Genomic DNA, 288,358 nt, shown 5'->3' with positions numbered 1-288,358 from the left:
AAATTTTTAATTGCTGTATATTGTGTGTATGTCCGGAGCGGTGTCTTCGGCGCAGCGCTCTCTGCCGCGTCCAACGGAGGAATGATAATAGATTTCCCCCTCCATGCGGCCCTGGTGGAGGCGGGGCTAGCGCTTCCGCCGGTGAGCGGACATGCGCGCTTGCAAATTTTTCCCTCCTCCCCTGCTCCACTCCCACCTCGAGCTGGTACCTCGTCACAGTCGTGCGATCTCTCGCCGCCTCTGTGCTGGCTTTTTGAAAAATTATTCAGTATCGTATCTGAAAATTTTTTCTTTAAACTTGAAATATTGAATTTTTTTATAAATGTAGACAATTTTTATTTTACATATCACTTTTTATACATGTAACATTTAAATTATCAACTTTTTTATAAATGTAACACATTATTGTTATTTCAAGTATCAGCTTTTTTTTAATAATGTAAATAACTTTTAAATTGTAAATTTTTTCCCTGCTACTTTTTTTATAACTAATAGTATTTAAAGTGGAACAAGAATATTTAATATTTTTTTTAAACTTTAATTTAGTATAGTGATGGCGGATTAATATAGCATATACACATAAATTGGATTTATTTTATTTCCAACAATTCCCCGTCCGGTACCAGACGATTACAGAGGACGCATTACAATGATGAAGTGTAGTTCATTACATATAGTTCTGATTGTATATTTTCTTTATAGTCTTACACACCACATATAAATTTTTATGGGTGATAAAAAATATAACACGTAATTTTGAGTCACTGATGATTATGATTATTTAGTTCACACTTGATTCAAATAATAGTTTTTATATAGCTACGGAACAATAACTGACGCAACAGGAGTGACAAAACTTAAACACTGTAAATATTTCACGCTATACTTGTCGTCACGTAGATCACTGTTCTTCTGTACTCTGGTATGGAGCGGTCGCTATCCGCACATTTCGACACGGGATGATGATGAGGTAGCGATGACGACGGTGTAGACATTGTAGAACTTGACATTCGGCGTGATGCAATTGACGATAGTGGCGTTAATGGTCTCGACGGTGTGGGAGATGACAAAGATGGAGATCCGTCACGAGATGTATCAGGCTCTCGGGCAGCACCAGCAATGGTTGTGGGGGACAATGACGCCTCACGTGATGGTCCATGGTTCACGAACTGACGAGAGGCCGCCTCTCCAAACACTTGACGGGCAGACTCCACTAGTGAGAGGTCACGATCGGGGGATCGACCCCATGGCTCGTCTCGCGACCAGCGTCGTTCCTGTCGTCTGCAGCACTCGATGTCATACCAGTTGTGAAGGTATGTTTCCTCATCCTCTGCTTCACTTGGTATATCCTCTAAGGGTATGGTCCTAATACACCACAAGCTGTTGAAATCAATGTCATGGCGCGAAGACAATAACCGCACGAGCCCTTCAAATTTCTTCTTAGCTTACAAATTTAACTGTGTGGAGTGAAGCGGTAGAGCCTACACAGTAGAGAGCTGCAGGATGTGTAACAATGATGGTTAACGTAGGTGGTGTTGTGAATAAACCCGTGACACTGTTCCTTCCAACTAATAACTGCCTCCGGACCGGTGTTGCGCCGCAACTCGCACCTTACTGAGGAGTAGTCTGGTTCCGAGCTTATAGTTTCAGTCGCTGATGCAGCCTTAAGTGTTTCGAATGTTGTAGGGAATGTACTGTCAGGTCTTAGATAATGGACGACACAATCTACCTTGTTGCAGGATGTCTCGATGATGTCCGGAGCCTCCTCGTCACAATCACTGGTCCAGTGATGACCGAAGTTGCAGACCTCTAGTTGGAAGTATCCATCCTTGGTGATGTAGTTCACACGGCGGAATCCCGGCGTTACTTCCGCGTACTTTGCAGACGGATCGAACGGCATTTGCTTGAATTTGTAGCAGTAGCTCTATACCCACTCGACTATGTGTTGACTGCTGTGTCTAGGGTGTTGACCTCAATTTATACCGATAGGACCCCACTTATTACGTGAAAAAAACAAAAATCCGTCTCCTCGACACGATGTAAGTACTCGGCGTCGACGGACGTCTCCGCGGCAAGAAGTAAGTACTCGAGGAGGAGGAACTGCAGGTAACTGAAGTCTTCCCGGGTCCGACAACAGGTGTATTTATACTCTACACAAAATAGGTGAGAAGGAGGGTAGGGGTGGGAGAGAGATGGAGGGAGGGGTGGGAGAACAGCAGCAGTTGTAGTGGTGGTTGTTTTTTTTACGATATAAAAAATAATAAAAAAAATGGGTGGGAGAGGGGGGGGGGGGGGGAAATATGTGCTATGAAAAAAAGTGGTGGGGGTAAGTCAGTCTGCCTGCAGCCACCATTGAGGAAGGAGCCTGTCGCCATTATTAATTTTTTTTGCACCCGTTGGGTTCGAACCGAGGACTCCGAACTCAGTGTCTAAAAAGTACGTTTTTTAAAAAAATATATATTAAAATTTTATTAATTTTATTTTTTTATTATTTTTAAAAAGAATTCATTCAAATCGGATAATAAATAAAAAAGTAAAAGATGGCGGACGTAACAGAAATTGCAACGGTGACGTCATAATTCAAAATGGCGGAAAACAAAATGGAGGAAAGTTCGAGAAAACAAAATGGCGTCATCCAAAATGGCGAATCCAAGATGGCGGATCCAAAATGGCCGCCGGGGTCAAGGTCAAAGGTCAAGGTCAAGGTCAAGGTCATCCAAGATGGCCGCCGTGACGTCACAATCCAAGATGGCGGTCGGCACCATAGGACCAAAGCCTGAAGCCTGCCGCAGAAGGAACTATTATATACTACTAGTATCATTTGTGCTGAAAATCGGTGGACGATCGTTAAATTACATAATATTAATAATTTAAACGACGTAAACATGATTGAAAAGTCAAATCCGATGGTTGTTCCAATCGAGTGGAAGAGAGAGTCTGCCATTTCGTGCATGCGTACAATGAGCATAACAGGACACATCCATAGTGGGACATCCGTAGTGGGACAATGTGCGTTACGGGACACGTTTTCGTGCGTGCAGATGGCGTTCATCGATTTATTAGACGTTGTCACGTCAAAAATGATTCAATTTTATTAATAAAAGTATGCAATCATTAAATCAATGTTTTGCTATGACTTTGTCATGTTAAAGTATCGTCCGTAATCCGACTTTACAGACAGCCAATTTTTTTAACTATTATTTATTTTTACTTTTTAGTTCAATTTATCATTAATGTGCGGTTTTTTATATTAAATGGTAATTTATTAATCTTGTAACTACCTCCCTCCGGAAAATTCATTTTATTTGAGTGCATGTGCAAGACACTACTGTGTCTCAGGATATAAAAAAACGCTAATCCTGAACATCCTGATCAGGATAATGGGACAAACTATTTAAATTATTGCTTTGTCATCGGTCCTTGATAATATGTGCAACGGTTCAAATTAATCCGACGTTTTGAAGGGGGTGAAAATCACGTTCAAAGATTCCGTTACATACATAGGTACATACCAAGCTAATAAAAGCGTTTTAAAAACAGTTAATTTGGAACTAAGCAATGGAACCTAATTTAACCGCAATCACCAGGTAGCTCAGTAAGGACAACCGGTATGGCTTAGCGTGACCATAAAGGGGGGTCTAAAGGGGCAGCAGACTCCTCCGAAGGGGAATTATTATAATACGTCTTAACTTTCTATCTATTATTAACGTTATTGCAATGTCATTTCAATGAATATATATTTATAAATTACAAACAGATTTTTTTTGCAGAACGAGAATGTGCTTTAAAAACATTTCGGTTTTGGATAGTAACAATGATATCAACGAATAACTGAAAATTTCAATAAACATACAGATTATCAGCCCCCTCCTGCCTCTGACGGTAGGTTTCTAATAATAAAACAAGTAACACTGGGTTCTGCGAGCTGGGTAATTCCAACAATAATCTATCGACTCAAAATTTGAGAACCCTATTAGTTAAATGAAACGCAAGTTAAATAACTGCGTTCTTATTTTATTTCATCCGTGTGCAAACATTATGGGGCAGACATCATAAATTTTAAAATTTAACTCTTTAAACTTACAGGCTCGGTCTGGGTACGACGTATTTTGCTGTATTTTCTTTTAGATTTTGCTGTAGAATTTCTTCAGTTTGTTGGCAAATCTCTTCGGACGCAGAATATGGTGGTTCTTTATTATTTTTTTTTGTTGGTAGAATTATTTTCTTGCATAAATGAAATATAAACATTTGTGTTAGATAAAAAATAAACTATAATAGTTTATTTATTAAGACCAAACAACGTTATAATAATTCGGATTAGTGCATATTTATAAAACAGATTATTCGATCCATGTGGAGGTATTTTGCGCAGTTCAACGCACCTTTTAAAAAAGCAGTGGGTAATGATGTTATAAAACATTATTTTTGAACAATGTAAATGCTACTGCACACACAGGAATAATAACAGCCTTAATTACATACAAAATAAGATAATGTGTTATTTTATGTTACACGCAAGGAAGCGGCAGTTATACGTAATATATTACTGCTTAAAATAGTGAAAGTTATTTCCCAACAGAAGTGAAGGTTCCGTTCAATTTCAGCTATCAACAATATAAATTAAAGCCAATCGAATTTACGAGTGGTGCATGGATGAGTCACGGGCGATAATATGTAACATGGTGGTGGTAGTAACGTATGTCAAGTTGGCGACCACACATTGGAATTTCAAGGTCAAAATTTGTCACAAATTAGTGCTCAATTTGTGCTAATTTGTGCCGTATAAATCAGAATTTGTGATGCATTACGTAAAACGTTATAGCATATATAGTAAGTATCGTCAAGTTGGCGACCACCCAAGGAAAATATCAATTTTTTGGAATGAATTTTATGTCAAGAATTAGTGCTCAATTTGTGCTGCCAGAAGTCAAAATTTCGAACTTATCGCAACGTAAACTAAAAAGTTATAGCCCTTGATATGTTTGAAGCGAATAGACAGCTGGCGACCACACATTGGAATTTCAAGGTCAAAATTTGTCACAAATTAGTGCTCAATTTGTGCTAATTTGTGCCGTAAAAAAGAGAATTTGTGCTGCATTACATAAAAAGTTATTGCGTATAGTATGTTAGTCAAGTTGGCGACAACCCATTAAAAATATCAATTTTTTTGAAAACACTATGCCACGAATTAGTGCTCAATTTTTGCTGCCCGACGCCAAAATTTTTAGATTTTTGCAACGTAAACCTAAACGTTATAGCCCTTAATTCGTTTTGCACATGTGTCAAGTTGGCGACCACACTTTTGAATTCAAAGTTCAAAATTTGACAAAAATTAGTGCTCAATTTGTGCTAATTTGTGCCGTAATGAACAGAATTTGTGCAAAATTACATAAAAAGTTATAGCATATAGTATGTAACTCTCCAACTTAATTTCAATTTGGTGGCACTCTTAAAAATATCAATATTCTGAAACAATTTTATATCTCGAATTAGTGCTCAATTTAAGGAGCTAACTGCTAAAATTTCAAAGTTTGTGCTATATAAACAAAGGAGATATAGCCCTTGATATGTTTATAGCAAACAGACCGCGGGCGACACGAGTGTCAAGTTGGTGACCACACTTTTGAATTTTACGTTCAAAATCTGTCCACAATTAGTGGTCAATTTGTGCTCATTTGTGCCGTAATGAACAGAATTTGTGCAACATTACATAAAAAGTTATAGCATATAGTATGAATTCTCCAACTTAACTTCAATTTGGCGGTACTCTTAAAAATATTGATATGTTTATAGCAAACAGACAGCGGGCGTCACGTGTGTCAAGTTGGCGACCACACTTTTGAATTTTGCGATCAAATCTGTCCACAATTAGTGCTCAATTTGTGCTAATTTGTGCCGTAATGAACAGAATTTGTGCAACATTACATAAAAAGTTATAGCATATAGTATGAAACTCTCCAACTTAACTTAAATTTGGCGGCACTCCTAAAAATATTAATATTCTGAAATCAATTTTATATCTCCAATTACTGCTCAATCGTTGCTGATAATAGCCAAAATTTTAAAATTTCAGCTGCATTATATAAAATGTTATAGCGTATAGTACGTTCGTCAATTTGGGACCACCCGTTAAAAATATCAATTATTTTGAAAAAATTCAATGTTATGAGTTAGTGCTCAATTAATGCTAATCACAGCCATAATTAAACTTAACGTAAACTTTATATACGGCAAGATTATCATATATTTAATAATAATTATTGTGCATAAACAATAAGCGTATATTTGATACAGGCCATATTCCCATTATTTTCCCACGAGTAAAACCGCTTTCTATGTCGGTACGAGAAGAAGAAACAACTCTGTGCTGATAGGGTTATTTGAGCTTTAGTGAGCGTTGTTGTTAGCTCTTGATCAACGAAGCGCTAGGGGCGACGAAAGTAGGCACAGAACGAACATTTAACGAACATTTTATGCGGAATCTATGCTGAAGACTCTAAACTTGTGTTATTTTTGGTTTGTACTTTATGGAACTATGGAACGTAAATCTGTGGTTATAATATTCCAATAAAGGAAAGGCTACCAGCAAACTGAAATGCATGGTGATATTAATACGCTTCGTAAAAAAAGTTCTTTTTTTTTTTTTTGCAATTGTTTAGATTTATGGAAATTCTGATATCACCAATTAGCTCAAAAAAAATTATTCAGAAACTTCTCGGTACAGTAAGCTCTATAATTCTACATGAGATAATTCGGCACATTTTGTAATCCGGCACCTATCTAGACGCTCTCGCTCGTATGTTTCAAGGCGACGCGGGTGTTCTAAATGCCATCAAAAATAAATAAAATAGTACGAAAATTTATCGAGCATACATTTTTAACACCCAACTAATAATTGTTAGGGTTGTATGTTCCTAGGTTTACTTTCTTTACGGCCCAACAATTTAAAAAACTGGATTGAAAAATTAATAAATTAAAAAATATAATTTTCGTTGATTTACAACAACTCTGTTTAACACTACATGTGCCACCACCCACCTATAATGAAGGTCCGTGCGACATCGCCACTCAATGCTTTCTTTGTTCGTCATTCGCCCCCTGTCCGCCTAGCCACGCACTGGCTTATCTCTACCGCGGCGCCACAGCTCGGTGCAGGCTCAGTTGTAACCTCTTTGCCGGTAGCATTTTATTCCGAAGACGCCTTACTACTTCATTTAATTTATATATCGATAAATTATTCTATAACTTTACTTTAACAAGCTACTGAAAATGAACTCCGCTCCCGCATTGCTAGAACTTATACTACTTTAATCTATGAAAATGAGATGTTAAAACGATAAAGAAATATTTAACATTCCTATCCTTGGTAAAATGTAGTTCACATGTTGCTAGAAATTGTTTTAATGTCTTATTTGTAAAACGGTTTATTTCCTAGTACATAATGAGACAGTGAAATCGATTTAGCGCACATATTTCGTAAAACTTAATAGTCAGTCGGTACTTATGCTTATTTTTTTGCGAAAAAAGTTAAATGTTCCCTCCTTTATCTTTTTACTCTTTTTACTATGGGGAAAGCACGTTGGAAAAAGTAATTAATAATTTTAACAATATCATCATTAACTTTTTTTTAACCTCCAGCTATTCTAAAAGACTTCAAGCTGGCCGCTGTTTAAAATTTCTGCATGACTCGATGCTAATGTTATCTTTATTTATTTATTTCTTTATTTTTCATTTTTTATTTTTATAGTTTTTCTTCAACAGAAAAAGTTCTTAGGAATGGCGTATGTCCCAAAACTTACATCAAGTCGATGTTAATGCTTCCTTTGACAATGGTGTGCCCATATAAAGTATCGATTTATTCTAAAAAATTGGTTGTCTGTAAAGTCGGTTTATAGACAATAGTTTAACTTGACAACGTCATAACAAAACATTAATGAAATTATTGATCCAGAAGAAAAGGAAATATCATATTCGGCCTTAGACTGAGCCGTAATAGGTTTTTGCAACCAGACCATTTAGGCATTAAAAATATTATATTATTTGAGGAAGAATTTTTTTTTAATTTTTCTATGTTTTGTATGATAAAATCTAACTCTGCGTACTTTTATGAATAAAATTGAATAATTTTTATTCTATTATCACTATTTTGTATGGATAAAAAGGAGTGAAATGAAATCTACAATTTAATTAATAAATTTACTTTTATTTGCATTAATTAATTGAAATATATTTATTACTTTTGAAATGTTGCGTGCGCCGTATTTATTTTTTCAAGTACAAAAAAATTCGTAGCTGCTGGAATTCGAACCGACAATCTTTGGATTGGATTAGATTAGATTTATATTGATTTTATTCAACACATAAATACACATTACAAACGAACATTACAGCAAATAAAAGAGCACGCTCCAGCTAACTCAGCTCTTTCGTGCTTAAAGAAATACATAATACAATAAAAACACAACACTATCGTACAAATTATCACCACTAAAATTTCTAGGAAAAAGTACAAAAAACCCAGAGTACAGCAAACAAAAAGGGAACAGAATATAACAAAAAACGACCCGAAATACCTTAAAGAATCAGGAAGGGTCGGAAAGCAAAGTTTAAAAACCAGGCTGCCATTTTGCTTCCAGAAGGAAAAAGTAAGTACACAGTGAGGGAGAGGCACCCAATTTGGGGCTGCTAGTGGGAGGAACAAGAAACAAGGCATTTAATGCAAAACATATACAACAAAACATTTAATAAGCACAAGGCAAGAACATAAACACACCGTAGCAGTACATAAACAAAAACCATGCACGGGAATGAGACACAGCACAAATCATGCACGGGCATGAAATACGACACAAACCATGCACGGGCATGGAACTCTGCAGAATGCGCTCAGCAACCTTAGACAACAGCGACAGCAGCAAAATAGGCCGGTAGGAAGAAAGCAAGGCAGGCGGAGAATCACGCCGCAACACAGGCACAACCACCGCAAGCTTCCAGGGCTGAGGGAAATGCATGATAAGAAAAATGCCATTGATGATCTGAGTAAGAAAGACGAGACCTTTGCGAGAGAGAGAACGAAGCAGCTGGGCAGGCAAGAGGTGAGTGCCGGCAGCCTTTCCCAACTTCAGGCGACGCAAAGCCCGGGACACCTCCCGCGGAGAGGTCAGCAGGTGACGTGGAATCTCAGGCGCCTCGGCAGGGCGAAAGCGGAGAGAGCCCAGGTCAGCACCAGGGGCACCCGGGGGCACCACCACCGGCTGGAACGTGGCGCAAAATACCTCCGACAGTGCAACAGCCATCGCCGCAGGATCCTCCAGGGAGGCCCCGCCAGAAGCCAGCACAGGAAGATCCCTCGGGGCAGCACATAGGCGACGAACAAACTTCCAAACTGTACCTTTCTTCAGAGTGAGCCCACGGAGTTTCTGCAGCTGCAGTTGCGCACACCACACAGAAATTTCCCACTGCGTCCGACGGGGGCACGCGTGAAACAGGTCTAGGTCCACAGGCAGGCGGGAATGCTGCCACCAGGCGCGGGATCGATCGCGCTACCTGATCAAGTCCCGAATGTGCAGTGGAAAGGGCGCGCCGGAATTCACCCGGCGGCGCCGGGGCTCAGCAGCATCTGCGGCCGCAAGAATAGCCGCAGTAAAAGACGACACAGCAGCATCAAGCGCCTGGGAAGAGCGAGGCACAACAGAAAGATCGAGGGGGAAATCCAGATCAGCACGAAACCGCTGCCATTCGGCCCAGTAGAAATCCCACTCCGCACCCTCGGCAAAGTCCACAGGACCGACCTGAAGACAACCAATGACAAGTAAGTGGTCAGAGTCCAGACAGTCATATGCCCAGATACTAGACACGTCAATGCCAGGAGTGGTCAAAACCAGATCGAGAATGGAAGCACGCTGGTTCGCGCAAGGTGGAACAAAGGTGAAAGTCGCCGGCGCAAAAATACGCAAGTTTTTCGCAACAGCAAAACGAGCCAGACCACGCCCCCGGTAGTCAGTGACAGCGCAACCCCAGGCGGTATGTTTGCTGTTGTAGTCCCCGGCCAAAACTAGAGATGAATCAAGTTGAACCAGGAGAGTAAGATCGGCAGAAGGGAAAGCCCGATGCGGCGGCAAGCAGAGGACCAGAAGTGTGAAAGGGCGACCAACACCAGTGACCCTGACTGCCAGCGCCTCGAGGGACACACCCCGCGGAAGAAGACGGCGATAATGGCATACACCAGCACGAACCAAGATGGCGACCCCGCCACGGGCCGCATCGGCACGATCGCAGCGGTGCACAGTGTAATCGGGCACACAAGGGGACTGCAGGGCCTCAGCCATGTTTCGGTGAGGCAAACAAACATCGGCGGAAATTCATCCAACATGGCCAGGAACTCGGCAAGACGGCACAGGAGAGAGTGGCAATTCCACAAAAGAAGCGTGGCTTTCATGAGGGGGAGGTAGGAGCCAAAGGAAAAACAGCAGAAAAGGAGTCGAGCACCTCAAGAAGGACACCCAGGCCAGCAAGGAGAGCCTCGCACTTGTCAGCCAAAGTGGCCGTACCGCTGAAGCCGCCCAAGGCCCGCCGGAAACACACCAGCCAAGAACACACATCCAGATGGCGAAACATATCGACGATATCGCGCAGCGAATCCAGAGTAGAAGCAGAATCGGGGCCCCCAGCCGAAACAGCCGGGGGAAGAGGGACATCCAAGCAACGACCAGAAACAACACTGGAAAAAGATCTGCCAGGAATCTGCCATGCAGTCGCAGGTGGCGAGCGTTGCTGAGAAGCCCGCTGCGCCGAAGCTGCCTTCGCCTTTTGCCGCTCCGCCCTGGAGGTGATCATCTTCTCCCTCTCGGAACAGCCAGAGTAATTAACCGTGTGGTCACCCTTGCAAAAGCAGCAGATAGGCTTTTTAGATGGAGGACGAGGACAGTTAGCAGAGGCGTGTCCTTCCCCACAGTGAACACAAACCACATCCTCATTGCAATTATGCGACGTGTGGCCGATGCCCTGACAACGAAAGCATTGCACAGCCCGCCGATTCCCCCGAAACACCTCAACAAGACAGCCTACATGGTTGAGACGAGTGATCTTCAGAGCCTGATAGAGCTGGCTCGCCCCCTCCAAAACCACCAAAAACAATTGGTAGGGCTCAGGAACACGACCACCAGACGACATGTGCAACACTCGGATGTGCCGAATACCGATCTCGGTCAGACTGTCGGAAATGTCACTCACTGGGGTATCAATATGGAGGTTCCGAATAACCACCCGAGCATTCCGATCTTCCGGGCACGTCCAGGAATGAAAGTGCACACCCCGAGCCCGAAGTAGCTCCGTCATCTTCAAGTGGTCGTTACGAGAAGTCGTCTGGTAAGTCGACGAAGAAGGGTAGTGCTTAGCAACAAAACCAGATGAAAATTTCTTGTCGAGAGCAGGCAAGTCCTTAATGGCAGTCGGTGTCAGCCCGTCACGACAGACAATGAGCGGGGGCATCATGGAGCGCAAAGAAGTCTGCCCAGGCTCAGGCGGTGGAGCAGCCGAGGCAGCAGAAGCAGTACGGGCAGCAGATGGATGATGACGCCCACCACGGGATGCAGCCTTAGATGCAGCAGCCCTCCTATGAGGCACACCGGCAGCAGTGAGAGGAACCAGCAGTCGGCTGAGGCAAGGCAGAAACTGGGCAATAGCCCCACGCCGCGGACATTGCTGCTTAGATGGCGGCACGGCATCATCCCTGCTGGTGGAAGCTGCAGGATGCAGAGCAGATGCACCGTCCGTCCACTCATCAAGGTCAGCAGCCCAATTGTGAACCACACCATCACCAAAGGAACGCTTCCCCAGGCGACCCTCCAGCACATCCCTGGGCACCGTCTGCGAGGTGACATTTGCGGCAGATACACAAGTGCCACTATCCCCAAAGCGAAAGGTGGGCGGCGGATTCCTGAAGGCGGCAGGCACCGCAACAGATGGCCGTGATACAGACGGAAAAGAGGAAGGAGGCTGAAAATCAAAACCCCGGGGGGCGCGAGTGCCACAGACGGCAAATTCTCCCAAAGCCCACCAGGGTCTAAAGCAGCGGCAGGCGAAGACGAGGTGGCAGGCGATGAAGCACCAGGCAAAACACCAAACATAGAACATGGCTGGCACGATGCGGGAAGGCCAGGCCCAGCAGATGGAAGACTTGGAACAGCAGCAACAACATGCTGGGAGCCAGAAAAAGACATATTAGAAGAAGGCGCAGAAGAATCAAAAGCAACCACGCCTGCAGACGAAGCACCCGAAGGTGGCCCGGGAGGCTCCTGGCCAGCGAAAAGCAATGGCATCAAACCCGGCGACGGAAGGCCATGCCCGGGCGCAGGCGGCGAAGAAGGCGGCCCAGATACGAATGTAGCTGACGGCGGAAGTGGTTGAGAGGCAGGAACAGAGACAGCAACCGGAGAAGAGACAACAGCAGATAAGAGAGGACTCGAACACGTCACCATGGTCAGTAGTATACGAATGTATTTTCTGCGGCAGGCGTCAGGCGGTGGATTGGGATTGTCTGTCCGCCATCTTGGATTGTGACATCACGGCGGCAATCTTTGACTCAAAATTCCTCAAAATTCCTCAAAATTGACTCAAAATGACTAAAAATTTCCCGTTTTCGAGGGAAAATTTCCCGTTTTCGAGGAAAAAATTCCCGTTTCGAGGAAAAATTAGGATTTCGAAAAACCACAAATGTCTTTTGCCTTAGAAAGAACACAAATTCCTGATATAGGCTTAAGCATCCTTAACTACAGCCTCCGATAAGCCTCTTTTAGGATTATGACGTCACCCTTGCAATTTTCGTTACGCCCGTCATCTTGAAAATCCGCAATTTTTATGTTAGAAAATCGGGAAAAATTTTAAAAATCATTAAAAAAATTATTTGATCGAATTAAATAAAAATCTTAAAAACCACTGGTGCAGTTATCGTTACGGTCGCCATCTTGGATTATATAAATTTTACATATTTCGTTACACCCGCCATCTTGGTTGAGTATCATGTAATTCTTACACTTTATGTTACGACCACCATATTGGATCCTATAAATGTTGCAATTATAGTTGTGGTCGCCATCCTAAAATTTAGACGCCATCTTAGAAATCCGTAATTTTAATGCTAGAGATTCGGGAAAAAATTTAAAAATCATGAAAAAAATTAACTTATCGAATTAAATAATAACACATCCTTAAAACCACCGTTGCACTTTTTCGTGATGGCCGCCATCTTGAAATCACCCGCTGGAGGTCACCATCTTGTTTTCGTCCGCTAGAGCGTGCTGATACCATGTTGGTATAATTATCTGGTCACCATACCTTTGTTCTCAACTGTTGACATTGAACTTTGACCTTGACCTTGAACTTAGACATTGACCTTGAACTTTGACCTTGACCTTGAAATTTGACTTTGTCCTTTTCGTCCATCATGGATCCGTCATTTTATGTTCAGTACATGCTACCAGGAGCTCACGCCTGCTAGTGGTCATTGCCACCATCTTGTTTTCGTCTGATGGAGGACGCCATCTTGTGTGTACTCATCTTACCATCATGCTAGTTTTATTCTAACCCGATACAGTGCAGTAATCATTTATTACTGAGGTGCCCACCATCTTGAAAATTCGTAATAACTAACACATAAATTCGGAAAAAATTCCAAAAGTCTCCGAAAAAATCAATTATTAATTTATAAATTGAATCGATGGATTCGTGTCCTCGGTTCGATTCTTGACCAGTGACAGTTGTAACTAATTATTAAATAAATTTTAGATTCTGTTTTCCATTACCTTTCGTGGAGTTTGTTGTCCATTCACTCCTAAATTCACCTAAAAAATCACCCATTCAAGTAATGATTCATTCGATACTTGGTTCGATATTTGGTCGAAGCTTAAAATAAATTTAATTTAAATACCAGATAAGTGTAAGGTTCGAGAAATAAAACACCGCAAGTTCTTTTACAAACAGAATATTTATTACATCATTTATATTCTACTACAGGATCACTTGCGAAAGCCAGCAATCTTATAAACATTTAACCCTGCATAGGCGTGAAATGACTAATTCTTAGCTCCAATTGGTTTATACTAGACAGAGACCAACCAGAACCTTTACTAACATAGTTCTCCTCTTCTTGACAGAGTTTCTGGATACCGTTTTTAAGAGTTTGTTTCACATAGTCAGAACTGTAAATTACTGCAGCCGATGTTTTGAATGCACATTTCTTCAATTTGTCATCTTACGGATATGGCTTTCCATATATACAGTCCAGCCACAAGTTATATTTTAATGGTCCGTTTGATGCTACATCATCAGTAAGCTGATTGATTATGTCCTGTCTGATATCACCGAGAAAAGTACAAATGTCCTTCGACTCACCGAACGTATTTAAATAATAGTAGTCTTTCAACGTTCCACGAAATGCAGACTGCGCCAAGAAGAAGCCATTATCATTTACCTGTAGAGCACCGACCACAGTCTTAGGTTTAGTTCCATGTCCAGATACCATAGCAATCGGTTGCTGCGCATCTGTTTTTTTGCCTGTACGCTCACGAGCCTTCAAACTAAACCGAGGAGTTGAAATTTCTGCAGGTAGTTCTGCAGTAGGCGCACGGACTTCACCTTTACATTTTTTCGCATGTCGTCGCAAATTATCAATTCGAGTAAACCATTCATGACACTCATCACAGCGAAACTTCATGCAAGAAGGATTCTTCATGCATTTGCTCCGCTCATGTCTTCGTGCATCATGGGAAAATGCGAACGACGTATCACAGTAGCTGCAAGGATACCATGGTGATGAAGACGAACCTTTCAGACCTGATCCAGATGTCGATGTTACTACGATTTTACCATTTCCAGGCATACTCTTATGAACATCAGTGCATCGTTGTTGCACCGTAACCTTTACTTTCTGCCACACAGCAGGACCTCTGCATGCCTTCATGTGCGTTTACATATTATCTTTTCTAGCAAACTGCTTATGACATTTCTCACAACCAATCATTTTACGATAAAGGTTCTTAGCACATTCGCTCTTCTCGTGTCGTCGAGCATTGCTGTTGTTTGAGAAAATCTTGTCGCAGTAACAGCACCGATGTTCGTTAGTTGTCAAATCAGCATCCATTGAAGTCTCCATCGAGGTCGAATCGTAGTTCGTCGTGGTTTCCTGCACAGACAGCTCTGTAGTCATTAAGCTCTCTTCTGCTGGTGGTACCACGACTGATAAAGTCTCCTCCAATGTTGTCGTTCTCGTTGCCAACGGGATCTGCACCTTCTTCGTCGTCGCTGACGTCAAGGTTCCCGTAGACGATGGTACAATGTCCATCATGTTCGTCGTTAAAGTCGGTAAAGATGCCATCAAGTACGCAAGATCAAGTAATTACGCGACTTATGCACCAGATAAATCAAATTAGGTGATCCTTGCAACGTCGTCGTCAGTAACAAACTGAGCGACCAGATGTCTAGGACTCGCTTATATACATGCACCGGATGGAATAATACGCTAGTCAAATCATGATCAATTTACTCTAATACTAGAGTCAAATCATCATTAAAAATAGAAGCACCATCAAAAAGGCAGCACATTTTGGACGCGCCGTCAATAAAAAGGAAGCACATTCTACAAAACGAAAGCTCATTTAACGAAAAGGAGGTACATTCGCACCCACATTAAAATCGAAAGGATGCGATCGTCAGTGTTAAGCTAGAATAAAATGTCTCCATTAGTCTATGAATCCACCAGTTAGTAGTTCTATAAGTAATTGGCATCCACAGTCTTTTGGCTCCAATATTCATTGACTCCAATATTCGTTGGCTACAATTTTCGTAGGCTCCAATATTCATTGTCTCCAATTTTCGTTGGCTACAATTTTCGTAGGCTCCAATATTCGTTAGCTCCAATATTGGTTGTCTCCAATATTCGTTGTCTCCAATATTCATTGGCTCTAATTTTCGTTTGCTTCAATATTTGTTGACTCCAATATTCGTTGGCTCCAATAATCATTGGCTCCAATATTCACGGGCTCCAATATAAATTGGCTCCAATTGCTCCAAATGCTCCAAAGGCTCCAAAAGGCTCCATCAGTTTTTTGGCTCCAACAGTCTTTTGGCTCCAACAGTCTTTTGGCTCCAATATTCGTTGGCACCAATATTAATTTGCTCCATTATTCATTGACTCCAATATTCATTGGCTCCAATTTTCATTGGCTCCAATATTCATTAACTCCAATATTCATTGACTCCAATATTTATTGGCTCCAATATTCATTGGCTCCAATAGTCATTGGCTCCAATAGACATTGGCTACAATAGACATTGACTCCAATAGTCATTGGCTTCAATATTCATTGGCTCCAACAGTATTTTGGCTCCAAAAGTCATTGGCTTCTAAAGTCATAGGCTCCAACTGCTTTTCGTCTCATCAGCGCCCAATATATTTCGCTAGAATGCTACGAGTCTAAGTGACTATGAGCCGCAAGACTACAAGTCTAAAAGGATCTAGCTGGTTACGAGTTATACATGCCTGCGAGGCTACAGAGCTACGAAGCTTCTAGAACTCAAGTTTAAGTGACCGCGAGGATACAGGACTACAAGTCTGCATGAGTACTTGACTACGAAGCTACTCATCTACAAGGCTCCAATTGCCGCATCTGTCTTCGTCGGAATTTTCTCATTGATCCATCTGCTCCAACAGCATTATGTTATAAGAATTACAAGGCTACTTGATTACGTAGCATCAAGTCTACAAGGCTCCATTGCATCATTACTACGAGACTACGAGCCATGAGGTTACGAGACTATGCGATTGCAAGTCTTAAAGGTTACGTGATCGCGAGGCTATAGGACTACGAAGCTTCCAGAACGCATGGTCACGAGACTGCTTGACTAATTGGCCGCGTGGCTACGAAACGTCATGTCTCTAACTGACTACAATAGCAATATTCAGTGGTGAGAGTTAATTTATTTCATGCAAAGGTACTTGGTGCAAGTAGTTCCGCTTTTCATCATCAGATGACGTCATGTGTTGCTTGCAGGTAAATAATATTTATTTCCTTTATGCGGGATGCGGGATGCTCACTATCGATCGCATATGAAGGATGGCTTCGATAGTCTCCAAGCAGAAGGAAGTTCATCCTTCCTGCTAGTGCTTCTCAGATTTCTAACGGTCCGCCATATTGGAATGCATCGTCACGGCGGACATCTTGGATGGGTGTGACCTTGACATTTGACCGAAACCGCAGGATTGATCGCAAGCACACAGATTAACCATCAAAATATTGATAAGAATAATCAGGAGCACATGGAGAAAACCATCATAAAATTGACAAGAATAATCAGGACCACACGGAGAAAACCACAGAAATATTGTCAAGAATAATCAGAAGCACGCGGAAAAAAACGACACACGTTTTCTTTGATACATAAAATTACAGGAAAAAAATATTTAATAAATAACAAATAAATTAATAAAAAAATTTAAAATGACAAAATAATACCAAAAATAAATAATATATTCTGCTAGCTTGTGAACTGCTCATTGTTGAGCAAAGATATAGTTCTAGTACAAGCCAGAATTTTATGTATTTTTGGTATTTTTTTGTCATTTTAAATTTGTTATTAATTTAATTGTTATTTATTAAATATTTTTTTCCTGTAATTTTATGTATCAATGAAAACGTGTGTCGTTTTTCTCCGCGTGCTTCTGATTATTCTTGACAATATTTTGGTGGTTTTCTCCGTGTGCTCCTGATTATTCTTGCTAATTTTATGATGGTTTTCTCCGTGTGCTCCTGATTATTCTTGCCAATTTTATGATGGTTTTCTCCGTGTGCTCCTGATTATTCTTATCAATATTTTGATGGTTAATCTGTGTGCTTGCGATCTATCCTGCGGTTTCGGTCATAGGTCAAGGTCAAACCCATCCAAGATGTCCGCCGTGACGATGCATTCCAATATGGCGGACTGTGAGAAATCTGAGAAGCACTAGCAGGAAGGATGAACTTCCTTCTCCTTGGAGACTATCGAAACCATCCTTCTTATGCGATCGATAGTGAGCATCCCGCATCCTGTATAAAGGAAATAAATATTATTTACCTGCAAGCAACACGTGACGTCATCTGATGATGAAAAGCGGAACTACTTGCACCAAGTACCTTTGCATGAGATAAATTAACTCTCACCACTAAATATTGCTACTGTAGTCAGTTAGAGACATGACATTTCGTAGCCACGCGGCTAATTATCATGCAGTCTCGTGACCATGCGTTCTGGAAGCTTCGTATTCCTATAGCCTCGCGATCACGTAACCTTTAAGACTTCCAAACGCATAGTCTCGTAACCGCATGGCTCGAAGTCTCGTAGTAATGATGCAATGGAGCCTTGTATACTTGATGGTACGTAAACAAGTAGCCTTGTAATTCTTATAACATAATGCTGTTGGAGCAGATGGATCAAAAGTGAAAATTCCGACGAAGACAGATGCGGCAATTGGAGCCTTGTAGATGAGTAGCTTCGTAGTCAAGTACTCATGCAGACTTGTAGTCCTGTGTCCTCGCGGTCACTTAAACTTGAGTTCTAGAAGCTTCGTAGCTCTATAGCCTCGCAGGCATGTATAACTCGTAACCAGCTAGATCCTTTTAGACTTGTAGTCTTGCGGTTCATAGTCTCTTAGACTCGTAGCATTCTAGCCAAATATATTTGGCGCTGATGAGACAAAAAGCAGTTGGAGCCTATGACTTTAGAAGCCAATGACTTTTGGAGCCAAAATACTGTTACAGCCAATGAATATTGAAGTCAATGAATATTGAAGTTTATGAATATTGGAGCCAATGAAAATTGGAGCCAATGAATATTGGAGTCAATGGATAATGGAGCCAATGAATATTGGTGCCAACGAATATTGGAGCCAAAAGACTGTTGGAGCCAAAAGACTGATGGAGCCTTTTGGAGCCTGTTGGATCATTTGGAGCAATTGGAGCCAATTGATATTGGAGCCCGTGAATATTGGAGCCAATGATTATTGGAGCCAACGAATATTGGAGTCAACGAATATTGGAGCAAACGAAAATTGGAGCCAATGAATATTGGAGACAACGAATATTGGAGACAACCAATATTGGAGCCAACGAATATTGGAGCCTACGAAAATTGTAGCCAACGAATATTGGAGACAATAAATATTGGAGCCTACGAAAATTTTAGCCAACGAATATTGGAGTCAATGAATATTGGAGCCAAAAGACTGTTGATGCCAATTACTTATAGAACTACTAACTGGTGGATTCATAGACTGATGGAGACATTATATCCTAGCTTAACACTGACGATCGCATCCTATCGAGTTTAATGTAAGTGCGAATGTACCTCCTTTTCGTTAAATGAGCTTTCGTTTTGTATAATGTGCTTCCTTTTTATTGACGGCGCGTCCAAAATGTGCTGCCTTTTTGATGGTGCTTCTACTTTTAATGATGATTTGACTCTAGTATTATAGTAAATTGATCTTGATTTGACTAGTGTATTATTCCATCCGGTGCATGTATATAAGCGAGTCCTAGACATCTGGTCGCTCAGTTTGTTACTGACGACGATGTTGCAAGGATCACCTAATTTGATTCATCTGGTGCATAAGTCACATAACTACTTGATCTTGCGAACTTGATGGCATCTTTACCGACTTTAACGACGAACATGATGGACATTGTACCATCGTCTACGGGAACCTTGACGTCAGCGACGACGAAGAAGGTGCAGATCCCGTTGGCAACGAGAACGACAACATTGGAGGAGACTTTATCAGTCGTGGTACCACCAGCAGAAGAGAGCTTAATGACTACAGAGCTGTCTGTGCAGGAAACCACGACGAACGACGATTCGACCTCGATGGAGACTTCAATGGATGCTGATTTGACAACTAACGAACATCGGTGCTGTTACTGCGACAAGATTTTCAGCTTACTGATGATGTAGCAACAAACAGACCATTAAAATATAACTTGTGGCTCGACTGTATATATGGAAAGCCATATCCGTTAGATGACAAATTGAAGAAATGTGCATTCAAGACATCGGCTGCAGTAATTTACAGTTCTGACGATGTGAACCAAACTCTTAAAAACGGTATCCAGAAACTCTGTCAAGAAGAGGAGGACTATGTTAGTAAAGGTTCTGGTTGGACTCTTTCTAGTATAAACCGATTTATGCTAAGAATTAGTCATTTCACACCGATGCGGAACTAATGATTATAAGATTGCTGGCTTTCGCAACTGATCCTGTAGTAGAATAAAAATTATGTAATAAATCTTATGTTTGTAAAACAACTTGCGGTGTTTTATTTCTCGAACCTTACACTTATCTGGAATTTAAATTAAATTTATTTTTAGCTTCGACCAAAGATCGAACCAAGTATCGAATCAATCATTACTTGAATGGGTGATTTTTTGGGTGAATTTAGGAGTGAATGGACAATAAACTCCACGAAAGGTAATGGAAAACAGAATCTAAAATTTATTTAATAATTAGTTACAACTGTCACTGGTCAAGAATCGAACCGAGGACACGAATCCATCGATTCAATTTGTAAATTAATAATTGATTTTTTCGGAGACTTTTGGAATTTTTTCCGAATTTATGTGTTTGTTATTACGAATTTCCAAAATGGTGGGCACCTCAGTAAAAAATTATTACTGCACTGTATCGGGTTAGAATAAAACTAGCATGATGGTAAGATGAGTACACACAAGATGGCGTCATCCATCAGACGAAAACAAGATGGTGGCAATGACCACTAGTAGGCGGTAGCTCCTGGTAGCATTTACTGAACATAAAATGACGGATCCATGATGGACGACAAGGACAAAGTCAAATTTCAAGGACAAGGTGAAATTTAAAAGTCAAGGTTAAATTTCAAGGTCAAGGTCAAATTTCATGGTCAAAGTCAAATTTCAAGGTCAAGGTCAAAGTTTAAGGTCAAGGTCAAATTTCAAGGTCAAGGTCAAAGTTCAATACAAGGTCAAATTCCAAGGTCAAGGTCAAGGTCAAAGTTCAATGTCAACAGTTGAGGACAAATGTATGGTGACCAACATGGTATCAGCACGCTCTAGCGGACGAAAACAAGATGGTGACCTCCAGCGGGTGATTTCAAGATGGCGGCCGTCACGAAAAAGTGCAACAGTGGTTTTAAGGATTTTTTATTATTTAATTCGATTAGTTATTTTTTTAATGATTTTTAAATTTTTTCCCGAATCTCTAGCATTAAAATTACGGATTTTCAAGATGGCGTCTAAATTTTAAGATGGCGACCATAACGATAATTGCAACATTAATAGGATCCAATATGGTGGTCGTAACTTAAAGTGTAAGAATGACATGGTACTCAACCAAGATGGCGGGTGTAACGAAATATGTAACATTTATATAATCCAAGATGGCGACCGTAACGATAACTGCAACAGTGGTTTTTAAGATGTTTATTTAATTCGATCAAATAATTTTTTTAATGATTTTTAAAATTATTCCCGATTTTCTAACATAAAAATTGCGGATTTTCAAGATGACGGGCGTAACGATAATTGCAACGGTGACGTCATAATCCTAAAAGAGGTTTATCGGAGGCTGTAGTTAAGGATGCCTATATCAGGAATTTGTGTTCTTCCTAAGGCAAAAGACATTTGTGGTTTTTCGAAATCCTAATTTTTCCTCGAAACGGGAATTTTTCCCTCGAAAACGGGAAATTTTCCCTCGAAAACGGGAAATTTTTAGTCATTTTGAGTCAATTTTGAGGAATTTTGAGGAATTTTGAGGAATTTTGAGTCAAATATGGCCGCCGTGATATCACAATCCAAGATGGCAAACAGACAATCCCAATCCACCGCCTGACGCCTGCCGCAGAAAATACATTCGTATACTACTATGGTCACAGTAGAAGTCGTCAATGTGGCCTGGAGGCTGCTGGTAGAGGGGACGACACGACCCCAATCCACTAACTGCGACAGGGAACCACCACCGCACTCGGGACTGCAAGAGGAAGAAGAAACAGAATGCTGGGATGCACTCCCAAACCGCCGCAAAGTAGAGCGAGGCCCGGGACGCCGCCGCCGAGAGAGACGAGCAGGTAGGTTCGGGGGGTGCCCCAACCCAGCCTCGTGCATCGCAACAGGAGGATAATCACTTTGAGAATCATCACCAAGCCCAGAAACGGGATCATAATCAGTCATAGTAGAAAGCACAAAATGGCAAAAAGACCAGCAAACAGGAAAAAACAATCAATATAGAAGGGAAAACACCATCCCAACAACACCCAGCAAGCAAGAGAAACAAATAAACACTAAAATACAACTCAATTAACAGATCGCAATAGCAGGCGACACAAACAAACCAATAAAAACACTCGCAGAAACAAGAAACCGCAATATTTACAACGCCCAGAACAAAAACAACAGAAAAAGCAGAATAATGCACGAGGAAAATTAGCATCAGTAAAGGGATCAGAACATACCTTGACCAAGCCATCAGCAAAAAGGCCATGACAGGTGAATCAGCCATCTACCCGATCTTGAATGGAAGGTTGAACATAGAAAACCAACACATTGTTTACCTTTGCACGAACTTCGCAAAATGCAGAGTGGAGGCAATTACGTGCAGGAAAACACTCACAAACACATCCACAAGCACAATAGAATACCAGAAATCCGAATTTAACCACCAAAACACCGAAAAACGTCCCGAAACAATCACAACACCACAATAAACCTGTCGGTTTGTTGTCAGCGTTGCTCACCACACGGCCACGAGGCCATGTTGTGAACATTGTTTCAGATGGTATAAATTTACAATATTTCACGCACAATATTTGTTTGAATTTCTTTTAACTAGCATATTCTCTGTTGGACTCGAAATAAATACACGCTCGTGGGCTCATAACTATAATACGGTGTGTGATTTAGTTGATCAAATAATAACTCATGACAATTAATTACCAATGTCAAACTAAAGCGTTAAAAGGCTCACACCAGCAATAAATATTTAGTTACAGCTAAAACAATACTCATACAAAATTGTTTAAATATACTGATTTACACTAGTAATTAAAATAATACGTACTTGTAAGAGCGCCATTTCCTTGCGAATATACTCCCGTGGCGCGGTGTACAACAATAAACTCGGTTTGCCGCCACGTGCCGGCCGAGTTCTCTGTACCGTCCGCAACATACCAGAGAGATGCCAGGCATGCGTAAGTGGAAGGGACATCCCACTTCCATCCTAGCTACCGAGTCGTGAGCATCGTCGGAGTGCGGCCCTGCCTCCTCTCTGCACGTCGCTTCGCTTTGTTAGCTCCGCGGACACAAGAGTGACAGCTGGCCTGAGGGAGGTTATAAATCCCAAAAGGTCACCTCGAGCCTAGCCCGTTTGGGTCAGCGGCGAGTCCTCTTACACCGAGATAGAACTACAACATTTACTTCAGACTGCCCCTAGAAGACACCGAACACAGGACTCTCCCGTGGCTTCCCGCCCCTCTCACGACCGAGCCTCAGGGCCGGCCCTGAGAAGGATCAGCAGAATGAACAAGCAGAGACTCCCAGCCAGGTCCATGCCAGAACAAATACCGCCCGGCGTAGCCTATCCTGGCGGCAGTTTCCAGCCCGACAAGCACGGCACATTGACTCTACTCGTTTCCTCCCAGGACAATACAGATACAACCATGGACACGGCAAACTACCCAGACTCAGACTGCGAATCTGTTGCCTCTAGGTCTTCTAGGTCCTCTGTAAAATCCATCACTGTGTCTGCTAAATCGTACAATACATTTTTGCGGGATCGTGCAACGTGGGAGAGGGAGCAACACAAGAAAACCCAAGACTGGCAACAGCAAACAAAAAGGCAGCAGAAACTTCCGCAGGCGACCACGCCTCAGCCTCTCGCGGTCTCGAACCGCTACGCGCCACTCGCTGACACAGCAGGCCCGACTCCGCCACCCCCCCTCCCCGACCGGGTCAGTACTTGAGTCAGCGCCTCGCTCTAATCAGTCAGTCGAGCCCACCCACAGCGCTATCACACGCGAGCCTGTGTCAGCTGCATCGACCACCCAGACAGTGACAACACAAAACACAGCAGCCTCCCCTGGCATAGGGCATTGCAGCACAGCCTGCCACCACACGCGTCAAGAAAATTAACAAACATGCTCTGAGGCTGGTCATCCCCGATACCAGTCTCTACAACCAGCTCGTCACTCGCGTGCGAGCCTTGGCCCCTGGCGGCGCACAAATCGCTCTTGTGCGGGAGGGACTTCAGATCGCTTGCGAGCACGAGCAGGCCTACCAACTGATCAAACATTTTCTCGACTCTGCCCCCATTCCGTACTACACGTTCAGAACGGCTTCAGAGCTGCCACAAAAAGTGGTAATAAAAATGCCCAAACAAACACCCACAGCTGCTATCAAAGAGGACCTCGAGGCGCGCGGGTACTCAGTCCTCGATGTATACCAGTTCAAGGCTCGAACCACAGACCCTGTCGATCCCACTCACTCCTGGGAGGAGCCCCTTCCCCGCTTCTGTGTAACTGCAAGTAAAAATGACACACTGCTGCCACTAACGACACTATCTGTCATCAACATGACGAAAGTCGTTGTTACACAATACAAAAAACGAGTTTCTGATGTCGCCCAATGCAATAACTGCTGGCAGTTTTTGCACACCAAGAACTTCTGCCGCCTGGCGACACAATGCAAACACTGCGCCGGACACCACATTCACGCCGCCTGCCCAAATATTGACAAAAACCCAAATTGCGCCAATTGCAAAGGGAATGGAATACATGAGGGAAACTCTAAACTTTGCCCAGTGTACCTCAAACATGTCCAGGCGAGACAGGATTCCGCGAACTCGCGAGCTGAAAAACTTAAGTAGCAGAGTGTCCCTCAGATTTCACCAGCCAGCTTCCCACTTCTCGCAACAGTACAACCTACAAAACCAGTTCGGCCCACAGTTTCTTACGCACAGGCGGCTAACAATAGTACGAAAACTGGCGATCACACAGCCCACCTCCCCACTCCCCGCCGCTCCGCGGACCATCCTCTCTCGGCGACTGTGGTGGTATTCCGTCCGCACTCTCCGATCTCCAAGACCTGCTAAAATTCCTTCGCGAAACCAATTTTGCTTCCTTCATGGCACACCTAAAACCATACATGCTCCTCGCCAATACTGTCGCCGATCCTTCTATGAAAACTCTCCTGCTGGTTCAGGCCCTGACAACCTTCACGGGCTGCGAGTAAGGTCGTGAATTCCCTGACAAAACCGTAAATACCTACTCCTACGCCACGGGAATCGCGCACCGCGTATCAATCCACGGAAAACACCGCGGCCAGCCCGCAGAGAGGACTGAGCTGTGATTGGCTAGAGCCAAATACACACAGCCAATCAGAGCGAAGCACCGACTTTGACGAATTCTAGCCAGTTTTTTCAACTGAAAAACACGCGGTACTCCTCGCATACACAATATTAATACTTATAATAATAAATACACAGGAATTAAAAATTTATTAAAATCCGCATGCAGTTTAAATTAATGTTAAGTCAAAAAACTGAGCAAATAATTGGCCAGAGCCAATTCCCTTTCACACCTGACGAAGCACCGACTTGTCAAACGTCCGGCCATTAATAACTAATTAAATTCCACACAAATTATTTAATTCATAAATTAATTTATTAAAAATTAACTACCAAATTTTATTATTATATAGGAGACATGGTCGTATTCCACGATAACAGACTAACTTGCAACAAATAATTTCGGCTAAATGCTTAAACTGACGTACCAAAGTCCCACAATATTCCAAATAACGACTGTTTTAGGGCAAATGTGCAAGAGGGTAATCCTTCTCTCTCGCTCATCCACAGTTTGTTTATAGAGGGGGGGGGGGGGGGGGGGAAAGTAACCCGGGGGAAAATTGGCAACACTTTTCTCCTTTTAGAGAGTGTGCTCGCTACCCAGAAAAACCACTGACTATCGAGAGGGGGAGGGGGAATATTCCTCTAACCGCTCACGCACTTGTAAGACGACTAAAAGGGAGAACAAGAGACCATCACAGGGCTTGTACCTCCCCCGCGGTGAGGGGCTTCGCCCCAGTGATCACAAGCGGCGGCGGGAGGGATATCCGTAGTGGGACATCCGTAGTGGGACAATTTCGTGCGTGCAGCCAGCGTTCATCGATTTATTAGACGCTGTCACGTCAAAAAATTATATGTAACTCTATATATTAATGTTATCTTTATTATTATTAAAATTAATCAACGTTTCTATTATACGCCCATTTCCATCATTCGCTTTTAAATGCTATTTATTTAAGAAATGGAAAACTATTATTAAGAATTAAAAAAAAAAGATTAGCTTACAACTTTAGGCAGTATAATGTTATTGCTATTATCTAACCGTTCACTGAAAATAGTAGTAATCGCCAATGTAACGACATCATGTTAGTTAAGAAGAAACATTATAACTTATAACAATAGGAATTGCACCATCACGTCAGTAGTTGGAAATAGGGGGTTCAAGCACAGGCGCAGGAGCCAGGAGCCCGCCATCTTGGATGACGTCATCGGCGGCCATCTTGGATGACGTCATCGGCGGCCATCTTGGATGACGTCATCATGACCTTTGACCTTGACCTTTGACCTTGCTAATCTATGCTAATCTATGCTAATCTATGCCAATCTATGCCAATCTATGCTAATCTATGCCAATCTATGCCAATCTATGTCAATTAGTATGCCAATCTATGCTAATCCATATGTTAATCCATGCTAATCCATATGTTAATCCATGCTAATCCATATGTTAATCCATGCTAATCCATCCGCCATTTTATATTTCTAGAAATTTCCACCAACTTCGAATCGTGACGTCACCGTTGCACTTTTCGTCACGGCCGCCATCTTGGATTCGAATTTTTTTTTTCGAACATTTGAAATTCGATGTAATCATCGGCCGCCATCTTGTTTCGTCTGCTGGTGGCCGCCATCTTGTTTTCGTCTGCTGGTGGCCGCCATCTTGTTTCGTCTGCTGCAGGCCGCCATCTTGTTTCCGTCTGCTGGAGGCAGCCATCTTGCAACGTCATATAGTTCTGTTGGTCGCCACGAGATAGCAGCAGGGATTATTTTATTTTTTTCTTTAACTAAAATATTTTCAGTGCCGAGGCTGGGATTCGATCCATGGGATGTGAAAACGTCCAGGATGTCGTGGTTACGAGGCGGACACCTTGACCACTAGACCACGAGACCAATTGGGATATGGTGGAATAAATAATCTATATATGCCACGTACTGACGTCAAGTTTTATGATAAAAGGGGGGAGGGTGTCTTTGCCTTCCCAAATGCATGAAATTCAAATTATTATTATACCATCGCCATCTTTAATTCCAGCACAGACTACCAGATGGCGCCAAATTCAAATATTAGTTAGGGAGTCGGCAGGCAGGTGTCGCATGCCGCCATCTTGGTTCTCAAGTTGGCTGGTATATGTCGCTAGTATCGCGCGCCAAATTCAAAAATTAGTTGCCAGAGGCGCCGCCATCTTGGTTCTCAAGTTGGCTGGTAGATGTCGCTAGTATCGCGCGCCAAATTCAAAAATTAGTTGCCAGAGGCGCCGCCATCTTGGTTCTCAAGTTGGCTGGTAGATGGCGCCACCGTCGCCATATTTTAGTTCATACAATCGATACCAGATGACGCCACCATCGCCATCTTTAGTTCCTAGTGTTGCTACCAGAGTGTGCCACCGTCGCCATCTTTAATTCCTAAAGTTACCGCCGGAGCGCGCCACCATCGCCATCTTTAATTCATAGAGTCGCTACCGGATGGCTCCACTGTCGGCCATCTTTAATTCAAGGTATTGTCGCCGGATGGTGCCAAGTTTGAATTTAAAAACCTACAAGTGTTATGCAATGTGTAACCAGTCGAGATAAGTTTGGAACCTGTAGCCATATTATTATTATTTATTAATGTATGTTTATTAAATATGATAGAGTATTTATAAAATATTGGTGTTGTGTAGAGTCTCTCTCTCTTCTCGTAGTGGCGGAAGACATCTCGAAGGTAGTGTTAGAATTTATGTATTAAAGCAATCACTCTAGCTGAGGAGACTAATAACTTATAGTTACAATTCAATAATAGCAGCAATTAAATGTTTTGAAATTAAAGCAAACAACGTAAATGTTAAACACATATTTATTTAAATCTTATTACAAACAGCAAGGGGTAAGAACAATCGATGATTTAAAAGAAGTAAATAACGAGTAATAAAATCACATAATATTCACACACTACACATCATAGTGACAAAGGCAACATTAACTCGAGACCCAATACCTAAATATTAAGCATAACTACAAGTTACATAGAGTATAATAAACTCTGAAATACATATTAAAGAGAAAATTGATATAAATAACATTATACTTTGCTCAATAGTTCCAGAAGTAATGAACGTACAGCTACACGGGCAATCTCAACAGTTCTTTCATCACTAGTGTTTTCTGTGGAACATACTTGAGTGGTGTCTTCACTGATCGGACCTAGATGACTGAGATCTCGGGTTCGACTCTTGCGAGATGTAGGAAGGCGAAGCTGACGCCGGTGTTTAGGCTGGACTGCTACTGATGTAGTAGGTGCTGGCGATGTAGCACCCATCTGGGTACAGGCAGTTGATGTCTGTACTGGCGAAGTCTGGCCACATGCAGATGCTGGTGGTGACCGAATAGCTGGTAGGTTGAATGCATGTGCGAAAACCTCTTCAGGTGTTGCAGGGAGAACTGTATCGTCTCTCATCATATTCACACTACAATGTCCATAGCCCAGACAGTTGATAACTTCTAGAGGTGTATCTTGAGGTCCTGGGTTTAAAACCTGTTTCACGTGAAACACAGCGTCACATCTCTCCGAAAAATGTTTTAAAACCCCGTCGATAGACTCACTGTAATCAACAGTACCTAGACCGGGCGTTACACTGGAGTATATCATGTTCGGTTGAAAGTTAGACATCTTGGTTAACTACTTCTGCTGTAGGTCCTTACACCACCACAGTTTCAGCTCGACTGCCATCGCACGAGGCGAGGGTCGTATTTAAAAATATATGTATCACTTGGATAAATATGTCTGTTATGCAATTCCATAGAGTAGAGCATTTATTAGAACAGTCCATTGTTAAAATTGTTTTCAGTTGTATACTATACTCTATGAGATGTTAATTGCTGATTCACTTACGTTTATAAAGTTAGACGTTAGATTTGCTCCTAGCATGAGATGCGATGTCCGTGCTGGTCTCCCCACAATTGATGGAGGTGACGGTCTCTCTTTGATTGATGTAGGAGGTGATTGACGAGATGCAATTGGCAGTGGTTCGACAGCGATGATTGGTGGTAACATTGGTTCACGAGCAGGTTGAATTGTAGGTACATCTCTAAAAACTTGATGTGCGGACTCTATTGGCGAACGATCACGCTCAGGGGATCGTCCCCACGGCTCTTCACGTGACCAGCGTCGCCCATGTTGGCTGCAGTACTCGATTTCAAACCAATTGTGTAGAAATGTTTCCTCATCCTCTGCTTCACTTGGTATGTCCTCTAAGGGTATGGTCCTAATACCTTCACACGTATTCCGCCACAAGCTGTTGAAATCATTGTCATGGCGTGAAGACATAATAACAACCGCACGAACCTTCAAATTGCTTCTTAGCTTACAAATTTAACTGAAGGGTGTGAAGCGGTAGAGTCTACACAGTAGAAAGCTGCAGGATGTGTACCAATGATGGTTAACGTAGGTGGTGTTGTGAATAAACCCGTCACACTGTTCCTTCCAACTAATAACTGCCTCCGGATCGGTGTTGCGCCGCAACTCGCACCTTACTGAGGAATAGTCTGGTTCCGAGCTTATAGTTTCAGTCGCTGATGCAGCCTTAAGCGCTTCTAATGTTGTAGGGAATGTACTGTCAGGTCTTAGATAATGGACGACACAATCTACCTTGTTGCAGGATGTCTCGATGATGTCCGGAGCCTCCTCGTCACAATCACTGGTCCAGTGACGACCGAAGTTGCAGACCTCTAGTTGAAAGTATCCATCCTCGGTGATGTAGTTCACACGGCGAAATCCCGGCGTTACTTCCGCATACTTTGCAGACGGATCGAACGGCATTTGCTTGAATTTGTAGCAGCAGCACTATACCCACTCGACTATGAGTTGACTGCTGTGTCTAGGGTGTTGATGTCAATTTATACCGTTAGGACCCCCCTCCAGTCCAGTCACATGTACCGTTGCTTCCGTTGTTGTCCCCACCGCCTTGCTGACGCCCTCCAACATTCCAACGCGGTGATCAACCATCCAAGCCCTAAGCATGCTTGCATTGTGGCTTGAGATCGGACCTGGACATGTATTATTGCACGTGTACAATTTATTTATTTCTTTCAATGATGGACAGTCATATTCTGCTTGTACATCTAATATTAGCACATTATGCTTACAATAGCTAGCCAGCCACCGTTTCTGCTCTATTCCTACAACCAATACAGGTCCGGTCAGATGACTTGTCAATATGTTGGGTATTGAAGCATAAGGAAAGAGTCCGTGTTCCCAATGTAAACCATGAAAATTTCTAGTGAGCCAAGCATTTGTTTTTTGATGCTTCCTGGTGAGATATCGCCATTTAAATGGAGGTTGAAAGTTACGTGTTATTACATTTCCTTCTTCATCTGCAATGCTAAGTTCCTTGATAATAAACCCATACTGACTAGAGAAGCCTTGGAGGTTTACACATTTCGTCATGGCGGTCGAGACGAGACTAAGCCAATATCCTTTCTAGGTCAGTATTTTAACAGTTTTGTCTCTTGGGTTATACGATACAAGTCTATCATGTAGTATAATCGCAAAGGCTTGAGTTAAAGCAGGGATGTTCCTTGAAGTTGTAACTTCAATTTTGCAATCTATTACATTTGAAGCAATCCTTTCATCCTGGCGAGATACATCAAACATAAACAGAGTTGCTCTGTCTTTGAAACTTTGAGGAGTCAAAAGCGGTGCACATTGCCGTCCATAGAAACTCGACTGGAAGTTTGCATACATGTTATATGCAAGTAAGTAATACCCATTAGTGAAATTGTTTTCTAAATCAATGTAGGGGTAGCTTTCTGAGTTGAGGTATACTTTGATATTCTTTACGTCGCAGTGATCAAATCTCGATTTATCAGCATTAATGGTGTTATGTCTAGCAGTTTGAAATGCTACGATTATATACCGTGGCTTCTCTGTGGAAAAACTCGATTTCACATTCCAAGAAATTGTTTGAGCATGTGGTAAACTAGGATATGATTCTATGCTCCACGATCTAAAAGCTAGGTCGATATTTTTTCCCTTCTCCACCAGTCGAAGAAGCCGTGTTCTTTGGGATGGTGAAACAGTGATCTGTGGAACAAGCCATTCGAAGCTATTTAGAGTTAGTGACACTTGTTGTGGTTGGACACTTACATCTACAATGGCATTAGTAAATGTATTTGCCAATACTATCACTAGCTCTTGCTTTGCATTTATGATAATATGCTTATAGTCTTCTGCGAATCCGAGCAGATGGTTTAGTGGCACACAAATCTCAAACTGTCCAGCTGCAGTAACAGGAAGGCTGTAGTTCTCTTCGAGACTCCACCCTGACATTTCACTAAGTCCATTTTCATCACTTGTGCGTGACAAGTAGTTTTTCACGGTAGATACAGTCCCCACATCTCGACACTCATCAATCTGAACACCATTCAGCTCATATGCTATCCGACTCATCATATGCATTATTCCATTGTTTATAATTTTTGCATTATCCGGTGCTGTACCATCTGCCTTGGTGAAAGTGCCACGTATGCGTAGAATGCTCTTGGAGATTAGAGTGTAGATATCAGCATTTTGTATTGAAATTCTTACCTCAGAGCTTGCTTCATAGGGACCATGTAGGAATGGCCTATAAGAATGGTATTCACTTTTGGTAATGTCATCATCGTATTGTATCGGCTGTTCAATTTCTAAAATACTATCGGCCATTTTGATTAACTTTATACCCCAAATTCTTAAGTAAGCGTAAGTTTACACGTGTTAGTCGCTTGAGGTCTCGTGATCTACTGACTCTAGGTTTCGTCACTCCCCTACCTTTATACAGATTAAAGTATTTCACGCCCATATTTCCTCAGATGTAGACGTAAAGTGATTTGTTCGTTTCGAAAGTTAATTAGGTAACCGTCCTGGTCAACAACCCGCACAATCAGTTCCTGTATTCTCTTGACGGTGACTGGAGTATAAATGAGACTTTTTGGTAGTTCCGTTATTTTATATCCGGGTGGTACAAGTGGAGCAAACTCATGTAGCGTGCTGTTTACCTTTCCGTTGAGAAAACTGTTGCCGACGATATTGGTTGTAATACGTATGACGTTCACTGGAAGGATATTCACAGCCAGTGTTGATTCATGTACTATTCCTTCCTTGTAGATTCCAGCTTCAAAGCCAAGCATGCTTCGTAGAGTATCATTTGCACGAAAATCTATTGCTGCATCACTATACATTGCACACTGTAGTGTGTTGGGGTTGCCTCTTAGTGTGAAGATGATGTTAGCTGGTAGCTTTTGTTTCACATACATCTCAATGTCCGCAATTTCATAACTGCCTGTTGGTAGAATCAGCTCGTGGGACTGCTCTTCACCCTTTAAGATATAACGAAAATAATGGTTTGTTTCATGTACATTAGGAATGCTATTATAGCTGTGAAAGTCGACAAGAGCCATTTCCCACTCTCCACCACTAAGTTCCAATGGAGGAAAGTGTGTGGAACATAGTTCCGAACTGTTTCCCGTTAGTATTAACGTAATCGACATTTCAGGTTATACGATTACGTCTCTCTATGTGGTGCCACTTTCCCTCGTTTTTGAACTGTGAGCCTAAACTCTCACTTGTGTTTCTTATATACAGAGAGCAGAAACTGTATGCATAAATGACCACAGTTCCATGAGTTTATTCTCTGCTGCCTAGTATAGTTGTAGGTTATATTTGATGGATTCAAATATTGTCTTAGTTCCAGGGGTGGAGGTAAATCTCCAAAACTATCGTAATATGTAACATTCAGACCCTTCTTGCTAAAGGAAACCCAATGACTTCCAGGGCCTTCAGAGGAATCTAAATTAATAATAGCACATTCGTTATGCCATGGTTTTCTTGGTAGGTTGTTCCTCATAAACACATCTCTAAAGTAGGGAATTTTTAATTTTTTTATTGCTATCTTTAAGTCTACATTGGTAAGAGGTCGTTTCGGTAAGTTATTTATTATTGTTTCTTGTTTCCCTTCTTCTTGCTTCTTGGTTTCTGCCTTCCTCCTCCTCCCATCACTGGGTAAGGTTGCAAGAAGAGGCCGGACCCGTTTTTTGAAATGTGTGCTAGTGCCTGCATTTTAGCATTATGCTGAGCATTTTGACTTAGCAATTTCACCTGGTTCTTAGCAGTGTTAACAGATTTGGCTATGCCTGCAGCTCCACCAATCAAACTACCTAGCGCAGCCAATGCTGGGAAAATAAAGGGCAACAGTCCACCCTTCTTTATGGGTGCTTTCCTATTCTGTTTTTTCTTCATAGGTTTGTGTCTTATGCCCGATCCAAGTTTACGTTTAACACGCATGATTTTATTTACACCCCAAGCCGCAACTTTCTCCCCGAATTTCGTCCCTGAATTCTTTGCAATTTGCGCAGCTGTGTCTGATAATATACCATCTGCTATGTGTCTGTCACTTAGATTATTGCTTTGCGAATAGCTAATATCATGCTGCTTGCATGCTTTGTCTAGAGAATTTATGCCTGAGTCACCACGTGCTAGTCGTTTCGATAATTTCGTCCCTGGACCACAGTATTGATATCCTGGCAGGTGTAGTTCAATTGGTAGCTTGTTAATAACAGAATTTATTAACCCTCCACCTTTCTGTACCTTCCTTCTTGCTCGAGTCATAACAACGAACTGATAGTATTCTTTATAAGTATGCCTGTTTTATAGGTTTACACTCAGTGTCATGGAGCTCGTAGCACAGAGCGAGTCGTTACCAGTATGCATCACTAATGATGATGAAGTAGATGCTTGTGATTCGCGACATGGGTCTTTATTACCCTCAACTGTTCGATGCATAATCGCAGGCCCATCCAACTGCGGAAAAACGTGTGTACTACTGAGTTTACTAGAGGAACCAAACGGTCTTCGGTTCGAAAACGTGTACCTATACTCGAAATCACTACAACAGCCAAAGTACTTGCGCTTAGCCAATGTTCTACGCTCGGTGGAAGGAGTGGAGTATTTTCCATTTAACGATAATACCAATGTGGTGCCCCCTGACGAAGCGAAGCCTAATTCGGTGATTATTTTCGACGATGTTGCGTGCGAGAAGCAAGGCATAATTAAAGAGTACTTTTCCATGGGCAGACATGCCAAGGTAGACTGCATATACCTGTGTCAGACATATAGCTGTATACCCAAACATTTGCTCCGCGATAACGCGAATTTTATAGTACTTTTCCGCATGGATGAACTTAATTTACGTCACGCTTATGATGATCATGTAAACACAGACATGACATTTAATATTTTTAAAGATATGTGCTCATTATGCTGGAAACATGAGCATGGGTTTCTGGTGATTGTAAAGGACAGTCCCCTACTTAAAGGACGATATCGTTGCGGTTTCGACCACTTCATAGTTGTGCATCATTGAAGAATGAACAATAGCGTCTCCAAGTTTGGTGGTGGGAGTCTTAAACGTCAGTATGAGTCGTGTTTGATTCCTACATATGATGGACAATGCAGTGCGGATGGTAAACGTTTGAAACGCGTGGCTACACCTAAAGATCCTGATGATGCTGTTAATAAAAACTATGTTGACGGTATTTCCGGATTGATTACTCATGCCTTAAGAACCATTTCGGATGAGTTGAAGCAATGGTTTACTGGACTCAATAGCTCACTCACTAACATGAGAAGTGTACAATTAGAGCTTACCAACTACTTGCATACTATGGAAACGAATAAGCAGCACTCTGTGGATCAACTGAATAAAAATCTTTCTGAAATGCTAATAAAATTAAGTGACATGTTTACTTCGGTGTTGGAAAATAAGCTCTTTTCATTTGAAGGAAAGTTGCGTGAATCGATTTTGACTAGTGTTAAAGATGTGCTAACATCAAACTTAACAGATGCTTTCCAGACAATAAGTGTAAGTAGCATAGATAACACTCAGCGGTTTACACAAATGGCTCGCACTGTCGATAGCATGAAGAATGATATACATAAATTACTTTCTCTCATCAATACAGGTTCGAAGCCTGCTGCTCCTAAACCAATAGCTCTACCGAAGCCTGCGACTCCTAAACCAATAGCTCCCCGTACTAAGCCTAAGACATCGTAGGATGTAAAGCTGGGTACACAAGTGCGATTGCTCTCACTTTTATCGGTTCGGGTTTAGAGCTATATAAGACTTCAGTTATCTCGTTTGTCTTCAGTTATGTCGCTCCAGGCAGATAAGCTAGACCACGTCATTAAGAATGTACGTGCTAAATATTTATTAGCAAAACGGGCTCGCCTAGAGCGTAATGAAATCAATGAAGCTATTTTTCAACCAATTACTTCCCGACTTGAAAAGGTAGCACCTGCGCCCATTGTGAAACAAGAACCCTTACAATCTACTTTTAAAAACCCTCAACCTAAGGCTACATCTAGTAGCAGCGATGATGATTTACCACTGAATCTATGGTATAGGAAACATCAGAATTCTGAACCTACTACATCAGATGAATCCAATACCGATGAAGCACAAACATATCTAAGTAATTTTAACCCTAGAGTAAATGATGTCATATATGGAGTATATCGTCGCAAAAACAGATGGTTTATAGGAAATTCAGAAATATTCTTTCTCCCCAAAAGTGAGGTATGTGTGAATGATGAAGTTTTTCGGGCTGCACCTGGCTTATACGAACTACTATTCACACGAGATCCATCTGTATACTCCGACATGGCCTTAAAACAGTATAGACATTTACTTGAAATCACAAATGGATATTTTAAAAATAATAATGCTTTGACTGGACAGTATAAGACATTGGAACATCCAAAATTCGGCATTATATACCACATGTTTGGAGGTATCGGGTCGCAGCGGAAAGGTAGTGGACTAGTGCAAAAAACATTTGATTTGAAGCGCAAAAGAGACTATATTTACTGGGATGATCCAAACGAGTTAGTTTCTCGACTTCGCTTGTTACTGGCTTCACAATCAGCCGGACATAGTGGTCACGATAACGAAATACTCTCTATTCTGGAAGAACTGCGTGAAGCAGGTTACATATCATGAGTAAAGCTGGGATTGCCCGAGAGCTTCATGCTCCTGCAAGACGGAACTACAAACGTCGTAAGGTTATAGTGTATGGTCTTAATGATTTATTTCAGGCAGACCTTGTTGAGATGATTCCATATTCACGAATAAACAAGGGCTTCAAGTACATGCTAACAGTCATCGATGTGTATAGCAAGTTTGCCTGGGCCAGACCTGTACAATCGAAGAATGCAGCCGATGTAACCAAGGCTATGGCAGACATTCTGCGTGATGGGCGCATACCGTCACACCTACAGACAGATCTTGGCAAGGAATTTTACAATGCAGCCTTCAAGGCTTTGATGAAAAAGCATGGTATCAATCACTACTCCACATTTAGTAATGTTAAAGCTTCTGTAGTAGAAAGGTTTAACAGAACATTGCGCACCAAGATGTGGCGTCAGTTCACAGTTAATGGTAATTACAAATGGTTGGATCTTTTGTCGAAACTCATAAGTGAATATAATTCCACAGTGCATTCTACCACGAAAATGAAGCCTAAAGATGTAAAGGATGATCGTCTGCTTGGGACTGTATTCACCAACACGAAGAAGAAAGATACACGCAAGCATAAAGCTAATGTTGGTGACATTGTGAGAATCTCCAAGCAGAAAGGTGTCTTTGAGAAAGGTTTCACGATGAATTGGAGTTCTGAACTTTTCCGTGTGACACATGTTCGTGAATCGGAACCCAGGACCTACTACCTCGAAGACTTGGACCACAAGCCTATTCGTGGTGGCTTCTATGCTGAAGAGATCCAGCCTACGATGTATCCGGACACATATTTGGTGGAAAAAGTTCTCAAACGAAGAAATGGCCGGTCTTTTGTGAAATGGTGGGGTTTCCCGTCTCAGTTTAATTCGTGGGTAGCGGATACAGAAATCGAGAAGCGCTAAAGGTGAATAACACCTCATTTACATTTTTTTTTCAAGTACTTAGTCATGATTATTGTTTATACATACATTGCATTATTTAAAGTATGATTATCGCACAGGAATTGTCTCATGTCATTTATGAAGTTGGGTAGTCTAAATATATATTTGGCTATTCAATTGTTCTAGCTCCTGTAGCATACGCCTGTTTTGTCTGCTGCGGGAGTGACGTCTGTGCTTGGGAAGAGGCTTTCACAACAGCGCGTGTTCGGGTAGGAGGAAACACACAGAGCCACTCAGGGTATTTGTAAATGTTGTTTGTGACATTCCCGGGCTAATGGAATGTGTTGTGCAGGATATTTCGAGCGAGTTCTGGGGTCTCACAGCATCGCTCCACTAACGTGGTAGTCTGCTTCTAACCACGCTCCTATCATCATGGCTTCCACCAGTGTTTACGCGGAGAGTGTTTGCGATTGTAATTTAAACAGTGTTACGATGGACGATGTTCGGGAATTTGTAATGGATGTAGTACGTCGCTACATAGGTATGGACTTTAATGATATACATTACCACCTTACATCCTCCACCCTCAACATTCTCACTGAGTTCCCTGAGGAAGAGGTATTTATTACCTATTTATATCATGCTGTTATGACCTGCATCGAGGCCGCAAAGGAAGCGCAAGAGGTGAACGAAGATGTGGATGAAGGAACGGATAGTGGCTTGGGGGATAGTGATGAAGACGAATTGTAAATTTGTGTGTACTACGACACCAAGGGTTGTTACAACCAGTCTGACATTCAGCATCCTAGAGACAACATCAGCACTGCAGCCTTGCAGTCATACCTGTAGAACTAGCATCAGCCTTGCAGAGCTAGCACAGCTTCACACATCAGTTATCGTGAGTACTGACAAAAAAATGTCATTATTTCTCTGCAACATTCAGTGCCTCACATCACAAAAGGGGTATGTGGTTAAGCAACTTGCAGCAATGTTCATCGAGGACGGTGATGTATTGAGGACCTATGAATACATATTCAAACCACCATGTGACTCGTCCGAACTAGACAGGCTGTCGCAAAGCGAGAATCGTAAACTGACTTATGAAGTGCATGGACTCTCGTGGAACGAAGGTGAAGTGAGCTTTGACCAAATCTCATCAGTGTTATGTGACATCGTCAACCCTGAAGAAGGAGATGTAGTATACGTCCTAGGAGACAAACAAAAAAGTATCTTTAGTGAACTGTGCAGTGCCAACATTGTTGATTTACATAATGAAAGAAACTGTCCTAGCTTCAACAAACTTTTAAAGACTTATGGAAACCGCCTGGATAAATGTATAAAACTGTATGGCAAATTCCATTGCGCCCATTGTAATGTTCAGCTACTTAAATTCTGTTGGGATAATGTAATCGGATGGATGGTTTGTTTGTTACAAACAAATGAAAAGCCATTCCCTTGCATTACTCCTCTAGTTCCATGCTTGCCCGGTGCCAAGTCCGGGTAAAATAGTGGAGGCATAATTTCTAAGTAGTGTCGAGATGTAGTATAGTGGTTCCAAACTGACTACAATTGCTACAACTGTCTGCCACTACGAGAAGAAGAGAGAGAGACTCTACACAACACCAATATTTTATAAATACTCTATCATATTTAATAAACATACATTAATAAATAATAATAATAATAATATGGCTACAGGTTCCAAACTTATCTCGACTGGTTACACATTGCATAACACTTGTAGGTTTTTAAATTCAAACTTGGCACCATCCGGCGACAATACCTTGAATTAAAGATGGCCGACAGTGGAGCCATCCGGTAGCGACTCTATGAATTAAAGATGGCGATGGTGGCGCGCTCCGGCGGTAACTTTAGGAATTAAAGATGGCGACGGTGGCACACTCTGGTAGCAACACTAGGAACTAAAGATGGCGATGGTGGCGTCATCTGGTATCGATTGTATGAACTAAAATATGGCGACGGTGGCGCCATCTACCAGCCAACTTGAGAACCAAGATGGCGGTGCCTCTGGCAACTAATATTTGAATTTGGCGCCATCTGGTAGTCTGTGCTGGAATTAAAGATGGCGATGGTATAATAATAATTTGAATTTCATGCATTTGGGAAGGCAAAGACACCCTCCCCCCTTTTATCATAAAACTTGACGTCAGTACGTGGCATATATAGATTATTTATTCCACCATATCCCAATTGGTCTCGTGGTCTAGTGGTCAAGGTGTCCGCCTCGTAACCACGACATCCTGGACGTTTTCACATCCCATGGATCGAATCCCAGCCTCGGCACTGAAAATATTTTAGTTAAAGAAAAAAATAAAATAATCCCTGCTGCTATCTCGTGGCGACCAACAGAACTATATGACGTTGCAAGATGGCTGCCTCCAGCAGACGGAAACAAGATGGCGGCCTGCAGCAGACGAAACAAGATGGCGGCCACCAGCAGACGAAAACAAGATGGCGGCCACCAGCAGACGAAACAAGATGGCGGCCGATGATTACATCGAATTTCAAAAGTTCGAAAAAAAAAATTCGAATCCAAGATGGCGGCCGTGACGAAAAGTGCAACGGTGACGTCACGATTCGAAGTTGGTGGAAATTTCTAGAAATATAAAATGGCGGATGGATTAGCATGGATTAACATATGGATTAGCATGGATTAACATATGGATTAGCATGGATTAACATATGGATTAGCATAGATTGGCATACTAATTGACATAGATTGGCATAGATTGGCATAGATTAGCGTAGATTGGCATAGATTGGCATAGATTAGCATAGATTAGCATAGATTAGCAAGGTCAAAGGTCATGATGACGTCATCCAAGATGGCCGCCGATGACGTCATCCAAGATGGCCGCCGATGACGTCATCCAAGATGGCGGGCTCCTGGCTCCTGCGCCTGTGCTTGAACCCCCTATTTCCAACTACTCACGTCTTTGACAGTCGAACTAATTTTTTAGTTACATTTTATCTAGAGCATCAAATACCAACAGGAATATTTCACAGTGTATTAATTTCATAAAATTATTTTTATAACATACCTTATTTTCTTTATAGTTTTTATTAATTTATTCTTTATATTAAGGAAAATAAAAATAATCTCGTGCGTGACATGCATTAACTACAATTTATTCTAACTTATAACGGATATAAATAAGCAATTTTAAAAGAGATCGGTAACCTTTGATATTTTTACAATTATCTTCAAAATGGTTTGCTTTTTCATGAAGTGTATAAAACAACCAAAGTAAAAAGGTTTTTGAGAAGTTACAGATTATTTTTCAATGTCATGTGTGGGACACTGAACACCCAATTTAAGATTTAGAACATGAAGTGTTCTGAAATATGAAGTAAAAAAAATTAAAATTCTCACTCCTAGCAAGGAAGTCAGCTATTTATTTCCTTAAAAAAGAGAGCAACGATTTTCTTTTGATAACATTTTAAGCAACACAATTATTTCAAAAGATGTAACAAAAAACTCTTTATACATTTTACTTTTTATAAGGAAACTGCTATTACTTTTTTTAAATAAAATACTAAATAAGTAGTGATGTGTTAATTTGTATAACTTTAACTAGCCCTTTTAAATTACACCGATGAAAACTTGGCTAACGATTTATTGTTAAGACTATATTTCCTAGGTAGCCATCTCTATTTTCCTAAGAAAATTAAGTTTTTTGAATAGGCCTACACTTATGATCTCGCCATGCCTACATATTAATACTTCTACTAAGTATGTAACTTACGAGGAAACTTAACACATTCCGCTAAAGTGAAAAATAAATAAAACTGAAATAAAACGTATATGATTCAATATTTCATACAGTAAAATAGTATACCTCGAATACTTGGTAAAAGGCCATGGAGCTGTAAAACCTTTCTTGTTAAAAAGAAGCTTTATGAGTCAAATTCTTTTATTTAAAAAAGTATAACGTTTGATTATACTTGTTTTTCACGATTCTTTTGCTTTGTTTTACAGACTTGAATTTATGTAAACATATATCGTGTAAGGTATGAATAAAAGTGAATGTTTCAGAATTGAGTATAAGTAAAAAAATTGATTTAAAGAAACATTAATCATGTGTTGTTGAGAATGAAAATTTTTATGTTTATGTATTTATTCATTTAAAAATAGCATATATGAGCGTTGTAAAATCATTTGAAGTGTTCATATTCATGTGATTTTATTTTATATGATTTATAGAAATTTATAAATTTAAAGTTATCACAGTGCCACATCATTTTAATAAAGGCCACTTAAAAAAAAAAATAATGCCACTATGTAAATTGCTCCCATAGGTTATGAGTAGAGGCACACATATTTTGCAGAAAAATGTTTTATGCCAAGCTATTTTTCTCACCTTTATGTTTGGTACAGCAATTTTACTTCGGTTTATGTGGCGAATAATAGACGTTCGGTAAAGCATTGGCTCCATTATAATTGCCCCAGTGAAGCTTGAAAAAGCACATCTCACCAACCATAGCAAGAAATAAAAGAATCTCTACAAGTTTGATATATTTTCACAGTGCCAGAACAGTAGCAAAGTTACTTGATGCACCAGATTGTAGCTTTCCACTGAATAATGTTACTTTTTGTTAAGAGTGTGTAAAGTACAGATCCGGACAGAATGAGTAGATTATTTTAATGTGTATATATATTTATAAGTTAATATTTACACTATTTATGTAATAACAATAGTTTTAATGTATGTCCAAAAAGTAATCACACTTTCTTAAGTCCACTATTTTTACTCTACCCACTCTATACTCAAACCTATTAGGTAAACTATGGATATTTTTACAATGTTTTACAATATGATACAATTGATTGTGCAAAACAAAGATGCCAATTTTTACATTAAAACAAAACCTCCATCAAAGAGCATTGATTGGACCAATCGGTCAATTCACTGAGATATAAAAAAGTAAATAAACGAGCTTGTATAACAAAATACAATCATGCAACGGTCTTAACAACGATCTCAGTTCACACACGTAAACATTATATACATATATCACTTTAATGGTGTGAGTCTTCTTAGAGGCAGTCAAATTTTCCCGAAAGACAAAGTTCACCTGTGAACCATGTGTGTACCAGTACGAACGCTCCAAGAAAAGACTATGCAACTGGAGCAGCGACTGCCCGCCGTTGTCGGAATTGTGTGAGCTGTAGTCTCTCAGCGCGAACGCTCCGATTACAAGCGATGTACCTGCAGGACCGGACACTGGTGATGGCGCCGGTATGGGACACTAGCGATCCAGCGTGAAAGGGCTCTTAGCGCTGTCACTAGTTTAGACCTCGGATACGCAGGGGCGGTTACAGGGTTCACTTGTGGGAAGGGCACAGGAAATTTCAATATACCTTCCCAATAAAATCTGTGAATGAGACTTCATATCTATATATCTTCGTAGTCTATGTAATTTACACAGACTATGTTAAACAGTTAAGTTATACAAACGTGCATGCATTTTCACGTAAAAAAATATCTGATCGCTCATTAGAATGAAATAAGGTATGCCTACACTAGCGACTGTTCCAGGGGCGAATATTCTACGTAAGCATTGTAAGCAGTGCTTATAGTTTGAAAATGTCCTACATATGAGGTAATGCATTCTGAAGTGGCATCTATCAATTATAAATTCTTGAATAGCTAAAACACAGTCTGTTATCATACCGCCTCATTGACGCCTCGCTGTTTGTAATTGTTAGACAGTGGACAACCCTCCCAAACCGCACGGCATCCCTACAGGCTGGCTGAAGCCGGCCGAGCTGCCTACTCGCCCTCTCCCCTCTGCGGCAGCGCGACAACCCTCTGTAAGCACTTCTCCTCTTGAATACAGGCAGCTGTGAGCTCTTATTGGCCAGACCGTCACCCACTCCCACGAATGTGCGTGCCAGAGGGAGGGCGGAGGTCCGCTCAGCTGGGCATCCCGTTACCATCCACCCGTAAGTTGACAATCCAGCCATGCACGCTGTAAGCAGATAGCTTCCTGCTTGCAGCCACTATCAGCCGACTGGAAATTCAGACACCGCTTATCGAAGCCAGGAAAGGGGAAACTCTCCTCTACGACTATCTTAGCCCCATGATTGGCCTGTCAACAGCTTTCTTGTTTTAATAATGTAACGTACAGCGATTGTCAATAATTGAAACGTGGTTAAAGTGCGAGATATTATAAACGCATCAGGAACAAGGTTTAGACATTTATTTTATTTTATGTGGTGTTATAAATGCATTGAAAGTGTAGAACAATTTCAGCAATATCTTGAGAAACTACGTGATAATTTCGATGATTTCTGGTGCAACATTGAGGATAATTTGGTAGCTTGACAGAAGATAGTCAGCCCAAGAAAAGAATAGATAGATAACATTTCGGATGACAAGAATACTTGTTACAGACTATTATATTTTGAAATCATAGACACAATTAAAGAAAAAAATAAGTCAAAGATTTGGTGATATTGGCAGTCTCTTCTTCATTGGTTTGCTCAATTTCATTGTGTTTTCTGTTTATTCACGATCATTTCCCGAAAAACTATTCCAGTCCTTAAAATTTTCTTTTGGAAAATTCTTCGATTTTGCCAGACTAAGAAGCGAACTTTCCGTGGTTTATTCTTCAAAACAATTTCACAAGAACAGCGTGGCCGAGTTGCATAAATATTTGTACTTGAATGATTTGCACGAAACACTTGTTTGGTGTTTACGATTCAGACCACTAGTTCAACTGCAGAAAGATCCTTCTGTCCTGAAGAGAATAAAATATACAGGTATTTCCATAATTCTCAAAGGCAATCATGGGTCTCAGCATTGTCTTTGTTATCAATTTAAAAAAAAATGGTATTGCAAGACCTAACAAAAATAATACGTTTTACGACGATGTGATCAACATGTTTGCGAAGCAGGGCCGTCGAAATCAGCTTATATATAAGTAGTGACTGAACACTTGGGTTATGTTTGGTATTTTTAGAATTAAAAACATTAGTGCACAGCTTTCCTTTCATGACACAGAGAATTAAGTTCATGAGCGTCGTCCATCTTGGCGGAGCGAGTCACCACCAGTACCAGGCTCATCAAATCTGAGGTTGAGTTTACATCTACTAAGGCAGGGATTTACATCCACTCGTGATAAATTAGTAAATAATCATTATAAACATTTTACTAAAACAAAATTCTCTATTCCTTAGGCATGTTAGTTTTCTGAACTGTCTCCTAGTAGTGAGTTCGTAATGATTTAGTAATTTAAGTTAAAATGGTTTAATGCATTGCTTATACATGCAATCAACCCACGCCTCGCCACTGGACTGTTCCCTTGTAATATTGGTAGCCGTCTGCAAGAGAAGCAACTGCCTTATTAAGGACTCGCCTCTACAGACACGAATATGATTCCACGTACTGAAGACTAACAGCCTCGCCTATCTCAGTACCAACAAGCGCGGAGATCCACTGAAATGCCTCCGTAAATATAATAAAGACACCTGATATGAATATTTATCTGATAATCATTTCCTTCTCGTAAAAGTATTTTTAATGTAGTTTCGTAATAAGAAAATAAGTTAATGTGGCATAATAAATGTATAGATATATAATTCCAACCATTTTTGTTTCTCACGAAAAACAGAATAATATGTTCTTCCGGCTAGAAGTCATTTACCTACGGCACAAGTAATAGAAGGTTTTTATGTTGACATAAGTGTATGTTGGCGGATGTTTATTTACGCGAGAAGGGTGTCGTTGCACATTTGAATGGCGCTGGAAAAATAATAGTTAAATATATTACGCATTTTGCACACATACATATATATGTATATAATAAACTAATGAAATATAAAAAACTATAAATAATTAAAGAATGAAAGCTCACTCGGTGTATATGAGTGTTTAACTCGTTTTACTTCCAAAGTAACACCAGAAAAATTTCAACCCACGCAAAATATGGTGGGAAAACGAATATCAGAGTGGTTTTTTTCTACATAAAGAGCCTACAGCACATTATATGTCAATGGCAGTTACGATGAAATAGCCGATGATCAAAACTTAATATGTTTAACATTAAAACTAACTACCAGCAATAGCCAACAAACGAAAGTCAACCGGACTTCCAAACAACTGTCCACCACCATCACTGGCCACGAACATTAGAAGTTATAACCTAACTTACAACTGTCACAAAAACAACTAATAGAAGATTAAATTTTACTGTAATGTATTCAATCTCAATCAAAATTACTTGCAGTGAATACAGGATTGCTGCCCGAATTACACAAGTACATTTAAAGAACACTGAAGTAGGATAAATAATTGTGGCAAGTACTTTTCTTATATTCTCAAAGGAGTTCCTTAAGGCATTACAGTTTGATTGTGTGATTAAAGGAAGTGCATAAAGATAGATAATTCGTAGGCTATATAAAATTATTAGAAAGTATATCAATTGTCATGTCTAAAAGAGCGTACAATACATGTTAATCGATTTTAAGGTACTACTGACTTATAATCGAAATATCACATAGTTATTTCTTAGCTAACAGTGAAGAGTATGAGGAGCTAAAAAATGCATAGTTGTTTAACACCGTGAATTAATGATCCACATACAGCTAATTTGAAAAAAGATTTTTATCCCTCAATTTTAAACATGAATCATCTTTAAAAACATTTATAAATGTAAATGTATTTAAATTAAGAAATTCTTGTGAATATTTATAAAATAATATTCGTTTTTTACAATCATCCCAGAGCAGATATGATCAAATATAGAATAAATCCTATACCAACAAAATGAGCTTTATTTATGGGGCGATGTTAACACACAAGCGCACACAATAAACAAAGAATAGACCCTGTTATTTTGTCTATCTTGCTCTTTGCTAACGGGAAAGAAGCAGATAGCGTTTCCATAACTCTGCATTTTTCACGGGAATTTAGGGCAAGAAACGAACATCTATTCCCAGAAGCTTGGACAGCACGTGTGAGTTTAAAGTGAGGGGTAGAGACCCCTACAGTTATAACCTTATCTTCCAAACCAAGTAGTTTATTGCTGCTGTCGCCCCTAGCGCAGGTATCTGTAACGTTTCACATGAAACTATAAAAAACCACAGTGTGGAGTTCAGGCATTCTAGCTATACAAAAATATTTTTTCCTGTCATTTTAAAGACAAAAAGGAGATTCGAAATGAGTTCTTGAACGATCAGTGGTAGACATTCTTTGTAGAAGTCAGAGAAGTGCTGTGGTGCAAACAGATAAAAGCCAACACCAATCACAGCTCCCTCAGCCTATTCAACACACGTGTGCCAAGCTGCGAGATAAGAAACCTGTAAAAACGTTCAGTAACTATTTAGTGCAGCTAAATGATATGGAAATAAATAATAGTTTCAAAAACTAAAAACACGCTTTATATAGAAAACCAAACTAAAAAAATAGAAAATAAATTTTATTAAATTTGAATTAAGAATAGTATAAAAACTGTTATATATATAAATTAATAATAGTGTAAATATGAAATAATGTATTTAATTTTTAAAAAAGCGTGGGGTGCATGGTGTCAATAGTTATAAATATTTTATTGACAGATATGAGTAAAAGGTTTATCATTTCGATAATATCAAAAAAAAGCACCCCACGCTTTTTTTAAATAAAATGCATTATTTTCTTATTTACACTATTATTAATTTATATTTATAAAACAAAAATTACACTATTCTTAATTCAAATTTAATAAAACTTTTTTTCTATTTTTTTAGTTTGATTTTCTATATAAAGCGTGTTTTTAGTTTTTGAAACTATTATTTATTTTCTACTTTTTAGTTTGGTTTATTTATAAAAGTGTTTTTCTTTCCTCAATTTCTTCCAGGTAAAAATCCTTAAACTGTAAGTTTTGCTCTCTATCCAAATATGTTTTTTGAAATATCATCTGTCAAACATATCCATATGTTCCGTGTTTGATGTCTTTTATTTAATGATTTACTGACCTTGGCATAGTTTGGAGTATTTGTAACTGCTTGGTGTAGATTTGCAGGTTGGTGTTCGAGTGGAATTTCAAAAATCTGCCCATCAGGTGTAGCTATTGAGGTTATGCATATGGTGTTTGATTTCCCATCTGCTCTTGGTTTCACAGAAAAATCAAACCTCAATGTTTCCACGTTTAGTGAAATATTTGCATAAAATGTTGTTTTATAATAATGTTTCACTCTTGGTTAATTGCAAAAAATGAAACAAAGACGTTATAGTGTTTCTCTTTTTAACAAAAGAAACAACATTTAAAGCCCTTATTTCAGTTTTTCTTCATATTTTTACAAATAAAGATAATATTCTCATCAAGAAAGTATATTGTTCACAATAATCATAACCCACTCTCAATTTTCATTTTATTAAATGTCACAATATTTAGTAGGCTTTGTTTATATCGCGCCAAAGACAAACTAAAAGAAAAGTTTTCGCACATGAGCAAAATGAGCGAAATGGTTTTCTGTACATATATGTCTTTGTTTCATTTAACCAATTATATAAATTGACAGAAATATTATTTTGCAAATTGATTAATGAAATAATCTTATCAAATTAGTGTATTGTCATCGGTCCTCGATAAATCTACAAAGTTTCAATGAAATCTGGCCGTTAAAGTGGGTCAAAATCGCACCCAAAGGTGTCGGTTACAAACATACATACAATCAAACATACAAACAAACATACAGGTGAAGCTAATATAAAGCGTGTAAAAAAGGTATAATTACAGTGTTCAAAAATCGATGTCAAGAAGACTAACAATAAACTTTAATATAATAAATTACAATATGAACGAAAATCTACGTAGGCGACTATAAACCAAAATGTGTCAACATATGCAAAAAATATATCACGAGGTACCACAAGAGTAGTATATAATAGGGGTTCCGAGATCTGGGTTCTAGGTGTGGTGGTGGCGGAGCTGACCACCATCTTGGATTTGTGACGTCACGGCGGCAAATATTCCTCAAAATTCCTCAAAAATGACTGAAAATTCCTCAAAAATTCCCGTTTTGAGGGAAAAATTCCCGTTTTCGAGGGAAAATTTCCCGTTTTCTAGAGAAAATTTCCCGATTTAATTTTAAAAAAATTTAAAATTCGACTCTTCCTAAAAGCGGCTTAAGAGTCCTGAAGACAAGCCATTCGTAAGCCACTTTCAGGAATTAGACCTTGACCTTGACCTTTACCGTTGCAATTTTCGTTACGCCCGCCATCATTCAAATCCGCAATTTTTATGTTAGAAAATCGGGACAAATTTTAAAAATCATAAAAAAATTTGAATAATCTAATTAAATAAAAATCTTAAAAACCACTGTTGCAGTTATCGTTACACCCGCCATCTGGTTGAGTACCATGTCATTCTTACACATTACATTACGACTGCCATATTGGATCCTATTAATGTTGCAATTATCGTTATGGTCGCCATCTTTAAATTTAGACGCCACCTTGGAAATCCGTATCTTTTATGTTAGAAAATCGGGAAAAATTTCAAAATTCATTATATTAATTGGCAATAAATATACTGATTGATTCGATCAAATCCCGTCATTGGTTCGATCCCTAAACGATGCAAAACATTTAATTTTATGTAAAAAATAATAATTTAAATAAATAATGATCAAAGTCCCAAAAGAAGCAAAGTTTCCAAATCAACCTTCATCCTATAAGCCATTATGACCGTCATCTTGGATATTTGTATTTATAATCCAATTTTAATGAAAAAAAAATTTAAAATTAATTAAATAATTCACTCAGTAATTAACATATTCATTCGATCGATTCCTGTCCTTGGTTAGATCTCTGGCCGATACAAAAAATAATATATATTTAAAAATACATCAAAAATTACAGGTTCAAAAATAAAACACTGTCAGTTCTTTTACAAACATAATATTTATAACATAATTTTTATTCTACTACAGGATCAGTAGCGAAAGCCAGCAATCTTATAATCATTAGTCCAGACCCGAACCAGGTGACGATGTTACTAAAATTATACCATTTCCAGGCATACTCTTATGCACATCAATCATTCGTTGTTGCACCGAAACCTTTACTTTCTGCCGCACAGCTGGTCCTTTGCATGTCTTCATGTGCGTTTTCATATCATCTATTCTGGCAAACTGCTTATGACATTTCTCACAAACAAACATTTTACGATATAGGTTCTTGGCACATTCGCTCTTCTCGTGTCGTCGAGCATTGCTATTGTTTGAGAAAATTTTGTCGCAGTAACGGCACCGATGTTCGTTAGTTGTTGACGATTCTCCATACATTGAAGTCTCCATCGAGGGCAAAACATCCTTCATCGAGGTTTCCTGCACAGCCAGCACTACCGGCATTAAAGTCTCTTCTGCTGGAGGTATCTCAACTGTTGAAGTCTCCACCAGTGTTGACGTCGATGTTGCCAACGGGATCTGCCCCACCATCGTCGTCGCTGAAGTCATGGTTCCCGTAGTCGATGGTACAACCTCCATCGAGTTCGACGTTAAAGACGGTAAAGATGCCATCGAGGTCTCAAGAACAGGTAATTACGCGACTTATGCACCAAAAGAAACAAACTAAGTGATCCTTACACCGTCGTCGTCAGTAACAAACTGAGCGACTTGCTGTCTAGGACTCGCTTATATACATGCAACGGATGGAATAATACGCTAGTCAAATCAAGAACTATTTACTATAATACTAGAGTCAAAACCACATTTAAAAAAGAGGATGTATGATCGAAAAAATTCGATGAGGTGTTATAAGTTCGCGTCTCATGAATTCGATCTCTCCAATATACGCTAGGCTACAAGAGAAACAATTCACGCCATCAGATCCAAATGCGTCCATAGCTACAATTCGCGCCATCAGATCCAAAGCTCCAACACGCAATGTACGCAATGTACGCGCAATACACGTATTTTCCATCAATAAATGTAATGAACACACAATACACGCAGGAAAACAAATGAAGAAATAGTACACACAGTAAACGGAACGAACACGTAATATTCTCGCAATTGACGCACAGTACACGCAATGCACGCAATAAACGCAATGTACACACAATGACTACGCTTCGTTCGCGCAGGACAAGGATTTAATGAAAACGAAGCACGTTTGGACGGAAATTCTATAAACCGAAAGCTCATTTATGAAAAGGAGGCGCATTCTCTCTCGTTCATTCAACTCGGTAGGATGCGATCGTCAATGATAAGTTAGGTTATAATGTCTCCATCAGTCTATGAATCCATCAGTTTTTAATTCCATTAGTCAATGGCTCCAATAGTCATAGGTTTCATCAGTCATTTACTCCAACAGTATTTTGGCTCCAAAAGTCATTGGCTCCTACAGTCATTGACTCCAACTGCCTTTTGTTTCAACAGCTCCAATGATATTCTACCAGAATGCTACGAGTCTAAAAGACTATGAAGCTACAAGGCTACGAGTCTAAAAGGATCTAGCTTGTTACGGGTTATACATGGCTGCAAGACTGCATGGCTAAAAGACCTCGTGGCTACGAAACTGCTTGTCTACGAAGCTACTAGGATACAAGTCTTCTCGGCTCCAAATGCTCCAACAGCTCCAAATGCTCCAAAAGGCTCCAAAAGACTCCAATTGCTCCAACAGCTCCAACAGCACCAATGGCTCTAACAGCTCCAACAGCTCCAAATGCTCCAAAAGGCTCCAAATGCTCCAATTGCTCCAACGGCTCCAACGGCTCCAACGGCTCCAACAGCTCCAACAGCTCCAAAAGTCCCAAAGGCTCCAAATGCTCCAAATTCTTCAACAGCTCCAAATGCTTCAACCGCTCCAAAATGCTCCAAATTGTCCAAAAAGGCTCCAAATGCTCCAAATGGCTCCAACACCTCCAAATTCTCCAACAGCTCCAAATGCTCCAACAGCTCCAAAATGCTCCAAAAGGCTCCAAAAGACTCCAATTGCTCCAACAACTCCAAAGGCACCAATGGCTCTAACAGCTCAAACAGCTCCAAATGCTCCAAAAGGCTCCAAATGCTCCAATTGCTCCAACGGCTCCAACGGCTCCAACGGCTCCAACAGCTCCAACAGCTCCAAATGTCCTAAAGGCTCCAAATGCTCCAAATGCTCCAACAGCTCCAAATGCTCCAACCACTCCAAAATGCTCCAAATGCTCCAAAAGGCTCCAAATGCTCCAAAAAGGCTCCAAATGCTCCCAATGCTCCAAATGGCTCCAACACCTCCAAATGCTCCAACAGCTCCAAAAGGCTCCAATTGCTCCAAAAGGCTCCAAATGCTCCAAAAAGGCTCCAAATGCTGTAACAGCTCCAAATGTTCCAAAAGGCACCAAAAGACTCCAATTGCTCTAACAGCCTTTTCTTTTATCGGCGTCAATCTTATTTGGCTAGAATGCTACGAGTCTAAGAGACTATGAGGCCACAAGGCTACGAGACATCAAGTTTATGAAACTGCGAGGTCTACAAGTCTACATGAGTACTTGACCACGAAGCTACAAGTCTACATGGCTCCAATTGCGACATCTGTCTCCGGCTGAATTTTCTCTTTAGCTCCATCTGCTCAAACAGCATTATGTTATAAGATTACAAGGCTACTTGGTTACGTAGCTACAAGTCTACGAGGCTCCAATGCATCATGACTACGTGACTACAAACCATGTGGTTTCAAGACAGTGCGATTGCAAGTCTACATGGTTACGTGATCGCAAGGCCACAAGACTACAAAGCTACCAGAACACAAGATTACGTGATTAGGAGGCTACAGGAATACGAAGTTTCCCGAACACAAGATTACGAGACTGCGAGGCTACAGGACTCTAACTGACTAAAATAGCGCCATTCAGAGGTGAGAGTTAATTTATCTCATGCAAAATAACCTGTTAAAGCAGTTTCGATTATTGTCAACAGACGACACCACGTGTTGCTTGCAGGTAAATAATATTTATTTCATTTATGCGGGATGCGGGATGCTCACTAACGATCGCAAAAGAAGGATGGCTTCGCTAGACTCCAAGGAGAAGGAAGTTTGTTCTTCCAGTTAGTGTTTCTCAGAGCTTATTATTTGACTCAGTAACGGTTGTTTATTTTATAATTCCACCTGATAAAAAAAATATCGCATGTGCTGATTTAGTAGCAGAAATTCTCGAATTAAATGTAACTCTGAATAAAATTACATGTCTCATTAGATAAAAAATCCATCATGGAGAGAGCGGTTTCTCAGAAATAACCAGAAACACTTGAAGAAACCACAGGAATGATCTCAAGCACACGGAGAATACCATCATAATATTGTCAAGAATAATCAGGAGCACTCGGAGAAATCCATAAGATGCCTAGCCAGGAATAATCAGGTGCACACGGAGAAAACCATCATAATATTGACAAGGATAATCAGATGCACTCGGAGAAAACCACCACACGTTTTCTTTGATATCATAAAATTACAGGGAAAAAAAATTTAAAAAAAAATAAATAATAAAAAAATTGAAAATTGAAAAAAATTACAAACATACATAAAATTCTAGCTTTACTAGAACTCTATCTTTGTTCAACAATGAGAAGTTCACAAGCTAGCAGAATCTATTTATGTATTTCGGATTTGAATGATGGCGGTCGTAACGAAAATTGCAACGGTAAAGGTCAAGGTCAAGGTCTAATTCCTGAAAGTGGCTTACGAATGGCTTGTCTTCAGGACTCTTAAGCCGCTTTTAGGAAGAGTCGAATTTTAATTTTTTTTTAAATTAAATCGGGAAATTTTCTCTAGAAAACGGGAAATTTTCCCTCGAAAACGGGAATTTTTCCCTCAAAACTGGAATTTTTGAGGAATTTTGAGTCATTTTTGAGAAATTTTGAGGAATTTTTGCCGCTGTGACGTCACAAATCCAAGATGGCGGTCAGCTCCGCCACCACCACACCCAGAACCCAGATCTCGGAACCCCTATTATATACTACTCTTGTGGTACCTCGTGATATATTTTTTGCATATGTTGACACATTTTGGTTTATAGTCGCCTACGTAGATTTTCGTTCATATTGTAATTTATTATTACACGACATGCGCGCTCTCTACCGGACCGAAACGAAAGCAACGAACCATCGTCTTCTCCGGGCCGCGAGAGGAAAGCATAGTGCCTTATGGCACCGCGACGCTGCTTTCTAGCGGCGTAAGGGGGAACTACTTGAGGTGGTGAGCAGCCTTGCCACCAGGTGTCATGAGGGTAAGCTCTGCACGCTGGCGACCAGGCCCGCAGTTACTTTTTCCTCCGCTAGATGTCAGGGATGTATCTGTCGGACCCGGGAGAAGGTTTTTGCATCAGGTCATCGTCCCGTCCGGTCACTGCTCTTAGCTTAATTTCTCAGAACTAAAGTGAGGAGGAGAGAGAGGAAGGGGGGGCAGAAATAGCCACTAAGGTGGGAACGCAGCTCCACTGGAGACTGCTTCGTGACGAGACATGCTTTTCTGAGCAGGCCTCTACAAGGTAGCAGCTTGCAGCCCAGGAGCTGCTCAAAGCAGTTTTGGTCATGCAGGGAATTAAAATTACAAACTCGGGACGTGACTGCAGGCGAGAGAAATTTCAACCGGGCTGACCATGTCTACATTAGACAGCAAAATCTCAGATTGGCCCCCTGGGAAGGGGCTTCGGTCCACTGGCACAAAGTTTAAATCCGTGGCGTACACCGGCCTAACAAAAAATAAATCACCCCCATTAACAACCAGATAAATTTAAAAAAATAGAAACCCCAAAAAATTTTAAAATTATAGAATAAATTTAAAAAAGTGACGAAATGCCTAATTTCCGGCACAAAGGTTTTTGAGAAGTTACAGATTATTTTTCAATGTCATGTGTGGGACACTGAACACCCAATTTAAGATTTAGAACATGAAGTGTTCTGAAATATGAAGTAAAAAAATTAAAATTCGCACTCCTAGCAAGGAAGTCAGCTATTTATTTCCTTAAAAAAGAGAGCAACGATTTTCTTTTGATAACATTTTAAGCAACACAATTATTTCAAATGATGTATCAAAAAACTCTTTATACATTTTACTTTTTATAAGGAAATTGCTATTACTTTTTTTAAATAAAATACTAAATGAGTAGTGATGTGTTAATTTGTATAACTTTAACTAGCCCTTTTAAATAACACCGATGAAAACTTGGCTAACGATTTATTGTTAAGACTATCTTTCCTAGGTAGCCATCTCTATTTTCCTAAGAAAATTAAGTTTTTTGAATAGGCCTACACTTATGATCTCGCCATGCCTACATATTAATACTTCTACTAAGTATGTAACTTACGAGGAAACTTAACACATTCCGCTAAAGTGAAAAATAAATAAAACTGAAATAAAACGTATATGATTCAATATTTCATACAGTAAAATAGTATACCTCGAATACTTGGTAAAAGGCCATGGAGCTGTAAAACCTTTCTTGTTAAAAAGAAGCTTTATGAGTCAAATTCTTTTATTTAAAAAAGTATAACGTTTGATTATACTTGTTTTTCACGATTCTTTTGCTTTGTTTTACAGACTTGAATTTATGTAAACATATATCGTGTAAGGTATGAATAAAAGTGAATGTTTCAGAATTGAGTATAAGTAAAAAAATTGATTTAAAGAAACATTAATCATGTGTTGTTGAGAATGAAAATTTTTATGTTTATGTATTTATTCATTTAAAAATAGCATATATGAGCGTTGTACAATCATTTCAAGTGTTCATATTCATGTGATTTTATTTTATATGATTTATAGAAATTTATAAATTTAAAGTTATCACAGTGCCACATCATTTTAATAAAGGCCACTTAAAAAAAAAAATAATGCCACTATGTAAATTGCTCCCATAGGTTATGAGTAGAGGCACACATATTTTGCAGAAAAATGTTTTATGCCAAGCTATTTTTCTCACCTTTATGTTTGGTACAGCAATTTTACTTCGGTTTATGTGGCGAATAATAGACGTTCGGTAAAGCATTGGCTCCATTATAATTGCCCCAGTGAAGCTTGAAAAAGCACATCTCACCAACCATAGCAAGAAATAAAAGAATCTCTACAAGTTTGATATATTTTCACAGTGCCAGAACAGTAGCAAAGTTACTTGATGCACCAGATTGTAGCTTTCCACTGAATAATGTTACTTTTTGTTAAGAGTGTGTAAAGTACAGATCCGGACAGAATGAGTAGATTATTTTAATGTGTATATATATTTATAAGTTAATATTTACACTATTTATGTAATAACAATAGTTTTAATGTATGTCCAAAAAGTAATCACACTTTCTTAAGTCCACTATTTTTACTCTACCCACTCTATACTCAAACCTATTAGGTAAACTATGGATATTTTTACAATGTTTTACAATATGATACAATTGATTGTGCAAAACAAAGATGCCAATTTTTACATTAAAACAAAACCTCCATCAAAGAGCATTGATTGGACCAATCGGTCAATTCACTGAGATATAAAAAAGTAAATAAACGAGCTTGTATAACAAAATACAATCATGCAACGGTCTTAACAACGATCTCAGTTCACACACGTAAACATTATATACATATATCACTTTAATGGTGTGAGTCTTCTTAGAGGCAGTCAAATTTTCCCGAAAGACAAAGTTCACCTGTGAACCATGTGTGTACCAGTACGAACGCTCCAAGAAAAGACTATGCAACTGGAGCAGCGACTGCCCGCCGTTGTCGGAATTGTGTGAGCTGTAGTCTCTCAGCGCGAACGCTCCGATTACAAGCGATGTACCTGCAGGACCGGACACTGGTGATGGCGCCGGTATGGGACACTAGCGATCCAGCGTGAAAGGGCTCTTAGCGCTGTCACTAGTTTAGACCTCGGATACGCAGGGGCGGTTACAGGGTTCACTTGTGGGAAGGGCACAGGAAATTTCAATATACCTTCCCAATAAAATCTGTGAATGAGACTTCATATCTATATATCTTCGTAGTCTATGTAATTTACACAGACTATGTTAAACAGTTAAGTTATACAAACGTGCATGCATTTTCACGTAAAAAAATATCTGATCGCTCATTAGAATGAAATAAGGTATGCCTACACTAGCGACTGTTCCAGGGGCGAATATTCTACGTAAGCATTGTAAGCAGTGCTTATAGTTTGAAAATGTCCTACATATGAGGTAATGCATTCTGAAGTGGCATCTATCAATTATAAATTCTTGAATAGCTAAAACACAGTCTGTTATCATACCGCCTCATTGACGCCTCGCTGTTTGTAATTGTTAGACAGTGGACAACCCTCCCAAACCGCACGGCATCCCTACAGGCTGGCTGAAGCCGGCCGAGCTGCCTACTCGCCCTCTCCCCTCTGCGGCAGCGCGACAACCCTCTGTAAGCACTTCTCCTCTTGAATACAGGCAGCTGTGAGCTCTTATTGGCCAGACCGTCACCCACTCCCACGAATGTGCGTGCCAGAGGGAGGGCGGAGGTCCGCTCAGCTGGGCATCCCGTTACCATCCACCCGTAAGTTGACAATCCAGCCATGCACGCTGTAAGCAGATAGCTTCCTGCTTGCAGCCACTATCAGCCGACTGGAAATTCAGACACCGCTTATCGAAGCCAGGAAAGGGGAAACTCTCCTCTACGACTATCTTAGCCCCATGATTGGCCTGTCAACAGCTTTCTTGTTTTAATAATGTAACGTACAGCGATTGTCAATAATTGAAACGTGGTTAAAGTGCGAGATATTATAAACGCATCAGGAACAAGGTTTAGACATTTATTTTATTTTATGTGGTGTTATAAATGCATTGAAAGTGTAGAACAATTTCAGCAATATCTTGAGAAACTACGTGATAATTTCGATGATTTCTGGTGCAACATTGAGGATAATTTGGTAGCTTGACAGAAGATAGTCAGCCCAAGAAAAGAATAGATAGATAACATTTCGGATGACAAGAATACTTGTTACAGACTATTATATTTTGAAATCATAGACACAATTAAAGAAAAAAATAAGTCAAAGATTTGGTGATATTGGCAGTCTCTTCTTCATTGGTTTGCTCAATTTCATTGTGTTTTCTGTTTATTCACGATCATTTCCCGAAAAACTATTCCAGTCCTTAAAATTTTCTTTTGGAAAATTCTTCGATTTTGCCAGACTAAGAAGCGAACTTTCCGTGGTTTATTCTTCAAAACAATTTCACAAGAACAGCGTGGCCGAGTTGCATAAATATTTGTACTTGAATGATTTGCACGAAACTCTTGTTTGGTGTTTACGATTCAGACCACTAGTTCAACTGCAGAAAGATCCTTCTGTCCTGAAGAGAATAAAATATACAGGTATTTCCATAATTCTCAAAGGCAATCATGGGTCTCAGCATTGTCTTTGTTATCAATTTAAAAAAAAATGGTATTGCAAGACCTAACAAAAATAATACGTTTTACGACGATGTGATCAACATGTTTGCGAAGCAGGGCCGTCGAAATCAGCTTATATATAAGTAGTGACTGAACACTTGGGTTATGTTTGGTATTTTTAGAATTAAAAACATTAGTGCACAGCTTTCCTTTCATGACACAGAGAATTAAGTTCATGAGCGTCGTCCATCTTGGCGGAGCGAGTCACCACCAGTACCAGGCTCATCAAATCTGAGGTTGAGTTTACATCTACTAAGGCAGGGATTTACATCCACTCGTGATAAATTAGTAAATAATCATTATAAACATTTTACTAAAACAAAATTCTCTATTCCTTAGGCATGTTAGTTTTCTGAACTGTCTCCTAGTAGTGAGTTCGTAATGATTTAGTAATTTAAGTTAAAATGGTTTAATGCATTGCTTATACATGCAATCAACCCACGCCTCGCCACTGGACTGTTCCCTTGTAATATTGGTAGCCGTCTGCAAGAGAAGCAACTGCCTTATTAAGGACTCGCCTCTACAGACACGAATATGATTCCACGTACTGAAGACTAACAGCCTCGCCTATCTCAGTACCAACAAGCGCGGAGATCCACTGAAATGCCTCCGTAAATATAATAAAGACACCTGATATGAATATTTATCTGATAATCATTTCCTTCTCGTAAAAGTATTTTTAATGTAGTTTCGTAATAAGAAAATAAGTTAATGTGGCATAATAAATGTATAGATATATAATTCCAACCATTTTTGTTTCTCACGAAAAACAGAATAATATGTTCTTCCGGCTAGAAGTCATTTACCTACGGCACAAGTAATAGAAGGTTTTTATGTTGACATAAGTGTATGTTGGCGGATGTTTATTTACGCGAGAAGGGTGTCGTTGCACATTTGAATGGCGCTGGAAAAATAATAGTTAAATATATTACGCATTTTGCACACATACATATATATGTATATAATAAACTAATGAAATATAAAAAACTATAAATAATTAAAGAATGAAAGCTCACTCGGTGTATATGAGTGTTTAACTCGTTTTACTTCCAAAGTAACACCAGAAAAATTTCAACCCACGCAAAATATGGTGGGAAAACGAATATCAGAGTGGTTTTTTTCTACATAAAGAGCCTACAGCACATTATATGTCAATGGCAGTTACGATGAAATAGCCGATGATCAAAACTTAATATGTTTAACATTAAAACTAACTACCAGCAATAGCCAACAAACGAAAGTCAACCGGACTTCCAAACAACTGTCCACCACCATCACTGGCCACGAACATTAGAAGTTATAACCTAACTTACAACTGTCACAAAAACAACTAATAGAAGATTAAATTTTACTGTAATGTATTCAATCTCAATCAAAATTACTTGCAGTGAATACAGGATTGCTGCCCGAATTACACAAGTACATTTAAAGAACACTGAAGTAGGATAAATAATTGTGGCAAGTACTTTTCTTATATTCTCAAAGGAGTTCCTTAAGGCATTACAGTTTGATTGTGTGATTAAAGGAAGTGCATAAAGATAGATAATTCGTAGGCTATATAAAATTATTAGAAAGTATATCAATTGTCATGTCTAAAAGAGCGTACAATACATGTTAATCGATTTTAAGGTACTACTGACTTATAATCGAAATATCACATAGTTATTTCTTAGCTAACAGTGAAGAGTATGAGGAGCTAAAAAATGCATAGTTGTTTAACACCGTGAATTAATGATCCACATACAACTAATTTGAAAAAAGATTTTTATCCCTCAATTTTAAACATGAATCATCTTTAAAAACATTTATAAATGTAAATGTATTTAAATTAAGAAATTCTTGTGAATATTTATAAAATAATATTCGTTTTTTACAATCATCCCAGAGCAGATATGATCAAATATAGAATAAATCCTATACCAACAAAATGAGCTTTATTTATGGGGCGATGTTAACACACAAGCGCACACAATAAACAAAGAATAGACCCTGTTATTTTGTCTATCTTGCTCTTTGCTAACGGGAAAGAAGCAGATAGCGTTTCCATAACTCTGCATTTTTCACGGGAATTTAGGGCAAGAAACGAACATCTATTCCCAGAAGCTTGGACAGCACGTGTGAGTTTAAAGTGAGGGGTAGAGACCCCTACAGTTATAACCTTATCTTCCAAACCAAGTAGTTTATTGCTGCTGTCGCCCCTAGCGCAGGTATCTGTAACGTTTCACATGAAACTATAAAAAACCACAGTGTGGAGTTCAGGCATTCTAGCTATACAAAAATATTTTTTCCTGTCATTTTAAAGACAAAAAGGAGATTCGAAATGAGTTCTTGAACGATCAGTGGTAGACATTCTTTGTAGAAGTCAGAGAAGTGCTGTGGTGCAAACAGATAAAAGCCAACACCAATCACAGCTCCCTCAGCCTATTCAACACACGTGTGCCAAGCTGCGAGATAAGAAACCTGTAAAAACGTTCAGTAACTATTTAGTGCAGCTAAATGATATGGAAATAAATAATAGTTTCAAAAACTAAAAACACGCTTTATATAGAAAACCAAACTAAAAAAATAGAAAATAAATTTTATTAAATTTGAATTAAGAATAGTATAAAAACTGTTATATATATAAATTAATAATAGTGTAAATATGAAATAATGTATTTAATTTTTAAAAAAGCGTGGGGTGCATGGTGTCAATAGTTATAAATATTTTATTGACAGATATGAGTAAAAGGTTTATCATTTCGATAATATCAAAAAAAAGCACCCCACGCTTTTTTTAAATAAAATGCATTATTTTCTTATTTACACTATTATTAATTTATATTTATAAAACAAAAATTACACTATTCTTAATTCAAATTTAATAAAACTTTTTTTCTATTTTTTTAGTTTGATTTTCTATATAAAGCGTGTTTTTAGTTTTTGAAACTATTATTTATTTTCTACTTTTTAGTTTGGTTTATTTATAAAAGTGTTTTTCTTTCCTCAATTTCTTCCAGGTAAAAATCCTTAAACTGTAAGTTTTGCTCTCTATCCAAATATGTTTTTTGAAATATCATCTGTCAAACATATCCATATGTTCCGTGTTTGATGTCTTTTATTTAATGATTTACTGACCTTGGCATAGTTTGGAGTATTTGTAACTGCTTGGTGTAGATTTGCAGGTTGGTGTTCGAGTGGAATTTCAAAAATCTGCCCATCAGGTGTAGCTATTGAGGTTATGCATATGGTGTTTGATTTCCCATCTGCTCTTGGTTTCACAGAAAAATCAAACCTCAATGTTTCCACGTTTAGTGAAATATTTGCATAAAATGTTGTTTTATAATAATGTTTCACTCTTGGTTAATTGCAAAAAATGAAACAAAGACGTTATAGTGTTTCTCTTTTTAACAAAAGAAACAACATTTAAAGCCCTTATTTCAGTTTTTCTTCATATTTTTACAAATAAAGATAATATTCTCATCAAGAAAGTATATTGTTCACAATAATCATAACCCACTCTCAATTTTCATTTTATTAAATGTCACAATATTTAGTAGGCTTTGTTTATATCGCGCCAAAGACAAACTAAAAGAAAAGTTTTCGCACATGAGCAAAATGAGCGAAATGGTTTTCTGTACATATATGTCTTTGTTTCATTTAACCAATTATATAAATTGACAGAAATATTATTTTGCAAATTGATTAATGAAATAATCTTATCAAATTAGTGTATTGTCATCGGTCCTCGATAAATCTACAAAGTTTCAATGAAATCTGGCCGTTAAAGTGGGTCAAAATCGCACCCAAAGGTGTCGGTTACAAACATACATACAATCAAACATACAAACAAACATACAGGTGAAGCTAATATAAAGCGTGTAAAAAAGGTATAATTACAGTGTTCAAAAATCGATGTCAAGAAGACTAACAATAAACTTTAATATAATAAATTACAATATGAACGAAAATCTACGTAGGCGACTATAAACCAAAATGTGTCAACATATGCAAAAAATATATCACGAGGTACCACAAGAGTAGTATATAATAGGGGTTCCGAGATCTGGGTTCTAGGTGTGGTGGTGGCGGAGCTGACCACCATCTTGGATTTGTGACGTCACGGCGGCAAATATTCCTCAAAATTCCTCAAAAATGACTGAAAATTCCTCAAAAATTCCCGTTTTGAGGGAAAAATTCCCGTTTTCGAGGGAAAATTTCCCGTTTTCTAGAGAAAATTTCCCGATTTAATTTTAAAAAAATTTAAAATTCGACTCTTCCTAAAAGCGGCTTAAGAGTCCTGAAGACAAGCCATTCGTAAGCCACTTTCAGGAATTAGACCTTGACCTTGACCTTTACCGTTGCAATTTTCGTTACGCCCGCCATCATTCAAATCCGCAATTTTTATGTTAGAAAATCGGGACAAATTTTAAAAATCATAAAAAAATTTGAATAATCTAATTAAATAAAAATCTTAAAAACCACTGTTGCAGTTATCGTTACACCCGCCATCTGGTTGAGTACCATGTCATTCTTACACATTACATTACGACTGCCATATTGGATCCTATTAATGTTGCAATTATCGTTATGGTCGCCATCTTTAAATTTAGACGCCACCTTGGAAATCCGTATCTTTAATGTTAGAAAATCGGGAAAAATTTCAAAATTCATTATATTAATTGGCAATAAATATACTGATTGATTCGATCAAATCCCGTCATTGGTTCGATCCCTAAACGATGCAAAACATTTAATTTTATGTAAAAAATAATAATTTAAATAAATAATGATCAAAGTCCCAAAAGAAGCAAAGTTTCCAAATCAACCTTCATCCTATAAGCCATTATGACCGTCATCTTGGATATTTGTATTTATAATCCAATTTTAATGAAAAAAAAATTTAAAATTAATTAAATAATTCACTCAGTAATTAACATATTCATTCGATCGATTCCTGTCCTTGGTTAGATCTCTGGCCGATACAAAAAATAATATATATTTAAAAATACATCAAAAATTACAGGTTCAAAAATAAAACACTGTCAGTTCTTTTACAAACATAATATTTATAACATAATTTTTATTCTACTACAGGATCAGTAGCGAAAGCCAGCAATCTTATAATCATTAGTCCAGACCCGAACCAGGTGACGATGTTACTAAAATTATACCATTTCCAGGCATACTCTTATGCACATCAATCATTCGTTGTTGCACCGAAACCTTTACTTTCTGCCGCACAGCTGGTCCTTTGCATGTCTTCATGTGCGTTTTCATATCATCTATTCTGGCAAACTGCTTATGACATTTCTCACAAACAAACATTTTACGATATAGGTTCTTGGCACATTCGCTCTTCTCGTGTCGTCGAGCATTGCTATTGTTTGAGAAAATTTTGTCGCAGTAACGGCACCGATGTTCGTTAGTTGTTGACGATTCTCCATACATTGAAGTCTCCATCGAGGGCAAAACATCCTTCATCGAGGTTTCCTGCACAGCCAGCACTACCGGCATTAAAGTCTCTTCTGCTGGAGGTATCTCAACTGTTGAAGTCTCCACCAGTGTTGACGTCGATGTTGCCAACGGGATCTGCCCCACCATCGTCGTCGCTGAAGTCATGGTTCCCGTAGTCGATGGTACAACCTCCATCGAGTTCGACGTTAAAGACGGTAAAGATGCCATCGAGGTCTCAAGAACAGGTAATTACGCGACTTATGCACCAAAAGAAACAAACTAAGTGATCCTTACACCGTCGTCGTCAGTAACAAACTGAGCGACTTGCTGTCTAGGACTCGCTTATATACATGCAACGGATGGAATAATACGCTAGTCAAATCAAGAACTATTTACTATAATACTAGAGTCAAAACCACATTTAAAAAAGAGGATGTATGATCGAAAAAATTCGATGAGGTGTTATAAGTTCGCGTCTCATGAATTCGATCTCTCCAATATACGCTAGGCTACAAGAGAAACAATTCACGCCATCAGATCCAAATGCGTCCATAGCTACAATTCGCGCCATCAGATCCAAAGCTCCAACACGCAATGTACGCAATGTACGCGCAATACACGTATTTTCCATCAATAAATGTAATGAACACACAATACACGCAGGAAAACAAATGAAGAAATAGTACACACAGTAAACGGAACGAACACGTAATATTCTCGCAATTGACGCACAGTACACGCAATGCACGCAATAAACGCAATGTACACACAATGACTACGCTTCGTTCGCGCAGGACAAGGATTTAATGAAAACGAAGCACGTTTGGACGGAAATTCTATAAACCGAAAGCTCATTTATGAAAAGGAGGCGCATTCTCTCTCGTTCATTCAACTCGGTAGGATGCGATCGTCAATGATAAGTTAGGTTATAATGTCTCCATCAGTCTATGAATCCATCAGTTTTTAATTCCATTAGTCAATGGCTCCAATAGTCATAGGTTTCATCAGTCATTTACTCCAACAGTATTTTGGCTCCAAAAGTCATTGGCTCCTACAGTCATTGACTCCAACTGCCTTTTGTTTCAACAGCTCCAATGATATTCTACCAGAATGCTACGAGTCTAAAAGACTATGAAGCTACAAGGCTACGAGTCTAAAAGGATCTAGCTTGTTACGGGTTATACATGGCTGCAAGACTGCATGGCTAAAAGACCTCGTGGCTACGAAACTGCTTGTCTACGAAGCTACTAGGATACAAGTCTTCTCGGCTCCAAATGCTCCAACAGCTCCAAATGCTCCAAAAGGCTCCAAAAGACTCCAATTGCTCCAACAGCTCCAACAGCACCAATGGCTCTAACAGCTCCAACAGCTCCAAATGCTCCAAAAGGCTCCAAATGCTCCAATTGCTCCAACGGCTCCAACGGCTCCAACGGCTCCAACAGCTCCAACAGCTCCAAAAGTCCCAAAGGCTCCAAATGCTCCAAATTCTTCAACAGCTCCAAATGCTTCAACCGCTCCAAAATGCTCCAAATTGTCCAAAAAGGCTCCAAATGCTCCAAATGGCTCCAACACCTCCAAATTCTCCAACAGCTCCAAATGCTCCAACAGCTCCAAAATGCTCCAAAAGGCTCCAAAAGACTCCAATTGCTCCAACAACTCCAAAGGCACCAATGGCTCTAACAGCTCAAACAGCTCCAAATGCTCCAAAAGGCTCCAAATGCTCCAATTGCTCCAACGGCTCCAACGGCTCCAACGGCTCCAACAGCTCCAACAGCTCCAAATGTCCTAAAGGCTCCAAATGCTCCAAATGCTCCAACAGCTCCAAATGCTCCAACCACTCCAAAATGCTCCAAATGCTCCAAAAGGCTCCAAATGCTCCAAAAAGGCTCCAAATGCTCCCAATGCTCCAAATGGCTCCAACACCTCCAAATGCTCCAACAGCTCCAAAAGGCTCCAATTGCTCCAAAAGGCTCCAAATGCTCCAAAAAGGCTCCAAATGCTGTAACAGCTCCAAATGTTCCAAAAGGCACCAAAAGACTCCAATTGCTCTAACAGCCTTTTCTTTTATCGGCGTCAATCTTATTTGGCTAGAATGCTACGAGTCTAAGAGACTATGAGGCCACAAGGCTACGAGACATCAAGTTTATGAAACTGCGAGGTCTACAAGTCTACATGAGTACTTGACCACGAAGCTACAAGTCTACATGGCTCCAATTGCGACATCTGTCTCCGGCTGAATTTTCTCTTTAGCTCCATCTGCTCAAACAGCATTATGTTATAAGATTACAAGGCTACTTGGTTACGTAGCTACAAGTCTACGAGGCTCCAATGCATCATGACTACGTGACTACAAACCATGTGGTTTCAAGACAGTGCGATTGCAAGTCTACATGGTTACGTGATCGCAAGGCCACAAGACTACAAAGCTACCAGAACACAAGATTACGTGATTAGGAGGCTACAGGAATACGAAGTTTCCCGAACACAAGATTACGAGACTGCGAGGCTACAGGACTCTAACTGACTAAAATAGCGCCATTCAGAGGTGAGAGTTAATTTATCTCATGCAAAATAACCTGTTAAAGCAGTTTCGATTATTGTCAACAGACGACACCACGTGTTGCTTGCAGGTAAATAATATTTATTTCATTTATGCGGGATGCGGGATGCTCACTAACGATCGCAAAAGAAGGATGGCTTCGCTAGACTCCAAGGAGAAGGAAGTTTGTTCTTCCAGTTAGTGTTTCTCAGAGCTTATTATTTGACTCAGTAACGGTTGTTTATTTTATAATTCCACCTGATAAAAAAAATATCGCATGTGCTGATTTAGTAGCAGAAATTCTCGAATTAAATGTAACTCTGAATAAAATTACATGTCTCATTAGATAAAAAATCCATCATGGAGAGAGCGGTTTCTCAGAAATAACCAGAAACACTTGAAGAAACCACAGGAATGATCTCAAGCACACGGAGAATACCATCATAATATTGTCAAGAATAATCAGGAGCACTCGGAGAAATCCATAAGATGCCTAGCCAGGAATAATCAGGTGCACACGGAGAAAACCATCATAATATTGACAAGGATAATCAGATGCACTCGGAGAAAACCACCACACGTTTTCTTTGATATCATAAAATTACAGGGAAAAAAAATTTAAAAAAAAATAAATAATAAAAAAATTGAAAATTGAAAAAAATTACAAACATACATAAAATTCTAGCTTTACTAGAACTCTATCTTTGTTCAACAATGAGAAGTTCACAAGCTAGCAGAATCTATTTATGTATTTCGGATTTGAATGATGGCGGTCGTAACGAAAATTGCAACGGTAAAGGTCAAGGTCAAGGTCTAATTCCTGAAAGTGGCTTACGAATGGCTTGTCTTCAGGACTCTTAAGCCGCTTTTAGGAAGAGTCGAATTTTAATTTTTTTTTAAATTAAATCGGGAAATTTTCTCTAGAAAACGGGAAATTTTCCCTCGAAAACGGGAATTTTTCCCTCAAAACTGGAATTTTTGAGGAATTTTGAGTCATTTTTGAGAAATTTTGAGGAATTTTTGCCGCTGTGACGTCACAAATCCAAGATGGCGGTCAGCTCCGCCACCACCACACCCAGAACCCAGATCTCGGAACCCCTATTATATACTACTCTTGTGGTACCTCGTGATATATTTTTTGCATATGTTGACACATTTTGGTTTATAGTCGCCTACGTAGATTTTCATTCATATTGTAATTTATTATTACACGACATGCGCGCTCTCTACCGGACCGAAACGAAAGCAACGAACCATCGTCTTCTCCGGGCCGCGAGAGGAAAGCATAGTGCCTTATGGCACCGCGACGCTGCTTTCTAGCGGCGTAAGGGGGAACTACTTGAGGTGGTGAGCAGCCTTGCCACCAGGTGTCATGAGGGTAAGCTCTGCACGCTGGCGACCAGGCCCGCAGTTACTTTTTCCTCCGCTAGATGTCAGGGATGTATCTGTCGGACCCGGGAGAAGGTTTTTGCATCAGGTCATCGTCCCGTCCGGTCACTGCTCTTAGCTTAATTTCTCAGAACTAAAGTGAGGAGGAGAGAGAGGAAGGGGGGGCAGAAATAGCCACTAAGGTGGGAACGCAGCTCCACTGGAGACTGCTTCGTGACGAGACATGCTTTTCTGAGCAGGCCTCTACAAGGTAGCAGCTTGCAGCCCAGGAGCTGCTCAAAGCAGTTTTGGTCATGCAGGGAATTAAAATTACAAACTCGGGACGTGACTGCAGGCGAGAGAAATTTCAACCGGGCTGACCATGTCTACATTAGACAGCAAAATCTCAGATTGGCCCCCTGGGAAGGGGCTTCGGTCCACTGGCACAAAGTTTAAATCCGTGGCGTACACCGGCCTAACAAAAAATAAATCACCCCCATTAACAACCAGATAAATTTAAAAAAATAGAAACCCCAAAAAATTTTAAAATTATAGAATAAATTTAAAAAAGTGACGAAATGCCTAATTTCCGGCACAAAGGTTTTTGAGAAGTTACAGATTATTTTTCAATGTCATGTGTGGGACACTGAACACCCAATTTAAGATTTAGAACATGAAGTGTTCTGAAATATGAAGTAAAAAAATTAAAATTCGCACTCCTAGCAAGGAAGTCAGCTATTTATTTCCTTAAAAAAGAGAGCAACGATTTTCTTTTGATAACATTTTAAGCAACACAATTATTTCAAATGATGTATCAAAAAACTCTTTATACATTTTACTTTTTATAAGGAAATTGCTATTACTTTTTTTAAATAAAATACTAAATGAGTAGTGATGTGTTAATTTGTATAACTTTAACTAGCCCTTTTAAATAACACCGATGAAAACTTGGCTAACGATTTATTGTTAAGACTATCTTTCCTAGGTAGCCATCTCTATTTTCCTAAGAAAATTAAGTTTTTTGAATAGGCCTACACTTATGATCTCGCCATGCCTACATATTAATACTTCTACTAAGTATGTAACTTACGAGGAAACTTAACACATTCCGCTAAAGTGAAAAATAAATAAAACTGAAATAAAACGTATATGATTCAATATTTCATACAGTAAAATAGTATACCTCGAATACTTGGTAAAAGGCCATGGAGCTGTAAAACCTTTCTTGTTAAAAAGAAGCTTTATGAGTCAAATTCTTTTATTTAAAAAAGTATAACGTTTGATTATACTTGTTTTTCACGATTCTTTTGCTTTGTTTTACAGACTTGAATTTATGTAAACATATATCGTGTAAGGTATGAATAAAAGTGAATGTTTCAGAATTGAGTATAAGTAAAAAAATTGATTTAAAGAAACATTAATCATGTGTTGTTGAGAATGAAAATTTTTATGTTTATGTATTTATTCATTTAAAAATAGCATATATGAGCGTTGTACAGTCATTTGAAGTGTTCATATTCATGTGATTTTATTTTATATGATTTATAGAAATTTATAAATTTAAAGTTATCACAGTGCCACATCATTTTAATAAAGGCCACTTAAAAAAAAAAATAATGCCACTATGTAAATTGCTCCCATAGGTTATGAGTAGAGGCACACATATTTTGCAGAAAAATGTTTTATGCCAAGCTATTTTTCTCACCTTTATGTTTGGTACAGCAATTTTACTTCGGTTTATGTGGCGAATAATAGACGTTCGGTAAAGCATTGGCTCCATTATAATTGCCCCAGTGAAGCTTGAAAAAGCACATCTCACCAACCATAGCAAGAAATAAAAGAATCTCTACAAGTTTGATATATTTTCACAGTGCCAGAACAGTAGCAAAGTTACTTGATGCACCAGATTGTAGCTTTCCACTGAATAATGTTACTTTTTGTTAAGAGTGTGTAAAGTACAGATCCGGACAGAATGAGTAGATTATTTTAATGTGTATATATATTTATAAGTTAATATTTACACTATTTATGTAATAACAATAGTTTTAATGTATGTCCAAAAAGTAATCACACTTTCTTAAGTCCACTATTTTTACTCTACCCACTCTATACTCAAACCTATTAGGTAAACTATGGATATTTTTACAATGTTTTACAATATGATACAATTGATTGTGCAAAACAAAGATGCCAATTTTTACATTAAAACAAAACCTCCATCAAAGAGCATTGATTGGACCAATCGGTCAATTCACTGAGATATAAAAAAGTAAATAAACGAGCTTGTATAACAAAATACAATCATGCAACGGTCTTAACAACGATCTCAGTTCACACACGTAAACATTATATACATATATCACTTTAATGGTGTGAGTCTTCTTAGAGGCAGTCAAATTTTCCCGAAAGACAAAGTTCACCTGTGAACCATGTGTGTACCAGTACGAACGCTCCAAGAAAAGACTATGCAACTGGAGCAGCGACTGCCCGCCGTTGTCGGAATTGTGTGAGCTGTAGTCTCTCAGCGCGAACGCTCCGATTACAAGCGATGTACCTGCAGGACCGGACACTGGTGATGGCGCCGGTATGGGACACTAGCGATCCAGCGTGAAAGGGCTCTTAGCGCTGTCACTAGTTTAGACCTCGGATACGCAGGGGCGGTTACAGGGTTCACTTGTGGGAAGGGCACAGGAAATTTCAATATACCTTCCCAATAAAATCTGTGAATGAGACTTCATATCTATATATCTTCGTAGTCTATGTAATTTACACAGACTATGTTAAACAGTTAAGTTATACAAACGTGCATGCATTTTCACGTAAAAAAATATCTGATCGCTCATTAGAATGAAATAAGGTATGCCTACACTAGCGACTGTTCCAGGGGCGAATATTCTACGTAAGCATTGTAAGCAGTGCTTATAGTTTGAAAATGTCCTACATATGAGGTAATGCATTCTGAAGTGGCATCTATCAATTATAAATTCTTGAATAGCTAAAACACAGTCTGTTATCATACCGCCTCATTGACGCCTCGCTGTTTGTAATTGTTAGACAGTGGACAACCCTCCCAAACCGCACGGCATCCCTACAGGCTGGCTGAAGCCGGCCGAGCTGCCTACTCGCCCTCTCCCCTCTGCGGCAGCGCGACAACCCTCTGTAAGCACTTCTCCTCTTGAATACAGGCAGCTGTGAGCTCTTATTGGCCAGACCGTCACCCACTCCCACGAATGTGCGTGCCAGAGGGAGGGCGGAGGTCCGCTCAGCTGGGCATCCCGTTACCATCCACCCGTAAGTTGACAATCCAGCCATGCACGCTGTAAGCAGATAGCTTCCTGCTTGCAGCCACTATCAGCCGACTGGAAATTCAGACACCGCTTATCGAAGCCAGGAAAGGGGAAACTCTCCTCTACGACTATCTTAGCCCCATGATTGGCCTGTCAACAGCTTTCTTGTTTTAATAATGTAACGTACAGCGATTGTCAATAATTGAAACGTGGTTAAAGTGCGAGATATTATAAACGCATCAGGAACAAGGTTTAGACATTTATTTTATTTTATGTGGTGTTATAAATGCATTGAAAGTGTAGAACAATTTCAGCAATATCTTGAGAAACTACGTGATAATTTCGATGATTTCTGGTGCAACATTGAGGATAATTTGGTAGCTTGACAGAAGATAGTCAGCCCAAGAAAAGAATAGATAGATAACATTTCGGATGACAAGAATACTTGTTACAGACTATTATATTTTGAAATCATAGACACAATTAAAGAAAAAAATAAGTCAAAGATTTGGTGATATTGGCAGTCTCTTCTTCATTGGTTTGCTCAATTTCATTGTGTTTTCTGTTTATTCACGATCATTTCCCGAAAAACTATTCCAGTCCTTAAAATTTTCTTTTGGAAAATTCTTCGATTTTGCCAGACTAAGAAGCGAACTTTCCGTGGTTTATTCTTCAAAACAATTTCACAAGAACAGCGTGGCCGAGTTGCATAAATATTTGTACTTGAATGATTTGCACGAAACTCTTGTTTGGTGTTTACGATTCAGACCACTAGTTCAACTGCAGAAAGATCCTTCTGTCCTGAAGAGAATAAAATATACAGGTATTTCCATAATTCTCAAAGGCAATCATGGGTCTCAGCATTGTCTTTGTTATCAATTTAAAAAAAAATGGTATTGCAAGACCTAACAAAAATAATACGTTTTACGACGATGTGATCAACATGTTTGCGAAGCAGGGCCGTCGAAATCAGCTTATATATAAGTAGTGACTGAACACTTGGGTTATGTTTGGTATTTTTAGAATTAAAAACATTAGTGCACAGCTTTCCTTTCATGACACAGAGAATTAAGTTCATGAGCGTCGTCCATCTTGGCGGAGCGAGTCACCACCAGTACCAGGCTCATCAAATCTGAGGTTGAGTTTACATCTACTAAGGCAGGGATTTACATCCACTCGTGATAAATTAGTAAATAATCATTATAAACATTTTACTAAAACAAAATTCTCTATTCCTTAGGCATGTTAGTTTTCTGAACTGTCTCCTAGTAGTGAGTTCGTAATGATTTAGTAATTTAAGTTAAAATGGTTTAATGCATTGCTTATACATGCAATCAACCCACGCCTCGCCACTGGACTGTTCCCTTGTAATATTGGTAGCCGTCTGCAAGAGAAGCAACTGCCTTATTAAGGACTCGCCTCTACAGACACGAATATGATTCCACGTACTGAAGACTAACAGCCTCGCCTATCTCAGTACCAACAAGCGCGGAGATCCACTGAAATGCCTCCGTAAATATAATAAAGACACCTGATATGAATATTTATCTGATAATCATTTCCTTCTCGTAAAAGTATTTTTAATGTAGTTTCGTAATAAGAAAATAAGTTAATGTGGCATAATAAATGTATAGATATATAATTCCAACCATTTTTGTTTCTCACGAAAAACAGAATAATATGTTCTTCCGGCTAGAAGTCATTTACCTACGGCACAAGTAATAGAAGGTTTTTATGTTGACATAAGTGTATGTTGGCGGATGTTTATTTACGCGAGAAGGGTGTCGTTGCACATTTGAATGGCGCTGGAAAAATAATAGTTAAATATATTACGCATTTTGCACACATACATATATATGTATATAATAAACTAATGAAATATAAAAAACTATAAATAATTAAAGAATGAAAGCTCACTCGGTGTATATGAGTGTTTAACTCGTTTTACTTCCAAAGTAACACCAGAAAAATTTCAACCCACGCAAAATATGGTGGGAAAACGAATATCAGAGTGGTTTTTTTCTACATAAAGAGCCTACAGCACATTATATGTCAATGGCAGTTACGATGAAATAGCCGATGATCAAAACTTAATATGTTTAACATTAAAACTAACTACCAGCAATAGCCAACAAACGAAAGTCAACCGGACTTCCAAACAACTGTCCACCACCATCACTGGCCACGAACATTAGAAGTTATAACCTAACTTACAACTGTCACAAAAACAACTAATAGAAGATTAAATTTTACTGTAATGTATTCAATCTCAATCAAAATTACTTGCAGTGAATACAGGATTGCTGCCCGAATTACACAAGTACATTTAAAGAACACTGAAGTAGGATAAATAATTGTGGCAAGTACTTTTCTTATATTCTCAAAGGAGTTCCTTAAGGCATTACAGTTTGATTGTGTGATTAAAGGAAGTGCATAAAGATAGATAATTCGTAGGCTATATAAAATTATTAGAAAGTATATCAATTGTCATGTCTAAAAGAGCGTACAATACATGTTAATCGATTTTAAGGTACTACTGACTTATAATCGAAATATCACATAGTTATTTCTTAGCTAACAGTGAAGAGTATGAGGAGCTAAAAAATGCATAGTTGTTTAACACCGTGAATTAATGATCCACATACAACTAATTTGAAAAAAGATTTTTATCCCTCAATTTTAAACATGAATCATCTTTAAAAACATTTATAAATGTAAATGTATTTAAATTAAGAAATTCTTGTGAATATTTATAAAATAATATTCGTTTTTTACAATCATCCCAGAGCAGATATGATCAAATATAGAATAAATCCTATACCAACAAAATGAGCTTTATTTATGGGGCGATGTTAACACACAAGCGCACACAATAAACAAAGAATAGACCCTGTTATTTTGTCTATCTTGCTCTTTGCTAACGGGAAAGAAGCAGATAGCGTTTCCATAACTCTGCATTTTTCACGGGAATTTAGGGCAAGAAACGAACATCTATTCCCAGAAGCTTGGACAGCACGTGTGAGTTTAAAGTGAGGGGTAGAGACCCCTACAGTTATAACCTTATCTTCCAAACCAAGTAGTTTATTGCTGCTGTCGCCCCTAGCGCAGGTATCTGTAACGTTTCACATGAAACTATAAAAAACCACAGTGTGGAGTTCAGGCATTCTAGCTATACAAAAATATTTTTTCCTGTCATTTTAAAGACAAAAAGGAGATTCGAAATGAGTTCTTGAACGATCAGTGGTAGACATTCTTTGTAGAAGTCAGAGAAGTGCTGTGGTGCAAACAGATAAAAGCCAACACCAATCACAGCTCCCTCAGCCTATTCAACACACGTGTGCCAAGCTGCGAGATAAGAAACCTGTAAAAACGTTCAGTAACTATTTAGTGCAGCTAAATGATATGGAAATAAATAATAGTTTCAAAAACTAAAAACACGCTTTATATAGAAAACCAAACTAAAAAAATAGAAAATAAATTTTATTAAATTTGAATTAAGAATAGTATAAAAACTGTTATATATATAAATTAATAATAGTGTAAATATGAAATAATGTATTTAATTTTTAAAAAAGCGTGGGGTGCATGGTGTCAATAGTTATAAATATTTTATTGACAGATATGAGTAAAAGGTTTATCATTTCGATAATATCAAAAAAAAGCACCCCACGCTTTTTTTAAATAAAATGCATTATTTTCTTATTTACACTATTATTAATTTATATTTATAAAACAAAAATTACACTATTCTTAATTCAAATTTAATAAAACTTTTTTTCTATTTTTTTAGTTTGATTTTCTATATAAAGCGTGTTTTTAGTTTTTGAAACTATTATTTATTTTCTACTTTTTAGTTTGGTTTATTTATAAAAGTGTTTTTCTTTCCTCAATTTCTTCCAGGTAAAAATCCTTAAACTGTAAGTTTTGCTCTCTATCCAAATATGTTTTTTGAAATATCATCTGTCAAACATATCCATATGTTCCGTGTTTGATGTCTTTTATTTAATGATTTACTGACCTTGGCATAGTTTGGAGTATTTGTAACTGCTTGGTGTAGATTTGCAGGTTGGTGTTCGAGTGGAATTTCAAAAATCTGCCCATCAGGTGTAGCTATTGAGGTTATGCATATGGTGTTTGATTTCCCATCTGCTCTTGGTTTCACAGAAAAATCAAACCTCAATGTTTCCACGTTTAGTGAAATATTTGCATAAAATGTTGTTTTATAATAATGTTTCACTCTTGGTTAATTGCAAAAAATGAAACAAAGACGTTATAGTGTTTCTCTTTTTAACAAAAGAAACAACATTTAAAGCCCTTATTTCAGTTTTTCTTCATATTTTTACAAATAAAGATAATATTCTCATCAAGAAAGTATATTGTTCACAATAATCATAACCCACTCTCAATTTTCATTTTATTAAATGTCACAATATTTAGTAGGCTTTGTTTATATCGCGCCAAAGACAAACTAAAAGAAAAGTTTTCGCACATGAGCAAAATGAGCGAAATGGTTTTCTGTACATATATGTCTTTGTTTCATTTAACCAATTATATAAATTGACAGAAATATTATTTTGCAAATTGATTAATGAAATAATCTTATCAAATTAGTGTATTGTCATCGGTCCTCGATAAATCTACAAAGTTTCAATGAAATCTGGCCGTTAAAGTGGGTCAAAATCGCACCCAAAGGTGTCGGTTACAAACATACATACAATCAAACATACAAACAAACATACAGGTGAAGCTAATATAAAGCGTGTAAAAAAGGTATAATTACAGTGTTCAAAAATCGATGTCAAGAAGACTAACAATAAACTTTAATATAATAAATTACAATATGAACGAAAATCTACGTAGGCGACTATAAACCAAAATGTGTCAACATATGCAAAAAATATATCACGAGGTACCACAAGAGTAGTATATAATAGGGGTTCCGAGATCTGGGTTCTAGGTGTGGTGGTGGCGGAGCTGACCACCATCTTGGATTTGTGACGTCACGGCGGCAAATATTCCTCAAAATTCCTCAAAAATGACTGAAAATTCCTCAAAAATTCCCGTTTTGAGGGAAAAATTCCCGTTTTCGAGGGAAAATTTCCCGTTTTCTAGAGAAAATTTCCCGATTTAATTTTAAAAAAATTTAAAATTCGACTCTTCCTAAAAGCGGCTTAAGAGTCCTGAAGACAAGCCATTCGTAAGCCACTTTCAGGAATTAGACCTTGACCTTGACCTTTACCGTTGCAATTTTCGTTACGCCCGCCATCATTCAAATCCGCAATTTTTATGTTAGAAAATCGGGACAAATTTTAAAAATCATAAAAAAATTTGAATAATCTAATTAAATAAAAATCTTAAAAACCACTGTTGCAGTTATCGTTACACCCGCCATCTGGTTGAGTACCATGTCATTCTTACACATTACATTACGACTGCCATATTGGATCCTATTAATGTTGCAATTATCGTTATGGTCGCCATCTTTAAATTTAGACGCCACCTTGGAAATCCGTATCTTTTATGTTAGAAAATCGGGAAAAATTTCAAAATTCATTATATTAATTGGCAATAAATATACTGATTGATTCGATCAAATCCCGTCATTGGTTCGATCCCTAAACGATGCAAAACATTTAATTTTATGTAAAAAATAATAATTTAAATAAATAATGATCAAAGTCCCAAAAGAAGCAAAGTTTCCAAATCAACCTTCATCCTATAAGCCATTATGACCGTCATCTTGGATATTTGTATTTATAATCCAATTTTAATGAAAAAAAAATTTAAAATTAATTAAATAATTCACTCAGTAATTAACATATTCATTCGATCGATTCCTGTCCTTGGTTAGATCTCTGGCCGATACAAAAAATAATATATATTTAAAAATACATCAAAAATTACAGGTTCAAAAATAAAACACTGTCAGTTCTTTTACAAACATAATATTTATAACATAATTTTTATTCTACTACAGGATCAGTAGCGAAAGCCAGCAATCTTATAATCATTAGTCCAGACCCGAACCAGGTGACGATGTTACTAAAATTATACCATTTCCAGGCATACTCTTATGCACATCAATCATTCGTTGTTGCACCGAAACCTTTACTTTCTGCCGCACAGCTGGTCCTTTGCATGTCTTCATGTGCGTTTTCATATCATCTATTCTGGCAAACTGCTTATGACATTTCTCACAAACAAACATTTTACGATATAGGTTCTTGGCACATTCGCTCTTCTCGTGTCGTCGAGCATTGCTATTGTTTGAGAAAATTTTGTCGCAGTAACGGCACCGATGTTCGTTAGTTGTTGACGATTCTCCATACATTGAAGTCTCCATCGAGGGCAAAACATCCTTCATCGAGGTTTCCTGCACAGCCAGCACTACCGGCATTAAAGTCTCTTCTGCTGGAGGTATCTCAACTGTTGAAGTCTCCACCAGTGTTGACGTCGATGTTGCCAACGGGATCTGCCCCACCATCGTCGTCGCTGAAGTCATGGTTCCCGTAGTCGATGGTACAACCTCCATCGAGTTCGACGTTAAAGACGGTAAAGATGCCATCGAGGTCTCAAGAACAGGTAATTACGCGACTTATGCACCAAAAGAAACAAACTAAGTGATCCTTACACCGTCGTCGTCAGTAACAAACTGAGCGACTTGCTGTCTAGGACTCGCTTATATACATGCAACGGATGGAATAATACGCTAGTCAAATCAAGAACTATTTACTATAATACTAGAGTCAAAACCACATTTAAAAAAGAGGATGTATGATCGAAAAAATTCGATGAGGTGTTATAAGTTCGCGTCTCATGAATTCGATCTCTCCAATATACGCTAGGCTACAAGAGAAACAATTCACGCCATCAGATCCAAATGCGTCCATAGCTACAATTCGCGCCATCAGATCCAAAGCTCCAACACGCAATGTACGCAATGTACGCGCAATACACGTATTTTCCATCAATAAATGTAATGAACACACAATACACGCAGGAAAACAAATGAAGAAATAGTACACACAGTAAACGGAACGAACACGTAATATTCTCGCAATTGACGCACAGTACACGCAATGCACGCAATAAACGCAATGTACACACAATGACTACGCTTCGTTCGCGCAGGACAAGGATTTAATGAAAACGAAGCACGTTTGGACGGAAATTCTATAAACCGAAAGCTCATTTATGAAAAGGAGGCGCATTCTCTCTCGTTCATTCAACTCGGTAGGATGCGATCGTCAATGATAAGTTAGGTTATAATGTCTCCATCAGTCTATGAATCCATCAGTTTTTAATTCCATTAGTCAATGGCTCCAATAGTCATAGGTTTCATCAGTCATTTACTCCAACAGTATTTTGGCTCCAAAAGTCATTGGCTCCTACAGTCATTGACTCCAACTGCCTTTTGTTTCAACAGCTCCAATGATATTCTACCAGAATGCTACGAGTCTAAAAGACTATGAAGCTACAAGGCTACGAGTCTAAAAGGATCTAGCTTGTTACGGGTTATACATGGCTGCAAGACTGCATGGCTAAAAGACCTCGTGGCTACGAAACTGCTTGTCTACGAAGCTACTAGGATACAAGTCTTCTCGGCTCCAAATGCTCCAACAGCTCCAAATGCTCCAAAAGGCTCCAAAAGACTCCAATTGCTCCAACAGCTCCAACAGCACCAATGGCTCTAACAGCTCCAACAGCTCCAAATGCTCCAAAAGGCTCCAAATGCTCCAATTGCTCCAACGGCTCCAACGGCTCCAACGGCTCCAACAGCTCCAACAGCTCCAAAAGTCCCAAAGGCTCCAAATGCTCCAAATTCTTCAACAGCTCCAAATGCTTCAACCGCTCCAAAATGCTCCAAATTGTCCAAAAAGGCTCCAAATGCTCCAAATGGCTCCAACACCTCCAAATTCTCCAACAGCTCCAAATGCTCCAACAGCTCCAAAATGCTCCAAAAGGCTCCAAAAGACTCCAATTGCTCCAACAACTCCAAAGGCACCAATGGCTCTAACAGCTCAAACAGCTCCAAATGCTCCAAAAGGCTCCAAATGCTCCAATTGCTCCAACGGCTCCAACGGCTCCAACGGCTCCAACAGCTCCAACAGCTCCAAATGTCCTAAAGGCTCCAAATGCTCCAAATGCTCCAACAGCTCCAAATGCTCCAACCACTCCAAAATGCTCCAAATGCTCCAAAAGGCTCCAAATGCTCCAAAAAGGCTCCAAATGCTCCCAATGCTCCAAATGGCTCCAACACCTCCAAATGCTCCAACAGCTCCAAAAGGCTCCAATTGCTCCAAAAGGCTCCAAATGCTCCAAAAAGGCTCCAAATGCTGTAACAGCTCCAAATGTTCCAAAAGGCACCAAAAGACTCCAATTGCTCTAACAGCCTTTTCTTTTATCGGCGTCAATCTTATTTGGCTAGAATGCTACGAGTCTAAGAGACTATGAGGCCACAAGGCTACGAGACATCAAGTTTATGAAACTGCGAGGTCTACAAGTCTACATGAGTACTTGACCACGAAGCTACAAGTCTACATGGCTCCAATTGCGACATCTGTCTCCGGCTGAATTTTCTCTTTAGCTCCATCTGCTCAAACAGCATTATGTTATAAGATTACAAGGCTACTTGGTTACGTAGCTACAAGTCTACGAGGCTCCAATGCATCATGACTACGTGACTACAAACCATGTGGTTTCAAGACAGTGCGATTGCAAGTCTACATGGTTACGTGATCGCAAGGCCACAAGACTACAAAGCTACCAGAACACAAGATTACGTGATTAGGAGGCTACAGGAATACGAAGTTTCCCGAACACAAGATTACGAGACTGCGAGGCTACAGGACTCTAACTGACTAAAATAGCGCCATTCAGAGGTGAGAGTTAATTTATCTCATGCAAAATAACCTGTTAAAGCAGTTTCGATTATTGTCAACAGACGACACCACGTGTTGCTTGCAGGTAAATAATATTTATTTCATTTATGCGGGATGCGGGATGCTCACTAACGATCGCAAAAGAAGGATGGCTTCGCTAGACTCCAAGGAGAAGGAAGTTTGTTCTTCCAGTTAGTGTTTCTCAGAGCTTATTATTTGACTCAGTAACGGTTGTTTATTTTATAATTCCACCTGATAAAAAAAATATCGCATGTGCTGATTTAGTAGCAGAAATTCTCGAATTAAATGTAACTCTGAATAAAATTACATGTCTCATTAGATAAAAAATCCATCATGGAGAGAGCGGTTTCTCAGAAATAACCAGAAACACTTGAAGAAACCACAGGAATGATCTCAAGCACACGGAGAATACCATCATAATATTGTCAAGAATAATCAGGAGCACTCGGAGAAATCCATAAGATGCCTAGCCAGGAATAATCAGGTGCACACGGAGAAAACCATCATAATATTGACAAGGATAATCAGATGCACTCGGAGAAAACCACCACACGTTTTCTTTGATATCATAAAATTACAGGGAAAAAAAATTTAAAAAAAAATAAATAATAAAAAAATTGAAAATTGAAAAAAATTACAAACATACATAAAATTCTAGCTTTACTAGAACTCTATCTTTGTTCAACAATGAGAAGTTCACAAGCTAGCAGAATCTATTTATGTATTTCGGATTTGAATGATGGCGGTCGTAACGAAAATTGCAACGGTAAAGGTCAAGGTCAAGGTCTAATTCCTGAAAGTGGCTTACGAATGGCTTGTCTTCAGGACTCTTAAGCCGCTTTTAGGAAGAGTCGAATTTTAATTTTTTTTTAAATTAAATCGGGAAATTTTCTCTAGAAAACGGGAAATTTTCCCTCGAAAACGGGAATTTTTCCCTCAAAACTGGAATTTTTGAGGAATTTTGAGTCATTTTTGAGAAATTTTGAGGAATTTTTGCCGCTGTGACGTCACAAATCCAAGATGGCGGTCAGCTCCGCCACCACCACACCCAGAACCCAGATCTCGGAACCCCTATTATATACTACTCTTGTGGTACCTCGTGATATATTTTTTGCATATGTTGACACATTTTGGTTTATAGTCGCCTACGTAGATTTTCGTTCATATTGTAATTTATTATATTAAAGTTTATTGTTAGTCTTCTTGACATCGATTTTTGAACACTGTAATTATACCTTTTTTACACGCTTTATATTAGCTTCACCTGTATGTTTGTTTGTATGTTTGATTGTATGTATGTTTGTAACCGACACCTTTGGGTGCGATTTTGACCCACTTTAACGGCCAGATTTCATTGAAACTTTGTAGATTTATCGAGGACCGATGACAATACACTAATTTGATAAGATTATTCTATTAATCAATTTGCAAAATAATATTTCTGTCAATTTATATAATTGGTAAAATGAAACAAAGACATATAGCCTATGTACAGAAAACCATTTCGCTCATGTGAGAAAACTTTTCTTTTAGTTTGTCTTTGGCGCGATATAAACAAAGCCTACTAAATATTGTGACATTTAATAAAATGAAAATTGAGAGTGGGTTATGATTATTGTGAACAATATACTGTCTTGAAGAGAATATTATCTATATTTGTAAAAATATGAAGAAAAACTGAAATAAGGGCTTTAAATGTTGTTTCTTTCGTTAAAAGAGAAACACAATTACGTCTTTGTTTCATTTTTTCCAATTAACCAAGAGTAAAACATTATTATAAAACAACATTTTATGCAAATATTTCACTAAACGTGGAAACATTGAGGTTTGATTTTTCTGTGAAACCAACAGCAGATGGGAAATCAAACACCATATGCATAACCTCAATAGCTACACCTGATGGGCAGATTTTTGAAATTCCACTCGAACACCAACCTGCAAATCTACACCAAGCAGGTACAAATACTCCAAACTATGCCAAGGTCAGTAAATCATTTAATAAAAGACATCAAACATGGAACATATGGATAAGTTTGACAGATGATATATCAAAAAACATATTTGGATAGAGAGCAAAACTTACAGTTTAAGGATTTTTACCTGGAAGAAATTGAGGAAAGAAAAACACTTTTATAAATAAACCAAACTAAAAAGTAGAAAATAAATAATAGTTTCAAAAACTAAACACACGCTTTATATAGAATCCAAACTAAAAAATAATAGAAAATAAATTTTAATAAACTTGAATTAAGAATAGCGTAAAAATTTTTTTATAAATATATATTAATAATAGTGTAAATAAGAAAATAATGTATTTTCTTTAAAAAAAGCGTGGGGTGCTTTTTTTGATATTATCGAAATGATAAACCTTCTACTCATATCTGTCAATAAAATATTTATAACTATTGACACCATGCACCCCACTCTTTTTTAAAAATAAAATACATTAATTTCATATTTACACTATTATTAATTTATATTTATAACAGTTTTTTATACTATTCTTAATTCAAATTTAATAAAATTTATTTTCTATTTTTTTAGTTTGGTTTTCTTTATAAAGCGTGTTTTTAGTTTTTGAAACTATTATTTATTTCCATATCATTTAGCTGCACTAAATAGTTACTGAACGTTTTTACAGGTTTCTTATCTCGCAGCATGGCACACGTGTGTTGAATAGGCTGAGGGAGCTGTGTTTGGTGTTGGATTTTATCTGTTTGCACCACAGCACTTCTCTGACTTCTACAAAGAATGTCTACCACTGATCGTTCAGGAACTCATTTCGAATCTCCTTTTTGTCTTTAAAATGTCAGGAAAAAATATTTTTGTATAGCTAGAATGCCTGAACTCCACACTGTGGTTGTTTAAAGTTTCATGTGAAACGTTACAGATACCAGCGCTAGGGGCGACAGCAGCAATAAACTACTTGGTTTGGAAGATAAGGTTATAACTGTAGGGGTCTCTACCCCTCACTTTAAACTCACACGTGCTGTCCAAGCTTCTGGGAATAGATGTTCGTTTCTTGCCCTAAATTCCCGTGAAAAATGCAGAGTTATGGAAACGCTATCTGCTTCTTTCCCGTTAGCAAAGAGCACGATAGACAAAATAACAGGGTCTATTCTTTGTTTATTGTGTGCGCTTGTGTGTTAACATCGCCCCATAAATAAAGCTCATTTTGTTGGTATTGGATTTATTCTATATTTGATCATATCTGCTCTGGGATGATTGTAAAAAACGAATATTATTTTATAAATATCTACAAGAATTTCTTAATTTAAATATATTAACATTTTTTAAATATTTTTAAAGATGATTCATGTTTAAAATTGAGGGAAAAAAATATTTTTTTAAATTAGTTGTATGTGGATCATTAATTCACGGTGTTAAACAACTATGCATTTTTTAACTCCTCATACTCTTCACTGTTAGCTAAGAAATAACTATGTGATATTTCGATTGTAAGTCAGTAGTACCTTAAAATCGATTAACATGTATTGTACGCTCTTTAAGACACGACAATTGATATACTTTCTAATAATTTTATATAGCCTACGAATTATCTATCTTTATGCACTTCATTTAATCACACAATCATACTGTAATGCCTTAAGGAACTCCTTTGAGAATATAAGAAAAGTACTTGCTACAATTATTTATCCTACTTCAGTGTTCTTTAAATGTACTTGTGTAATTCGGGCAGCAATCCTGTATTCACTGCAAGTAATTTTGATTGATATTGAATACATTACAGTAAAATTTAATCTTCTATTAGTTGTTTTTGTGACTTGTAAGTTAGGTTATAACTTCTAATGGTTGTGGCCAGTGATGGTGGTGGACAGTTGTTTGGAAGTCCGGTTGACTTTCGTTTGTTGGCTATTGCTGGTAGTTAGTTTTAATGTTAAACATATTAAGTTTTAATCATCGGCTATTTCATCGTAACTGCCATTGACATATAATGTGCTGTAGGCTCTTTATGTAGAAAAAAACCACTCTGATATTCGTTTTCCCACCATATTTTGCGTGGGTTGAAATTTTTCTGGTGTTACTTTGGAAGTAAAACGAGTTAAACACTCATATACACCGAGTGAAGCTTTCATTCTTTAATTATTTATAGCTTTTTATATTTCATTAGTTTATTATATACATATATATGTATGTATGCAAAGTGCGTAATATATTTGGCTATTATTTTTCCAGCGCCATTCAAATGTGCAACGACACCCTTCTCACGTAAATAAACATCCGCCAACATACACTTATGTCAACATAAAAACCTTCTATTACTTGTGCCGTAGGTTAATGACTTCTAGCCGGAAGAACATATTATTCTGTTTTTCGTGAGAAACAAAAATGGTTGGAATTATATATCTATAAATTTATTATGCCACATGAACTTATTTTCTTATTACGAAACTACATTCAAAATACTTTTACGAGAAGGAAATGATTATCAGATAAATATTCATATCAGGTGTCTTTATTATATTTACGGAGGCATTTCAGTGGATCTCCGCGCTTGTTGGTACTGAGATAGGCGAGGCTGTTAGTCTTCAGTACGTGGAATCATATTCGTGTCTGTAGAGGCGAGTCCTTAATAAGGCAGTTGCTTCTCTTGCAGACGGCTACCAATATTACAAGAGAACAGTCCAGTGGCGAGGCGTGGGTTGATTGCATGTATAAGCAATGCATTAAACCATTTTAACTTAAATTACTAAATCATTACGAACTCACTACTAGGAGACAGTTCAGAAAACTAACATGCCTAAGGAAAAGAGAATTTTGTTTTAGTAAAATGTTTATAATGATTATTTACTAATTTATCACGAGTGGATGTAAATCCCTGCCTTAGTAGATGTAAACTCAACCTCAGATTTGATAAGCCTGGTACTGGTGGTGACTCGCTCCGCCAAGATGGACGACGCTTATGAACTTAATTCTCTGTGTCATGAAAGGAAAGCTGTGCACTAATGTTTTTAGTTCTAAAAATACCAAACGTAACCCAAGTGTTCAGTCACTACTTATATATAAGCTGATTTCGACGGCCCTGCTTCGCAAACATGTTGATCACATCGTCGTAAAACGTATTATTTTTTGTTAGGTCTTGCAAAACCATTTTTTTTTAATTGATAACAAAGACAATGCTGAGACCCATGATTGCCTTTGAGAATTACGGAAATACCTGTATGTTTTATTCTCTTCAGGACAGAAGGATCTTTCTGCAGATGAACTAGTGGTCTGAATCGTAAACACCAAACAAATAAGTTTCTATGCTTCGGGAAGAGTTTCGTGCAAATCATTCAAGTACAAATATTTATGTAACTCGGCCACGCTGTTCTTGTGAAATTCTTTTGAAGAATAAACCACGGAAAGTTCGCTTCTCAGTCTGGCAAAATCGAAGAATTATCCATAAGAAAATTTTAAGGACTGGAATAGTTTTTCGGGAAATGATCGTGAATAAACAGAAAACACAATGAAATTGAGCAAACCAATGAAGAAGAGACTGCCAATATCACCAAATCTTTGACTTATTTTTTTCTTTAATTGTGTCTATGATTTCAAAATATAATAGTCTGTAACAAGTATTCTTGTCATCCGAAATGTTATCTATCTATTCTTTTCTTGGGCTGACTATCTTCTGTCAAGCTACCAAATTATCCTCAATGTTGCACCAGAAATCATCGAAACTATCACGTAGTTTCTCAAGATATTGCTGAAATTGTTCTACACTTTCAATGCATTTATAACACCACATAAAATAAAATAAATGTCTAAACATTGTTCCTGATGCGTTTATAATATCTCGCACTTTAACCACGTTTCAATTATTGACAATCGCTGTACGTTACATTATTAAAACAAGAAAGCTGTTGACAGGCCAATCATGGGGCTAAGAGGCGTAGAGGAGATTTTCCCCTTTCCTGGCTTCGATAAGCGGTGTCTGAATTTCCAGTCGGCTGATAGTGGCTGCAAGCAGGAAGCTATCTGCTTACAGCGTGCATGGCTGGATTGTCAACTTACGGGTGGATGGTAACGGGATGCCCAGCTGAGCGGACCTCCGCCCTCCCTCTGGCACGCACATTCGTGGGAGTGGGTGACGGTCTGGCAGATAAGAGCTCACAGCTGCCCCTATTCAAGAGGAGAAGTGCTTACAGAGGGGTGTCGCGCTGCCGCAGAGGGGAGAGGGCGAGTAGGCAGCTCGGCCGGCTTCAGCCAGCCTGTAGGGATGCCGTGCGGTTAGGGAGGGGTGTCCACTGTCTAACAATTACAAACAGCGAGGCGTCAATGAGGCGGTATGATAACAGACTGTGTTTAAGCTATTCAAGAATTTATAATTGATAGATGCCACTTCAGAATGCATTACCACATATGTAGGACATTTTCAAACTGTAAGCACTGCTTACAATGCTTACGTAGAATATTCGCCCCTGGAACAGTCGCTAGTGAAGGCATACCTTATTGCATTCTAATGAGCGATCAGATATTTTTTTACGTGAAAATGCATGCACGTTTGTATAATTTAACTGTTTAACATAGTCTGTGTAAATTACATAGACTACAAAGATATATAGATATGAAGTCTCATTCACAGATTTTATTGGGAAGGTGTATTGAAATTTCCGGTGCCCTTCCCACAAGTGAACCCTGTAACCGCCCCTGCGTATCCGAGGTCTAAACTAGTGACAGCGCTAAGAGCCCTTTCACGCTGGATCGCTAGTGTCCTATACCGGCGCCATCACCAGTGTCCGGTCCTGCAGGTACATCGCTTGTAATCGGAGCGTTCGCGCTGAGAGACTACAGCTCACACAGTTCCGACAGCGGCGGGCAGTCACTGCTCCAGTTGCATAGTCTTTTCTTGGAGCGTTCGTACTGGTACACACATGGTTCACAGGTGAACTTTGTCTTTCGGGAAAATTTGACTGCCTCTAAGAAGACTCACACCATTAAAGTGATATATGTATATAATGTGTACGTGTGTGAACTGAGATCGTTGTTAAGACCGTTGCATGATTGTATTTTGTTATGCAAGCTCGTTTATTTACTTTTTTATATCTCAGTGAATTGACCGATTGGTCCAATCAATGCTCTTTGATGGAGGTTTTGTTTTAATGTAAAAATTGGCATCTTTGTTTTGCACAATCAATTGTATCATATTGTAAAACATTGTAAAAATATCCATAGTTTACCTAATAGGTTTGAGTATAGAGTGGGTAGAGTATAAATAGTGGACTTAAGAAAGTGTGATTACTTTTTGGACATACATTAAAACTATTGTAATTACATAAATAGTGTAAATATTAACTTATAAATATATAAACAAATTAAAATAATCTACTCATCCTGTCCGGATCTGTACTTTACACACTCTTAACAAAAAGTAACATTATTCAGTGGAAAGCTACAATCTGGTGCATCAAGTAACTTTGCTACTGTTCTGGCACTGTGAAAATATATCAAACTTGTAGAGATTCTTTTATTTCTGGCTATGGTTGGTGAGATGTGCTTTTTCACGCTTCACTGGAGCAATTATAATGGAGCAAATGCTCTACCGAACGTCTATTATTCGCCACATAAACCGAAGTAAAATTGCTGTACCAAACATAAAGGTGAGAAAAATAGCTTGGCATAAAACATTTTTCTGCAAAATATGTGTGCCTCTACTCATAACCTATGGGAGCAATTTACATAGTGGCATTATTTTTTTTTTAAGTGGCCTTTATTAAAATGATGTGGCACTGTGATAACTTTAAATTTATAAATTTCTATAAATCATATAAAATTAAAATCACATGAATATGAACACTTCAAATGATTGTACAACGCTCATATATGCTATTTTCAAATGAATAAATACATAAACATAAAAATTTTCATTCTTAACAACACATGATTAATGTTTCTTTAAATCAATTTTTTTACTTATACTCAATTCTGAAACATTCACTTTTATTCATACCTTACACGATATATGTTTACATAAATTCAAGTCTGTAAAACAAAGCAAAAGAATCGTGAAAAACAAGTATAATTAAACGTTATACTATTTTAAATAAAAGAATTTGACTCATAAATCTTCTTTTTAACAAGAAAGGTTTTACAGCTCCATGGCCTTTTACCAAGTATTCGAGGTATACTATTTTATTGTATGAAATATTGAATCATATACATTTTATTTCAGTTTTATTTATTTTTCACTTTAGCGGAATGTGTTAAGTTTCCTCGTAAGTTACATACTTACTAGAAGTATTAATATGTAGGCATGGCGAGATCATAAGTGTACGCCTATTCAAAAAACTTAATTTTCTTAGGAAAATAGAGATGGCTACCTAGGAAAGATAGTCTTAACAATAAATCGTTAGCCAAGTTTTCATCGGTGTTATTTAAAAGGGCTAGTTAAAGTTATACAAATTAACACATCACTACTCATTTAGTATTTTATTTAAAAAAAGTAATAGCAATTTCCTTATAAAAAGTAAAATGTATAAAGAGTTTTTTGATACATCATTTGAAATAATTGTGTTGCTTAAAATGTTATCAAAAGAAAATCGTTGCTCTCTTTTTTAAGGAAATAAATAGCTGACTTCCTTGCTAGGAGTGCGAATTTTAATTTTTTTACTTCATATTTCAGAACACTTCATGTTCTAAATCTTAAATTGGGTGTTCAGTGTCCCACACATGACATTGAAAAATAATCTGTAACTTCTCAAAAACCTTTGTGCCGGAAATTAGGCATTTCGTCACTTTTTTAAATTTATTCTATAATTTTAAAATTTTTTGGGGTTTCTATTTTTTTAAATTTATCTGGTTGTTAATGGGGGTGATTTATTTTTTGTTAGGCCGGTGTACGCCACGGATTTAAACTTTGTGCCAGTGGACCGAAGCCCCTTCCCAGGGGGCCAATCTGAGATTTTGCTGTCTAATGTAGACATGGTCAGCCCGGTTGAAATTTCTCTCGCCTGCAGTCACGTCCCGAGTTTGTAATTTTAATTCCCTGCATGACCAAAACTGCTTTGAGCAGCTCCTGGGCTGCAAGCTGCTACCTTGTAGAGGCCTGCTCAGAAAAGCATGTCTCGTCACGAAGCAGTCTCCAGTGGAGCTGCGTTCCCACCTTAGTGGCTATTTCTGCCCCCCCTTCCTCTCTCTCCTCCTCACTTTAGTTCTGAGAAATTAAGCTAAGAGCAGTGACCGGACGGGACGATGACCTGATGCAAAAACCTTCTCCCGGGTCCGACAGATACATCCCTGACATCTAGCGGAGGAAAAAGTAACTGCGGGCCTGGTCGCCAGCGTGCAGAGCTTACCCTCATGACACCTGGTGGCAAGGCTGCTCACCACCTCAAGTAGTTCCCCCTTACGCCGCTAGAAAGCAGCGTCGCGGTGCCATAAGGCACTATGCTTTCCTCTCGCGGCCCGGAGAAGACGATGGTTCGTTGCTTTCGTTTCGGTCCGGTAGAGAGCGCGCATGTCGTGTTGTTGCCACGCCCGCCTCGGACTCCTTCGGAAATTTTCGGCTTAGAACCGAACCTACCCCCTCCTTTGACCCGGGGCCATACCGCCCGATTTAATTAGGTGCTTTGTCCGATTACGAGGACTCAGCCCTCTGACCTCGGCTACTGCCCACGTCTCCTCTACGTCCTCTGCGCTAAGAGGCTTTTTGCGGGAACGGTGATTTTCGTGTGCACGAGAATGTAGTCAGCTTGCTTAAGGGATGTGATCCCGTTTGTACAGTAGCCAGGCAGAGGTAGTTTTTAGAAAAGTCATGCGTAGTTAAATTTTTTATTTATTCTTATTTAATTCAAAAAAAATTCTGGTTTCGTCCGCGCATCCTGACTTCTCGGTCCGCGGCATCCTGATGTCGGCGCGGGACACCTAGTGAGCTCCGAACTCTACACCCTGGTTGGTGAGTAATCCGGCCTTTTCCACCCCATTCCCGTTTGTTGGCCTTTTGCGCCGACGGTGTAGGACTGTCTGGAAGCAAGTCTAATTCGTTTTGAATTTGATTTGGGTTTCAGAAAGGGTCGAAGTGCTGGAGAGACAAATTGCTCCCAGCTCGTGGTCCTGCACCTCCACTGCGGGTCACGTTAGAAGAGAGGTTTCCGCGACCCGACGTTATTTTTTGAAGACCCGGGTGGTAATGTGAAATCAACATCCCCCCCCCCCCCCACCATCTAGCTACGAACTACATTAATCGAATGAATAGCCTACCAGCGAACAGTGGTTTCCTCAAGAATATGTAGAGTCAATAAAACTAATCATCGATGTAATAATTGGACAAATCAAATTTGGTGCGATTTTTAAATTTTTGATTATGTAATGATATTTTCTTAAGGTGTAATATGTATTGTTTTAATTAATCCTGGGGCGCCCGCTTTAACTTTGTTATTTACTAAGATTTTTTTATTGTCAGGTTTGAATAATACGAACACAAAATTCCTTAATAATAAACCAGGGAACCTATAGACCAAGCTACTTGTGTAGTGTTAATTTATTTATGATATACCTTCTTCCCTTAAAAGATCCACCCGCTTCAAGTTGCTTGTGTCAGGGAGATCCAAATTATCTTGTTCTCCACCTCGTGCCACCTCTGGTCAATAACTTAATTTTTCTTATTTTTCTTACCCAGCAAGTTTCCAAGGCTCTTTTTAAATAAATTAAAATAATTTAATTTTGTGGCACGAGGGGCGTTCAACCTTTTTACTTTGGTTGTTTTATACACTTCATGAAAAAGCAAACCATTTTGAAGATAATTGTAAAAATATCAAAGGTTACCGATCTCTTTTAAAATTGCTTATTTATATCCGTTATAAGTTAGAATAAATTGTAGTTAATGCATGTCACGCACGAGATTATTTTTATTTTCCTTATTATAAAGAATAAATTAATAAAAACTATAAAGAAAATAAGGTATGTTATAAAAATAATTTTATGAAATTAATACATTGTGAAATATTCCTGTTTGTATTTGATGCTCTAGATAAAATGTAACTAAAAAATAAGTTCGACTGTCAAAGACGTGATGGTGCAATTCCTATTGTTATAAGTTATAATGTTTCTTCTTAACTAACATGATGTCGTTACATTGGCGATTACTACTATTTTCAGTGAACGGTAACATAATAGCAATAACATTATACTGCCTAAAGTTGTAAGCCAATCTTTTTTTCTAATTCTTAATAATAGTTTTCCATTTCTTAAATAAATAGCATTTAAAAGCGAATGATGGAAATCGGCGTATAATAGAAACGTTGATTAATTTTAATAATAATAAAGATAACATTAATATATAGAGTTACATATAATTTTTTGACGTGACACCGTCTAATAAATCGATGAACGCTGGCTGCACGCACGAAATTGTCCCACTACGGATGTCCCACTACGGATATCCCTCCCGCCGCCGCTTGTGATCACTGGGGCGAAGCCCCTCACCGCGGGGGAGGTACAAGCCCTGTGATGGTCTCTTGTTCTCCCTTTTAGTCGTCTTACAAGTGCGTGAGCGGTTAGAGGAATATTCCCCCTCCCCCTCTCGATAGTCAGTGGTTTTTCTGGGTAGCGAGCACACTCTCTAACAGGAGAAAAGTGTTGCCAATTTTCCCCTGGGTTACTTTTTGTTTTTCTCCCCCCCCCCCCCCCCCCCCGCAAACTGTGGATGAGCGAGAGAGCAGGATTACCCTCCTGCACATTTGCCCTAAAACAGTCGTTATTTGGAATATTGTGGTACTTTGGTACGTCAGTTTAAGCATTTAGCCGAAATTATTTGTTGCAAGTTAGTCTGTTATCGTGGAATACGACCATGTCTCCTATATAATAATAAAATTTACTAGTTAATTTTTAATTAATTTATTTATGAATTAATTAATTTGTGTGGAATTTAATAAGTTATTAATGGCCGGACGTTTGAAGAAGTCGGTGCTTCGTCAGGTGTGAAAGGAAATTGGCTCTGGCCAATTATTTGCTCAGTTTTTCTGACTTAACATTAATTTAAACTGCATGCGGATTTTTAATAAATTTTTAATTCCTGTGTATTTATTATTGTAAGTATTAATATTGTGTATGCGAGGAGTACCGCGTGTTTTTGAGTTGAAAAAACTGGCTAGAATTCGTCGAAGTCGGTGCTTCGCAATGATTGGCTGTGTGTATTTGGCTCTAGCCAATCACAGCTCAGTCCGCTCTGCGGGCTGGCCGCGGTGTTTTCCGTGGATTGATACGCGGTGCGGGATTCCCTTGGCGTAGGAGTAGGTATTTACGGTTTTGTCAGGGAATTCACGACCTTACTCGCAGCCCGTGAAGGTTGTCAGGGCCTGAACCAGCAGGAGAGTTTTGATAGAAGGATCGGCGACAGTATTGGCGAGGAGCATGTATGGTTTTAGGTGTGCCATGAAGGAAGCAAAATTGGTTTCGCGAAGGAATTTTAGCAGGTCTTGGAGATCGGAGAGTGCGGACGGAATGCCACCACAGTCGCCGAGAGAGGATGGTCCGGTGGAGCGGCGGGGAGTGGCGAGGTGGGCTGTGTGATCGCCAGTTTTCGTACTATTGTTAGCCGCCTGTGCGTAAGAAACTGTGGGCCGAACTGGTTTTGTAGGTGGTACTGTTGCGAGAAGTGGGAAGCTGGCTGGTGAAATCTGAGGGACACTCTGCTGCTTAAGTTTTTCAGCTCGCGAGTTCGCGGAATCCTGTCTGGCCTGGACATGTTTGAGGTACACTGGGCAAAGTTTAGAGTTTCCCTCATGTATTCCTTTCCCTTTGCAATTGGCGCAATTTGGGTTTTAGTCAATATTTGGGCAGGCGGCGTGAATGTGGGGTCCGGCGCAGTGTTTGCATTGTGTCGCCAGGCGGCAGAAGTTCTTGGTGTGCAAAAACTGCCAGAAGTTATTGCATTGGGCGAAACCAGAAACTCGTTTTTGTATTGTGTAACAACGATTTTCGTCATGTTGATGATAGATAGTGTCGTGAGTGGCGGCAGTGTGTCATTTTTACTTGCAGTTACACAGAAGCCGGGAAGGGGCTCCTCCCAGGAGTGAGTGGGATCGACAGGGTCTGTGGTTCGAGCCTTGAACTGGTATACATCGAGGACTGAGTACCCGCGTGCCTCGAGGTGCTCTTTGATAGCAGCTGTGGGTGTTTGTTTGGGCATTTTTATTACCACTTTTTGTGGCAGCTCTGAAGCCGTGCTGAATGTGTAGTACGGAATGGGGGCAGAGTCGAGAAATTGTTTGATCAGTTGGTAGGCCTGCTCGTGCTCGCAAGCGATCTGAAGTCCCTCCCGCACAAGAGCGATTTGTGCGCCGCCAGGGGCCAAGGCTCGCATGCGATTGACGAGCTGGTTGTAGAGACTGGTATCGGGGATGACCAGCCTCAGAGCATGTTTGTTAATTTTCTTGACGCGTGGGGTGGCAGGCTGTGCTGCAATGCCCTATGCCAGGGGAGGCTGCTGTGTTTTGTGTTGTCACTGTCTGGGTGGTCGATGCAGCTTACACAGGCTCGCGTGTGTGATAGCGCTGTGCGTGGGCTCGACTGACTGATTAGAGCGAGGCGCTGACTCAAGTACGGACCCGGCCGGTGGTGGGGGGGGGGGGTGGCGGAGTGGGGGGCCTGCTGTGTCAGCGAGTGGCGCGTAGCGGTTCGAGACCGCGAGAGGCTGAGGCGTGGTCGCCTGCCGAATTTTCCGCTGCCTTTTTGTTTGCTGTTGCCAGTCTTGGGTTTTCTTGTGTTGCTCCCTCTCCCACGTTGCACGATCCCGCAAAAATGTATTGTACGATTCAGCTGACACAGTGATGGATTTTACAGAGGACCTAGAAGACCTAGAGGCAACAGATTCGCAGTCTGAGTCTGGATAGTTTGCCGTGTCCATGGTTGTATCTGTATTGTCCTGGGAGGAAACGAGTAGAGTCAATGTGCCGTGCTTGTCGGGCTGGAAACTGCCGCCAAGATAGGCTACACCGGGCGGTATTTGTTCTGGCATGGACATGGCTGGGAGTCCTTGCTTGTTCATTCTGCTGATCCTTCTCAGGGCCGGCCCTGATGCTCGGTCGTGGGAGGGTTGGGAAGCCACGGGAGAGTCATGTGTTCGGTGTCTGCTAGGGGCAGTCTGAAGTAAATGTTGTAGTACTATCTCGGTGTAAGGGGACTCGCCGCTGACCCAAACGGTCTAGGCTCGAGGTGACCTTTTGGGATTTATAACCTCCCTCAGGCCAGCTGACACTCTTGTGTCCGCGGAGCTAACAAAGCGAAGCGACGCGCAGAGAGGAGGCAGGGCCGCACTCCGACGATGCTCACGACTCGGTAGCTAGGGTGTAAGTGGGATGTCCCTTCCACTTACGCATGCCTGGCATCTCTCTGGTATGTTGCGGACGGTACAGAGAACTCGGCCGGCACGTGACGGCAAACCGAGTTTATTGTTGTACACCGCGCCACGGGAGTATATTCGCAAGGAAATGGCGTTCTTACAAGTACGTATTATTTTAATTACTAGTGTAAATCAGTATATTTAAACAATTTTGTATGAGTATTGTTTTAGCCCCCCGGGGTTTTGATTTTCAGCCTTCTTCCTCTTTTCCGTCTGTATCACGGCCATCTGTTGCGGTGCCTGCCGCCTTAGGAATCTGCCACCCACCTTTCGCTTTGGGGTTAGTGGCACTTGTGTATCTGCCGCAAATGTCACCTCGCAGACCGTGCCCAGGGATGTGCTGGAGGGTCGCCTGGGGAAGCGTTCCTTTGGTGATGGTGTGGTTCACAATTAGGCTGCTGACCTTGATGAGTGGATGGACGGTTCATCTGCTCTGCATCCTGCAGCTTCCACCAGCAGGGATGATGCCGTGCCGCCATCTAAGCAGCAATGTCCGCGGCGTGGGGCTATTGCCCAGTTTCTGCCTTGCCTCAGCCTACTTCTGGTTCCTCTCACTGCTGCTGGTGTGCCTCATGGGAGGGCTGCTGCATCTGAGGCTGCATCCCGTGGCGGGCGTCATCATCCATCTGCTGCCCGTACTGCTTTTGCTGCCTCGGCTGCTCCCCCGCCTGAATCTGGGCAGACTCCTTTGCACTCCATGAAGCCCCCGCTCATTGTCTGTCGTGGTGGGCTGACACCGACTGCCATTAAGGACTCGGCTGCTCTCGACAAGCAATTTTCATCTGGTTTTGTTGCTAAGCACTACCCTTCTTCGTCGACTTGCTAGATGGCTTCTCGTAACGACCACTTGAAGATGACGGAGCTGCTTCGGGCTCGGGGTGTGCGCTTTCATTCCTGGACATGCCCGGAAGATCGGAATGCTCTGGTGGTTATTCGGAACCTCCATATTAATACCCCAGTGAGTGACATTTCCGACAGTCTGACCGAGATCGGTATTCGGCACATCCGAGTGTTGCGCATGTCGTCTGGTGGTCGTGTTTCTGAGCCCTACCAATTGTTTTTGGTGGTTTTGGAGGGGGCGAGCCAGCTCTATCAGGCTCTGAAGATCACTCGTCTCGGCCATGTAGGCTGTCTTGTTGAGGTGTTTCGGGGGAATCGGCAGGCTGTGCAATGCTATCGTTGTCAGGGCATCGGCCACACGTCGCATAATTGCAATGAGGATGTGGTTTGTGTTCACTGTGGGGAAGGACACGCCCCTGCTGACTGTCCTTGTCCTCCATCTAAAAAGCCTACCTGCTGCTATTGCAAGGGCGACCACATGGTTAATTACTCTGGCTGTTCCGAGAGGGAGAAGATGATCACCTCCAGGGCGGAGCGGCAAAAGGCGAAGGCAGCTTCGGCGCAGCGGGCTTCTCAGCAACGCTCGCCACCTGCGACTGCATGGCAGATTCCTGGCAGATCTTTTTCCAGTGTTGTTTCTGGTCGTTGCTTGGATGTGCCTCTTCCCCCGGCTGTTTCGGCTGGCGGCCCCGATTCTGCTTCTACTCTGGATTCGCTGCGCGATATCGTCGATATGTTTCGCCGTCTGGATGTGTGTTCTTGGCTGGTGCGTTTCCGGCAGGCCTTGGGCGGCTTCAGCGGTACAGCCACTTTGGCTGACAAGTGCGAGGCTCTCCTTTCTGGCCTGGGTGTCCTTTTTGAGGTGCTCGACTCCTTTTCTGCTGTTTTTCCTTTGGCTCCTACCTCCCCCTCATGAAAGCCACGCTTCTTTTGTGGAATTGCCGCTCTCTCCTGTGCCGTCTTGCCGAGTTCCTGGCCATGTTGGATGATTTTCCGCCGATGTTTGTATGCCTCACCGAAACGTGGCTGAGGCCCTGCAGTCCCCTTTGTGTGCCCGGTTACACTGTGCACCGCTGCGATCGTGCCGATACGGCCCATGCGGGGTCGCCATCTTGGTTCGTGTTGGTGTATGCCATTATCGCCGTCTTCTTCCGCGGGGTGTGTCCCTCGAGGCGCTGGCAGTCCGGGTCACTGGTGTCGGTCGCCCTTTCACACTTCTGGTCCTCTACTTGCCGCCGCATCGAGCTTTCCCTTCTGCCGATCTTACTCTCCTGGTTCAACTTGATTCATCTCTCGTTTTGGCAGGGGACTACAACAGCAAACATACCGTCTGGGGGTGCGCTGTCACTGACTACCGGGGGCGTGGTCTGGCTCGTTTTGCTGTTGCGAACGACTCTTGCGTATTTTTGCGCTGGCGACTTTCACCTTTGTTCCACCTTGCGCGAACCAGCGTGCTTCCGTTCTCGAACTGGTTTTGACCACTCCTGGCATTGACGTGTCTAGTATCTGGGCATATGACCGTCTGGACTCTGACCACTTACTTGTCATTGGTTGTTTTCAGGTCGGTCCTGTGGACTTTGCCGAGGGTGCGGAGTGGGATTTCTACTGGGCCGACTGGCGGCAGTTTCGTGCTGATCTGGATTCCCGCCTCGATTTTTCTGTTGTGCCTCGCTCTTCCCAGGCGCTTGATGCTGCTGTGTCGTCTTTTACTGTGGCTATTCTTGCGGCCGAAGATGCTGCTGTGCCCCGGCGTCACTAGTTGCATTCCGGCGCGCCCTTTCCACCGCACATTCGGGACTTGATCAGGTTGCGCGATCGATCCCGCGCCCGGTGGCAGCATTCCCGCCTGCCTGTGGACCTGGACCTGTTTCACGCGTGCCCCCGTCGGACGCAGTGGGAAATTTCTGTGTGGTGGTCTGCAGCTGCAGAAACTCCGTGGGCTCACTCTGGAGAAAGGTACAGTTTGGAAGTTTGTTCGTCGCCTATGTGCTGCCCCGAGGGATCTTCCTGTGCTGACTTCTGGTGGGGCCTCCCTGGAGGATCCTGCGGCGATGGCTGTTGCACTGTCGGAGGTATTTTGCGCCACGTTCCAGCCGGTGGTGGTGCCCCCGGGTGGCCCTGGTGCTGACCTGGGCTCTCTTTGCTTTCGCCCTGCCGAGGCGCCTGAGATTCCACGTCACCTGCTGACCACTCCGCGGGAGGTGTCCCGGGCTTTGGGTCGCCTGAAGTTGGGGAAGGCTGCCAGCACTCACCTCTTGCCTGCCCAGCTGCTTCGTTCTCTCTCTCGCAAAGGTCTCGTCTTTCTTACTCAGATCATCAATGGCATTTTTCTTATCATGCATTTCCCTCAACCCTGGAAGCTTGCGGTGGTTGTGCCTGTGTTGCGGCGTGATGCTCCGCCTGCCTTGCTTTCTTCCTACCGGCCTATTTTGCTGCTGTCGCTGTTGTCCAAGGTTGCTGAGCAAATTCTGCTGTCCCGGCTGATGCTGTTCACCGATTTGCTCGGAGTCCTGCCTGACACTCAGTTTGGCTTTCGGCGCAGACATTCGGCTCTCCACGCTGTTGCTTCAGTGGTGGACTCCGTCACCGCGGGTTTCTGCGCGCATCAGCACTCCGTTCTGGTCTTTCTTGATCTGTCCCATGCCTTCGACATGGTCCACCATGCCACTCTTCTCAGCAAGTTACGCCATTTTCAGTTTCCTGAGAGGCTGATTTTGGTCTTCCACAGCTTTCTCACCGACCGGTCCTTTCAGGTCCATGTCTCTGGGGTTCTGTCACCGCCGCTGCCGATTGAGGGTGGGGTCCCTCAGGGGTCCCTGTTGAGTCCTCTTTTTTTCTCCATCTATGTGGCCGACTTTCCGTTGCTGCCGAATGCCCGGACGCTGCAGTACGCGGATGATACCACTCTTCTTCTCTCTGGTGAAACCGCCTTGACCCTCCAAGCCTGCGTCCAGTGCTCCCTTCGGCCGATAAGTACTTACTTTCAGCGATGGGGTGTTCGTCCCAACCCCGAGAAGACCGCCTTGATGTTTCTGACAAAGAGCCACAAGCGCCCGAATGCGCCCCTTGTTATTCTGGGCCGCACTTTGTTTTGGCGACCGGTGGTGCGGTGTCTGGGTGTCATGCTCGACTCTACCCTAACCTGGCACTCACATATTCGAGTCATCTCTGTCAAGGCCCGGACTGCCTTGCGTTTTGTGCGTCCCGTTTTGATCCCCGCTTGTCCCATGGCGGAAGAGCTGCGTGTCCGTCTATGGCAGTCACTGGTTCTTCCGATCCTACTGTATGGGGCTACTGTCTGGGCGTACGCATCGGTCTCCTGTCGGCAGCCCATCCTGACCGGCTATCACCTCGATCTCCGAACGGTCCTGGGCCTGCCGCTGTCCACTGCCGTCGCCCAGCTCTACCACCTTGCCGGTGTCCTGTCGCCTTCCGAGCTTATTCACTGCATTGCGACCCGGTTCTTCATGCGTGCTGCTCGCCACACCAACCCCGTCATCGCTGGAATCGGCGCCTACGACGTGTTCGGCCTGCACATGCATCGTCGTACAAGGACTTTGCGCTTAGAGATCCCCTGTAGTGTAGTGGACCTTCTTGTGCTGTATCCCATGCCCGTGCATGCTCTGTGCCAAGTTCCATGCCCGTGCATGGTTTGTGTCGTATTTCATGCCCGTGCATGATTTGTGCTGTGTCTCATTCCCGTGCATGGTTTTTGTTTATGTACTGCTACGGTGTGTTTTTGTTCTTGCCTTGTGCTTATTAAATGTTTTGTTGTATATGTTTTGCATTAAATGCCTTGTTTCTTGTTTCTCCCACTAGCAGCCCCAAATTGGGTGCCTCTCCCTCACTGTGTACTTACTTTTTCCTTCTGGAAGCAAGATGGCGGCCTGGTTTTTAAACTTTGCTTTCCGACCCTCCCTGATTCTTTAAGGTATTTCGGGTAGTTTTTTGTTATATTCTGTTCCCTTTTTGTTTGCTGTACTCTGGGTTTTTTGTACTTTTTCCTAGAAATTTTAGTGGTGATATCTTGTACGATAGTGTGTTTTTATTGTAATATGTATTTCTTTAAGCACGAAAGAGCTGAGTTAGCTGGAGCATGCTCTTTTATTTGCTGTAATGTTCGTTTGTAATATGTATTTATGTGTTCAATAAAATCAATATAAATCTAATCTAATCCAATCCAAAGATTGTCGGTTCGAATTCCAGCAGCTACGAATTTTTTTGTACTTGTAAAAATAAAAATGGCGCACGCAACATTTCAAAAGTTATAAATATATTTCAATTAATTAATGCAAATAAAAGTAAATTTATTAATTAAATTGTAGATTTTATTTCACTCCTTTTTATCCATACAAAATAGTGATAATAGAATAAAAATGATTCAATTTTATTCATAAAAGTATGCAGTTCCGCATCGGTGTGAAATGACTAATTCTTAGCTCCAATCGGTTTATACAAGAAAGAGTCCAAACAGAACCTTTACTGACATAGTCCTCCTCTTCTTGACAGAGTTTCTGGATACCGTGTTTAACAGTTTGCTTCACATCGTCAGAACTGTAAATTACTGCAGCGGAAGTCTTGAATGCATAAATCTTCACTTTGTCATCTAATGGATATGGCTTCCCATATATACAGTCCAACCACAAGTTATATTTTAATGGTCCGTTAGTTGCTACGTCATCAGTAAGCTGATTGATTATGTCCTCTCTGATATCATCAAGAAAATTACAAATGTCTTTCGACTCACTTTACGTATTAAGATAATAGTAGTCCTTCAATGTTCCACGAAATGCTGACTGCGCCAAGTAGATGCCATTACCATTCACCTGTAGAGCACCGATAACAGTCTTAGGTTTAGTTCCATGTCCAGACGCCATACCAATCGGTTGCTGCTCGTCCGTTTTTTTGTCTGTACGTTCACGAGCCTTCAACCTAAACCGAGGAGTCGAAATTTCTGCAGGTAGTTCAGCAGTAGGCGCACGGACTTTACCGTTGCATTTTTTCGAATGTCGTCGCAAACTATCAATTCGAGTAAACCATTCATAACACTCATCGCAGCGAAACTTTATACGAGAAGGATTCTTCTTGCATTTGCTCCGACCATGTCTTTGTGCATAATGGGAAAATGTGAACGACATATCACAGTAGCTGCAAGGATACCGTGGTGATGAAGACGAACCTTCCAGACCCGAACCAGATGACGATGTTACTAAAATTCTACCATTTCAGGGCATACTCTTATGCACATCAATCATTCGTTGTTGCACCGAAACCTTTACTTTCTGCCGCACAGCTGCTCCTTTGCATGTCTTCATGTGCGTTTTCATATTATCTATTCTGGCAAACTGCTTATGACATTTCTCACAAACAAACATTTTACGATATAGGTTCTTGGCACATTCGCTCTTCTCGTGTCGTCGAGCATTGCTTTTGTTTGAGAAAATTTTGTCGCAGTAACGGCACCGATGTTCGTTAGTTGTTGACGATTCTCCATACATTGAAGTCTCTTTCGAGGGTAAAACATTCTTCGTCGAGGTTTTCTGCACAGCCAGCACTACCGGCATTAAAGTCTCTTTTTCTGGAGGTATCTCAACTGTTGAAGTCTCCTTCAGTGTTGACGTCGACGTTGCCAACGGGATCTGCCCCACCATCGTCGTCGCTGAAGTCATGGTTCCCGTAGTCGATGGTACAACCTCCATCGAGTTCGACATTAAAGACGGTAAAAATGCCATCGAGGTCTCAAGAACAGGTAATTACGCGACATATGCACCAGAAGAAACAAACTAGGTGAACCTTACACCGTCGTCGTCAGTAACAAACTGGCGACCTGCTGTCTAGGACTCGCTTATATACATGCAACCGATGGAATAATACGCTAGTCAAATCAAGAATCATTTACTATAATACTAGAGTCAAAACAACATTTAAAAAAGGGGATATATGATCGAAAAAATTCGATGAGGTGTTATAAGTTCGCGTCTCATTAATTCGATCTCTCCTATATACGCTAGGCTACAAGAGAAACAATTCACGCCATCAGATCCAAATGCGTCCATAGCTACAATTCGCGCCATCAGATCCAAAGCTCCAACACGCAATGTACGCAATGTACGTAATTTCAATCAATAAATGTAATGAACACACAATACACGCAGGAAAACAAATGAAGAAATAGTACACACAGTAAACGGAACGAACACGTAATATTCTCGCAATTGACGCACAGTACACGCAATGTACGCAATATACGCAATGTACACACAATGACTACGCTTCGTTCGCGCAGGACAAGGATTTAATGAAATTGAAGCACGTTTGGACGGAAATTCTATAAACCGAAAGCTCATTTAATGAAAAGGAGGCGCATTCTCTCTCGTTCATTCAACTCGGTAGGATGCGATCGTCAATGATAAGTTAGGTTATAATGTCTCCATCAGTCAATGAATCCATCAGTTTTTAATTCCATTAGTCAATGGCTCCAATAGTCATAGGTTTCATCAGTCATTTACTCCAACAGTCTTTTGGCTCCAAAAGTCATTGGCTCCTACAGTCATTGACTCCAACTGCCTTTTGTTTCAACAGCTCCAATGATATTCGACCAGAATGCTACGAGTCTAAAAGACTATGAAGCTACAAGGCTACGAGTCTAAAAGGATCTAGCTTGTTACGGGTTATACATGGCTGCAAGACTGCATGGCTAAAAGACCTCGTGGCTACGAAACTGCTTGTCTACGAAGCTACTAGGATACAAGTCTTCTCGGCTCCAAATGCTCCAACAGCTCCAAATGCTCCAAAAGGCTCCAAAAGACTCCAATTGCTCCAACAGCTCCAACAGCTCCAAATGCTCCAAAAGGCTCCAAATGCTCCAATTGCTCCAACGACTCCAACGGCTCCAACGGCTCCAACAGCTCCAACAGCTCCAAATGTCCCAAAGGCTCCAAATGCTCCAAATTCTTCAACAGCTCCAAATGCTTCAACCGCTCCAAAATGCTCCAAATTGTCCAAAAAGGCTCCAAATGCTCCAAATGGCTCCAACACCTCCAAATTCTCCAACAGCTCCAAATGCTCCAACAGCTCCAAAAGGCTCCAAAAGGCTCCAATTGCTCCAAAAGGCCCCGAATGCTCCAAAAAGGCTCCAAATGCTGCAACAGCTCCAAATGTTCCAAAAGGCTCCAAAAGACTCCAATTGCTCCAACAGCCTTTTCTTTTATCGGCGTCAATGATATTTGGCTAGAATGCTACGAGTCTAAGAGACTATGAGGCCACAAGGCTACGAGTCTTCAAGTTTATGAAACTGCGAGGTCTACAAGTCTACATGAGTACTTGACCACGAAGCTACAAGTCTACATGGCTCCAATTGCGACATCTGTCTTCGGCTGAATTTTCTCTTTTGCTTCATCTGCTCAAACAGCATTATGTTATAAGATTACAAGGCTACTTGGTTACGTAGCTACAAGTCTACGAGGCTCCAATGCATCATGACTTCGTGACTACAAACCATGTAGATACAAGACTGTGCGATTGCAAGTCTACATGGTTACGTGGTCGCAAGGCCACAAGACTACAAAGCTACCAGAACACAAGATTACCTGATTACGAGGCTACAGGACTACGAAGCTTCCCGAACACAAGATTACGAGACTGCGAGTCTACAGGACTCTAACTGACTAAAATAGCGCCATTCAGTGGTGAGAGTTAATTTATCTCATGCAAAATAACCTGTTAAAGCAGTTTCGATTATTGTCAACAGACGACACCACGTGTTGCTTGCAGGTAAATAATATTTATTTCATTTATGCGGGATGCGGGATGCTCACTAACGATCGCAAAAGAAGGATGGCTTCGCTAGACTCCAAGGAGAAGGAAGTTTGTTCTTCCAGTTAGTGTTTCTCAGAGCTTATTATTTGACTGAGTAACGGTTGTTTATTTTTTAATTCCACCTGACAAAAAAAATATCGCAAGTGCTGATTTAGTAGCAAAAATTCTCGAATTAAATGTAACTCTGAATAAAATTACATTTCTCATTAGGTAAAAAATCAATTATGGAGAGAGCGGTTTCTCAGAAATAAACAGAAACACTTGAAGAAACCACAGGAATGATCTCAAGCACACGGAGAATACCATCATAATATTGTCAAGAATAATCAGGAGCACTCGGAGAAATCCATAAGATGCCTAGCCAGGAATAATCAGGAGCACATGGAGAAAACCATCATAATATTGACATTGATAATCAGATGCACTCGGAGAAAACCCCCACACGTTTTCTTTGATATCATAAAATTACAGGGAAAAAAAATTAAAAAAAAATTAATAATAAAAATTGAAAATTGAAAAAAATTACAAACATACATAAAATTCTAGCTTGTACTAGAACTCTATCTTTGTTCAACAATGAGAAGTTCACAAGCTAGCAGAATCTATTTATGTATTTTTGTAATTTTTTTTCAATTTTAAATGATTATAAGATTGCTGGCTTTCGCAACTGATCCTGTAGTAGAATAGAACTTATGTAATAAATATTATGTTTGTAAAAGAACTTACAGTGTTTTATTTTCGAACCTGTAATTTTTGATGTATTTTTAAATATATATTATTTTTCGTATCGGCCAGAGATAGAATAAAGGACAGGAATCGATCGAATCAGTATGTTAATTAATGAGTAAATTATTTAATTAATTTTAATTTTTTTTTCTCATTAAAATTGGATTATAAATACAAATATCCAAGATGACTGTCGTACTTGCTTATAGGATGATGGTTGATTTGGAAACTTTGCTTCTTTTAGGACTTAGATCATTATTTATTAAAATTATTATTTTTTACATAAAATTAAATGTTTTGCATAGTCTAGGGATCGAACCAAGGACAGGATTTGATTGAATCAATCAGTATATTTATTGCCAAATTAATTTAATGATTTTTGAAATTTTTTCCCGATTTTCTAACATAAAAAATACGGATTTCCAAGATGGAGTCTAAATTTCAAAATGGCGACCATAACGATAATTGCAACATTAATAGGATATAATATGGCAGTCGTAACGTAAAGTGTAAGAATGACATGGTACTCAACCAAGATGGCAGGTGTAACGAAATATGCAACATTTATATAATACAAGATGGCGACCGTTACGATAACTGCAACAGTGGTTTTTAATATTTTTATTTAATTCGATTATTTAAATTTTTTAATGATTTTTGAAATTTGTCCCGATTTTCTAACATAAAAATTGCTGATTTGAATGATGGTGGGCGTAACGAAAATTGCAACGGTAAAGGTCAAGTCAAGGTCTAATTCCTGAAAGTGGCTTATGAATGGCTTGTCTTCAGGACTTTTAAGCCGCTTTTAGGAAGAGTCAAATTTTAAATTTTTTTAAAATTAAATCGGGAAATTTTCTCTCGAAAACGGGAAATTTTCCCTCTAAAACGGGAATTTTTCCTTAAATACGGGAATTTTTGAGGAATTTTGAGTAATTTTTGAGGAATTTTTAAGAATTTTTGCCGCCGTGACGTTACAAATCCAAGATGGCGGTCAGCTCCGCCACCACCACACCCAGAACCCAGATCTCGGAACCCCTATTATATACTACTCACAAGTTTATCGGTGGAGGCCAACTTGTAAAATTACTAAACGCTATAACTTTTAATATAAAACTACACAAATAAAGATATTTAGGATGTAAGGTACAACTTGAGCACCTATAAATGGTATACAATACATTCCAAAAAAATTTATATTTGAAATGCATGGTACTCAAATTAACGAACATACTATACGCTATAACTTTTTTTTTTATTATTGCAGCTAAAATTCTGAAATTTTGCCTGTGATCAGCACTAATTCGTAACATAAATATTTTAAAAAATATATTTTTTTTTTTTAATGGTTGGTCGCCAATTTGACAGACATACTATACGCAATAAATTTTAATGTAATGCAGCACAAATTATGAAATTTAAACTATGATCAGCACTAATTGAGCACTAATTCATGGCATAGAATATATTTAAAAAAAATATTTTTTTTTTCAATGGGCAGTCGCCAACTTGACCAACATACTATGCGCCATAACTTTATTATGTAATGCAGCACAAATTATGAAATTTTGGCTATTATCAGCACTAATTGAGCAATATTTTGAAGCATAGAGTGTTCTCAAAAAAATTAATATTTTTAAAAGGTGGTTCCAACTTGTCGAACATATTATATGATATAATTTTTATATAATGTAGCACAAATGAAGAAATTTTGGCAATAATCAGCACTAATTGAGCACTAATTTGTTACATAGAATTGTTTCTAATAAATTTATGATTTTAAGGTGGGTGGACGCCAACTTGACGGATATACTATACGCAAAAACTTTGTATGTAATGCAACACAAATTATAAAATTTTGGCTGTGATTAGCAGTAATTGAGCACTAATTCTTGGCATAGAATTTTCCCCCCCCAAAAAAAGATATTTTTAATGGGTGGTCATCAACTAGACGAATATAATATATGCTATAACATTTTATGTAATGTATCACAAATTATGAAATTTTGGCTTTGATCAGCAATAAAAGAGCACTAGTTCTTGGCATAGAATGTTTTCAAAAAAATTGATAATTTGATGGGTGGTCGCCAATTTGTCGAATAAATTATATGCTATAACTTTTTATGTAACGCATTGAAAATTCTCTTTTTTACGTCACAAATTAGCACAAATTGAGCACTAATTTAGACAAATTTTGAACTTTTTATTCCAATGTGTGGTCGCCAACTTGACTCATGAACAAAGAGAATTAAGGGCTATAACTTTTAGGTTTACTTGTTTACAAATCGCAAAATTTTGGTGAATGGTAGCACAAATTGAGCACTAATTCGTGACATGAAGTTCATTCAAAAAAATTGATTTTTCCTTGGGTGGTTCCAACTTGACGAACATACTATACGCAATTACTTTTTATGTAATGCAGCACAAATTAAGAAATTTTGGATGTAATAAACTCTAATTGAGCACTAATTCGTAACATATAAATTTTAAAAAAAAAATAAAATTTTAATGGGTGGTACCCAAATTGCAGCTGAAAAAATGAAATTTTGGCTATTATCAGCACTGATTGAGCACAAATTCTTGGCATAGAGTATTTTCAAAAAAATTGATATTTTTAATGGGTGGTCGCCAACTTGACTAACATACTATACGCAATAACTTTTTATGTAATGCAGCACAAATTATGAAATTTAAACTATGATCAGCACTAATTGAGCACTAATTCATGGCATAGAATATATTAAAAAAAAATATTTTTTTTTTCAATGGGCAGTCGCCAACTTGACCAACATACTATGCGCCATAACTTTATTATGTAATGCAGCACAAATTATGAAATTTTGGCTATTATCAGCACTAATTGAGCAATATTTTGAAGCATAGAGTGTTCTCAAAAAAATTAATATTTTTAAAAGGTGGTTCCAACTTGTCGAACATATTATATGATATAATTTTTATATAATGTAGCACAAATGAAGAAATTTTGGCAATAATCAGCACTAATTGAGCACTAATTTGTTACATAGAATTGTTTCTAATAAATTTATGATTTTAAGGTGGGTGGACGCCAACTTGACGGATATACTATACGCAAAAACTTTGTATGTAATGCAACACAAATTATAAAATTTTGGCTGTGATTAGCAGTAATTGAGCACTAATTCTTGGCATAGAATTTTCCCCCCCCAAAAAAAGATATTTTTAATGGGTGGTCATCAACTAGACGAATATAATATATGCTATAACATTTTATGTAATGTATCACAAATTATGAAATTTTGGCTTTGATCAGCAATAAAAGAGCACTAGTTCTTGGCATAGAATGTTTTCAAAAAAATTGATAATTTGATGGGTGGTCGCCAATTTGTCGAATAAATTATATGCTATAACTTTTTATGTAACGCATTGAAAATTCTCTTTTTTACGTCACAAATTAGCACAAATTGAGCACTAATTTAGACAAATTTTGAACTTTTTATTCCAATGTGTGGTCGCCAACTTGACTCATGAACAAAGAGAATTAAAGGCTATAACTTTTAGGTTTACTTGTTTACAAATCGCAAAATTTTGGTGAATGGTAGCACAAATTGAGCACTAATTCGTGACATGAAGTTCATTCAAAAAAATTGATTTTTCCTTGGGTGGTTCCAACTTGACGAACATACTATACGCAATTACTTTTTATGTAATGCAGCACAAATTAAGAAATTTTGGATGTAATAAACTCTAATTGAGCACTAATTCGTAACATATAAATTTAAAAAAATAAAATAAAATTTTAATGGGTGGTACCCAAATTGCAGCTGAAAAAATGAAATTTTGGCTATTATCAGCACTGATTGAGCACAAATTCTTGGCATAGAGTATTTTCAAAAAAATTGATATTTTTAATGGGTGGTCGCCAACTTGACTAACATACTATACGCAATAACTTTTTATGTAATGCAGCACAAATTCTCTTTTTACGGCATTAATTAGCACAAATTGAGCACTAATTTTGGTCAAATTTTGAACTTTGAATTCAAATGTGTGGTCGCCAACTTGACACATGTGCAAAACGAATTAAGGGCTATAACGTTTAGGTTTACGTTGCACAAATCTCAAAATTTTGGCGTCGGGCAGCACAAATTGAGTACTAATTCGTGGCATAGAGTGTTTTCAAAAAAATTGATCTGTTTTAATGGGTGGTCGCCAACTTAACTAACATAGGTACTATACGCAATAACTTTTTATGTAATGCAGCGCAAATTCTCTTTTTTACGGCATTAATTAGCACAAATTGAGCACGAATTTTTGACAAATTTTGAACATTGAATTCCAATGTGTGGTCGCCAACTTGACACATGTGCAAAACGAATTAAGGGCTATAACGTTTAGGTTTACGTTGCACAAATCTCAAAATTTTGGCTTCTGGCAGCAGAAATTGAGCACTAATTCGTGACAAAAAATTCATTCCAAAAATTAGATATTTTCCTTGTTGGTCGCCAACTTGACGTCAAGTTGGCGACCAACTTACTATATGCCATAACTTTTTACGTAATGCAGCACAAATTCTGATTTCTACGGCACAAATTAGCACAAATTGAGCACTAATTTGTGACAAATTTTGACCTTGATATTCCAATTTGTGGTCGCCAACTTGACACACGTGTGGTAGTAAAGGCAGTTTTCAGAACCAATGGTCGAGACTTACGGTGTGTTTTCAACAGGTGTCTTGTATGCGTAATAATCACCACGAAACAGAGAAACTAAGTTACGAACCCGTCTGTGCAGTCAAAGTTATATATGCTATTGTTATTTCGTTGGTAAAATGGAAGACTATTGGGATCTATTGACAAATGAAATGTTATTTGTTTCATAGAAATTAAAATTATTTTATGTATATTGTGAATTTTAGTAGGTACTTACAATTTATTATCAGGAAACAAATATACACCAATTTATGAAATTGAAGAAATGCCAATTACGCAACATAGGCATTAAAAAATAATTAGGTTACTTAAAACAATTTTATTTAATATATTCGGTACTATCACTGTTTAAATTTAACATCTTTGCATTGTAAACACTGTCATGTGGTAGTCAAATGGCATTTCCCGTGCGTATGTGACGAGTGAATGGCGGAAGGATATTATTGGTTTTAAAATAGATCACATAGCTGTAAGAAGACCTTTCGAAACGAATGAAGTTACTGCGCGGCAAGTTATATTATTCTGTCCATTTTCTGTAGGCTCATATTCGCATGCTGTACACGAAACTTTTTCCGTTCTCTGGGTGTTATAATAGCATATTAGTATGCGCTACTTATTAAGGTAATTGAATTAAATAAATAAAGTAAATAATAAGAAACACGGAAAAATACTTTGGTAGTAAGTTGCAGATAATGACTATTAGACCTTCAAGTTTTAATGTGCATTATAAATACCTATTTCTTATGCAGTCTTCTTGTGTTATCTCAGGTAAACAGAGGTCCGGTGCAGGTGAAGATATTCTGTCGCTTGTACATCATGGGTCACCAGATGTCAACTTTGAACATTTAATTTAAGATTAAGGTTTCATTTATTTATATTCTCTAACAGGATATATTATAACAAACTAATGTGTCGTAGCACTTACCTTCTTCTCTTTACGTAGTCCAGTAAATTTTGAGGTGCCCGGCGTTTTTTCCGTTTTGCAGACAGTTTCAAAGGATTTTTCCCCTTAGTTGAAAATCGGCTATGCACTCTATTTTTGGATTTTACCGACTTGGAAACATTCATTATGAGATACTCTGTTGAACATAGAATGAAACTCGGTGGTGCTTTGTCGAGCTAAATAGGGCCCGCTCCCGCGCCGATGAAGCTATAACAATAAAACAAATACCTAGAACGCGGGAAAGACTACATCCGCCCGACCGACCACTTCATGCATCTTCGTGTATTGTCTGTAGCAAAAAAAAAAAAAAAAAAGGTCGCAGGTAAGTTGTGGCCACAGCGGGTGTTACCCCACCCCCTAAACCCCCCTTGAGAAAGTCCAAGCTCTCGCCTTTGAATACATATATATATATATATATATATATATACATATATATATAAATATATAGATATATATATATATATATATATAAATGTTATGTTGGTTTGTGTACGCTTCAAAAACTCAAAAAGTTCTGCACCGATCGAGCTGAAATTTTACCATTACATACAACCCGCATCAAAGATTGTTTTTATCTACTTTTCACGTCAGCAACATACCCGCGACCACGAAAAAGTAACTGCGCCATTTTATTAATGTGTTTTATCACCAATAACAACAAAAAACACGCATTTTCTGTTATGGAAACGTTTCTCCATGCCAAAGAATTTCTCTTAGCAATGGAAAAAACTACGTCAAGTGAAGCGAGCTGGAAATGGCTATATACAATGAGAATGCTTTTATTGTGAGGTGCAATAATTAAAAAATGACATAGCGTACCGGTATGGGACTAATTATACAATATTGTCGCGGTTTGAAATTTTGCAGGATGGTTGAAATCAAATTTAGGGACTTAACTGACGGGACTCTGGGCTGGCTGCTCTGTTCACTCGTCAGCGCAAGTGGCGTGACCATGTAATTGGGGCACGGGGCCGGCGCGGCGCGCTGCGGACTTGCAGAATTTTGTTTGTTTGTTTGGCCGCGCGCTGGCGCAGCCACGGGCCGCAGTTACTGGGGCGCGCTGTCGTAACAAGCCGCGCGGTGTGGCCTGCACATCGGGGTAGAGGGGGGTAGTCTTCCCAGATGTTCTAGTTAGTTGTTTAGTAAATTTGACTTCAATAACGAGCTTTTGTTATGGTAGGCGCGGCAGGGCGCGCGAATTTAAGCGCAAGTGATTGGTAGCTCGGGGCTCACTCAGGCGGAGGCTATGCGTCTCCCCTGTGGCCACGAGTTGTTAGGTCGAAAAGAAGTTTGAGTTAAGCTCGGCATGTAATCGTTTCAGGCTCACTCAGGCGGAGGCTATGCGTCTCACCTGTGGCCACGAGTTGTTAGTTCGTTCGTGATGTAGGAATTCAGGCTCACTCTGGCGGAAGCTATGGCGGACGCCAGAGGCAACGAGTTACTTAGGTCGTAAAGTAATTCAAGTTAGGTCATAATGTAGTCGTCTTCAAGCTTTCGGGCGGAGGCTATGGCCCTCGTCACTAGTCGTTTAGTTCTAATTTTTAAAATGTAATGTTCGTTCGGGTTTTCAAGGGCAGGAGAGGCCCCTACGTTAGTTTTAAGTAATCGATCAAGAAAGGCTTTTCGGAAAATGTGAGTATGGACTTATCTTTGTTTTAATTTTAAGTATTAATTATGATTTGATGTATTCGTAAGGATTAGTGAAGAGTTTAGTGAAGTTCTCTCTTTCTCTCTTGTAAGATCGTTCAGTAGTTAAGGAAGTAAAGAAGAGTATTGTTTTAAATTTTAATCCCGATGTGTAAATGTTCGTCAAGAATGATGTTGATTATTTGACTTTAAGAATAAAATAATTTTAATTTAGTATTATGTTATTTTGCAAAATCTCCTTAGTTCAGCTATCACCAGACATCCTGTACGGGATGACGAACCTATGATCCTAGGTACAGTAAAGTATTTTATGAAGTTAAGAGTAGTTGAGGCCAAGCGAGTGACTAAAGAGCTACGATTCTCTCCCCCCTCTGAAAGTGAGACGTGACAATATGAATCAGGTACTTTAGTGTGATCGTGTCTCGATTGAGCTGCGTCGTTATCCATATCGTAAGTAGAGGTTATGTTTTGTATGGGTCTATCACCACTTGATGTGGGATTGCATGTAGATGGTTCTAGGCTATTCATTTTATGAACTCCTTAGACCCTATACCTTTTTTTAAATTTTTAATTTAATTAATATGTTCTATCGCCAATAACAATAATTTCATCAATCGTAAGTAGAGGTTAGATATGTTTTGTATGGGTCTATCACCACTTGATGTGGGATTGCATGTAGATGGTTCTAGGCTATTCATATTTTGAACTCCTTAGACCCTATACCTTTTTTTTTTAATTTTTAATTTAATTAATATGTTATATCGCCAAAAGTATTTTCTGACATTCAAAAATATCATAGAAATCACGATTGGCTCAGTGAAAGAGCTATCTTTGCCGCAAAGAATAAATATGTATATCAACTTAATAATGTTATTCAATCCAGTATTCAAAGTAGTATAGGATAGCCGGTTCTGCGGCAGGCTTCAGGCTGTGGAGCCTGCGGAACCGACCGCCATCTTGGATTGTGACGTCACGGCGGCCATCTTGGATGACCTTGACCTTGACCTTTGACCTTGACCCCGGCGGCCATTTCGGATCCGCCATCTTGGATCCGCCATTTTGGATGACGTCATTTTGTTTTCTCGAACTTTCCTCCATTTTGTTTTCCGCCATTTTGAATGATGACGTCACCGTTGCAATTTCCGTTACGTCCACCATCTTAAACTTTTTTATTTATTATCCGATTTTAATGAAAAAAATTTAAAAATTATAAAAAAATTAAATTAATAAAAATTTAATATATATTTATAAAAAAAATACTTTTACGACACGGAGTTCGGAGTCCTCGGTTCGAACCCGACGGGTGCAAAAAAATTAAAAATGGCGACAGGCTCCTTCCCCCGTGGTGGCTGCAGGCAGACTGACCTACCCCCCCCCCCCCCCACTTTTTTCCATAGCACATATATCTTCTTCCCCCCCCCCTCCATCCAAACCCCCCCCCCCCAAATTTTTTTTTATTTTTCATTATTTATTTTATCGTAAAAAAACTACTGTTGCTGTTCCCCCACCCCTACAAGAAAAAAAAAAGTTCACCCTCCATCTCTCTTTACCATCATTCCCACCCCTACCCTCCTCCTCCACTATTTTGTGTAGAGTATAAATACACCTGTTGTCGGACCCGGGAAGACTTCAGTTACTTGCAGTTCGTCTCCTCATTGCCAGCATCGTGGTCCTTGTAACATCTAACATGTCAACGAAAAAATTAATCGACGACCCATGGATGCTGGAGTCCTCTACGTGCATACGCATGGACGATATGAGCGACGAAGAAGACGAGGAAACGTACCTTCACAACTGGTATGACATCGAGTGCTGCAGACGACAGGGACGTCGCTGGTCTCGAGACGAGCCATGGGGTCGATCCCCCGATCGTGACGACTCACCAGTAGAGTCTGCCCGTCAAGTGTTTGGAGAGGCGGCCTCTCACCAGTTCGTGAACCATGGACCATCACGTGAGGCGTCATTGATCCACACAACCATTGCTGGTGCTGCCCGAGAGCCTGATACATCTCGTGACGGATCTCCATCCTTGTCATCTCCCACACCGTCGAGACCATTAACGCCACTAACGTCAATTGCATCACGCCGAATATCAAGTTCTACAATGTCTACACCGTCGTCATCGCTACCTCATCATCATACCGTGTCGAAGTGTACGGATAGCCATCGCTCCATACCAGAGTCCACAGAAGAACAGTGATCTGCGTGACGACAAGTATAGCGTGAAATATTTACAGTGTTCAAGTTTTGTCACCCGTGTTGCGTCAGTTATTGTTCCGTAGCTATATCAAAACTATTATTTGAATCAAGTGTGAACTAACTAACCATAATCATCAGTGACACAAAATTACGTGTTATATTTTTTATCGCCCATAAAAATTTATATGTGGTGTGTAAGACTATAAAGAAAATATACAATCAGAACTATATGTAATGAACTACACTTCATCATTGTAATGCGTCCTCTGTAATCGTCTGGTACCGGACTGGGAATTGTTGGAAATAAAATAAATCCAATTTATGTGTGTATGTTATATTAATCCGCCATCACTATACTTAATTAAAGTTTAAAAAAATATTAAATATTCTTGTTTCACGTTAAATACTATTAGTTATAAAAAAAGTAGCAGGGAAAAATTTCCAACTTAAAGTTATTTACATTTATAAAAAAGCTGATATTTGAAATAACACTAATGTGTTTCATTTATAAAATAGTTGATATTTAAAATAATAATGCGGTACATGTATAAAAAAGTGATATTTAAAATAAAAATTGTCTACATTTATAAAAAAAAAATTTCAATATTCCAAGTTAAATGAAAAATCTTTCAGATTAGATACTGAATAATTTTTCAAAAAGCCAGCACAGAGGCGGCGAGAGATCGCTCGACCGTGACGAGGTACCAGCACGAGGTGGGAGTGGGGCAGGGGAGGTGGGAAAAAAAAATTTGCAAGCGCTCACATCCGCCGCTAGCAATATGCAACATCAGGACGCCAAGCCCCGCCTCCGCCAGGGCCGCATGGAGGGGGAAATCTACCTTCATTCCTCCGTTGGACGCGGCAGAGAGCGCCGCGCAGAGCACACCGTTCCGAGCATGCACACAATTTACATTTAAAAACCTCAAATTACATTTCCACGTAAATTTAATTTACACACAAATTGTTGTTACAAAAAATATTAACAAACTATTACACATAAATTTTATTTACACATAACAATTTTTTTTAATGTTTCAATATATCTTTTACATCAATCCACGAGTCAAACTCTGGTCCATGATGCAACCAGCGTATCAAGGCCCTACCTCTTTTGCGTTTTAACACTTTCTCAACGAGAAAAGTATCTGGAAATTTAGTTTTCATAATCTCTTCTCCCTAAAACGCCGCTGTTATACGTTTACCCTTCAGATCCTCGAGAAAATAAGTACGTGGATACGTATTTTTTATTCTACATACACGAAAAAGTTCACCAGTCCAATTCCCTTTGTAAGGTCTGTGAAAAATTCCGCGATTCTTCGAAATTCGCACAATGTCGCCGATATTCGCTTTTTTCTTTCGAGAATCTAGTATATTCGTCTTGGAGTACACAGTTCGAAGCAGTCGATTATTCTTGATATCTTTCGGCTTTAATTTCGTTGTGGAATGCACTGTAGAATTGTATTCCCGCACAAGTTTAGGAAGTAAATTCAGCCACTTGTAATTCCCGTTCGCTGTAAAATTCCTATACAGCTTATTCTTCATCGTACGAATCACTCGTTCTGCCATGGACGCTTTGACACCGCTAAACGTAGAGTAGTGATTGATGTCAAACTTTTTCATCAATGCCTTGAATGATGCATTGAAGAATTCTTTCCCGTCGTCCGTCTGAAGTAACGAAGGTCTTCGTTTCTGTTTCAAAATATCCGCCATAGCACTCGTAACTTCCACAGCAGTTTTCCGTTTTAAGGGTCTAGCCCACAGGTACTTTGAATAAGTGTCTATAACTATGAGAACGTGTCTGTAGCCCTTGTTCACACGTGAATATTCGCACATTTCGAACAGATCAGACTGCCAATTATTGTCCAATCCTTTAATCTTGATTTTTCGTCGCGGATAATTACGTCTCGCAGGCGCATGTAGTTCGCGCGCAATACCAGATCGACTCATCTTATGTATCCAGCTTCCCGTAATTCTTCTATAATGGAAACGATTTCGTTGGTGTGTGCGTTATTTCCCACACTCTGAGATGCCTGGAGCAGTCTAAGGCGAGCAACTATTTCATTAGGTTCGTCCCAAAACTGGAAATCAATTTTGCTATTCGTGTCGAGTTTATACAGTCCGGACCCTTCCACATCTAAAAAAAGGCTAGCTATCAAAGGATATTTCACATGTTCATAATCTTTGAATCGACCCGATTTCGGGTCATTTTTTGCATAAACAGCGTTGGAAGCTTCTAGCAATCTTCTATATTTTCGCAAATCCATCTCAGAATACCGTCGCGGTTTTTAAGAAACAAAAGTTCACATAATCCGCGAGTAAGTTTTATGACCTCTTTTCCACATTCAATATTATCGTCGGACACGAAATAAACTTCCTTCGAACCAAGGACCCACTTAGTACCTCGTTTATGCACTCCATACGTCGCGTCGTTGTTTCGTGGCTCAGATGAGGCTAGGTATTCGCTGGCGGGAGGACCGACTTCGAAACTTTTTTTGTTTTGAGGTTTCTTCCTAAGAATTCGACCGGAATGAACGTCGTCTTCGCTAGTAGAAACGATGGAAGTATCTGTTAATTGTGGACTCCGCTTTCGTTTGCCCGTGGACGTAGTTTGTGGCTCTTCTTTTATTTCAATTTTAGTTGGTTTCTCGTTTTCGTCGACCCCTTGCCTGGATATGAAACTATCCAGACGGGCACTCAAGGATTTTAATTATTCCTCTCTTCGAACCTCGTCGCTTAATCTGTGCTGCTTGGCAAGCAGGTATTTCGCGCGAAGGGCTTCGATGACATCATGCAGTTGCTTAACCAAATTGGTTTTAACATCCATAATTTTGTTTTTATTTCGAAACACCTTTAGACACCAGGCGTGAATTAAGTTTGGACAGAAGCGACTTTAGCTCATCACGCCTTTGTGCATTTGAAACTTCGATCATGTCTCGAATTCGTGAATCAGAGGCTTCTACGCGCTAGTCGATGGCTACAAGGTACACTATTATTTCGTCTTTTACACGTTTTATTTCTTGGCCAAGTAGCGAAATGTATTTACGTATTTCAGCATCATGGTTCACGGCGCATATCTGTGTACCTACTTGGAGCTCGACTGCTACGACCATTGTCTGTACCTGCCCTTATATAGAGGCCAGTCTTTGACTATAACTAGGAATCCGTGATCGTCTTTCCAACACAAGGAACACATGTCTTTGAATTCCTGAAACGTCATGTCGGTGTTTACGTGGTCATCGTAGGCGTGACGCAAATTAAGTTCGTCCATGCGAAACAAAACTAGAACATTCGCATTATCTCGTAGGAGATGTTTGGATATTCTACTGTACGTCTGACACAGGTATATGCAGTCTACCTTGGCGTGCCTACCCATGGAAAAGTACTCTTGTATAATGCCCTGCTTCTCACAAGCAACATCATCGAAAACAAACACGGAATTAGGCTTTGCTTCGTCGGTAGACACCACATTGGTATTATCACTAAACGGAAAATACTCCAGACCATCCACCGAGCGTAGAACAGTGGCCAAGCGCTGGTACTTTGGTTGTTGCAACGACTTGGAATACAAGTAAACGTTCTCGAACCGAAGACCGTTTGGTTCCTCCAGTAAACTCAGTAGAACGCACGTCTTGCCACAGTTTGACGGTCCTGCTATGATGCAACGTACGGTGGACGGTAATAATACACCATGCCGTGATTCGCGACCTCTAGTTTCATCGTCTTGCGTAATGCGCACAGGCAAACACACTTCGTGCTTGACTACCTCCATTGCTACTGACGAACATCCTATAAGAACAATCGTATTTATTGATTTTAGGTCAGTTATATGTAATGCCTCGAAGAGGTAAGAACAATAAACACATCGGTGCAGGACTCGTAAACTCGCTGATAAACAATCTACCATTCGAGCCACACATTCCCGGCTACAGATTTTGCGGCCCCGGTACTAAACTAGCGAAAAGGTTAGCTCGCGGTGACGTGGGCATTAATTCTCTCGACGAAAAGTGCAAGCAGCACGATATTGCGTATTCCCTCAGCAAGGATCTGGAATCCAGGCACCGGGCCGACGAGACATTGGCACAGGAAGCTGAAGATATTAGTAAATCATCGCACGCGGGTCTAGGAGAAAAAATCGCGGCCTGGGGCGTATCTAAAATCATGAAGGCAAGGACCAAATTAGGAATGGGTGTCCGTAAACCCAGAACTCGCAAGACCAAGAAACACAAGATACAAAGATCCAATAAGAAAAAAGAGGGATTTTTACCGTTGCTGGTGCCCGCTATAGGCGCACTAGGCGGGATCGCAGCAGCCGCTTCCAACATTGCTAGGGCCGTGAATACGTCCAAGAACCAGCGAAAGCAGTTGGAGGAAGCACGTAGACATAATGCAAGCATGGAAGCCATTGCCATTGGTAAAAAAAACGGTGCAGGACTGTACCTACGTCCTCACAAATCAGGCCGAGGCATGAAAAAGAAACGAAAATCCTAAGTTCTTTGCCGAAACGTCCGCTCACCAACGTAGATTTAATAAAGTACGCACAAAAATTGAAAATACAAAATTTCCGCGGCGTGTTTATGCGAGACACTTTACCCAGCAAACCAAAAACCAACGAACGCGCCATAATTAATTTAGACATTTCGGCAGGTCGCGGCATGCACTGGGTGGCGTACATAAAGTCTGGAAAGAAAGTTACTTACTACGACAGTTTCGGTAATTTGAGACCTCCGCCAGAACTTAGGCGGTACCTGGGCGGACCACTACATTGTTCTACAATTACGAAACGGAACAGAAGCCTAATCAAACAAACTGCGGTCACTTGTGCTTGAGATTCCTAAGTATAAAATAAATGAACAGTAGCGAAAATAAATCAGTCATGTCCGTAACACTGATATTGTCAGGCCGTAGCTCACAGCTACGAAGTACATTCTACCCGCCACTGGACTTGAACGGAGAATGGAGCATCGGGCTCGCAGATTTTCAAACGTATAATGCCATACCAAACATTGACGAGGAAAACTGCAAAATGTGCTTCTTGAAAAGCGATGGAACATCAACTCGGGAAATTTCCATACCTACCGGCGCATACGAGTTGATCGATATTACGAATAACATCAAGCAAGCTTTGTCTCCAAACACAATTTTCGAATTGCGAGATAATCCAAACACGCTACAATGCGAACTTTACTGCAGTGAAAATGTCGACTTTACGAAACCCAGGACCATAGGTTCTATGCTCGGATTCGAACCGAAAATATACGCGACCAAGAACTTGCACGTCTTCTCGTTAACCGTACAAATAATGCCTGTGAATGTAATACGTGTTAACTGTAATTTGACAAGTGGAACATACCTCAACGGACGACTAAACAACATGCTCCACGAGTTTTCGCCAACGGTCCCGCCTGGATATAAACTGGTCGAAGTACCGCAAAGTATCATTTACGTCCCTGTGCTCGCCAAAACAGTACACGAAGTGGTAGTCGACATTGTCGATCAAAACGATAAACTAGTAAATTTTATAAACGAAGAAATCACACTACGTTTACACTTGAAGCGATGGGACTGATTTTCAAGGCCTATAAATCAAAGAAGCGACACGAACCCAGGACCAGTCTGTTGCGAGGCCGCGCTGCGCTAACACCTCTTAACGTGAAGTATCTCCGCAGTTTAGGCTACAAAGTTCACAATCATGGAAGATTATTTAAACGTGTCAGAAAAAGCTCAGTTTAGCGACGAGGTAAATAAATTTGAATACCACTGCTACGCACCCTACCTCCAAGGGCCGTATATGCCCGGTAGGGAAATACGCATTCCGGTACAGAAACAAGACGTCTATACTCTACCATGCCAGTCGTTTATTCGTATAAGAGGCACGCTGACAAAGGCGAACGGATCAGATCCCACAACTGCGTATTTCGGACGAAACGGACTATTGCATTTATTCGAACGAGTTATTTTCGAATTGAATAATATTGCGATTGACGAATCGTGGGACTTGGGCATTACTGCCACGATGAAAAATTACCTGTCACTAACACCGAACGACCTTAGCGCGACCAAAATCGCGGGTTTTGGAATGGAACCCGATTTCAAAATTACAATTTACGAATCTGGTAAATTCGAAGTTAGCATACCGCTTTCGATGCTTCTCGGCTTCGCGGAGGATTACAAGAAAATATTGATTCAAGCCCGCCAAGAACTTGTGTTAATTCTAGCGACAACGCACCTTAATGCCGTCGTGGGAGCACCCGGAAACGACCCCCAGCCGGTCGCAGTCTCCGCCACGAGCACCGAGTGGTTTGTTCCGCACATAACCGTCAGCACAAAAGAAAGGCTCAGACTATTAAGTTACGTCAAAAAAGACAAGACGGTCGAAATTGCTTTCAGGAGCTGGAATCTCGTAACTTTCCCCTTACTGACCCAGAACAGACGCAATCACTGGGTCGTCAAGACGTCGAGCAGTACAGAAAAACCGAGATATATAATATTAGCTTTGCAGACAGACAGACAAATGAACTTGAAAGCCGACAGGTCGGTGTTTGACCACTGTTTTATGGAAAATTTAAAATTATTTTTAAACAGCGAAAGCTACTCGTACGTGGCTATGAACATTGATTTCGAAAATGGCGGTATTTCCTTGCCATATCACATGTACACGCAGTTCCAATCTTCGTACCACGGACGGGAATCGCACCCAATTCTGAGTCCAGACACCTACAAAACATTGGCTCCGCTAATCGTATTTCATGTGAGCAAACAAGACGAATCGATTCGTAGTTCAATGATTGATTGTCGATTGGAAATTTCCACGAAAAATGACGTACCGCCACTCACAACGGCGTTCTGTCTGATCCTACACGACAAAGTAATTAATTACGATGCGTTTTCAGGTCTCGTGAAAATATTGAGCTAGATATAAATACGACTGCAGGTATCATTACAACATCAGTTGTCGACAAGATGTACTGCAACCTGCAAGGTTTCTAGAGCCAAAATGGCTTTGTTCTCAAAGAAATTGCCGTCACCTCCGGAGACAAGACTCGAACCCGCACCTTCCGACCCCCGTATCCGTGGAAACTACTAGACGAAAAAAGTAAACCCTCGAATGAATGGCTATGTAAATATTATCACGGACTAGAGTGGGACGAAGGAAAAATTCCATACCACCAAGTGAAAAACACACTTCAAGATTTACTAGTCCAAAACGAAATAATATACGTTGCCGGACCTGAACAGAAGAAATGGCTACGAGATCTATGTGACGACGGAACAGTTGAAATTTTAGATATACAGACCGACTATGGCTGTCCTTCCCTACGCAAACTCTGTTCAATGTACGAAGCTAAGCATCCAAACGACAAGTTCGAACATGTCTGTGCCTGTTCAAATTAGCAGCTAATGCAGAAATGGCACTCGCAACAGTGCGAATAATTTTTTTATATTTTTAATATTGGCATACCCGATTTGTTTTAAATAGTGGCACATCTGATTATTATTTTTTTGCTATAAATAGCTCGAAAATCGAGCTCTATCAATTAGTTTACGTTCGGACACGATGATGACGCCATTCCAGCCGGAAACCGAGTACCTGAGCGTTAAACCAGACTTCAACTGTGTCGAATATAGTTTCCTGGACGAAGAAGAAAATTTACGCACTCATACGGAAATCTGTTACGGTGGAGTATTGCATTTCCTAATGGCTCATTCGCCACGCAGTTACGAACCATCGCAACTACAAATAAACTGTACCGGTCCGGATACGTGCGTCGTGTTTAACCTCAGACCGACAACCGTACTTCCATGCAGCACAGAAGAAATTCTCCACAAGACTCTACACGCATCCGACTGCACGGCAGAAGACTGTAGCGGTATCGTTCCCGGCACCCTGGACTGCAGTGAACAGTCCAAACCCATGTCTACGAGACGCAGCGACCCGTCCAAACTCACGGCTTCGAAGCACAGCGACCTGTCCAGACCCGAACTCAAGGCTTCCAAACCCAAGACTAGGACACGGTGCCGCAGCATCAAGAAACGAGGATTAAGCTTCGTTACGCCGCAGATCTACAGTGATAATGCTACGGACTTTTACGAAATGATTCTGTAAAAACCATTTGTAGCGCCCTGTGTTCTGTACTCTCCGCCTTGTTAGATGTTTTGAAATAAATAAATTAAAAAAAGAGTACATAATTTAATATCGTGTTTTTATTTACTTTGTCCTTTCATATAAATAAATCTATACGTAGCACGAAGGTCTCATTAAAATACCTACAAGTTAGTAAAATTTGGTTAAAAAAATAATAAGTGTTGAAGAATTTAAAAAAAAATGTATTTATTATTTTTCAGTAAATTATTATTTAAATACGAAAGTGATGAAAATATCATGTGTCATAATATATAATTTTTCAATAAGTTGGTAATTATTTCTTCTGGAGCATGACGATTCACGTGGCGACTCTTCCAGCTGCCAGGAGCTGAATTATTCTGATTGGCTAGTGAGTATCCCCCCACCAAACAGGCAACATTTCCCGTCCCCCTCCTGATTTCCGCCACATTCGCTCCTCCCACTTTTCCCTCATCCCTCCCAATAATTCAAAAATAGTGCTGACCATGCTACAGTTTCCGCAGAACCTGATTGGCTAGTGCCTGTGACCAAGGGGGGGAATTTACCTATAAATTTCCGTGTGAGACGTCGAGGGCTTCACTTTTGGTCTTGCCGCCGTCACCGCATGTTCCAGTTCGAGCTTCGTTGCGACTCCTTCCGTTTCTACAACTCCAGCAGCTTGGTAAGTACAACTTCACCCTAAATTTTCAACTTTAAAATTTTTTCCGCAGATTTTTTCAACTTATGAAAATTTTTTCCGAACATTTTTTCAGTAAATTTTCTCAACTTTGAGAAATTTTTTCCGTAAATTTTTAACTTTGACATTTCACCAGTCTCTCTTACCTGTGTACCCGCTGTGCCCTTCACCCAGTGTGTGTAGCAGCTGTAGTGAATGTTGCTGCTGAGCCAGCTAGTATATGACACCGCACCTCCCGCGCAGCTGGGCGTAGAGGGGCAAGGACGCGGGAGAAAAAAAAAGTCTTGCGTGCGCGTTCCTTTCTCGGCTCACGAGTTTCGATGTGCAAACAAGAATTAAACGTAGTAGTCAACTTCAACTTGTACTTACGTCTGAAAAGAATATTATTTGATTGTAAATGTAATCATTGCAGCGAGATTAGTTTCAGTGTACGAAATCTATTCGGGTTATTAGTTTTACAGTTGACATCTTTGAAATGAGATGTACATCGGTTGAAATTGTAACGTGTAATTAGGTTCACGACTATGTATGATTAAAATAAACTACTTGTCACGTTAGTTCCGAAGCGTGTAAATTAGGATAGATTCACGTTTGTGTTTGTATGAAAAAAGTGTTAGCAACCTAAATTACTTTTTTCCGTGTCGAAATTATTAGTGTCATCAGTTGCGGTATTTGTTTTATTTTAAAATACCATTTTTCCTGGCATACATGTTTGTTCTTATTCATGCACGTACGACTTAGCTTGAAACAAGATGGATGACGTACGAGAGAGATAGAGGACTGGCAGGAGCTCCGTGCAGCTTGAGTTGTCGTGATGAAATGGCGGCTTGCGCGGGTGGGGGAATCGCGCGCTCTCCCTCCCTCCCTCCGACCCCTCTCAAGCACACGGAGCGCTCGCGTCCTTACGCTGCATTTGTGGCCACCAGCTGACGTAATTCCTACGCGTGTCGCATGGCGCGCTTGAAATCCCTGACGTGCTAAATGATTACACAAGTAGTTTATATTATTAATCACAGTGGCAAAAAAAAAAAAAAGAAGGTAATGTTACATTTAAAGTTTACGATTTTTTTACAAAAATTTTCCAAAATTAATAACAGTAACTTATAATTTTTACTGCTAACTGAAAAAAAAAGTATAGAAATTAGCACACACTACCTATCCGAAGACGCATAACACGTCCATTTTCATTACTTCTACAATTACTAATCATAGTATGTATGTGTTGCAGGTATTCAGTGCTTCTCCTTGCGTCGAGCTACTTCCCAGTGTGATCCGCTTGGAGAACGCCTGTCTGCCCTCTGGAGTTCCGTACGGTTCTGTCGAGTTTCCGGTCAGTACATAAAACATAAAATATTTGTACATCAGTGTCTTTGTGCTGTCTTGAAATGTAAGACGTGTGCATACATACTTAGCAAGGTGGTCTCTTTTCTGTGTTACAGGTTCCTGCGACCAGCGTGTGCTGCACGACGTTCCGGCCCTCCTCGTTGTACGTGCGTGCAGTACACCCAGAGACGTTCCTGTGTTCGTCTGGTGAGTTGAATTTTTTTTAAAATTTCAACTTTTGCTTGTATACATGTACATGTCTGTGTGTTAGATTTTGTGCACGCGAAAGCCTTTATGCTTGAAATTTTTTTTAATTATACTTGACAAATAAAAAATTTAATTAACATGTAAATCACAAACATATAAACCTTAATCATTCATTACTTCAGTTTCAAAATTTAAAGACGAAAAAAATTAAATAAAGTATATTGCTAAAATTTTTCCGTTGGTGTTACAGACTCCATCAACATGAAGAGGACCGCATCTGGAGTTCCCGCGTCAGCCGGCCAGCCCTCGACATCAGGAGCCGGCCAGCCCTCGACCTCGGGGACCAGCCAGCCTACGACATCTCAGGTATGTGCACCTTCACCAGGGAATGGGTGTGCATACTGTGGCAAGTTCTTTACTGCTACTCGTAATGACAGACGGCATGAGCGTGCGTGCCAGGCGAATCCCGGCTGTAATACCACCAGCCAATGCCATACTTGCGGCAAGATAGTTAGCCGCAAAGACAGTTTGGCCCGCCACATTCGAACTTGTGGGGGCACCGTCGAGCAAAGCTCAGACTCGAGGTGCATTCACTGCGGGCAGCATTTCAAATATAGCCATGATGCCAGACGCCACGAAAAGAGCCAGTGCCTGTTCAATCCTGGTCGTAGTAGCTATAAATGGGTAAAGTGCCAGGGCGAATTCACACGTAAAGATAATTTATTGACGCACATCAAGACGTGCAAGGGCCTGGCTCCTCAGGCCGCTAAGAGACGGCGCACGGACGACCCCTCTGGCCTGCAACAGCCCGGCCCCAGCACTCACCCGCAATACGTGGCGAGTGTGCCCGACCAGGCTCGAGTAGACTTGGAGGCGCAAGCGCCTGACCAGGCTCAGGTAGACTTGGGGGCAGGCGGTTCCGGGTTTGTTGAGGCGGAAAGTGCGTTCCGCAGAAATTTGAAAACGTTAGTGGCAGTCAACATTGGTGCGACCAAAGATATTTGCACGTACCTGGGCGAAATGAAAAATAATTTGATCGATCGCATTTCCCAGGAAGTACGTGAGAATGGCCCAGTAAAGTTCAATGTTTGGCTTGAATGTGATTATGCCAAGCCCGCTCCCTTCGATGAAGGTGTAGACAAGAGGGCATTCAAGACAAGGAATATACCCATCTATGAAGAGAGCGACATTGAAGAGGCAGTAACGGAATGTATTGAGAAAATATGTAGGGAGGAAGATGAATATGTCAGCAAAAGCTCGGGGTGGACTCTGTCTTCAGTAAAGAAAATTCAGCTACGTTTCAACAAGTTAGTACCACTGAGAGTCTCCTCCTACATTGTTCTACCATCCACAATCAAGAACAGGAAAGCATGCATAAATCCCATGAACCTGGAAGATAACGAGTGTTTCAAGTGGGCCATACTGGCGCGGTACGTGGAGGGGGAACGTGTCAACCGAGTCGACCATCGATACCGTGAGCTTCAAGGTAAATTTGATTTTTCAGGACTGGAGTTCCCCACCCCCCTCCACCAAATCAAAGTGTTTGAGAGGAACAATCTCGAAGTGTCTGTCAACATCTACAGCATCGATGAGAACGACAAGATCGCGCCAGTGCGTGTGGGGAAGGAGGAAAAGCAACACCATTTCGACCTCCTGTTGCTAACGTCCGAAGATAAGAACTCGCACTTTTGTTACATAAAAAATTTCTCAAGACTCGTCAGGTCCCAAATCACCGCCCACGATCATAAAATTCATGTGTGTAAAAGATGCTTCACGTATTACGATGATCATAACCGAGTTTCAGGACTGTCAGGGCAGCAGTGTCTCGACGCGCACATGATATTCTGCAGCACACATGCTCCCGTGCGCGTCGAGATGCCGAAGCCAGAAAAGAACGGCAAGCCACCTGTCCTAGAATTTAAAAACTTCCACCACATGTCAAAGATGCCCATCGTCGTTTACGCAGACTTTGAGGCAATGCTCGTGCCCATCTCATCATGCCAGTCGGACCCCCAGCAATCGAGCACACAGGCCTACCAGAAACATGAGGCATACAGTTATTGTATATATGTGAAAGTCGACAACGATATAATCCCAGCTAACTCACCACCTCGCTGCCGCAAGAGCCAATTCTGTACAGGGGTCCCGATGCTGAGGCGAAATTCGTGGAGACCATTGTTGACATTGGTAAAAAGGTTAAGGAAATATACGAGACAAGCCTGCCAATGACGTCGCTGACGACTCATGAATATGTCAGCTTCGTCGCAGCCCATCAGTGCTGCTACTGCAACAAGGTCTTCACATCCAACAACCGCAAGGTCAGAGACCACGACCATTTTAGTGGTAAGTACCTTTGTGCCGCCTGCAACAGCTGCAATCTCCTGCGCAGGCGGCCCAAGAAGCTTGTTGTGTACTTCCACAACCTCAGCTACGACGAAAAGTTTATCATCAAGAAACTGGGCTACGACAACAAAGAAATATTTATTATTCCCCACACGCAAGAGAAAATGATTACATTCTCTAAGAATCTGGGCAACAAATTTTCAGTGCAGTTTATCGATACATTCAGGTTCATGGCACGAAGTTTGGCGTCCCTCGCGTCGTACCTGCCAGCCGAAAAATTCGTTGAAACATCAAAATTCTTCATCCAAAATGAATTGAATCTTGTAACAATAAAAGGTGTGTTCCTCTACGACTACGTGACCTGCTGGGAAAAACTTGACGAGCCACAACTGCCTGCGAAAGAGGAGTTTTTCAATATATTAAATGACAGCCATATAAGCGATGCAGAATACAGTCATGCGCAGGCAGTGTGGAGCGAGTTCGGCTGCGTGACCCTGGGCGAATACAGCGACGTCTACCTCAAGACGGACGTGCTGCTGCTGACGGATGTGTTCGAAAACTTTCGACAGCTCTGCCTCAAGACCTACGGCATCGACTGCAGCCACTACGTCAGCGCGCCAGGGTTCACGTTCGACGCAATGCTAAAGCATACAAAGGTACAGCTGGAGTTGATGACAGACTACGACATGCACATGTTCGTCGAAGCTGTGATCAGGGGCGGGGTTGCTCAAGTGGTCAAGCGCCACTGTAAGGCCAACAACGTCTGCCTTCCCCGCACCTACGATCCCAGCCAGTCATCAACCCACGTCATGTACCTGGACGCCAACAACCTCTATGGATGGGCCATGTCCCTGCCTCTTCCCGCCAGCGGCTTCAGGTGGGCGGGCACGGACATTGACGTCATGAGCATACCGGACGAGGGGCGGATGGGGTACATCCTACAAGTGGATGTTGAGTACCCATCCGCCCTGCATGAGGAGCACAAGGACCTGCCGTTCCTGCCCGTCAACAAAGGCCCGCCCTGCTCGCGTCAGCCTAAATTAATGACGACACTCGAGAAAAAGAGTAATTACATAGTGCATTATAGAAACCTGAATCAGGCTCTCCAGCACGGACTGCGAATCACAAAAGTACACCGAGTTTTGGAATTTGAGCAGCGTGCGTGGATGAATCCCTTCATTATAAAAAATACGATTATGAGGCAGAATGCTTCCAATGAATTCGAAAAAGAATTTTTTAAGCTTGCAAACAATGCATGTTTTGGTAAACTATTAGAAAAAAAGAGGAAGAGGCAGCGGATGGAACTCGTATGCAGCGAGAAGAGGCTGCGGAAAGTAGTGGCAAAGCCAGCGTTCCAGGACAGGACAGTTCTCGATGAAAACTTGACTCTGATCAAACTCCAGCATGAGAGTATCCTCTTTGACCGCCCTGTATATGCTGGTTTAGCCGTCCTGGAGTTGTCCAAAACGCTCATGTACAATTTCCATTACGACATCATGAAGGTAAAATATAAGGACAACATCACGCTGGCGTACATGGATACGGACAGTTTCATCTATGAAATCAAGACGCACGACTTTTACCAGGACCTGGCCGACGACTCTGCGCTCATGAGCGTGTTTGACACGAGCGCGTATCCCATTGACCACCCCTGCTACTCGCCCACCAATAAAAAGGTGGTGGGCAAATTCAAAGATGAGTGCAATGGGGTGGCGATGGAGGAGTTTGTTGGCCTCAGAGCAAAGTTATATACATATAAATATAACGATAATATATCCAAGAGAGCTAAAGGAATTCAGAAATGTGTGGTGAAGAACAAATTTACGTTTGAAGATTTTCTTGAAGTCCTGGAACACCACACAACAAAGCGTGCGCAAGTCCGGTCCATAAGGTCGCACTAAATGGTATTGTACACAGAAACTATGAATAAATTGGCACTTAGTTGGCACGACGATAAACGCATAATATGCGATGACGGAATTCATACGTTACCATATGGGTACAATGGATAATGCTATTATTCCTCAATAGTTATGCATACTAAATGTCTGCAAAATAGTACAATATTTTTATACAAAAAAAAAAAAAAAACAGTGAACCTATAACATGAAATGTTGAAACTGGTGACTATGCTCGTACGTTTCGTGTAGGATTCACTGATGGGGTGAAGCATGGTGTGGACTTTGAGGACCCCCGGACCGATACAGTAGCCGACAAGGTCCGTCAGGAATACCTACAGATATGTTACGAGTATGGCACTAGTGATGCCACAAGGTAGCCACCCATGTCTCTGTTCATTAGGTGTACATAGCCTTCGTCGGTGGATTATGCAACGTCGGATTTATCGTTGTTTGATCTTTGCATCGTTGTTTGTGGTGCAATGCTTTTCTTCGTTGTGGATATGCACCTACGTTGTTTGTGTGCCGAATTTTCTTGGTTGGATGGTGGTTGGTTTTCTGCACCTACGTTGATTTGTGGTGCACCGTTTATTCTTGGTTGGTTGGATGGGATGGAAGTGGTGGTTTTATGCATCCTCGTTGTTTGCGATGCTACGGTTTTTGGTTGGTTGGTTGGGATGGAAGTGGTGGTGTTTTGCATCCTCGTTGTTTGTGATGCTACTTTATTGGTTGGTTGGTTGGGATGGAAGTGGTGGTGTTTTGCATCCTCGTTGTTTGTGATGCTATGTTTTTTGGTTGGTTGGTTGGGTTGGAAGTGGTGGTTTTATGCATCATCGTTGTTTGTGGTGCTACGTTTTTTGGTTGGTTGGTTGGGTTGGAAGTTGCGGTGTCTTGCACCTACGTTAATTTGTGGTGCTATGTTTTTTGATTGGTTGGTTGGGATGGAAGTGGTGGTTTTATGCATCCTCGTTGTTTGCGATGCTACGTTTTTGGTTGGTTGGTTGGGATGGAAGTGGTGGTTTTATGAATCCTCGTTGTTTGTGGTGCTACTTTATTGGTTGGTTGGTTGGGATGGAAGTGGTGGTGTTTTGCATCCTCGTTGTTTGTGGTGCTACTTTTATTGGTTGGTTGGTTGGGTTGGAAGTGGCGGTGTTTTGCATCCTCGTTGATTGCGATGCTACATTTTTTGGATGGTTGGTTGGGTTGGAAGTGGTGGTTTTATGCATCCTCGTTGATTGCGATGCTACTTTATTGGTTAGTTGGTTGGGTTGGAAGTGGTGGTTTTATGCACCTACGTTAATTTGTGGTGCTACGTTTTTTGGTTGGTTGGTTGAGTTGGAAGTGGCGGTGTCTTGCACCAACGTTAATTTGTGGTTCTACGTTTAATGGTTGGTTGGTTGGGTTGGAAGTGGCGGTTTTATGCATCATCGTTGATTGCGATGCTACGTTTTTTGGTTGGTTGGTTGGGATGGAAGTGGTGGTGTCTTGCATCCTCGTTGTTTGTGATGCTACTTTCTTGGTTGGTTGGTTGGGTTGGAAGTGGTGGTTTTATGCATCCTCGTTGTTTGCGATGCTACGTTTTTGGTTGGTTGGTTGGGATGGAAGTGGTGGTTTTATGCATCATCGTTGATTGCGATGCTACTTTTTTTGGTTGGTTGGATGGGTTGGAAGTGGTGGTTTTATGCACCTACGTTAATTTGTGGTGCTACTTTTTTTGTTGGTTGGTTGGGTTGGATGTGACGGTGTCTTGCACCTACGTTAATTTGTGGTGCTACGTTTTTGGTTGGTTGGTTGGGTTGGAAGTGGCGGTTTTATGCATCATCGTTGATTGCGATGCTACGTTTTTTGGTTGGTTGGATGGGTTGGAAGTGGCGGTGTCTTGCACCTAAATTTATTTGTGGTGCTATGTTTTTTGGTTGGTTGGTTGGGATGGAAGTGGTGGTGTTTTGCATCCTCGTTGTTTGCGATGCTACTTTTTGGTTGGTTGGTTGGGATGGGAGTGATGGTGTTTTACACCTACGCTAAGTTGTGGTGCTACGTTTTTTTGGTTGGTTGGATGGGATGGAAGTGGTGGTGTCTTGCACCTTTGTTAATTTGTGGTGCTACGTTTTTTGGTTGGTTGGATGGGTTGGAAGTGGCGGTGTCTTGCACCTACGTTAATTTGTGGTGCTATGTTTTTGGTTGGTTGGTTGGGATGGAAGTGGTGGTGTTTTGCATCCTCGTTGTTTGCGATGCTACTTTTTTGGTTGGTTGGTTGGGATGGAAGTGATGGTGTTTTGCACCTACGTTAAGTTATGGTGCTACGTTTTTTTGGTTGGTTGGATGGGATGGAAGTGGTGGTGTCTTGAACCTACGTTAATTTGTGGTTCTACGTTTTTTGGTTGGTTGGTTGGTATGGAAGTGGTGGTTTTATGCATCCTCGTTGTTTGCGATGCTACTTTATTGGTTGGTTGGTTGGGATGGAAGTGGTGGTGTCTTGCACCTACGTTGATTTGTGGTGCTACGTTTTTTGGTTGGTTGGTTGGGATGGAAGTGGTGGTTTTATGCATCTTCGTTGATTTGTGGTGGTACGTTTTTTGGTTGGTTGTTTGGGATGGAAGTGGTGGTGTCTTCCACCTACGTTGATTTGTGGTGCTACTTTTTTGGATGGTTGTTTGGGATGGAAGTGGTGGTTTTATGCATCATCGTTGATTTGTGGTGCTGCACTCTCTTGGTTGGTTGGTTGGTTGGGATGGAAGTGGTGGTGTTTTGCATCCTCGTTGTTTGCGATGCTACTTTTTTGGTTTGTTGGTTGGGATGGAAGTGGTGGTTTTATGCACCTATGTTAATTTGTGGTGCTACATTTTTTGGTTGGTTGGTAGAGATGGAAGTAGTGGTGTTTTGCATCCTCGTTGTTTGTGATGCTACTTTTTTGGTTGGATGGTTGGGATGGAAGTAGTGGTTTTATGCATCCTCGTTGTTTGCGATGCTACGTTTTTTGGATGGTTGGTTGGGTTGGAAGTGGTGGTTTTATGCACCTACGTTGATTTGAGGTGCCACGTTTTTTGGTTGGTTTGTTGGTTGGGATGGAAGTGGTGGTGTTTTGCATCCTCGTTGTTTGTGATGCTACTTTTTTGGTTGGATGGTTGGTGGTTGGTTGGTTTGGTTTTATGCACCTACGTTGATTTGAGGTGCTATGTTTTTTGGTTGGTTGGTTGGTTGTGATGGAAGTGGTGGTGTTTTGCATCCTCGTCGTTTGTGGTGCTATGTTTTTTGGTTGGATGGTTGGTGGTTGGTTGGTTTGGTTTTATGCACCTACGTAGTTTTTGGTGCAATTCATATATTTTTTTACACTCATGTGTTTTTACACCGATGCGTTTTAAGTGTTTATATGCGATTTTATGCGTCGATGGGCTCCTTAAATCGATGGTTTCATGTCGATGGTGTCACCGCTGGACTGTTACGCCGCTGGGTTCCGCAGTCGTTAGCATGCAAGATTTCGGCGTTGTGTGACACCACTGGACTGTTACGCCGCTGGGTTCCGCAGTCGTTGGCATGCAAGATTTCGTCGTTGTGTGTCAACGCTGGACTGTTACGCCGCTGGGTTCCTCAGTCGATGTTGTACAAGTTTTCGGCGTTGATACATCGTTGTGACTGGACAATTTCAGTGTTTGTATGTGTCATTGTTAAATTTAAGCACGAGCTTTGTGTCAATGTGGTAGATCTTTCTGGTAGGCTTGCATCGTTGTAATGGGCCACGGCTAAATAGAGACGTTGTTCATAAGTACTTGACTACATGTGTGATGTATATTGCATATGGAGGCAAGGGGCTTGTGCGTGACTAGACTGTTTAGCGGTGTCGGTCTCCAGCCCGTTCCGAACACAGAGAGCTGCGATGCAAGCTTTTTGTTTGAGTGACTAATATTCTATTTAAGTATTTAGCAGGTGAGTAGTTGCTACGATGAAGAGAGAGATATTCGACGTGAGGAGGAGAGGGAGCCGGTGAGATGGAGATGGAGAGACGGCGGGACGAGCGTGGCCTGCTGACAGAAAGATCTGCGAATATACACTCTCACACATGAAATTAAAAAAAAAATGTATATATATTTACGACAATAATGTAACTATAAATTTTTTTAACTTTGTGTTTTATTTCTATAGTACTAATACCTTTGTTTTTTTTTCTTGATGAGAAAATTTTTTTTATAATGTATGATTGAAAACATACATTGCTGCAAAAAGAGTAAAACGATTATTATTTTATTTTTTTGCATACTTTAGTTTTTGATGAAACTTGGAATTAAGAGTCTTTACTTCACAAAAAACCATATTAAAGGTGAAAAAAGAATAAAACAAATACAATGGATTACATTTTTTATTTACAAATAAAATTCGACATTCTACACACACACAACATACATTTACATAGGAAAAAATTTTCAAATATCAGAAATATATTTAATCTTCACTGTAGTAATAAGGATGTTCATAGAGCCACAGCTTCAGTAACTGGCTATTACAATGTGCACATTGGAAACCATTATAAAATTTATCGCACTTTTCAATTTGGTTTCCGTACATCTTTAACAGTTTGTTGAAGCCGGGACAGTTGCCTTGTTTACGAAGATCGATTACTTTGCCACTGCACAAATCACTCACAATACGTTTCTGTTCATTACCACGAACGTACACAACGTCGTCTTCCGGCTCGACGAGGTTCGATAGCACAGACACGAGTTGGTCATAGTCCACATCACCGTCATTCCACGAGAGCCCCATCACTTCATAGGTTAGTCGACGGTTCTCGCGTTGAGAGGATCTCCAATTCCGACCAGTCGCAAGGAGGTTTAAAGATGTATTCGTAAGTCCTGGTTTCTTCACCCCCAATGATAGACATCACTGACAGTTGCTTCACTATGGGTCCCTTTTGGGACGTAAGACACTGGACGTTGACAAGAAAGAGTGTCATATTGACGTTACTCACAGTTACACGTACGACGAGGCTGGAGTGGCACCTAGATGGTGACTGCGGCACGGCGCTCAAGATCTAGGCTGCTGCTGCCGCTGCTGCCTGGACGCATCTCGTCGCTTCTTGCACCATGACTTCATGTGCGGTATGTCGGGGACGTTGGAGCTTCCTCTGTCGCACTCGGTGCATGGTAGACAGTCTTGAATGTCTGGGTCTTGCTGTAGGTACACCAGCAGGAACTTGTAGACGTATATTATCTCGTGTGGGGCGTAGACCAGGAGAAACTCTTTAGGTAAGTACGGCAACTCCGTCTCCTTATCCAGTGCCGCAAGCGTGCGCACTTTACCGTATGCTAAGATGGCCGACAAGATCTTTGCTCCACTGGCGCAACAAGCAAACATTACCACCTCCGTAGACGTTTGGTGCGCGCGAGGAACTGCAGGTAACTGACGGCTTCTCGGGTCCGACAATGGCTGTATTTATACTCTACACAAATTAGTGGAGGAGGAGGGTAGGGGTGGGAATGACGGTAAAGAGTGATGGAGGGAGGGGTGTTCATTTTTTTATTGGAGGGGTGGGAGAACAGCGGCAGTAGTGTTGGTGGGTGTTTGTTTTTACGATACAAAAAAATAAAAATAAAAATGGGTTGCGGGGGAGGGGAGAGGGGGGGGGGGGGTAGAATATATATGTGCTATGAAAAAAAAGTGGTGGGGGTAAGTCAGTCTGCCTACAGCCACCATTGCGGAAGGAGCCTGTCGCCATTTTTAATTTTTTTTGACCTCGTCGGGTTCGAACCGAGGACTCCGAGCTCTGTGTCGTAAAAGTATATTTTTTATAAATATATATTAAATTTTTATTAATTGAATTTTTTATAATTTTTAAATTTTTTTTTCATTAAAATCGGATAATAAATAAAAAAGTTAAAGATGGTGGACGTAACGGAAATTGCAACGGTGATGTCACAATTCAAAATGGCGGAAAACAAAATGGAGGAAAGTTCTAGAAAACAAAATGACGTCATCCAAGATGGCGGATCCAAGATGGCGGATCCAAAATGGCCGCCGGGGTCAAGGTCAAAGGTCAAGGTCAAGGTCATCCAAGATGGCCGCCGTGATGTCACAATCCAAGATGGCGGTCGGCTCCGCAGGCTCCACAGCCTGAAGCCTGCCGCAGAACCGGCTATCCTATACTACTATTTAAAGTGATGAAATTACATATAAGTCGATAGACACCGTTGTGTAAGCAGATGAAGTAGTTAATTATCCAACGGAATTTTTAAACTCACTTGATCTGCCAGGGATACCACCACACATACTTAAATTGAAAATAGGTGTGCCAATTATCCTCTTGCGGAATATTAATCAGCCAAAACTCTGCAACGGCACGCGACTTTCAGTTAAGAAATTACTGAATAACGTAGTGGAAGCAACGATTTTAACGGGGCCTTTCAAAGGTGAAGATGTCCTCATTCCTCGAATACCCATGATCCCGACCGATACACAATTTCAATTTAAAAGATTGCAATTCCCAATTCGATTGGCATTTGCAATCACAATCAATAAAGCTCAAGGTCAATCTTTAGAATTGTGTGGTTTAGATTTAGATGCGGATTGCTTTTCACATGGACAACTGTATGTTGCGTGTTCCCGAGTCGGAAAACCAGATAGTCTTTATATATACGCATACAGTGGAAAAACAAAAAAATATTGTAAATCCACAAGTATTGCAAAATTAAACTTATATGAAATTTATTCTTTGTTTTGTTTCTCATTTCTCAACTATTCAATCACAATGTGCCACAGCGAAGCGTGGCAGGGTACAGCTAGTACTGTATGGAAGTCGCCAGCCCAGGTTAAAATTTCTAATACGGTTTTGAGGTAGTTGGTTAATTCACCGCCACAATCGCCACCATCTCTAGGGCATCGACTTGTGGTGGTCCCTAGCGGACAAGTGTCGAACTCTACAAACACCCCTTCCCCCTCCCCTTGAACGACCTTGAGCTGCAGTGAATGATGGATGGGGGGTGCGGGGAATGACAGCGGGCGACAGCGCAGCGCTCTAACGTGTAAATAACAACTAAGACGATAGAGGGTGTTACGGCAGCGCACTGCAGCGGTGAAGTTCCCAAGCTGCTCATCATACGCTTCTGAAAAACGTAGAGTAAATCCTATCCACTCGCGACTTCTATACAGTATATATATTCAAAGCTCTCGCTCTGCCGGAGCGCGGAGGGGAAGGATATTGCCGGTGGTGGGGGAACAGATCTGAGGGTCGCGCATTCTTGAGGCAAACACCGGAACTAAATATAAATATTTGAAATACTGTTTATAAGCAAACCATCTATCGAATGTACACAAATGTATATATATTAAATATCGTCGTAAATTTTCCTATGGCTGTATTTTAAAATAAAAACATTTTTTGAAATTAAAAAATGAACAAATATAATATTTTTTTAAACTTATTAAAAACAGTTAAGTTGCTAACTTTTATTATGCAGCCAATGTCAACAATGTCTACTTGCTGTAGATAATTAATTTTATGCTTTCTGGTGTTTCTAAGCTGTGCTAAGAGTGCAACAAAATGAACACTTTTTCCCATTGTATATCTGCTATGAGACCGAGCAGTGGCGTCTCGTCAGGGCAAACAAGGCAAGCAGTGCTTGTCCAGGCAGTTTCCAGACATTGTATTTTTAAATAAATATTTAATTCAGAAAAGTATTTTACTTTGGCTCGTGCAGTTAGGTATATGTATTTTTTTTAATATCTTCTTGGGACTCAATACTATGCGATGTGCGCTATAAGAACAGAACTCGTTGACACACAAAACATGCTGTTTTAGAAGCGTTGCTAGGTTTAGAAGCGCTGGTAGGACCACTTTCAGCAGGAAGGCTGCCGCAGTAGTTTCCTTTCGGAAGGAGGGTGGCAGGGTACAAAGGTTCGAGGAGGGTATTGGCTGTAAAAATACGTGGTAGAAGCTACGATTTTTTTCCCCTAAACATAACTAAAACTAAGTGTATTTTGGAGGGGTCCGGGTTAGGGAGGGACCTAGGTACGTCTCAGGCCAAAGCCTATACGCCTAGTCATGCTGGGATTAGCCATGCAGGAAGGGGGTCGCATGCATCATGTGCTAGGAGGGGATTGGTCAACCATGGCAACGATTGGCGCCATGACTAACTCCCCTCACTCTTAAATCTAGACTATAACTAGAGATAGGTTGGGCCCAGGTAAAATCTGCATAGACACAGGGAAAACCCTAAACACATTCATGCGGGATGCAATTTGGCATGCCTTACGTGTAGGAATTTACAGGACATAGAGGATGGTCTGGATGAAGTGTTGGTCAAAGTAGAAAAGAATCTACCATGCGGGGGTTAGGCACTTGGACTCGTGGTCCGCTTTGCTTTTTATCCAGGACTGGATTTAGTGACCAGGGACTAGAAGATACGAAGGTAACGCTTTCTTGCCGAACTGAAGCGAACATGGCCGAAGAAGACGGTGGAATTCTTCCGCCGACTGCTTCGGCTATGTCCGCTACAGGTCGGCACGACAGGTGGCGAGGTGGCGTTTAAGAAATGGAATGATTGACGTGCCAGTTTCTTGGTAGATGTACTAGTTAACAGAGTTTCTGATCACGTATGAAGATAATTTCTTTAGTGTTGGTACAAAAACTACCAAGATTTAATTTTTACTATTCTAGTACATTTTTATGAGGTTCTTCTCTTTATTTTAATTACTTACTTTGCCATGTGTTGTCTGTTTATATATTTTGCACCAGTTATCGATGATACTACACTCCCACTTAGTATATAAATAATGTATAGTAGGTATTTTATTATCAGAATAATGTATGTCAAAAATTATTAGTAGTGTGTAATAGCCGGAGCTGGCACAGGATTCAGGATCAGGAGCCGGGAGCCGAGCTTCCATCTTGGATTGTGATGTTACGGCGGCCATTTTGGACTCAAAAATTCCTCAAAATGACTCAAAAATTCCCGTTTTGAGGAAAAATTTCCCGTTTTCGAGGAAAAAATTCCCTTTGCGAGGGAAAATTAGGATTTCGAAAAACCTCAAAAGTCGTTTTGCCTTAGAAAGAACACAAATTCATAAAAACGGCTTAAGCATCCGTGTCTAAAGCCTCCGATAAGCCATTTATAGAAAAAAGGATTCCGTGACCGCAATCTTGGATTATGACGTCACCGTTGCAATTTCCGTTACGGCAGCCATATTGAAAATATTTATTTATTATCCGATTTTAACGAAAAAAAATTAAAAATTTATAAAAAATTCAATTAATAAAAATTTAATAAAAATCTTTAAAACCACCGCTGAACTTTTCGTTATGGTGGGCATATGGATTATATAAATGTTGCATGTTTCGTTTCGTCCAGCCATCTTGGTCGAAAACGATGTCATCCGTACACTTTTCGTTACGACTGCCACATTGGTTCCTAATGTTGCAATTATCGTTATGGTCGCCATCTTGCAAATTTAGACGACATCTTGGAAATTCGTAACTTTTATGTTAGAAAATCGAGAAAAATTCCAAAATTCATCATAATATTAACCGTTTAGAATACTTATTAATTAGATCGATTCCCATCCTTCGTTCGAAACTGCTAAGAGCAAAAAAAAAAACATTAGTTCCTTCCTCAACAGAAGCCACCTACAGACTGACCTACCACCACTAATACCAAGGCATATGTCGTCAGCTGGTATGACATCATGTCCGCCATCTTGGCTTCATCCGCTGGAGACAGTCATCTTGTTTTCGTCTGCTAGAGTGTGCTGGCGACATGTTAGTATAATTTTCTGTTCACCATACCTTAACCTCGACTGTTGGCATTGAACTTTGACATTGACCTTGAACTTTGACCTTGAACTTTAACCTGGACCTTGCACATTGACCTTGAACTTTGACCTTGACCTTTACAATTGACCTTGAAGTAGAAATTTGACCATGACTTTGAAATTTGACCTAAACCTTGAAATAAGACCTTGACCTTGAAATTTGACCTTGATCTAGAAATTTGACTTTTACCTTGACGACCATAATGGATCCGTTATTTTATGTTCAGTTTATGCTACCAGGAGCTACCGCCTGCTAGTGGTCATTGCCACCATCTTGTTTTCGTCTGCTGGAGGACACCATCTTGTGTGTGTACTTGTCCTACCATCATGCTAGTTTTATTATAACCCACAACAGTGCAGTGATCATTTATTATTACTGAGGTGCCCGTTATCTCGAAATTTGGGCGCTATCTTGAAATCATGTAATTATTTAGCTAAATATTTGGGAAAAATTCCAAAAGTCACCATAAAAATAAATTATTAATTTACAAATTGAATCGATGGATTCCTGTCCTCGGTTCGATTCTTTATTAGTGACATGTGTAACTAAATATTAAACATACTTAATAATTTGTTTTCCAAAATAATTCGCGGAGTTTATTAATCATTCTCTCTACGAAAATCAACTCAAGTCAATATACCTGACCAACGAATTAAATACAGTGCCTTTGCATTACATGACAGTCTAGTTTTTTGATACTTAGATTAACCTTTAAAATGTTCATGTACAAAACCATCCATACATATTCACCAAGCGTGTGCGGATCGCAAGACCGGGTCATCAACAATGTCAGACATATAGGCCTTGAACTCAGTACACACAGGATAACGGAATTTACACACAGGAAAACGGAAATTTACACACAGGAAAACGGAATTTACAAACAGGAAAACGGAATTTACAAACAGGAAAATGGAATTTACATACAGGAAAACGGAAAGTACACACAGGAAATACGGAATGTACACACAGAAAAACGGAATAAACACACAGGAAACGGAATAAACACACAGGAAACGGAATGATCACACATACAGTAGCGGAAACTCATGCTTAGTTGGAAATCAGTATACAAGAAATAAACCATATTTTTAAAAATATAAATAATTCCTTTATTTTCAATAGTACACACATGACAGTTAAACAAATGATTATTGTATGTAGCCAGCTTTCCGCAGTTCTTTAAGTATGGACGATACTTCCTCGATATGCGAGTAGTTTCCTCTACGAACAGATGCCACCATAAGTATTAGCCGGTCAACCAATATGTTTGGATCTTTCCATGATGTGTAATTAATCTCTTCCGCTATCATATTCCTTGCACGTTTATAATAAATATTATTATCTCTGGTGTCTTACGTTTATCGTCAACCACAAGGTCACTTTCGTCATCGAGCCAGTGATTATCACAAGCTTGATCAGGATAATTTATTTTATTATGTCGTTTCCATCGTTTTGGTCTCAGGCCACCATCACAGTCTTCGATCTTGCCTGCTTTAGCTGCTTCAGCACAGTCTTCGATCACGCCACCAGCTTCAGAGTCAATGTAGCAATCACCGTAGAAGGCATCGTCTTCACCCAGATTACCTTAAGAATTCGATATCGTTTATGTCGAAGTGTTTTTCAATCGTCTTTTAGCTTCCTTTTTAGGAGTCCGTCATTTTTACAAATTATGGTGGATCTACTGAATATCGGCTAGAATGTATTCTCACTTTTCACAGTGATGTTACTTCCATTAGTTTCAGTCTTTACGAAGCCATCAACATCCTTCAATTTATGTTCTTCGTCACTATCGGTTGAGATAATACCATCACGCTCAGGACAAGGAAAATTATTGTCGTAATGCAGATCACTCTTCTTTAGTCTAGTGGATCCATCGATGTCCTCAATGCTGTCAGTAGTCTTGGCTTTACAAGTTCTACAATGTCTTTTTAAGCGGTCAATTCGTGTTAACAACCTGATACACCGATTACAGCTGAACATTTTGCGTAGTGGGTTTTTAACACAATGATTCTTCTCATGCCGTTTAGCATTCTTTCTCAAGGTAAACACCTTGCTACAGTATCTACAGTGATGTTGTTTTGATACAGCTACCGACATCAAAAGCTCCAAAAGGGTACAACTGCTCCAACAGCCTTTTGTTTCAACAGCGCTAATGATATGTGGCTAGAATGCTACGAGTCTAAGAGACTATGAAGCCACAAGGCTATGAGTCTAAAAGGATCTAGCTATTTACGAGATATACAAGGCTGCGAGACTGCATGGCTAAATGACCGCGTGGTTACGAAACTACATGTCTATGAAGCTACAAGGATACAAGTCTACTCGGCTCCAAATGACTGCAAGACGACATGGCTACAAAATCACTTGGATACAAAGCTTCAATTCTACGAATCTACAATACTCCACCAACTACCTTCGAGTGTATAAAGTTTTAACTGATCCTACAGCATTATGTTATAAGATTACAAGGCTACTTGCTTACGTAGCTTCAAGTCTACGAGGCTCCAATGCATCATGACTACAAAACTACTTGCCATGAGGTTACGAGACCACGCGATTACGAGTCATCAAGGTTACGTGATCGCTAGGCTATAGGACTACGAAGCTTCCAGATCACATGGTTACGAGACTGCTTGGCTAAAAGATCGCGTGGCTACGAAACTGCATGACTAACTGACAACAATTGCACCATTCAGTGGTGAGAGTTAATTTATCTCATGCAAAATAACCTGTTTAAAGTAGTGTCAATTATTTTTAACAGATGACACCACAGGTTGCTTACAGGTAAATATTATTAATTTCTTTTATGCGGTATGCGGGATGCTCACTAACGATCGCAATAGAAGGATGGCTTCGCTAGACACCAAGGAGAAGGAAGTTCGTTTTGCATGTTAGTGCCTCACAGATGTCTCATGGTATATTATTTGACTGAGTATCTGAATAAAATTACCTGTCTTAGTCACCAAATTCAATGCAGTTTGTCTCAAAGCATAGTATTTGACTGAGTAATGAATGTTTATTGTTTGAATTCCACCTGGTAAAAATATTGTAAGTGACAATTTATTAGAAGAATTTCAATAATTAAATGTAACTATGAATAAAATGACATGACTCATTAAGTAAAAAATCCTTCATGCTGAGATCGATTTCTCAGCATGAATAATAATAATCAGGAGCACTCAGAGAAAACCATAAATAGTCTAGCCAGGAATAATCAGAAGCATTTGGAGAAAACTATCAAAATATTAATAAGAATAATCGGGAGCACACGGAAAAACCACCATAATATTGACAAGGTTATTCAGAAGCACTCGGAGAAAACCGCCACACCTTTTTTTGTGATATCATTACAGGGATAAAATATTTAATAAAAATAAATAATGAAAAATTTAAAATAAAAAGAATTACAAATATACATAATTAGATTCTGGCTTGTACTAGAACTCTATCTTTGCTCAACAATGAGAAGTTCACAAGCTACGTTTTAATGTACTACTAATGGTCAATTTGTTTCATTTGCAACTGCTGTAAATGTAATAATGTCATTTACTTATTTTACCACACACCTTCAAAGAAATATCCCATCAGTGTGTCTACCTCTCTCTTGTTTGATATTTTCTTGATCACCAAAAATGTTTAATCAATCCTGCCTTTGATGAAAGGTTTTCTAAATTCAATTGTCCATTTTCTAGGCTTACACCGATATGATTTTTCGGGCATTTAATTCTATTTATTTAAATCGGCTGTTCAATCAGCAAACAGCTGTAAAATAAATTTTATACACAAGTCTATCAAATATTAATATGTTTACTAATTCCATATTTTGTCAAGAGTCCGTGACACTTGTGATGACAATGTTTTCCTACTTCCTATACCTTTCGTGTAGGTTTTGGGTTTTCTCGGCAGAGATTCTCTGGTTATACAGATACCTTTTGGTTTAAGGTTCATTATTTAGTATCTTTTTGACTTCGCAAGTTATTAAATAACATTTGACAACGTCCATGTTTAGATTTTGCAATGTTAACTTTGCTTTTACTGCATCAATTATTTTCAAAATAAATAAATAATATTTTTTGAGGATTTATTTTTTGTAACAATTATCATTAAATTATTTCTATTTTTTGCAATGTTGTTATAGAAACTGCTCTTAACTGTAAATGTTTTGTGAACATTGCTTTTCAAGCATGATGTATAGCTGCGTACATAAAAATTGAGCACGGCAGCTTGTTCATCTAGGTACATAAAATTTAGTATTTTAAATTTTTCTTTTGCACTCTGCCAAAAAAATAGTACTCGCTTTTACCATCATAAATGTAATGTTGTTTTCTATTCTTTTGAATTTTGACTTCAGATGACAAAATGTTTATTTGTTGTGTGTTATTCTAAAGTATAACTTAGGTCACATTTAGCCATTGAGGAGCACTAAATCAACACTAAAATCTGGGTGAAAGTTTTCATGAATTCTGTGCTCTTTGGGTTCCGTTCCCGCCAGTGACCTTAAGACGACCTCTGTTAAAATCCCCTCTAAGCAGTGTTAAACCTTATGCCTCCAACGTAAAATCTGATTGCTTACTTAAAAATATTTGTTCCTCTTGATTTATTACATGATTTCTTATAAGATTATATTTATTCTAAGTATTATAAAATTTGAGTTTCTATGTCGATTAAAAATAATTTTAACAGCATAATCAAACAAAACATTAAAATGATCTTGTACCATTTAGAGTTGTACTAGTTGAATTCACTAATATTCCATTATCTTTTCTTCTTTTTGACATTTGGAGGTGTTGATCATTTGGGTTTTTTGCCCAATTTAGTTTTTGGAATTTCCCTTGTAGGCATTACTGTTCCAGCATGTTATACGAATGACCTATCGAAGCATGGACAACACAATCCCTTGTTACGCTAATAAATGTATATTCTAAGTCTGAGGTGTCGCTTCGCTTTTCAGAAAGCATTCTATTTTATTTGGTCATCTCCAGTTCCAGAAAGTGCGGGCTAAGTCCCAATGACTTTCTCTGTTTTTTTATGTAAAGATTCATGTACATGAGTTAAATACCATCATTTTTCATTTAAACGGCTTTACATCCCCCAATTTTCACTGAAAAATTAAGGACACAGTTCCATTTCCCCCTCAGTGCTTTTTGGCCTCCCTCATTGTGCCCATTTTGCGAATCTACACCATGTTTAACATCTGATGTCAACATTCCTTATATCGTCCTCAACAATATGGTGCATTCTTATAATCTTTCATTCAAATTCAAAGATTTTCAATTTTTAATTTTAATTATATTTCTTGACAGGAACCAATGCTCCGCATTTCAGCGATGGAGTAGGTGCAGAGAAGCAGTAACCACTTGTCACAATTTACCATTTTAACTTATTGAAATTTTTTATGATCTAATGGATCTAGTTAATTTAAAATAATTTTCCTTACTGTACTCTCCAACTTAAACTTTGCTAGACTGGTTTGTTCTGTTTGTGTTTCCCAGTGCCGCATGCCGATGATACAGCAGTCTCATTTTAAATCAGCATGGGTCATACTTTACTCTTCGCTTATGATCACAGTTGGGATATAATTCCTCTACCTCACTGTGACTCCAGGCAAGACTCTTTCTTGGAGTTAATGCTCCTATCAACTCCTACTAGAGCACGAGTCTCCTAAGATGATGGCTGAACTAGGTTACTCTAGCCAGGCCTGGAGATCCATTTTTCCACTTCCAGGACACGCCAGAGAGGCCAGTTTCTCCAAATTCCCACTACGCCAGCTTTCCCCCCTGTACTCGTTGCCATCTGTAGTTTTTGCTGTGCTTCCTAGAACCAGGTGTTCGGACCATTAACCTGTTGACTGTCTCTAAGTACAGTTTCCCTGCTGGTGGTACAAAGCCACGACCCCAAGTATGGCAATAGCACCTCTCATGCGTGAACTGTAGGTCAACTGTAGTATGAAGGCCAAAATATATCTTATCATTACCACCAGGTGGCGACTGCAGCCAGAACCATCGGATGCTGGCCGGTCATTAGTCTTAGCATCCATACGCGCCATCTGCCAGCAGTTTTGGTAACCATTGGGTGACATGGTTCAGGTGTTTTTGTGGATCCCTACTACCTTAGGACCTATGAATAATTGGAGGCAACTATCGCCTCCTATCTCCTCAGAATAGCTCCGCCAATTTCCTCTGCCCCATTTAGGCATCATGGAAGCACCTTAACTATACAAGCTCCTGCTGGCTCGCGGCTGTTACCTTCCCAGTGTGCGAACAAGTTATTCACCTTCTCAAGCCCCGCGACACATAATTCGTTGTTACATCAAGATAGATCACTGTCTGTGCGAGGTGTAGTCGCTTTCGCGTGGGAATACTATTCACTTGTTGTCTTTGTTTGCCTTTTCTATCTTGCAGCGATTTAGCAATGCCACTTTGCAGCAGTATTTCATTTAAGTCACCTGCTTCTGCTTCAGCAATTCTAACTTGATTTATGATCAGTACAACTAACTAAATGGTGAAGTTTTTTTTTATATTTTGATCTTCCTCGAATCTTTTGGCTTCTTTCTCTTTTCGTTCCCATCTGTACTCACTACACTTAGTGTGACTCTTTGCGTAGTGTGGGTCCAACTTGATCTCCCCCCCTCACTTTATTTTGGAGAGACCGGTGGTCTTATGCGACACTCAAAGCAGGAGCTCTCACAGCATCAGTCGGACAGCCCCTCATTTTGGTGTCGCCTGCCAGCTTGGTCGGCCTTCACGACACGATTTTTTTTATCTAAAATTTCACTGCTGGCAAAGAGACAATTTCATAAGAAAAACTAGGGCAACTAAGTAATAGGCATTCCACCACCTATGTATTTGGTTAAGTTATCATTATAAAAATTAAACTTAATGTCACTTTGGCCGGCCGACCCTTTATTAAATATTATGGTAAATTTCACTTCATAATTAGTATGTATAATGTCAATTTTAATTTTAAAGCCATCTCATGGCGATATTTCTGTTCAAGATAATTAAAATTCATCCTAATTAACTTGTTGTAAAGCTGCTGCAAGGAAAAAAAACAATAATAATCATTAATAAAATAATAAACCAAGGATTAAATCAAAACCATTTAGAAGTTGTCACTTACATAATTAATTCTCCCAGTAAGTTCCCTCTAAAGAACTTTATTCCTGTACTGTAACTTCTCTTAAAGCAGCATAATAGACCAAGCCAGTTAATCAAAGATCCACGGTAACTCTGCAGCTAATGCTTGTAGGAGTAAAGCTAAATTTATTGGCCACTCACTCTGCTATGTCTCTAGGTTTTCTGCATGCTACTGTGTTTCATTTAGATTGTTAAACACATGCTTCCAGGCCTTGTTTGTTATTAATTATAATTTAGTATGAATTTCACTATGACTGGAATTTAGAATTTTTTTAAAAAAGGTAACTGAATGAACTTAGGTTAAAAAATGATATTAGTTATATTTTATGTTCGTTAATATTTAATAAAATATCCACACCCAAAATTGAAATGCCGTAAAGACAAATGGACTCTGGGTATTCTAGGTTTAAATGGCTCTAAGTTCATGTAGGATATATACATGTGTTTACAAACACACATGCAGTGTGAGTGGAAGAAGACATATGGAAATTTATCGCGCCGGCCAAGGGTGTGTCACAGCTGGTCACACTGATGAGATAGGTGATGAAATAGAGCAGGTGAGGAATTTTTGACGTCGCGAGACTCGAAAGGTTGGTATTAGTATAGAAATGTATGTCTTGTGCCTGGGTTCCAGCTGAGCTTCCCAGGTGCCGACTACCATCTTGGATAGTGATGTCACACAGCCATCTTAGATGACCTCTACCTTGACCTTAAAACTTCTCCCCAATAGCCATCTTGATCAGCCATCATAAATCTGCCAACTTGGATTGTAGAACTTTGAGCCATTTTGGTTTCAGCCATTTTATTTTGCCGCTATCTTGGAATCGAACACCCCACTCCCTAACATTCCCATTTTCATCATAGCTACCACCAAGAAAATCTGTAATTTTTATGATAAAAACAGTAATAATTTTAATAACAAAATTGTAATATCAAAATAGCTATCATGAATTGTCATAACTGTTAAACTTTTTGTTACATGTGCCATCTTGAAAATCTGTAATTTTTATACTAGAAAAACGGGGAAAAGTTAAAATTAGTAAAAAAAAAACGTAAACGCCTAAAATTTTTATATAAAAAATGCAATCTTTAATTATATCACCATTTAACTTTTCATAATGGTAGTCATCTTAAGAATACTTAATTATAATCAGAAATAAATTGGAAAACTGTTTAAAATTTATAAAAATTAATAATAAAATTTTAGTAAAAATTTATTTATAATGGAGTCTTCAGTTCGAAACTGGTGTAGTAACAGCTAACAGACTGATCCCCACCACAATATTCAAATGCTTATATGAACTTATCCACCTGCTCTTTTATTCTCCTAGTCATCTCCCCACCATCAAATTATTGGCTTACCCCCTACATAGTTTATGATATAAATACCGACTGCTGGCACTGGGACACCAAATTGCTACAGATTCTCGCCCTGCAACAGTCGTGTACCTCGGGTGGCATCGTGGTTGACAGTGAAAATAACCTCTTACCTTAACCTTTGTACTTGACCTTAGAACTTTATCATAACAATAATTGAACTTAACCTTGAATTTTGACCTTGAGTTTGGCCTTGGCATTTAAATTTCACCTTGATCTTTGGCCATGACCTAGAAATTTGATCTTTGATCTTTGGCCATGACCTAGAAATTTGACATTGACAATAAAAATTTTACATTTAACTTGCAATATGACCTTGACCTTTGACCCTGGCCTGAAAATTGTATCTTCACCTTTGATCTTGACATTTGACCTTCATATTTGACCTTAACCTTGGACTTAGACAATGACATTTGAACTCGATTATCATAATAATGTATTCCGCCATCTTGAATTAATTCGGAAATCACGACATTGAGTGTCACACACCATAATGTTGCACTTTTCATTATGGTAACATCGCCATCGACTGTGCAACTTCTTGACATTGCATTGATTGTTACGGAAATATACCCATCAACAGCCCAACACTTTGATATTACATTTTCGTTATGGTAGAACATCCAGACATCTTGGAATTTTATATTTTGAGTTATGTCATGTCAACAATTTTGTTTTCGTCTGCTGTAGGCCATGATCTTGGATTCTAATGTCACAACCACAATCTTAAATTTATTCTGCTGTAGCCCACCGTATTGGTTTCCGACACTACAGTCACTTTCTTCGTTTCTGACAACATAGCACCCATATTGTTTTAGTATATTTGAAGTCACTTTGATTTCAGTACCAGCTACAAGGAATATTGAAATGCAGACATCTTCTGCTGGAGTATGCTGCAAACAAATTCGTTTAATTTTACCCGTAAGATTGCAGTAGTAGAATTTGCCGTCTTTTTGGTCACTTTGGCCAAAATCTTGAATTTATGTAATTATTAACATAAATTATCGAAAAATTAATTTAAAAAATTATAAAAAATACATATTAATATACTGATAGATTCTTTAGATATGCATCCTTGTTTGGACCCTTGATCGATGCCAGAAAGTTAATTTAAGCTTAAAAATATTTATTTAATTAATTATCCTCACGGCAAACAAGGCACTGTACAAGTAAATCATCCCACGTAAAATTTTACTCACTATGTCTACCATGGAGGCTGTATTCGATGTACTTTATGACTACTATACTTTCAAATACAAGCATACAGATAAGCGAATCTGAACAACCAGGTCCTGTTTGTGTTGATTAAGCATATCTGAACCACGAGACCATCTCATTCGACATTTGAAATTTATTTCAAACAAGCCATGAGCATTACGAGTAATATGGACCAAGTGTATCAAAAACATGAGACCTTAGTCAACATCTGTCATATGTTTCATAACAAATATGACTCACTAAACTGGTCTCACCATATAACATTGGTAAGTAGACGGGCGTTCGGCGCTTCGCATGGCCTAAAATGTCTGAATAAGCTTTTGCCGACCTGTGTATTAAATATTTGGTTCAGTCGCTTTTAAACCCGATTTTTGATTACTGTTTATGAAGGTGTGACGATAGAATTATATCCCCTTGCAAAGGGTAGATACCATTCATACTTTTGGTGGCGATAGTGTAGTTGGGTAGAAACTGGAATGGTACCCTTTCCGATTTCTTAAAAAGTTTCAGGTTTAATGCAAACATTCACTGGAAAGTTATCCCCTCGGAAAGGGTACCTTTCAAAATTTTCTGTACAATGACATAGTTGTTTGCTAACATTATTTTTGCCTGAGTATGGCATCTGAATTATTAAATATTTTTATGGGAATTAGTTATGCGAAGATACTGGGATTCGTATTTGTTTATGCATGATTGTTAAGCATGTACTTTGTGTGACTGTCTGATAAAGCTGGTAAAATGATGGCACAGGTAATAACGAATTTGTTCGTACTTTGTGACTTATGTCCTTAGTAGTATGTAAAAGGGGCTCCGGCGCCAAGCTCCAGGGTGAGGAGCCGAGGAGCCGACCGCCATCTTGGATTGTGATGTCACGGCGGCCATCTTGGATGGATGTGACCTTGACCTATGACCTTGACCTTGACCCCGGCGGCCATATTGTATCCGCTATTTTGGATGACGTCATTTTGTTTTCTCGAACATTCCGGCGTTGTTTTTTCCGCCATTTTGAATTATGTGGTCACTCTTGCAGGTTCCGTTACGACCGCCCTATTGAAATTTTTATTTATTATTCGATTGTAATGAAATTTTTTTCTAAATTTATAAAAAAAATCAAATTAATAAAATTTTAATACAAAATAACAAAAAAAAAACATTAACGGCACGGATCTCGTAGTCCTCGGTTCGAACCCGGTGAGACAAAGAAATAAAAATTGGGTCCAAACCTTTCCTCATGGTGGCTGCAGGCAGACTGACCCCCACCACTTATGTCAAAGTATATATCGTCACCTAGTATGAAGTCATGTCCGCCATCTTGAAAATCCGAAATTTATATGTTAGAAAAACAGGAATTTTTTTTATATAATTACTAAAAATTAACTAATCGTATTGAATAATAAAAAATTAATAAAATATTACTTATAAACCACTGTTGCACATATAGTAACGGTCGCCATTTTGGATTATATACATATTTCATGTTTCGTTACGCCCGCCATCTTGGTTGAGTACGATGTCATCGTTACACTTTACATTATGACAGTCATATTGGATCCTAGTAATGTTGCAATTATCGTTATGGTGACCATCATTAAAATCTTTATTTACTATCCGATTTTAATTAAAAAAATTCTAAAGTTATTAAAAAAATTCTCTTATTAGTATACTGATTGATTCGATTGATTCTCGTCCTTGGTTCAAACCGTTATGAGCAAAAATAAATTTTAAAAAATGTCGAAATATCCTTTCTCCGTGGAAGCTACCTAGACTGACCTCACACCACCAATAACAAGGTATAAATCGTCAGCTGGTATGACGCTATGTCCACCATTTTGTCTTCGTCCGTTAGAGACCGCCATCTGGTTTTCGTCTGCTGGAGGACACCATCTTGTATGTGTGTCTCCTCTTATTATCATTACCACCATGCTAGTTTTATTCTAACCCGCTACAGTGCAGTAATCTTTTATAATTACTGAGGTGCCCCCATCGTGAAATTTGGGCGTGATCTTGAAATCATGTAATTATTTAGCTAGAAATGCGGAAAAAAATCCGAAATTAATTAAATAAATTACTCATTAATAACATATAGAATTCATGGATTCCTGTCCTCGGTTAGATTCATGACCAGTGACAAATATAACTAAATATTAAAATACATTTTACATTCTGTTTTCCATTACCTTTCGCGTAGTTTATTAATCATTCACTCTACGAAAAACAACTCAAGTCAATATACCTGACCAACCAATTAAATACTGTACCGATTATTATATAATGTAAGTCTAATTTTCGATAATCTGAATAACCTATAAGCCGCTCTTGTACCAAGCCGCACATACAGGCCAAGTGTCTCCGGACCATGGGACCAAGTCATGACAATATCAGACGTATAGGATAGCCATGTCAGGACCGCATGACCTTCTTCGTCGTTAGCTTATTATATTCAATTAGACAATCGTGAAATTTTTACACATACTAAAACACCAAGTCACCTTGGAAAATATTTTAGTAACACCAAGAGGTTTTCAACTAGTAAATATTCAGTCACTGTATATTTCACTACTTGCGATCAACAAAAAAGGAAGCACCATCAACGAAAAGGCAGCACATTTAGAAGCACGATCAACAAAAAGGAACCACAATGTGGACATACCGTTAATCAAAAGGATGCACATTCTACAAAACGAAAGCTCATTTAACGTAAAGAAGGTACATTCTCGCGTACATGCAACTCGGTAAGATGCGATCGTCAATGTTAGGTTAGGATATAATGTCTCCATCAGTTTTTAGTTCCATTAGACATTGGCTCCAATAGTCATTGACTCCATTAGTCATTGACTCCAACAGCCTTTGACTCCAAAAGTCATTAATTCCTACAGTCATTGGCTCCAACTGCTTTTTGTCTTAACAGCTCCAATGATATTTGACTAGAATGCTACGAGTCTAAGAGACTATGAGACCACAAGGCTACGAATCTAAAAGGATCTAGCTAGTTACGAGTTATACATGGCTGCGAGACTGCATGGCTAAAGGACCGCGTGGCTACGAAACTACATGTCTTTGAAGCTACAACGTTACAAGTCTTCTTGGCTCCAACACACAATGCACACAATGTACGCGCAATACATGCAATTTATGTGCAATAAATGTAATGATCACATAGTACACACAGGAAACGAAATAGTACACACAGGAAAATCCGGAATGTACACACAGTACACACAGGAAACGGAACATACACACAGGAAACGGAAAGTACACACACTACACACAGGAAACGGAAAGTATGTCGCGGGTTTTACTAAGGGCATAGGAAAACCCTATTAAGGAGGGAAAAGGGACGTTTGCGGGTGGTTATGAAATTAATTGCTAAGTTAAATTCGATCCAATAACAATTTATTGACAAACTTAATAACACCAAAAGGAATTGCATTGATTCTCAAACTGACATAACACTAAAACAAGTCGGGTTCTCGTGGAGACGAACTGCTGTGGTAAGTTTCCACTAGAACACAAAACTTACGATTTAACGCTACGTGCTCGATTCATGAACAATTAAAACAAAACAAAACAATAACCTTAATTGTGGCGAGCCGTGCGCTCGTCATAGCTAACGATCAAAACGCCGTCAATTTCAACTACTAAGGCTAAACCATTTACACAGTTACAAGGAACATATCTAATCTCAATATTACTCAATGTTACACGTAATGTAAATACAGATAGTTAATACCAGAGGTTACAAATATATACACGCAACTAGTCGTGTAACGCTGTCAATGTTTATGGGTAGGTTTTCGTTACCCTTCCCCCGGTACCATGTGAAGCTCTCTCCGCGTTCCCGTAGTAACGCGTAAGTTCGTTATCTTGTTCACTGTCTCTTGTGGCTACGATTCTTCGTTACCGGCGGTAGAGTTAGAGTCCAAACTGTGTAGCGATCTGGTCGCGATAGTGTCCTGATAGTGTCGTGATTGTGTCAATACTTCCGCTCGCTCGGCCCTCACGGAGTTTGCTAATGCCCGCCCTCTTTGCCCTTGTGGCTGAACCGTCGTTTTTTGTTAATGTTCCTTTTGAAAGATTTTATATTTACTCCAGCGACGCTTCCACTTGAACTGACTATATCCTGGGTTACAACTCGGAGAGGTCTCACCCAGTCGATGTCTTGTCGGTCCTCGGGCGGCAGCAAATCCGCGGCGATTGACGGTGTAGGCCGGCGAGCGGTGTCGGAGCAGCGAGGCAGCCTCCTGGCTGGATGTCCCAGTTGTTCTGCTTATTGATAGTCTGGGCGCATGCCCTTTTATACTCGCAGGCTTCCCTGACGAGCTGGAAGAAGAATAGTCTCGTCTATTCGGGGGAAGCCTGCCCAGCTCACTGTTTTGCAGGTGGTATGCCGTGAAAAGTCAGGGGTACAATACTTTGCAAGTGTACGCAGGTACACACGTTACAAGTACACACAGGAAACGGAACGTACACACAGGAGACGGAATGTACACACAGTGCACACAGGAAACGGAACGAACACACAGGAAACGGAATGCTCACACATACAGTAACAGAAACACAGGCTTAGTTGGAAATCAGAATACAAGAAATAAAACATACTTTATTTAAATATAAATAATTCATTTATTTTTGAATAGCACACACATGACAGTTAAACAAATACAAAAAAAATTCTGGCTTGTACTATAGAGCATCCCACTCTTAGATTGCAGTATGGAAGTAAATGGGCGCATTCTCTCTCTCTCTAACACACGCTGATTGCCGTTAGCACTGTCCTTGTTTCTTCGTGCGTTGTTGCCAAATATCAAACGAAATTTAAAATTTTAATTTTTGGACCAAGCTTTTTTTCATATTGTATAGAATCAAAATACGCATCAGGCATTGCTTATTTTGAATACTTAACAATATTTTAAGTGTCCGAAAAAATTAAAAAACTTAACTTATTCGCTGCGAACTGTTTTGAAGTATTCCGATATGTTTCACATCAAAAAAAAAACCTACATGTGTATTTCATTCAGATTTTTTTTATTAGTAAATTAATGCCTTAGGACGCCACCAAACAAATGTTAAGACAAAAACTGTACAGGTTTCACTTAAATAATTTTTTTAATATATTGAAATGCATTTTCTCACAACTGACACATCAAAAAGTTTACCCGCGGAAAAAAAATTTTCTATTAAAGATAGATGGGGGACGAAAGCGAGAAAAATGTTTACAATGAATTGAATTAGTTTTTAAAATCAGCGCCATCTCAATTGCTTCTACAGTTTCCGTGGAAATAGCTGTTAAAGATGTGTCTTATCAGTACGAGAGCGCGCGCTGCCGTCGTAAGAGGAAACAGGGCCGTGTGTTTAGATCAGTGGGGTTCTGTCCTACAAGCAATTTCAAATACATGGCTTCCTAAGTCAACAAAAAATATTATAATCGATTCTTGAACATAATATTTAAAATATATGAAATAAATACGAAGGAATTTAATAGCGATCATGGTACAAAATTTTGAATTATTTTTCTATCCTTCTCACCAAGCATCTTATCAAACATTGTTTTAGACAAAGTTTTGGAAAATAATTATGATATTATTACAAACAATTTAAACAGATTTGATAATGTGTCTACTAAGGCAGTTACGTTTTTTTGTCCGGTGAAATTTTTTTTCGAACCCATGCAGTTATGGCTGGTCGTATAAAAAATCTATTTAGAAAACATTTTTCGGCATTAGGTAATCCGAGTTATCATACGTTAAAACGGATTCGATATTATTCATATTATGGGAGTTGTTGCGATTTTTCTGTTTTTCAAAAATCTTCCCCATTTCGAACCAATTGTTCGGATTTTTCCCATAACTTACTCGACCGAGAATTTCCATTACCGTATTTTATTTATCATTTTGGACATGACTTGTCCAAAAATACGGTATTTATCGGGCCCATTAAAATGTGATATATATATATATATAATTATATAGGTATATATATGGGATTTTAAGAACAGAAAAGAAAACTATAAGAAAATTTCGTCTACAATAGGTAGTTTTTATTTGAAATTTACATAAAAGTGGCATTATTACAAATTTATATGTGTAATAGTATAAAATATTATAAATTACGATATGATTTCTTAAAATGCTTCTTGTTCTATCCAAATTACAAAGACACGCATCTCCTGAAATTCGTAATGTGTTAGATATTTGGCAACAGCGCGCGCCATAAGCCGTGTACTGAAATCTAAGAGTAAGACGGGCTATAGAACTCTAACTTTGCACAACAACGAGAAGTTCACAACCTAGCAGAATATGTTTTTGTATTTTTTCGTTTTTGTTTTTATTTTATTAATATTTTTTCTGTGATTTCATGTCATCAAAGAGAACTTGTGGCGGTTTTCTCCGTGTGCTTCCGATTATTCTTGTAAATATTATGGTGGATTTCTCCGTGTGCTCCTGATTATTCTTGTCAATATAATTGTGGTTTTCTCCGTGTGCTCCTGATTATTCTTGTCAAAATTTTGATGGTTTTCTCCAAGCGTTTCCAATTATTATTGACAATATTTTGATGGTTTTCTCCGAGTGCTTCTGGTTACAGATGAGAAATTGATCTCTGCATTAAGGATTTTTTTTTACCTAATGTGTTATGCCATTTTATCCTGTGATACAATAAATTAATAATTTCTGGTACTAAATCAGAACTACCAACATTTTTATAGGGTGGATATAAAAAAACATTACTCAGTCCAAAAAATATCTGATAAAATGGATGAGAAACACTATCACGAAGGGCGAACTTCCTTCTCCTTAATGTCTAGCGAAGCCTTCCTTCTTTTGCGATCGATAGTTAGCATCCCACATCCCGCATAAAATAAATTATTTTTACCTGCAAGCAAAATGTGTCGGCATCTGTTTTTGACAGCCAAAACAATTTGCATCAATTTGCTTAGCATTAGATAACTTAACACTCGCTGATGAAATATTTAAAAAATTATATTTCAGAAATAGTTCCAATTGGAAAAACTGACAGTTTGTATCTGAAATTAGTCACAGAAGCTACCATGGATCATGGTTTGTTATCTGCAGCTGATACGGAAGGAAGCCGCTGTAGATACTGTGGCAAGGTTTTTAGTCATGAGAAGGAATGCTAGACGTCAAGAGAATAATGATTGTGCTAAAAACCCAATAGGCAAAATAATAAGCTGTAATCGATGTAGCAGGTTGTTAACACGAATTGACAGCTTAAAAAGACATGGTAGAACGTGTAAAGCCAACCCTACTTACGGCATAGAGGACATCGATAGATCCACTAGACTAAAGAACAGTGATGTGCATTACGACAATAACTTTCCTTGTCCTGAGCGTGATGTTATTAGCTCACCCGATAGTGACGAAGAGCATAAATTGAAGGATGATGATGGCTTCTGGAAGACTGAAACTAATGGAAGTATCAACACCGTGAAAATGAGAATACATTCAAGCCTATATTCAGTAGATCCTCCATACTTTGTAAAAATGACGGACTCCTAAAAAGGAAGCAAGACGACGATGAAGAAACTTCGACATCAACAATATCGTGTTCTTACGGAAAGCTGGGTGAAGACGATGTCTTCTACCGTGATTGCTACAGTGACTGAAATTGGCGACGTGATCGAAGACTGTGCTGAAGCATTTAAAGCAGGCAAGATCGAAGACTGTGATGGTGTACTGAGACCGAAACGATGGAAACGACGTGTTATAATAAATAAATCTGATCAAGCTTGTGATGATCGCTGGCTCGATGATGAAAGTTACCCTGAGGTTTGTGTTAAAACGGAAGACACCAGAGATAATAATATTTATAATAAACGTGCAAGGAAGATGGTGGTAGAAGAGATTGGTTACACATCATGGAAAGATCCCAACATATTGGTTGATCGGCTTAGACTGTTGGTGGCATCTGTTCGTACAGGAAACTACTCTCATATCGAGGAAGTATCGTCCATACTTAAAGAACTGCGGATTGCTGGCTACATACAATAATCATTTGTTTAACTGTGACGTGTGTGCTATTTAAAAATAAATTAATTATTTATATTTTAAAAAAAGTATTTTATATTTCTTGTATTCTGATTTCCAACTAAGCCTGTGTTTCCGCTACTATATGTGTGATAATTCTGTTTCCTGTGTGTTCGTTCCATTTCCTGTGTGTACTTTGTGTATGTTCCGTCTCCTGTGTGTACGTTCCGTTTCTTGTGTGTACGTTCCGTTTCCTGTGTATACTGTGTGTACATTCAGTTTTTTCCTGTGTGTACTATTTCGTTTCCTGTGTGTACTGTGTTATCATTACATTTATTGCACGTAAATTGCATGTATTGCATTTACATTGCGTGCATTGCGTGTTGGAGTTGATGGAGCTTTTGGAGCCGAGTAGACTTGTATCCTTGTATCTTCAAAGACATGTAGTTTCGTAGCTACGCGGTCTTTTAGCCATGCAGTCTCGCAGCCTTGTATATCTCTTAAATAGCTAGATCTTTTTAGACTCATAGCCTTGTGGCCTCAAAGTCTCTTAGACTCGTAGAATTCTAGCCACATATCATTGGCGCTGTTGAAACAAAAGACTGTTGGAGTCAATGACTGATGGAGTCAATGACTATTAGAACCAATGACTAATGGAACTAAAATCTGATGGAGACATTATATCCTACCTTAACATTGACGATCGCATCCTACCGAGTTGCATGTACGCGAGAATGTACCTTCTTTTCGTTAAATGAGCTTTCGTTTTGCAGAATGTGCATCCTTTTGATTGATGTTATGTCCACATTGTGGTTCCTTTTTGTTGATCGTGCTTCCAAGTGTGCTGCCTTTTCGTTGATGGTGCTTCCTTTTTTGTTGATTGCACGTAGTGAAATATGCAGTGACTGAATATTTACTAGTTGATAACCTCTTGGTGTTACTTAAATATTTTTCAAGGTGACTTGGTGTTTTAGTATGTGTAAAAATTTCACGATTGTCTAATTGAATATAATTAGCTAACGACGAAGAAGGTCATGCGGTCCTGACATGGCTATCCTATACGTCTGATATTGTCATGACTTGGTCTCATGGTCCGGAGACACTTGGCCTGTATGTGCGGCTTGGTACAAGAGCGGCTTATAGGTTATTCAGATTATCGAAAATTAGACTTACATGTTATAATAATCGGTACAGTATTTAATTGGTTGGTCAGGTATATTGACTTGAGTTGTTTTTCGTAGAGTGAATGATTAATAAACTACGCGAAAGGTAATTGAAAACAGAACCTAAAATGTATATAATATTTAGTTATTTCTGTCACTGGACATGAATCGAACCTAGGACAGGAATCCATGAATTCTATTTGTTAATTAATGAGTGATTTATTTAATGAATTTTGGATTTTTTCCCGCATTTCTAGCTAAATAATTACACGATTTCAAGATCACGCCCAAATTTCACGATGGCGGCACCTCAGTAATAATAAAAGATTACTGCACACTAGCGGGTTAGAATAAAACTAGCATGATGGTAATGATAGTAAGAGGAGAACACACATACAAGATGGTGTCCTCCAGCAGACGAAAACAATATGGCGGTCTCTTGTGGACGAAAACAAGATGGTGGACATAGTGTCATATTAGCTGACTATATATACCTTGTTATTGGTGGTGTAAGGTCAGTCTAGGTAGCTTCCACAGAAAAAGGATGTTTCGACATTTTTTAAAAACTTTTTTGCTCATAACGGTTTCGAACCAAGGACGAGAATTCATCGAATCAATCAGTATTCTAATAAGTAATTTTTTTAATTAATTTGGAATTTTTTTTCATTAAAATCGGATAGTAATAAAAGATTTTAATGATGGTGACCATAACGATAAGTGCAACATTACTAGGATCCAATATGACTGTCATAACATAAAGTGTAACGATGACATCGTACTCAACCAAGATGGCGGGCGTAACGAAACAGGAAATACTCAACCAAGATGGCGGGCATAACGAAACAGGAAATATTTATATAATCCTAAATGGCGACCGTAATGATAAGTGTAACAGTGGTTTATAAGTAATATTTTATTAAATTTTTTATTATTCTATTCGATTAGTAATTTTTTAAGAGAGTTTTAAAAAATTTCCTGTTTTTCTAACATAAAAATTACGGATTTTCAAGATGGCGGACATGACGTCATACTAGGTGACGATATATACTTTGACATAAGTGGTGGGGGTCAGTCTGCCTGCAGCCACAGTGAGGGAATGATTAGACCCCATTTTTATTTCTTTGCCCTCACCGGGTTCGAAACGAGGACTCCTAGCTCCGTGCCATAAATGTTTTTTTTTGTAATATTTTATTAAAATTTTATTAATTGGATTTTTTTATAAATTAAATTTTTTTTATTAAAATAGAATAATAAATAAAGATTTTCAATATGGCGGACGTAACAGAAACTGCATCGGTTACATCATAATAAAAAATGGCGGAAAACACAATGGCGGAATGTTCGATAAAACAAAATGATGTCATCCAAAATGGCAGATACAATGGCGATAATATGGCGGATCCAATATGGCCGCCGGGGTCAAGGTCAAGGTCATAGGTCAAGGTCACATCCATCCAAGATGGCCGCCGTGACATCACAATCCAAGATGGCGGTCGGCTCCTCGGCTCCTCACCCTGGAGCCTGGTGCCGGAGCCCCTTTTACATACTACTGTCCTTGTTGTGTGAAGTGTTATTTGTGCCCCTTTTGCATGCCGTATAAACAGATAGAAAAGATGGCGGGCCGCGTGCATAACGTTAGGCTGATTTGTACAAGGCAATCGTTTCGTTGTCATAGTTGTATTCACTAAATCAGACTCTTATTTCATTTATGGTCCTCCGGAAGATATTCGTTGAAACAAAGAACATTTGGTCCACACAGGCCTGATATTTACCAGTAATCGTTTGTGTATTTGTGTCTTGTCTCGTGATGCTCATCTATTTTGATAGCGTTTTTTGATCTCATGTTGTCGCAGTGTTGGTGAATACTTTATTTATCGGACTTTCATTCGCTTTATTTCTGTTTTGTGCATTAAACGGCAAAATGAATGACAAGACAGAAGTGTTATAGATACGTCTTGAGCGTGGGGAAAACATGTTATGTCGTGCCGATGCTCTTGCCGATAAAGTGAAGAGTGACGATACGGAACTTGAGTTGTTTATCGCAACGTGTCGTGATCTGTCACAATTGTGTACTTGTTTTGAAGTCGATCATTAAACTTTGGAAATGTTGCTCAAATATGACCCGGATTTCAACAAAAAACAGCACAGTGATCGCCTAAATGCTTTCGACGACATGTATTTTCGTGTTCAGTCAATAAACATTGCCACGTGCAACAAGAATAAATTGCATGACGGCACAAAAGCACCAACTTCGCACAATCATTCTCAAGTAACAATTCCAACTATAAAACTACCACATTTCTCAGGAAAACCAACAGAGTGGCTTAATTTTTCTAACCTCTTTACCACATTGGTGGTAAACAATGCTCACTTGAACGATATTTAACGGTTATCATACCTTAAAACATTACTGTCACCAGAACCACTCTCTCTTATCCAATCCCTGCCATTGATCAATGAGAACTTTAAAGTCGTTTGGAATTTGATTGAACAGAGATACAACAATCTCAGGCTTATTGTGTCACACCACATTGATGCAACTATGCAAGCATCTACAATGTCTCTTGCTCATCCTGCTTCAGTAAGTTTCTTGGTGTTAGTGTTAAATAAACATATGGCTGCATTGCGTACTATGAAACAAGCAGTAGATTCTTGAGACCCACTCTTGCTACATTTTTAGGAAAGGAAGCTAGATAACCAGTTATATCAACAATGGGAACTACATATTTCTCGGAGTGACACAGAAATACCTACATATGTTCAGTTTTTAGCCTTCCTTGAAAGTCATCGCCGGGCTTCTGAGGCATTGTCTGGAACCTCCAGTAAGTCAGGGTCTCGAGTAAGGCAGGCACACTATAGCACTGTATCTCAGTCTCGCTATCAACGTACTTCACTGTTTGTTGGAAACACTTTTGATTCTGCTGTAAAGTGCATTGTATGTGACAGTGACCACCCACTTTACAAATGTCCACAGTTTGTATAATGCAAGCCAGAAGACACTACCAGATTGTCAAGAGACTTAATCTTTGTTTAAACTGCCTGGGAGCATCTCATAAAATTTAACGATGTTGGTCAAAAACCAGCTGTCACTCATGCAAGAGTAGACACCACTCGCTTTTGCACTTCACTGAAGCCAACACGCATACTCTTTTGAAAGAGGAAGCAACTTCATTTCAGCATTCCCCACCTGAATCTGCAGCAACAAAACCTACACCAGCTGTTGCATTGGCTACAGCTATGAGACCTGGTCAATCAGAACCCAGAAATGTGTTATTATCCACTGCCTTGGTGGATGTACAAGACAGTGTCGGTGATTACCAGAATTTTCGAGCAGTCTTAGACTCAGCCAGTAAGTCGAGCTTCATAACTGAACATTGTGCCCAGCTTTTGGGGTTGACTCCTCAGAAGGCATTCTTACCAATTTATGGACTATCACAAGCTCCCTTACACACAGCAAAGGGATTAGTTATATGCAGCATTAAATTACAGGGTGTAAATGAAATGGTGGAAAATCTCACCGATTCAGGTAATCAGACCTACACCAAGAAGAATGGGTATAGAAACCACCCCTCTGTTGCCAATAGTATGGGCGCAAAACCACTGTGAATGTAGTGTTGAAGAAACGGTAAAGCTAAGATAAATCAACAACCACAACTAATGAAACGCTGAACTTCCGGATTCAATCAAGATGCATGACAACATGTATGCAGGGAATAAAAGGTGACCACAATTCCATCGCATACGTAGGAAACATGGCGGCGCCTCTGTTAATATGCACATATTACTGTACCTGTACGCCTATTCTAAGCTATCGTAGTGAATCAATAACAGGAATGACATAAGGAACATAAAAGGTCCTCGTACTTGATCACGCTTAGACAAACCGTTTCTGAGATACAGGCAATCAAAGTCGGAGCATTATGACAATGCGGACAGGTAGGCAACACGCGCAGCCCGCATGTGGTAACATGCTGGCAAGATGCTACTAGGCGTGTAGCACACAATGGCACATAGTTATAAGAAGGAAACAGCGAGGGGAGGAGTACTGGGGAAGGGAATGGGGAAGCCAAGGCGAGCTGGCGAATACATTTGATCAGTGCCTATGTTAATGAGTAGTCGATTGACGCTGAATTGCAAGCAAACGCATGGCGTACAGCGTACAAGAATACTGCGACATGTTATGCACACTTGGCGAGTGTCGTGGTAATGCGCACGCAGCAGCGCGTATGTACAGGGAGAGGTACCACGGACGTCGTCACCCCACAGGGATGTCATACGTAGGGTGGAGCAACGATTACGTGAAACGGGACAAATACGACCTGTGGGGAACGGAAATCATGGAAGGCAACGATATCGACGCGTAGCGTGGGTTTAAGAGAGGATTTTGCAGATGTTTGTACGTGATCCCACCTTAAGCACGTGCACAGCTGGACGGCACGTCGGTCTGAGTCAATCGTCCGTACATTCTATCTTGCATGACGATGGGCTATATCCATATCACTACAGTCCTATACAGCACTTGATGGAGGGCGATCGACCAAGCCATCTACAGAATTGCCACTGGATGCGTACAGCACTGCAACAAGGCCCGAATATCGTGGGTCACATCCTGTGGACAGATGAAGCTCATTTTAACTAAGAAAGTGTCTTTAATAGGCACAATATCCGCAATTGGCATCATGGCAATCCGCATGTCACTCGTGTCAGAGGTCGTCAGGCCCGATGGAACATAAACGTCTGGTGCGGTATCCTGGGAAGCCAGTTGATAGGACCACATCTCTCGCCAGACAGACTCACTGGAGTGTGGTATGCGGAGTGAGGCACTACCGGATCTCTTAGAGGATGTTGCACTTGCGTTGCGACGCGTTATGTGGTACCAACATGATGGGGCACCGGCGCATCACAGTGCAGCGGCTCGCCAGGAATTGGGTCACATCTACCTAGGGCAGTGGATCGGAAGGGGTGTACCTATATCCTGGCCACCACGGTCACCGGATCTTAATCCCATCGACTTCTTCATGTGGGGATTCCTTAAGAAACTAGTGTTCCGTGAACCTGTAGTAAGTGTGGAAGAGTGCATTGCCAGACTGCATGCTGCTGTTTTGCAAGTAACGAACGATCTATTGCGCGCGTTGCAGGCGGCGGTTGTGCGTCGGGTGCGTGCATGTATTGAGATGGACGGCGGACAATTTGAACACATGTTGCTTGGAAATACAATATGCCAGTTGTACAGTAAGATTGTTACATCGAATTAAAACATACTTATGTTATCACTGTGTCGCGTAATGTGCTGGCACGGACACGTTGGAGCTACTGTGCTTTACTGCGAGTTTAATCCATACAATAAATAATTACAGCATTACACGTACTACTAACTACGTCCCGCCTGCACCCTGCCCCTCCTCCCTCCATGGTGTCACGTTGTTGTGTACCTCTCGGTAATACGTCGTTGTACGTCGCTAGTTTTCCCCACACGCATGTCACCACGTGCGGGCTGCGCGTGTTGCCTACCTGTCCGCATTGTCATAATGCTCCGACTTTGAGTGCCTCTATCTCAGAAACGGTTTGGCTGAGTGTGTTCAAGTACGAGGACCTTTTATGATCCTTATATTGTCATTCCTGTTATTGTTTCACAACGATAGCTTAGAACATGTGTACAGGTACAGTAATACGTGCATAGTAACAGAGGCGATGCCATGTTTCCTACGTATGCGATGGAATTGTGGTCACTTTTTATTCCCTGCATACGTGTTGTCATGCATCTTGATTGAATCCGGAAGGTCAGCGTTTCATTAGTTGTGGTTGTTGATTTATATTCGCTTTACCGTTTCCTCAAAACTACATTCACAGTGGTTTGGCGCCCATACTTTTGGCAACAGAGGGGTTGTTTCTATACCCATTCTTCTTGGTGTAGGTCTGGTTACCTGAATCGGCGAGATTTTCCGCCATTTCATTTACACCCTGTATACTCACGGGGCACAAGTAAGTAAAAAACATGGATTCACCGGTCACACTGGATACAGTTTGCCGCCGCTGGACTCTGCGCTCGACGATGAGGGGTTACAAGAAGTTTTGGACACTGTTTCTTGTAATTTAAAGCGTGCGTGAGAGGCTGTTGCCAAGTCGTACAACAAATCATGGAGTTCTCATGGTTTTTGCAATGGCGACTTAGTTTTGTGTCGTTCATTTGTCTTGCCCTCCTTGATCGAGAAAATAAATGTGAAACTTCTTCCCCCATACCAAGGGCCTAACAAGGTGGTAAGGTTTCTGGCTGATAATACTGCCTTAATTGGGAATGTTAAGATACGAGGAAAGTATCGCAAAGCTCATGTTTCGCAGCTGAAGCGATAATTCCCTTGAAGTTGGCCCTTTGATCATGGTTGTTTATTGTTTTTGTTTTTGCTACCACGTTATTTGTTTAAAGATGTTAAGTATGTTAAAAATTTAATTCTGTTCTTTGCAGTGTAGCTTCTTGTATGTTCTGTGGTGTCTCGCACGGGACTCTTTGTCAACAGCTTGGTGTTCCTCCCTGGTTTTCCTTCCCTTTCCGGAGGCACTTCGCGCGGGTTGTTCAATAATCACACCAGTCATCTCCCCCAGCCGCAGATATCGCTGTGATCTGCCTTATACTGTCTACTGCGCTCCCCGCGCCACCCGAACTACCTGGAAGCACATTGGATCCGGAACTAAGCACACTGTCACCCGGCCTGATGGAGGCGACATTTCTTATCTCTTGTCATCTTCATCGAGGACTGCTGACGACTCCCGGGCAGGGGCCCGCCCGTGGAGCCGTCCGATTCGCCGATCCCCAAGGACACCTTTTGCCTGTGTCCAAAAGAGGCCGCCCCCCAGCTGTCTGGGACGTGACATGGGATTGCGCCTCTTGCCAAAGGCAGACCGTGATGCGTCGTGCAGCCCGGTACAGTTGGCTGCCTACCTTCAGGCGCTCTCCTGACACCAACTGCCTGTAGCCGTGTGAAACCTGCTCGTCAAGTCCTGGCCACTCTGGGCAGATTTCCTTCTTTAGGCTTGCTGTTGATTGCCTGCTGCCATACCTGGTGGGTGCGTGACTCCTTAGTTGAACACTGTCACCAGCTTCCTGCACCTTCCCCCTTGGAAATGGGGTGTTGAGTGAGTAGCCGCGCCTCCGGGGACGTGATTCGTCGCCTGTATCGCCAGTGTTCCCGTCTACTTGCTGTAAAGAAGATTACTTCGGAAGTTCGTTTGTACCTACAAGTTGCTGTCGTCATGGAATATTCATTTCCTTCTGAAAGAAATAAACTTTTCTCTTCTCTTCGGCGCCCAAGAATCTCAACTGTCAAAACTAATACTTGAAATTTGTTTGAATTGTGCCTATGGTACTGCTGTTTGATACTTTTTGTTGAGCTGATATATTGCTCCTGGTAGGAACATTAAAGGGTGGAGGAGTTGCAGCGTTCGCCGCTGCAGTTAAAGCCCGCGCGTGTGCCGACCCTCCCCCCTCTACTTGGTCTGTCCCTCCTTCCCCCTCCCTTCCCTTTCCGGCAACCCTTCAGGCTCATTTACACGAGGCCAGTAGCTGGCAACAGTAGCTGGATCCAGTGGACTGGAAAGAAACTGGAAACGTGTAGACGGCCACCACCAGTAACTGGCGCCAGTACTGGCGCCAGTAAAAATGTGTTCCAGTAGCTGACTCGACGAGTCAGCTACTGGCATGCGGATGACCCACTGGAACGCAAAATTCCCGGAATCGCAACAACTGGCTTCGTGTAAACACGTCCTGGAGCACTGCCCAGTGTACTGTCAAGCTAGAAATATGGCAAAGTGGAGCGGTAAAGATATTATTACATTGTTAGAATTGTATGAATCGCAGGAATGTTTGTGGAATACGCGAAGTGAAAGCTACAAAAATCGTGGGGCAAGGGAAAAAGCCATCAAATACATGGTAGAAAATACGCCAGTCGCAGCAACAGAGCAGGATATAAAAAACAAGATAAAGGCTCTTCGATCCACATACAGCCAAGAAGTGGGGAAAATTCGAGCGTCAAAGAAATCTGGAGCTGGTTTGGAGGATGTTTATAAGCCGCAACTTGTGTGGTTTTCCAAGGCAGATTCGTTTCTTCGCCAAGTTGTGACATTGCGGACAACCTCTTCAAGTATGGTAAGTAATTGTGTTATTTGTACGTTCAATGCAAGAAGAAAAGTAATAGGAAATATTATTTTTAAGATGATTGTGTAAAATATGTAATAATTATCAGATAAGCAAAAATGTAAACATAAAGGATCCTAAGAATAATGTTTAGTATCCCATTGAGCTGCAATAAAAGTCACTTTATTTGAGACTCAGTTCAGGTGTAGACTACTTAGTTATTTTAAGAACATTACAAATAGTGTAAACACAAGGTCTTTCATATTTACATAATTAAATCATTTTCAGCTGCCAAGGAACAGCCCCCTCGTTACAGAAGTACTGTGCATATCTGTCACGTATTAGTTTTGCTTCATTTTTGATCCGATTTCCTGCTTGGCGTTCACTGTAGTTTATTAGTCCTGTTGCACGAGGAACCAGACGCCATGTACCAGGTACAATAGAGCCTCGTTCATGGTCTTCAGTGTTAACTGTATCATGTGTTATGTAGTTTAAACTGTTTATGCGAAGCCAGTTGTGCAGAGCACGTGTGGCTTTTACAATGTGGTCGGCTGTACTGAGCTGAACATTTATAGGTCTTTCAAATATTCTAAATTTGGAAACTAGAATTCCGAACGCATTCTCTACAATGCGCCGGGCACGGGAAAGTCTGTAATTAAAAATACGCTGTGTCACAGAGAGTGCCACTTCTTGCATATGGCTTCATTATGTCAACTCTAAGTGGAAACGCATCAACCGCTACAAAGACTCCGCCTGGCGGGATATTTAAATCGTTTTTCTCCAAAGCAGTGTACAAATCACTATGTCGAAAAATGTTTGCATCATTCATCCGACCATTTGCTCCAACATTTATGTAACTGAAGCTATAGTTACTGTCAACAACTGCAAACAATATGATACTGAATGTTGATTTATAATTGTAGAAGTCGGAACCACTGTGCGGCGGATTTCTAACTACTACGTGCTTACAGTCTACAGCTCCAATACATCCAGGAAAATTCCACTTTTCTTCAAATCCCTTCTGAATTGTTTTCCAAGCTTCTTCTCTATCGGGAACCTGCAAGAAAGAATAAAATACATGGCAAAGGTGTCACGCTTTTACCATTCATATAATTATATAAGGATTTATTACAGCGAGTATATTTAATAGTGTTTGGCTCCGCAATACAGTAAACAGAAAATTCCCGAATTCGAATTTACGTGTTATTTTTCACAAAAAAAATATTATATATATGAAATATAAGTAATATTGTGCTGAGCAATGTATTAATAGACCTGCCTGGGAGAGTGGATGTGTTTCAAATATTATAAATTATTATTATATCTACATATAACTTTACTATTACTTAAACGAACGTTATTTTTGTTGGAAATACAAATTAGTTAGCAATATTTATACAGTTATCTATATAATACCAATATGTCTAGCCTACATCCAGACAGAGCTGTTTTTGCTTTGCTTAACATGCTGAGATGATTCCTCCTAAAATCAAAACATTGTTTCAGGCTACAAATACTCAAACAGCAGATGAGATGACACAAGACTCGGATGAAGAAGGCCTGGGAAGACAACACAATATAAGCGATGTTGCAACATCTATCACAAATTCCAACAGATCCGGTGGGCCGTCACGACCACAAGGGAGGGGACAAAAACGAAAGACGCCATCAAGTGTGACAGCCGTGTCAACAGCTCTCCAAGATTTACGAAAAATAACCGGTGACATAAACAAAGAAGAGGACGAATTTGATTGTTTTGGCAAGTTAGTTGCCTGTAATCTAAAAAAATTGCCATTACAGTCAGCTCTGAACTGCCAGCTGGAACTGCAACATGTTCTAATGAAACACCGCATGCTTGCTGCAACTGAGAGGCAAACTACTATGCCTAACACATCATCTTCTCGTCCAACAGCAAGTTCTCCCCATTCAAGTAGCGATTATACTGACATTTTGCAGCAAGCTGTAGCAAGCATTTCAGATGAATCCGACATGTCTTTTACAACAGAAAAAACATATACAAATCTGTAGCATATTGCACCTTCAGTGTAATTATTAGTTTATTGTATGTTATTATTGTTTCATCTTTGTATACAAGTTATTCATGGGTATTTCTTTTTAACTTTTTAACTTTATGCTATAATGTACGTTTATGAGTTACTACGGTTTGTAACTAATAAAATGTTGCCAATTGATGTGTTCATTGTGTGTAAAACTAATTACGTGATGTTTCTTACCTGTATGTAGTCTTTCAGTGCTGTGAAAACAGCGTCCAGAACTTCTGGAAGAAACAGAGATATAGAACATTTGGGCACTCTGTACAAATACTGCAACGATGCCAAACTGTCTCCAGTTGCTAAATATCGTAATGTAATTTGCAGTTTCATTCTTGCAGGAAGCGCTGGTCTCATCAAAGTGTCTTCTTTTTGAATAGCATGTTTGACTTGCCCCAGTAGCCATTCGAAATTGTTTTCAGTCATCCTCAAATGGTTCGTATACATGTTGGGGTCCTCGTCAGCAAGTTCACGTAGAAGTGCCTCCGATGCCCCTAAACTGTTGCGCCTACGAATCCACTCTTTAACCCACAATCTGCGCCTCTTATTTTTCTGGTTATGTATTATTACCTCTAATTCTTCAATCAGTATATTCGCAATACAACGTACACCGCAGCGAAGAGCACTTTTAACACGACATGGCGCCATATTGTTCTGCTACTACAACTGGAAACGTGTAGACGTGCACTGGAATCACTAGCTGGGACAGCTCACTGGCCTGTGTTCTGGATCCAGCTACTGTCGCCAGCTACTGGCCTCGTGTAAATGAGCCTTTCTCGCTTGCTGTCTTCCCCTCGCTTCCCCTCACCGGTCGTGCGGTTGCGCACGGTCTGTCTGCGATGCCTTAAACTTGCGGAGGCCCTGGTTTGACCCTCCTTCTCCGTCCACCGCTTGTCTGAGTAACAACGTCTAGTGTTTGGTAGCTTCGGCTTGGGCTGATAATGTAGCGAGCGGACTGCCCTATGGGTGCAACGAGAGTTCTGACATGGCCTGAGGGAGTTTGATTTGCATTGGTTCTGTTGAGCGCATGGCAGCTGCGCTGTAACGAATTTTTGTAAATGTCGGTGTCCTTCATTTTGTATTCTGTTTCGGCTCGCTGTCTCTAAATTTAGTTTCTTTTATTCCGTTCATATTCCTTGAAGGTCACTGCCAGAATGTGTGATCCACCCCTGGCCATGTCGGCTTCCAGTATCTCGGATGCTTACTATTACTTTCCTATTAGATTAGTTTTTTTCATGTAACATTTCTGCCCTCGTTTTCTTGCTTTGTGCAGACTATTGGAAAACTCACGCTTCGTGTAACATAACTTTGTACTTTTCTAACCTATTCTAATCATGTTTATACTGTTTTTTTTTTGTATGTTGAACTTTGATATCTGTATCTTAAACGCCCAGGCGTAACTCTTGTAATTTTTGTGCGCTTGTTTCGCGCTGAACTAATCGTTGTCCTTGTCTTGCTGTGAAGCTTTTTCTATGGAAACGTGTGTAATGGAATACACTTATGCCCTTTGAGCTTTGTCTGTTAACATTTATCTAGTCTCTAGTCTCTAATAAATTTCTACCCCCGACCCTCTGATTCTTTTTTTGTCTTTCTGTCACAAACAAGGCACACTCTGGATCCTAATCCAACTTAGGTGTTTAATTTTGTCTTCCTGATTTTGGGCGTCTTAATTTTGTAGCCTATTGGGACGGAGCGATCCCGCCCAGTACGCTGCAAATATAATATAATATTTTGTGTATGTTACAATCGTCTTACAAACTATAGTCTTGTGCATTATCTGTAAGGAAGTTTATTTTATGGTTTGTTTATACATTAAAGTATTATCGTGAACAATTTGCAGTTTACCTTATTTGGTTAAGTTTGTAACAGCCAGATATTCATTAATTTCTGTCTAATTGTCTGGACATTTTCAAACACTCCTACACGCACTGATTAAGGTAAATTTTGGCACCCATTGGTTTCGATTCGAACCAAGGCCAGTGCAGATCAGAATAATCTCCTCCAAGCAGACAGGCAGCTACCGCAGACAGCAAATTATTCAGCTGGACACAAAACCGCCCCAACTCCGTGATGTCATCACACCCACATTCTTAATATTGAATGGCATACCTCAATCCTTGTGCTATGTTCACAACAATGTATAGCCAGGATCATCAGTAGTGTAGGATAGCCGGTCCGGAAACTGGATTCTGGTTGTGGTGTCTGTGGCCGGTGGTGTCGACCGCCATATTTGACGTCACGACGGCCATCTTGGATGGGTGTGACCTTGACCTTTGACCTTGACCTTGAATTTCGTCTTCAAAACTTGTCAAAATTTGCCAAAATTAGGCAAAATTAGCCCAAAATTCCTCCAAAATCGACAAAATGTCAATTTTTGTAGAAAAACATTCGGCCAAAAAATCTCAAAAAATTCTACAATTCAAAAATTAGGATTTCGAAAATCCTCAAAAGACGTTCTGCCCTAGAAAGAACCCAAATTCCTAAAAACGGCTTAAGCATCAATGTATAAAGCCTCCTGTAAGCCATTTCTAGGAATAAGGATACCATGACCGCCATCTTGGATTATGACATCACCGTTGGAATTATCGTTACGGCCGCCATCTTTAAAATTTTTATTTATTATCAGATTTTAATGAAAAAAATTTGAAATTTGAAAAAAATTAAATAATAAATTTTTTTATAAACAATATTTTACAAAACAAACATTTACGACATGGAGCTCGGAATCCTCGGTTCGAACCCAACGAGAGCAAAAAAATAAAAATTGGTGACCGATCATTCCCCCGTGGTGGGTGCAGGCAGACTGGCCCCCACCACTTTGTTAATAGCATATATATCGTCAGGTAACATTGTGTCACGTCCGCCATCTTGTGTTCTTTGCCGGAAGCCATCATTATTGTATCGTCGGCTAGAGTGCGCTGATGCCATGTTAGTTTAATTCTTATCCGCCAGAGTGCAGCAATTATTTATTATTACTGTGACAACCGCCATCTTGTATTTCGATGCCATCTTGAAAATCCGTAAATTTAATGCTAGAGATGCGGTAAAAAATTCAAAATTCATTAAATAAATTGGCAATAAATGTAATGATTGATTAGATCGACTAAGGTCCTTGGTTCGAAACCAGTAAGAGCAACAAAAAAAAACAGATTCTTTATAGAAGCCACCAACAGACTGATCTACCAAGGTACATATATCGTCAGATGATATGACGTCATGTCCGCCATCTTGTCTTCATCCGCTGGAGACCACCATCTTGTTTTCGTCCGCTAGAGTGTGCCGATACCATGTTAGTATAATTTTCTGGTCACCATACCCTTGTCCTCAACTGTTGTCATTGAACTATGACCTTGACCTTGAAATTTAACCTTGACCTTGAACTTTGACCCTGACCTTCAAATTTGACCTAGACCCTGTATAGACCTTGACCTTGAAATTTGATCTTGACCTCGAAATTTGACTTTGTCCTTGTCGACCATCATGGATCCGACATTTTATGTTCAGTACATGCTACCAGGAGCTACCACCTGCTACCACATCTTGTGTTTGTACTCGTCTTAAAAAGTACTGTTCCATCTGGATAATTTTATTCTAACCTGCTACAGTGCAGTAATCATTTATTACCAAGGTGCCCCCGCCATCTTGAAATTTGGGCGCCATCTTGAAATTGTGTAATTATTTAGCTAGAAATTCTGGAAAAAATCCAAAATACATCAAAAAATCACTCATTGATTTACATATTGAATCGCTGGATTCCTGCCCTCGATACGCTACGTTAACAGTGACAAGTGTAACTAAATATTAAAAAAAAGTAATATTATGTTTTTCCATTATCTTTCGCGAAGTTTATAAATCATTCTCTCTTCAAAAATAAAACACAACTCAAGGTTCGACAATGTTCGACGAATTAAATACGTTCCCGATAAGCCTAACATGATAGTCTAGTTTTACAATAATCTGAATAACCTCTAAACCGTTCATGTACATAGCCATATATACATAAAGACCAAGCGTCTTTGGACCGAGAGACCGGGTCATAATCAATGTCAGATGTATAGACCAGTTATTTCCGAACCTCGCGACCTTCCTCATCGTCAGATAATTATATTCAATTGAACCAACGGACTATGTTTTTTACGCTTACAAGAGGACCAAGAATACAAACAAAAACGCAGCACCATTAACAAAAAGGACACATTTGGAAGCACCATAATCAAAAAGGCAGCACATTTGGAAGCACTATCAAAAAAAGAAGCACATTTCGGAAGCACCATCAACAAACCGGCAGCACATTTCGGAAGCACCATCAACAAAAAGGCACCACAATTGGAAGCACCATCAACAAAAAGGCAGCTCATTTGGAAGCACCATAATCAAAAAGGCAGCACATTTGGAAGCACCATCAGAAAAAAGGCAGTAAATTTGGAAGCACCATCAAAAAAGGAAGCACATTTGGAAGCACCATCAACAAAAAAGGCAGCACATTTGGAAGCACCATAATCAAAAAGGCAGCACATTTTGGATGCACCATCATAAAGGGAGCACATTTTGGAAGCACCATCAAAAACAGAAGCACATTTGGAAGCTCCATCAACAAAAAGGTAAAAAGTAAGCACAAGTTACGAGAACTAAGTCTTAGTTAGAAATCAGAATACAAGAAATAAAACCATTAAATTTTTATAATTTAAATTATTTATTTAATTTATTTACATTACACAAATGCAAGTAAAACAAGCCATTATTGTATGTAGCCAGCATTCCTCAGTTCTTTGATTATGAAGGATATTTCTTTGATGCACGAATAGTTTCCTGCACAAAGCGAACCATGTAGAAGTCTTAGCCGGTCAACCAATATGTTTGGATCTTTCCATATTGTGTAATCATTCTCGTCTACCACCATCTTCCTTGTCAACATTATGGTGGTGTTCTCCGTGTGCTCCTAATTATCCCTGACTAGACCTCTGATGGTTTTCACCGAGTGCTTCTGGTTACAGATGAGAAATTGATCTCCGCATTAAGGACATTTTACCTAATGAGTTATGTCATTTTATCCTGTGATGCAAATAAATTGTTAATTTCTGGTACTAAATCAGAATTGACAACATTTTTTGTAGGGTGGATTTCAAAAAAAATAAAAAACAATACTCAGTCCAAAAATATCTGATAAGACGGAAGAGAAACACTATCACGAATGACAAACTTCCTTCTCCTTGATGTCTAGCGAAGCCATCCTTCTTTTGCGATCATTAGTGAGCATCCTGCATACCACATAAAATAAATAATATTTACCTGCAAGCAAAAATTTGTCGACATCTGTTGTTGACAAGCAGAACTACTTGCATCAATTTGCTTTGCATTAGATAGATGAACTCTCGCTGATGAAATATTTAAAAATTTATATTTAAAAAATGGTTCCAATTGGAAAACTGTCAGTTTGTATCTAACATTAGTCACAGAAGCTATCATGTATCATGGTTTGATATCTGCAGCTGAATCGGAAGGAATCCGCTGTAGATACTGTGGCAAGGATTTTGTCATGAGAAGGAATGCTAGACGTCATGAGAGGAATGATTGTGCTAAAAACCCACTACGCAAAATGTTAAGCTGTATTCGGTGTAGCAGGTTGATAACACGAATTGACAGCTTAAACATACATGAAAGAACATGTAAAGCCAAGCCTACTTACGGCTTAGAAGACATCGATGGATCCACTAGACTAAAGAAGAGTGATCTGCATTACGACAATAATTTTCCTTGTCCTGAGCGTGATGTTATTAGTTCACCCGATCGTGACGAAGAACATAAATTGAAGGATGCTGATGGCTTTGGGAAGACTGAAACTAATGGAAGTATCAACACCGTGAAAAGTGAGAATACATTCATGGCTTTATTCAGTAGATCCTCCATTCTTTGTAAAAATGATGGACTCCTAAAAAGGAAGCAAGAAGACGACGAAGACACTTCGACATCATCGATATCGAATTCATACGGTAATCTGGGTGAAGTGGATGTCTTCTACAGTGATTGTTACAGTGACTCTGAGGCTGTTGACAAAGGTATAGATTGCAATGAAGCACCTAAAGCTGACAAGATCGAAGAATGTGATGGTGTCCTGGGACCGAAACGATGGAAACAACGTGTTATAATAAATAAATCTGATAATGCTTATTATGATCACTGGGACGATTGTGATATTAAAATTATGTATAATAAACAAGCAAGTAAGATGGTGGTAGAAGAGATTGATTACACATCATGGAAAGATCCAAACATATTGGTTGACCGGCCAAGACTTCTACATGGCTCGCTTTGTGCAGGAAACTATTCGTGCATCAAAGAAATATCCTTCATAATCAAAGAACATACAATAATGGCTTCTTTTAGATGTATTTGTGTAATGTTGAGAATTAAATTAAATATTGAAAGTAAAAATTTAATGTTTTCATTTCTTGTATTCTGATTTCCAACTAAGCCTGTGTTTCCGCTACTGTATGTGTGATCATTCCGTTTCCTGTGTGTTCGTTCCGTTTCCTTTGTGTACTGTGTGTACGTTCCGTTTTCTGTGTGTATGTTCCGTTTCCTGTGTGTACTGTGTATATGTTCCGTATCCTGTGTGTACTGTGTGTACGTTCCGTTTCTTGTGTGTACTGTGTGTACGTTCCGTTTCCTGTGTGTACTGTGTGTACATTCCGTTTCCTGTGTATACAGTCTGTACGTTCCGTTTCCTGTGTGTACTGTGTGATCATTACATTTATTGCACGTAAATTGCATGTATTTCGCGTACATTGCATACATTACGTGTTGGAACTGTTGGAGCTGTTGGAGCACTTGAAGCTAATGGTCAATTGAAGCATAGGAGCAAAATGTAGATGGATCTGATGACGCGAATTGTAGCTCTTGGAGCCTAGCGTATATTGGAGAGATCGAATTAATGAGACGAGGACGTACCATAACTCATCGAATTTTTTTCGATCATATGATCCTCTTTTTTAATTGTAGATTTGACTCTAGTATTATTGTAAATGATTCTTGATTTGACTAGCGTATTATTCCATACGGTGCATGTATATAAGCGAGTCATAGACAGCAGGTCGCTCAGTTTGTTACTGACGTCGGTGGTGTAAGGATCGCCTAGTTTGTTTCTTCTGGTGCATGTCGTGTCAATTAGCTGTTCTTGAGACCTCGATGGTATCTTTACCGTCTTTAACTTCGAACTCGATGGAGGTTGTACTATCGACTACGGCAACCATGACGTCAGCGACGACAATGGTGGAACAGATCCCGTTAGCAACGTCGACGTCAACATTGGAGGAGACTTCAACAATCGAGATACCACCAGCAGAAGAGACTTTAATGTCGGTAGTGCTGGCTGTACAGGAAACCTCGCCGAACGCTTTTTCGTCCTCGATGGAGACTTCAATGGATGGCGAATTGACATCAATTAACGAACATCGATGTCGTTACTGCGACAAGATTTTCTCAAACAGCAGCAATGCTCGTCGACACGAGAAGAGAGAATGTGCTAAGAATCCTCCTCGCAACATGTTTGGTTGTGAGAAGTGTCATAAGCAGTTTTCCAGAAAATGTAATATGAAAACCCACTTGAAGACATGTAAAGGCGCTGCTGTGCGGCAGAAAGTAAAGGTTTCTATACAACAACGATGTATTGATGTTCATAAGAGTATGCCTGAAAATTGTACTACTGTTGCAACGCCAGTATCTATATCAGGTCTGAAAGGCTCGACTTCATCACCACGGAATCCTTGCAGCTACTGTGATACGTCGTTCGCATTTTCCCATGATGCACGAAGACATGAGAGGAGTAAATGCAAGAAGAATCCTTCTCGCATTAAGTTTCGCTGTGATGAGTGCCTTAAATGGTTTACTCGAATTGACAGTTTGCGACATCATGCGAAAAAATGTAAAGGTGAAGTCCGTGCGCCTACTGCTGAACTACCTGTAGAAAGTTCGACTCCTCGGTTTAGATTGGTGACTCGTGAGCGTACTAGCAAAAAAACAGATGTGCAGCAACCGATTGCTATGACGTCTGAACATGAAAATAAACCTGAGACTGTGTTCGGTGCATTACAAGTAAACGATAATGGCTTCTACTTGGCACAGTCTGCATTTCGTGGAGCATTGAAAGACTACTATTATCCAAGTATGTTAAGCGAGTCGTAGGACATTTGTAATTTTCTTGATGATATCAGACAGGACATAATCAATCAGCTTACTGATGACGTAGCAACAAACGAACCTTTGAAATATAACTTGTGGTTGGACTGTATATATGGAAAGCCGTATCCGTTCGATGATAAAGTGAAGAAGTGTGCATTCAAGACTTCGGCTGCAGTAGTTTACAGTTCTAACGATGTCAAGCAAACTGTTAACAACGGTATTCATTAACTCTGTCAAGAAGAGGAGGACTATGTCTGTAAAGGTTCTGGTTGGACTCTGTCTAGTATAAACCAATTGGAGATAAGAATGTCATTTCACGCCTATTCGGACCTAAATGTTTGTAAGATTGTAAATATTTTTGAACCTGTCATTTTTTAGGTATTTTTACATAAAAATTAAGATTATTTGTATCACTCAGGGATCTAACCAAGTCTCGAATCAATCAATACTTTAAACAGTGAATTTTTTTATGAATTTTTGATTTTTTCCCGAATTTCTAGCATTGAAATTATGGATTTTCAAGATGGCTGTAGAATCGAAAAGTGCAATAGTGTTTTTTAAAGATTTTTATTATTTAATTTGATTGATTAATTTTTTTGATGATTTTTAAAAATTTTCCTGAATTTCTGGCTAAATAATTACGGATTTTCAAGATGGCGGGCAAATGACAAGATGGCAGGTGTCACAGTAATAATAAATGATTACTGCACTCTGGCGGATAAGAATTAAACTAACATGGTATCAGCGCACTCTAGCCGACGATACAATGATGATGGCTTCCAGCAACGAAGACAAGATGGCGGATGTGACGTCGTACTGCCGGATGATATATATGCTATTAACAAAGTGGTGGGGGCCAGTCTGCCTGCACCCACCACGGGGGAAGGATCGGTTTCCATTTTTATTTTTTTGCACTCATCGGGTTCGAACTGAGGACTCCTAGCTCCGTGTCATAAATGTTAGTTTTTTTTAATATTTTTATTAAAATTTTATTATTTATTTAATTTTTTTATAAATTTTAATTTTTTTTCATAAAAACCGGATAATAAAAAAAATTTAAGATGGTGGCCGTAAGGATAATTGCAACTATGACGTCATAATTCAAAATGGCGGATAACACAATGGCAGAATGTTCGAGAAAACGAAATGATGTCATCCAAAATTGCGGATCCAAGATGGCGGCCGTGATGTATTTGTCCTGTTACGATGTTACCCGTTACGCTGTGTCCCGTTACATTGTGTATCGTTACGCTATTCCAAGATTGCCGCCATTATGTCACTATCAAAGATGGCGGACACAGGCACCGGCACCAGTACCTGCATCCTGTCCCCGGCGCCCCTATTATATACTTCTGTATTTAAAATTATTTTTATTAGGTACCTAAAAATAATAGAAATAATAATCACACAAGTTCAAGTTTTACACATTTATTTATAAAAATTACACAAATACAAATTAGGTTAAGGAATTAAGCATTTTCGCAAGCAAAGTCTTTAATGCCGCACGCACTGCCTCGTCGACTCCGGTTTCAACTGCCTCGTCGACTCCGGTTCCAACTGGTTCGCAGGTCACGGGATCAGGAACACAGGTTTCCAGCTGGTCATCTTCTGCGACGTCGCCAACTCCGACAAGACATGGTCGATGACGTCTGTGACCACGTCTGCGCCTGGGCTTTGGCTCAGTGCTAGTTGGGACAGATTCACTGCCTTTACTTCGACGACGAGACACACGCCGTTTGGATGTCTGCGTAGAAGCATCACAGGTCACAACAGGTTGCAACACGCTCATGTTTGGTGTTGCACGTGCAGATGCGGCGACTACTTCAGCGATGCTAGCAGGAAGGATTGTGTGTGGTCTCAAGTGATAGACAGCACATTTTCCCGGTTCGCAACAATCTAACAGCTGCTGAGTCGGTTCGTAGGACACAGGAAAGTGCGCAAACCGCCAATGCTGAGCGCCTCCATCACAGGTTTCTGTATATGTATGTAGATACCCGGAATCCCAGTAGCTGTACTCGACACTGCTGAAGCTAGGTCTTACGCTCACGTACACATTAGCAGGATGAAACATAAACATCTTCTTGCAGGTCGAACGTCAACTGAAGGCACGTACGGATGTACGCCATATATATATATATATATATATATATATATATGCAGGCTCCTACTAACCCTGTGTGTGCCATTTCTGCATTAACTGCGAGTTTGTACAGGCACAGACACGTTCTAATTTGTCACGTGGCTGCACGTCATATATTGTACTAAGCTTGCGCAGGGAAGGACAGCCGTAGTCGGTCTGTAGGTCTATAATTCCAACTGACGCATCACACAACTTGTTCAGCCATTTCTTCTGTTCAGGTCCGGCAACGTAAATTATTTCGTTTTGAACTAGTAAATCTTCAATAGTGTTTTTCACTTGGTGGTACGGAATATTTTCTTCGTCCCACTCTAGTCCGTGATATTATTTACATAGCCATTCATTCGACCGTTTACTTTTTTCGTCTAGTAGTTTCCAGGCATACGGAGGTCGGAAAGTGCGAGTTCGAGTCTTGTCTCCGGAGGTGACGCTAGTTTCCTTGAGCACGAATCCATTTTGACTCAGGAAACCTTGCAGTTTGCAGTACATCTTGTCGCTAGCAATGATCGGTCGTAACTAAATTATCAACAAAAACGAAACAGTATTTATGTCAGAATTTTCACAAGTTTGTCTCGACAATTGTACGATGCAAGCTGATCGTGAAGTATTAGACAAAAAGCATAGGTGTTTAGTGGAATATTTCCGCTAGTCGTTATCTCGATCCTACAGTCGATGATGTTTGAATTTATTCGATCATCCTGTTTGGAAACGTCAAACACCATTAATGGAGCCTTGTTCTTGAAACTGTCGGGACTCAGTATCGGTGACTGTCTCCGCCCAGAGTAAGCTTGCTGAAACTTGGCGTACATTTGATATGAGAGAAGAAATCTGCCACTTTCAAAGTCCATGTTCATGTCAATGTACGGATAACTTTAGCTGTTTAAAAATATTTTTACATTACGTATTTGACAGTTATCGAATACGGAGCGACTTACTCCTGCATTGAGCTGTCTTCCAATCTGAAGCCCGACGATGATGTATCTTGGTTTTTCCGTAGCGAAGCTGGACTTTACTATCCAATTGATACACTGACTGTGAGGCAAGCCAGGATAAGTTTCCATGCTCCCGGATCAGAATGGCACATCGAAGTTGTTGCCATTTTCTATGTTCTTCAACATCTTGACTCATTCAACGGTTCTTATATGTGGGGCAGCATCCACTCGATAGACTGTAGTGTTAGCGAGACATCTTGAGGGTTTTCTGCAGCGGTGACAATTGCATTAATGTGCGTGTTGGCTAGAAGCAGTACGAGCTCTTGTTTAGAATTAACGATTATATGCTTGTAGTCCTCAGCGAATCCAAGAAGCATGGCCAAGGGAACATAAACTTTGAACTTCCCTTCGGTATAAACCGGAAGCTTATATTCATCCTCGAGAGCCCAACCGGCCATCTTTGCAGCAGACAGTTCATTTGGCGTGAGCTAAAGTCAATTTTTCATAGCAGATGTTATGCCTACATCTCTCGTCTGGTCTACCTCGACGCCATTGAGTACATCAGTAATTCGCTCGATTAGGTGAAGAATACCATTGCAGGATATTGACATTGTTGTCGGATGCGTACCATCCGCTTTTTCAGCGTGCCTCTTATACGTAGAATGACTGCGAAGGTAAAGTACAGATATCTTAGTGCTGTACAGCAATACGTACTTCTGATGGTAGTGCGTACGGTCCGAGCAAGAAAGGCTGGTACTCGTGCAATTCCATTTTCGTAATGCTGTCATCAAAAATGACTAAATTTTCCACGTTGAGTATTTCGTCTTCCATATTTATTCCGCACTTGTCCAATACTAAGAAGATACTTTATGCTGTCAGGTGTTAATGCACCGATGTCTGGTAGAGAACTGTTCTTATTCACGCCAATGCGATTTCTTTTATAACTGTTCGGTGCTACGAACTTTATTCATCGCTTCAATTGCAGACGTAATGTAATTTCTTCGTCTTGAAAATTCACCAATCGTCCTCGCTGGTCAACGATTCTGACGACGACTTCGTGTGCGCACTTCACGACGACTGGAACGTAAATGATACTTTGCGGTACTTCGAAAAGTTTATATCCTGGCGGAACCATCGGCGAAAACTTGTGCAGCATGTTGCTTAATCTTCCGTTCAGATACGTTCCACTTGCCAAATTACAGTTTATTCTTATGACATTCACAGGCAAAATGTTAACTGCGCGTGTAGATTTGTACGTTCTTCCTGTATCATACACCTTTGATTCGAATCCGAGCATCGTACCTATGGTCCCAGGTTTCGTAATGTCGACATTTTCACTGCATTTTAGAATGCTTTTTTGAGTGTTTGGATTTCCACACAGTTGAAAGTCTACATCCTGCGGTAACATATCCCTGATGAAATTTGCAATGTCATCAATTTAGTAAGAGCCAAAAGGTAACCGTATATCATGAGCTTATCAGGAAGCACATCTTGCAATTTTCTTCGTCAATATTCGGTATGGCATTATACGTTTGAAAATCTACGAGTCCGATACACCACTCTCCATCTAAATACAGAGGCGGGAAATGAACCGCCCGCAGCTTTGATGCGTGACCTGTCAAGGTATGTTTAATCGACATGACTAATAAATTATTATCACTGCACAACCTTTAAGTAGCAATTGTTTTTGTCAGCTAATTTATTTTTGGTAAAAAGCGAAGACACAAGTGTCCGCAGTTTGTTTGATTAGGTGACTGTTCGGTTTCGTAATTGTAGAACAATGTAGTGGTCCGGCCCAGGTACCACCTAAGTTCTGGCGGAGGCCTTAAATTTCCAAAACTATCGTAATAAGTAGCTTTTTTTTCAGACTTTATGTACGCCACCCATTGCGTGCCACGACCCGACGATGTATCTAAATTAATTATGGCGCACTCACGTGTCTTTGGCTTGCTGGGCAAAGTGTCTCGCATAAACACGCCTCGGAAATTTGGTATTTTCAGTTTTCGAGCGTACCTTATTAAAACTATATCGGTGAGCGGACGTTTCGGCAAAGAACTTAGGATTTTTTCATTCGTTTTATTCTAATGCCTCGGCCTGATTTGTGAGGTTGCAAGTAGAGTCCTGCGACGTTTTTTTTTTACCCATGGCAATGGCTTCCATGCTGGCATTGTGTCGTTGTGCTTCTTTTAACTGCTTGCGCTCATTCTTCGAAGTGTTGACTGCCCGCACTATACCACTCGTTCCACCGATGAGGCCACCGAGAGCACCCAATGCAGGCAAAAGCAAATGAAGGAATCCTCCTTTAATCTTCTTGTCGAGTGTCTGTAATTTTTGCTTGGCTTTTTGCATGCCTGCGCCAGTCTTGCGTTTGGTCTTGCGTGAGTTAGTTTTTGACTTGATGGAGCTGGCTCGACGAGCACCCAGTCCTAATTTGGTCTTTGCCTTCATGATTTTGTAAACGCCCCAAGCCGCGATTTTCTCTCCTAGTCCCGCGTTCGACCATTTACTTATATCTTCGGCTTCTTGTGCCAATATCTCGTCGGCCCGGTGTCTGGATTCCAGATCCTTGCTGAGTGAGTATGCAATATCGTGCTGCTTGCACTTTTCGTCGAGAGAATTAATGCCCATGTCACCGCGAGCTAACCTTTTCGCTAGTTTAGTGTCGGGGCCGCAGAATCTGTATCCGGGAAAGTGTAGCTCGAATGGCAGATTGTTTGTCAGCGAGTTTACGAGTCCTGCACCGATGTGTTTTTTGTTCTTACCTCTTCGAGTCATTGCACACAACTGACCAAAAAGTATAAATGTGTTTCATTTTATACAATTTCGTCAGTTCAATGCAAGTCGTCAAGCAAGAAGTGTGTTTGCCCGTGCGCATTACGCAAGACGATAAAACTAGCGGTCGTGAATCACGACATAGCTTACTGTTGACTTCTGCCGTACGATGTATAATGGCGGGTCCGTCCAACTGCGGTAAAAGGTGTGTTCTACTGAGTTTATTAGAGGAACCAAACAGACTTAGGTTCTTAAACGTGTACCTCTATTCCAAATCGTTGCAACAGCCAAAGAACCAGCGACTAGCTACGGTTCTATAATCTGTGGATGGTCTGGAGTATTTCCCGTTCAATGATAATGCGGATGTGGTACCTCCTAGCGAAACAAAAGCCAATTCCGTGTTCGTTTTCGACGATATAATGTGCGAGAAGCAAGGCATAATACAAGAGTACTTTTCCATGGGTAGACACGCCAAGGTAGACTGCGTTTACCTTTGTCAGACGTACAGTCATATTCAAAAACATCTCTTACGAGACAACGCGAATATCTTAGTACTTTTTCGCATGGACGAACTTAATTTACGTCCCGCTTATGACGATCACGTAAACACCGACATGACATTCCAGGTATTCAAAGACATGCGCTCCTTGTGTTGGAAAAACGAACACGGATTCCTAGTTATAGTCAAAGACTGGCCTCTTTATAAGGGCAGGAACAGACAACATTTCGATCAGTTCATCGTCAAACATGAGTCATAGCATTTCAAAATTTGGTCGTAGCAGCAGAAATACTGTATGTCACGACTCCGATATCTGCAAATACTACTGGCTCCAAAGGTGGAAAGTGTGAAAAAGTAATTACTAGAGTATCTCTTTGCCATCGACCAGCGCGTGGAAGCCTCAGATTCTCGCATTCGCTACATGATCGAAGTATCGAATGCACAAAGACGTGACGATTTGAGGACTTTTCAAAGTAGTCAGAAAGTATCACTACCTCACTTGTCAACAAATTCAGATTTAGCCAAACACAAGAAAGTAGTTTCTGCGAACGAATAAAAAAGTATAAAAGGAGGTCTGGCAATATGTTTTTAGCCGGTACAATGTCGGACCTGGCCAGTAACCTTCATCGAGCTATACAGTCTGTTCGTGAAAAATATCTACTTGCTAGACGAACCATACTTGCACGTGAGATGGAAAATGAGGAGATATTTTAACCAATCACTAGTCACCTCGACGAACTTGAAAATAAAGAAGAACCAGCCTTAATGTGAAGACAGAAGTTGCAGATGAAATGCCAACTGTAAAGAAGAGAAAGTTTGAACCAGATCGAGAAGAAGAGGACTTAACGAGCACAGAGTCGATGCACAAGAAAAAAATACCGAAAAAGGGAAACCAAGTTAATGCAATGGTCACGCCATACCTGAAATCGTTTACGAGTCGGAATAATGACACGACCTACGGATTGTACAGAAAACATAATAAGTGGATCCTCGGTGCTAAAGAAATATACTTTCTACCCGGAAATATTGTGCGCATAGAAGAGTTCAAAACGCGCGAGACTCCGGGTCTGTACGAATTGCTGTATCGCAGGAAGCCTAAAGGATATTCTCACAAATTATTACAAGAGTACAAAAAACTGCTAGAGCTAACCAATGCACATTTTCGCGATAACGATCCAAATAGTGGTGTATATAAAGACGAAGATCATGAAAAAATCGACATTCTCGCTAATTTCTTCAGTGAACTAACAATACATGGAGAAGGTTTAAAAAAGCTAGAAAATTGGTCAGATATTTGACTATGTATATTGGGACGACCCCAATGAATTAGTTGATCGTCTTAGAATTCTACATCCTTGGCTTAATGTAGGAAACTATTCGCACATCGACGAATTAGTCTCCATACTTGAAGAACTGATGGAAGCTGGCTACATACAATGAGTCGAACCTGAATCGCTCGTGAACTTCAGGCTCCTGCTAGATGGAAATACTTTCATCGCAAAGTCATAGTTCGTGGAATTGATGATTTATTCCAGGCGGACCTTGTTGAGTTGATACCTTATTCCCGAATGAATATAGGTTTTAAGTACATGTTGACAGTCATCGATGTTTATAGCAAGTTCGCTTGGGCTAGACCTGTAAAATCAAAGACTGCAACTGAAGTAACCAAGGCCATGAACACTGTTTTGCAGGGTGGACGTGTACCGACGCACCTGCAAACGGACCTCGGGAAAGAATTCTACAATGCAACATTCAAGGCTTTGATGAAGTATGGCATCAAACACTACTCTACATTTAGTAACGTCAAAGCCTCCGTTGTCGAAAGGTTTAACAGAACTTTGCGTTCCAAGATGAGGCGGCAGTTCACGGCTAACGGAAATTACAAGTGGCTTGACATCTTGCCGAAACTAATAAGCGAGTATAATTCCACGGTGCATTCTACCACGAAAATGAAGCCAAAGGACGTAACGGACAATCGCAATCTTCAAACAGTGTTTTCCAACACTAAGAAGATAGATTCACGAAAGCTTAAAGCTAACGTCAGTGACATTGTGTGAATCTCAAAGCAGAAAGGTATCTTCGAGAAAGGTTTCACTGCGAACTGGAGTCCTGAACTTTTTCGTGTTACACATGTTCGTGAATCAGAGCCTAGAACCTACTATCTCGAAGATTTGGACCACATACCTATACGTGGCGGCTTCTATGCCGAAGAGATTCAGCCTACATTGTATCCCGATACGTACTTAGTGGAGAAGAGAAGGGGCTTTCCTCCTCGCTTTAATCGAGAAATCCACAAGACTTTAGTAATTTGTCTGTTTTTTTGTACTTGTTGTAGTGTAGAATTTATGTAATAAAATTATTTGTTTTTTTTTTAAAGAACTTGTGGTGTTTTTATTTTCTCAATTGTCACTTTTGTGGGATTTTTTTAAATTAAAGTTGTATCACCCAGGGATCGAACCAAGTATCGATTCAATAGGTAGATTAATGATTGATTTTTTTTATAAATCTATGTGTCAATAAATTCAAATATCCAAGATGGTAGTCGTAATGGCTTATAGAATGACGGTAGTAGTTGATTTTAAGCCTCTTTTAGGATTTTGGTAAGTGATTTATTGAAATTATTTTTTTTATAAAATTAAATGTTTTGAATCATCCAGGGATCGAACGAAGGACAGGAATCGATCTAATCAATCAGGATATTTATTACCAATTTATTTAATGAATTTTGAAATTTTTCCCGAATCTCTAGCATTAAAATTACCGATTTTCAAGATGGCGGACATAATGTCATACTACCTGATGTTATATATGCTATTAACAAAGTAGTGGGGGTCAGTCTGCCAGCAGCCACTGTGAGGAAAGGATCGGTTACCATTTTTTTGCCCTCACCAGGTTCGAACGGAGGACTCCGTGCTCCGTGCCGCAAATGTATGTTTTATAAAATAGTTTTTAGTAAAATTTTATTAATTTAATTACTTTTTTAAAATTTTAAATTTTTTATAAATTTTTAATTTTTTTATTAAAATCGGATAATAAATAAAGGTTTCAAAGATGGCGGCCGTAACGATATGTGCAACGGTGACTTCTTAGTTCAAAATGGCGTAAAACACAATGCCGGAATGTTCGAGAAAACAAAATGATGTCATCCAAAATGGCGGATCCAAAATGGCCTCTGGGGTCAAGGTCAATGTCAAAGGTCAAGGTCACACTTGTCCAAGATGGCCGCCATGACATCACAATACAACATGGCGGTCGGCACCTCGGCATCTCATCCTGGACCCTGTGCCAGGAGCCCCATTCCTATACTACTCTCCACCATGCTAAAAATGCTTGTGGCTTAACTATTGCTATAACCTCGCTATCCAAACTGCCAAACCAAAAAAAACGAATGTTGTGAATCACATTTCGCCACTGCTATCCTGCTTAAAACGTCCCCAGGTAAGAAAAATTAGGACAAGAGCAGCCAAACTGGATCCTCCACATGAAACAATGTACTAATAACAGGTTATACATTCAATGACATCACTGAGAACCACAAAAAGATATTAAAAAAACAGAAGAAAAAATTAAAACTCACATGTTAATAAGATAAGGAATTCTAAAGACACTAGAATGTACCAATTCATAAGTTGACACAAATTTCTTAACAGTGGAGATATGGGCTTTTATGATGACATGACCATCTTCAGGATCACCTTAACATACCATCATAGGGGTCAGAAAGGACAACACATGATAAGGTCCATCATAAGAAGGACTCAGCTTGCTGGAAAAATAATCGATCTTCTTGTTAATAGTGACCTTTTGGCACACAACGAGATCACCTTTAACGATGTCAAAAACGTCTCTGTCAGCATTGTAAAGCTTGGCCATAATGTTATGATCTTACTCCAATGTACTGTAAGTTTCCTCCCACACCTCTTTCAACTTCCTACCTGATTCCTAAAGGCATCCAGGTGATATCCCCCACAATATGAGCAATATGTGGGGGAGCTTCCTCCCAAACAACAACAAACTCGCAAATTTTCGGTGGCAGCATGCAGCACAGAATGCACTGCGACATTCAAGGAAGGATGTGCAGAATTCCAACCCCTCGGCTTTTCATAATGGAAATTAGGTAATGCTACCTTCACCAACTTGTTGACCCTTTCAACAATATTCGTGCAGGGGTAGTAGGAGCTAGTGTGCATTTGTTTAACACCCTATCTACATCACAAAAATATTGCATGCTACTCAAGGTAAAATAGGTAGCATTATCAGAAATAAGATATTTTGGATTGCCGAATAATTTATACACCTCATCGTCTCATTTGGTGCTTATAACACTTGCCTTCATAACTCGTAAGGGAAAAAGAATGATAAACCTCAAACATCAATCCACGAAATGACCACAGCTGAAATGCGGAAGGGGAACCAAAGGTTCTAAGGCATCTGAACAGAATTAATCCCAACATTGCTCACTTTATATTTCTTCACATACGATTTGAAATTTTTGTGCATCCCATTCTAGTGTAATTCCTTCTTAATCTTCAACTCGGTTTTCCCACAACACATATGAGCTCCTACAAGAGAATCATGGAAATATCTGAGTACCATCCTTCTTCACACAGACTTCAGGACATCAATGAAAATCTTCCCCTGAAAATCCACATTGTAGATGACACCTTTGGTACCGTCATAATCCCTATACAGATGTCCCCGTATCTGCTCTATGATAAACTTTCCCCCATTTTCTTCACTCTGCCATTCTACAATGCTGACGACGAACTCAGGGATAAGATGTACAGCAACACAATTTTGTACAGCTTCCTCTTTAATTTCACCTAATTCTGGATCATTCACTCCAGTTCCCCACATCAAGGTGGATGTTCACACACATCTCTTACGCTTCTTATTTACTTTCACATTCTTTGGACTCTTCACTGCAGTTCCCCACATCGAGGTGGATGGGGGCACACATCTCTTCAGCTTCCTCTTAACTTTCCTATTATTTAGGATCTTCACTATTGTTTTCCACTTGAAACTTTGCAGGACCATGCATTCTTGAAAGGGCATCTGCCACACAACTATATTTTCCTTGACATGCTTGATGATGAAGCAAAACTGGGTAAGAAGCAAGATCCACCGCCCCAGATTCCCAAGCTGGCGGGAGTGGGAAAACAACCATGTGAAGCCCTGGTTGTCGGCGATCAATTCAAATTTGGCATGTTACAAATTACATGTGAACCGCTCCATTCAAAAAATGCAGGCCAGTGCCTCCTATTCGTAGATACCATATGCATTCTCACAGGGGTTTTATGTGCGACTGGTATAGGCCACCAGTCTTTTTTGGCCTTCTTCTCCTTGCAGTTATATCGCTCTAAGGGCAACACTGCTGATATTAACATCTGGAATGATCATCTGTTTAAAGTTCGGTTAATACAGCACTGGGTTAAGAAATAGGGTACTTAAGAACTTCTTGAGCCTTTTATAGTTCGGGACCCCAGACAAACTTCCTCTAGAGACGATTCAAAGGGACACAAACATAATCATATTTATAAGTGAAGTTGATAAAACAGCCTAAAATCCCTAAGAAATGCATTACCAAATTCACATTCTTGAAGTATCCTTTACAGGATACATGAATAACTTCCTGTTTGACACCAAATATTCCAGGAATTTTATCTGAGGACTGGCCCACACCATCTTCTCGGGGTTTGCCGTAAATCCAGCCCCACAAATCTTTTCCAAAACCTTTTTTTATGTTCCTAAAAACTCTCGGAGTAAATAAAGATGTTATCAACGATGATACAACCAAATCATACTGGAAATCCTTAAACAATAAGTGCAAAATCCTGCAAAGATATTGCCCCCCAAAATTCATGCCATACAGCACCCTCTCCCACTGGTAATGGGTCCAGGAGGTCATGAATCCAGTATAGCACATACTATCTTCATCAATTGTGCTTTGGTGGAAAGCCAATGGGGAGCGGGAAGGGATTTATCTTAATATTATGATTCAGGAGATGGTAGTCCAGTAACAAACTGTACTTCCCTGGTTGCTTCTTTTTAGCCAGGAATTCGGGAGATGCTTAAGGTGATAGAATCTGCCTTGAATGCCATCACATTTTAAGTGTTTTACTAGTTCCTAAATGCCTGCAATTTGGAAGGCGAACGCTGATACGGACAGCACTTAGTGGGCTCCTTATCGCTCACTTTTATATTATAAGGAATCAGCTCATACTTGCCTAACATCTAAATCGAAATGTGTCCAAACTCTGCAATCACCCATTGAAGTTGGTTTTCCTCATCCTTGGTGAGGTTATTGCCCCGTGCTTTAAAACATTAACATGCTTGACCTCTCTCCTGTCTATCCTCCACAAATGTGACAAAAAACATTTCTTCAAACCCAAAGGTTATTTTACAATCAGAGCAGATTTAAATGGCTCGGGACCCTTCAAAAAAATCGATCCCCAATTTGACATCAGTGATAAGTTCTGAAAGTGCCCCAAAACTTCATAATCTATGAAAATTTGGAAATTTTGAAATACACGCAAGTGCTTAGCTACACCTTAACACGAACACTACTAGCCACTTGCAACATGAAACCATTATTCACGTTCATACGACTCTTGAGTTCAGGTCTCTCTCTAGCTAGCTGATTAGCAAATTTTTGGCTGATGAAGATACTACTGACACCACTAATGTGCTGAAAATTTTAAATAATTGGAACAAATTTATTTTTTACCCAAAAACCCCTAATACAAACTTTGTTAGCCCATTGTTCATCCTGATCAAACATTTCCTACTACTGTCCCACTACATTTTCCCTGCTCTACAACTGAGAGCCTGGTGTTATTTAGTCAGCCAAGTATAAGACATAATTTTTCTTCCCACCTAAAGCCACGAACGCAACAAGTAACCTTGTCCATCTTCGTGACCGAAAGTTCTTTCTTAGCATCCTCCCAGGGCAGCCCGAATCCCAGAGCTCAGTTTAGGTTAGCAGCTCCAGACATGCTCCATTCTAATGTTCCAGGGCTGTCGGGCTTGACTCGGCACCAGCCCAAACACATTTCTCATAAGTTTGCAGATCCCTGCCCATCATCTTTTCCAGGAACTTCACGGAGAGCACTGACTATTCTTTAACTTTGGCTCTCGGAGAGCTAAAATCAAGGACATCTCGCTCGACGGCGAAAGGTCCGCCTTCGCCATCCGTGGCGAAGATGGCAAATGCATTACTTTAGTTCAATGAGTAGCGAGGACTCAAGCATCCACCCCAACCTCTCTATATTTTACTTTTAGCCCAACAGAGCACAAACCAGATGGGAACATAAGGTCCAAGATTATGCTATTCCCTCTTGAAAGACTTTTGTGAAATAACTCCGAGTATGATTCGCCTAGGCCCCGATGGAGTGCGCTGCTTTCGGAGCGCAAGTTACCTCCTATGCCCCTTAAGTTAGACTACTTGCAACCTTTGTTATTTTTTCGTTTGGTTGGTAGATTGATCACTCGACCAGAACCTCCAGCCAATCAGAGGCCAGTTCCCCCACTTTCTGGGCCCAAAGGGACGTTTGATTCGACTTTCTGCCATCACCATGGTACATTTCTTTCCGGTGCTTCTCACCTACGACCCCTTTTACGCAGCAGTTTCGCAACAGTCTCACAGCGACTAGCTTATGGGATGTGATCCCAGGGAGCCCGGGAGTGATATCTATTTTATTAATTTTTATTAATTTTCGCATTAGTTCAGATTATTAGGTAATCTTAGTATAACTCATGCATGGCCTCCCCAAGAGCGCTTGTAAATCTCCAGACGGAGTAATTTTCATTATTCTACCCCCAGAATGGTAAGTGGGAAATTGTTCTTCTTTTCGCCTATAGTTGACTTTCAACTTAACTTTTGCCCTGATTTCACGATCCCTGTTTCTTGTCACATTTATTTATATTTTTGACCAGTGGACCTCCTTCTTCATTTTGTTACAGTGGGACCAAACACATTATTAGAGAGATTGTCCGAGAGTTCGTGTTTTTCTTTGGTTCAAGCCCATCGCTAAATTCAGCTAACGTTACATCCTCTTCCTTCTTGAATGAACATGAATTCCACGCATGTATCCAGCCGGTTAACCTTTGAGCCATTAGCTCTTCTACACGCTTCTAGTCATCACCAGTGAACATTAAACAATATCAGAGATTGTTTAATCAGAAATAGTTACCTAAATTATACATAGTTCCAAGTATCGAACCAATGACAGGAACTGATCGAATCAAATTGTAAATTGATTGTAAATTTTTTGGTGAATTTTGGAATTTTTCCCGAATTTCTAGCTAAATATTTACACGATTCCAATATGGCGCCCTAATTTCAAGATAGCGGCCACCTCAGTAATAATAAATGTTTACTGTACTCTAGCGGGTTAGAATAAAACTAGCATGATATAAGGCGAGTACACACACAAGATTGTGTCCTACAGCAGACTAAAACAAGATGGTGGCAATTTTCTCTAGCATGTGGTGGCTCCCGGTAGCATGTACTGAACATTAAATGTCGGATACATGATGATCAACAAGGTCAAAGTCAAATTTTAAGGTGAAGGTCAAATTTCAAGGTCAAGGTCAAATATCAAGTTCAAGGTCAAATTTCAAGGTCAATGTCAAATTTCAAGGTCAAGATCAAAGTTCAAGGTCAAGGTCAAAGTTCGAGGTTATGGTCAAAGTTCAATGCCTGCAGTCGAGGTCAAAGGTATGAAGAACAGAAAATTATACTAACATGCCATCAGCACTTATTAGCAGACGAAAACAAGATGATGGTCTCCAGCGGGCGAAGACAAGATGACGAACATGACGTCATACCAGCTAACGATATATACCTGGTTATTGGTGGTGGTAGGTCAGTCTGTAGGTGGCTTCTGTGGAGGAAGTATCTGTGGTTTTTTATTTTTTGCTCTAACTGGTTTCGAACCAAGGACGGGAATCGATCTAATCAATCAGTATTCTAATAAGTTAATTTTTTGGTGAATTTTGAACTTTTTTTCATTAAAATCGGATAATAAATAAAAAATTGCAATATGGCACCTTTCACGATAATTGTTACAAGTGGTGGCATAATAAAAAATGTCGCGTATGGTGTAAAAATATTTTATTACTTTTTATTTAGAATAATTTAAATTGATTAATAAATTACTGGTTTACTCTCGTCGGGAATCAAACAGAGGAACGAAAACAATTAAGTAACTAAACATTTGTAGTATGCAATTTTTTTAATATTTTTTGGATTTTTTTCGGTTAATACTAGCATTAATATTACGGATTTTCAAGATGGCGGCCGTAACGCGAATTGCAACAGTTGTGACTTAATACAAGATGGCTGTTCTGTCTCAAACAGGCGGTGCTAATATTACTTAAAATTTAAAAAAAATTACAAGTCCGAATATGCATGTTATTTTTATATATACCTTAATTAAATCTCAGTCTGGTAAATGTATCGATGGCCGTGCGGTTAAAGGCGTATGTTTTCCAACCTAGAGATCAGAGCTGCGATGGTTCGAATCACAGTGCTTCCAATGTATTTTGTATAAAAAATTAAATTTTATGTCGATAAGGAGCATAATAATAGTGGTAGGTAATGGATCATCGGCCTTATGTGATAAGACAGAGCGAACCTGGCAGTCTCTAGGAACAAACAGCAGAAACAAAGTCAGCGGTATCCAAGATGGCGGCCTCCACTGGAACAGAAAAAAAAATCAAGAGCGACGCTGGTGCTCTCTAGGAACAAATAGCGGAAACAAAGTCGACGGTATCCAAGATGGCGGCCTCCATCGGAACAAAAAAAAAAGTCGATATGGCGACTATGACGAAAATTTCATCATGAGTGAGTGGGGCACTCGATTTAAAGATGGCGGAACCAATATGGCGGATCTAAGATGGTGGATCCAAAATGGCAGCCGGGGTCAAGGACAAAGGTCAAGGTCAATGTCAAAGGTCAAGGTCACGGTAATCCAAGTTGGCCGCCGTGACATCAGAGATGGGCGCAATGACGTCAGAATTGCTCGTGACGTCAGATCTCGGTCGGCACCACTCACCATACCTTGAACCCTGCGCTCTGACATACTATTACATACTACTATGGTCGTATAAAATCTTTTTTGTACCAAGTTTTTACATAATACAAAGATATTTCAAATTAAATTAGATCGAATTCGGTAGTAAAAAGTTTAAATTGTTTTCCAACCCCTGTTTTTACGCTAATATTTCGTTTCATAATAATTTTATTAAGCAAAGATTTAGATAATGCTAAGAATGATTACAATAAATTATAATGGATTTGATAGTATACTAACTTAAAATTTATTATTTATGTTTCAAACCTTGTTTAACCCGCCCCTTGCAATAATGGTTGGTTACATAAAAATTTACTAAAGAAAAACCCTTTAGATAATATTTAGGAAGTTTATAATAAACAAGAATAGTCTATATGAAATATAAATTTTATTTCGTTATTTATATTCAAAACCCTTTTATTCAACCCCTGCAACAATGGTTCGTCTTACAAAAAATTGTTTCAGACAAACGTTTCAGAAAAAAATTATAAAGTTTTAAATGAATGAACGGATTCTATGGTGTAACCTACTAAGAAAGTGGTGATTTCCTTTGTCCTTTAGCCCTTGTTTTTCCCAACTTTTGCAGTTATGGTTAGTTGCATAAAAAAATTATTTGAACAAACGTTAATGGTACTAACACTACGAGTTATAGTACGTTCAAATTGATGCAATTTTTATCATATTAAGTGAGTTACAGGGATTTTTCTGTTTTTCAAAAACCTTTCCTATTTCTACCCCTTTGGTCGGTTTTTTGCTCATTAAAAAACTAGATTGAGATTTTGCATTACTCGATTTGAACTCCATACTTGAATGGAAAGGGTCACGTTCGTTTGCAGTGGATATAAAGAATACACACTGCTCAACACAACGTTGTTTATCACCATCACTATAGGGCTAGCAGCGCTTGAATCCTGTATGGTTTGAAACACTATCGTCGCCGCAAAATACGCAAATCACGGCCTGCTCTCGTCTACCATGACAAGTCAACTGCTGTGGACTCCGTATAAAACACTGCTGTTTACAATTTTTATTACTAAAACATCGTTCTGGTTATTTTAGAAAAAAATTATTTCATAATTAATGTAAATAAGGTTTTATTATATGCATTAAAACTTACGTTAAACAGGAAATATATCATGAACACAATTAATTACACAATTACTCAATTCTCTCAAATAAGAAAAAATGGGTGCTTGTACTTATGTACGCGCGTGAGAAGTTTTACTTCTTAAGCATCATTAAAAAATAATTTTAATTGCATGCAAATAATTAATTACAATAAAATAATAAAAGGGGTGGAAAAAGATAGTCAACACAATCAATAAAGTTCAGTTTAAATTTGAAAATTAAATAAATAAAATTTAGAGAATAATAAATATATATAACATATTTTGTTCTAAATATTAAAATATTCTTAATTTTAAATATTTATTATTGATAAGTTAATATTTTAAAAGAAAATAAATTAATTTAATAATAAATTCGAAAATTTAATTTAATTTTTTTTAATATTTATTATTTTCTTAATATTTAATATTCACTTTTAATTTTTGTCAAAAAGTTTTCATTAAATTTGTTCATTTTTTACAAATATTAATTATTAATTCAATTTAATAACAATATATTAAAAATTATATATTTTAATTTGATGTTCAATTTTAAATTTTATCACAAATTTTTTATTAAATTTTTTATTAAATTTATGTCTTTTTTTGTAAATATTAAATAACCAATAATAAATATTAACCAATAATAATTTTATAATATTTAGTATTAATTAAGTATATTAAATAATGATATTTAAATTTATATCAATAAATAATACATACGGATAGTTAACCTCAATTATATTGGAGCACGTGAAAAAGTATATAAGCACAATTTTTTCTACTAATATTTACGAATAGTAAATACTATCAACCAAAATATTCATTTTAAATTACTACTGAATATAATTTATTAGCACATATATAATTCGCACTTGTATGAAACTAAAATACGTGTTGTGAATGTAGAAACTAGAAACGTGTGGATAAATATTATAAATATGAAAACAGTGATCAGAGGCGACGAGCGTTCCAACATGCGTGACTAATAGAGGTTCTATTTCTATTTTGTTGGTAGATTTTTTTTCGAGACTTAATGAGCTGTTTAGCGGGCAGCTTTAACCTGTTAATTTTGTGTTACAGTGATCCGCGCGCATCTTAAAATTTCAATCTCATCATTTTTTCATAACGCGCCTAAAAAAGTATAGCTTCAAAAAAAGTAAAAAAATATTTATATACCTACCGCCGAGGTTTAACCACGGCCCTTCAGCATATTGACCGCGCAGTATAACCACTGCTCTGACACTAGGTTACGAGGAAAATCTGTATTATATTGGATGTAATATCAAAATAATGTTTTTCTTTTTAAACCTTGGAATTTATTCTTTACTATGACTATTTTAGTTTACCAAAATAAATTCCACGGTAATTTTACTATCATAAAGTTTCATTTGGCACACCAATACGTTTGGTAGGTCCCCTAATTTGGGTTTATGTTTATACACGTGGGTCCGCCATATTCCTATGAAAATGTCGTTACAGGGTGCGCACGCAGCTTCAACCTGTTAATTTTGTGTTACAGTGATGAGCGCGCATCTTAAAATTTCACTCTCATCATTTATTCAAAACGCACCTCAAGAAGAAAAATTCAAAATACTTAGATGACACAATACTGATGTTTGTAGTGAAATCAATTTACGATGTGACGCAATTTCAAGGGAAAATTTTACATCAAGAAATAACAGCTATAATGCCTAAATTAAAGAGACTTGTTTTTGCAATGTACTGAAACACAATACAAATCGTGTTTGAGATTCAAAATGTTCCGGAAGACCTAATTGGAAAGTGCATTCAGTAACATTTAATTAACTGCTTACTCTTTACCCTATGAGCACATACTTCTCTAAACTATAGTAGTTTCCATATTTTAAGTAGAATCAGAGGGGACTCTTGCCTCTGGAACAGGGCTCTGACGAACGTGAATTTGACATGGTGATTCGAAAGGACACTCAGAATCTCGCGAAGGCTCGAGAGATCGTCAAGGGCTTGTATGATTTGCACAGTTGTATGTAGAAATTATGTTTTGCCCTCACTCGCTGACAAAATTAATATTAAATTAATACCACCATATACTGGCCCGTATGTAATGCCGTCGTCCCGGTAACGGAGGCTGCGTTAGCGGGTGAGCCTAGTAGGGAAGTCGGCTGGTATACTGTTCGGTCCGGATGGGCGCCAGGCTAGCTTGCAGCTAGGCCACGATGGGTGTGGGTCGTCAGCCCCTGTGCAGCTCACTAGGCTCGCCGGCGGTGCGGAGTTCGCGTCCGGAAAGCACTCACATATCTCACTTTTCGCGTTTCACGTCTCGCGGTCTCACGTCTCGCGGTCTCACGTCTCGCGGAGTCTCACAGGGTTACACTTCCGTCCTAGGTCGCGCGCGGGCGAAGACTGACTAGTGATGGTGACTGCATGGTGGAGGGGTGTGAGGGTGCATTTCGCCAGCGGAGGCTGGTGCTGGCGGGGTGGGGACCGGGATTTACTGCCCACGGAGGTACGATGTCAGTAATTAATAAACTATTGGCACCGAATACCGTCTTGTTAAAATAAATGTGTAAGGGGTAGACTGCGCAAGGCGCATGTTTCACAAATTAAGGTGTTTCACACTCCCCCTTAAGTGCTCAACGAAGTTGTTTGTTTGTTTGTTTATTGCTTCGTTTTGCTGCTATTCACACGTTTTGCAGGTTAACGTGTGTCCTTTTATCCGTTCCCACGGTGGTCGACCCGACGGTCATCACTACGAGATCGTCACGGCCGCACGAAAACTACAAGACCGTACGCCGCCTGCCTGCCTAGAGTTTGAACTACCCCCGCCCTGATGTGAACGAATAAGGATTGCGCCTGCACCGCTTTACGCCGTCGGATGTACGCGGACCTAGAACTTGCGCTGATGACGGGCGTGCCGACCACGCGGGAGCAAACCGCCCCTGCCGAATATGTGCGCCCCTGTCTGGGCCAGATGGGAATGATGTCCGAATAAGTTTGTATATTGTTATACACGCGGGACGTTTGTGTCCCTGTGGCGTATCACATTCACGTGCGCGTGTCGACATAAGTGTTACGATCATTGTATATTATCTATTTTAATGTGATTGAGAATATATGTTTTATGTCTAATGAGCACTATTTTGTCAAGTGCTAATTATCTCGGAAAATTAAAGTTTTCTATTTACTGTTGTCAAGATAAATATATAAGTAATAAAGTTTTGTATTCGGATAAAATTGTGAAATGACACTTAATGTCTGGTTAGAGTGGAATAAATAAGGTCGACTTGAACATACTTTTCCTTATGGTTCACAACCTAGTGCCAAGCTCCCTTGTCCATTACAGCAAGGACCTTGTACGTAATAACATTAAAACTACCCTAGGACTTAGGGCTATTGACATATAGGACTTAAGTAGACGTTGGAAAAAGAAGACCACATTTCAAATTGTAGAAGTAGATTACATTTCCACACATTTGAGACCTTTCCTATGATTTATTTAACTAACTAATATCGTTATAATTGGATTTAATTCATATTCAATGTAATCGTTTACGATTATTTTGGTTAATTCACATTAAATTGTACAAGTAGATAACATTTCCTTACATTGGGGACTTTTCAATTGATTTATATGAATTAAATTATGCATCTAATGATTGGAAATTGTTTCTATTCAAATAAACTCATTTTGTTATAAATATGTTCTTAGGATACTTTTTGACCTTTTTCTACTTCATATTACTTATTGAAGTGCATTTAAATTAAAATTATTTCATTCATAATGTACCGAGTGGTTTTCTTTGATGTATTTGTTTAATATCGTTATAATTGGATTTACTTCGTATTCATTGGTTTGGTTTCTTACGATACTTTTTGACCATTTTATTTTTCATATTACCTATTCAAGTGCTTTTAAGTAAAAATCTTTTAATTCATATTGTACCGAGTGATTTGGTTTGATGAAATAATTTTCCAAGTCAATACGTTATAATTGAATTTATTTCGTATTTATTGGAATCTTTTATGATAATTTTGGTTTATTCACGTTAAACTGTACAAGTAGATAACATTTCCACACATTTGAGTTCTTTCCAAAGATTTATTTCGATTAAATCGTGCATTTATTTGTTGGAAATTGTTTCTATTCAAATAAACTTATTTCGTTATAAAATAGGTACTTTTGATGCTTTTTGATTTTTTAAGACTTCATTTTACTTATTTAAGTTCATTGAAGTAAAAATAAAATCATTTATTTTGTACTGAGTGATGTTGTTTGATGTATTAATTTAACCGTCTAATATCGTTATAATTGGATTTAATTCGTATTCATTGTAATCGTTTATTATTATTTTGGTTAATTCACATTATATCGTACAAGTAGATAACCTTTTCTCACATTTGAGACCTTTCCAGAGATTTATTAGACTAAATCATGAATTTAATAATTTAAAATTATTTCTATTCATTTAAACTTATTTCGTTATAAATAGGTACTTTTGAAACTTTTTGATCTTTTTCAAGTTTGTTTTACTTAAATAAGTACATTTGCGTAGAAATGAATTTATTTTTATTGTTACAAAGGATTTGGTTTGATGTAATAAATTTCCGAATTATTTCGTAATAATTGGTTTTTTTAAAGTCCTATGTTGTCATTTAAGATAAATTGGGTTAACTCACATTCAAAGGATTAAAAAAAAAAAAAAAAAAACACAAATTTTAGTTGTTTCCAAAGATTTATTTCGATTAAATCGTGCATTTATTAATTGGAAATTGTTTCTATTCAAGTAAACTTAATTCGTTATAAATAGGATCTAACGATACTTTTTGACCTATTTCTTCTTCATATTATTTATTTAAGGGCATTCAAGTAAAAACCATTTTATTCGTTTTGTACCTAATGATGTTGTTTGTTTTATTAATTTGACCGTCTAATATCGTTATAATTGGATTTAATTCGTATTCATTGTAAGCGTTTATGATAATTTTGGTTAATTCACATTAAATTGTTCAAGTAGATATCATTTCCACACGTTTTAATGCTTTCCAATGATTTATTTTGTTTAATTTATTAAAGTTAATCATTGTATTTGTTTCTATTTAAGTAAACTTATTTCTTTATAAATGGGATCGTACGATAATTTTTTAATTATTCCTGCTTTATATTACTTATTTAAGTGTATTTAAGTAAAAATCATTTCATTCATATTGTACCAAGTGATTACGTTTGATGTAATAATTTTCCGAATCAATTCGTTATAATTTGATTTATTTCGTATTCTTTTTGGATCGTTTATGATAATTTTGTTTATTTCACATTTAATTGTACAAGTAGATAACATTTCCTCACATTTGAGACCTTTCCAATGATTTATTTAAATTAAATCATTAATTAATAATTGGAAATTTGTTACTAATCAAGTAAACTTATTTCGTTATAAATAGGTACTTTTGATGCTTTTTTTATCTTATTTTAGTTTGTTTTACTTAAATAAGTACATATGGGTAGAAGTCAATTTTTTTTTTATTGTTTTAAATGATTTGGTTTGATGTAATACATACCCGAATTATTTTGTTATTATTGGTTTATTTTATTTCAATTGTTATCATTTAAGATAATTTGAGTTTAATTCACATTGAAAGTTTAAAAAAAATAACATTTCCACACATTTGAGTCCTTTCCAAAGATGTATTTCGATTAAATCATGCATTTATTAATTGGAAATTGTTTCTTTTCAATAAACTTATTTCTTTATAAATAGGTTCTTACGATACTTTTTGACCTTTTTCTACTTCATATTACTTATTTAAGTGCTTTTAAGTAAAATTTTTTTATTTTATATTGTATCGAGTGATTTGGTTTGATGTTATAATTTTCCGAATCAATTCGTAATATTTGGATTTATTTCGTTTTCAGTGGAATCGTTTTTGATTATTTTGGTTATTTCACATTAAATTTGAATTCTGCAACAGCCACGTCGACGATGACGTCAGGGCGGTCACTGCTATCCCGTCTTCTGTTAGGCTTTCTCTCTCTAGTTCCACCTCTCACTCCTTTCTTGTATCCCCTCCAGTCAGGGTTCTGCGCGTGCGCGTCTGGCCTACTTTAGGCGGCGCAACGCAAAATGTACTCTGCGCTACGCCGCTTTGGCACTAAATAGGCTTCGTGAGAGGTGCAAATGCTCACGTGACTAGTGCAATACGCAAAGAAATCTGCGCCGAGCTAGAACCTCGTCGCAAATGGATTTGCGCCGTTGGCGCATGCGCAGAAGAAGAAAATTGTGAGGGTGGACGTCGAATGTAAATAAATAGTAAACACATTCACAATGGCTGCGTTAGTTGGTGCTGCGTTTTTTCTAAATAGGAGAAGAGAAAGAGTACGCGTGCAAGACATAAGTGATTTCCAACTAAAGCAGCAAACATGATTTGACCGAGCATCATTTAACTTTTGATTGAATTTGTTGGAAGATAACATATCTCAGCATACAAGGAAAAATCACGCCATAAAGCCAAACACGAGGCTGTTAGTTGCCCTAAACTTTTATGCCAGTGGTGGTTTTCAGTGGATATGTGGAAACAGTGCAAATGTTTCTCAGGCGTCAGTTTCGTTGATTGTCGACGAAGTGACTAATGAGTTGATTAATCTAGTGCCGAACTTCATAAGATTCCCTAGATTGCCGCAAGAAAGGATGGCCACGACGCACGATTTGTACGAAGTTGCTGGCATGCCCAAATGTTTAGGTAAGTTAATTAAACAACTAACATAATATGTCTATAGTTGTGTTGTGCTAATTAAGTTTAATTAGTGTTCGTTGATGCTGAAGTTGACATATTTTAATATAATGTATTAAAATATAAACAAAATTATATTTCTAATTATGACTAATTTACTGGATTGCACTTTAGGATTAGGTTGAGAGTTGTGTTATCATACACTGCCAACAATATTTTTTTTTCATATTTAACTTAATGTTTACAGGTCTTATTGTTTGTACCCACATTTCCATTATGGCACCTAAAGAGCACAAAGAACACTATGTAAATAGAAAACAAAGGCACACTATGAATATGCATGCAGATCTTGGATGTGTCAGCAAAATTTTCGGGGTCAGTGCATGACAGTTTTATCTGGAGGGATAGTGTCCTCAGAGATTGCTTCATGGTGGTTTCCTTCTGGGTAAGTAATTTTTACATAAAACATACCACATTTGTTGTAACTTGTATATGGATCCTAAAAGTTAGGTAGTGTTACAACAAATATTGTCAGCATATCTGTAATAATATTCGTTTCAACAATACATACTTAGAACTATGCTGTCGTGTTTTATAATTGGGTCAAGTAAATTTTCACATAGGTATGATAAGCTTTTTATTTTTTTAAATGTTAAAATTTGCACTCGTTCATAGTGTTTGAAAGTTATAAATTTTAATTATTTGGTATGTTTGGGTTGTAATTATGCCTCTGCAGTATTCTGAATTAAATTTACTGGCACTAACATTTGTAACCAAACTTTCTTTCAATGCAAACTTGAGTTCTGTATATGTTATTTTAATTTCATTTTATTCACTCTGTTGATCCCCCAAATGTTAAGTACACAATTTTCAAAATAAATAGTTATTTTACTTGCTGCAATGCAATCTAGCGACCAATTAGGGAGAAATAATAAGCCACATACCTTTATAATTTTTGCAACTATTTCCTAGGAAAACCCCTGTGGTAACCATGTCATTACAAATAAGCATCACCTCAGATTGCTCAAGTATTGATTGCCAAATTTTTGTACCAAATGTGATGACAGCAAATGTCATAAAGTGATGGGTTTTTTCAAATACGAATGTTAAAGATGTTCTACACTAAGAATATTTCTTAATTCAATAGTATTTCAAAGCAATAATAAATTTTTCACCAAAATTTTAAATGTCATTCTCAAAAGCTTTAGTACACCCTATCTTACATAAACATTTTCATCACGCTATTTTTGTTACGTATTTGGCTTTAACTTGCATGAAATGTCTACCAACAGCAGCAGGTAACTACATTTGAGAGATAGGTAGACCATAGTTTATCAAGCTCGGTCAGTTAGTCCTCTCACTTCTGCAAACCTACCTCAAATCTCTGGTTTAATGCTCTGTTGAAGTATTGATGTACACAGGCACAAGAATGAAGAATATGTCTACTACGAAAGCAGTTATGCACTTTAGGAACTTTTATCTCAATAGTTAAATCAAATATAAAGAAACTTTCTATGTGAGTGGTTGGGAGTATTAAGTATGGGAGACAGTGTTATTTAAATATTGAGAACATAACTACAACAGGACTGCATTCATTATATACATTATACAAAAATTATGAATTGGTATATTCTGTTGGCAGGTGATAGTGGGTACCCTCTGGAGCCATGGCTGATGACTCCAGTCAGGAATCCTGTTAACGAGGCAGAGGAAAACTACAACAGGGCACATAAACAGACCCGAGCCATAATTGAACGGTGTTTCGGGCTATTGAAGTCACGGTTTCGTTGTATGCATGAATCAGATGGTACTTTGCAATATACTCCTGATAAAGTGTGCAAGATTTTTGTAGCATGCTGTATCTTGCATAACATGTTGATTGAACGTGGAGTGCATCATTAGGATTTATTAGAAGAAGATCCTGAACATCCTGATCTTAAAGATGGATGTCTTATGCGACATAATTTAATAGAAGCTCGTTTTCAGAATGTAGTGTAAAGTACATGAACAGTTTTATTTTCACTGGCAAGGTTATTCACATTAAGTTAATGGGATAACTGCATGTTTGTTTGGATTTTGAGTTACTTAACATCCACCTAAGCATTTACATGCTATAACATTCTAGGTATGCACAAAATCATACATGCAGGAATATTTTACTGGTAAAACAAATAAATGATTGGCCTAACTTAAAATTGGATAATGAGCAGTACTTATCAAAACAGTTTTTCATGAATGGAGATGAATGAGATTATTATGTGCACACAGGCTTAAAAGTATTATCTTAGAGTTGTACACAAAATCATGTTTTGCAATTGTCATAATATAAAAGAGAGATCATGCTAAATATTAAAAATAAAGGCCTTAATACATATGTATTTAATGTAAAGTACGTACGAAATACAAATATTCCATGGTGGTGTTATTTATGTTCAGAACTCATCAATGTCAAGGAGAAATTCAAATAATTTTGACTTGAATGTTGAGTGTGTTCATCTATATCCTGCTATGTTTGGGTTAGTTTATTGAATAACCTTGTTCCAGCTTGTGTTATAAGTAAAATTATTGCAGGCATAGGTTTTTTTAATGTCAGCATGGTGCTACATAAAATGTTTCTTAGCAAGATTTAAAATATCAAGCACTTACAATTGCTTGATTAAGATATTTTTCTAACACAGCACTAAATGATGTTCTTTACCTTATTGCAATTTAAGAAGTGATTTAGTTTATATAGTGTATTATGAAATTTTGTATAAGGTAAGTATTTCTAACTTTTTCCTCCTGTTACTTGAACATTGTGTTTGACACAAAGAAAATTCAAAGGACTTATAAGAATTATTTTATTTTATAATTGGTTGAAATGTATTCAAGGTGAACTTAATATTTCTTGCAGAGGTAAACCAAAGTTGTTTATAGCAGGATCAGTCAAAAGTGAAATACCTTTTGGGCCACTCCGTTGAGCTATTCAGAAAGCCTTATTTTCAATGTCTCCTAGTATATTGTTATTTGTGTGGAACAAGCATATGGTTCGATGCTACTTTACTGAATTGCCAAGATTAATGCACAATTACATGAAAATAACGTTACAGTTAATAAATTTTTTGTATATACTACACAGAAAAAAGTTCCAGTTGTCGTGGCCCTTTGTTATGTAAGTCAAGAATATTTTTTCATAACAATCACGCCTTTTATCGGTGTACTTACTGCTGTAAAAAAGTTTCAGACCCTTCATAAAGTCTTTTGAACTCAACATACTGCAGTTAAGAGTGTTAATTACAACTGTTTTTCGCCATTACGAATGTTCTCATGAATTGTACAATTCAAAATTGTTTACATATTGTGAAAAGAATTTTGTTCTGTATTCGTTGTAGTATGCATGCAGCAAGATCGCAATACAGTTCAGCTTCCATGGTACAGTTTGTGTTTTGTTTTTAGTGATGCCAAAAGTGGTGTTGTTCCTCCTCACCCCAACACTTTTCACTTTTGAATCCCTATACGAAACCCACATGGAATAAAATTTTTTACATTTGGTGTTAAATTCATTGAAAGAAATGAAACTTATTTATGAGTGAAAAGTTACCTATGCAAAAAAATTAAATGATGGTGTATTAAAACTTGTAAAACTTGTCAATGAGATGGATAACAAATATACCAAATTCGAGACTGCCTCACTTGTTACCCAAAAAAAGGTATAATGATTGATGGTAAAGTCCAGTGAATATGAATGTTAACTGTTTAGCTTTCAACACAGTTTGTATACAAAGCATGACATCACAATCCAGGTTCTACAAGAACCTTTCAAATTGGTCATAAGTAAAATTCTGTGTGAACATAAATTAATTACAGCACACAATACTATAGTACATTTGATGGTAAGGAATGCGGAAATAAGTCCATGAAAGTACTGAGCAATATTGTTTGTAGCATCACTTGCTTAATAAATATAAATGTTACAATTTAATTTCTTAAATTATACTAACAAGTCAGCCAAATTTTTTTCCCAGCTAAATTGAATGTTTATCATATACTTAAATTTAGTATACTATTGTTTTACAAAGCCTTGCATTTTTGTTGGTTAGCATTATGACAGAAGTTCGACTATATACTTCGTAATAAAAATTTCAGAAATGGATAGCACGAAAGGATTACGAGAGACTTGTACTGTGTATAAGGTGATGTAAGGTTGGATGTGATGTGTACTGTGGTGTTTCAGTTTGTACGCACATGCTCAGTGCATAAGGATGTATAATGTTAGTGAAATTTTTGAATGTGTTTGATTAAACAATACCAGAAGTTATTTAAAAATTTAGCAATACCTATCACTTGCCCAGTTATTATTGGCCATGGTTATTCAAACTGCTACCCTCTCTAACAAAAATAAACTCTGTTAGCGCACACCTGTGCACTCGCCCTATGAGAGTTTTTTGGAGCCTAACATTGTGACAAGGGTTAATTGTACAAGCTTAAGAGCTGCTATTAAAAAAATTAATGCCATATGTCGGGATGACGATTAGTGGAACAGTTCAGAAGCTTTGCATTTTTTAATATGTGGTAATTTGGAACCAAACATCACAGTGCATCACAAATGCTCGTAATGTAACTTCACAAAAGTTTAGTGAATTAAATCATTGTTTTGCAGTTTGCAGGGTGCAAAACTTGCAAAGTAAAATACGGATGTTCTTCAGAATTTTAAATTAAATTTGTGGATACATCTGTTGGGAAAACTTGAAACTGAACAGATGTTACTTAAACTTTTTGCTTGCATTATTTTTCTTGCTCACGAGCCATTTCTGGATGGAATAAATCTTTTAGATTGCTTAATATGTGGGAAATTTCCTCTTAATAATGATCGATACTTTTGAATTTCACATTTAAATTTACACAATCTCAAGTAACTATGTTGTCTGAAGTATTGACAACTTTGCAAATTAATTGGAAATTAACAGCTTCTCACAAACAAAATTATTGGCTTTCAAGTTTATGCAATACAGCTTCACCCATGACATGCATTTGAAAGCTTGACCTTGATAAGCTTCCATAGTTGCAGTGCCTATTTAATGTTATGAATGTTTTTAATGGCAACATTACCACATTAAGATACTTAATTTTATTTAAAAAGTACATGGGACACTTATAACTCAACACATTCATTGACAATGAAGTTAAGTTTATTTATTTTTAAAAATATTTACAAGTTCCAGCAAAGAAATGCTGATTTCTTTTAAAATGTCATTTTGCTGAGTAATTAGTTCGTGAAGAGAGTCATTTCTTGTACGATTTGAATTGCGTCTTCTGTTTTTACTCTGTGATTTCGGTGTTTCTGCAACTGACGCAGGTCTTTTACTTGCAATTGCAGAGGACTCTCCTCTACACATGGTATTGGATTTTGTGCTGTGAAAGCATAGGAACAATGTGGCAGACTATTCACAGTGGCTTCCATATTATTAGGTGATGTACTTCCCATCGTAGCCACTGTAGTAGCTTCTGGTGGATTAGTTGGTTGGCACCTCTCAGCCACAACACTCAAGTGTGCATATAAGGAGGTCCCAGTCACTGAAACAAACAATTAAGTGTAATATTGACTTTATTGCTTAAACAGTAAATTTTTCAAAATATGAGAACATATTAACACATTTTCAGAAACACATTTCAGAGCACTTTTAATTACATAAATGTGTATTACTTGTACTTTTGTTCTGCATTACATCATTATATACGAAAAACCATTCAGGAGAGAACCACTGCATTTTCTCCTGCATTAGTGTTCACTATTTACAATAAGCCCAAATGTTTATAAACACATCTATATCATTAAACATTGTAAATTAACACTAATTCTGGGAAAAATTCAGTTCTTTCCTGAATGGTTTATCGTGTATAATGATGTAATACAAAAGTACAAATAATACACATTTATTAATTAGAAGTACAATGAAATGTGTTTTTTCTACAAAGGTTAGAAGGGGTATGTAAATGAAGTTCATGCACTTACTTTAATTTAATATCTTACAAGATAACTGCTTTTGGTATGGAATATTAACAAGCATGTTATGTCTTAAGTTTCTCTCTAAGTTTTAGTTTCATTTCTCACTTTTCATGCCTTTTTGCAATTAGCACCAATTGTACGCTATATCATGTCACAAATTTCTAATTACCAAGTGAAATATTACCAATAGTTTTGAATTTGTGATTGTAATGGTAATTGATATTTCAAGCACTGCTACAATAATTACTTAAAATTAATTTCAATAAGTAGGGCTACCTACTTATACTGTCTTGCAGTTTAGATATATTAATTCTACATTTGGCCTATGGCCTTTACACATATGCAATAGTGACAATGTTTGCTTCAGAACATGATTTATTCAGAATGCATTTACTGTAAGGATTTTAATACCATGGTAATTATGTTCAGCGTCAGTCTTTAAAAAACCAAAAAGATGACATTCCAACAAACATTTTTAATGTCATATGGAAAAGGCAATTATAGAAATAACAACATGAAAAGTCTACCATCAAAAAAATTTTAAAATGAGGTAACACACAAAAATTCACAACACAAAAACATTCTGCACAATGTTGTGAATATTCTAGTCATAATTTTGTTTTGAAATTATTGTAACCACTGAACCAATTTCTGTACATCACTTTAGGTTCCATGTTTTATTTTTATGTTTTATTTGTGTGACAAATTGTGCAAAATACTTTTATACACCATTTTGTTAGAGATTAATTTTTGGAGAAATACAAATAGTTATTTGAAAACCAGACTATGCATAGCAAATAATACATCAGTTACATTATAAAATATACTGCTTTTATATATTCCTAATTTCCAATAACGAACATAGAAATATGTAACACTGTTCTATGTTTAAGGTTCCTGCGACCAGCGTGTCCTATACGACGTTGCAGTCCTTCGTCGAGCGTGCGTGCAGTACACATAGATTCACCAGTTTTTTCATCTGATAAGTTTTTTTTATTTTTTTTTTATATGTGCATGTAGCTGTCTTTATGCAAGTGTATTTGTTTCTGTGTGTATGTGTGTGCGTGCGTGCAGGTTTGTCGGTGTGGATGTGTGTGTGTGTGCGTGTGGTTGTCTTTATGCACGTTTATTTGTTTCTCTGTGTGTGATAATTATGTTGTTATTGTATTACTATATTGTTTTTGCTCGTGTTACAGACTTCATCATGAAGAGGACATCGTATGGTGTTCCCGTTGCTGAGCCCTCGACTTCGGGAGCCTGCCAGCCCGCCGCCGTCGCCTGCCTGCCCTCCACGTCGGGGCCAGCACAGGTATGTGCACCAACACCACCAGGGCTTGGGTGTGCTTTTTGTGGCAAAGGTTTTTCCGCTAGCCGTAGTGTTAGGCGGCACGAGCGCATCGGCGAAGCTAATCCTGGCCGCAATGTAACCAACCAGTGCCATACTTGCGGCATGGTGTTTTCACGAAAGGATAGTTTTAACCGACACCTGTCAACATGTTGGGCCACCACCGAGCACTGCTTAGGCTTAAGGTGTAAATTCTGCGGTCAAGTATTTGAACATAGTCGCCATGCCAGACGACATGAAAAGAGCCAGTGATCATTCAAACCCGACCGCATTACATTTACATGCACTACATGCCAGGGCGAGTTTACCTGCAAAGACACGATGATGACACACAGCAAGATGTGTAATGGCCTGGCCCCCAAGAGACCGTGTGTGGACGCGACCTCTGGTCTGCAACAGCCCGGCCCCAGCAATCGTCCGCAATACGTGGGGAGTGTGCCCGACCATGCTCAGCATGCCGTGGGGGCGGGAGGTAACGGGATCGTTGAGGCGGAGAGTGTGTTCCGCCGCAACTTGAAGACTTATGTGGCAGAAAACAATGGTACAACAAAAGATATTTGTACGTACATGTAGCCCAAATGAAAAATATGTTGATAAATCAGATAACCAATGAAGTTCAAGAAAACGGCCCAGTAAAATTCAATATCTGGCTCGAGTGCGACTATGCCAAGCCTGCTCCCTTTGATGAAGGTATTGACAAAAGAGCGTTCAAGACCAAGAACATGCCCATTTACGAGGTGAGCGATATCGAGGAAGCCATAGATGACAGTATCCTGAAAATATGCAAGGAGGAGGAGGACTACGTAAGCAAGGGATCCGGGAGGACCTTGTCTGTCGTGAAGCGAATCCAGCTCCGCTTCGACAAGCTTGTCCCTCTTCGAGTCTCCTCCTACATTGACCTGCCTGCCGCTATCAAGAACAGGAAAGCAGTAATCAACCCCAAGAACTTGGACAACATGTGCTTCAAGTGGGCCATACTGGCGCGGTACGTGGAGGGGGGACATGCTGAAAGTGTCGACCATCGCTACCACGACCTAGAGGGAAAGTTAAATTTTTTAGGTCTTGAATTCCTTACCCCCCTCCATCAAATCAAAGTATTCGAACGGAATAACATATAAGTGTCCGTCAACGTCTACAACATTGACGAGGACAACAAGATCGCGCCGGTGCGTGTAGGGAAGTAGGGAAAATGTCATCAATTCGACCTCCTCATGCAGTCAACCGAGGACAAGAATTCACATTTCAGCTATATAAAGAGATTTTCAAGACTCGTCCGGCCTCATCGTGCGAATATAAATGTCTGCAAGAGGTGTTTTACATACTATCATGATTTGCTACATGATTCAGGACTGTCAGGGCAGCAGTGTTTTGACGCGCACAAGAAATTCTGCAACACCCATGCTCCCGTGCGCGTCGAGATGCCGAAGCCAGACAAAAACGGCCAGCCGCCAGTCCTGGAGTTCAAAAATCACCACCACATGTCCAAGATGCCCATTGTTGCATACGCAGCCTTTGAGGCCATGCTCGTGCCCATACAGACATGCCAGCCGGACCCCCAGCAGATCGAGCACACATGCGTACCAAAAACACGAGGCATACAGCAATTGCATATATGTAAATGTAGACAACAGCGTGATTCCAGCTACGCTCACTTCCTCGCTGCCACAAGAACCAATACTATATAGGGGTCCCGATGCTGAGGAGAAATTTGTGGAGACTATTGTAAATATTGGAAACCAATCAAAGAATATTTACGAGACCAGCCTGCCAATGACGATGCTGACGGCACAAGAGTATGCCAGTTTCGCCGCAGCCCATCAGTGCTGCTACTGCAATGCGGTATTTACCACAGACAATTACAAGGTCCGAGACCACGACCACTTCAGTGGGAATTACCTTGGCGCCGCCTACAACAGCTGCAACCTTCTGTGCAGTTGGCCGAAGAAACACGTGGTTTACTTCCACAATCTGGGCTACGATGAGAGGTTCATCATCAAGGAACTGGGCTACGACAATAAAGAAATATTCATCATCCCCCACACGCAGGAAAAAATGATAACTTTCTCGAAGAAGCTGGGCGACAAGTTTTCAGTGCAGTTTGTCGATCGTTTCAGGTTCATGGCTCACAGTTTGGCGTCCCTTGCCTCGTACCTGCCAGCCGACCAATTCACGGACACCATGAAATTTTTTACTCATGACGAAATGGCCCTCGTCACGTGTTCCCGTACGACTATGTTTCCAGCTGGGAGAAACTGGACGAGCCGCAACTGCCACCACAATATAAATTTTATAATGTATTGAATGACTCGCACATATCAAATAATGACTATGAACATGCAAAGGCAGTGTGGGAAACATTCGGCTGCGTGACCCTGGTCGACTACAGCGACGTCTACCTCAAGACGGACGTGCTGCTGCTGACTGACGTGTTTGAGAACTTTCGTCGGCTGTGCCTGCAGACGTACGGCCTTGACTGCAGCCATTACGTCAGCGCACCAGGGTTCGCATTCGACGCAATGTTGAGGCAGACGGGGGTACGACTTGAGTTGATGAGCGATTATGATATGTACATATTCGTCGAAGCTGGGATCAGGGGTGGGGTCGCGCAAGTGATAAAGAGACACTGCAAGGCGAACAACATCTGCCTGCCCCAAACCTACAATCCCAGCTTACCCTCGACTCATGTTGCGTACCTGGACGCCAACAATCTATATGGGTGGGCCATGTCACTGCCTCTTCCAGTCAGCGGCTTCAAGTGGGTGGGCACAGATATATCCTGATGTCAATACCTGATAAGGGGTAGACGGGCTACATCCTTGAAGTTGATGTGGAGTATCTGTCTGCCCTCCACGAGGACCACAAAGATCTGCCATTCCTGCCCGTCAGCCAGTGCCCACCCGGATCGCGTCAGTCGAAATTGATCACAACACTGGAATCGAAAGAAAATTATATATTACATTACAGAAACCTGAAACAGGCCATCCAGCATGGACTGAGAATAAAGAAAATTCATAGAGTCCTAGAATTCGAGCAGCGTGCCTGGATGGAGCCATTTATTAAGAAAAATACATTGAAACGACAGGCAGCTACAAATGATTTTGAAAAGGAGCTCTTTAAGCTTGCCAACAACTCTTCGTTTGGAAAACTCTGTGAGGACAAATTTCGTCGACAGCGTATGGAACTTGTCTGTAGTGAAGGCAGGCTACATAAAGTTGTGGCAAAGCCAGCGTTCCAGGACAGAACCATCCTTGATGAGTCTCTGACACTGGTGAGACTACAGCAAGAAACCATCTTTCATGACCGCCCAATATATGCGGGGTTCGCGGTCCTGGACCTATCCAAGACGTTTATGTATGGGTTCCATTATGACATAATGAAAGAAAAATATAAGGATGATATCACGCTGGCGTACATGGACACGGACAGCATCATATACGAGATCAAGATGCGTGACTTCTACCAGGACCTGGCCGACGACGCTGCGCTTCTGGATGAGTTCGACACCAGCAGCTATCCCATTGACCACCCCTGCTACTCACCTACAAACAAGAAGGTAGTAGGCAAGTTCAAAGACGAGTGCAGTGGAGTGGCAATGGAGGAGTTCGTCGGCCTAAGGGCAAAGCTGAATACCTACAAATAAAAAAAAAATTAATTAAAAAAGCTAAAGGAATACAGAAGTGCGTGGTGAAGAGTAAAATAACATTTGAAGATTTTCTTGAGGTCCTGGATCAGTACACGGAGAAGCGCGCAAACGTCCGGTCCATACGATCGCATAACATGACACTATATACAGAATTAGCACTATCATGGCACGATGACAAAATAATTATTTGCGAAGATGGAATTCATACATTACCGTACGGATATATGGAAAGAATAAAATATATACATACGTGAAAGAAAGATAATCCTATAAAGACTGAATGGTTTTTAAACGAAGGAACTGTTTGAAACTTGCGTCTGTGCTCGTACATTTCGCGCAGGAATCTCTGTCGGGGTCCCAGGCTGCTGTGGTAGCCGAGAAGACCCTGACGGGAATCTGAACCAGAATGTGCGAGTACAGAGCTGGTGTTTGCCACTTGCTAGCCACTCATGTCCCTGTTGATGATGTTGTACATTGCCTTCACCGTTGGATTTTTCATCGTTGGTTTCCTGAGTCCGCTCGTTGTAATTTTGTTGCACCCACACTGTTTCGTGGTTCTCTTTTTTTGTTTAATTTTTTGCACCAAAATGTTTGGTTTTCTGGTGCTATTTTTCCTTGATTTTTTGCATCCACACAGTTTTGTGGTGGTAACTTTTTCATTGATTTTTTTTGCACCCCACACTGGTTCATGGTGCGGTTTGTTTTGTTCATGCACCTCCACACTGTTTTGTGGTGCAATTTGTTTTGTTCAAGCACCCACACTATTTGTGGTGCTTATTTGGTTGGATGGATGGGATGGAAGTGGTGGTTTATTGCATCATCGTCTGCTCACTAGGTGACTGACGCCACTAGAAAGTGTGTCAGCTTCACTGCGATATAGAATTTGTGGTCGATGTCGACGATTGCATTTTTTGGTAGGTTGGTTGGGATGGGTTGGTGGTTTTGTGCACCTACGTTGTTTTGTGGTGCTACGTTTTTTGGTTGGATTGTTGGGATGGAAGTGGTGGTTTTTTGCATCCTTTTTGTTTGCGATGCTGCGCTTTTGTGGTTGGTTGGTTGGGATGGAAGTGGTGGGTTTATGCACCTACATTGTTTGCGATGCTGCGCTCTCTTGGTTGGTTGGTTGGGATGGAAGTGGTGGTGTTTTGCATCCTCGTTGTTTGCGATGCTACGTTTTTTAGTTGGTTGGTTGGTTGGGATGGAAGTGGTGGTGTTTTGCATCCTCGTTGTTTGCGATGCTACGTTTTTTGGTTGGTTGGTTGGGATGGAAATGGTGTTTTGCATCCTCGTTGTTTGAAATGCTGCGCTCTCTTGGTTGGTTGGTTGGTATGGAAGTGGTGGTGTTTTGCATCTACGTTGTTTGCGATGCTGCACTCTCTTGGTTGGTTGGTTGAGATGGAAGTGGTGATGTTTTGCACCAACATTGTTTTGTGGTGCTGCCCTCTCTTGGTTGGTTGGATGTTGGTTGTTTTTTATGCACCTACGTTGTTTTGTGGTGCTGCCTTTTCTTGGTTGGTTGGTTGATTGATTGGGATGGAATTGGTGGTTTTATGCACCTACGTTGATTTGTGGTGCTACGTTTTTTGGTTGGTTGGATGGTGGTTGGCTGGTTTTTATGCACCTCTATATTGTTTTTGTGGTGCTACGTTTTTTGGTTGGATGGTTGGGATGGAGGTGGTGGTTTTATGCACCTACATTGAATTGTAGTGCTACATTTTTTGGTTAGTTGGATGGTGGTTGGTTGGTTGATTTTTTTTCTGCACCTACGTTGTTTTGCGGTGCTGCATTTTTTTTGGTTGGATGGTTGGGATGGAAGTGGTGGTTTTATGCACCTACATAGTTTTTGGTGCAATACCTATATTTTTTTTACACTCATGCTTTTTACACTGATGCGTTTTTATTTCATCGTTTTATGCATTTATATGCGATTTTATGCATTTCTTTGCATTTTATGTGATTTATGCAATTTATTCGTTTATATGAGTTTTTATGCATCGTTGGGCTCCTTCCATCGACGGAGTCATGTCGATGGGCTCCTAATGGTGTCATAATGATGGGGTCACTACGATGGGCTACTATCATCGATGGAGTCATGACGTTGAGCTCCTTACATCGATGGTGTCATGCCGATGGTGTCAACGCTGAACTGTTACGCCACTGGGGTCCTCAGTCGTTGGCATGCAAGGTTTCGGTGTTGATACAACGTTGTTTCTGGACAATTTCAGTGTTGGTATGTGACATATGTTAATTTAAGCATGTGCTTTGTGTCAATGTATCATATGCTAGTTCTTTCTGGTAAGCTTGCATCGTTGTAATGGGCCACTGCTAAATAATACGTAGGTACTTTGTCTACATATACGGAGTATACTGCATATGAAGGAAAGGGGCTTGTGCGTGACTAGTCTGTTAAGCGGTGTCCGTCTCCAGCCCGTTTTGAACCGCAGAGAGCTGCGATGTAAGCTTTTTGTTAAAATGACGAATATTCTGTTTAAGTATTAAGCAGGTGAGCAGTTGCTGGGATGGAGAGAGATTCGGTGTGAGGCGGAGAGCCGGTGATATGGAGAGAGAGAGATGGCGGGACGAGCATGGTCTGCTGGGAGAGAGAGAGGAAGAGAGAGACCTGCGAATCTACACTCTCACACATGAAAAATAAAATAAGGATATATTTAAATGTATATGTTAACGAAAATATTCATCTGTAAATTTTTGAACTTTGGATTTATTTCTATAATACTAATACCTTCTTTTTTTATTTTCTGATTTATTTTTCTTGATGAGAAAGAAATAATTTTTTAATGTATGCTTGAAATTAAATTGCTGAAAACCGTAAAAATGATTATTTATTATTATTATATTTTAATTTTTTTTCGAAAGAGTATAATTAATAGACTTTACATCACACAAAAAAATCTCCAATGAAATTAAGGTAGAAAAAACAGACAAAACGTGTGTGATTTGCCTTGATTTTACAGACGCTACTCTGAAAACCTCATGTGACCACCTCAGTTTGAATCCCTTCTCAAACATCGTCTTGTGTTTGGATATACGTACGTAGGAACCCATGCGAGCCTTTGACCACCTAGGATCTACTTTCTTAACATATCTGTAAACTGTTTGTAGCAAAGAGTTATCCCTAACAGCATTCGGAGCCATGCCTGTAGCGCAGTGGAATCTATTATTATATACATAAAGTAATTTTGGTAAAAGTGTAAGCCACTCATAGTTTCTTTGTGCCGAGAACTCACGGTAAAGCATATCCTTTAATGTTCTATTCAAACATTCTACAACAGATGCCTTGACTTCGCTATAACTATAGTAATGATTAATTGCATACTTTTGCATTAAGGCTTGTAAAGGTCTATTGTAAAATTCCGTTCCAGCGTCACTTTGAATATTCTTAAAACATCTCGCCTCTTTTAAAATACTTTTCATGGCCGCGGTGACTAATATTCCTGTCTTTCGTTTAACTGGAACTGCATAACCATGTTTGCTATAAACATCTATAGCAGTAAGGATGTACTTGAAACCGCTATTTACCCTGCTGTATGGAATCATCTCCACCAAATCAACCTGTAATAAATCACGAAGCCCATAGGCCAACACAGGTCTACGAGGAAACATTCTACGAACTCCGCGATGCAATTCATTAGCAATCCCACGTTGTGAGACACTCATTTCGCAATATATCCCGCTTCCTTCAACTCTTCAAGAATAGATATCACCTCGTTGCCTTGTCCAGTATGGCCAGCAGCTTGCGAGGCCATTAGTAATATGAGGCGAGCAACAATCTGGTTCGGATTATCCCAATAAACAAATTGCTTTGTGCGTTGAAAATCAAATGTTTTCTGTAACAAACCACTTCCTCACTGAGGTGAGTCAATATTCGGTAACAATCCCTTAATGATATCAAACTTTGCATGTGTTTCGCTTTTATAACATTTTGTCGTAGGATCATTTCTTTTAAAGTAAGCATTTGTAATATCTAATAAATGCCCGTATTGTTTTAAGGTGGACTCTGAGTAGGTGTGCGGCACTCGGCAGAACAATAATTCGAATAAGCCAGGAGCAGGCTGTATCAATTCTTCGTTGACGCGAATTAAATTAATATCGTGAAAAATACTTCCATATCCCCTAAGAACCAACGGTTGTTGCGTTTATGGAGACCATAGGTCCCATCACCCGAGCGAAAGTTGTATCTCTGTAAGTAAGACAGACTGTAATTCACCCAATTAATCGCTCATAACATCGCGATGTATACTAGTGTTAGAATCATAACCATCACTCATTGGCGGATCTGGCTTCACCGCCGAAGACACTTGTTTCGGAACAATATGATGTTGCGGGATAGTCTGCACAAGCGACGACACTTGTCCAAGCTTATCAAATGCGAATTAACAGACTTGAACATTTCCTGATTAATCGCATCCCTCTCCATTCGCGCTCGCTTAACCAAAATATATTTGGCACGTATGTTCCGTATGACATGATCTAAAGCGTTTGCCTCGGCAGACATGACTGAAGATAACCATACAGCGTAAAGCGTTTTTATATACAGAACTATAAATGTCTAAAGCTAGGTATTTTTCGAAGTCACAGGATGCGGTTTCGGAGGTGTGGGTCGCTTAGCAACAGTCCTTGCAGTCGATACAGAAATCAACCCATCAACACCATTCTTCACAACACCAATAGTACGAGCCAATTGAGAAACCTGTTGCGATATGTCAGCGCTACTAGCGGTAAGTTTCAATATCAGTTCCGCCAAGGTATTGTTTATAGCATCCTTTACCTTATCTATAATCGTATTCTCAAATAGGTCGAGTTTATTAGCCAACAAAGTAACATACATATCACCCAACTTTGTTGGCAGTACCGACAGACAAGAATTGATTTGATCCACAGACCGCTGTTCCTTCACCTCCAAATTCCGTAAAAATTCGATAATACTAACCTGCACATCCCGTACATTGATTAACGATGCATTGAGCTCCGTAAACCGATGCGACAGCTCCTCTGTCACCGTGCGAATGATTACACCTGCGACCGAGTCAATATAATTTTTACTCGTGCCATCCCCAGCATCCTTAGGCATACCCACACGCTTTAAAAGTTTTCCGCCTAAATGGCAATTCCCATCAAGATCGTGGGATATACACGAGTCAAGCTGACATTTCAGAGGACCACCTCCAAACTTGGATATGCTGTAGGAAATCCTTCAATGACTCGCTACAATAATATGATCAAAACCACAACGATTCCTGCCATTAAGTAAAGGATAATCCTTTACAATAACAATAAAACTATGTTTATTCTTCCAACACAAGAAGCACATATCTTTAAATGTACGAAATACCATATCGCTGTTTAAATGGTCATAATAGACATGTCGCAAATTAAGCAAATCCATGCGGAAAAGCACGATAACATTCGCATTAGAAAATGTATAGGTATTCTGCCATAAGTTTGACCTAGGTAAAAACAACCAACATGTGCATGTCTACCCATAGAAAAATACTGCTGTATGATTCCTTGTTTCACACACATGATATCATCAAATACAAACACTGAATTGTCCCTGGCCTCGCTAGGAGTTATCACATCAGCATTTTCTGTATACTGGACAAATCCCAAACCTTCCACAGCTCTAAGAATCGTAGCCAACCATTGATACTTTGGTTGTTGCAGCGATTTTGAATATAGATACACATTCTCGAATCGAAGACCGTTCGGTTCCTCGAGTAAACTAAGTAGGACAGACGTTTTTCCACATTCGGACGGACCGACAATCAATCATCTTACCGTCGAAGGTAATAAAGATCCATGCCGCGACTCGCGAGCACTGGCTTCATCAGCCTGTTTAATCTGCTCAGGCAGCGACTTGTGCTGTGGCACTACTTCCATCACACAACTAAACAGAAAACTATAAAAACAGCATACTTATACTAACTTAAATCAGTATAGTGTTATGTGTTGTACACAAAAGAAGGTACAAAGAGGTGGAGGAATAATACACTCTATTATTAACAAGCTGCCAGTAGAATTACATATGTCAGGATATAATTTCTGAGTTCCTGGAATGAAACTTGCCAAGAGGTTAGCACGCAGTGATACAGGTGTCAACACCCTTGACGAGGCATGTCGTCTCCACGATATTAGCTATTCTAAAAGTAATAATCTAAGTGACAGTCACATAGCAGACGGTAGATTAGCGAACCAAGCCGCACAAATAGCAAAGAATCCCGCAACGAAATTTGGTGAAAAGATCGCAGCGTGGGGAGTCAATAAGATAAGGATAGTAAAACGTAAGATTGGCGGTGACCTCTCAACAAAGAAAAACGGCGCCCCCCAAGGCGACGAGACGAAGCGACCACGTCCTAGTGAAGCTTCCACGTCGGACACTCGCGATAGCGCGCGGGCATCCGGGGTGTAGCTGCATGAAGTTGGCGACTTGCCTCCCCTGCAGAGTGTTATCTTGGACTCCGCTTTTGCTAACAGGATAGTGGACTTTCGGATCAGTAATGATGTTGAGTCTATTGATCCCGATTTGGACTGATTTCTACAGATATGTAGGGTTCACTTTCTGGCCTTGACTTCCATCTTGATACGCCCCTTTAAAGTTTACATTTCACTCTCGGCTTCATTTGTTAAAGAAACTGTCGAGGGAGGCGAGAGTGAGACATTTCATTTTACAACCCACTCAGCCGTGGTACTGCTCTCTGATGAGGTAGGGGAAATCTATGATTCAGTATTCATTCCGGAAATCAATAGGAATGATAGCGATTTCGCTGCTCGTGGCAGAGGGGGGGCTCTACAGCGATTGTTTAACATGGATGTACATGTCTCAAGTTATATAGAGCTTCCACGGTTGGCACGCTGCACACGAAATTACCGACATTTTTGTCCAATAGGAAAGCTTGTTTTAATATTGATTGTCCCGAACAGCATTGCTTTCTGTACGCCGTTATGGCAAGTGTGATGACTGCGGAAGTCAATGTTAGCCCAGCCAGTTCGTATCCGGATCCACTTGTGGCTTTCAATGCGTCTAGTTTGAGTTTCCCGTCTACTCTCCATCAGATTAAAACATTCGAGAGGAATAATAATATTTCCGTTAACGTTTATACATGCGTAGACAGTAAAGGGAATATTGTTGATGAATGTTTTAGTGGCAAATCTGAATCCTCTATCCAACCTCTTTGCCTATCCTCTGAGCAAAGAGTGAGACATGTAAATATTTTAGCGATTCGTTCTAGTAGCGCGACAGGGCACCTACACAAGTGATTGTGTAGAGACGTGAGACCGCGAGACGTGAAACCGCGAGACGTGAAACGCGAATAGTGAGATATGTGAGTAATTTCCGGACGCGAACTCCGCACCGCCGGCGAGCCTAGTGAGCTGCACAGGGGCTGACGACCCACACCCATCGTGGCCTAGCTGCAAGCTAGCCTGGCGCCCATCCGGACCGAACAGTATACCAGCCGACTTCCCTACTAGGCTCACCCGCTAACGCAGCCTCCGTTACCGGGACGACGGCATTACATACGGGCCAGTATATGGTGGTATTAATTAAATATTAATTTTGTCAGCGAGTGAGGGCAAAACATAATTTCTACATACAACTGTGCAAATCATACAAGCCCTTGACGATCTCTCGAGCCTTCGCGAGATTCTGAGTGTCCTTTCGAATCACCATGTCAAATTCACGTTCGTCAGAGCCCTGTTCCAGAGGCAAGTGTCCCCTCTGATTTAGGAGAGGATGCGTGAGTTTCCTGCCAAGAAACGTGATGAACGAAACCCAGTGGAGGAGTGAACAGCTGAATTCAAACCTAAGTTAATGAAATCCAGGTCGGTGTCCCAAGCGGCCTGGTCATCCCTGTATAAAGACGTGAGAATCCCTTTCAACACTTTATTCGTGCGTTCCGACTGGTTTCCCTGAGGGAAATACGCGCTACTATATGTAGGGCGAATCGCCCATTCTAGGCACATTTCCTTCCACAATGTGGATTGGAAATACCTCGCATCATCGCTGTCATGGCTGGAGCTCGTAACAACATCCACATGTGATCGCGTAACGCTTTCACGATGACCCCCAATTAACGAGTCATGGAAATACTGTAAGACTATGGGGCGCAATCTCTCAGGCACCACCACTTTCTTCTTTCTACCCGATTTACCGGTGTAGTACACCACATCATCCTGCATAACGTAAGGAACATTTTCTTTAGCCTGTAATTTATGTTTTAATTCCTTACAGAGTTTATTCTCCTGTTGACAATCACGTAAAATGAAATATGATTCAGGGAAAATTTTACATTGGGTTAACGTTAAAAGAATCGTGTTCATTGTGTTTTTCATCAATAATAAATTCCTCTTGATTAAATATTCTCGACAAGGTGTCTGCCACTACATTTTTTGTACCTTTAATATGGTGAATTTTAAATTTAAATTTTGAAAGTCTCAAAATCCATCGGCCTAATTTTCCCAGTTGGTGCGGATGATTATACAACCAGCTGAGGGCTTGGTTGTTTGTATACAGTTCAAATTCTTTACAATCTAAATATGATGCGAATTTTTCTACCCCAAACAGACAAGCTAGGGCCTCTTTTTCGTAGACGCCTAACCGTTTTTCGCTTTCGCAGAGGGTTTTACTAGCAAAGGCAATGGGTGTCAGCACATCCATGCCTAGGTGGCCTAACACTGCACCTAGTGCTACGCTGGAGGCATCTACCTGCAGGGCAAAGCGTTTTCAAAAATCCGGTAAAATCAAAACTGGTGGAGAAATAAGGTGTTTTAAACTTTCAAATGACTTTTGCTGCGAATCTCCCCAGTCAAATTAATTTATTGAGGGGCGCACATACCGTCGCGTAATTTGGTATGAATCTCGCGTAATACCCCGTCATCCCTAAAAATTTCTGAATACCTTTTATATTCTTAGGACGTGGAAAATTCACAATAGGCGCAACTTTGTCCGAATTCATGATCAGATTTCCCTGGGATATTACGTAAACCTAAAAAATTAACATTTTTACGACCCAAATCAATTTTGTTAGGATTTACAGTTAATATCGCCGCCCTAAGGCGTTCAAATACGACTCTTAGATGACATACATGCTCCTTCCATGTTTGACTATAAACTATTATGTCATCGACGTAGATAAATACGTGTTTATACTTTACATCATTTGAGTCGTCCAGTTGCAAAACTCATTATGTCCAGACAAACAGAATTTTCAGGAAGGGCAAAAAACTGTGGTTAATAGAATATTACAGATAGATTATCAACCAGAGAGCGGATAATTTTCACTGTAATTGTCAAAGTTATTTCCAAAACCTGTTTGGAAATAACGATTTTTGCAGCAGTTAGGACGACTTAATGCATTTTGCTGCAGTATGTAACACTGGGGAATCTTTATACTAAGTGTACCAGATTCAAAAAATAATAAATACAAATTAGCTGCAGTATACAACTAAAATAACAATGGGTATACTCTGAAGAAATCTTACCAAATACATAATAATATAAATACAATATTCTAAATAAATGTTAACACAATTTTGCTGCAGTACACAACTATATTCAAAATGGGTATACTCTTTACAAAATACTTTACATTTTCATTCATGTACAATCAATCACATTTCAATAAGGTAAATAGAATGCAATATTTTCTGTATACATCGTTCATCACAATGGGTATTCTGCATGAAAAGAATGCCAGATACAATATTAATGTAGACCTAAATACAAAGGTTTTCCAGGTGAAGTTCGCATAATTACTACCCTCTTGCAAGGTTGAAGTTTGAAATGCCATTGACCGGGCTCTTTAATAACTTTGGAATCTGCATCTTTCCAATGCAATACAGGATAATCTTCTCCTAAAGGTTTCAGTGTTGCATGGTTACAATAATGTTTTCATAATCTTGGCGAGTAAGGATTGTTGACTTTTTCTTTACTTCTGATTCAATCCGTCCGACTATCCTGTCAGGAGGGATGAAGGAGTGTCCAGGTACTGGTAATACCAAAGTTACTTGGTTTACTGATGTTTGAGCGTCTTCAGCCAGATATTTGCAGAGCATACATATAAGAATTTTGTTCTTGTTTTGGCCTCCACAGCCATCTGCTACCAACTTTACTGATTTGTAATTTGTCAAGTCTGCAGACAATAATCGATGATTGAGAGCACTAGAAATTTGGTTTGATCCTTTCTTATATTCATCTTCAAGCCATACAAAAGAAAATATATTTTCCTTCCATTGGCTTTCTCTTGAATTTCCAACACAAATAGTACAGTTATATAAATATAACTTCCTTAGATAGTATGCTGACTGGTCGGGTATTTGAGGAATAGGCTGGTTTTTCTGGCAATCAAAGCTAATGTGATTTCCTGATCATTGCTGAGCCGTAAGATATCATAAAATGCTTTTGCTCGTTTTTCATTAATGATGAGTTCTGTTTGCAGTTCCTTTCTCTGTTGCACATCTTTGCTTTTCTTTATTCATTCTTTAAGTGAAAGGCATACTGAACAGCAGTCTGTAGCTGGAGAACCGAAACCTATGTTAAAATCACTATCAAACATGCTGCGAAAATAATCATACTTGACGTGCAACGTTTTCTCATGTGTGTCTTTATATTTTGTTCAAAGGGATTTAATGCTTAGTTCACTAGGAAGAAATTGCCTAGTTATATTTTTACTGCAACAGTAATGTGATTCAAATACAGTAATTGAAGTTATGAATTATTTTACTGACTGCCTCTTATCTGAATAATGGATGGATATTTTTTTTCCTCCACGTTTATCCACATGCACATCGCCTAGTTGCAGAAACTTTCTGCATAAATTTTGAACACGGTCTCCTGATACACATAAGGTCTGTATGAATAGTTTTTTTGCAAACATGTTTATTTTCAGTGTGACTAATGTTCAAACATGGTAGTAAATATTTTTTTCGTTGGAACTCGCTATTGCGATTTCTTGACCATCCTCGTTTTGGTGTAAACAATACAACATGGCGTAATATAAAATTTTGTTGTACCTATCTACAGTGGTAACTGTAGAAACGTTGATGCATTCTCCTCACATCTTGTTACGTCACTTCACTGCAACGATACGCCTCTGTTGCCTTGTGGTTACATGATGGGGGTCTTGGAAATGATGGTGCAGAGTACCTAAACATCACGAGAACAACACTAGGTTAAATAACATAAATATACACCTAGAATCTTTGACTTTGTTAGTATTAAACATTTATTTCATGCATAACCTAAACATAACTATGCTTATTATGAATGTGTAGCATACCTCATTCTCTTGGCAACATTTCTTTTCCAACTGTCCTTCAATGCCCTTTTATTTCTTCCTTTTCCAGACTTGGCTACTTGCACGTGTAAATGATTAATATTTAATAATAATAATAATAGTATATAAACTGTTTATGATGCTTTGTTTACAGTTGACTGAATGCAAATATTTTGACAATGTTTACTGTAATAATGGAAATAAAATCATATATTATAAGCAACAGGGAAGCATTTCCATGATAGCCAATCTTACAACTTGTATCTCGCAATTTTTTCATGATTGGTATTCAAGATCACAGTGTAAAAATACTGAACACACTCTCGGTGATACAAACTTGGACATGGTGCATTTTGTTGCAGTTTATTATATTCGCTATGTATTACTCTTGGACATAACGAGTTATGCATCAGTTTTATTAGTTGGACATAATGAGTATTGCAGCAGTACTGCCCATAGACATAAAGAGTTATGCTGCAGTATGGGTTTTTCAATGCCTGTTTAACACTGGATTAAATGGGATTGCATCGCTAAAAAATATTCCAGATGTTGTATTTCTCACTGAAGAACAACATGAAGCAAATAACTCAATTTCCGGAAAATGTGGACATAATGAGTTTTGCAACTGGACGACTCATTTAGTACGTGGTCAAGTACGTGGCTTAAGGCCTGGCTTCACAAACTCACACCAATGGGTAAACGATTGAAGTTGTATTGACCCCAAGGGGTGGCAAATTCCACGTATTTACGACAAACCGGATCCAACAAACACTGGTGAAAGCTGGAATTTAGGTCTATAACTGAAAAATAACCGGCGTTCCCCAGGTGTTGCAGGGCGCTCTCTACCGTCGATAAGGGGAACTGGTCTTCCAATATACGTTTATTTAGCTGAGAGAAATAAGTAACAAAACGGAAATCCCCTGGTTCCTTTTTTCCTACGAGAAAAGCTGGTGAACGATAGATAGAAACGGTCAGCGAGATAACTCCTCATCCAACATACGATTTATCTTTTCACGTAGAATCTGCATTTGAGGTGGAAAAATTTTGAAATATTTTTTCCTGACTGGCGTCTCATCTTTCAAAAAAAAAATTTATACGGGAGAACGACATATTTACCTAATTGTTTGGTAATCATGTCAGGAAATTCTCCTATTAATCTAGCAATATCCCTTTGTTTCCCAAGATTCTGTTCCTGTTCACGACCCGATAAAATTATGGAAGTTTTATTTTGGTGGGTGAGGAAAATTTTATCCTGAGGGGCAAAACTAAATTTGAGTTCGTGATTCGCTACGTCCAACACGCAACGCTTAGCTCCTAGGAAATCTAGACCCAAGATAATATCCTCAGCCAGGTTTTCAATGACAATGAATTTCCAATTCCACGAGAATCTTTGAATTTTCGAATGTAATATAACCTCAGTACCGGAATGCATCACTTGGCTAATAGCCACGCACACGTGTATGTTTTTACCATGGGTAATCTTTACTTGATGCTTAAGGTTAGTTATAAACTTTTTACTAATTAAGGAACAAGTAGCACCTGTGTCTACTAAGGCTGGGTAATTCTTTTCAAACACTTGTACGTGCACTATATTATAAAATACGCTTTTGTTGGTTTTTTGTCTAACACGACTACAGCGACCAACTATACGCCGAGTCCCCTGGCGTTTCCCGGACATTCCGAACGGTAATGTCCCGTGCGTTCACATCGGAAACATTTCCGCTGTGATAAGTCTACTGCCGGCTGCATGCACTCAGCCGTTGCATGGCCGAATATGGTACAGTTGGCACACCTGAACCCAGTCGCCGCGGCGACCGGAGCATTTGACCGCTGAGCCCGGTTACGAGTCGCGCTCGGCTGGCCTACGGGCAAGCGCGAAGCACTGGTTGGACCTAATGCGCCTGTTATTATGTTGTTATTTCTGAACCAGAGAAAACTGCATTTCCTAAATGACGTGGATCATTTAGTTTCACAGGATTTCTTCGCGCTAACTTGGTACTCTGTAGCTCCTCATGATATTTCCGGACAGTTAACAATCTATTTTCTACATCTCCGCACCATTTGTGTAGTGCCTCCAGTTTCTGCGGGGGTGACAACTTAGCACTGTTCTGTAATGCCAGCGGAGAAACGTTACCTAGTATTACCTGAAGTAGCTCTCCCGGAAAACCCAAATCCATTATTTCCGCATAAGTGGCGACGGAATTTACAAATTGCAACAAGGGCTCATCTGGCGCTTGAACGCGATACACCAAATTTCGCTTAAAAGATTCCATCACACGTGGTGGACATGCAAACTGCAATACCGCCTTTTTGAACTGCCAAAAAAAAAATGACCCTTATCTATAGCTTCAGTCAGAAGCTGCAGGTTCGCTTCCCCAAAAACACTAAGTAAAGCTTTCAAAATTCGGGTTCGCTTACTAGTTTTAAATTAGCCATTTGCCCTGTTTTAATGAGGAAATCGAGCACGGACTTTGGCTAAATTCCTACAAGGCGCGAAAGCGAAATTAACGACGCAAAGAATAATTTTAAATTAAAATGGGTATTAACTGGACTCAGTGACCGGGCGGACTGCCATCTATGTCGATAAGGGGGGGGCATTGACTTCTCAGCTTCCTCACGAACGTATCGGACCAGCAATGCCCTCAATTCTGAAACGGTATTGGAATCCTCATAGGAAATTTCATTCTCCTTCAAATACTCGAACAGGTCGGCTCTCTTGAGCTTGTATACCCAGGAGGTGGAAGCCCCTTGAATCGCCATATTCCTGGAACAAACACACACACAACGCCGAAGCCAACTCCTTTACCAAAGTAGCGCAGTTGAAATATGGTCTTCTTTTTCCAACGTCTGCTTAAGGGCCTATATGTCCATAGCCCTAAGTCCTAGGGTAGTTTTCATGTTATTACGTACAAGGTCCATGCTGTAATGGACAAGGGAGCTTGGCACTGGGTTGTGAACCATAAGGAAAAGTTTGTTCAAGTCGACCTAATTTATTCCACTCTTACCAGACATTGTAATTTCACAATTTTATCCGAATACAAAACTTTATTACTTATATATTTATCTTGACAACAGTAAATAGAAAAATTAATTTACCGAGATAATTAGCACTAGACAAAATAGTGCTCATTAGACATAAAACATATATTCTCAATCACATTAAAATAGATAATATACAATGATCGTAACACTTATGTCGACACGCGCACGTGAATGTGATACGCCACAGGGACACAAACGTCCACCGGGTATAACAAACTTATTCGGATATCATTCCCATCTGGCCCAGACAGGGGCGCACATAGTTGGCAGGGGCGGTTTGCTCCCGCGTGGTCGGTACGCACGTCATCAGCGCTAGTCCCAGGTCCGCGTACATCCAACGGCGTAAAGCGGTACAGGCGCAATCCTTATTCGTTCAAATCAGGGCGGGGGTAGTTCAAACTCTAGGCAGGCAGGCGGCGTACGGTCTTGTAGTTTTCGTGCGGCCGTGACGATCTCGTAGTGATGACCGTCGGGTCGACCACCGTGGGACACGTTAACCTGCAAAACGTGTGAATAGCAGCAAAAAGAAGCAACAAACAAACAAACAACCAACTACGTTGAGCACTTAAGAGGGAGTGTGAAACACCTTAATTTGTGAAAAATGTGCCTTGCGCAGTCTACCCCTTACATATTTATTTTAACAAGACGGTATTCGGTGCCAATAGTTTATTAATTACTGACATCGTACCTCCGTGGGCAGTAACTCCCGGTCCCCACCCCGCCAGCACCAGCCTCCGCTGGCGAAATGCACCCTCACACCCCTCCACCATGCAGTCACCATCACTAGTCAGTCTTCGCCCGCGCGCGACCTAGGACGGAAGTGTAACCCTGTGAGACTCCGCGAGACGTGAGACCGCGAGACGTGAGACCGCGAGACGTGAAACGCGAATAGTGAGATTGAGTGTGTTCCGGACGCGAACTTCGCACCGCCGGCGAGCCTAGTGAGCTGCACAGGGGCTGACGACCCACACCCATCGTGGCCTAGCTGCAAGCTAGCCTGGCGCCCATCCGGACCGAACAGTATACCAGCCGACTTCCCTACTAGGCTCACACGCTAACGCAGCCTCCGTTACCGGGACGACGGCATTACATACGGGCCAGTATATGGTGGTATTAGTTAAATATTAATTTTGTCAGCGAGTGAGGGCAAAACATAATTTCTACATACAACTGTGCAAATCATACAAGCCCTTGACGATCTCTCGAGCCTTCGCGAGATTCTGAGTGTCCTTTCGAATCACCATGTCAAATTCACGTTCGTCAGAGCCCTGTTCCAGAGGCAAGTGTCCCCTCTGATTTAGGAGAGGATGCGTGAGTTTCCTGCCAAGAAACGTGATGAACGAAACCCAGTGGAGGAGTGAACAGCTGAATTCAAACCTAAGTTAATGAAATCCAGGTCGGTGTCCCAAGCGGCCTGGTCATCCCTGTATAAAGACGTGAGAATCCCTTTCAACACTTTATTCGTGCGTTCCGACTGGTTTCCCTGAGGGAAATACGCGCTACTATATGTAGGGCGAATCGCCCATTCTAGGCACATTTCCTTCCACAATGTGGATTGGAAATACCTCGCATCATCGCTGTCATGGCTGGAGCTCGTAACAACTTCCACATGTGATCGCGTAACGCTTTCACGATGGAGGTGGCTTTAATGTTCCTTAAGGGCAGAAGAACTACAAATTTTGTAAAAAATATCCAGGACTACTAATATACAGTTATTTCCTCGTTTGGAACGTGTTAACGGACCATACATATCCACATGTAATACATGCCAGATGCCACGGTGCCACAGATCGGTCCGCACAGTATAGGCCTACCTTATTGGTCAGGAAAGGTTTAGACAGCTGACAATCTTTGCAAGTAAGTAGGTACTTACGTACATCCGTACGCAATTCTGTCCACGCCAGATGCGCACTTATGCGTTTATACGTTTTCTGCATACCTAAATGACCCCCAATTAACGAGTCATGGAAATACTGTAAGACCATGGGGCGCAATCTCTCAGGCACCACCACTTTCTTCTTTCTACCCGATTTACCGGTGTAGTACAACACATCATCCTGCATAACGTAAGGAACATTTTCTTTAGCCTGTAATTTATGTTTTAATTCCTTACAGAGTTTATTCTCCTGTTGACAATCACGTAAATTGAAATATGATTCAGGGAAAGCTTTACATTGGGTTAACGTTAAAAGAATCATGTTCATTGTGTTTTTCATCAATAATAAATTCCTCTTGATTAAATATTCTCGACAAGGTGTCTGCCACTACATTTTTTGTACCTTTAATATGGTGAATTTTAAATTTAAATTTTGAAAGTCTCAAAATCCATCGGCCTAATTTTCCCAGTTGGTGCGGATGATTATACAACCAGCTGAGGGCTTGGTTGTTTGTATACAGTTCAAATTCTTTACATTCTAAATATGATGCGAATTTTTCTACCCCAAACAGACAAGCTAGGGCCTCTTTTTCGTAGACGCCTAGCTGTTTTTCGCTTTCGCAGAGGGTTTTACTAGCAAAGGCAATGGGTGTCAGCACATCCATGCCTAGGTGGCCTAACACTGCACCTAGTGCTACGCTGGAGGCATCTACCTGCAGGGCAAAGCGTTTTCCAAAATCCGGTAAAATCAAAACTGGTGGAGAAATAAGGTGTTTTAAACTTTCAAATGACTTTTGCTGCGAATCTCCCCAGTCAAATTAATTTATTGAGGGGCGCACATACCGTCGCGTAATTTGGTATGAATCTCGCGTAATACCCCGTCATCCCTAAACATTTCTGAATACCTTTTATATTCTTAGGACGTGGAAAATTCACAATAGGCGCAACTTTGTCCGTATTCATGAACAGATTTCCCTGGGATATTACGTAACCTAAAAAATTAAAATTTTACGACCCAAATCAATTTTGTTAGGATTTACAGTTAATATCGCCGCCCTAAGGCGTTCAAATACGACTCTTAGATGACATACATGCTCCTTCCATGTTTGACTATAAACTATTATGTCATCGACGTAGTTAAATACGTGTTTATACTTTACATCATTTGAGTCGTCCAGTTGCAAAACTCATTATGTCCAGACAAACAGAATTTTCAGGAAGGGCAAAAAACTGTGGTTAATGGAATATTACAGATAGATTATCAACCAGAGAGCGGATAATTTTCACTTTAATTGTCAAAGTTATTTCCAAAACCTGTTTGGACATAACGATTTTTGCAGCAATTAGGACGACTTAATGCATTTTGCTGCAGTATGTAACACTGGGGAATCTTTATACTAAGTGTACCAGATTCAAAAAATAATAAATACAAATTAGCTGGGTTTCCTCCCTCCATCATGTTTCTTGGCAGGAAACTCACGCATCCTCTGCTAAATCAGAGGGGACTCCCGCCTCTGGAACAGGGCTCTGACGAACGTGAATTTGACATGGTGATTCGAAAGGACACTCAGAATCTCGCGAAGGCTCGAGAGGTCGTGAAGGGGTTGTATGATTTGCACAGTTGTATGTAGAAATTATGTTTTGCCCTCACTCGCTGACAAAATTAATATTAAATTAATACCACCATATACTGGCCCGTATGTAATTAATAAACTATTGGCACCGAATACCGTCTTGTTAAAATAAATATGTAAGGGGTGGACTGCACAAGGCGCATGTTTTACAAATTAAGGTGTTTCACACTCCCCCTTAAGTGCTCAACGAAGTTGTTTGTATGTTTATTTGTTGCTTGGTTTTGCTGTTATTCACACGTTTGCAGGTTAACGTGTGTCCTATTATCCGTTTCCACGGTGGTCGACCCGACGGTCATCACTACGAGATCGTCACGGCCGCACGAAAACTACAAGACCGTACGCCGCCTGCCTGCCTAGAGTATGAACTACCCCCGCCCTGATGTGAACGAATAAGGATTGCGCCTGCACCGCTGTACGCCGTCGGATGTATGCGGACCTGGGACTAGCGCTGATGACGGGCGTGCCGACCACGCGGGAGGAAACCGCCCCTACCGAATATGTGCGACCCTGTCTGGGCCAGATGGGAATGATGTCCGAATAAATTTGTATATTGTTATACACGCGGGAGGTTTGTGTCCCAGTGGCGTATCACATTCACGTGCGCGTGTCGACATAAGTGTTACGATCATTGTATATTATCTATTTTAATGTGATTGAGAATATATGTTTTATGTCTAATGAGCACTATTTTGTCTAGTGCTAATTATCTCGGAAAATAAAAGTTTTCTATTTACTGTAGTCAAGATAAATATATAAGTAATAAAGTTTTGTATTCGGATAAAAATGTGAAATGACACTTAATGTCTGGTTAGAGTGGAATAAATAAGGTCGACTTGAACAAACTTTTCCTTATGGTTCACAACCCAATGCCAAACTCCCTTGTCCATTACAGCATGGACCTTGTACGTAATAACATGAAAACTACCCTAGGACTTAGGGCTATGGACATAAAGGCCCTTAAGCAGATGTTGGAAAAAGAAGACCATATTTCAACTGCGCTATTTTGGTTAGGGAGTTGGCTTCGGCGTTGTGTGTGTGTTTGTTCCAGGAATATGGCGATTCAAGGGGCTTCCACCTCCTGGGTAAACAAGCTCAAGAGAGCCGACCTGTTCGAGTATTTAAAGTAGAATTGAGGGCATTGCTGGTCCGATACGTTCGTGAGGAAGCTGAGAAGTCAGGACCCCCCCCCCCCCCCCACAAAGCAGTCCGCCCGATCCGTGAGTCCAGTTAATACCCAGTTTGATTTAAAATTATTCTTTGCGTCGTTAATGTCGCTTTCGCGCCTTGTAGGAAATATGCCGAAGTCCGTGCTCGATTTCCTCATTAAAACAGGGCAAACGGCTAATTTAAAACTAGTAAGCGAACCCGAATTTTTGAAAGCTTTACTTAGTGTTTGTGGGGAAGCGAACCTGCAGCTTCTGACTGAAGCTATAGATAAGGGTCATTTTTTTTTGGCAGTTCAAAAAGGCGGTATTGCAGTTTGCATGTCCACCACGTGTGATGGAATCTTTTAAGCGAGACCTGGTGTATCGCGTTCAAGCGCCAGATGAGCCCTTGTTGCAATTTGTAAATTACTTTGCCACTTATGCGGAAATAATGGATTTGGGTTTTCCGGGAGAGCTACTTCAGGTAATACTAGGTAACGTTTCTCCGCTGGCATTACAGAACAGTGCTGAGTTTGCACCCCCGTAGAAACTGGAGGCACTACACAAATGGTGCGGAGATGTAGAAAATAGATTTTTAACTGACCGGAAATATCATGAGGAGCTACAGAGTACCAAGTTAGCGCGAAGAAATCCTGTGAAACTAAATGATCCACGTAATTTAGGAAATGCTGTTTTCTCAGGTTCAGAAATAACAACATAATAACAGGCACATTAGGTCCAACCAGTGCTCCGCGCTTGCCCGTAGGCCAGCCGAGCGCGACTCGTAACAGGGCTCAGCGGTCAAATGCTCCGGTCGCCGCGGCGACCGGGTTCAGGTGTGCCAACTGTATTATATTCGGCCACGCAACGGCTGAGTGCATGCAGCCGGCAGTAGACTTATCACAGCGGAAATGTTTCCGATGTGAACGCACGGGACATTACCGTTCGGAATGTCAGGGAAACGCCAGGGAACTCGGCGTATAGTTGGTCGCTGTAGTCGTGTTCAACAAAAAACCAACAAAAGCGTATTTTATAATATAGTGCACGTACAAGTGTTTGAAAAGAATTACCCAGCCTTAGTAGACACAGGTGCTACTTGTTCCTTAATTAGTAAAAAGTTTATAACTAACCTTAAGCATTAAGTAAAGATTACCCATGGTAAAAACATACACGTATGCGTGGCTATTAGCCAAGTGATGCATTCCGGTACTGAGGTAATATTACATTTAAAAATTCAAAGATTCTCGTGGAATTGGAAATTCATTGTCATTGAAAACCTAGCTAAGGATATTATCTTGGGTCTAGATTTCCTAGGAGCTAAGCGTTGCGTGTTGGACGTAGCGAATCACGAACTCAAATTTAGTTTTGCCCCTCAGGATAAAATTTACCTCACCCACCAAAATAAAACTTCCATAATTTTATCGGGTCGTGAACAGGAACAGAATCTTGGGAAACAAAGGGATATTGCTAGATTAATAGGAGAATTTCCTGACATGATTACCAAACAATTAGGTAAATATGACGTTATCCCGTATAAATTTTTTTTTTAAAGATGAGACGCCAGTCAGGGAAAAATATTTCAAAATTTTTCCACCTCAAATGCAGATTCTACGTGAAAAGATAAATCGCATGTTGGATGAGGAGTTTTCTCGCTGACCGTTTCTAACTATCGTTCACCAGCTTTTCTCGTAGGAAAAAAGGAACCAGGGGATTTCCGTTTTGTTACTTATTTCTCTCAGCTAAATAAACGAATATTGGAAGACCAGTACCCCTTATCGACGGTAGAGAGCGCCCTGCAACACCTGGGGAACGCCGGTTATTTTTCAGATATAGACCTAAATTCCAGCTTTCACCAGTGTTTGTTAGATCCGGTTTGTCGTAAATACTTGGCATTTGCCACCCCTTGGGGTCAATACAACTTCAATCGTTTACCCATTGGTGTGAGTTTGTGAGGCCAGGATTTAAGCCACGTACTTGACCACGTACTAAATGATGTAAAGTATAAACACGTATTTAACTACGTCGATGACATAATAGTATATAGTCAAACATGGAAGGAGCATGTATGTCATCTAAGAGTCGTATTTGAACGCCTGAGGGCGGCGATATTAACTGTAAATCCTAACAAAATTGATTTGGGTCGTAAAAATGTAATTGTTTAGGTTACGTAATATCCCAGGGAAATCTGATTATGAATCCGGACAAAGTTGCGCCTATTGTGAATTTTCCACGTCCTAAGAATATAAAAGGTATTCAGAAATTTTTAGGGATGACGGGGTATTACGCGAGATTCATACCAAATTACGCGACGGTATGTGCGCCCCTCAATAAATTAATTTGACTGGGGAGATTCGCAGCAAAAGTCATTTGAAAGTTTAAAACACCTTATTTCTCCACCAGTTTTGATTTTACCGGATTTTGGAAAACGCTTTGCCCTGCAGGTAGATGCCGCCAGCGTAGCACTAGGTGCAGTGTTAGGCCACCTAGACTTGGATGTGCTGACACCCATTGCCTTTGCTAGTAAAACCCTCTGCGAAAGCGAAAAACGGTTAGGCGTCTACGAAAAAGAGGCCCTAGCTTGTCTGTTTGGGGTAGAAAAATTCGCATCATACTTAGATTGTAAAGAATTTGAACTGTATACAAACAACCAAGCCCTCAGCTGGTTGTATAATCATCCGCACCAACTGGGAAAATTAGGCCGATGGATTTTGAGACTTTCAAAATTTAAATTTAAAATTCACCATATTAAAGGTACAAAAAATGTAGTGGCAGACACCTTGTCGAGAATATTTAATCAAGAGGAATTTATTATTGATGAAAAACACAATGAACACGATTCTTTTAACGTTAACACATGTAAAATTTTCCCTGAATAATATTTCAATTTACGTGATTGTCAACAGGAGAATAAACTCTGTAAGGAATTAAAACATAAATTACAGGATAAAGAAAATGTTCCTTACGTTATGCAGGATGATGTGGTGTACTACACCGGTAAATCGGGTAGAAAGAAGAAAGTGGTGGTGCCCGAGAGATTGCGCCCCATGGTCTTACAGTATTTCCATGACTCGTTAATTGGGGGTCATTTAGGTATGCAGAAAAAGTATAAACGCATAAGTGCGCATCTGGCGTGGACAGAATTGCGTACGGATGTACGTAAGTACCTACTTACTTGCAAAGATTGTCAGCTGTCTAAACCTTTCCTGACCAATAAGGTAGGCCTATACTGTGCGGACCGATCTGTGGCACCGTGGCATGTACTACATGTGGATATGTTTGGTCCGTTAACACGTTCCAAACGAGGAAATAACTGTATATTAGTAGTCCTGGATATTTTTTACAAAATTTGTAGTTCTTCTGCCCTTAAGGAACATGAAAGCCACCTCCATCGTGAAAGCGTTACGCGATCACATGTGGAAGTTGTTACGAGCTCCAGCCATGATAGCGATAATGCGAGGTATTTCCAATCCACATTGTGGAAGGATATGTGCCTAGAATAAGCGATTCGCCCTACATATAGTAGCGCTTATTTCCCTCAGGGAAACCAGTCGGAACGCACGAATAAAGTGTTGAAAGGGATTCTCACATCTTTATACAGGGATGACCAGGCCGCTTGGGACACCGACCTGGACTTCATTAACGTAGGTTTGAATTCAGCTGTTCACTCCTCCACTGGGTTTCCTCCCTCCATCATGTTTCTTGACAGGAAACTCACGCATCCTCTGCTAAATCAGAGGGGACTCCCGCCTCTGGAACAGGGCTCTGACGAACGTGAATTTGACATGGTAATTCGAAAGGACACTCAGAATCTCGCGAAGGCTCGATAGGTCGTCAAGGGCTTGTATGATTTGCACAGTTGTATGTAGAAATTATGTTTTGCCCTCACTCGCTGACAAAAATAATATTAAATTAATACCACCATATACTGGCCCGTATGTTATTAATAAACTATTGGCACCGAATACCGTCTTGTTAAAATAAATATGTAAGGGGTAGACTGCACAAGGCGCATGTTTCACAAATTAAGGTGTTTCACAAATTAAGGTGTTTCACACTCCCCCTTAAGTGCTCAACGAAGTTGTTTGTATGTTTATTTGTTGCTTGGTTTTGCTGTTATTCACACGTTTTGCAGGTTTTATCCGTTTCCACGGTGGTCGACCCGACTGTCATCACTACGAGATCGTCACGGCCGCACGAAAACTACAAGACCGTACGCCGCCTGCCTGCCTAGGGTTTGAACTACCCCCGCCCTGATGTGAACGAATAAGGATTGCGCCTGCACCGCTGTACGCCGTCGGATGTATGCGGACCTGGGACTAGCGCTGATGACGGGCGTGCCGACCACGCGGGAGCAAACCGCCCCTGCCGAATATGTGCGCCCCTGTCTGGGCCAGATGGGAATGATGTCCGAATAAATTTGTATATTGTTATACACGCGGGACGTTTGTGTCCCTGTGGCGTATCACATCCACGTGCGCGTGTCGACATAAGTGTTACGATCATTGTATATTATCTATTTTAATGTGATTGAGAATATATGTTTTATGTCTAATGAGCACTATTTTGTCAAGTGCTAATTATCTCGGAAAATTAAAGTTTTCTATTTACTGTTGTCAAGATAAATATATAAGTAATAAAGTTTTGTATTCGGATAAAATTGTGAAATGACACTTAATGTCTGGTTAGAGTGGAATAAATAAGGTCGACTTGAACATACTTTTCCTTATGGTTCACAACCTAGTGCCAAGCTCCCTTGTCCATTACAGCATGGACCTTGTACGTAATAACATTAAAACTACCCTAGGACTTAGGGCTATTGACATATAGGACTTAAGTAGACGTTGGAAAAAGAAGACCACATTTCAAATTGTAGAAGTAGATTACATTTCCACACATTTGAGACCTTTCCTATGATTTATTTAACTAACTAATATCGTTATAATTGGATTTAATTCATATTCAATGTAATCGTTTACGATTATTTTGGTTAATTCACATTAAATTGTACAAGTAGATAACATTTCCTTACATTGGGGACTTTTCAATTGATTTATATGAATTAAATCATGCATCTAATGATTGGAAATTGTTTCTATTCAAATAAACTCATTTTGTTATAAATATGTTCTTAGGATACTTTTTGACCTTTTTATACTTCATATTACTTATTGAAGTGCATTGAAATTAAAATTATTTCATTCATAATGTACCGAGTGGTTTTCTTTGATGTATTTGTTTAATATCGTTATAATTGGATTTACTTCGTATTCATTGGTTTGGTTTCTTACGATACTTTTTGACCATTTTATTTTTCATATTACCTATTCAAGTGCTTTTAAGTAAAAATCTTTTAATTCATATTGTACCGAGTGATTTGGTTTGATGAAATAATTTTCCAAGTCAATACGTTATAATTGAATTTATTTCGTATTTATTGGAATCTTTTATGATAATTTTGGTTTATTCACGTTAAACTGTACAAGTAGATAACATTTCCACACATTTGAGTTCTTTCCAAAGATTTATTTCGATTAAATCGTGCATTTATTTGTTGGAAATTGTTTCTATTCAAATAAACTTATTTCGTTATAAAATAGGTACTTTTGATGCTTTTTGATTTTTTAAGACTTCATTTTACTTATTTAAGTTCATTGAAGTAAAAATCAAATCATTTATTTTGTACTGAGTGATGTTGTTTGATGAATTAATTTAACCGTCTAATATCGTTATAATTGGATTTAATTCGTATTCATTGTAATCGTTTATTATTATTTTGGTTAATTCACATTATATCGTACAAGTAGATAACCTTTTCTCACATTTGAGACCTTTCCAGAGATTTATTAGACTAAATCATGAATTTAATAATTTAAAATTATTTCTATTCATTTAAACTTATTTCGTTATAAATAGGTACTTTTGAAACTTTTTGATCTTTTTCAAGTTTGTTTTACTTAAATAAGTACATTTGCGTAGAAATGAATTTATTTTTATTGTTACAAAGGATTTGGTTTGATGTAATAAATTTCCGAATTATTTCGTAATAATTGGTTTTTTTAAAGTCCTATGTTGTCATTTAAGATAAATTGGGTTAACTCACATTCAAAGGATTAAAAAAAAAAAAAAAAAAACACAAATTTTAGTTGTTTCCAAAGATTTATTTCGATTAAATCGTGCATTTATTAATTGGAAATTGTTTCTATTCAAGTAAACTTAATTCGTTATAAATAGGATCTAACGATACTTTTTGACCTATTTCTTCTTCATATTATTTATTTAAGGGCATTCAAGTAAAAACCATTTTATTCGTTTTGTACCTAATGATGTTGTTTGTTTTATTAATTTGACCGTCTAATATCGTTATAATTGGATTTAATTCGTATTCATTGTAAGCGTTTATGATAATTTTGGTTAATTCACATTAAATTGTTCAAGTAGATATCATTTCCACACGTTTTAATGCTTTCCAATGATTTATTTTGTTTAATTTATTAAATTTAATCATTGTATTTGTTTCTATTTAAGTAAACTTATTTCTTTATAAATGGGATCGTACGATAATTTTTTAATTATTCCTGCTTTATATTACTTATTTAAGTGTATTTAAGTAAAAATCATTTCATTCATATTGTACCAAGTGATTACGTTTGATGTAATAATTTTCCGAATCAATTCGTTATAATTTGATTTATTTCGTATTCTTTTTGGATCGTTTATGATAATTTTGTTTATTTCACATTTAATTGTACAAGTAGATAACATTTCCTCACATTTGAGACCTTTCCAATGATTTATTTAAATTAAATCATTAATTAATGATTGGAAATTTGTTACTAATCAAGTAAACTTATTTCGTTATAAATAGGTACTTTTGATGCTTTTTTTATCTTATTTTAGTTTGTTTTACTTAAATAAGTACATATGGGTAGAAGTCAATTTTTTTTTATTGTTTTAAATGATTTGGTTTGATGTAATACATACCCGAATTATTTTGTTATTATTGGTTTATTTTATTTCAATTGTTATCATTTAAGATAATTTGAGTTTAATTCACATTGAAAGTTTAAAAAAAATAACATTTCCACACATTTGAGTCCTTTCCAAAGATGTATTTCGATTAAATCATGCATTTATTAATTGGAAATTGTTTCTTTTCAATAAACTTATTTCTTTATAAATAGGTTCTTACGATACTTTTTGACCTTTTTCTACTTCATATTACTTATTTAAGTGCTTTTAAGTAAAATTTTTTTATTTTATATTGTATCGAGTGATTTGGTTTGATGTTATAATTTTCCGAATCAATTCGTAATATTTGGATTTATTTCGTTTTCAGTGGAATCGTTTTTGATTATTTTGGTTATTTCACATTAAATTTGAATTCTGCAACAACCACGTCGACGATGACGTCAGGGCGGTCACTGCTATCCCGTCTTCTGTTAGGCTTTCTCTCTCTAGTTCCACCTCTCACTCCTTTCTTGTATCCCCTCCAGTCAGGGTTCTGCGCGTGCGCGTCTGGCCTACTTTAGGCGGCGCAACGCAAAATGTACTCTGCGCTACGCCGCTTTGGCACTAAATAGGCTTCGTGAGAGGTGCAAATGCTCACGTGACTAGTGCAATACGCAAAGAAATCTGCGCCGAGCTAGAACCTCGTCGCAAATGGATTTGCGCCGTTGGCGCATGCGCAGCAGAAGAAAAAAATTGTGAGGGTGGACGTCGAATGTAAATAAATAGTAAACACATTCACAATGGCTGCGTTAGTTGGTGCTGCGTTTTTTCTAAATAGGAGAAGAGAAAGAGTACGCGTGCAAGACATAAGTGATTTCCAACTAAAGCAGCAAACATGATTTGACCGAGCATCATTTAACTTTTGATTGAATTTGTTGGAAGATAACATATCTCGGCATACAAGGAAAAATCACGCCATAAAGCCAAACACGAGGCTGTTAGTTGCCCTAAACTTTTATGCCAGTGGTGGTTTTCAGTGGATATGTGGAAACAGTGCAAATGTTTCTCAGGCGTCAGTTTCGTTGATTGTCGACGAAGTGACTAATGAGTTGATTAATCTAGTGCCGAACTTCATAAGATTCCCTAGATTGCCGCAAGAAAGGATGGCCACGACGCACGATTTGTACGAAGTTGCTGGCATGCCCAAATGTTTAGGTAAGTTAATTAAACAACTAACATAATATGTCCATAGTTGTGTTGTGCTAATTAAGTTTAATTAGTGTTCGTTGATGCTGAAGTTGACATATTTTAATATAATGTATTAAAATATAAACAAAATTATATTTCTAATTATGACTAATTTACTGGATTGCACTTTAGGATTAGGTTGAGAGTTGTGTTATCATACACTGCCAACAATATTTTTTTTCATATTTAACTTAATGTTTACAGGTCTTATTGATTGTACCCACATTTCCATTATGGCACCTAAAGAGCACAAAGAACACTATGTAAATAGAAAACAAAGGCACACTATGAATATGCATGCAGATCTTGGATGTGTCAGCAAAATTTTCGGGGTCAGTGCATGACAGTTTTATCTGGAGGGATAGTGTCCTCAGAGATTGCTTCATGGTGGTTTCCTTCTGGGTAAGTAATTTTTACATAAAACATACCACATTTGTTGTAACTTGTATATGGATCCTAAAAGTTAGGTAGTGTTACAACAAATATTGTCAGCATATCTGTAATAATATTCGTTTCAACAATACATACTTAGAACTATGCTGTCGTGTTTTATAATTGGGTCAAGTAAATTTTCACATAGGTATGATAAGCTTTTTATTTTTTTAAATGTTAAAATTTGCACTCGTTCATAGTGTTTGAAAGTTATAAATTTTAATTATTTGGTATGTTTGGGTTGTAATTATGCCTCTGCAGTATTCTGAATTAAATTTACTGGCACTAACATTTGTAACCAAACTTTCTTTCAATGCAAACTTGAGTTCTGTATATGTTATTTTAATTTCATTTTATTCACTCTGTTGATCCCCCAAATGTTAAGTACACAATTTTCAAAATAAATAGTTATTTTACTTGCTGCAATGCAATCTAGCGACCAATTAGGGAGAAATAATAAGCCACATACCTTTATAATTTTTGCAACTATTTCCTAGGAAAACCCCTGTGGTAACCATGTCATTACAAATAAGCATCACCTCAGATTGCTCAAGTATTGATTGCCAAATTTTTGTACCAAATGTGATGACAGCAAATGTCATAAAGTGATGGGTTTTTTCAAATACGAATGTTAAAGATGTTCTACACTAAGAATATTTCTTAATTCAATAGTATTTCAAAGCAATAATAAATTTTTCACCAAAATTTTAAATGTCATTCTCAAAAGCTTTAGTACACCCTATCTTACATAAACATTTTCATCACGCTATTTTTGTTACGTATTTGGCTTTAACTTGCATGAAATGTCTACCAACAGCAGCAGGTAACTACATTTGAGAGATAGGTAGACCATAGTTTATCAAGCTCGGTCAGTTAGTCCTCTCACTTCTGCAAACCTACCTCAAATCTCTGGTTTAATGCTCTGTTGAAGTATTGATGTACACAGGCACAAGAATGAAGAATATGTCTACTACGAAAGCAGTTATGCACTTTAGGAACTTTTATCTCAATAGTTAAATCAAATATAAAGAAACTTTCTATGTGAGTGGTTGGGAGTATTAAGTATGGGAGACAGTGTTATTTAAATATTGAGAACATAACTACAACAGGACTGCATTCATTATATACATTATACAAAAATTATGAATTGGTATATTCTGTTGGCAGGTGATAGTGGGTACCCTCTGGAGCCATGGCTGATGACTCCAGTCAGGAATCCTGTTAACGAGGCAGAGGAAAACTACAACAGGGCACATAAACAGACCCGAGCCATAATTGAACGGTGTTTCGGGCTATTGAAGTCACGGTTTCGTTGTATGCATGAATCAGATGGTACTTTGCAATATACTCCTGATAAAGTGTGCAAGATTTTTGTAGCATGCTGTATCTTGCATAACATGTTGATTGAACGTGGAGTGCATCATTAGGATTTATTAGAAGAAGATCCTGAACATCCTGATCTTAAAGATGGATGTCTTATGCGACATAATTTAATAGAAGCTCGTTTTCAGAATGTAGTGTAAAGTACATGAACAGTTTTATTTTCACTGGCAAGGTTATTCACATTAAGTTAATGGGATAACTGCATGTTTGTTTGGATTTTGAGTTACTTAACATCCACCTAAGCATTTACATGCTATAACATTCTAGGTATGCACAAAATCATACATGCAGGAATATTTTACTGGTAAAACAAATAAATGATTGGCCTAACTTAAAATTGGATAATGAGCAGTACTTATCAAAACAGTTTTTCATGAATGGAGATGAATGAGATTATTATGTGCACACAGGCTTAAAAGTATTATCTTAGAGTTGTACACAAAATCATGTTTTGCAATTGTCATAATATAAAAGAGAGATCATGCTAAATATTAAAAATAAAGGCCTTAATACATATGTATTTAATGTAAAGTACGTACGAAATACAAATATTCCATGGTGGTGTTATTTATGTTCAGAACTCATCAATGTCAAGGAGAAATTCAAATAATTTTGACTTGAATGTTGAGTGTGTTCATCTATATCCTGCTATGTTTGGGTTAGTTTATTGAATAACCTTGTTCCAGCTTGTGTTATAAGTAAAATTATTGCAGGCATAGGTTTTTTTAATGTCAGCATGGTGCTACATAAAATGTTTCTTAGCAAGATTTAAAATATCAAGCACTTACAATTGCTTGATTAAGATATTTTTCTAACACAGCACTAAATGATGTTCTTTACCTTATTGCAATTTTAGAAGTGATTTAGTTTATATAGTGTATTATGAAATTTTGTATAAGGTAAGTATTTCTAACTTTTTCCTCCTGTTACTTGAACATTGTGTTTGACACAAAGAAAATTCAAAAGACTTATAAGAATTATTTTATTTTATAATTGGTTGAAATGTATTCAAGGTGAACTTAATATTTCTTGCAGAGGTAAACCAAAGTTGTTTATAGCAGGATCAGTCAAAAGTGAAATACCTTTTGGGCCACTCAGTTGAGCTATTCAGAAAGCCTTATTTTCAATGTCTCCTAGTATATTGTTATTTGTGTGGAACAAGCATATGGTTCGATGCTACTTTACTGAATTGCCAAGATTAATGCACAATTACATGAAAATAACGTTACAGTTAATAAATTTTTTGTATATACTACACAGAAAAAAGTTCCAGTTGTCGTGGCCCTTTGTTATGTAAGTCAAGAATATTTTTTCATAACAATCACGCCTTTTATCGGTGTACTTACTGCTGTAAAAAAGTTTCAGACCCTTCATAAAGTCTTTTGAACTCAACATACTGCAGTTAAGAGTGTTAATTACAACTGTTTTTCGCCATTACGAATGTTCTCATGAATTGTACAATTCAAAATTGTTTACATATTGTGAAAAGAATTTTGTTCTGTATTCGTTGTAGTATGCATGCAGCAAGATCGCAATACAGTTCAGCTTCCATGGTACAGTTTGTGTTTTGTTTTTAGTGATGCCAAAAGTGGTGTTGTTCCTCCTCACCCCAACACTTTTCACTTTTGAATCCCTATACGAAACCCACATGGAATAAAAATTTTTACATTTGGTGTTAAATTCATTGAAAGAAATGAAACTTATTTATGAGTGAAAAGTTACCTATGCAAAAAAATTAAATGATGGTGTATTAAAACTTGTAAAACTTGTCAATGAGATGGATAACAAATATACCAAATTCGAGACTGCCTCACTTATTACCCAAAAAAAGGTATAATGATTGATGGTAAAGTCCAGTGAATATGAATGTTAACTGTTTAGCTTTCAACACAGTTTGTATACAAAGCATGACATCACAATCCAGGTTCTACAAGAACCTTTCAAATTGGTCATAAGTAAAATTCTGTGTGAACATAAATTAATTACAGCACACAATACTATAGTACATTTGATGGTAAGGAATGCGGAAATAAGTCCATGAAAGTACTGAGCAATATTGTTTGTAGCATCACTTGCTTAATAAATATAAATGTTACAATTTAATTTCTTAAATTATACTAACAAGTCAGCCAAATTTTTTTCCCAGGTAAATTGAATGTTTATCATATATTTAAATTTAGTATACTATTGTTTTACAAAGCCTTGCATTTTTGTTGGTTAGCATTATGACAGAAGTTCGACTATATACTTCGTAATAAAAATTTCAGAAATGGATAGCACGAAAGGATTACGAGAGACTTGTACTGTGTATAAGGTGATGTAAGGTTGGATGTGATGTGTACTGTGGTGTTTCAGTTTGTACGCACATGCTCAGTGCATAAGGATGTATAATGTTAGTGAAATTTTTGAATGTGTTTGATTAAACAATACCAGAAGTTATTTAAAAATTTAGCAATACCTATCACTTTCCCAGTTATTATTGGCCATGGTTATTCAAACTGCTACCCTCTCTAACAAAAATAAACTCTGTTAGCGCACACCTGTGCACTCGCCCTATGAGAGTTTTTTGGAGCCTAACATTGTGACAAGGGTTAATTGTACAAGCTTAAGAGCTGCTATTAAAAAAATTAATGCCATATGTCGGGATGACGATTAGTGGAACAGTTCAGAAGCTTTGCATTTTTTAATATGTGGTAATTTGGAACCAAACATCACAGTGCATCACAAATGCTCGTAATGTAACTTCACAAAAGTTTAGTGAATTAAATCATTGTTTTGCAGTTTGCAGGGTGCAAAACTTGCAAAGTAAAATACGGATGTTCTTCAGAATTTTAAATTAAATTTGTGGATACATCTGTTGGGAAAACTTGAAACTGAACAGATGTTACTTAAACTTTTTGCTTGCATTATTTTTCTTGCTCACGAGCCATTTCTGGATGGAATAAATCTTTTAGATTGCTTAATATGTGGGAAATTTCCTCTTAATAATGATCGATACTTTTGAATTTCACATTTAAATTTACACAATCTCAAGTAACTATGTTGTCTGAAGTATTGACAACTTTGCAAATTAATTGGAAATTAACAGCTTCTCACAAACAAAATTATTGGCTTTCAAGTTTATGCAATACAGCTTCACCCATGACATGCATTTGAAAGCTTGACCTTGATAAGCTTCCATAGTTGCAGTGCCTATTTAATGTTATGAATGTTTTTAATGGCAACATTACCACATTAAGATACTTAATTTTATTTAAAAAGTACATGGGACACTTATAACTCAACACATTCATTGACAATGAAGTTAAGTTTATTTATTTTTAAAAATATTTACAAGTTCCAGCAAAGAAATGCTGATTTCTTTTAAAATGTCATTTTGCTGAGTAATTAGTTCGTGAAGAGAGTCATTTCTTGTACGATTTGAATTGCGTCTTCTGTTTTTACTCTGTGATTTCGGTGTTTCTGCAACTGACGCAGGTCTTTTACTTGCAATTGCAGAGGACTCTCCTCTACACATGGTATTGGATTTTGTGCTGTGAAAGCATAGGAACAATGTGGCAGACTATTCACAGTGGCTTCCATATTATTAGGTGATGTACTTCCCATCGTAGCCACTGTAGTAGCTTCTGGTGGATTAGTTGGTTGGCACCTCTCAGCCACAACACTCAAGTGTGCATATAAGGAGGTCCCAGTCACTGAAACAAACAATTAAGTGTAATATTGACTTTATTGCTTAAACAGTAAATTTTTCAAAATATGAGAACATATTAACACATTTTCAGAAACACATTTCAGAGCACTTTTAATTACATAAATGTGTATTACTTGTACTTTTGTTCTGCATTACATCATTATATACGAAAAACCATTCAGGAGAGAACCACTGCATTTTCTCCTGCATTAGTGTTCACTATTTACAATAAGCCCAAATGTTTATAAACACATCTATATCATTAAACATTGTAAATTAACACTAATTCTGGGAAAAATTCAGTTCTTTCCTGAATGGTTTATCGTGTATAATGATGTAATACAAAAGTACAAATAATACACATTTATTAATTAGAAGTACAATGAAATGTGTTTTTTCTACAAAGGTTAGAAGGGGTATGTAAATGAAGTTCATGCACTTACTTTAATTTAATATCTTACAAGATAACTGCTTTTGGTATGGAATATTAACAAGCATGTTATGTCTTAAGTTTCTCTCTAAGTTTTAGTTTCATTTCTCACTTTTCATGCCTTTTTGCAATTAGCACCAATTGTACGCTATATCATGTCACAAATTTCTAATTACCAAGTGAAATATTACCAATAGTTTTGAATTTGTGATTGTAATGGTAATTGATATTTCAAGCACTGCTACAATAATTACTTAAAATTAATTTCAATAAGTAGGGCTACCTACTTATACTGTCTTGCAGTTTAGATATATTAATTCTACATTTGGCCTATGGCCTTTACACATATGCAATAGTGACAATGTTTGCTTCAGAACATGATTTATTCAGAATGCATTTACTGTAAGGATTTTAATACCATGGTAATTATGTTCAGCGTCAGTCTTTAAAAAACCAAAAAGATGACATTCCAACAAACATTTTTAATGTCATATGGAAAAGGCAATTATAGAAATAACAACATGAAAAGTCTACCATCAAAAAATTTTAAAATGAGGTAACACACAAAAATTCACAACACAAAAACATTCTGCACAATGTTGTGAATAATCTAGTCATAATTTTGTTTTGAAATTATTGTAACCACTGAACCAATTTCTGTACATCACTTTAGGTTCCATGTTTTATTTTTATGTTTTATTTGTGTGACAAATTGTGCAAAATACTTTTATACACCATTTTGTTAGAGATTAATTTTTGGAGAAATACAAATAGTTATTTGAAAACCAGACTATGCATAGCAAATAATACATCAGTTACATTATAAAATATACTGCTTTTATATATTCCTAATTTCCAATAACGAACATAGAAATATGTAACACTGTTCTATGTTTAAGGTTCCTGCGACCAGCGTGTCCTATACGACGTTGCAGTCCTTCGTCGAGCGTGCGTGCAGTACACATAGATTCACCAGTTTTTTCATCTGATAAGTTTTTTTTATTTTTTTTATATGTGCATGTAGCTGTCTTTATGCAAGTGTATTTGTTTCTGTGTGTATGTGTGTGCGTGCGTGTAGGTTTGTCGGTGTGGATGTGTGTGTGTGTGCGTGTGGTTGTCTTTATGCACGTTTATTTGTTTCTCTGTGTGTGATAATTATGTTGTTATTGTATTACTATATTGTTTTTGCTCGTGTTACAGACTTCATCATGAAGAGGACATCGTATGGTGTTCCCGTTGCTGAGCCCTCGACTTCGGGAGCCTGCCAGCCCGCCGCCGTCGCCTGCCTGCCCTCCACGTCGGGGCCAGCACAGGTATGTGCACCAACACCACCAGGGCTTGGGTGTGCTTTTTGTGGCAAAGGTTTTTCCGCTAGCCGTAGTGTTAGGCGGCACGAGCGCATCGGCGAAGCTAATCCTGGCCGCAATGTAACCAACCAGTGCCATACTTGCGGCATGGTGTTTTCACGAAAGGATAGTTTTAACCGACACCTGTCAACATGTTGGGCCACCACCGAGCACTGCTTAGGCTTAAGGTGTAAATTCTGCGGTCAAGTATTTGAACATAGTCGCCATGCCAGACGACATGAAAAAAGCCAGTGATCATTCAAACCCGACCGCATTACATTTACATGCACTACATGCCAGGGCGAGTTTACCTGCAAAGACACGATGATGACACACAGCAAGATGTGTAATGGCCTGGCCCCCAAGAGACCGTGCGTGGACGCGACCTCTGGTCTGCAACAGCCCGGCCCCAGCAATCGTCCGCAATACGTGGCGAGTGTGCCCGACCATGCTCAGCATGCCGTGGGGGCGGGAGGTAACGGGATCGTTGAGGCGGAGAGTGTGTTCCGCCGCAACTTGAAGACTTATGTGGCAGAAAACAATGGTACAACAAAAGATATTTGTACGTACATGTAGCCCAAATGAAAAATATGTTGATAAATCAGATAACCAATGAAGTTCAAGAAAACGGCCCAGTAAAATTCAATATCTGGCTCGAGTGCGACTATGCCAAGCCTGCTCCCTTTGATGAAGGTATTGACAAAAGAGCGTTCAAGACCAAGAACATGCCCATTTACGAGGTGAGCGATATCGAGGAAGCCATAGATGACAGTATCCTGAAAATATGCAAGGAGGAGGAGGACTACGTCAGCAAGGGATCCGGGAGGACCTTGTCTGTCGTGAAGCGAATCCAGCTCCGCTTCGACAAGCTTGTCCCTCTTCGAGTCTCCTCCTACATTGACCTGCCTGCCGCTATCAAGAACAGGAAAGCAGTAATCAACCCCAAGAACTTGGACAACATGTGCTTCAAGTGGGCCATACTGGCGCGGTACGTGGAGGGGGGTCATGCTGAAAGTGTCGACCATCGCTACCACGACCTAGAGGGAAAGTTAAATTTTTCAGGTCTTGAATTCCTTACCCCCCTCCATCAAATCAAAGTATTCGAACGGAATAACATATAAGTGTCCGTCAACGTCTACAACATTGACGAGGACAACAAGATCGCGCCGGTGCGTGTAGGGAAGTAGGGAAAATGTCATCAATTCGACCTCCTCATGCAGTCAACCGAGGACAAGAATTCACATTTCAGCTATATAAAGAGATTTTCAAGACTCGTCCGGCCTCATCGTGCGAATATAAATGTCTGCAAGAGGTGTTTTACATACTATCATGATTTGCTACATGATTCAGGACTGTCAGGGCAGCAGTGTTTTGACGCGCACAAGAAATTCTGCAACACCCATGCTCCCGTGCGCGTCGAGATGCCGAAGCCAGACAAAAACGGCCAGCCGCCAGTCCTGGAGTTCAAAAATCACCACCACATGTCCAAGATGCCCATTGTTGCATACGCAGCCTTTGAGGCCATGCTCGTGCCCATACAGACATGCCAGCCGGACCCCCAGCAGATCGAGCACACATGCGTACCAAAAACACGAGGCATACAGCAATTGCATATATGTAAATGTAGACAACAGCGTGATTCCAGCTACGCTCACTTCCTCGCTGCCACAAGAACCAATACTATATAGGGGTCCCGATGCTAAGGAGAAATTTGTGGAGACTATTGTAAATATTGGAAACCAATCAAAGAATATTTACGAGACCAGCCTGCCAATGACGATGCTGACGGCACAAGAGTATGCCAGTTTCGCCGCAGCCCATCAGTGCTGCTACTGCAATGCGGTATTTACCACAGACAATTACAAGGTCCGAGACCACGACCACTTCAGTGGGAATTACCTTGGCGCCGCCTACAACAGCTGCAACCTTCTGTGCAGTTGGCCGAAGAAACTCGTGGTTTACTTCCACAATCTGGGCTACGATGAGAGGTTCATCATCAAGGAACTGGGCTACGACAATAAAGAAATATTCATCATCCCCCACACGCAGGAAAAAATGATAACTTTCTCGAAGAAGCTGGGCGACAAGTTTTCAGTGCAGTTTGTCGATCGTTTCAGGTTCATGGCTCACAGTTTGGCGTCCCTTGCCTCGTACCTGCCAGCCGACCAATTCACGGACACCATGAAATTTTTTACTCATGACGAAATGGCCCTCGTCACGTGTTCCCGTACGACTATGTTTCCAGCTGGGAGAAACTGGACGAGCCGCAACTGCCACCACAAGATAAATTTTATAATGTATTGAATGACTCGCACATATCAAATAATGACTATGAACATGCAAAGGCAGTGTGGGAAACATTCGGCTGCGTGACCCTGGTCGACTACAGCGACGTCTACCTCAAGACGGACGTGCTGCTGCTGACTGACGTGTTTGAGAACTTTCGTCGGCTGTGCCTGCAGACGTACGGCCTTGACTGCATCCATTACGTCAGCGCACCAGGGTTCGTATTCGACGCAATGTTGAGGCAGACGGGGGTACGACTTGAGTTGATGAGCGATTATGATATGTACATATTCGTCGAAGCTGGGATCAGGGGTGGGGTCGCGCAAGTGATAAAGAGACACTGCAAGGCGAACAACATCTGCCTGCCCCAAACCTACAATCCCAGCTTACCCTCGACTCATGTTGCGTACCTGGACGCCAACAATCTATATGGGTGGGCCATGTCACTGCCTCTTCCAGTCAGCGGCTTCAAGTGGGTGGGCACAGATATATCCTGATGTCAATACCTGATAAGGGGTAGACGGGCTACATCCTTGAAGTTGATGTGGAGTATCTGTCTGCCCTCCACGAGGACCACAAAGATCTGCCATTCCTGCCCGTCAGCCAGTGCCCGCCCGGATCGCGTCAGTCGAAATTGATCACAACACTGGAATCGAAAGAAAATTATATATTACATTACAGAAACCTGAAACAGGCCATCCAACATGGACTGAGAATAAAGAAAATTCATAGAGTCCTAGAATTCGAGCAGCGTGCCTGGATGGAGCCATTTATTAAGAAAAATACATTGAAACGACAGGCAGCTACAAATGATTTTGAAAAGGAGCTCTTTAAGCTTGCCAACAACTCTTCGTTTGGAAAACTCTGTGAGGACAAATTTCGTCGACAGCGTATGGAACTTGTCTGTAGTGAAGGCAGGCTACATAAAGTTGTGGCAAAGCCAGCGTTCCAGGACAGAACCATCCTTGATGAGTCTCTGACACTGGTGAGACTACAGCAAGAAACCATCTTTCATGACCGCCCAATATATGCGGGGTTCGCGGTCCTGGACCTATCCAAGACGTTTATGTATGGGTTCCATTATGACATAATGAAAGAAAAATATAAGGATGATATCACGCTGGCGTACATGGACACGGACAGCATCATATACGAGATCAAGATGCGTGACTTCTACCAGGACCTGGCCGACGACGCTGCGCTTCTGGATGAGTTCGACACCAGCAGCTATCCCATTGACCACCCCTGCTACTCACCTACAAACAAGAAGGTAGTAGGCAAGTTCAAAGACGAGTGCAGTGGAGTGGCAATGGAGGAGTTCGTCGGCCTAAGGGCAAAGCTGAATACCTACAAATAAAAAAAAAATTAATTAAAAAAGCTAAAGGAATACAGAAGTGCGTGGTGAAGAGTAAAATAACATTTGAAGATTTTCTTGAGGTCCTGGATCAGTACACGGAGAAGCGCGCAAACGTCCGGTCCATACGATCGCATAACATGACACTATATACAGAATTAGCACTATCATGGCACGATGACAAAATAATTATTTGCGAAGATGGAATTCATACATTACCGTACGGATATATGGAAAGAATAAAATATATACATACGTGAAAGAAAGATAATCCTATAAAGACTGAATGGTTTTTAAACGAAGGAACTGTTTGAAACTTGCGTCTGTGCTCGTACATTTCGCGCAGGAATCTCTGTCGGGGTCCCAGGCTGCTGTGGTAGCCGAGAAGACCCTGACGGGAATCTGAACCAGAATGTGCGAGTACAGAGCTGGTGTTTGCCACTTGCTAGCCACTCATGTCCCTGTTGATGATGTTGTACATTGCCTTCACCGTTGGATTTTTCATCGTTGGTTTCCTGAGTCCGCTCGTTGTAATTTTGTTGCACCCACACTGTTTCGTGGTTCTCTTTTTTTGTTTAATTTTTTGCACCAAAATGTTTGGTTTTCTGGTGCTATTTTTCCTTGATTTTTTGCATCCACACAGTTTTGTGGTGGTAACTTTTTCATTGATTTTTTTTGCACCCCACACTGGTTCATGGTGCGGTTTGTTTTGTTCATGCACCTCCACACTGTTTTGTGGTGCAATTTGTTTTGTTCAAGCACCCACACTATTTGTGGTGCTTATTTGGTTGGATGGATGGGATGGAAGTGGTGGTTTATTGCATCATCGTCTGCTCACTAGGTGACTGACGCCTCTAGAAAGTGTGTCAGCTTCACTGCGATATAGAATTTGTGGTCGATGTCGACGATTGCATTTTTTGGTAGGTTGGTTGGGATGGGTTGGTGGTTTTGTGCACCTACGTTGTTTTGTGGTGCTACGTTTTTTGGTTGGATTGTTGGGATGGAAGTGGTGGTTTTTTGCATCCTTTTTGTTTGCGATGCTGCGCTTTTGTGGTTGGTTGGTTGGGATGGAAGTGGTGGGTTTATGCACCTACATTGTTTGCGATGCTGCACTCTCTTGGTTGGTTGGTTGGGATGGAAGTGGTGGTGTTTTGCATCCTCGTTGTTTGCGATGCTACGTTTTTTAGTTGGTTGGTTGGTTGGGATGGAAGTGGTGGTGTTTTGCATCCTCGTTGTTTGCGATGCTACGTTTTTTGGTTGGTTGGTTGGGATGGAAATGGTGTTTTGCATCCTCGTTGTTTGAAATGCTGCGCTCTCTTGGTTGGTTGGTTGGTATGGAAGTGGTGGTGTTTTGCATCTACGTTGTTTGCGATGCTGCACTCTCTTGGTTGGTTGGTTGAGATGGAAGTGGTGATGTTTTGCACCAACATTGTTTTGTGGTGCTGCCCTCTCTTGGTTGGTTGGATGTTGGTTGTTTTTTATGCACCTACGTTGTTTTGTGGTGCTGCCTTTTCTTGGTTGGTTGGTTGATTGATTGGGATGGAATTAATGGTTTTATGCACCTACGTTGATTTGTGGTGCTACGTTTTTTGGTTGGTTGGATGGTGGTTGGCTGGTTTTTATGCACCTCTATATTGTTTTTGGGGTGCTACGTTTTTTGGTTGGATGGTTGGGATGGAGGTGGTGGTTTTATGCACCTACATTGAATTGTAGTGCTACATTTTTTGGTTAGTTGGATGGTGGTTGGTTGGTTGATTTTTTTTCTGCACCTACGTTGTTTTGCGGTGCTGCATTTTTTTTGGTTGGATGGTTGGGATGGAAGTGGTGGTTTTATGCACCTACATAGTTTTTGGTGCAATACCTATATTTTTTTTACACTCATGCTTTTTACACTGATGCGTTTTTATTTCATCGTTTTATGCATTTATATGCGATTTTATGCATTTCTTTGCATTTTATGTGATTTATGCAATTTATTCGTTTATATGAGTTTTTATGCATCCTTGGGCTCCTTCCATCGACGGAGTCATGTCGATGGGCTCCTAATGGTGTCATAATGATGGGGTCACTACGATGGGCTACTATCATCGATGGAGTCATGACGTTGAGCTCCTTACATCGATGGTGTCATGCCGATGGTGTCAACGCTGAACTGTTACGCCACTGGGGTCCTCAGTCGTTGGCATGCAAGGTTTCGGTGTTGATACAACGTTGTTTCTGGACAATTTCAGTGTTGGTATGTGACATATGTTAATTTAAGCATGTGCTTTGTGTCAATGTATCATATGCTAGTTCTTTCTGGTAAGCTTGCATCGTTGTAATGGGCCACTGCTAAATAATACGTACTTTGTCTACATATACGGAGTATACTGCATATGAAGGAAAGGGGCTTGTGCGTGACTAGTCTGTTAAGCGGTGTCCGTCTCCAGCCCGTTTTGAACCGCAGAGAGCTGCGATGTAAGCTTTTTGTTAAAATGACTAATATTCTGTTTAAGTATTAAGCAGGTGAGCAGTTGCTGGGATGGAGAGAGATTCGGTGTGAGGCGGAGAGCCGGTGATATGGAGAGAGAGAGATGGCGGGACGAGCATGGTCTGCTGGGAGAGAGAGAGGAATCTACACTCTCACACATGAAAAATAAAATAAGGATATATTTAAATGTATATGTTAACGAAAATATTCATCTGTAAATTTTTGAACTTTGGATTTATTTCTATAATACTAATACCTTCTTTTTTTATTTTCTGATTTATTTTTCTTGATGAGAAAAAAATAATTTTTTAATGTATGCTTGAAATTAAATTGCTGAAAACCGTAAAAATGATTATTTATTATTATTATATTTTAATTTTTTTTCGAAAGAGTATAGTTAATAGACTTTACATCACACAAAAAAATCTCCAATGAAATTAAGGTAGAAAAAACAGACAAAACGTGTGTGATTTGCCTTGATTTTACAGACGCTACTCTGAAAACCTCATGTGACCACCTCAGTTTGAATCCCTTCTCAAACATCGTCTTGTGTTTGGATATACGTACGTAGGAACCCATGCGAGCCTTTGACCACCTAGGATCTACTTTCTTAACATATCTGTAAACTGTTTGTAGCAAAGAGTTATCCCTAACAGCATTCGGAGCCATGCCTGTAGCGCAGTGGAATCTATTATTATATACATAAAGTAATTTTGGTAAAAGTGTAAGCCACTCATAGTTTCTTTGTGCCGAGAACTCACGGTAAAGCATATCCTTTAATGTTCTATTCAAACATTCTACAACAGATGCCTTGACTTCGCTATAACTAGAGTAATGATTAATTGCATACTTTTGCATTAAGGCTTGTAAAGGTCTATTGTAAAATTCCGTTCCAGCGTCACTTTGAATATTCTTAAAACATCTCGCCTCTTTTAAAATACTTTTCATGGCCGCAGTGACTAATATTCCTGTCTTTCGTTTAACTGGAACTGCATAACCATGTTTGCTATAAACATCTATAGCAGTAAGGATGTACTTGAAACCGCTATTTACCCTGCTGTATGGAATCATCTCCACCAAATCAACCTGTAATAAATCACGAAGCCCATAGGCCAACACAGGTCTACGAGGAAACATTCTACGGGGTCAATACAACTTCAATCGTTTACCCATTGGTGTGAGTTTGTGAAGCCAGGCCTTAAGCCACGTACTTGACCACGTACTAAATGAGTCGTCCAGTTGCAAAACTCATTATGTCCACATTTTCCTGAAATTGAGTTATTTGCTTCATGTTGTTCTTCAGTGAGAAATACAAAATCTGGAATATTTGTAGCGATGCAATCCCATTTTATCCAGTGTTAAACAGGCATTGAAAAACCCATACTGCAGCATAACTCTTTATGTCCATGGGCAGTACTGCTGCAATACTCATTATGTCCAACTAATAAAACTGATGCATAACTCGTTATGTCCAAGAGTAATACATAGCGAATATAATAAACTGCAACAAAATGCACCATGTCCAAGTTTGTATCACCGAGAGTGTGTTCAGTATTTTTACACTGTGTTCTTGAATACCAGTCATGAAAAAATTGCGAGATACAAGTTGTAAGATTGGCTATCATGGAAATGCTTCCCTGTTGCTTATAATATATGATTTTATTTCCATTATTACAGTAAACATTGTCAAAATATTTGCATTCAGTCAACTGTAAACAAAGCATCATAAACAGTTTATATACTATTATTATTATTAAATATTAATCATTTACACGTGCAAGTAGCCCAGTCTGGAAAAGGAAGAAATAAAAGGGCATTGAAGGACAGTTGGAAAAGAACTGTTGCCAAGAGAATGAGGTATGCTACACATTCATAATAAGCATAGTTATGATTAGGTTATGCATGAAATAAATGTTTAATACTAACAAAGTCAAAGATTCTAGGTGTATATTTATGTTATTTAACCTAGTGTTGTTCTCGTGATGTTTAGGTACTCTGCACCATAATTTCCACGACCCCCATCATGTAACCACAAGGCAACAGAGGCGTATCGTTGCAGTGAAGTGACGTATCAAGATGTGAGGAGAATGCATCAACGTTTCTACAGTTACCACTGTATTTCATATTACGCCATGGTGTAGTGTTTACACCAAAACGAGGATGGTCAAGAAATCGCAATAGCGATTTCCAACGAAAAAAATATTTACTACCATGTTTGAACATTAGTCACACTGAAAATAAACATGTTTGCAAAAAGAACTATTTATACAGACCTTATGTGTATCAGGAGACCGTGTTCAAAATTTATGCAGAAAGTTTCTTCAACTAAGCGATGTTCCTGTGGATAAACGTGGAGGAGAAAAAATATCCATCCATTATTCAGATAAGAGGCAGTCAGTAAAATAATTCATAACTTCAATTACTGTATTTGAATCACATTACTGTTGCAGTAAAAATATAACTAGGCAATTTCTTCCTAGTGAACTAAGCATTAAATCCCTTTGAACAAAATATAAAGACACACATGAGAAAACGTTGCACGTTAAGTATGATTATTTTCGCAGCATGATTTTAACATAGGTTTCGGTTCTCCAGCTACTAACTGCTGTTCAGTATGCCTTTCACTTAAAGAATGAATAAAGAACTGCAAACAGAACTCATCATTATGAAAAACGAGCAAAAGCATTTTATGATATCTTACGGCTCAGCAATGATCAGGAAATCACATTTAGCTTTGATTGCCAGAAAAACCAGCCTATTCCTCAAATACCCGACCAGTCAGCATACTATCTAAGGAAGTTATATTTATATAACTGTACTATTTGTGTTGGAAATTCAAGAGAAACCCAATGGAAGGAAAATATATTTTCTTATGTATGGCTTGAAGATGAATATAAGAAAGGATCAAACCAAATTTCTAGTGCCCTCAATCATCGATTATTGTCCGCAGACTTGACAAATTACAAATCAGTAAAGTTGGTAGCAGATGGCTGTTGAGGCCAAAACAAGAACAAAATTCTTATATGTATGCTCTGCAAATATCTGGCTGAAGACGCTCCTACATCAGTAAACCAAGTAACTTTGGTATTACCAGTACCTGGACACTCCATCATCCCTCCTGACAGGATAGTCGGACGGATTGAATCAGAAGTAAAGAAAAAGTCAACAATCCTTACTCGCCAAGATTATGAAAACATTATTGTAACCATGCAACACTAAAACCATTAGGATAAGATTATCCTGTATTGCATTGGAAAGATGCAGATTCCAAAGTTATTAAAGAGCCCGGTCAATGGCATTTCAAACTTCAACCTTGCAAGAGGGTAGTAATTATGCGAACTTCACCTGGTAAACCTTTGTATTTAGGTCTACATTAATATTGTATCTGGCATTCTTTTCATGCAGAATACCCATTGTGATGAAAGATGTATACAGAAAATATTGCATTCCATTTACCTTATTGAAATGTGATTGATTGTACATGAATGAAAATGTAAAGTATTTTGTATAGAGTATACCCATTTTGAATATAGTTGTGTACTGCAGCAAAATTGTGTTAACATTTATTTAGAATATTGTATTTATATTATTATGTATTTGGTAAGATTTCTTCAGAGTATACCCATTGTTATTTTAGTTGTATACTGCAGCTAATTTGTATTTATTATTTTTTGAATCTGGTACACTTAGTATAAAGAGTCCCTAGTGTTACATACTGCAGCAAAATGCATTAAGTCGTCCTAACTGCTGCAAAAATCGTTATGTCCAACCAGGTTTTGGAAATAACTTTGACAATTACAGTGAAAATTATCCGCTCTCTGGTTGATAATCTATCTGCAATATTCCACTAACCTCAGTTTTTTGCCCTTCCTGAATATTCTGTTTGTCTGGACATAATGAGTTTTGCAACTGGACGACTCAAATGATGTAAAGTATAAACACGTATTTAACTACGTCGATGACATAATAGTATATAGTCAAACATGGAAGGAGCATGTATGTCATCTAAGAGTCGTTTTTGAAGCCTAAGGGCGGCGATATTAACTGTAAATCCTAACAAAATTGATTTGGGTCGTAAAAATGTTAATTTGTTAGGTAACGTAATATCCCAGGAAAATCTAATCATAAATCCGGAAAAAAGTTGCGCCTATTGTGAATTTTCCACGTCCTAAGAATTTAAAGATATTCAGAAATGTTTAGGGATGACGGGGTATTACGCGAGATTCATACCAAATTACGCGACGGTATGTGCGCCCCTCAATAAATTAATTTGACTGGGGAGATTCGCAGCAAAAGTCATTTGAAAGTTTAAAACACCTTATTTCTCCACCAGTTTTGATTTTACCGGATTTTGGAAAACGCTTTGCCCTGCAGGTAGATGCCTCCAGCGTAGCACTAGGTGCAGTGTTAGGCCACCTAGGCATGGATGTGCTGACACCCATTGCCTTTGCTAGTAAAACCCTCTGCGAAAGCGAAAAACGGTTAGGCGTCTACGAAAAAGAGGCCCTAGCTTGTCTGTTTGGGGTAGAAAAATTCGCATCATATTTAGATTTTAAAGAATTTGAACTGTATACAAACAATTAAGCCCTCAGCTGGTTGTATAATCATCCGCACCAACTGGGAAAATTAGGCCGATGGATTTTAAGACTTTCAAAATTTAAATTTAAAATTCATATATTAAAGGTACAAAAAATGTAGTGGCAGACACCTTGTCGAGAATATTTAATCAAGAGGAATTTATTATTGATGAAAAACACAATGAACACGATTCTTTTAACGTTAACACATGTAAAATTTTCCCTGAATCATATTTCAATTTACGTGATTGTCAACAGGAGAATAAACTCTGTAAGGAATTAAAAAATAAATTACAGGATAAAGAAAATGTTCCTTACGTTATGCAGGATGATGTGGTGTACTACACCGGTAAATCGGGTAGAAAGAAGAAAGTGGTGGTGCCCGAGAGATTGCGCCCCATGGTCTTACAGTATTTCCATGACTCGTTAATTGGGGGTCATTTAGGTATGCAGAAAACGTATAAACGCATAAGTGCGCATCTGGCGTGGACAGAATTGCGTACGGATGTACGTAAGTACCTACTTACTTGCAAAGATTGTCAGCTGTCTAATCCTTTCCTGACCAATAAGGTAGGCCTATACTGTGCGGACCGATCTGTGGCACCGTGGCATGTACTACATGTGGATATGTTTGGTCCGTTAACACGTTCCAAACGAGGAAATAACTGTATATTAGTAGTCCTGGATATTTTTTACAAAATTTGTAGTTCTTCTGCCCTTAAGGAACATGAAAGCCGCCTCCATCGTGAAAGCGTTACGCGATCACATGTGGAAGTTGTTACGAGCTCCAGCCATGATAGCGATAATGCGAGGTATTTCCAATCCACATTGTGGAAGGATATGTGCCTAGAATGGGCGATTCGCCCTACATATAGTAGCGCGTATTTCCCTCAGGGAAACCAGTCGGAAAGCACGAATAAAGTGTTGAAAGGGATTCTCACGTCTTTATACAGGGATGACCAGGCCGCTTGGGACACCGACCTAGATTTCAATAACGTAGGTTTGAATTCAGCTGTTCACTCCTCCACTGGGTTTCCTCCCTCCATCACGTTTCTTGGCAGGAAACTCACGCATCCTCTGCTAAATCAGAGGGGACTCCCGCCTCTGGAACAGGGCTCTGACGAACGTGAATTTGACATGGTAATTCGAAAGGACACTCAGAATCTCGCGAAGGGTCGAGAGGTCGTCAAGGGCTTGTATGATTTGCACAGTTGTATGTAGAAATTATGTTTTGCCCTCACTCGCTGACAAAATTAATATTAAATTAATACCACCATATACTGGCCCGTATGTAATTAATAAACTATTGGAACCGAATACCGTCTTGTTAAAATAAATATGTAAGGGGTAGACTGCACAAGTCGCATGTTTCACAAATTAAGGTGTTTCACACTCCCCCTTAAGTGCTCAACGAAGTTGTTTGTATGTTTATTTGTTGCTTGGTTTTGCTGTTATTCACACGTTTTGCAGGTTAACGTGTGTCCTTTTATCCGTTTCCACGGTGGTCGACCCGACGGTCATCACTACGAGATCGTCACGGCCGCACGAAAACTACAAGACCGTACGCCGCCTGCCTGCCTAGAGTTTGAACTACCCCCGCCCTGATGTGAACGAATAAGGATTGCGCCTGCACCGCTGTACGCCGTCGGATGTATGCGGACCTGGGACTAGCGCTGATGACGGGCGTGCCGACCACGCGGGAGCAAACCTCCCCTGCCGAATATGTGCGCCCCTGTCTGGGCCAGATGGGAATGATGTCCGAATAAATTTGTATATTGTTATACACGCGGGACGTTTGTGTCCCTGTGGCGTATCACATTCACGTGCGCGTGTCGACATAAGTGTTACGATCATTGTATATTATCTATTTTAATGTGATTGAGAATATATGTTTTATGTCTAATGAGCACTATTTTGTCTAGTGCTAATTATCTCGGAAAATTAAAGTTTAGTATTTACTGTAGTCAAGATAAATATATAAGTAATAAAGTTTTGTATTCGGATAAAAATGTGAAATGACACTTAATGTCTGGTTAGAGTGGAATAAATAAGGTCGACTTGAACAAACTTTTCCTTATGGTTCACAACCCAGTGCCAAACTCCCTTGTCCATTACAGCATGGACCTTGTACGTAATAACATGAAAACTACCCTAGTACTTAGGGCTATGGACATAAAGGCCCTTAAGCAGACGTTGGAAAAAGAAGACCATATTTCAACTGCGCTATTTTGGTAAAGGAGTTGGCTTCGGCGTTGAGTGTGTGTTTGTTCCAGGAATATGGCGATTCAAGGGGCTTCCACCTCCTGGGTATACAAGCTCAAGAGAGCCGACCTGTTCGAGTATTTTAAGGAGAATTGAGGGCATTTCTGGTCCGATACGTTCGTGAGGAAGCTGAGAAGTCAGTGACCCCCCCCCCTCCCACCAATACAAGGCAGTCGGCCCGTTCCGTGAGTCCAGTTAATACCCAGTTTAATTTAAAATTATTCTTTGCGTCGTTAATTTCGCTTTCGCGCCTTGTAGAAATTAAGCCAAAGTCCGTGCTCGATTTCCTCATTAAAACAGGGCAAATGGCTAATTTAATACTAGTAAGCGAACCCGAATTTTTGAAAGCTTTACTTAGTGTTTGTGGGGAAGCGAACCTGCAGCTTCTGACTGAAGCTATAGATAAGGGTCATTTTTTTTTGGCAGTTCAAAAAGGCGGTATTGCAGTTTGCATGTCCACCACGTGTGATGGAATCTTTTAAGCGAGACCTGGTGTATCGCTTTCAAGCGCCAGATGAGCCCTTGTTGCAATTTGTAAATTCCGTCGCCACTTATGAGGAAATAATGGATTTGGGTTTTCCGGGAGAGCTACTTCAGGTAATACTAGGTAACGTTTCTCCGCTGGCATTACAGAACAGTGCTAAGTTGTCACCCCCGCAGAAACTGGAGGCACTACACAAATGGTGCGGAGATGTAGAAAATAGATTGTTAACTGTCCGGAAATATCATGAGGAGCTACAGAGTACCAAGTTAGCGCGAAGAAATCCTGTGAAACTAAATGATCCACGTCATTTAGGAAATGCTGTTTTCTCAGGTTTAGAAATAACAACATAATAACAGGCGCATTAGGTGGTTGGCACCTCTCAGCCACAACACTCAAGTGTGCATATAAGGAGGTCCCAGTCACTGAAACAAACAATTAAGTGTAATATTGACTTTATTGCTTAAACAGTAAATTTTTCAAAATATGAGAACATATTAACACATATTCAGAAACACATTTCAGAGCACTTTTAATTACATAAATGTGTATTACTTGTACTTTTGTTCTGCATTACATTATTATATACGAAAAACCATTCAGGAGAGAACCACTGCATTTTCTCCTGCATTAGTGTTCACTATTTACAATAAGCCCAAATGTTTATAAACACATCTATATCATTAAACATTGTAAATTAACACTAATTCTGGGAAAAATTCAGTTCTTTCCTGAATGGTTTATCGTGTATAATGATGTAATACAAAAGTACAAATAATACACATTTATTAATTAGAAGTACAATGAAATGTGTTTTTTCTACAAAGGTTAGAAGGGGTATGTAAATGAAGTTCATGCACTTACTTTAATTTAATATCTTACAAGATAACTGCTTTTGGTATGGAATATTAACAAGCATGTTATGTCTTAAGTTTCTCTCTAAGTTTTAGTTTCATTTCTCACTTTTCATGCCTTTTTGCAATTAGCACCAATTGTATGCTATATCATGTCACAAATTTCTAATTACCAAGTGAAATATTACCAATAGTTTTGAATTTGTGATTGTAATGGTAATTGATATTTCAAGCACTGCTACAATAATTACTTAAAATTAATTTCAATAAGTAGGGCTACCTACTTATACTGTCTTGCAGTTTAGATATATTAATTCTACATTTGGCCTATGGCCTTTACACATATGCAATAGTGACAATGTTTGCTTCAGAACATGATTTATTCAGAATTCATTTACTGTAAGGATTTTAATACCATGGTAATTATGTTCAGCGTCAGTCTTTAAAAAACCAAAAAGATGACATTCCAACAAACATTTTTAATGTCATATGGAAAAGGCAATTATAGAAATAACAACATGAAAAGTCTACCATCAAAAAAATTTTAAAATGAGGTAACACACAAAAATTCACAACACAAAAACATTCTGCACAATGTTGTGAATAATCTAGTCATAATTTTGTTTTGAAATTATTGTAACCACTGAACCAATTTCTGTACATCACTTTAGGTTCCATGTTTTATTTTTATGTTTTATTTGTGTGACAAATTGTGCAAAATACTTTTATACACCATTTTGTTAGAGATTAATTTTTGGAGAAATACAAATAGTTATTTGAAAACCAGACTATGCATAGCAAATAATACATCAGTTACATTATAAAATATACTGCTTTTATATATTCCTAATTTCCAATAACGAACATAGAAATATGTAACACTGTTCTATGTTTAAGGTTCCTGCGACCAGCGTGTCCTATACGACGTTGCAGTCCTTCGTCGAGCGTGCGTGCAGTACACATAGATTCACCAGTTTTTTCATCTGATAAGTTTTTTTTATTTTTTTTTATATGTGCATGTAGCTGTCTTTATGCAAGTGTATTTGTTTCTGTGTGTATGTGTGTGCGTGCGTGCAGGTTTGTCGGTGTGGATGTGTGTGTGTGTGCGTGTGGTTGTCTTTATGCACGTTTATTTGTTTCTCTGTGTGTGATAATTATGTTGTTATTGTATTACTATATTGTTTTTGCTCGTGTTACAGACTTCATCATGAAGAGGACATCGTATGGTGTTCCCGTTGCTGAGCCCTCGACTTCGGGAGCCTGCCAGCCCGCCGCCGTCGCCTGCCTGCCCTCCACGTCGGGGCCAGCACCACCAGGGCTTGGGTGTGCTTTTTGTGGCAAAGGTTTTTCCGCTAGCCGTAGTGTTAGGCGGCACGAGCGCATCGGCGAAGCTAATCCTGGCCGCAATGTAACCAACCAGTGCCATACTTGCGGCATGGTGTTTTCACGAAAGGATAGTTTTAACCGACACCTGTCAACATGTTGGGCCACCACCGAGCACTGCTTAGGCTTAAGGTGTAAATTCTGCGGTCAAGTATTTGAACATAGTCGCCATGCCAGACGACATGAAAAGAGCCAGTGATCATTCAAACCCGACCGCATTACATTTACATGCACTACATGCCAGGGCGAGTTTACCTGCAAAGACACGATGATGACACACAGCAAGATGTGTAATGGCCTGGCCCCCAAGAGACCGTGCGTGGACGCGACCTCTGGTCTGCAACAGCCCGGCCCCAGCAATCGTCCGCAATACGTGGCGAGTGTGCCCGACCATGCTCAGCATGCCGTGGGGGCGGGAGGTAACGGGATCGTTGAGGCGGAGAGTGTGTTCCGCCGCAACTTGAAGACTTATGTGGCAGAAAACAATGGTACAACAAAAGATATTTGTACGTACATGTAGCCCAAATGAAAAATATGTTGATAAATCAGATAACCAATGAAGTTCAAGAAAACGGCCCAGTAAAATTCAATATCTGGCTCGAGTGCGACTATGCCAAGCCTGCTCCCTTTGATGAAGGAATTGACAAAAGAGCGTTCTAGACCAAGAACATGCCCATTTACGAGGTGAGCGATATCGAGGAAGCCATAGATGACAGTATCCTGAAAATATGCAAGGAGGAGGAGGACTACGTCAGCAAGGGATCCGGGAGGACCTTGTCTGTCGTGAAGCGAATCCAGCTCCGCTTCGACAAGCTTGTCCCTCTTCGAGTCTCCTCCTACATTGACCTGCCTGCCGCTATCAAGAACAGGAAAGCAGTAATCAACCCCAAGAACTTGGACAACATGTGCTTCAAGTGGGCCATACTGGCGCGGTACGTGGAGGGGGGTCATGCTGAAAGTGTCGACCATCGCTACCACGACCTAGAGGGAAAGTTAAATTTTTCAGGTCTTGAATTCCTTACCCCCCTCCATCAAATCAAAGTATTCGAACGGAATAACATATAAGTGTCCGTCAACGTCTACAACATTGACGAGGACAACAAGATCGCGCCGGTGCGTGTAGGGAAGTAGGGAAAATGTCATCAATTCGACCTCCTCATGCAGTCAACCGAGGACAAGAATTCACATTTCAGCTATATAAAGAGATTTTCAAGACTCGTCCGGCCTCATCGTGCGAATATAAATGTCTGCAAGAGGTGTTTTACATACTATCATGATTTGCTACATGATTCAGGACTGTCAGGGCAGCAGTGTTTTGACGCGCACAAGAAATTCTGCAACACCCATGCTCCCGTGCGCGTCGAGATGCCGAAGCCAGACAAAAACGGCCAGCCGCCAGTCCTGGAGTTCAAAAATCACCACCACATGTCCAAGATGCCCATTGTTGCATACGCAGCCTTTGAGGCCATGCTCGTGCCCATACAGACATGCCAGCCGGACCCCCAGCAGATCGAGCACACATGCGTACCAAAAACACGAGGCATACAGCAATTGCATATATGTAAATGTAGACAACAGCGTGATTCCAGCTACGCTCACTTCCTCGCTGCCACAAGAACCAATACTATATAGGGGTCCCGATGCTAAGGAGAAATTTGTGGAGACTATTGTAAATATTGGAAACCAATCAAAGAATATTTACGAGACCAGCCTGCCAATGACGATGCTGACGGCACAAGAGTATGCCAGTTTCGCCGCAGCCCATCAGTGCTGCTACTGCAATGCGGTATTTACCACAGACAATTACAAGGTCCGAGACCACGACCACTTCAGTGGGAATTACCTTGGCGCCGCCTACAACAGCTGCAACCTTCTGTGCAGTTGGCCGAAGAAACTCGTGGTTTACTTCCACAATCTGGGCTACGATGAGAGGTTCATCATCAAGGAACTGGGCTACGACAATAAAGAAATATTCATCATCCCCCACACGCAGGAAAAAATGATAACTTTCTCGAAGAAGCTGGGCGACAAGTTTTCAGTGCAGTTTGTCGATCGTTTCAGGTTCATGGCTCACAGTTTGGCGTCCCTTGCCTCGTACCTGCCAGCCGACCAATTCACGGACACCATGAAATTTTTTACTCATGACGAAATGGCCCTCGTCACGTGTTCCCGTACGACTATGTTTCCAGCTGGGAGAAACTGGACGAGCCGCAACTGCCACCACAAGATAAATTTTATAATGTATTGAATGACTCGCACATATCAAATAATGACTATGAACATGCAAAGGCAGTGTGGGAAACATTCGGCTGCGTGACCCTGGTCGACTACAGCGACGTCTACCTCAAGACGGACGTGCTGCTGCTGACTGACGTGTTTGAGAACTTTCGTCGGCTGTGCCTGCAGACGTACGGCCTTGACTGCATCCATTACGTCAGCGCACCAGGGTTCGTATTCGACGCAATGTTGAGGCAGACGGGGGTACGACTTGAGTTGATGAGCGATTATGATATGTACATATTCGTCGAAGCTGGGATCAGGGGTGGGGTCGCGCAAGTGATAAAGAGACACTGCAAGGCGAACAACATCTGCCTGCCCCAAACCTACAATCCCAGCTTACCCTCGACTCATGTTGCGTACCTGGACGCCAACAATCTATATGGATGGGCCATGTCACTGCCTCTTCCAGTCAGCGGCTTCAAGTGGGTGGGCACAGATATATCCTGATGTCAATACCTGATAAGGGGTAGACGGGCTACATCCTTGAAGTTGATGTGGAGTATCTGTCTGCCCTCCACGAGGACCACAAAGATCTGCCATTCCTGCCCGTCAGCCAGTGCCCGCCCGGATCGCGTCAGTCGAAATTGATCACAACACTGGAATCGAAAGAAAATTATATATTACATTACAGAAACCTGAAACAGGCCATCCAACATGGACTGAGAATAAAGAAAATTCATAGAGTCCTAGAATTCGAGCAGCGTGCCTGGATGGAGCCATTTATTAAGAAAAATACATTGAAACGACAGGCAGCTACAAATGATTTTGAAAAGGAGCTCTTTAAGCTTGCCAACAACTCTTCGTTTGGAAAACTCTGTGAGGACAAATTTCGTCGACAGCGTATGGAACTTGTCTGTAGTGAAGGCAGGCTACATAAAGTTGTGGCAAAGCCAGCGTTCCAGGACAGAACCATCCTTGATGAGTCTCTGACACTGGTGAGACTACAGCAAGAAACCATCTTTCATGACCGCCCAATATATGCGGGGTTCGCGGTCCTGGACCTATCCAAGACGTTTATGTATGGGTTCCATTATGACATAATGAAAGAAAAATATAAGGATGATATCACGCTGGCGTACATGGACACGGACAGCATCATATACGAGATCAAGATGCGTGACTTCTACCAGGACCTGGCCGACGACGCTGCGCTTCTGGATGAGTTCGACACCAGCAGCTATCCCATTGACCACCCCTGCTACTCACCTACAAACAAGAAGGTAGTAGGCAAGTTCAAAGACGAGTGCAGTGGAGTGGCAATGGAGGAGTTCGTCGGCCTAAGGGCAAAGCTGAATACCTACAAATAAAAAAAAAATTAATTAAAAAAGCTAAAGGAATACAGAAGTGCGTGGTGAAGAGTAAAATAACATTTGAAGATTTTCTTGAGGTCCTGGATCAGTACACGGAGAAGCGCGCAAACGTCCGGTCCATACGATCGCATAACATGACACTATATACAGAATTAGCACTATCATGGCACGATGACAAAATAATTATTTGCGAAGATGGAATTCATACATTACCGTACGGATATATGGAAAGAATAAAATATATACATACGTGAAAGAAAGATAATCCTATAAAGACTGAATGGTTTTTAAACGAAGGAACTGTTTGAAACTTGCGTCTGTGCTCGTACATTTCGCGCAGGAATCTCTGTCGGGGTCCCAGGCTGCTGTGGTAGCCGAGAAGACCCTGACGGGAATCTGAACCAGAATGTGCGAGTACAGAGCTGGTGTTTGCCACTTGCTAGCCACTCATGTCCCTGTTGATGATGTTGTACATTGCCTTCACCGTTGGATTTTTCATCGTTGGTTTCCTGAGTCCGCTCGTTGTAATTTTGTTGCACCCACACTGTTTCGTGGTTCTCTTTTTTTGTTTAATTTTTTGCACCAAAATGTTTGGTTTTCTGGTGCTATTTTTCCTTGATTTTTTGCATCCACACAGTTTTGTGGTGGTAACTTTTTCATTGATTTTTTTTGCACCCCACACTGGTTCATGGTGCGGTTTGTTTTGTTCATGCACCTCCACACTGTTTTGTGGTGCAATTTGTTTTGTTCAAGCACCCACACTATTTGTGGTGCTTATTTGGTTGGATGGATGGGATGGAAGTGGTGGTTTATTGCATCATCGTCTGCTCACTAGGTGACTGACGCCACTAGAAAGTGTGTCAGCTTCACTGCGATATAGAATTTGTGGTCGATGTCGACGATTGCATTTTTTGGTAGGTTGGTTGGGATGGGTTGGTGGTTTTGTGCACCTACGTTGTTTTGTGGTGCTACGTTTTTTGGTTGGATTGTTGGGATGGAAGTGGTGGTTTTTTGCATCCTTTTTGTTTGCGATGCTGCGCTTTTGTGGTTGGTTGGTTGGGATGGAAGTGGTGGGTTTATGCACCTACATTGTTTGCGATGCTGCACTCTCTTGGTTGGTTGGTTGGGATGGAAGTGGTGGTGTTTTGCATCCTCGTTGTTTGCGATGCTACGTTTTTTAGTTGGTTGGTTGGTTGGGATGGAAGTGGTGGTGTTTTGCATCCTCGTTGTTTGCGATGCTACGTTTTTTGGTTGGTTGGTTGGGATGGAAATGGTGTTTTGCATCCTCGTTGTTTGAAATGCTGCGCTCTCTTGGTTGGTTGGTTGGTATGGAAGTGGTGGTGTTTTGCATCTACGTTGTTTGCGATGCTGCACTCTCTTGGTTGGTTGGTTGAGATGGAAGTGGTGATGTTTTGCACCAACATTGTTTTGTGGTGCTGCCCTCTCTTGGTTGGTTGGATGTTGGTTGTTTTTTATGCACCTACGTTGTTTTGTGGTGCTGCCTTTTCTTGGTTGGTTGGTTGATTGATTGGGATGGAATTGGTGGTTTTATGCACCTACGTTGATTTGTGGTGCTACGTTTTTTGGTTGGTTGGATGGTGGTTGGCTGGTTTTTATGCACCTCTATATTGTTTTTGGGGTGCTACGTTATTTGGTTGGATGGTTGGGATGGAGGTGGTGGTTTTATGCACCTACATTGAATTGTAGTGCTACATTTTTTGGTTAGTTGGATGGTGGTTGGTTGGTTGATTTTTTTTCTGCACCTACGTTGTTTTGCGGTGCTGCATTTTTTTTGGTTGGATGGTTGGGATGGAAGTGGTGGTTTTATGCACCTACATAGTTTTTGGTGCAATACCTATATTTTTTTTACACTCATGCTTTTTACACTGATGCGTTTTTATTTCATCGTTTTATGCATTTATATGCGATTTTATGCATTTCTTTGCATTTTATGTGATTTATGCAATTTATTCGTTTATATGAGTTTTTATGCATCCTTGGGCTCCTTCCATCGACGGAGTCATGTCGATGGGCTCCTAATGGTGTCATAATGATGGGGTCACTACGATGGGCTACTATCATCGATGGAGTCATGACGTTGAGCTCCTTACATCGATGGTGTCATGCCGATGGTGTCAACGCTGAACTGTTACGCCACTGGGGTCCTCAGTCGTTGGCATGCAAGGTTTCGGTGTTGATACAACGTTGTTTCTGGACAATTTCAGTGTTGGTATGTGACATATGTTAATTTAAGCATGTGCTTTGTGTCAATGTATCATATGCTAGTTCTTTCTGGTAAGCTTGCATCGTTGTAATGGGCCACTGCTAAATAATACGTACTTTGTCTACATATACGGAGTATACTGCATATGAAGGAAAGGGGCTTGTGCGTGACTAGTCTGTTAAGCGGTGTCCGTCTCCAGCCCGTTTTGAACCGCAGAGAGCTGCGATGTAAGCTTTTTGTTAAAATGACTAATATTCTGTTTAAGTATTAAGCAGGTGAGCAGTTGCTGGGATGGAGAGAGATTCGGTGTGAGGCGGAGAGCCGGTGATATGGAGAGAGAGAGATGGCGGGACGAGCATGGTCTGCTGGGAGAGAGAGAGGAATCTACACTCTCACACATGAAAAATAAAATAAGGATATATTTAAATGTATATGTTAACGAAAATATTCATCTGTAAATTTTTGAACTTTGGTTTTATTTCTATAATACTAATACCTTCTTTTTTTATTTTCTGATTTATTTTTCTTGATGAGAAAAAAATAATTTTTTAATGTATGCTTGAAATTAAATTGCTGAAAACCGTAAAAATGATTATTTATTATTATTATATTTTAATTTTTTTTCGAAAGAGTATAGTTAATAGACTTTACATCACACAAAAAAATCTCCAATGAAATTAAGGTAGAAAAAACAGACAAAACGTGTGTGATTTGCCTTGATTTTACAGACGCTACTCTGAAAACCTCATGTGACCACCTCAGTTTGAATCCCTTCTCAAACATCGTCTTGTGTTTGGATATACGTACGTAGGAACCCATGCGAGCCTTTGACCACCTAGGATCTACTTTCTTAACATATCTGTAAACTGTTTGTAGCAAAGAGTTATCCCTAACAGCATTCGGAGCCATGCCTGTAGCGCAGTGGAATCTATTATTATATACATAAAGTAATTTTGGTAAAAGTGTAAGCCACTCATAGTTTCTTTGTGCCGAGAACTCACGGTAAAGCATATCCTTTAATGTTCTATTCAAACATTCTACAACAGATGCCTTGACTTCGCTATAACTAGAGTAATGATTAATTGCATACTTTTGCATTAAGGCTTGTAAAGGTCTATTGTAAAATTCCGTTCCAGCGTCACTTTGAATATTCTTAAAACATCTCGCCTCTTTTAAAATACTTTTCATGGCCGCAGTGACTAATATTCCTGTCTTTCGTTTAACTGGAACTGCATAACCATGTTTGCTATAAACATCTATAGCAGTAAGGATGTACTTGAAACCGCTATTTACCCTGCTGTATGGAATCATCTCCACCAAATCAACCTGTAATAAATCACGAAGCCCATAGGCCAACACAGGTCTACGAGGAAACATTCTACGGGGTCAATACAACTTCAATCGTTTACCCATTGGTGTGAGTTTGTGAAGCCAGGCCTTAAGCCACGTACTTGACCACGTACTAAATGAGTCGTCCAGTTGCAAAACTCATTATGTCCACATTTTCCTGAAATTGAGTTATTTGCTTCATGTTGTTCTTCAGTGAGAAATACAAAATCTGGAATATTTGTAGCGATGCAATCCCATTTAATCCAGTGTTAAACAGGCATTGAAAAACCCATACTGCAGCATAACTCTTTATGTCCATGGGCAGTACTGCTGCAATACTCATTATGTCCAACTAATAAAACTGATGCATAACTCGTTATGTCCAAGAGTAATACATAGCGAATATAATCAACTGCAACAAAATGCACCATGTCCAAGTTTGTATCACCGAGAGTGTGTTCAGTATTTTTACACTGTGTTCTTGAATACCAGTCATGAAAAAATTGCGAGATACAAGTTGTAAGATTGGCTATCATGGAAATGCTTCCCTGTTGCTTATAATATATGATTTTATTTCCATTATTACAGTAAACATTGTCAAAATATTTGCATTCAGTCAACTGTAAACAAAGCATCATAAACAGTTTATATACTATTATTATTATTAAATATTAATCATTTACACGTGCAAGTAGCCCAGTCTGGAAAAGGAAGAAATAAAAGGGCATTGAAGGACAGTTGGAAAAGAAATGTTGCCAAGAGAATGAGGTATGCTACACATTCATAATAAGCATAGTTATGTTTAGGTTATGCATGAAATAAATGTTTAATACTAACAAAGTCAAAGATTCTAGGTGTATATTTATGTTATTTAACCTAGTGTTGTTCTCGTGATGTTTAGGTACTCTGCACCATAATTTCCACGACCCCCATCATGTAACCACAAGGCAACAGAGGCGTATCGTTGCAGTGAAGTGACGTATCAAGATGTGAGGAGAATGCATCAACGTTTCTACAGTTACCACTGTATTTTATATTACGCCATGTTGTAGTGTTTACACCAAAACGAGGATGGTCAAGAAATCGCAATAGCGATTTCCAACGAAAAAAATATTTACTACCATGTTTGAACATTAGTCACACTGAAAATAAACATGTTTGCAAAAAGAACTATTTATACAGACCTTATGTGTATCAGGAGACCGTGTTCAAAATTTATGCAGAAAGTTTCTTCAACTAAGCGATGTTCCTGTGGATAAACGTGGAGGAGAAAAAATATCCATCCATTATTCAGATAAGAGGCAGTCAGTAAAATAATTCATAACTTCAATTACTGTATTTGAATCACATTACTGTTGCAGTAAAAATATAACTAGGCAATTTCTTCCTAGTGAACTAAGCATTAAATCCCTTTGAACAAAATATAAAGACACACATGAGAAAACGTTGTACGTTAAGTATGATTATTTTCGCAGCATGATTTTAACATAGGTTTCGGTTCTCCAGCTACTAACTGCTGTTCAGTATGCCTTTCACTTAAAGAATGAATAAAGAACTGCAAACAGAACTCATCATTATGAAAAACGAGCAAAAGCATTTTATGATATCTTACGGCTCAGCAATGATCAGGAAATCACATTTAGCTTTGATTGCCAGAAAAACCAGCCTATTCCTCAAATACCCGACCAGTCAGCATACTATCTAAGGAAGTTATATTTATATAACTGTACTATTTGTGTTGGAAATTCAAGAGAAACCCAATGGAAGGAAAATATATTTTCTTATGTATGGCTTGAAGATGAATATAAGAAAGGATCAAACCAAATTTCTAGTGCCCTCAATCATCGATTATTGTCCGCAGACTTGACAAATTACAAATCAGTAAAGTTGGTAGCAGATGGCTGTTGAGGCCAAAACAAGAACAAAATTCTTATATGTATGCTCTACAAATATCTGGCTGAAGACGCTCCTACATCAGTAAACCAAGTAACTTTGGTATTACCAGTACCTGGACACTCCATCATCCCTCCTGACAGGATAGTCGGACGGATTGAATCAGAAGTAAAGAAAAAGTCAACAATCCTTACTCGCCAAGATTATGAAAACATTATTGTAACCATGCAACACTGAAACCATTAGGATAAGATTATCCTGTATTGCATTGGAAAGATGCAGATTCCAAAGTTATTAAAGAGCCCGGTCAATGGCATTTCAAACTTCAACCTTGCAAGAGGGTAGTAATTATGCGAACTTCACCTGGTAAACCTTTGTATTTAGGACTACATTAATATTGTATCTGGCATTCTTTTCATGCAGAATACCCATTGTGATGAAAGATGTATACAGAAAATATTGCATTCCATTTACCTTATTGAAATGTGATTGATTGTACATGAATGAAAATGTAAAGTATTTTGTATAGAGTATACCCATTTTGAATATAGTTGTGTACTGCAGCAAAATTGTGTTAATATTTATTTAGAATATTGTATTTATATTATTATGTATTTGGTAAGATTTCTTCAGAGTATACCCATTGTTATTTTAGTTGTATACTGCAGCTAATTTGTATTTATTATTTTTTGAATCTGGTACACTTAGTATAAAGATTCCCTAGTGTTACATACTGCAGCAAAATGCATTAAGTCGTCCTAACTGCTGCAAAAATCGTTATGTCCAACCAGGTTTTGGAAATAACTTTGACAATTACAGTGAAAATTATCCGCTCTCTGGTTGATAATCTATCTGCAATATTCCATTAACCACAGTTTTTTGCCCTTCCTGAAAATTCTGTTTGTCTGGACATAATGAGTTTTGCAACTGGACGACTCAAATGATGTAAAGTATAAACACGTATTTAACTACGTCGATGACATAATAGTATATAGTCAAACATGGAAGGAGCATGTATGTCATCTAAGAGTCGTTTTTGAAGCCTTAGGGCGGCGATATTAACTGTAAATCCTAACAAAATTGATTTGGGTCGTAAAAATGTTAATTTGTTAGGTAACGTAATATCCCAGGAAAATCTAATCATAAATCCGGACAAAGTTGCGCCTGTTGTGAATTTTCCACGTCCTAAGAATATAAAAGGTATTCAGAAATGTTTAGGGATGACGGGGTATTACGCGAGATTCATACCAAATTACGCGACGGTATGTGCGCCCCTCAATAAATTAATTTGACTGGGGAGATTCGCAGCAAAAGTCATTTGAAAGTTTAAAACACCTTATTTCTCCACCAGTTTTGATTTTACCGGATTTTGGAAAACGCTTTGCCCTGCAGGTAGATGCCTCCAGCGTAGCACTAGGTGCAGTGTTAGGCCACCTAGGCATGGATGTGCTGACACCCATTGCCTTTGCTAGTAAAACCCTCTGCGAAAGCGAAAAACGGTTAGGCGTCTACGAAAAAGAGGCCCTAGCTTGTCTGTTTGGGGTAGAAAAATTCGCATCATATTTAGATTTTAAAGAATTTGAACTGTATACAAACAATTAAGCCCTCAGCTGGTTGTATAATCATCCGCACCAACTGGGAAAATTAGGCCGATGGATTTTAAGACTTTCAAAATTTAAATTTAAAATTCATATATTAAAGGTACAAAAAATGTAGTGGCAGACACCTTGTCGAGAATATTTAATCAAGAGGAATTTATTATTGATGAAAAACACAATGAACACGATTCTTTTAACGTTAACACATGTAAAATTTTCCCTGAATCATATTTCAATTTACGTGATTGTCAACAGGAGAATAAACTCTGTAAGGAATTAAAAAATAAATTACAGGATAAAGAAAATGTTCCTTACGTTATGCAGGATGATGTGGTGTACTACACCGGTAAATCGGGTAGAAAGAAGAAAGTGGTGGTGCCCGAGAGATTGCGCCCCATGGTCTTACAGTATTTCCATGACTCGTTAATTGGGGGTCATTTAGGTATGCAGAAAACGTATAAACGCATAAGTGCGCATCTGGCGTGGACAGAATTGCGTACGGATGTACGTAAGTACCTACTTACTTGCAAAGATTGTCAGCTGTCTAATCCTTTCCTGACCAATAAGGTAGGCCTATACTGTGCGGACCGATCTGTGGCACCGTGGCATGTACTACATGTGGATATGTTTGGTCCGTTAACACGTTCCAAACGAGGAAATAACTGTATATTAGTAGTCCTGGATATTTTTTACAAAATTTGTAGTTCTTCTGCCCTTAAGGAACATGAAAGCCGCCTCCATCGTGAAAGCGTTACGCGATCACATGTGGAAGTTGTTACGAGATCCAGCCATGATAGCGATAATGCGAGGTATTTCCAATCCACATTGTGGAAGGATATGTGCCTAGAATGGGCGATTCGCCCTACATATAGTAGCGCGTATTTCCCTCAGGGAAACCAGTCGGAAAGCACGAATAAAGTGTTGAAAGGGATTCTCACGTCTTTATACAGGGATGACCAGGCCGCTTGGGACACCGACCTAGATTTCAATAACGTAGGTTTGAATTCAGCTGTTCACTCCTCCACTGGGTTTCCTCCCTCCATCACGTTTCTTGGCAGGAAACTCACGCATCCTCTGCTAAATCAGAGGGGACTCCCGCCTCTGGAACAGGGCTCTGACGAACGTGAATTTGACATGGTAATTCGAAAGGACACTCAGAATCTCGCGAAGGGTCGAGAGGTCGTCAAGGGCTTGTATGATTTGCATAGTTGTATGTAGAAATTATGTTTTGCCCTCACTCGCTGACAAAATTAATATTAAATTAATACCACCATATACTGGCCCGTATGTAATTAATAAACTATTGGAACCGAATACCGTCTTGTTAAAATAAATATGTAAGGGGTAGACTGCACAAGTCGCATGTTTCACAAATTAAGGTGTTTCACACTCCCCCTTAAGTGCTCAACGAAGTTGTTTGTATGTTTATTTGTTGCTTGGTTTTGCTGTTATTCACACGTTTTGCAGGTTAACGTGTGTCCTTTTATCCGTTTCCACGGTGGTCGACCCGACGGTCATCACTACGAGATCGTCACGGCCGCACGAAAACTACAAGACCGTACGCCGCCTGCCTGCCTAGAGTTTGAACTACCCCCGCCCTGATGTGAACGAATAAGGATTGCGCCTGCACCGCTGTACGCCGTCGGATGTATGCGGACCTGGGACTAGCGCTGATGACGGGCGTGCCGACCACGCGGGAGCAAACCTCCCCTGCCGAATATGTGCGCCCCTGTCTGGGCCAGATGGGAATGATGTCCGAATAAATTTGTATATTGTTATACACGCGGGACGTTTGTGTCCCTGTGGCGTATCACATTCACGTGCGCGTGTCGACATAAGTGTTACGATCATTGTATATTATCTATTTTAATGTGATTGAGAATATATGTTTTATGTCTAATGAGCACTATTTTGTCTAGTGCTAATTATCTCGGAAAATTAAAGTTTAGTATTTACTGTAGTCAAGATAAATATATAAGTAATAAAGTTTTGTATTCGGATAAAAATGTGAAATGACACTTAATGTCTGGTTAGAGTGGAATAAATAAGGTCGACTTGAACAAACTTTTCCTTATGGTTCACAACCCAGTGCCAAACTCCCTTGTCCATTACAGCATGGACCTTGTACGTAATAACATGAAAACTACCCTAGTACTTAGGGCTATGGACATAAAGGCCCTTAAGCAGACGTTGGAAAAAGAAGACCATATTTCAACTGCGCTATTTTGGTAAAGGAGTTGGCTTCGGCGTTGAGTGTGTGTTTGTTCCAGGAATATGGCGATTCAAGGGGCTTCCACCTCCTGGGTATACAAGCTCAAGAGAGCCGACCTGTTCGAGTATTTTAAGGAGAATTGAGGGCATTTCTGGTCCGATACGTTCGTGAGGAAGCTGAGAAGTCAGTGACCCCCCCCCTCCCACCAATACAAGGCAGTCCGCCCGTTCCGTGAGTCCAGTTAATACCCAGTTTAATTTAAAATTATTCTTTGCGTCGTTAATTTCGCTTTCGCGCCTTGTAGAAATTAAGCCAAAGTCCGTGCTCGATTTCCTCATTAAAACAGGGCAAATGGCTAATTTAATACTAGTAAGCGAACCCGAATTTTTGAAAGCTTTACTTAGTGTTTGTGGGGAAGCGAACCTGCAGCTTCTGACTGAAGCTATAGATAAGGGTCATTTTTTTTTGGCAGTTCAAAAAGGCGGTATTGCAGTTTGCATGTCCACCACGTGTGATGGAATCTTTTAAGCGAGACCTGGTGTATCGCTTTCAAGCGCCAGATGAGCCCTTGTTGCAATTTGTAAATTCCGTCGCCACTTATGAGGAAATAATGGATTTGGGTTTTCCGGGAGAGCTACTTCAGGTAATACTAGGTAACGTTTCTCCGCTGGCATTACAGAACAGTGCTAAGTTGTCACCCCCGCAGAAACTGGAGGCACTACACAAATGGTGCGGAGATGTAGAAAATAGATTGTTAACTGTCCGGAAATATCATGAGGAGCTACAGAGTACCAAGTTAGCGCGAAGAAATCCTGTGAAACTAAATGATCCACGTCATTTAGGAAATGCTGTTTTCTCAGGTTTAGAAATAACAACATAATAACAGGCGCATTAGGTGGTTGGCACCTCTCAGCCACAACACTCAAGTGTGCATATAAGGAGGTCCCAGTCACTGAAACAAACAATTAAGTGTAATATTGACTTTATTGCTTAAACAGTAAATTTTTCAAAATATGAGAACATATTAACACATTTTCAGAAACACATTTCAGAGCACTTTTAATTACATAAATGTGTATTACTTGTACTTTTGTTCTGCATTACATTATTATATACGAAAAACCATTCAGGAGAGAACCACTGCATTTTCTCCTGCATTAGTGTTCACTATTTACAATAAGCCCAAATGTTTATAAACACATCTATATCATTAAACATTGTAAATTAACACTAATTCTGGGAAAAATTCAGTTCTTTCCTGAATGGTTTATCGTGTATAATGATGTAATACAAAAGTACAAATAATACACATTTATTAATTAGAAGTACAATGAAATGTGTTTTTTCTACAAAGGTTAGAAGGGGTATGTAAATGAAGTTCATGCACTTACTTTAATTTAATATCTTACAAGATAACTGCTTTTGGTATGGAATATTAACAAGCATGTTATGTCTTAAGTTTCTCTCTAAGTTTTAGTTTCATTTCTCACTTTTCATGCCTTTTTGCAATTAGCACCAATTGTATGCTATATCATGTCACAAATTTCTAATTACCAAGTGAAATATTACCAATAGTTTTGAATTTGTGATTGTAATGGTAATTGATATTTCAAGCACTGCTACAATAATTACTTAAAATTAATTTCAATAAGTAGGGCTACCTACTTATACTGTCTTGCAGTTTAGATATATTAATTCTACATTTGGCCTATGGCCTTTACACATATGCAATAGTGACAATGTTTGCTTCAGAACATGATTTATTCAGAATTCATTTACTGTAAGGATTTTAATACCATGGTAATTATGTTCAGCGTCAGTCTTTAAAAAACCAAAAAGATGACATTCCAACAAACATTTTTAATGTCATATGGAAAAGGCAATTATAGAAATAACAACATGAAAAGTCTACCATCAAAAAAATTTTAAAATGAGGTAACACACAAAAATTCACAACACAAAAACATTCTGCACAATGTTGTGAATAATCTAGTCATAATTTTGTTTTGAAATTATTGTAACCACTGAACCAATTTCTGTACATCACTTTAGGTTCCATGTTTTATTTTTATGTTTTATTTGTGTGACAAATTGTGCAAAATACTTTTATACACCATTTTGTTAGAGATTAATTTTTGGAGAAATACAAATAGTTATTTGAAAACCAGACTATGCATAGCAAATAATACATCAGTTACATTATAAAATATACTGCTTTTATATATTCCTAATTTCCAATAACGAACATAGAAATATGTAACACTGTTCTATGTTTAAGGTTCCTGCGACCAGCGTGTCCTATACGACGTTGCAGTCCTTCGTCGAGCGTGCGTGCAGTACACATAGATTCACCAGTTTTTTCATCTGATAAGTTTTTTTTATTTTTTTTTATATGTGCATGTAGCTGTCTTTATGCAAGTGTATTTGTTTCTGTGTGTATGTGTGTGCGTGCGTGCAGGTTTGTCGGTGTGGATGTGTGTGTGTGTGCGTGTGGTTGTCTTTATGCACGTTTATTTGTTTCTCTGTGTGTGATAATTATGTTGTTATTGTATTACTATATTGTTTTTGCTCGTGTTACAGACTTCATCATGAAGAGGACATCGTATGGTGTTCCCGTTGCTGAGCCCTCGACTTCGGGAGCCTGCCAGCCCGCCGCCGTCGCCTGCCTGCCCTCCACGTCGGGGCCAGCACCACCAGGGCTTGGGTGTGCTTTTTGTGGCAAAGGTTTTTCCGCTAGCCGTAGTGTTAGGCGGCACGAGCGCATCGGCGAAGCTAATCCTGGCCGCAATGTAACCAACCAGTGCCATACTTGCGGCATGGTGTTTTCACGAAAGGATAGTTTTAACCGACACCTGTCAACATGTTGGGCCACCACCGAGCACTGCTTAGGCTTAAGGTGTAAATTCTGCGGTCAAGTATTTGAACATAGTCGCCATGCCAGACGACATGAAAAGAGCCAGTGATCATTCAAACCCGACCGCATTACATTTACATGCACTACATGCCAGGGCGAGTTTACCTGCAAAGACACGATGATGACACACAGCAAGATGTGTAATGGCCTGGCCCCCAAGAGACCGTGCGTGGACGCGACCTCTGGTCTGCAACAGCCCGGCCCCAGCAATCGTCCGCAATACGTGGCGAGTGTGCCCGACCATGCTCAGCATGCCGTGGGGGCGGGAGGTAACGGGATCGTTGAGGCGGAGAGTGTGTTCCGCCGCAACTTGAAGACTTATGTGGCAGAAAACAATGGTACAACAAAAGATATTTGTACGTACATGTAGCCCAAATGAAAAATATGTTGATAAATCAGATAACCAATGAAGTTCAAGAAAACGGCCCAGTAAAATTCAATATCTGGCTCGAGTGCGACTATGCCAAGCCTGCTCCCTTTGATGAAGGTATTGACAAAAGAGCGTTCTAGACCAAGAACATGCCCATTTACGAGGTGAGCGATATCGAGGAAGCCATAGATGACAGTATCCTGAAAATATGCAAGGAGGAGGAGGACTACGTCAGCAAGGGATCCGGGAGGACCTTGTCTGTCGTGAAGCGAATCCAGCTCCGCTTCGACAAGCTTGTCCCTCTTCGAGTCTCCTCCTACATTGACCTGCCTGCCGCTATCAAGAACAGGAAAGCAGTAATCAACCCCAAGAACTTGGACAACATGTGCTTCAAGTGGGCCATACTGGCGCGGTACGTGGAGGGGGGTCATGCTGAAAGTGTCGACCATCGCTACCACGACCTAGAGGGAAAGTTAAATTTTTCAGGTCTTGAATTCCTTACCCCCCTCCATCAAATCAAAGTATTCGAACGGAATAACATATAAGTGTCCGTCAACGTCTACAACATTGACGAGGACAACAAGATCGCGCCGGTGCGTGTAGGGAAGTAGGGAAAATGTCATCAATTCGACCTCCTCATGCAGTCAACCGAGGACAAGAATTCACATTTCAGCTATATAAAGAGATTTTCAAGACTCGTCCGGCCTCATCGTGCGAATATAAATGTCTGCAAGAGGTGTTTTACATACTATCATGATTTGCTACATGATTCAGGACTGTCAGGGCAGCAGTGTTTTGACGCGCACAAGAAATTCTGCAACACCCATGCTCCCGTGCGCGTCGAGATGCCGAAGCCAGACAAAAACGGCCAGCCGCCAATCCTGGAGTTCAAAAATCACCACCACATGTCCAAGATGCCCATTGTTGCATACGCAGCCTTTGAGGCCATGCTCGTGCCCATACAGACATGCCAGCCGGACCCCCAGCAGATCGAGCACACATGCGTACCAAAAACACGAGGCATACAGCAATTGCATATATGTAAATGTAGACAACAGCGTGATTCCAGCTACGCTCACTTCCTCGCTGCCACAAGAACCAATACTATATAGGGGTCCCGATGCTAAGGAGAAATTTGTGGAGACTATTGTAAATATTGGAAACCAATCAAAGAATATTTACGAGACCAGCCTGCCAATGACGATGCTGACGGCACAAGAGTATGCCAGTTTCGCCGCAGCCCATCAGTGCTGCTACTGCAATGCGGTATTTACCACAGACAATTACAAGGTCCGAGACCACGACCACTTCAGTGGGAATTACCTTGGCGCCGCCTACAACAGCTGCAACCTTCTGTGCAGTTGGCCGAAGAAACTCGTGGTTTACTTCCACAATCTGGGCTACGATGAGAGGTTCATCATCAAGGAACTGGGCTACGACAATAAAGAAATATTCATCATCCCCCACACGCAGGAAAAAATGATAACTTTCTCGAAGAAGCTGGGCGACAAGTTTTCAGTGCAGTTTGTCGATCGTTTCAGGTTCATGGCTCACAGTTTGGCGTCCCTTGCCTCGTACCTGCCAGCCGACCAATTCACGGACACCATGAAATTTTTTACTCATGACGAAATGGCCCTCGTCACGTGTTCCCGTACGACTATGTTTCCAGCTGGGAGAAACTGGACGAGCCGCAACTGCCACCACAAGATAAATTTTATAATGTATTGAATGACTCGCACATATCAAATAATGACTATGAACATGCAAAGGCAGTGTGGGAAACATTCGGCTGCGTGACCCTGGTCGACTACAGCGACGTCTACCTCAAGACGGACGTGCTGCTGCTGACTGACGTGTTTGAGAACTTTCGTCGGCTGTGCCTGCAGACGTACGGCCTTGACTGCAGCCATTACGTCAGCGCACCAGGGTTCGCATTCGACGCAATGTTGAGGCAGACGGGGGTACGACTTGAGTTGATGAGCGATTATGATATGTACATATTCTTCGAAGCTGGGATCAGGGGTGGGGTCGCGCAAGTGATAAAGAGACACTGCAAGGCGAACAACATCTGCCTGCCCCAAACCTACAATCCCAGCTTACCCTCGACTCATGTTGCGTACCTGGACGCCAACAATCTATATGGGTGGGCCATGTCACTGCCTCTTCCAGTCAGCGGCTTCAAGTGGGTGGGCACAGATATATCCTGATGTCAATACCTGATAAGGGGTAGACGGGCTACATCCTTGAAGTTGATGTGGAATATCTGTCTGCCCTCCACGAGGACCACAAAGATCTGCCATTCCTGCCCGTCAGCCAGTGCCCGCCCGGATCGCGTCAGTCGAAATTGATCACAACACTGGAATCGAAAGAAAATTATATATTACATTACAGAAACCTGAAACAGGCCATCCAACATGGACTGAGAATAAAGAAAATTCATAGAGTCCTAGAATTCGAGCAGCGTGCCTGGATGGAGCCATTTATTAAGAAAAATACATTGAAACGACAGGCAGCTACAAATGATTTTGAAAAGGAGCTCTTTAAGCTTGCCAACAACTCTTCGTTTGGAAAACTCTGTGAGGACAAATTTCGTCGACAGCGTATGGAACTTGTCTGTAGTGAAGGCAGGCTGCATAAAGTTGTGGCAAAGCCAGCGTTCCAGGACAGAACCATCCTTGATGAGTCTCTGACACTGGTGAGACTACAGCAAGAAACCATCTTTCATGACCGCCCAATATATGCGGGGTTCGCGGTCCTGGACCTATCCAAGACGTTTATGTATGGGTTCCATTATGACATAATGAAAGAAAAATATAAGGATGATATCACGCTGGCGTACATGGACACGGACAGCATCATATACGAGATCAAGATGCGTGACTTCTACCAGGACCTGGCCGACGACGCTGCGCTTCTGGATGAGTTCGACACCAGCAGCTATCCCATTGACCACCCCTGCTACTCACCTACAAACAAGAAGGTAGTAGGCAAGTTCAAAGACGAGTGCAGTGGAGTGGCAATGGAGGAGTTCGTCGGCCTAAGGGCAAAGCTGAATACCTACAAATAAAAAAAAAATTAATTAAAAAAGCTAAAGGAATACAGAAGTGCGTGGTGAAGAGTAAAATAACATTTGAAGATTTTCTTGAGGTCCTGGATCAGTACACGGAGAAGCGCGCAAACGTCCGGTCCATACGATCGCATAACATGACACTATATACAGAATTAGCACTATCATGGCACGATGACAAAATAATTATTTGCGAAGATGGAATTCATACATTACCGTACGGATATATGGAAAGAATAAAATATATACATACGTGAAAGAAAGATAATCCTATAAAGACTGAATGGTTTTTAAACGAAGGAACTGTTTGAAACTTGCGTCTGTGCTCGTACATTTCGCGCAGGAATCTCTGTCGGGGTCCCAGGCTGCTGTGGTAGCCGAGAAGACCCTGACGGGAATCTGAACCAGAATGTGCGAGTACAGAGCTGGTGTTTGCCACTTGCTAGCCACTCATGTCCCTGTTGATGATGTTGTACATTGCCTTCACCGTTGGATTTTTCATCGTTGGTTTCCTGAGTCCGCTCGTTGTAATTTTGTTGCACCCACACTGTTTCGTGGTTCTCTTTTTTTGTTTAATTTTTTGCACCAAAATGTTTGGTTTTCTGGTGCTAATTTCCCTTGATTTTTTGCATCCACACAGTTTTGTGGTGGTAACTTTTTCATTGATTTTTTTTGCACCCCACACTGGTTCATGGTGCGGTTTGTTTTGTTCATGCACCTCCACACTGTTTTGTGGTGCAATTTGTTTTGTTCAAGCACCCACACTATTTGTGGTGCTTATTTGGTTGGATGGATGGGATGGAAGTGGTGGTTTATTGCATCATCGTCTGCTCACTAGGTGACTGACGCCACTAGAAAGTGTGTCAGCTTCACTGCGATATAGAATTTGTGGTCGATGTCGACGATTGCATTTTTTGGTTGGTTGGTTGGGATGGAAGTGGTGGTGTTTTGCATCCTCGTTGTTTGCGATGCTACGTTTTTTGGTTGGTTGGTTGGGATGGAAATGGTGTTTTGCATCCTCGTTGTTTGAAATGCTGCGCTTTTGTGGTTGGTTGGTTGGGATGGAAGTGGTGGGTTTATGCACCTACATTGTTTGCGATGCTGCGCTCTCTTGGTTGGTTGGTTGGGATGGAAGTGGTGGTGTTTTGCATCCTCGTTGTTTGCGATGCTACGTTTTTTAGTTGGTTGGTTGGTTGGGATGGAAGTGGTGGTGTTTTGCATCCTCGTTGTTTGCGATGCTACGTTTTTTGGTTGGTTGGTTGGGATGGAAATGGTGTTTTGCATCCTCGTTGTTTGAAATGCTGCGCTCTCTTGGTTGGTTGGTTGGTATGGAAGTGGTGGTGTTTTGCATCTACGTTGTTTGCGATGCTGCACTCTCTTGGTTGGTTGGTTGAGATGGAAGTGGTGATGTTTTGCACCAACATTGTTTTGTGGTGCTGCCCTCTCTTGGTTGGTTGGATGTTGGTTGTTTTTTATGCACCTACGTTGTTTTGTGGTGCTGCCTTTTCTTGGTTGGTTGGTTGATTGATTGGGATGGAATTGGTGGTTTTATGCACCTACGTTGATTTGTGGTGCTACGTTTTTTGGTTGGTTGGATGGTGGTTGGCTGGTTTTTATGCACCTCTATATTGTTTTTGTGGTGCTACGTTTTTTGGTTGGATGGTTGGGATGGAGGTGGTGGTTTTATGCACCTACATTGAATTGTAGTGCTACATTTTTTGGTTAGTTGGATGGTGGTTGGTTGGTTGATTTTTTTTCTGCACCTACGTTGTTTTGCGGTGCTGCATTTTTTTTTGTTGGATGGTTGGGATGGAAGTGGTGGTTTTATGCACCTACATAGTTTTTGGTGCAATACCTATATTTTTTTTACACTCATGCTTTTTACACTGATGCGTTTTTATTTCATCGTTTTATGCATTTATATGCGATTTTATGCATTTCTTTGCATTTTATGTGATTTATGCAATTTATTCGTTTATATGAGATTTTATGCATCCTTGGGCTCCTTCCATCGACGGAGTCATGTCGATGGGCTCCTAATGGTGTCATAATGATGGGGTCACTACGATGGGCTACTATCATCGATGGAGTCATGACGTTGAGCTCCTTACATCGATGGTGTCATGCCGATGGTGTCAACGCTGAACTGTTACGCCACTGGGGTCCTCAGTCGTTGGCATGCAAGGTTTCGGTGTTGATACAACGTTGTTTCTGGACAATTTCAGTGTTGGTATGTGACATATGTTAATTTAAGCATGTGCTTTGTGTCAATGTATCATATGCTAGTTCTTTCTGGTAAGCTTGCATCGTTGTAATGGGCCACTGCTAAATAATACGTACTTTGTCTACATATACGGAGTATACTGCATATGAAGGAAAGGGGCTTGTGCGTGACTAGTCTGTTAAGCGGTGTCCGTCTCCAGCCCGTTTTGAACCGCAGAGAGCTGCGATGTAAGCTTTTTGTTAAAATGACTAATATTCTGTTTAAGTATTAAGCAGGTGAGCAGTTGCTGGGATGGAGAGAGATTCGGTGTGAGGCGGAGAGCCGGTGATATGGAGAGAGAGAGATGGCGGGACGAGCATGGTCTGCTGGGAGAGAGAGAGGAATCTACACTCTCACACATGAAAAATAAAATAAGGATATATTTAAATGTATATGTTAACGAAAATATTCATCTGTAAATTTTTGAACTTTGGATTTATTTCTATAATACTAATACCTTCTTTTTTTATTTTCTGATTTATTTTTCTTGATGAGAAAGAAATAATTTTTTAATGTATGCTTGAAATTAAATTGCTGAAAACCGTAAAAATGATTATTTATTATTATTATATTTTAATTTTTTTTCGAAAGAGTATAATTAATAGACTTTACATCACACAAAAAAATCTCCAATGAAATTAAGGTAGAAAAAACAGACAAAACGTGTGTGATTTGCCTTGATTTTACAAACGCTACTCTGAAAACCTCATGTGACCACCTCAGTTTGAATCCCTTCTCAAACATCGTCTTGTGTTTGGATATACGTACGTAGGAACCCATGCGAGCCTTTGACCACCTAGGATCTACTTTCTTAACATATCTGTAAACTGTTTGTAGCAAAGAGTTATCCCTAACAGCATTCGGAGCCATGCCTGTAGCGCAGTGGAATCTATTATTATATACATAAAGTAATTTTGGTAAAAGTGTAAGCCACTCATAGTTTCTTTGTGCCGAGAACTCACGGTAAAGCATATCTATTAATGGTCTATTCAAACATTCTACAACAGATGCCTTGACTTCGCTATAACTAGAGTAATGATTAATTGCATACTTTTGCATTAAGGCTTGTAAAGGTCTATTGTAAAATTCCGTTCCAGCGTCACTTTGAATATTCTTAAAACATCTCGCCTCTTTTAAAATACTTTTCATGGCCGCAGTGACTAATATTCCTGTCTTTCGTTTAACTGGAACTGCATAACCATGTTTGCTATAAACATCTATAGCAGTAAGGATGTACTTGAAACCGCTATTTACCCTGCTGTATGGAATCATCTCCACCAAATCAACCTGTAATAAATCACGAAGCCCATAGGCCAACACAGGTCTACGAGGAAACATTCTACGGGGTCAATACAACTTCAATCGTTTACCCATTGGTGTGAGTTTGTGAAGCCAGGCCTTAAGCCACGTACTTGACCACGTACTAAATGAGTCGTCCAGTTGCAAAACTCATTATGTCCACATTTTCCTGAAATTGAGTTATTTGCTTCATGTTGTTCTTCAGTGAGAAATACAAAATCTGGAATATTTGTAGCGATGCAATCCCATTTAATCCAGTGTTAAACAGGCATTGAAAAACCCATACTGCAGCATAACTCTTTATGTCCATGGGCAGTACTGCTGCAATACTCATTATGTCCAACTAATAAAACTGATGCATAACTCGTTATGTCCAAGAGTAATACATAGCGAATATAATAAACTGCAACAAAATGCACCATGTCCAAGTTTGTATCACCGAGAGTGTGTTCAGTATTTTTACACTGTGTTCTTGAATACCAGTCATGAAAAAATTGCGAGATACAAGTTGTAAGATTGGCTATCATGGAAATGCTTCCCTGTTGCTTATAATATATGATTTTATTTCCATTATTACAGTAAACATTGTCAAAATATTTGCATTCAGTCAACTGTAAACAAAGCATCATAAACAGTTTATATACTATTATTATTATTAAATATTAATCATTTACACGTGCAAGTAGCCCAGTCTGGAAAAGGAAGAAATAAAAGGGCATTGAAGGACAGTTGGAAAAGAAATGTTGCCAAGAGAATGAGGTATGCTACACATTCATAATAAGCATAGTTATGATTAGGTTATGCATGAAATAAATGTTTAATACTAACAAAGTCAAAGATTCTAGGTGTATATTTATGTTATTTAACCTAGTGTTGTTCTCGTGATGTTTAGGTACTCTGCACCATAATTTCCACGACCCCCATCATGTAACCACAAGGCAACAGAGGCGTATCGTTGCAGTGAAGTGACGTATCAAGATGTGAGGAGAATGCATCAACGTTTCTACAGTTACCACTGTATTTTATATTACGCCATGTTGTAGTGTTTACACCAAAACGAGGATGGTCAAGAAATCGCAATAGCGATTTCCAACGAAAAAAATATTTACTACCATGTTTGAACATTAGTCACACTGAAAATAAACATGTTTGCAAAAAGAACTATTTATACAGACCTTATGTGTATCAGGAGACCGTGTTCAAAATTTATGCAGAAAGTTTCTTCAACTAAGCGATGTTCCTGTGGATAAACGTGGAGGAGAAAAAATATCCATCCATTATTCAGATAAGAGGCAGTCAGTAAAATAATTCATAACTTCAATTACTGTATTTGAATCACATTACTGTTGCAGTTAAAATATAACTAGGCAATTTCTTCCTAGTGAACTAAGCATTAAATCCCTTTGAACAAAATATAAAGACACACATGAGAAAACGTTGCACGTTAAGTATGATTATTTTCGCAGCATGATTTTAACATAGGTTTCGGTTCTCCAGCTACTAACTGCTGTTCAGTATGCCTTTCACTTAAAGAATGAATAAAGAACTGCAAACAGAACTCATCATTATGAAAAACGAGCAAAAGTATTTTATGATATCTTACGGCTCAGCAATGATCAGGAAATCACATTTAGCTTTGATTGCCAGAAAAACCAGCCTATTCCTCAAATACCCGACCAGTCAGCATACTATCTAAGGAAGTTATATTTATATAACTGTACTATTTGTGTTGGAAATTCAAGAGAAACCCAATGGAAGGAAAATATATTTTCTTATGTATGGCTTGAAGATGAATATAAGAAAGGATCAAACCAAATTTCTAGTGCCCTCAATCATCGATTATTGTCCGCAGACTTGACAAATTACAAATCAGTAAAGTTGGTAGCAGATGGCTGTTGAGGCCAAAACAAGAACAAAATTCTTATATGTATGCTCTGCAAATATCTGGCTGAAGACGCTCCTACATCAGTAAACCAAGTAAGTACCTGGACACTCCATCCCTCCTGACAGGATAGTCGGACGGATTGAATCAGAAGTAAAGAAAAAGTCAACAATCCTTACTCGCCAAGATTATGAAAACATTATTGTAACCATGCAACACTGAAACCTTTAGGATAAGATTATCCTGTATTGCATTGGAAAGATGCAGATTCCAAAGTTATTAAAGAGCCCGGTCAATGGCATTTCAAACTTCAACCTTGCAAGAGGGTAGTAATTATGCGAACTTCACCTGGTAAACCTTTGTATTTAGGTCTACATTAATATTGTATCTGGCATTCTTTTCATGCAGAATACCCATTGTGATGAAAGATGTATACAGAAAATATTGCATTCCATTTACCTTATTGAAATGTGATTGATTGTACATGAATGAAAATGTAAAGTATTTTGTATAGAGTATACCCGTTTTGAATATAGTTGTGTACTGCAGCAAAATTGTGTTAACATTTATTTAGAATATTGTATTTATATTAATATGTATTTGGTAAGATTTCTTCAGAGTATACCCATTGTTATTTTAGTTGTATACTGCAGCTAATTTGTATTTATTATTTTTTGAATCTGGTACACTTAGTATAAAGATTCCCTAGTGTTACATACTGCAGCAAAATGCATTAAGTCGTCCTAACTGCTGCAAAAATCGTTATGTCCAACCAGGTTTTGGAAATAACTTTGACAATTACAGTGAAAATTATCCGCTCTCTGGTTGATAATCTATCTGCAATATTCCATTAACCTCAGTTTTTTGCCCTTCCTGAAAATTCTGTTTGTCTGGACATAATGAGTTTTGCAACTGGACGACTCAAATGATGTAAAGTATAAACACGTATTTAACTACGTCGATGACATAATAGTATATAGTCAAACATGGAAGGAGCATGTATGTCATCTAAGAGTCGTTTTTGAAGCCTTAGGGCGGCGATATTAACTGTAAATCCTAACAAAATTGATTTGGGTCGTAAAAATGTTAATTTGTTAGGTAACGTAATATCCCAGGAAAATCTAATCATAAATCCGGAAAAAAGTTGCGCCTATTGTGAATTTTCCACGTCCTAAGAATATAAAAGGTATTCAGAAATGTTTAGGGATGACGGGGTATTACGCGAGATTCATACCAAATTACGCGACGGTATGTGCGCCCCTCAATAAATTAATTTGACTGGGGAGATTCGCAGCAAAAGTCATTTGAAAGTTTAAAACACCTTATTTCTCCACCAGTTTTGATTTTACCGGATTTTGGAAAACGCTTTGCCCTGCAGGTAGATGCCTCCAGCGTAGCACTAGGTGCAGTGTTAGGCCACCTAGGCATGGATGTGCTGACACCCATTGCCTTTGCTAGTAAAACCCTCTGCGAAAGCGAAAAACGGTTAGGCGTCTACGAAAAAGAGGCCCTAGCTTGTCTGTTTGGGGTAGAAAAATTCGCATCATATTTAGATTTTAAAGAATTTGAACTGTATACAAACAATTAAGCCCTCAGCTGGTTGTATAATCATCCGCACCAACTGGGAAAATTAGGCCGATGGATTTTAAGACTTTCAAAATTTAAATTTAAAATTCATATATTAAAGGTACAAAAAATGTAGTGGCAGACACCTTGTCGAGAATATTTAATCAAGAGGAATTTATTATTGATGAAAAACACAATGAACACGATTCTTTTAACGTTAACACATGTAAAATTTTCCCTGAATCATATTTCAATTTACGTGATTGTCAACAGGAGAATAAACTCTGTAAGGAATTAAAAAATAAATTACAGGATAAAGAAAATGTTACTTACGTTATGCAGGTTGATGTGGTGTACTACACCGGTAAATCGGGTAGAAAGAAGAAAGTGGTGGTGCCCGAGAGATTGCGCCCCATGGTCTTACAGTATTTCCATGACTCGTTAATTGGGGGTCATTTAGGTATGCAGAAAACGTATAAACGCATAAGTGCGCATCTGGCGTGGACAGAATTGCGTACGGATGTACGTAAGTACTGTCTAATCCTTTCCTGACCAATAAGGTAGGCCTATACTGTGCGGACCGATCTGTGGCACCGTGGCATGTACTACATGTGGATATGTTTGGTCCGTTAACACGTTCCAAACGAGGAAATAACTGTATATTAGTAGTCCTGGATATTTTTTACAAAATTTGTAGTTCTTCTGCCCTTAAGGAACATGAAAGCCGCCTCCATCGTGAAAGCGTTACGCGATCACATGTGGAAGTTGTTACGAGCTCCAGCCATGATAGCGATAATGCGAGGTATTTCCAATCCACATTGTGGAAGGATATGTGCCTAGAATGGGCGATTCGCCCTACATATAGTAGCGCGTATTTCCCTCAGGGAAACCAGTCGGAAAGCACGAATAAAGTGTTGAAAGGGATTCTCACGTCTTTATACAGGGATGACCAGGCCGCTTGGGACACCGACCTAGATTTCAATAACGTAGGTTTGAATTCAGCTGTTCACTCCTCCACTGGGTTTCCTCCCTCCATCACGTTTCTTGGCAGGAAACTCACGCATCCTCTGCTAAATCAGAGGGGACTCCCGCCTCTGGAACAGGGATCTGACGAACGTGAATTTGACATGGTAATTCGAAAGGACACTCAGAATCTCGCGAAGGGTCGAGAGGTCGTCAAGGGCTTGTATGATTTGCACAGTTGTATGTAGAAATTATGTTTTGCCCTCACTCGCTGACAAAATTAATATTAAATTAATACCACCATATACTGGCCCGTATGTAATTAATAAACTATTGGAACCGAATACCGTCTTGTTAAAATAAATATGTAAGGGGTAGACTGCACAAGTCGCATGTTTCACAAATTAAGGTGTTTCACACTCCCCCTTAAGTGCTCAACGAAGTTGTTTGTATGTTTATTTGTTGCTTGGTTTTGCTGTTATTCACACGTTTTGCAGGTTAACGTGTGTCCTTTTATCCGTTTACACGGTGGTCGACCCGACGGTCATCACTACGAGATCGTCACGGCCGCACGAAAACTACAAGACCGTACGCCGCCTGCCTGCCTAGAGTTTGAACTACCCCCGCCCTGATGTGAACGAATAAGGATTGCGCCTGCACCGCTGTACGCCGTCGGATGTATGCGGACCTGGGACTAGCGCTGATGACGGGCGTGCCGACCACGCGGGAGCAAACCGCCCCTGCCGAATATGTGCGCCCCTGTCTGGGCCAGATGGGAATGATGTCCGAATAAATTTGTATATTGTTATACACGCGGGACGTTTGTGTCCCTGTGGCGTATCACATTCACGTGCGCGTGTCGACATAAGTGTTACGATCATTGTATATTATCTATTTTAATGTGATTGAGAATATATGTTTTATGTCTAATGAGCACTATTTTGTCTAGTGCTAATTATCTCGGAAAATTAAAGTTTAGTATTTACTGTAGTCAAGATAAATATATAAGTAATAAAGTTTTGTATTCGGATAAAAATGTGAAATGACACTTAATGTCTGGTTAGAGTGGAATAAATAAGGTCGACTTGAACAAACTTTTCCTTATGGTTCACAACCCAGTGCCAAACTCCCTTGTCCATTACAGCATGGACCTTGTACGTAATAACATGAAAACTACCCTAGTACTTAGGGCTATGGACATTAAGGCCCTTAAGCAGACGTTGGAAAAAGAAGACCATATTTCAACTGCGCTATTTTGGTAAAGGAGTTGGCTTCGGCGTTGAGTGTGTGTTTGTTCCAGGAATATGGCGATTCAAGGGGCTTCCACCTCCTGGGTATACAAGCTCAAGAGAGCCGACCTGTTCGAGTATTTTAAGGAGAATTGAGGGCATTTCTGGTCCGATACGTTCGTGAGGAAGCTGAGAAGTCAGTGACCCCCACCCCCCTTCCATTAAAGGCAGTCCGCCCGTTCCGTGAGTCCAGTTAATACCCAGTTTAATTTAAAATTATTCTTTGCGTCGTTAATTTCGCTTTCGCGCCTTGTAGAAATTAAGCCAAAGTCCGTGCTCGATTTCCTCATTAAAACAGGGCAAATGGCTAATTTAATACTAGTAAGCGAACCCGAATTTTTGAAAGCTTTACTTAGTGTTTGTGGGGAAGCGAACCTGCAGCTTCTGACTGAAGCTATAGATAAGGGTCATTTTTTTTTGGCAGTTCAAAAAGGCGGTATTGCAGTTTGCATGTCCACCACGTGTGATAGAATCTTTTAAGCGAGACCTGGTGTATCGCTTTCAAGCGCCAGATGAGCCCT

This window comes from Bacillus rossius, chromosome 2 (genome assembly GCF_032445375.1).
Source record: "Bacillus rossius redtenbacheri isolate Brsri chromosome 2, Brsri_v3, whole genome shotgun sequence".
NCBI lineage: Eukaryota > Metazoa > Arthropoda > Insecta > Phasmatodea > Bacillidae > Bacillus > Bacillus rossius.
The sequence above is the reverse complement of the archived record's forward strand: the minus strand, read 5'-3'. Positions refer to the sequence as shown.